General features: G+C 47.4%; 1 protein-coding gene across 4 annotated transcripts; it reads left to right on the top strand.

Moving 5' to 3' along the window:
- Nucleotides 1-34,490: 34,490 nt before the first annotated feature.
- ATXN7L1 (ataxin 7 like 1) lies at nt 34,491-258,746 on the top strand (the record flags this gene model as incomplete). Of its 4 annotated transcripts, XM_081101951.1 has the most annotated exons (13): nt 34,491-34,671; nt 35,204-35,272; nt 109,542-109,646; nt 205,583-205,805; nt 224,969-225,252; nt 228,722-228,804; nt 229,650-229,906; nt 241,137-241,329; nt 245,266-245,387; nt 246,788-247,093; nt 249,651-250,578; nt 253,845-253,919; nt 255,704-258,298. In XM_081101951.1, the coding sequence occupies 13 exons, from the start codon at nt 34,491-34,493 to the stop codon at nt 255,743-255,745; spliced, it is 2,868 nt and encodes a 955-aa protein (XP_080958077.1). In that variant the 3' UTR covers nt 255,746-258,298. The 4 variants fall into 4 exon arrangements, with proteins under 4 accessions (XP_080958077.1, XP_080958080.1, XP_080958078.1 ...); XM_081101954.1 differs by lacking the exons at nt 246,788-247,093; nt 255,704-258,298 and adding an exon at nt 258,541-258,746; XM_081101952.1 differs by lacking the exon at nt 246,788-247,093.
- Between the last annotated feature and the right edge of the window lie 3,932 nt (nt 258,747-262,678).

Raw genomic sequence — 262,678 nt, 5'->3', positions numbered from 1 at the left:
CAGAGAAAAAAAACCATGGAAAGCAGAGAAATGTGGAAAGGTGACAAAGGTGAGAGACAGAAGACCAAAAAATTGTGTCTGGGAAGGAAATTGTTTTGTCATATTTTCCCACCACAGCTCTTCACTGTAATTCAAGAATGCCCGTGAAGATTTGTTCTCCCTCATCCAGGAATTCACTGTGAGAAACAGCCAGCCTGGCCTGGAAACAAAAGAGGCCTGGAGAGCATGGTGGGGGCCTGGTGTGGAAGGGGAACCGAGTGGCCAGGAGGTGGCTTTGCAGACCCTGATGATGAAGAGGGGGTGAACACTGTGAAGGGTCCATCTGGGAGCGAGCAGCCCGTTGAGACGATAAGGACAAAGGCTTTTCTGTCCTTTGCCACCGAGAGGCAGTGCTTTTCTGAGCAGCTCTAATTATAAATCCCTGTCCTAAGATGGGTAAACTTGGCAGCATTCGAGATCTGCCTTGTGTCTTAACTATTTCTCAGTTGGTTTAGGTTTGGCAAAACCCCAAATGCATTTTGCCAAGCACTCTTTCCCTTAATTTCTAATCCCCTGAGTGGCTTAAGGGAAATTTCATCCATATGTCTCTGAGTCATTTACTGTGAACTCATCTTTTGGTAAAAGAAATACGTTCTCAAGCCAGCACCGTCCAGAGAATAGCAAAATTTTAGGCTAGAACGGGTCATGCTTTCTTCGGGAAGAATTTCTTGATTACAAGGAGGGAAAGAGAGCTATGTTTCCTGTTCTCAGCTCCTTTCCCTTTCTGCATAGTCTTTCGAAGGATGTGCATGAAAACCTCCTTTCTCTATTATTTATAAAGTTGGTGAATGCTACATTTGCATTTGGGTTTAAACAAACTCTATGGATTTGTTGTTTTAGATGCAAATTCTTATTTTTAACTTATGCAGGGAAGGAAACAAACAAACACATGCTACACGGCAGGTGCATCTCAGCAGCCGGGTAAGATAAATGTTATCCTCTTATATAAAAAATCTGAGATGAAAACATATTAACTAGGGCCCTGGCCAGTTTGGCTCAGTGGATAGAGCATCGGCCTGCAGACTGAAAGGTCCCAGGTTCGATTCCAGTCAAGGGCATGTACCTTGGTTGTGGGCACATCCCCAGTAGGAGGTGTGCAGGAGGCAGCTGATTGATGTTTCTCTCTCATCAATGTTTCTAACTCTCTATTCCTCTCCCTACCTCTCTGTAAAAAATCAATAAAATGTATTTAAAAAAATATTAACTAGGAAAGGCATGATCTTAATAAAAGGCAAAGTCAAAGTTCCAATCCAGAGCTCTCTGACTCCCAAGTTCACATTCTTCCCACCTGTCCATGCTCATTCTCAGGCACAAAGGGAAGGCCCAACACATTCTAGTAGACAGCTATCATGCACCTAATGATGGATTCTAGCCTGGTGTTTATTGTTTGTAAAGTCAACAGGGACTAGACTTGGCATTACTGCAAAATAGTTATCCTCTTTTTTTGTTGCCTCTGGAGAGTCTGGGACCCGCCTCACTCACTGTGGCAAGATGTCATACATGGAAAGTGTTGGTCTTGGAAGTGAAGTCTTTACTATTACTAATAATGATGATGAGCCTCCAGGTACATAGGAATTACAGGTAATAAAGGAACAGGTTAAACACTACTGTGAAGATGCAATCTGCAAAACCAAGAATGTTGAAAATTCCACATGACAAATAGCCCACTTTATTCAATAAATATATGGCAAGGGGGGAAAAAGAGGTCTATAGATTAAAAAAGACAAGAGGCATTTCAACTGAATGCAGTCTGAGAGTCTTATTTGGATCCTGATTTGAGCAAGCCAAGAATAAAAAGAAATCATGAGATAATTGGGGACATTTGAACACTGCCTAAATATTTTATAACTAGAGGCCCAGTGCACGAAATTTGTGCATGGGGGGTGGGGGGGGGGACGTCCTTCAGCCTGGCCTGCATCCTCTCGAGTCCAGGACCCCTCAGGGGACATCCCTCTCACAATCTGGGACCGCTGGCTCCTAACCACCTGGCTTGCCTGCCTGCCTGCCTGATCGCCCCTAACCACCTCTGCTTGCCGGCCTGATGCCCCTAATTCCACCCCTACTGGCCTGATTGCCCCTAACCACCTCTGCCTGCCGGCCTGATCGCCCCCTAACTGCTCCCCACTGCCAGCCTGATTACCCCTTAACTGCTCCCCACTGCCAGCCTGATCACCCCCTAACTGCTCTCCCCTGCCAGCCTGATTGCCCCTAACCACCTCTGCCTCAGACCCTGCCACCGTGGCTTTGTCCAGAAGGACGTCCGGAAGATGTCCAGTCTAATTAGCATATTACCCTTTTATTAGTATAGATATTAACAAGTTACTGTTAATTTTTAGATGTGTTGATGGGATTGTGAATACATTAAAAACAAGAAAGATATACCTTTTTCTTTTATGAAGTGTCTATTCAAGCTTTTTGGTCAAATTTTCAATTGTGCCATCTGTCTTTTTATTATTGAGTTGCAGGAAATACTAACATTTGCTGGATATAAGTCCTCAGATATATACGTGGCCAATATTTTCTCTTAATCTGTAATTTTTTTCTTCTTTTTCTTAATAGTATCTTTTGATGAGCAGACATTTTTTTAATTTTGATGAAGTCCACTTTAACACTTTTTTTCTTTTATGGTTATCAGGGACACCTAAAATAAAATTCCCCCTCCTGGGCCAGCCCCAGGTATTTGGTTCCATTGGTCTGTGTTGGGGCCAAGCATTGCTGCTTTCTAAAGGTTGTTCGAGCCCTTCCAATGTACAACCGGGGTTAATAACCCCAGCGCTAAAAAGAAGTATGACCTGAAATGTAGAAACCTCTAAAGAAATGAAGTTCTGAAAATATAATAAGGCAGAATCCAAGTGAACATCGAGGAGGTACCTGAAACCTCTGCAATGTCAGCACAGGGAACATTTCAATGAGAAGGTAGAGTGAGGAGCAAGCAAGAAAGACAGGGCGTTACAGAAGAGGCGGTGGTGCTGTGACAGCTCCGACCTCCGGCCTGCAATACTCAGAGGGCAAAAACAGACCTGCAGCCCTGGCGGGTGTGCTCAGTGGTTAGAGTGTCAGCTCACAAACTGAAGGGCACATGCTTGGGGGGTGGGTTTGTTCCCTGTCCCCGGTCAGGGCACGTGCAGGAAGCAATCAGCAGGTGTGTCTCTCTCACATCGATGTTTCTCTCTCTCTCTTCCCCACTCCCTCCCTCCCTCCTTTTCACACTCTCTAAAAGGCAGTGGGAAAAAATATCCTCAGGTGAGGATTAACAACGACAAAACAGACCTGGTAAAATTGTGTTTGGAGTGAATCGATGAAGGAAAAGGGCGATGGCGTGGAGTGGAGTGGGGCAGGTGGTGGCACTGCCCAACTGTGGTTTTACTTCTGTCCTTGACACCTGGAAGCAGAATCCCCATCAGGAAAGCAGAACACAGATTACTGAGAGGGAACAGAAGCTGAAGATGGGTGGAGAGATAGTGAGGGAGCCCGAGTCGCTCTAAATGAGCGCAGGACTCCAGGCCCAGGAATTACTAGTACAGCCTGGGAACGGGAAGACCTTGCAGAGGTAACTGAGGAATCACGCTGTAATCTCTGAAAAATCACAGAGAGAGGGAGGAGTGCCAGAAAACCCAGGTCCCCCACAGTGCCCAGCACTGGCCTTGAGGATGTGCCCCTCGGAGGCTAGGCAGCCCCTGGCACCCATCCAGGAAGCTCACACCCACCCTGCCCACAGAAAAGCAGCTGTAACTGCAAACCCAGGTGACAATTCTCCTCTCTGGGATAAATCCTCAGTTGAGAACATGTTCTGTCCTCAGAAGCTGTGATCCTGATTTCTTTGCCCATGACATGCTTTACCACCAGCCCCACTCTGGTGTACCCTGAGGGTACAGATCTTCAAGATCAAGTGTTTCACAATTATTTATTTTCCACCCATCTTCTTCGGTCCTCTTTGTGAACAAATAAAACCAGGTTGCTAAGGCTTAGAAGGCCTTCAATGCCAGTCATGCATGGCTGCTGCCCAATTCACAAGGCCAGTTTTTGGCACACAAGTTCTCTACCGGATTACACTTTCAAAGGCCTAACACCTACCCAGATAAGTAAGGGATAGACACAGACATAATAGCCTTCTGAACTCAGCCTAATCACTAAGGAAGCTTTCTATGCTCGCCAAGCAACAGTCTTATTATAATTTGGTTTCATACAGAATCGTCTACAAGCTCAAAATGTACTCATTAGTGAACATGAATATTCCATCCTCTTAACAGTTATATATTTTTTCAAAATAAGTTATTTGGTAATCCTCCACTCTTTAAGAAGTAAATCTGTTTCCTATTTCTGCTGTTAACAATGATCACGGACACAGCAGGTTCAACAACACAAAGTTATTATCTTAGAGTTCTGTAGGTCAGAAGTATAAAATGAAGTGTGCACAGGGCTGAATTTTCCCCTACTTCCTTATTTTTTTCCAGCTTCTGGGGGCTGCTTGCTTTCCTTGGCTCATGGCCCCTTCCTCCAAATCCACACATGTTACATCTCTCAGACTCTCCTTGTATTGATCACATTTCTTTATGTGACCACAACTGGGAAAGGTTCTCTATTTTGGTTAGCTCACGTGACTAAACTGGGCCCACCCAGATAACCCGGGATAATCTCCCCATCTCAAGTTCCTTAGCATAAACACATCTACAAAGTCGCTTCCCCACATGAAGTAACATTCACACATTCTGGGAAGCAGGACATACAGACATCTTTGGGAGGGCATTATTCTGCCTACTACTGAGATAAAGGGTAATCTTAATGCCATTTTTTTAAGTGCCTCTCATCATCCCTGGGTTTGTGAATTAGAGTTTATGAGATTGGTATCATATATTTCAAATTTTATTAAGAACCATCTTTCATTGTTATACAGTACAAATTACTTGTCAAAGAGTATTTGCTGAAGCCTACAATATGGGATAGAACTATCCACTAGGGCAGAGTAGTGCATGATCTTTCAGGGGAAAAGTTTCACGTATATGTTAATTTTTCACTCCTTGTCCAGAGGGCTCTGCCTTACAGGTTAAAGACAAAATTGTTGAAGTCCTTTAAAAACAAACAAACAAACTGGTGGAAGTCAAATTTCTGAGTCCTACCAACTTCAAGCATGACATCTAGATGGATCAACATCATCCCCAACACACCTTCCCCCTTCAACTCCAGGTCATTAGTGTTTCTATTTTGAGGATCTCTCACAAAAAAGCAGCTATCAAAAATTTACACCTTTCCGGAGTCATCCACTGGATCTTTGAAGACCTGAAAACACGAGTTACCTCTGTTATGTTGCATAGCAACCTTTCCTGGGATGGGGTAGATGGGGGAGGCTTCATCATCACAATTGAACTTCTTCCATCCTCACCTGGTCTAAAAACCACCAGGATAGTGAGACTGCAGGAGCCCGCCATCCCAGATTATTCTCCTTCAAAGAAATCTGACCAGTGCTGTTCAACAGAACTTTCTTCAGTGATGGAAACGCTCTGTAATGAGTACTGTTCAATACTCTTTACACTGGCTACTTGTGGCTACTGAACAATTGAAACGTAGCTGGTGTAACTAAGCAACTGAATTTCTTATTTTGATTAATTAATTTACTATAAACACTCCCATGTAGCTACTGACTACCACAGTGGACAGGTCAGATATAGAACATCTGAGGGGAAAGGAGGACTTGGCCATATTTTGCTCCTGTTGATCCCCTCTGGGGGGATGGGGATCAGGCACTCCATTATGCCATGCATGGATCAGGGCAAGCTCAAGCATTTCCAGAGCCTGACAGACTAAAACGAAGCACCAAACCTACTGATTCAACATCAATACACAACAGCATCTGGGGCGTCCAGAACCACAGGTTTTCAGTTCTGGCTCACGGAACTACCTGGTCCCATTCAAGGCAACAGGCACAATGGGCAAGAATGTCCGGAACTTTGCCACAGCTCAGCCTTGTTGTCTTTGCATCTCTCAGTAGAAAGCAGCAGCAAAAGGCACAGACCATGGCCATTATGGCAACCACAGAGCACTTTCTATCTAACCCCCAACACCCAGATGTGATAGCCATGCCTTACTTCTTACCACTCAGTTTGCACCTACCACTCCATTTTGTACGTTGGAATTTCTAGCAGTTCTAGAAGGAGATGTCAAATAAAATAGACATATTCAAGGAGGGTTCCTGGGTCAACTCTTCATTCAGTTTCTGCCATTTGTTCAGTAACTGAACCCAGTAACGAGGTTATGGGTGTAAGCGGTGTTATCCGGAGCTCCCAAGGCAGAGCCTTTCGCTGTAATTCATCACATCGATTCATTAACTAACATAGCTCATTTCTATCAGACCCACAAGAAACCCACAGTGGCTACAACTGCCCGTATGTGCATCCAAAAGGCATTTATTTTTATAAATGCTCTCACCTGGGTTGCTTCATTAATGTACACCAGTTTATACACCAATTTTTGTAAAGCAGAAGTTTAAAGATCACTTTTCCTCTGTGGTCTGCTGCCACCATCACCAAGTGATCATTGCTCCTTACAGTTAAATTTTCCCTCTAACACCCATTTGTTCTGCTACATTTACCCCAGTTCCTGCCAGCCCCCAAAATCGTTAAAAGCCATCAGGATAAGAATAACTACCAGGACAAACATGCTGCTGACAGGCCGATTATATCTTACACCAGATCAGGTCTGTCTATAAGAATAAGTTAAACAAACTGTCACCCATGAGCCTACTCTAGATATTCACCCGTTCACCCAATGCTTCCATATAGAAAACCCTAAGAAGACAAATAAGACTTTCTAGTCCTGTTTCCCATTGCCTAGGTCATCCATCCCGATGGACTGGAGTTGGAGGTCCTCCCCACTCCAACATTTACCCCCTTTATCATCATCCCTTGCTCTTGGCCACCAACCTTGAAGCCACATGGCAGGGCTTGGTAAACTGTGGGAGGCTGAGGGAGCAGAAGGATTGTAGGAGGACTCGGATATCTGGTTTGGACAATGGGTAGTGTCATTTGCTGAGACAGGGAATGAAGTTGTCCCATTACAGGGCCCAATGAGGCAGCTCACTTCTCCAAGACCAGTCCTCACTCTTGTCTGACATCAGCTTCACCTCCCTGACCCTCTGCTTTCTTGGTTTCTTGTTTCAAACACCAAGCCTCCAGCCTTTCCCGGCCCAGTGGTTTACTCCCTGAGGGAGCATCTGCCTTTGTTCCATTCTTGATCTTTCCCTGCCCCTGATGCAGCCTGAGGGCAGATACTTCTAGTCAACTCTCTCTTCTAATGAACCAGCCCTGACACCTCTGCACTTAACTCACCACTGAAGCAGCCCACTCACCACCCCCTGGCCTTGGCCTTGCCTGCCACTCCAGGCTCCACTGCAGCACATCCCAGCCTGGACCCAGCCCTTTCTGAGTCGCTCAGAGCCCCACAAAAATGTGAGCGGATATCAATCCACCAAAAAAAATCTAGAATATATTATAAAAGAGATGTCTATGACCCGTAAAGGGGAAAGGTGACGATAACTAGGAGCTCACAGAAGGTTTGCTAAAGAGTAAAATTAAACACTCCCTTTTTTGGATAGGCTTACTCGATTAATTAATCAGGAAAATGTTGTAGACAGAAAGGCATTTGACCAAATTTCTCATGTCCTTATAGATAAGACTGCATGGTAATACAGTTAGGTGTGTGAACATTTGGTTGAGTAACTATATCCAAGAGTATTCATTAATTAATTCCCCCACAGGTATTCAAAAACTCTGTCTTTGGTCCCACCTTCAACAAAAATTTTACCAATGATTTGTACAAAGAGAGACATCATATATATTAACATATGAGAATGACATTGAGCTAAATAATTTAATGGGTGATCAAATTGGGAGGCTAAAAGATCTATAAAAGGTGAAATGATAGGTTACAACCAACAGGAAAAATAATGGGTTTCTTTTAAGACCCAAAAACCCATTTGCAAGGGTACAAAGTGAGTAGAACCTGAATCAATACTAGTTTATTAAAACAATTAATGAAAGTAATTAACTAAAAATAATTAAGTAAAAAATGAAGGGTTTACTTGCCTACAAATCAGAGTGAACCAAGAGACCTAGGCCTTGCCAGCAGCTCCCATGAGTCTGAGGGCCACTCATTGCAGATGGGGCCCCAGCAAAGGAGGCAAAGTTCTCTGCTGCTCCAAACAGAACCTCCAGCTCTCAGTGGGGTGCTTTGCAAATCTGACAGTGGCTGCCTCTGGGCGGAGAAATCGGAGGGGCTATACTTTCATACACTTCATTTTAATACTCCTTATTTAGCATCTACTTATTTGCATTTAACAAATAAGTAGATGCAAAATAAAATAAAATAAAAATGAAAATCCGGTGCATAATGTGTGAGTTAAGAGTGCAGAATTTGGAGTTAGATTGTTCAAATTGCAATTTAGCGATTTATTAGCTGTGGGAACCAGGGCAGGTCACTCAAACCTACCAGCCCTCCGTCATCTCCAACACTGGGATGCCAGCCACTCCATAAAGTTCTCAAAGAGATCATCTAGAAGATATAACTAAACTCACTATAAAACTTCAGTCATATTCAGAGGAGGACCAGGACTGAGAGCCCAGAAACGGGATTCTGAGAGATCCTGAGATGGAAGCAGTAATTGTCTTCAAGTGTTTGAGGGAAAAGTAGGAATAGCTTTTCACCGTGCTGCTCTAAAAGGCATAATTAAGACCGATAGGTAGAAACTTTTGTGATGGAAAAGGACTGTTTTAACTCAGGCCAATTGTAAAAGTAGTGAGTGCCCCATGGCTGGAGGTATTCAATGCCAGTGACATGGCCACCTGCCAGAGATGATATTCAAGGGAGTCTTGCCCTGAGAGTCCAGTTAGGTTAGTGGTCCTGAAACTTTAAAAGCAAAAGGAGAGTTTTTTAAAATGCAGGCTTTGGAGCTTCTGGGTTAGTGAACAGGTGCAGGGGCTGGGAGGGTAGCAGACCTGGAGGGGTGTGGGAGCCCCACACCCCTACCCACACACCTTGCCCTGTGCATCCCTCCCATCTGGCTCCTGAGTTACAACCTTTTATAATAAACCAGTGATCTAGTGAGTTAAAAACATGAAAAACAAAACAAAAATGCAGGTTTCATGTCCACACACAGTCGTAATGAATCAGAACACGCGTGGGGAGCAAGAACATTTTACAAAAGTTCCCCAAGAGACTCTGATGGAAAGCCAGGCTTGGAGACCAGTGCTATGACCTCTGTTCCCTTGAGTTTAAGAATCTCTGACGTGATGTGTGCTAAGTTGAATGCTGAGGATTGAAGCTGGAGTAAACGACAGTCAGAGTGTCTTTGTAGGAAACTGGGAAGGGGGAAGGGTGCAACGAAGTGGGGTACACATCCCTGCCACCACCCAGGCACCCCAGGGTACAAGCGCTCCTAGGAGATGGTGCAAATCCCTGGGGCCCTGCTGCCCTCTGCCAAAGGGACCTTCAGGTATATGTCAACTCTCTGCAAACCACCAGCATGCATTTCCTTTGAAAGCCATAGTCACAAGCAATCCCTTCCCAACAGAAACACACGACATACTGTTTTGAGAGGTCAGCTAAGTCTCAGACAAAACTGGAGCCAGAAGAAGATGTCAAGATGTTACAGCCAACAAAGGGAACAGGAAAGAGGTGCAGCCTTTGTTCCTTTTTAATTGGAGAAGATGTTATTTCAGGCAGCAAGACATTTAAGCAATGCCATTGTTTGTTGCTGTCACTGATGAGAAGAAAGTGGACGGGCAGGAAGTGAACTTTTACATGAGCTAACTTCAAAAATTAGGGTGTGCCTAGGCCTAACAGGTTGCAGGTTACAGTATTAAATACTAGTTAAGTCCCAGGGACAATGACAAGCACTTCCCTAGTCATCTTAACTAGCTAAGCACCTCTTAGTTATAATATTAAGATATTGGCCTAACCTCAGGCAGCATTTCCCAACTTTTTGCTGAGGACACAAAGAACTCAAGAATGCAAATGCACATTGACATTGCACGTAGCTGGATAAACTGGTCTCCTGCATGTTCTTTACTATTATTTTTAAATGTATGTAGACACTCTTGAAATTAATAAAATACATAGCTAGTTAAAAGCATTGCTGAATCCACAGCCGCTTTCCATCACCATGAACTGAACTGTCCCGATGAGTGGGTACCAATGCACAAACACTACCATCTGCGTGCGCATAACCCTTCCGCTTGAATGAGTGAAAACTCAGCTCCAGAACTTAGGCAGGGCATATCTGTGCTCCTTTTCCTCCCATGCACTCTACAGATTGCTTTTCTTTGGTTCAGGTTGAGCTGGCTCTTCCAGAGAAAACAGGAAAAGAGATGGGAGTGCAAAGAGAGGCTGGAGGAAAGAGCAACGGTTTAGCTGCTATACCTTCGTGCTGTGGGGAGATCTACTTCCCACCAAGTGAAAATTTTTGAGCTTTTTCCAGCAAACAAAGCTCTGAGGCTACCAACTCAAGTTAAATAAAGTGTAATATAGTGTTATTGTTGTGTGTGTGTGTTTTAAAAAGCCCTTCTACTAGAAACCTGAAGAAATATTAGGAAGAGGGGTTACCTACTATATTCATTGCTTCAAAAAATAATCATTGATTTTCTACAATGTGCAATGTTTGTAAACTGCCTCTCTCCCCAGCAACTTACAAAACATTGGGATGCCACCAGAAAAGGAACTGGAGAAGGAATGTTATGCATGCCAAAATGTTGGACAGAGTAACTTATTAGCTTATATTAAATTTAGATTATAGTTGTACAATTTGTAAACCTTTTCAAATGATGAAATTCAATGCTGGGATGTTATTGAAAACAATAATACCCACACCCTGCCAGTAGCAATGCAAGATAGTACATTCAAGACCCTTAAAATGTTTAGACCCCTGATCCAGTAAGATATGGGAATTTTATTTTAAGAAAATAAGCCAAAGGAAGTTAAAAGTTATATGAAGAAATATTTTCACTGAGCACAATTTTTAATATTGAAAACTTGGAAGCAACCAAAAAGCTTAACAACGGAGGAATATTAAATTATAAGGCAACTCATTGAAATATTATGAAGCCATTAAAATGTCAATAATGAAGAACTATAAAAACATGACCAAGTACTAAGTGAAAACAAACAGAATATAAAATTGTATCTATGTCATAATTGTGGTTGAATAAAAATATATCATCTATTTTACCTACAAATAAGAAACATGAAAATATCCAAATGATTTTATTTACTGTCAGGAATTTGTGCGTAAATTTTATCAGTTTTTATCTTTAAGTATATTGACATCGTTAAAAAGCTTGATACACAAAAGAAAGTCTGAGCATGAGGACAAAATGATTTCTATCAGGCTCACAATCTCCTCCGCTTCCAGATTACAGATTCAGGAGGCATGATCACTCATTCCCAACCTACACATGCCCCTCCTCCTAGGTGTGGGGATAAAACTGAATTCATGATACAAGATACTACAGGGTTAGGGTTTTCACATAAACTAAAGGCCTGGTGCACGAATTTGTGCACAGGTGGGGTCTGGCTGGGCCCGCCAGGGGGAGGGGCCATGGGCGGTTGGCCGGGTGGCCCGCCTCCTGGTCGAACGCTAAGGTAGAGGGGGCAATTTGCATATTGGCTTTTTATTATATAGGATATGGCACTGTGTCTCCCTTTCAGTCTAGAAGGACAGGCAGAGATGCATGATGACAAAACAGCGTCTGACACTGTTAGAACTAGGAAACTGACCTGTTTCCTACAAAACTGCTATGAAATAGTATTCTTTCCAGAGAACACAGACTCCTACTCTCCATTGACAAAAACAATGCTCAGAGAGGTTATGGTTTGCTCACGGTCACACAGCTAGTTGGTAGTGGAGATGATATTCAAACTGATTCCAAAGTCTCTTCATTCTACTCTCTACATCCAAGCAAATTTGGGAGATGAGAGGTTCATTGTCTATGATGAAGTCCAAGTCAGTTTGCACATAGGTCTGAGTCCATTTGAACCTCAATACTTTAGGCCAGTGTCCTCAATCCTAGTTGTACATTAGAATCATGTGGGGCTGAATTTTAAAATGTCTGATGCCTAGGCCTCACCTCCAGAGATTTCAATTTAATTATTCTCACGTGTGGCTAAGACAAGGGTATCATACAAAAAGTCCCCAGGTGATTTTTTTTCCCCTATTCAATAAGGCTAAGACCCACTGGTATTAGGCCCTTTGCATTTCCAATCTTAATCCTGTAAACTTTTCAACTGGCTCCCACGATTTGAGTTAGAACAGCACTCCAGTAACTCTTTTAATTTATTATTATGGTAGATATACATAATATTGACCATTTTAATCATTTCAAAGTGTATAATTCAGTGGTACCCAGTAAGTAGGTTCACAGTGTTGTGCAGCTATCACCACTGTCTAGGTTTAGAAGTTCATCATTCCAAACAGAAACCCAATAAGCAGTCACTCCTCGTTCCTTCCTACTCCGGCTTCTGGCGACCACCAATCGGCTTTCTGTCACTATGAACTGGCCTATTCCAGACATTTCATAAATGAAATCATGCAACACGTGGCTTTATGTAACTGACTTCTTTCATTTAACATAATGTTTTCAAGATTCATCCACGTTGTAACAGGTATCAGCATTTCATCCCTTTTTATGGCTGAATAATATTCCATCATATATATATTCCACCATATATATATATATGACAGATGAATATATGTATTTATATCACATTTTACTTAGCCATTCATCTGTTCATGGACACTTGGGTTGATTCCATCTTTTGGCTTCCATTCTGAAACTGAAGTGCCTTAGGCCACACCTTCACAGAAGCAGAACAGGACAGGGTGAGTTTTGTGTTAACAACGGGGCTCAGGAGTAGACTTGTGTTGTCAAAGTGTGATCTCCCAGCCGGTAGCATCAGCAGCATCTAGGGACTTGCTAGAAACGCAGATTCTCTGGCCATGCCCCAGGCCTGCTGAATCAGAAACTCTGGGGGTGGGGCATGGCCTTCTATGTTTTTAACCCCCCTCCCTCCATCCCCCAGGGACTCAGACAGTGACTCTGAAGTTTGAGAACCACTGGAGTAACAGACACAGGCATGGGGTTCCAACGCGAGGTGTTTTTGCTGCCTTCACTCGGGTCAAGTGGGTCCTCACGGCACACGAAGCACAGTCAGCCCCGGGCACCCTCCCCGGTGGTTCAGTAATAACATCCCATCTGTCAGGATGCTCGTGTCACTGAGTTCAGCTGGTACATGAGACAAGGTTGACATGACACCCTCAAGTCATCACAGCTCTCTGTAATAAACAAACACATGTTGTAAGAAAACAGACTGAATTACAGAGCTGCTCCCTAGCAGTTTACAACGTTGAGTGTCTCTTATCAGGAAACCACAATCAAGGCGTTCGCTTCAGAACTGCTACCAGAAAACCACGGTCAGCAGCTCCACGCAGCTCTCTGCTTTCCCTTCTCACCTGCTGAGGAAACCTGCTCTTCCTGCCGGCCGGACCCGGCTCACCCTCAGCCCTGTGGGTCCCACGCCAGGCCACCTCTGTGCCTTTGCTCAGGCTACTCCTTCTTCCTGTGACACCACCTCCTCACTCCCCACACATCAAATCCCATCATCCCTCAACCTCAATCCAACTTCTACTTTCTCCGCCGAAAGCCTAGTGGGGCCACCCAGCCAATAGCCATCCTCTCGTCTCCTCTCTTACCTGGGGGACCACCATTACTTACTTACTCTCCTATTTGGAGTCTTTTTTAAAAAATAGACTTTAATAATAGTTTTAGGTTTACAGCAAAATTGAGCAGACAGTATAGAGATTTCCCATAGTCCTCTGCTGCCCTCACACACACAGCCCCTCCCCCTTTCTCAACATTGCCCACCAGAGTGGCATACTCATTACAATAGATGAATCCGCATGGAGACATGATTATTACTCAAAGCCCACCGTTGACATTTCCTTACATTCACTCTTGTTAGTGTTCATTCTATGAGTTTGGACAAATGTATAATGACGTGTATCCACCATTATAGTATCACACAGACGCGTTTCACTGACTAGAAAATCCTCTGGGCTCTACCTATTCCTCCCTCCCCCCAACCCCTGATCTCCGTAGTTGTGTCTTTTCCAAGATGTCAGAGTAGGAATCACAGAGTATGCAGCCTTTTCAGATCGGCTTCTTTCATTGGGTAATACACACTTAAGTTTTCTCCAGGTCTTTTCATGGCTTCACAGCTCATTTCTGGTCACTTTTATTATATCATTATTTTGTCCTTACAGTATAAAGAGTTAATCCCCAACTATATTGTAAGCTCTGACACATCTGATGTAGCAGGGAGGAAATGCTATTTAAAACTATGACTGTAGCCAGTTTTACACATTAGGACATAAAGTCCCTTACAGTGAAGAAACATACCATGTGAGCCTGGTTGAGACTTCATGGGTGAGATAAGCAAGCTCTGGCCGTGGCCTGGGAAGTAAAGGGGGAAAGGAAGCATGAGCTAAATTCTGCTCTGCAAGGAAGTAACTGGAATTAGGGGAATGGAGGAGGTAGTTAGTTGGGCAAACAGCAGCTTCTGGGGAAGAGCAAATCCAAGAAGAGAACGGCACGAGAGAGCCTTCAGGGAACATGGCCCACGATCCTAATAAGGGACAGGACATTTGCCTGTGCTATGTTGTATTCTAATTCCTCCAACTGGACCACACTTTGAGGACAAGTGGGCCCTGTACGGCAGGGGGTGATGCAGGTAGGGTAGTGCTGGGGTCCAACCCCAGCGGGTCCAGGGGTCCCCAAAGGTGTGGACGGAGTCGGCGAAGAAGGAATGACCCGGAGACAGAGTTCAGTTGATCAGCAGCCTAGCCAGGATCTCCAGCCAAGTTCTGGTCTGGATCTCCAGCGAAGTTCTGGTTAGGATCTCCAGCCAGGTTCTGTGTCCATGGTCTCTTGCTAGGTTCTCCAGCCAAGTTCTCCAGGTTCTCCAGCCAGGTTCAGTCACCAGGTTCTAGTCAGGTTCTCTTGCCAATTTCTGTAGTCAGGTTCAGTCCAGGATCTTTTGCTATGTTCTCTCACTAGGTTCTGTCTCTAGGTTCTGAGGCCAGTTTCTGTCCAGGATCTTTTGCCATGTTCTCTCCAGCGAAGTTCTTCTGTCTCTAGAGAACGTTCTGTGTAGGTTCTGTGCCAGGTTCTGTCTCTCTTTCTGTTGTTACATCTGTATTTATACCAGTTGATTCAAATCCTATCAATCTCTATTTCAAAGGTTAGGCCGTTTCTTATCTCCATTCCAGGGAGTAAAGATTATGTAGCTTAAGCATGATTGTTCATAGTTAAAGTGATTAATTTCCCACCTGGCACTTAGTTAAGAGGTTTTATTCCCTCCCTAACTTCAGGGGAAAATCCCTACCTGGGGAAACAACCTTTCTCAGAGACCTTGGTTAAAACACATAGTGCCTAGAAGGTGAGCAAACATATTAAGAACAGTATGCCATATATGCCAGGTCCCTTGAAACAGCAAGCATGGACCGGCTCCCGGCAGGGTAGGAGCAATCACCACTAGGACCTGACAAGCCTGGATGGTGGGCTGAACAGGAAACCACCAACCCTCAGACAGTCTCAGGAAATCCTAGGGCGCCAGCTCTCACAGAAGGGGACACGGCACTCTGTCAATTACGATGGATATACAAGAGGAGGAGGAGCCCAAAGCCTGCACCACTTAGAGCCCTGCTTCCGTCACAATTATGACCACATGTCTACCACGCAGAAACAGCACAACACTCTATTTGGCCTTCCTAGAACACTGCACTGCGATGGTGGTGACAGGTGGGGGAGCTTTGGGAAGGCTTCCTGCCAGATTGTTTAGGGGTCCAATACGTTAGCAAAAAACACAATAGAAGGAGTGTGCACTGAGTATCCTGTGGTGCCATATATTCATTTGTCAAAATAGCCGAAACAGGAACTTAAATGCCTTGACACGTTTTCATACTAAAATTATTGCAGCCATAATACACAGAAAACGTTGAGTCCTCAATCACCCATTTGTCTGTGCATTAGAGTAGATTGCAGATTCCTTCCTTAAGGTGGGCTTGGCGCTGCTCCCCAGTTTGACCTCCCTTTTTCTGAGCGGAGGTCATTTGGTTCAAGCTCATGAGCAAGGATGTGTCAGTCCTGTGCCCTCTCGGCTGACAGGGAAAGCGCACCGCTCCGCACTAACCAGCCCCAAACAGCAGCTGCCCGTCAGCATTTACATACGCATCTTCTTGAACTCACTGATGCTGAAGATGTGTCAAAGGCTCAGCTGCAGGGGACAAACAAGAAGGATGCTGAGTCCAACGAGTCTCCCCGAATGATGGTAGGGGGAGATGAGTGGTCCCAGCTCTGGAGCCTGTCTGCCTGGGTGGGAAGCATGACCAGGGATCATGAGCTCAGTGGCGCTGGGCCTATTTTCTGGGCCTTGGTTTACTTATCTGCAAAATGGGGATGGTCATATTACCAATCTCAAGTCATCGTTATACGATTTAAATGAGGTAATACATGCAGAGGGCCCAGAAGCCTTCAGGGTCCCTATTATGCTCATAACCATCAGCTCTCACGCCCCCAGTTAAGTTAAAACAGTGGAGAGCACTGTGCCTGGACCCCATCACATGCCTCCCAGCGCAATGCTTTCTAATGGATTATGCTGTGGCCTCGCCTCCATTAAGGGACGGACAGTGGCCCTTGTCACTGGGTTTACACTAAAGTAGTTGCTGAGCACAGTGTAGAGCACTGCAGAAGGATTCTAGAAAGATCCTTCTTCCCACCTTGGCCTGGAAGGCTGCCTCTCCTGAGCGCTGCGTGCCTGGTGAGCAGCGTGGACGATTCACTGACCAGGTTCCTGTCTTCACACCGGCCCCGAGGGCCAGGATGGCTTCGTGGTGGGCGTTTTTGTACGGGCCTCCATCTGGCGCCGTTGCAGGACCCTGCCCTTGTTTTTCTCAGGCTGCAGTGTTGTCTGCCTGGTAACATTCACCATCATCAGCAGCACCCACCGAGCACTTACTGGTGCCAGGCTTGTGCTGGGAACTTCACAGGAACTGTCATTAGTGCCCGCCCAGTTCTACCAGGAAGACATCATTTCCAATGTAAAGGTAAAGAAACGGCCCCCGCTGGTTTGGCTCAGTGAATAGAACATCCACCCACAGACTGAAGGGTCCCGGGTTCAATTCCAGTCAAGGGCATGTACCTTGGTTGCAGGATCCTCCCTGGCCCAGGTCCTGGTCAGAGCGTGTGCAGGAGGCAACCAATCAATGTGTTTCTCTCACATCAATATTTCTCTCTGTCTTTCCCTTTCTCTTCTACTCTCTCTAAGAAATCAATGGAAAAATATCCTCGGGTGAGGATTTAAAAAAATTAAGGTAGAGAAATGCAGGTGCAGGAAGATGATGGGATCCGTCTAGGTCCCTAGGATTTCTAGGAGCCTAAGAGAGCCTAACTGATGCTGTCTCCCAGAGTGGGAGGCATTTCTTTACACTGTCATAAATCCTTTATGAAACAAGTCATGGTATAAATCAATCATCACATCTTAAATGATGTCTTCCCTTGCTAGTTCCCTTATGTAACTGGTGGAGCTATGAGTGTAGTATCTGATGCTTCAGAGGCCACTGCGGGTCCCAGGACACCCTGACCAACAGCCCCAGGGGTGAAAAGCAGAGATCAGAAAGCAGTAAAAGCACAAGTGAATTCTGTTCCTGGTGCCAGAGATGTGATTTGACAATCACAGGGCCTACCTTCCTCACTCCCCTCCAGGCCCCAGAAGTACTACCAGGACTGCTGGGTTTGCATCCTGTGCCACGCCACTAATTGCCCCCAGAGGAGTTCCATAGTCACATGCGGTCCTCAGGCTCCTCCTGCGTGAAGTGTTGGGTCAGAAGATGCTCTCACATGTCCCCGGAGGAGGTAGCATGACATACCAGGTAAGACCCAGGCTTTGGAGTCTCATGTCCACATGTGAATCCAGGACTACTTCCTCTCTCTGTGCCTCAGTTTCCTTATCTGTAAAATGGGTATGATACTAATATTAAAACCTCCTCGTGGGGAGGTACTGGCTATGAACACACAGACAAACAATCTTAGTTTTAATTCAGGCTTTGACACTAGCTGAATGACCCTGAGCAAGATGTCGAGCCTTTCTGAGCCCAGGTCTCCATCTGTAAAATGAGGATGCTGGTAGTTACTACTTCAGAGGAGTACTAGGGAATAGCATAAATTAATATATAGAAAACAATTTAAACTTCACTTTGCACATAGTAAACACCCTATTAACTGTTAGCGATTACTATCACTGTGCCTGCAAAGTGCTTACAGTGACTGGCCATTGATGTGAGCTATTACCCCTCCCTGATAATTAAGACTGAACTACAAGCAGCACTCCGGGAACGCTGGTGTCCTCCACTACGTGCAAGGGTGGGATTTCACCAGCACCTCTTTGCATGGGAAAATGGGTGCAAATCCTCCCAGCTCCATTGGCCTTGCAGAAGCCAGAAGAGAAGGCTGAAAGGAGGTAAGAGGGTGAGGACACATCATCTGAGATGGAGGAGGCTTTCTCAGTTCAAGAGGGAGAGCCCATCCTTGGAATTTCTAAACTGAATAAACTCATATGCTCCACTCTAAGCAGTATGGAGACCAATTCAGGACCTAATAACTGAGGATGTGTTTCTTATCTAAACTCACATGAACAAATCGAGCATAATCTTCTTCCTTTTCTGAGTAACTCAGCCACCTAGCAAGAAGTGGACCTCTGGTTGGGCTGGTTAGGAAGGGGTGAGGCTGAAGCAGTGGGGGATAGAGGGCGGGACCACGACATGGGCCCATACCAGCCTTCCCTCCACCCGCTCCTCACAGCGTCTTTTCTCCTCTCTGCCCACCTGAATCACTTTTCCTTATTTTCATTCCTTCGGGTACAGAAAGTTACCTTGGCAAATTAGAGAAGAAGTCAGAAATAGACACAGGGACATTTCTTGAAAAGAATTTCAAAGGAGAAACAAGCAAACTACGGAAACAGAAGCTGGAGCACAACAGAACGGTTCCGAAGGCTTCAGGTAAAGAAACGAGCACGAGAGAGAAAAACGCAAATAGGAGAACTGGGCCTGAGAATCAGGAAGCATGGCTATTATTTCACCTTTATTCAGTGCTCATTGTGTGCCAAGCATACGCGTATCATCTCAATTGATCTTTGGAGAAAGGTGGATACCATGATCCTCATCATTTATAGATGGGTAAATTGAAGCTTAGAGAGATTTAGAGGTTTGCCTGTTTATTATTGTGCCCAGCATGAATCAGGAAAGATTGGAGAGGATTCACAAAAGATCCATAAAGATAAATAAGGGACCAAAAATACAAGAGGTTAAAAGTCCTAGAATTGTTTAGCATCATGAACGGAAGGCTGCAGGGAGTTGCAGAGTGGAGGAAAACTCTGTATTAAGGTCCCTTCCCTTTCCCTGATGGGTCCTTGAGTGTCCCAGGGATGTGGCTGGGGAACTAGCCCCACCCTTGATCCATGGAGAGAGCTCTCATGTGCTCCAGCCAATCAGCACTGACACACACTCACTCTCTCTCTCTCTCTCTCTCTCTCTCTCTCTCTCTCTCTCTCTCTCACACACACACACACACACACACACACACACACACACATACACACCAGTGAACTATGAAAGGATGGGTAGAAGACCCAGTTTGAGACAAAGGGACATGAGGTGTGTTTTCTGGGGTTTTCCCCGAAGAAAACATTTGTTCCCTTCCACGGAAGCTCCCAAAAAAGACATTCTGTGTCCACTGGGCCTGAATAAAGAAGCATGTGGCCCCGAGTGGCAACAACTGCTGCTTGCCTTCAAATATTCATTGTCCCTTTCTTCTTGGGAATAGGCGTGATTCAATTCCCAATGGGGAGGATTTGAGTCCAACAAGAGATTCTATTTCCCAGTCTCTCTTTCCCACCCTTCATGACTAAGTTCGAGCCAATGCGATGAAAGCAACAGCGTTGTGTGGTATTTGCAAAGAGTCACCTCGTCTTCCTTCCTCTGGCCTAGAAAGCAGATGTAATGGCTGGAGCTCCAGCAGTCATTTTGGACCTGGAGGTGACCTTGAGAAAGGGAGTGGTGCCCTAATATGCGCAGCATCAAGTTAGAATCTGGGCCCAGGACATGATGAAGCCACCATACCAGCCCAAGGCTGCCTATCGCTGCATTTCTCCTACCAAGGAGAGAAGAATACTTCTATTATCTTATAGCCACTGTTATAATGGGTTTTCCATCACACTGAGTAACTTCAGTTCTAACAGATGGACCCAGACTTCTGCTGACAACCATCTTGCAACTACAAAGAAGGCAGACTTGGAATAAAGCTGATAACAAGGGTAGCAGAGAAGAAACCAGGCCTTTCCATCCATCTTGGAGCTGCTGGGCCAAGAGAACTTTATCATGGGACTTCTCAGTTACATGAACCAATAAATTCATTTTATTTTTATGCTACTTTGAGTTGGGGGTTTTGCAAAAGCATCCTAGTGGATATATACACACTAATACTCTTAAGTGTGTTATAAGTGCCTCTGGGCTTTCCTTACAATGGAATCATGAAACACATGAATAAGGCCTGAAAGATTTCTTAAAGTCACTTAACATGTATGGCATCCCGACTATGGGCCAGGTATTTGATGTAAATTATCATTCATCCCTGTAATGGTACTGAGTGGCAGAAATTATTCCATTTTACAAATGAAGAAATTAAGGCCCAGAGGTTTAAATAAGTTGCCCAAGGTCATATAACTATTAAAACCACAGCTCGGACTATAACCCAGGCTTGCAGGGGTCCCACACCCAAGTTGCACATGTGACAATCCTCAGCTTCTACACATTTAGTTAAAACAGTTATCACTCTAAGACCTTAAAAGCAACTAGTATATGCAACTCAGCTCTCACATTTGCCCATGGAGAAAATCGGGGTCTATTTTACACCCTCAGGCCAAACACTCAACCACAACCAAGTCAGTTTTGTCAGCTAATAGCAAAGGCTCAACCAAATGTCACCTTATGCCTCTGTCAACAAAAAATTAGCTGCTGCCAAACCAGTATCAACAGGAGTCCCCAATCTGGAGTGTGGAAAAGGAGACTTCATTCAGGTGAACAGTTTGCAAAGTGGGGAAAGACAGCCTCAGGAGGAACCTGAAAGTAGGCTCCCTTCAAACAATGGGGAGGTTCCACTTACGTAGAGCAAGTGCTCATCCTGGTCCCTGGTTGGTCCGTTTTTATGCAAATGAAGAACCCAAATTTGCACATTTTGATAGGCCCCAAAACACTGTCCTAACAGATCAGAATTGCACGTTCTAATTATTCATTATGGAGCCACTCTGACCGGTCAGTAAAAATGCAAATAAGGATATAGCTGAGTAGCTCCGATTGGATGGAGCAGGTCTCAGCCCATTGGTCAAAATATACATTCCAGGAACTCCTTTACTAGTATAAGGTGGGTTCAGAGAGCAGGAACCTATATAGTGCAAGAGGCTTGGCTGCTTAGTCTGTGGCTTTTCCCTGAAATACAGTGTGTGTGTGTGTGTGTGTGTGTGTGTGTGTGAGAGAGAGAGAGAGAGAGAGAGAGAGAGAGAGAGAGAGAGAGAGAGAGAGAGACTCCCTGTAAACAACAGCTGCTAAACTCTGATTATGAATTTGGGCCCAGTTAACCACAAGGAGTCCTTTTTTGACAGGAATATTCCTTCTCGGGATCAACACCTCCATTATCCTGCAGGGTGGTAGCATTTCCACTGGGCTCAGGCCGGGAAATAGACCAAAGAAGTTTCTGTAACCCTGGAAACAAAGCCAGACATATCATTTCAGTCTAAAGGGGAGATTCTAAACAGCCCAAATGCTATCAAACACCATTGTTCATGCTGCACATGTAGTCTTCACACTACACATGCCATTCGTGGGAGGTGTGGCAGGAAAGTCCATATGAAAAGCTCAGCACCTCTGGTCTGAAATTATAGAAATGAATGTGGAAGAATGTTTTGTGCTAGTTATTTTCCTTCTAAAACGTAGAAAGATACTTTATGCCATTCAGAAAGGCTCTTTGCAACTACTGTCAGCTGAGAGACTACAAGGAAACCACCCCATAGGGAAAATCATTTTACTGTGCCTCAAGAGTTCTGAGGGAGTTCGACATGAAAGTGGACTCAAATAGTTTATACACCAGGGTATGCACTAAAGTTTGGAGGCTCGTATTTAAAAAGAAAATAAGCATAGAGTCCAGCGTCCTATGGGAAACCCTACTAACATGTAAACTTCCCTTTGGGATTCTTTGAAAGGACCTTGAAAGGAAGTTAGTCCAACCTGCAACTCAATGCGGGACTCTCTTCTAAAAGCACATTTCATAAACTGTCCGGCTGCCCCTGCTTACAGAGAGAACCTGCTATTCTTAAAAACTCCCATTCCACCATTGGGATGTGTTTGCTCATCCTTAGCAAAACCTACCTCCATCTCACTCCCTGACACTGGACTACACTCTCCCTCTGGAACCAGAAAATAAGAATAATCCCTATTCCTGGCTCTCGTCCTTACCAGCTGTGTGACATTCAGCAAGTTACCGACTCCCTCCATGCTTCATCGGTATCCACTGAAACGGAGATGATAATAGCACCTCCCTCGTAGCGTGGAAATGAGGACAAGTATTAGTACACTGCCTGGCTGTGATCAGCACCCCATAATTATTAGCTATTATTATAATTAGCTATTGTACACAACCACCTTCATAATAACGACGGCTTGCAGGGAAGAGAGACATTCTCAGATTACTTTGGTCAGTGACTGTCATCCTTTCTGTGGAATGCTGGATTTGGGGGCTACCTAATTGAAGGCTTTTAATGGCATCCCCATATATCCTGGGATTCACCTGGCACCCTTCTACATCACTATTGTTTGGGTCTGACTTTACCTCCCCAACAGACTCTCACAAGGCCAAGTTTTCACGTGTTCTCATTTCTTTGGCACCAGCTTGCCATCAGGTTCCACCTTTGAGCGCTAACCTGGTCCTGCCAGTAGGCTGGACTGACTGTGCACTACTTCCAGTTACTGAATTGATGGAGACTGGCATTTTTTCTAGCATGAGACCATGAACAATGAAGTTATAGATATGCTTGTATGTATATTCCAGTTTGAGGCAGTGCAGTAACCCACCACACATCAGTTAAGAAGCACTGTCTTAAATAATGGGGGTATAGTAGGGGGCCACTCCGGCAAACAGAGGAGTCCAGAATTTCTACCTCAAAGCCAGACCTCATGGAGACTAAAGCTCAGTCCAAAAGCTGGAAGGTTGCTTAGGATACAATGTGGCTCTAACAACTGGGTTATAACAGTAAATAAAATTGCCATCTGTTGAGCTCTTAATATGGGCCAGGCACTATGCCAAGCATTTTACAAGTGTTAGCTTTCCTTTTTTTTAAACCTGTTTAAATTGCGGAATAAAATACTCTTAGATTAAACTGTTCAAAACAAATGTACAACATAATGAACAATCACAAAGCAAACACTTGTATAACTACCTCCTTGATCAAGAAATAGAATACCTCCAAGTACTGCCAAATCCTCCTTCCGCAGGTATCCCCGTCTAGTCCCGGAACCCTCCCCTCCCCCAGAAGCAACCACTATTCTGACTTGTGTGATAATCACTTCTTTACTTTTATCATTTGCTCAACAATATATGCTATGTAATAAAAACTCCACTATATGGCTTACAGTTTAGTTTTGCCTAGTTTTGAATTTTAAAATAGAATCATATGCTCTGTTATTTATGTTTAACATTGTGTTTCTGAGATTCACTCATGTTGTTCACGGTAGCAGAGTCCATTCATTTTTCAGTGCCACATAGTACTCCACGGTGTGACTATATTACTATCTACTTATCCATTCTACAACTGGCATCTTTTCTAGCATGAGGCCATGAACGATAGAATTATAGATATACTTGTATATTTTGGTGAACATGAGATGTTCTTCTTACAGAATCACTGGGTTGTAGGATGTGCATGTTCTCAGTTTTACTAGATAATACCAAAGCAGGAAAACACAGCCTCTGGGAGAAACTGAACGTGGGCTCCCTTGAGGCAAAGGGGAGGCTGTATTAATCTACATTCCCACCAGCATATAGATGTCCTATTGTAGCACATCCTCACGAACACCTAGTATTATCAGATTTTTCAAACTTTGCCAATCTGATGTATATGTGTATAGTATTTAAACTGCAGTTTTAATTTTAAAATTTTTACTACACTGACTCACACTTCACACATCCATCCCTATCTTGCTACTTTGGTTCAGCATTACACTTATAAAATTCATCTATGTTGTTGCATGTGGAATCTCACTGTATTTCCCTGATTATTTATTAATGAGGTTGATCCTATTTTCATATGTTTTTTGCCATGTTAATATCCTCTTTTGATAAATGTTTGTGCAAGTCTTTTGCTTGGGGGGGGGGGGTGGCTGTCTTTTTCTTATTGATTTGCATAAGCTTTCCACGCCCCCTCCAACTTTTTATTCTAGATACCAGTTCTCCAGAGGTTTTATGTGTTGCAAATATCTTCTCACATTCTCATGTGTATCTCTTTAATCCTCATAACAAGCCCAAGAAATACATATATGGCGTCTATGTTATACTTTAGGGAACAGAACGGAGCCTTAGAGAAGTTTAGTGACTTGTTTGAGGTCACGCAGCTATCAGCATCAGAGCTGGGAAACCAAAACTACATCTGCTCAACTTGCGAGCCTAGCTCTTCACCAGCTGGCCACACTCCGGGTCAGGGGCCCATCAGTCCCTCTGGAGTGCCCTATGGGCCTGCAGCCATTCTGCCCCAGCTTCTCTCTTCTCTCCTACCTTCCTTCTTATGAGTTTGGCTTACTCATGACTTCCACTTTCTGCCTTTTTGTATGACCTTTCTTATGTCCACAGTTCCAAACGTTGTCACTCACTTGGGTTCTTTTTCAAATTCCCCGAAGGAGGTCTCATCAACTCTTTATGGCACAGCCCCCTTCACCGACAGGCTTTCACATAGACCATATCATGGCCACAGCTCAGGCGTTCTCCCAGTCTAACTGCTGTGGCGCTGGTGGCAGTACCAGTCAGCTTGCTTCAGACGGAGCTGTGGGCATAGTGGCAGCTTCTCCTCTGGATCTTCACTTTGCAGGCAAATCATCACCTGCTCCTTCAGCAGCTCATCCTCCTGGTGACAACTCCCATCCATCTGACCCACAAATCTGGGAGTCTTCCAGGATACCAACCTCTTCCACAACCCCCACCCACGCCCATCCAAGCATCGGTGGCCTAAATAATCTCATATCTGCCCACTTTCACCATGTCTGGCCTTCACCTTAGCCCACCCTAATCCAGGCTACCACCATCTCCCACCTGGACTTCCCAAATAGCTCCCTCATATTCTCTTCGCTTCCACTCTCCCCTCTTCCTAACCACTTCCCCACACAGCAGCCAGGAGGATCTGCTCAAGTCAGACTGTTCAAAACTCTCATTGGCTTTCCTTTAAAAAAATATTTTTATTGAATTCAGAGAGGAAGGGAGAGGGAAAGAGAGATAGAAACACCAATGATCAGAGAGAATCTTTGATTGGCTGCCTCTTGCACACCCCATACTGGGGATAGAGCCTGTCAGAGAGCTGGTTTCAGCCGATCACTGCAGGCCAGACCGAGGGACCCCACCGGTGTACAAATCCATGCACCGGGCCTCTAGTATGCATATAAGATTCTTGGTTACTCTCTACCTGCCCTCCTCCCTCCTCCCTTCCCTCTGAAATTCATCAGTCTGTTCCATGTTTCCATGCCTGTGCATTGAGCGTCTGCCCCCTGGTGGTCATTGCATGTCATAGCGACCGACCAGTCGGTATGTATAGGTATGTAGACATATAGACATATAGATCGAAATATTAATGTTTATTTCTAGGTTTATGGTAACTCATCTTATTTATGTTGTTTGTTTTTCTTCTGAAATTTTTTGCCATCATTTGTATGCAAGGGAGAAAATACAACCATTTCAAAAAGATAGAATGCACATGGCGGGCAAATGCCCTTAAGCTGGAAAGCGTCCCTTTGGCCACTGAGGATCCACAGCAGCGGTCCTCAAACTACGGCCCGCGGGCCACATGCGGCCCACCGAAAACATTTATCTTGCCCGCCGGGTGTTTTTGCCACCGCTGTGTGCATAGGAATTTGTTCATAGTTTTTTTTTTAAACTATAATCCGGCCCTCCAACGGTCTGAGGGACAGTGAACTGGCCCCCTGTTTAAAAAGTTTGAGGACCCCTGATCCACAGAGTAAGCAAAAAAAAAAAAAAGTCCAAAGTAGATCACTTAGAATTAGGGTAGCATATAATTTATCATGCAAACCAGGACACTTTTGAGACTGGAAGGGGGAGCTATTAATAATTTTGCATAATCCAGGACTCCCTAGGCAAACTCAGCCATTTGGGTCAGCCTACTTAGAGCAAAATGTCTGTTTAACTTGTCTTTGAAAATGACCCAGTTTTGGAGGGTTAGAGGGTAAACCACAAAGGAAGAAACGACCCTTTTATTAGTACAACTGGGTGCAATTTCTAAACATGTCAGGTGGATGGTTGAAAGGTTCAAATTTCTCACCTAATTAGCTCATTAGGGTCAATAGGGCCTTCATTTCAGAGATTTGTTCTTGATAAAAAGTATTTCTCAAGGAAATGAACCACTTGACTAAGAACAAACAGTATTATTACCCATGTTATCTCCTGCTGTAGATTTTAATCTTAGAAACATCCTGTAACTCTTTAAAACCTTTCCTGATTCCAAATCCCTCCAGGACTTACCCGTTTTCAACTAAGAGCTTTGTTTTAGGGAACCAGTTTCTCTGTGACCAGAGGCTCTTCCTTAGGATTGTCACTGTTCCAGGGGTCGCTATGCCCACAGGCCAATCTTTCCCCCACCCAGACCAAATTTCTCCTCTCCCAGGCTTCGCTGCACACCACAGCAACCTGTCCTGCTCCCTCCAACAGCCTTTATCACCGGTACCTTAGATCAGCCCCTTCTCACAGGCTATCCTGTTCTCCTTTTTGATCGCATGTACATCTCCTTTAGACACAAAAAGCTAAAGGTTTCAAGGAAAAGCCCAATACATCCAAATGGGGGGGGGGGCGCGGTTGGGAATGTATGGAAAACATGCCATAAACAGGTTAAAAGAACAAAAGCAACAAGCTGGAAAATTACACCGTTTTTAAACAGACAAAATATTTAAATCTAGAATGTATACAGAATTTCTACAAATCAATAAAAAGATCTAAAAATACCAATAACAAATCACTAGATGTTAACAGCAATTTACAGAGTAAAAATACAATAAACATAAGAAAAAAATGTTCAAAAATATATAGAAATGAGGAAGATACAAAATAAATAGGAAAAATTTTACCATCATACTAGCAAAAATTAAAACATCTGAGAATGTTGAGTATTAATTAGGATGTGAGGAAATGGACACATTCCTATGCTGCTAGTGGGAGTATAAATTATTCAGCTATTTTAGAAGATAATTTGGCAGAACTATTAAAATTTAAAATGCACATACCCGGCAATTCTACTTTTGAGTAGAAATACTCCCTCAGGTGCCCAGGAAACATATATAAAAAAAGTAAGATGTTGCCCTGGCCAGTGTGTTTCTCAATGGTTAGAGTGTTGGCCTGCCCACTGAAGGGACCCGTACTTGGTTGGGCTGTAAGGGGGGCAATTGATTGATGTGTCTCTCTCACATCGATGCCTCTCTCTCTCTCTCTCTCTCTCTCTCTCTCTCTCTCTCCCCATCCCTTCCTTTTTCCCTCCTCTCCACTCTCTAAAAAAATCAATGGAAAAAATATCCCCAGGTAAGGATTAATGACAACAACAAAAAATAAAATAAAGATGTTGACCAGCTTATTTTTTGTAAAAAAAAAAGGAAGAAAGAAAAGAAAACTAGACACCTATATGTCCTTCAATAAGATATAGAGAAATATACTCTGGAACATCTTATGAAATACTATGTAGCAGTTTAAAAGAATGAGGTGTTTCCATATGTAATGACATGTAATAGCACGTGAAAACAGAAAGCTGCAGGAAAATATCCACAAAATGGTCTGCCGCACCTGTCAATGTTATTTATGTTCACACAAAGCTTCTTTCTCAACCACCGATAAAAAGAAAAAAATGTATATATATATGTGTGTGTATATGTATATATGTGTATGTGTACATATATCACATATATGTATATCTCCATATGATACTACGCATTAAAAAAAGACACAGCAATATCATCTATACCTGTAATGATAAACACATACTATAAGACAATGTATAGGAAATAGTATTTTAAAAAATGCCGTCAGACCTGGGGTATGGGAGTGATCTGGGGGCGGGGAGTAACACATTCATACAAGATTTTTAGAATTCAATATTAAGTTTCTTTTACAAAAGAAAAAATAATTTGCAGAGGCTCCCTCTGCTTACTATGAGGACAACTGTTTACCAGTACAGTGTCATGCACAGGCAGTTCTGCGACCACACAGACTTTGGGTTTTGCAGTTCCTTTCCATAACAAAAAGGTCTTCCCAGAACAAAGGGGGATTCGCCTTGCCCTGCCAGCCCTGGTCCAGAGGAAGTTTCAGGCAGAAGTGTCAGAGGTCTCCAGCAATCGATGCAGAGCAGCAGCCAGTACAAAGGACAGAGAAGAGCTTTTGTTTCCTCTCTCCAATGAGAAGGACGGTGGTCAGCAGCAACCACAGGAGCCCTCCTAGGTGTCTGAGGATCGGCCTGCTTCGGACTGGCTGCTGTTGTCTGCACAAGGCATCGCAACCAACGTAATAATCACAGCGGACACTTCCAACTGTCCCCTGTGTGCCAGGCCCTATGCCGGGGGGCTCAATACCCAGAATCTCACTGAATCTGCACAACCATCGAAGAGCAGAGCCTTAGTACCCATTTAACAGAAGTGAAAACTGAAGTTCAGATGGACTAAGAAAGGTTCTCAAACGAACGCCTGAAGAGCAATTCTAACTTACGCCTGTCGATCTCAAGCCTGTGCTCTGACCCCCACCCTACGCCGTGTCCTCAACCATTTTAATATGGTTCGTTTAGAGGGGTATGTGGACCTCACTCCAATTAATACGTGTATATTAATGTTGTTTTATTTATGTTTAGGTTAAGGGCCCAAAGTGATTTCCAAAGAACACTGACGAGCAGCTGCCTTTCCTCCTGCCTAACCCCTGAGAAAGAGCACTGCTTAAATGGGGCTGCTCTGCACTCTGGGGAACAGAGGCCTCAAGTGATCAAAGTTAGGGGTTTCACGGCAACTTTACCTCAACATAATAATACATTTGCGTTTTTTTGGCTGCAGTCGGAATGCAAGTTTCATGTTTTTATAGTTATATTTATTGAATCCATGTTTATTCAGCCCTGGCACATGGCTAGGGCCCCATATTGAAAAACCTGGAATTCCTGTGTTCTTTTCTACTCCGGTTGCTACTGGGGGTCTTTTATGCCAGCCCTGTTTGATCCAGCAACATGTGCGGGGGCAGGGAAGAGGCAGGCAACCTTGTCTAACAAGGCCAGAGAGACAGCACACCTGCCCTCCAGATGCAAAGAGCTTATATAAAAGGAACAACGTATGTAACAAATTTCCCCCAAATTACAATTCTCAGAGAGAGTGGGTTAGGGAAATAAATTTAGAGAGAAGAGTGGCAGATGGGATAGATGGATTCAATTAAGGCAAAGAACATCAAACAATTCCAAGGATGCCTCATTTTAATGGAACATGTCATTTTCTCCTCGTCGCCTCCAGGTAACTCCCAACAACAGTCTAGGTAGGAAGTGGGTTGTGCACACAGCACCTCGACCCCAGCAGGAGTTGAATATCCTAAAATGAGAGAGCTAATATTCCCTCTTCTTTTCAATAATGTGGTGAAACAGTACATGAATCAGATTAAGCAGGCTACGTATTCGATGCACATTTCTACAGAACCGGGTGTTATTCAAATTAAATAGGCATTTCCCATTGTCACCTTCACTGAACTGATTTCTCCATTTGGTCTATGGGAGAGTCTCCTTTTTAATTAAATCAACCACTGTCATTTTCCTAAGAGGATAAAACAATAAAAATATTTACATCCCTTTTATCTTGCTAAACATTAATCATGAGGGGTAGAAGGTGTTGCTAGATAGTTTTATCACAGAGACATTATGTTAACATGCTTTAAATTGCTGCTTTGCAGGTCAATTTATTCCTATTAAGAATGTATAAGATTCTTGTTGTCACTAACAGTATTTATAACTACTTACTATCAAAAGGAATTCAAGTCTGTGATAAATTTGCAACACACAGTTGACATATGCGCATAGGTGTGTAAATAATAACATGTGTGCACCATGTTGACCTGAACACTACACCCAACTGACCTCAATTTTCATCGAAAGTCAAGTGTGAAAGTCTAGTAGTTTGACGAGCAATGCTTTCTTTCTTCTCTGGTTCCTAGCAGTGTAATGTAATTGACAGCCATTTTATCGGATTTACAAAGTGATAGGTAGGTTGCAGTTTCACAAAGTTGGTATTATTATCTCTGTAGTCAGTGGAACCCGTGGAAGGCTTAGAACAGAAACTCTACAATTATACTCCATAACTCTAACTGCAATAACGTACACTTGTTCTGATTATCAGTTAAACGGGCAATGCATCCGGTCTTCTTTTGTAGAGATGCTACATCATGTTTAGAGTGCAGCACTATGTTCCAAAGTAGAATCCTCTCAGCTAGAAGAGAATAATATTTAGGATGTCATACCATCTTCAGGGTGCTGTGCAGAAATAAGCTCAGCTGGGAGAGTAAACTAATGTTAAAATATTGAACCACTGCTTCGTTTCTCTGCAACTGAGCTGCCCCGACTTTACCTAAGGAAAAGCCACTTTGATTTTTTGAGTGGTTTCAAGTGGCTCCCAGGAGAGGAGACAGAATTTTCTGGAAGATCAAGTCACTGACTCCCAGCCACTGGGCTTGAGTCCCTCCATCATTATGCACTCCACACACCTCGAGGAGGGCGGGGTTGTTAACAACCACCGGTGTGATGGCATCGCTGTCAGCAGACTTGTTTCCAAAGTTACATTATGACTTTGTCATTGGAGAAGTTTTCCTACAAAGTAGTAATTGAATTTAAAGAGCAAAACCATGAGCATCCAAGGGATAAAGATAAATGGCAAAACTCAGAGTATATAGGAGATACTAGTGTAAACCAGTTCCACAAAGCTGGCCAAAAAAAATTGGGGGGAAAGATGATACACAATTCACAGGAGGCTGAAAAGAGGAGCAAGGGAACACTGCTCAGACTTTTCCTTTGTTAAACTTATTTTTTGTTATCCACTCACTTTATACTCAAGTCATTCTGGAGTAGTTACATATTACTACGTAACAAGTTACTCCAAAACTTAACCACTTAGAATGACAAACACTAATTATCTCCATTTATGTGGGTCAGGAATACAGGCAACACATAGCTGGGTGCTTCCAACTCAAGGTCGCTCACAGATGTGGGCCAGCACTCGGTCTAATCTCAAGGCTCAACTGGAGGAAGACAAACTTCACACTCACGTGGCTCTAAAGGGTTCAACACCTCACAGCCTAAAGGCCTCCCTTGGTTTCTTGCCACAATATGACAGTGGGCTTTCTTAGAGCAAGTGAATGAAAGCAAGAAGCCATTGTCTTTTTGTAACCTAACCTCAGAAATGACATCCCATCACTTTTGCCCTATTCTAGTTGCTAGAGGCAAGTCATTAGGTTCAGCCCACAATGAAGGGAAGGGGATCCCACAAGGGTATGAATACCAGGGTCACTGGGGTCATCTTAGAGGCCGCCAACCACATCTTCCTTCGCATTCACAATAGAGGAATAAACACCAAAAATGGAAGGAAAATCGGAAAGAAGGAGAAGGGGAAAATGTCCCAGGATCTCATTACTTGTGCCTCGCACCTCTATATCCCTCTCTGATTCTCCCCAAATCCAAACATACAACATCCTCTGACAAGATGCTCTCTCCCCCTAGGCTTCTACCTGTCCCCTCTTCTCTACTTCATGGGCCTTCATTTCTTCACACTATCGATAGTGTGGCACTACTTTCCTAACCAGCTTCCATAGTGCAATACAGCCTGGACATCAAGGCCAGAGTAAGTCATACTTTCTACTTACCCTTATGCTGCAGAAGCCCCTGTAGTGGTTCCCAGTTGTCAAGCAAAACTCTTTAGGCTATCATTCCGTGCCTTCCATAATTTGTCTCGAGCCGGACTATACAGCCTCCTCAACCCTAACCCCCAACAGTAACCCACCATCCCAGGTAAGCCACACTCAACATTTATACACAGCTTGAAGTCTCTGCAAACACCATCCAGCTCCCTCCCTTGGCAAAAACCAGTCTTCACCTTACCCTTCTACATCCTTCCCCTGCCCAAGAGGCAGAGCCAGTCCCGTCTCCCCAGAGACACATTGCCTGACCTCTCCCCGCCGGATCTCAGTTCCTCTTCGGAACAGCCAGAGCTGAGAGACACGCCATCTACCGCCCCAGGCACTCACTGTGTGCGGGACTTGTTTTCCCAAGAAGTTTCACGCCTTCCTTCTTCCACGGAGACCCGGCTGGATTTCATTTGTTCTCCTTTGCTGCAGGGCGCCTGGCCCATTGCAGGCAGTAGCTGTTGAAAAGATGGATGGATGATGAATAGAGAGAGAGAGGAGGGAGGAAATGTTAAGCTCAGGGCCTGGCATACAGAAGAGGCCAATAAGTAATAAATATTGGTTAACACCACCAATCCTTAAAATGAGAATTCTTCACCCAGTGGCACCGTGGCCATTTAGTGGTCCCTATGTGCAAAGGCAAATGACATTTATCTGGGTCTGACAAACACGCGCGCGTGTACACACACACACACACACACACACACACAGCAACAAAAACAAAAAACACAAAAACAAAAAAACAAGCCCATTCACGCAAACATCACGACTGAAGACTTATGTGTAGCTGCTCCTCCATCGCCCACCCCAACCCTGGCTCTCAGACACAGGGAAATTAGATGGCACCGCCAGGGCAGCCCTCAAGCACAGAGCAACTTCAAGTCAGTGCGCTTCAGCCACGGGAAAACAGAAGTGGTAAGAACGAACAGGGTGCTGGTGGTGGTGGTGGTGGGGGGGGGGGGGTTGTCCACGTTTTCGGTAAGTCCGAGTAAACAAAGGGTTTTTAAAAAGAAATACCAGGAGACCTTTTAAGGCCTTTATTGCCCACCTCTAGGGAGAGAAGGGAAATCTCAATGCACGCATCAAACGTCCGACATTCAGAGGAAATCCAGCGCTTCCTATCTACTGGCCAGAGCAGTCCAACCTACAATGAATTCTCCCAGGAGTCAGAGTCCTGGCGGGAGGCTCCAGGCGCTGGTCCCGGCCACTCTCCTCGCACCGCAGGAGCGCAGAAAACTGCTCCCGAGGCGCAGTGGGCGGGCGCCGGTGCCTTCGCTCCCCGGCTACCGGGACCCCAGAGCCAAGTCTACGCGGTGGTTCTCCGCGAGCCGGCGGCGCGCACCGCGCAGAGGATCTGGGGGCGCCAGGCGCTGAGCTTGGAGCTCGGCGTGTCCCGCAGTCCGAGATGGGAGGCAGCTCCTCTCGCCCCCAACTCACCTGCTATGTAGAACCACCTCCATCCACTCTCCGGTCTCAGGTCCCAGAGGCGTTCGCGGAGCCCTCCACGGTCCAAGGTCCCGCGTGAAAGAGAAGGACGGGTCAGGCGGGTGGTGCATGGGATGCGAGGTCACCGGGCTCCCTTCCCCGGCCTGGCGTGGTCGTGGGGGGGGGGGGCCGGAGGTGGCCAACCTGCTCGTCTCCGCCCCACTCAGCCGCGGGGATCCGTGCGGAGGCCCCTCGAGGGCAGGACACCCCGCAAGGGCTGCAGGCGAAAACTTTCAGTCCTCTCGCTGCAACTCTGCGGGAAAGGCCACCCTTCCTCCGGCCCAGGCCGCGCTCTCCGGGTCCGTCCCCGGCGCCCGGCGCCCTGGCCCGGCCCCTCGCGGCCCCCGGGTGCAGGCGGCGGCGGCGGCGGCGCAGCATCTCCTCCCCGGGGCGCGCGGCAGCCTCTGGTCCCGGCGCTCGGCTGGCCCTGCGCGCGGCCCCTCCCGGCGGGGCGGGCGGGCGGGCGGGCGGCCGGGCGCGGAGCAGCCGGCGCCTCTCTGCTGCCTCTGGCGGCCGTGCGCGCCGCGTGCGGAGCCCATCCGGCGGCGGGCGCTGGGGCGCCGGCTCCTCCTCCTCGCTCTCCTCTCCCCGCCCCTCCTCCCATCCCTCCCTCCTCCCGCCCGCGTTCAGAGCACTCAATGTCGGAACGTTCCGAAGATGACGTCGGAGCGTTCTCGAATCCCGTGTCTCTCGGCTGCTGCTGCCGAAGGAACAGGGAAAAAGCAACAAGAAGGAAGAGCAATGGCGACACTGGATCGCAAAGTGCCCAGTCCGGAGGCGTTTCTGGGCAAACCCTGGTCCTCCTGGATCGACGCCGCCAAATTACACTGCTCCGACAGTAAGAACCCCACCGCCTCCTCCTCCTTTTATTATCCTGTAACCTTTCCATTCACCTAGAGCCACTGGGAAAAAGTGTGTGTGTGAGAGAGAGAGTGGCCCCCGGTGTCCTCCATGCTTCTCCCTCTCTCTCTAAATAAATACACACAGAGACAGATCATCAGTGCACAGAGAGAGGCCCTGCTGCCAGGGCTGTCTGTCTGTCTGTCTGTGCCCGGCTCCCCGTGGCAGCCCGGCTCCCCGTGGCAGCCCGCGGGGTGGGCTTTCACAGCCCCATGGTGTATCTGTTTAAAAGGCTACTCTGTTGCTGCCTGCATAGTTTTTTTGGTACCTATCTGGGCCAGGTAGATGGAAATCCGGACTTGGGAGAAAACGTCGCATTGTCAATTTTGGACAGATTTTCATATACAGTATTTATATCCATCTGTTTGCAAATAAACACTCTCCCTGCCCCCCTTGACTTTGGCTTCCCCCCCCCCTTTTTTCGCCCTTTTCCCTTATTTTCTTTTTTTCTTTTTCTTTTTCATCTGCAGATGTAGATTTAGAAGAGGCTGGAAAAGAGGGTGGAAAAAGCAGGGAGGTTATGAGGCTTAATAAAGAAGGTAAGTGGAGCTACTGGCATTTTAGTGTTAGCATGTGTGGCAGAGATCTTCACAGGATTTTCGACTATATTGTGAATTGTTCTGCTGGTTACAGAGTGACTAAGGCTTGTCAAAAATTGAGCACGCCCAGGTGTCTGCTGCTTCGCGTTAACTTCTTCCAAAGTATAAATACAACTGGGGGGTACGGAGGGGGAGACTGTTGAGGCAGAAGTTTACTGCACTTCAGTTGGAGTCCACGTTTGGACCTGCTGATGCCTATCTGCCATTCGCATTTGCAGCATCATGGCCAAAGGTGGTGGTGGTGGGGTGGGGGTGTGTGTGTGTGTCAAAATCTGTGAAATGAGGAGCGGGGCTTCCCTCACAAGCATCCCAGCCTTTCTTGTGGGTAAATACACAACAGTTTCATGAACCTCACATGGTCAGGTATTCCAGCGGCTACTTCTCCACTCTCCACGGGAAACCATTGGACATGCGAACCTTTGTAGCAAGTTACATTTGCCCACCTTGTGTTTGGTCACAGATCGTTATGTGGCCAGCAGGGTTAGGGGCATCGGTGTGTGCCGCCCCCTGGCCAGTTGCCCCTCTCTGTTTCCCCAGCCTGGAAAGGTAGTACCTGAAATGGGACACAGTGAGTAGAGAGGTCCTCCTAGACTGAGGCAGGCAAGTGAAGCCACAACCTGCTGGAACTGGGCATCAAGCACACATGGTCGTCATAAATAAATCATGTCCTGTTCATGTTTGCAAGCCTGCCATATGTAACTCTGGCCTATGGGTCCACGTGGAGCAAATCCAGAGGCCACTTTCTGCTGAACAAATGGGTGGGGTCATTTGAATTGTGATTTACTAACTGTTGTCTTAAAAACACGATTGGCTGAAGTTGGGGGTGAGAGGATGGCTCGAGGGAAAAGAAGGGGTTGGTGGGAAGTGTTGAAAGAGTTTAGCCGTAACTAGGCCACAGGAGCGTTGCTCATCCCAAATGAATGGAGATAAGGCCATTAGATTCCAAAGAATGGTCTCCCTCACACACCGGGATATCATCCTCGAAGGCAGCCAAAACCTGCTTGGAAAGATGGCACTTATTTTGTGGGTCGACACCTATGACAGTTGGTTTTCTGCACCTAATCATTTCCTGGCCATCCAGTGAGAGGAAAATGTGTGCTTCAGAAAAAATAACATGGAGGTTAAAATGCATGCATATTCAAGGACAGTTCTCTAGCATAGTGGTTCTGCTAATTAAGCACTTTGATTGGGAATGAAACCTTATTCTAAAGATGTTGCCTCTAAATATCTCACTGTGATCTTGACATATCCTTAGGATGCGCAAGGGAATGAAGTCAAGTGGACAGCTCACGAGTGGCAGCTTATTTGTGCTAAATGTTCATGAGTGTTGGCAATGGGAAGTATCACTAGAGATTGTTTTTCTTTGGAAACTCTTGAAATCTTTAAAAGCTAATGGACTCAGTTGTTAGACCACTGGCAATGGAAAGATTTCCATGAAGGAAGATGAGGTGGTGAAAACCTTTAAATTAAAGTTGAGTAAACGTTACGGTATGACACAGAATGGGCACCTCTTGGGTCTGGTGATCGATTATGACTAACACAAAACTCACATTCTGCACCCTCCTCCCTGCTTCTATTTCAAAAGACTTGTTCTCAGATTCTCTTTGCCTCGTGAGAAATGGATTCTTTTAAGGACAAATGAAAGGCTCTCCTTTCCTCAGAATTCACAAGTGGTACATTCTGCTCATTATATCCTTTGTCCTGTAAAGGTACAAAGACTTAGCTCCCAATTATATGCATTTACATTAAGGACACCGCTGTTCGGTGTAACATGCAATTGCTGAGTGCACCCAACAGCCATGTATGGACTGAAATCTCTTTGTTCATGGACCTGGTGGAGCAGACTTGGGTTAGCTATTCCTGAAGGACTTCCTGGTATATGCACACAGTTTTCTTTACAGAGAGAATACACATAAACTAAATATATACCGCCCTCCCCACAACCACCACCATGGTGAGGAATTTAAGGGTTGAGCTGGGACTCAGTCGGGTTGTTTGGTTGCCAGGGTCTCCAGAAACACTGGTTGCATTAGTCTTGCCATGGGCTTTATTGTTGGAGTCATGTAGGTGGTCTCAGGATGGATACCTGTTTGTGGATGGGTCTCTGCAGGACACAAAGTGACCGGGCGTGATTCTGTTTGTCTGCGTGTGCAAGCATACATAGATGACCATAGTACGCAGGTCTTGAGAAGAAATTTGGGTCTTAATAGCAATAAATAAGTAGCAATTGAAAATGAAAAGGATATAATCCAGATTTTGATATGATTTTTATTGCGATGAAATAAATATAATACAAAATTTACAGTTTTAACCATTTTAAAGTATACAATTCAGTAGTACTAAGTACATGCACAATGGTGTACAATAATTACCGCTATTCATTTCCCAAACTTTTTTATTATCCCAACCAGAAATCCTATACTCATTACACTGTAACTCCCCATTCCCCTCTCCCCCTCAGCCCTGGTAATCTCTATTCTATTTTCTGTCTCCATGAAGTTGCCTATTCTAAATACCATGTATAATTACATATATACATGTATATATCATGCAATATTTGTCCCTTTGTGACATGCTTATTTCTCGTAGAATAATGTTTTCATGGTTCATTCCTGTTGCAGCATGTGTCAGGATTTCATTCCTTTTTATGGCTGAATAATGTTCCATTGTGTGTATATACCATATTTTGTTTAGTCATCTATCTTTTGATGAAGATTTGGCTTGTTTCCATCTTTTAATGGTGAATAATGTTGCTGTGAGCATTGTTGTGATACGTTATTTTTTATAGATTAAGTTCATAGAAGGAAGGACTCGCAGACTTCTAAAATAACCCAATTATTGTAACATAGTTCCTTCTCCATTCCTCATTCCTTTTGTGCTTCAATTCTCCACCTACCTCAGTAGAAAGTGTTAACTGAAGGCTTTGAAATCTCAGTAATAAAGTCTTACATCAATGTTATTGTTTCATCCAAAGTTGACTAAAATGACAGTCAAGATGAATTTGGAAAATACTTTTGAACCTTTCCAAATCATCACCTGGGTTCGAAAGGTGTTGCTGATTCCAGGCTTGGATGTGGTCAGATGGGGTTATATCGAGGGCAGCCTGGCGTGGTGAAAGGAGCAGGAGAGAGGGATTGAGTCAGCTTCCTAGGTTCTCCCATATGACCTTGGGAACATTACTTCCCTTCTCTGGCCTCTTCTCTCACATGTAAAGTAAGGAAGTGGGGTTAAACATCCTCTAAGGTCCCTTTGAGACCTCTGGACCCGAGTTTCTCTGCTGAATGTGCCTACACCTCAGATATTGTCATACCAGACAGGCTGTCTTCAGAAGAAGAGAAAAACTTTAAAAAAAAAATCAAGGCCTCACATTAAAAACATCTTAAACTACTACTGGGTTTATTTTCTCATTTTATAATCCCTTGGTGGCAAAAATCACTGCATCTCAGACACAAGCATATTCTGCTGCAAATAGTTTGTGAATGGTATGTGACCTTTAGGCCTTTGGAATGACTGAGGGTTTGAGTCCAGAACCCAGGGTGATGTGTTCCCCTCATGGCGAGTGAGCTGACCTAGGTCAGCTTGGCTCAGTGAGGCACTTAAATTTCCTGAGAAGAGAGGGTCCCAGAAACCTTGTTAGCCTAATCTAAGATAAGAAATGCACTTATGATAGAGAATTCAAAGAAGGCCGTTCATCTAACTAACCTTTTATTATAATTTTCTCTCTAGCTTTGTAGGTTTATCTGAAGACTTTTTTTTTTTTCAAGCTAATTGGGAAAAAGCTCTATGATTTAGAAAGATGTTCCCCTATTCTAATTGCCTCCCCTGAACTCGTTTTTGAATCCTCACTTGAGGATATGTTTACTGATTTGAGAGCGAGAGGAAGAGAGATGGAGAGAGAGAGAGAAACATCAATGTGAGAGAAACATTGATCGGTTGCCTCCCACATGTGTCCCAACCAGGGGCTGAACCTGCAACTTAGGTATGTGCCCTAACCTGGAATCGGTCCCACAACCTTTTAGTGTACAAGATGGTGCTCCAACCAATGAGACACCCAGCCAGAGATTTTTTTTTTTTTTTCAAGAATGTCAATTTATGAGTAAGGAGCAGGGTGCATATGACTCATAAGTGTGCTGGACTATATAAAAAAGATAATAGCAGTGTTGTTGTGAGGATTAGCTGAGATAATACAGAAGGGGTTAGCACATGGTAACACTTAATGGATGTTTGCCTTTATTCTTTTTTTTATGTTATTATGGTTATCATCTTCATTTATTAAGGAAGCTAGTTCTAGGAACCTTTATTATGATAATTAATTGGGATTTTTAATCAGTGATGAATGGAAAAGATAAAATTTATCAGAAATTTCACTTTTAGAATTAATCATATTATAATTTTATAAAGGTAATGATTTTTTAAAAACCAATTTTAATGGCGTGCAGTTCCTATGTAGTCATTGGTAAGTTTTATTAAGAGCTAGAGAAAATACTTAGGCAGTTGTGGGCCTGTGGCTATGAGCGGTTTACAAAATCTTTCTAGGTCCGGGAGGTGTAAAATAATTTTTTAAATGATCAATAAATTTGTTTTGTCTGATCACTGAGAAAAGAAAATCCTTCATGGATTTTTGTTTGGGTCTTTTTGAAATCTATACTAGTTACTACGGGCATTTGTCTGTGTTTTAATGTTCCCAGATGTTTTGATTTGATGTAGGTAAACTTGTGGAATGCTTCCAATTTGAAAACTGTTCTGGAGCCAGTAAGATCTTGCTGTGACTCTAAGAGTTTGCTTTCCTCCTGAGATGCTGGTGGAATTGGGCTGGAACACTGGATGAAGCAGGGAAGGTGGGAACACATTCAGCTCAGGGTTAGGAGTCTTGCGGTTATGGCTGGATGGGAGCAAATTGGAGGAAAAGATGGCAACCGAGGAGCAAGAATGAAGTGCTCTTAGAATCCCAGCCAGGGGAGCCAGCGACAAGTGGTGGAGATTTATGGGAAACTGCGAGGGCTTCCCCTTATCGTTATACAGGCAACTCCGTTATCTATGCTAATAGAAGATGGGAAGACACCAAGTCCACAGATTACACAGATAAACCTCATCTCACCATTAATTTCAACTTCTTTTCCCATTAAGCCTACCTTCCTCCCCTTTTGCTAACAAGCCGCACATTTGTTCACTTTGACGTCTCATTATCATCTCTCTTCTCTCGCCCCAGCGTTTGGGAGGGAAGGATGGAGAGATGGGGTGGCCTAAGGGTGGGGGGAGGAACGGTAAAAAGGAGACGTAAGGGCTTGGAGAATGAGAAAGCTTTAGGGTTCCTTCCAGCTGTGGAGAAGGGGGAGTGCCATGGCCAAGACAGAAAAGCTGAGAAAGGGTTTTTTCAAAACTGTGTAGTTTTGAAAGTATAGAGCTTTAAACGAGTCTCTCTTCACATACAGGCATTTCCATGTGCCTGGGTTCTTGTGTGGAGAAAATGTGGCTCTGGCCCCTTCCAAAACAGGAAGTCAGGCAGGTTGGCCACACCCTGGGACGCTGTATGTGATGTGTTGGGTTCTCATCAGGCCTCATTCTACAAGAATAATTGTTTCATCTCTAGAAGATGGAGGCTGTTACACACCCCACTCATTTAAGTACTTCTTATTTTATAAATAATGTGCAGGTGTTACAGCATTCTGAAGGGCAGTGATCCATATCAGTTCATAAGGCGCTGCCACATTCTCTCTTTGGTGCCTGCGCAGTGGAACCATCACTGAGGCCTCTGGGTGCCTTGCTTGGGTTTTAAGACCTGCTCCTGCTTTCTTGGCCTCCGTCATACATTGAGACAGTCTCACCGTGTGCCAGCACTGGGCTAGGCCCGGGCACAGCCACAAACAGCGCAGCCTCTGCCTCGCGGCGCTTCCATGGCTGCAAAGGCAGGTGTTGGGGAGTCCTGGTGTCGCCTGGCCTGTTTTTCTCAATGGTTAGAGCTTCAGCCCTCAGACAGAAGGGTCACGGGTTCAATTCCCGGTCAAGGGCATGTACCTTGGTTGCAGGTTCAATCCCCAGTCCCGGTCAGGGCACGAGCAGGAGGCAACCAATCAATGTGTCTCTCCCATCGATTCTCTCTCTCTCTCTCTCTCTCTCTCTCTCTCTCTCTCTCTCTCTCTCTCTCCCTCCCTCTCTCTCTCTCTCCCTCTCCCTCTCCCCCTCACCCTTTCCTTCCACTCTTTCTAAAAACAATGGGGCAGGGGAGGGGGGGGGAGATATCCTCACTCTTCAGGTGAAGATTAAAAAAAAAAAAAGTCCTGGCGTCTGGAGAGTACTCTGAAAGGGGCAACGGGGTGCTATTAGAAGGCGTGGCAGGGGGACCTAATTTAGGTTAGGGGCTCAGTGAAGGCCTTCCCGAGGAAATTTTATTTACACTGAAACCTGCAGGATGAATGGAAGTTATCTGTGTGCAGGGCTGGGCAGGTGGGAATTAAAGGAAACAACATGTGTGAAGGCCCAAAGTGTGAGAGAATATAGAATGTTCTAGAAATGAGAGTCTGTGTTGCTTAGAGTGAAGATAGCAAAGCAGAGAGGGTAGTATAAACGTGCCCAGCATGGCAGTGCTGCTTGTGGCAGGGGACTGTCCTGTGCATGGTAAGATGTTTAGCAGCATCTCTAGTCTCTACCAGTGGATTCCAGAGGCCCCTCCCCGCCCCCTCCCCCTCCCCCTCCCCCAATATGAAACAACCAAAAATGTGTCCATACATTGCTTAGACCCCTCAGGGAGCAAAGGGACCCTGATAGAGAATCACTGGTATAGGCGAAGCTGGAAAGGCAAGAACACAAGAAAAATACACTAAGATATTCATGGAAATATTCTGCAACTATCTGTCTTTGTCTAAGGCCTTCATTCCAGGTAGGTCGGCCCTACTGAATGCTCAGCAGACATATACGCAGCTGTCCCCTGGCGCTGGGCTGCATTTGGGAGGATCTAAAGAGAGAGAGAGACTCCGTCCCTCAAAGAACCGTCCAAAGGTTTGCCAGGTGACTCCTCCAAACCTTCAGCTCTATTCTGCAGAAAATGGGGACAGGTTACCCTATTCTGCAGAAAATGAGCTTCCGGTTCTAATTCTGGGTGGCCCATCCTCCCTCGCTGTGCGTAGAGGAGACCCCGAAACATTGATTCTGATAATGATGCCATTTATTGTACAGTGGCCCCTGATGTCATGAGTACCACACGGTGAATCATGAAGGATTTCAGTTTAAAGTCAGGCTGGAAATACTACTATTGGCGTTCTGTGCAGTGTGATTACCCATGGGCCTTGTCTGAAGTGGGGGTGCACGTGACAGAGCAAAGGGGCTGGTTTCAGGGTTCCCGTGTTATGGATTAGAAAATAGGAAGGGCAGAGGAGGGTCTGATTCCTGGGGCTCCTGACCTGTGCCACGTGGTCCGTGGCATTAGGACTGCACGGCCGTGTTCACGCAAGGCCGGCGTCCACAGAGCCTTGCTGTCTCTGCTTCCGAATTAACTTAGGAAAGTTAGGCAGACTTGGCTACTGTGTGGTGACCTGTGTACGTCATGTTTATATCTTTTGGGCTAACCTTCTGTTCATGGTGCTTTGATTAATTCGTGACATCCTTCAGGTGTAGACATAAATGTATTAGCAGACATGCTGAGACCCTGTCTGGTCAAATCCCTTTCGTCCTAGGACCCCAAGTTCCGAGGTGGCCTCGTGTCACACCTGGAAACTACAGTCCTTTAGTGACTGCAGTGAGAGTGATGTCACCAAGATGGTGATGTAGGTCATTCTTGGCTTTGCTCTTCCTCACAAGAAGAACAGCTAACAATTATTTACAGACAGGAAACCACTGAGAAAATCCTAGAATAAGCGGGGGAGGCTGAAGCACCCCACCCCAGACCACAGAGGCAGAGGCAGATGGCATTTGAAGGGTAAGAGGAGCAGCCACACACTGACAGCTGCCCCTACCTGAGGCCGCGCAGCACCACACTGGCAGACCTCCCCTGGGCCTACGCTTCTTCCAGCGGCAAAAGAGAGCCCGAGGGGGAGCCTCCAGGGTGTGGGGTGCTTCTTGCAAGTCCACACTTGGTCTTGCCTCAGGGGGCCCGGGGTAGTGGGGCAGAGTGGGGGAGGGAGTCGGCAGGACTGGACCACAGGAGTCTGCTTGTGACTGAAGTGATCAAATGGAGCTATGATGGAGAGGGGAGAAGGTTGGCCAAGGGTTGGCCTTTTTTTGAGTTGCAGAAACTGAATATCAAAAAGCTGGCTTTCCCCACCACCACCACACGTAAATAAATAAATAGATAAAGGAAATGGACTTCCACATCTTTCTCTCCTAAAACGCTTGGTGCGATGACCTGCCCCTGGTGGGCTCCCGGCGAAGGCTCTTTGGCTGGCTCTCTCCTGCTCCTCCGTGGGGGAGCTCAGATTGGCCGCTTCAGCCACTGGGACCTGGATTTGGACCCTGAGGCTCTTCAACTAATGATGGGAGCCCAGGAAATCCCTTCCTGCAAGTGGGCTGAGGCGGAGGATGCTTGCCAATCAGGGGCTAGACGTGATTCCCCCAGTTCCCCCAGTAAAGCTGGAATTCTGCTGTGGAGAAAGTTTTTGTTTTCATGTAGATGCTTTATCCTTATACCTGTGGTTTCATAACACAATTCTGCTTCCCAATTTTAGGGATCAGGTGCTAAAAGAAAAAATAAAAGGAAACCAAATAAATACTCTCCAGGGCCGGACAAAGCGACACTAGGTCACCATAGTGGGGAAGAGAAAAGGGACTCGGGATGGGCTCTTGGAACCTAGGTACCTGCTCTGTGAAGCTAATTGTGGTTCTCGGAACATTAATAGAGCAACGACACCTTCAGCTGGGGGTTGACAGGGGCCGGGGTTGCTGTGTGACCCTAACACAGTAACCACAATTTACCAGTAGGTCATGGAGTCTTGGGGTGGGGCCAAGCTGGGGAGACAGGACACCCAACTGATGACACTAACCAGGGTATGGAACATGGTTGAGACACATTCCTAGTTTGGTCCTATCAGACCAAGGTGGTGCCTGACTCTTTTTAAGAGTGTATTGGACTACAAGAGGGCAAATACTGTATGATTCCACTTATATGAGGTTCCTAGAATGGTAAAATTCGTAGAGACAGAGAGTCAAATGGTAATTGTCAAGGTCTGGGGGCCGGGGAAGTGGAGAATTGGTGTTCAATCGGTACAGAGTTCTAGTTGGGAAAGATGAACAAGTGCTGCAGGTGGATGAACTCTAAAAATGGTGGAAAAGGTCAATTTTATGTATATTTTACCACAAAGTGCATTGACATCGCAGACTTGGAAGCTTCATGGAGCGTTATTTAAATCCTGACGCGGCCGTTTACTGCCTGCGTAGTGAGAAGTAAGAAGAGACAACTTTTCTGAGCCTCAGTTTCCTCGTTTTTAGAATCGTGGTAATAGTAGCTCTCAGGGTTGTTGTGAAAATAAACGGGGTACTATCTGGCATAGCGTAGGCGCTCAGAAACGTGAGCTTTGGTGATGACGGTTGTTACTTTTACCAGGCACTGGGTACCACTTCCCTTAGGAGAGCTGCCACTTTGAGGGGACAGAGGACACCGTTCCTGCTCCAGGAGGATGCCTGCGTGTGACTGAGCATCTTTGCTCAGCATTCTGTCCCTGGTTCTTTCAGGATGCCAGGAGTGAAATCACAAGGAGTGGGACCCAGGTCCCTGTGCTGTTAGCAAGAGTGAATCAGTTTCAGGTTTCCAAAGTGTGGCCATGTGGGTGGCCCTGCGTTGCAATCGCCTGAGTACTTAGCACCTGAGGCTGCAGTCACGCTGAGTCAGGACTGGGGCTGGGGCACAGGAACAGGCGTTTTGAACAGGCTCCCCAGGTGGCTCTGCTGGTTCCTGGACTTTGAGAACCACTGTCCCCTGGATACAGTAGTGACTCTCAGCCCGGCCCACCTTGAGAGTCCTTTGTGAAGCTTTTCTTAAATGTGGAGACACAGGGCCCACTCCTAGAGGTTTGGATTCCATAGGCCCAGTTTAAGGGGTTCCGGGGAACTGCTTGTATGATTTTTTTAAAAATAAAAATCCTAGCTGCCGTTTACTGGGCAGTGCCTAGTTTCTAAGCACAGAGCTAAATGTGCATTTTCTCACTTAATCCTAGGAGCCAATTCCTATTATCAACCACCTTTTAGAGGCTAGGAAGCTGAGGCTCAGAGAGGTACCTAAGGTGATACAGCTGGGATGCAGAAGACCTGAGATGTGAACCCAGAGGCAGGCTGATTCCAGAGGCTGTACTCTCAATGACTGTCTCATAATGTCATCTGAGGAGCAGGGTGGGGACTGAGGTGAGGCAGGTGGGGCACCCAGGACACACATTTAAGGACGTGCATGCGCAGGCTCCTATAGGTGCTGCGTGAGGGCCTCCTTAAATGTTGCACCCAGGGCGCCTCGCTTGCCTCAGCCAAGTACCAGCCCTGCCTAAGACAGCATGTTCTTTAAGCAAAATGGTTCCAGTTTCTCCCCCTCCTGTGCTTAAGCCAGTGGCCTGCTGATCGGGCCCCTGGCCTCCCCCTCAGTGAAATGCTTTCTCATCCCAGGGCTCCAGCATGGGGTCAGAGTCCTGGCCTCAGGGAAATCTGAGGAGCCGACTCAAACTGTTCCTTTTTGGGAGAAGGTGTTAGCAAGGACGGTTGCCAAGCAACTCCAGGGGCATCTATCTACAGTGATGATTTCTCTCTTTTTCCCTTTTGAACACCTTCTAGGCCGCCTGTCAGTTTCCCTCCTGGCATTGGGATCGGTAGTGTTTTCATAAAGGGTGTGCTCCTTTGGGTGATGGAGTGGAGAGAGCTTGCCAATACCCGCAGCAGCTCAGCCGGGCCCTTTTGAAGGGCCTGTGCACCTGCTAAGTGGGTGTGAAAGACCTTTCCCTTCTTCAGCCACAGCGATGCCCTACTTGCCACTGGCTCTGAGGGGCAGTGACAAAGAGGAGTCTTTGATTCAGATGCTGCGAAAGACACAGAATGCATCTCCCACATGCCGATGGGGGGTGTGGTCATGTTGGGTTCATGACTTTGGATTTAATCTTCTCTCCATTAACCAGTGCTCTTAGAATTTCCTATTCCATAATCTGGCTGGTCTGGAGGAGCTGGTGTTTCTCTCTCTCTCTCTCTCTCTCTCTCTCTCTCTCTCTCTCTCTCTCTAGCTTCAGAGACCAGGGCAGCCCTTGACATGTGTTTCCTCTTCAGCACTATCCCCTCTCCTACTGCCTCGTCAGTATGGGGTTTCTTTGACAGGCCCAGACCCCTTGGTCTGCTGGCTGGTATTGTGATCCTTCCAGTGAGGGCCAAGGGCTGCGGGCTGGAGCACCCTTCACAGGTGACAATCTGCCCAGACTGGCGGGAAGAAAGGAAAATACCAGGAACGTGAAACTGCTCACATTTGGGTGAGGTTGGCTCCATGCGGCCTACCCCCCAATATCAGCCCTGCTGGCCAGTCCCCAGACTCCAGGCTGCTGGTCCCTTCCTCACCATCTTCCCCAGCGACAGGGCAAGACCCAAAGAGAACGTGGAACTCCCCTGAGCCCTGCCACTTTCAGAGGCTCAGACCAAACACTTACTAGCCAGAGACGTTTGAAAATAGAGATCTGCCCTGTTTTATGCAAACCCAATATGTAACAGTCCAGCCTTAGACAGATGAAGAGGCTATTTGCTTTCCAAATGTACTTTTTGAGGTTTTCATGAAGTAGTAGACTGCCCTAGAGCTTTTGGAAAACCATATTTTCTTTACCAAAGTTTGGGTGACACGCAGTTTTAGGCCCCTTCTGCCAGCTTCTCCCAGCTCCCTCCCCCTCCTCCCTCCAGTTTGCCCTGTCAGCTCACCCCTGCTCCTTGCTTACACCTGAGACAGTTCAGTCCTGTGTGGTGATTCCACATGTCTGCCTCCAGACCTGACCGCTTCTACACAGAGTGCTCGGCTCAGCCTCTGGTGTATTGCATCTTGACAGCCCCTCGTGGGTGTCCTTACTGCACCCCCACACACTGCTAGACCAAGTGCAAGTGCAAAGCCTTCTTTGATTCTTCCCTTACCCACTCTCTTTAGGAAGGTTTCCCCTCCCCCTCTGTCTTAAGAGCAGTTCTCAGCACCTCTCCATTTCTTTCCATCCCTCAGCCCCCATCCCAAGCGAGCCTGCCTCATAGCCTACCTAGATTTTTTTTAAAAATATATTTTTATTGATTTCAGAGAGAAAGGGAGAGGGAGAGAGAGATGGAAATATCAACGATGGGAGAGAATCATTGATTGGCTGCCTCCTGCACGTCCCCCCACTGGGATCGAGCCCACAACCCGGGCATGTGCCCTGACCTGGTTCATAGTTTGATGTTCAACCACTGAGCCATACCAGCCAGGCCTAGATTTTACAATAACTGCTTAATTGGTGTGAAAGACCTATCCTTTCTTCAGCCACAGCGATGCCCTACTTGTCACTGGCTCTGAGGGGCAGCGACAAAGATTCTTTGATTCGAATGGCTGAGAAAGACACAGAAAGCATCTCCCACCTACCGACAGGTGATGTGGTCATGCTGGTTCCATCTTCCCCTCACACCACGTCAGAATTAATCTCCCGAAAAGTCACATTTTATCAGATTGTTCCTTAAGTGCAAACCTTTCATCACTTCCCCATCCAGCACATTTCATGCAGTAGCCCAGGTCCTCTGTGGCTCAGTCCTTCCAAGCCCACACAGGCATTGCCCTTTGGACGAGCCCTGTTCCTCCCGGTCCCAATCTCTGCCTCTCTAGGGACCTCTGCCTCTAGTGTCGCCCTCTCAAGCGAATGCCTCTCATTCTGCAGGGCTCGGGCCGCATTCACTCTCTGAGGAAACCCTCCCCACCCTCTCAGGCTGCACACCCTGGGCCTCCTCTGGACTTCCTACTGCTGGCTGTACCTACCATGCACTCTGGCCCCTGAATCTTACCCTTCATGGCCAATCCATTTGTTTACCTGGTGTCTTACTTTCCCAACTGTATTATGAATCTTGTAGAGGTGGGTGTGAGGGAATCATATCTTCCCTTTTTCTTTCCTGAGTTATTTTTCAATCAGTAGAGTGTTACACTTTGGCTAGGCATCCAATTTTTCAGGTGTATGTCCTCATATACCTGTATTTTCATTTCTTTTTAAATCGTGGTAAAATACAAATAACATTTTTTATTGTCAGTATTACATATGTCCCCTGTTTTCACCTCTTTTGCCCCCCTCCAACCAACCCCCACACCACCCCAGGCCTTCCCCACACTATTGTCTGTGTCCATGGGTTATGCCTATATGCGTCGATGTTCTTTGGTTAATCCCCTCTCCGCCGCCCCCACCCTCTCCTCCCACCTCCTTCTGAGATCTGCCATTCTGTTCCATGTATCCAGGTCTCTGGACCTATTTTGTTCATTAGTTTGTTTTCTTCATTAGATTCCACACGTAGGTGAGATCATGTGATATTTGTCTTTCTTTAACTGGATTACTTCGCTTAGCATAATAATTTCCAGATCCATACATGCTATCCCAAAGGGTAAGAGTTCCTTCTTTAAACATAGTATTCCATTGTGTAAATGTACCACATCTTTTTTATCTACTAATCTACTGATGGGCACTTGCGCTATATCCAGAATTTAGTTATTGTAAATAGCACTGCTATGAACATACCAGTTGGGGTGCATATATACTTTCTGATTGGTGTTCCGGGACTCTTAGGATATATTCCCAGAAGTGGGATTGCTACGTCAATCAGCAGTTCCATTTTTAATTTTTTGAGAAGCTCCATTCAGTTTCCCATAGGCTGCCCCAGTCTGCATTCCCACCAGCAGTGCACCAGGGTTCCCTTTTCTCCACATCCTCGCCAGCACTTGTTGTTTGTTGATTTTATTGATAGTAGCCATTCTGGCAGGTGTGAGGTGATACCTCATTATTGTTTTAATTGCTTATTTCTGATGATTAGTGACATTGAACTTTTTTTTTTCATATATGTATTGGCCATCTGTATTTTTTTTTTTTTATTGTCTGTATGTCCTCTTTGGAAAAGTATCTATTTAGATCCTTTGCCCAATTTTAAATTGGATTATTTGTCTTCGTGGTGTTGAGTTGTATGTGTTCTTTGTATATTTTGGAAATTAACCCCTTCTCAGTTGTACCCATTGGCAAATGTGTTCTCCCATACAGTGGGGTCCCTTTGCATTTTGTTGATGGTTTCTTTTGCTGTGCAGAAGCTTTTTAATCCGATGAAGCCCCATTTGTTCATTTTTTCCTTTGTTTGCCTTGTCCTGGGAGACATCCTATCCATTTTTAAGGGTTGAGTTTAATAGTGTTAAGTACATTCACATTGTTGTGCAATCCATTTCCAGAACTGTTTTCCTCTTGTAAAACTGAAACTGTATCCTTTAAACAACTCTACATTTGTAAGTATTTTCATTTTAAAAGCAGTCTGGAAATGACCTATGTATGAGTTTCTTTGACTTATCACCTAATGTTTTAAAGTTGTTGAGATTCTAAGAACTGGCAGGACTCCTGAAGTTTCTGTTCAGGTGGATATTTGAAGCCACAATGCAAAAAGGCGCAGCTCAGTTTAGGATGTTGCAGCTCTGGGATCCCTTAGGGCTTCCTACCTAGGCAGTGAAGTCAGTGGAAAAGTGCGAAATTCGGGGCCCAAAGTCACAGACACCTTTGAGCAGCCTAAAGTTGCACAGTTCAGATTTGGTGGTAACCCCACATTGCACCCTTGTTTCTTTTTGGCCCCTCATCTTAATGTTAACTTAAAAGGTTCTCACACATATAAAAACGTTGGAATAATAGTACCATGGTCATTCATATATGCACCACTGAGAGTTACAAATTAGTTCACAGTTCATCTTATTTGCCTTCTTACAAAGATACATATTTTGTACCGTTCGAAACTAGGTTGTAGACATCATGACATTTCACTTCTAAATATTTAGCATTTTGACACATACTGGTTGTGTATCCTTGAGCTATTCAAGTTCTCAGAGCCTCATCTTATATAAATATGTATGTATGTTTTTGCTGAACCATTGGGAAGGAAGCCACAGATAGTGTGACACTTCACCCCTAAGTTCTTCACTCAGCATGCATCTCCTAAAATAAGAGCGTTTTCCTGTGTAATTGTAATACCAGTCCCCTAATAACATCTACTATCAAGTTCCTATTCAAATTTCTCCTGTTGTCACTCCCAAAAAAGTGTATAGCTGCTTTTTCCATGGCTGCTTTTTCATACACACACACATATAACCAGGATCCTACCAAGATTTATGCATTACATTTGGTTGTTATGCCTCTTGTGCCAATTTTAATCTAGAACAGTGCCCCCTGTATGTGTGTATACAGTATACATATATGTATACATATATTTTTGCATGTACATATATATAAAACATTTAAAATGCTTCACATTCTGACCTGTCTGATCACTTGCTCATGGTGTCATTCACCTTCTTTTTCTATGCCCTGTTTTTCCTCCATACTGGAAGTTAGAGCTAAAGTCTCAGATTCAGGCTCAGCATCTTGGCAAGAATACCTCCCGGGTAATTCTGAGCACTTCATCAAGCATCTCATCAGGGGGCACATGATGTCAGGGAGGCCCATTATTAGGTATCGATCACTCAGTGAGGTGGTGACCACCTCTCTCCATCGTAGATATGTTTTCTTTCTTCAATTAGCACATCATTCTGTGGGTGATGCTTTAAAACCAAGTGAATACCAACAAGACATTTTATGGAATTGTCTTGGTATTTATTGGTGATCTTTGCCTGGGTCAGTTATTTCTTTGGGGGGTTGTAGAATGGTCATATTCACATTATGCTAATCTGATCTACATTTATTAGCTGACATTCATCTATAAAGGAGACCTCTTTCTCATCAACAGGGAATGAACTATTAAATGCCTCCTACAAAAGCAGAGCAACCCAGCTGGGGTGGCTAAGTGGTTGAGCGTCAACCTGTGAACCAGGAGGTCACTGCCTGGGCTGCAGGCTCGATCCCCAGTGAGGGGCATCCAGAAGGCAGCTGATCAATGATTCTCCCTCATCGTTGGTGTTTCCCTGAAATCAGTAAAAAGATGTGTGTTTTTTAAAGCAGAGCAAAGTTTTTCCTCCAATTAGCAATTTTCAGAGCAAGGAATTGAACATCCATGATTTAAGCTAAGGAGGAGCAAGGGCAAGGAGTGGGCACTTTTCGATAAGATGCAAGTACAGTGTGACAGCCCATCATTCATGAAAATTCTAGATAGAGTGAGCTCTGCAATGCAAACATCAGAAGTAAAGTGTGACCACATCTTGGTTGATAGAACATGAGTTTAAAAATATTAAGAAACACTGTCCCACACACTCAAGTACCCTCTTCTTTAATTTGGGGAAGAAAGGAGATAATTACACTTAAAATAATCCTTCTTCCACCTGCCAACCGGAGGTCAGCATTTAGCTGGGCCCAGTAAACTGCTAGAGTTAAATTGCAAACCAGGATGACTGATGCCCCTCCACAGATTATAAAGCTAGAACCATGCTTCCTGTATCACAGGCTCACCGTGCTTCCTGTATCACAGGTTCACCATGCTTCCTGTATCACAGGCTCACCGTGCTTCCTGTATCACAGGCTCACCGTGCTTCCTGTATCACAGGCTCACCGAGCTTCCTGTATCACAGGCTTATTGTGTTTCCTGTATCACAGGCTCACCGAGCTTCCTGTATCACAGGCTTATTGTGTTTCCTGTATCACAGGCTCACCATGCTTCCTGTATCACAGGCTCACCGAGCTTCCTGTATCACAGGCTCACCATGCTTCCTGTATCACAGGCTCACCATGCTTCCTGTATCACAGGCTCATTGTGCTTCCTGTATCACAGGCTCACCGTGCTTCCTGTATCACAGGCTCACCGTGCTTCCTGTATCACAGGCTTATTGTGTTTCCTGTATCACAGGCTTATTGTGTTTCCTGTATCACAGGCTTATTGTGTTTCCTGTATCACAGGCTCATTGTGCTTCCTGTATCACAGGTTCATTAGAAAGTGGCCAACCGCCAAGGTACTGGGCTGGGCTCTGTGCAGGATGTTAAGGTGGAATAGCATCCCGGGCCCTGCCCTCCAACTGGAAACTCAGGAACTCTCCCAGGCAGCAGGCTAGAAGCTCTGATGCCACCTAGAGACTTCAGTATGGCTTGAATGCCCTGGGGCTCAGGGAAGGAAGAGATTTCGGTTGCCCGTCTACAAGACCTTTGACCTGAGGACAGGGGCTCTTAAGTTTGTGGTTCTACCTGGAGCACAGTGAAGGGTATATAATTGGAGCCAAGTTAATGTTTGATGAATGAATGAATGAATGAATGAATGAATGCTACGCCACAGATGGTTAGGATTTGACATTGAGCGCTTGACAGAGAGAGAATGGCATAAAGTAAAGGCTATGAGTTCCCCAAAAAGTCGCTTTTGGAAAAAGGAGTTAGAATGAGTCCCAGATCTGCCATTAATGCCAAAGAGAACCAGTTCATAATTTATTTCAGTTGTACACCTACTTGATACCAACACAATTGAGGTTTTTTTTGTTTTTGTTTTTGTTTTTTATAAAGAAGAGTTTTCAGGCAACAGTCTCCTTTTTTGTATGATAATGTGTGTGTGTGTGTGTGTGTGTGTGTGTGTGTGTTTTGCTGTTTCATTGTGCTGGGGGGAGAGTTATTCTCTTTTCTCTCTTTCTCTCTCTGAAGTATATCTGCATACACACAGTTTTAGGTCTTGCTGCCCAATTAATTTGTAACTTCTTTTTTTATCACAATCGTTGTGCTAGTAAATGTTTAACAACTCCCTCTCTAAATAAATTTACACAGAGATACTTTTATTATACATTTTACTCTTAAAGGGCTGTTTAGCATGTAATTTACAAATAATAAAATATTTAATACTCCTTATTGCAAAATTTCACATAGTCCGTTAATTCTCACAGAATGCTTTTGTTAAATTTTGCCAAATCTTCTATCCCTGATCAACCTGAGACTGAAATTGACAAACAGGTGTCAATCCAATATAAGTGTTAGTTGATATTTTCATTTAAGTCGGCGAGTAAGACGAAAATGGAAGAACAAAGAGATATGTTAGAACCATCACTCAATTGTTGGTGATGAGAGCAAAGGCCTTGCTAAATTGGATAATAGTTTTCAAATACCAAAAAATATATCCTCATTTTTTGCATTATTCACAATACAGCTATGGACGTGATATAGTTTTAATTCTGCATTACTAAAATTTTCTCCATCCCTTTCTTAAATCTAGACAATAAAAAAAAATAATAAATCAATCCCTGGCTTATCACATTTGGTGATTTCTGTAGTATAAGGTCTCCCACCACCACATTTCAAGTGCCCCTTATTCTGTCACTGAAGAGATGCGCATAAGAACACTGTTGTTTTTGTTGTTAGTGGTGTTTTTAAAAAAATATTTTTATTGAATTCAGAGCAGAAGGGAGAGGGAGAAGCATCAATTATAGAAGCATCAATAATGAGAGAGAATCATTGACTGCCTGCCTCCTGCACGCTTCCTACCGGGCATCCATCCCACAATCCAGGCATGTGCCCTTGACCGCGAATCGAATAGCCACCTCCTGGTTCATAGGTCGACACTCAACCACTGAGCCACACCAGCCGGGCAAGAACACTGTTACATCGGATTTCTACCATACAAGTACAATAGATATAAATAACCCCAAGAGCAGTAGTCAGCAAACTGTGGCCCACGGATAAAAGCTGCATGTCACCCCTATTTGTAAATAACGTTTTCTTGGGACACGGCCACGTTCATTCATTCTGTATTGTCTCTGGTTACTTGTGCACTGCAAGGCCAGGGCGTAGGGTCTGAGACAAAGACACTCAAAACCTGAAATATTTGCTCCCTGATCCTTTCTAGAAAAAGTTGCCAACCCTTGCTCAAAGCATCGATGATAATAAAATACAGGAAGACAGGTAGGACGTGATAAGTCTTGAGTATTCTTTTCTAATAGAATACATTTCATTGTAGCTATAGCAAATAACATTTAATAATTTATTGATTGGCTCACCAAATTCCTGAAAATTTAACAGTTGGCTCTCGCGAGCCTGTACAGGGCAGCTCCAGGTCCCCCCCCTGCTGTGGTTTGGGGCTTCAGCTTTTAGGGCCAAAAAATAAAGCTGCCACGGTTAGGAGGAAGCAGCTGACGATACCAGATTGGAAGGGGAGCCGTAATAAGAAGGATTTGAACTACTTGAAATTGTGGTCTAATTGTCCATAGAAATCAGAAGAAAGCATTTTTGAGGTTAGTTTTCATATAATGTTGTGTTTTTCCCCCCCTCTTAGGGCCTGTGGTTTGTTTTGGTTTTTCAAATGAGATTTCTGCAGAGCTCATTTAAAAACTCAGTACAGGATGGGTTTCTTACCGAATTTTGCAAGCATCTGTCTCCAGCCCACGGAGCCCCTGACAGCTGCCCAGCAGCGTTCAGTGCTTTCCCAGAGGTTGTGTGTCCCCAGAAAGGCCCACTTCCTGTCTCTGGCCGTGAGCGAGAGGAGAGGTGGTCCCACCGGTTGCGTTGTGCAGGGGTTTTCCTAGTTGCCATTTCCTGCCAGTTGCCTTTGAATGGATTACAGATGGTCAGAAAAAGACTTCTTGGCACAGCGAGAGGGCCGGTCTCCAGGGGACGGATTTATAACAGGATGTCAGTTTATGCCTCCCCAGATTGGGCCTGGCTGCCTGTGGGGACAGAAGGAGAGGGTGAGGAGTGGGGGAAGTGGGGACGGGGTCTGTGGGTGGAGGAAACGGGCAGCAGGGAAAAGATGTTTCCATTTATGTGACACCTTTCCTCCCGTGGGGTCTCAAACTGCCACCGTCCAAAGGCGCGCGGCCCTCGGGGGATGCTGTGGCGGGAGATTAGGTGTTGAGGTAATGTTGTGGGTGCCTCCAGCCCCTATGGGAAGTATAAAACATCCTCATCTTTTCAAAGTGAGGAGAAGACAGGTGCGGCTCTTTCCTTCTTCTTTTTTTTTTTTTTTAAGAAAATAACATAATTTGTAAACTTTTAAAGATATAACATAAAATTTATTATTTTTTAACCATTTTTAAGTATTCAACTCAGTGGCACTAAATGCACAATGTTGTGCCACCATAGCCGCTGTCCGTTTCCAGAAGGTTCCTAACATCCCAAACAGGAACTCTGTACCCATTAAACAATAACTCCCCACTTCCCCGCCCCTCGCCCTCTGCCTTCTGTCTCTAGGAATTTGCCTAGTCTAGGGACCTCAGGTCAGTGGAATCATACAGGATTTGCCATTTTGTTCCTGGCTTATTTTATGTAGCATACTGTCCTCAAGGTTCATCCATACTGTAGCGTGTATCAGAATTTCTTCTCTTTTTTTTGTTTGTCTATTTTTCCATTGGTGGGCTGTCTGCTCCCTTTGGCCATTGCACCTAGTGCTGCTATGGACCCGGGTGTCAGATGGAGGCCCGAAGGGAATCAGACGATTCCCTAGCTCTTCCGAGGTAACTCAGCTCCGGGGCCTCTCCAGTCGGAGCTGCCCAGAGTATGCGTAAGGGGGCCCTGTTCAGGTGTGCCAGCCCAGGGCCAGGCTGCATCTGCCCGGAGGGGCACCTTTCCTGACTTGCACAGGGTGCTTTCCTCTCCAGAGGAGCCTGCCGGGGCTGGAAATCTGAGAGGCCAGGCTGCACGTGGCCACCGGTGCTCCTGCTTCCTGGGCGGGAGGGAGCACTTGCTGGGTAGAGGCCAGTGGGAAGGGCTGAACTAACTGGGTCAGGATTTCTGGGACTGGGTCTCCCTCTGCCAGCCATCAGGGCAGCCTGGGGCGGTTACAGGGGCAAGGCCTCGTGAGCTTCATCTCTGAGAAGGGTAGGGCTGCACGGTCCCTGGGACACAGAGCCAGCGAGATCTGTCAGGGAGGGGGAGGAACGGGCAGTGTCTGAGTGCATTCGGACCGGGTGGCTTTTAAACAACAGACCTTTGTTTCTCACGGTTCCGGAGGCCAGAAGTGTGAGATCAGGGCACCAGCACCGTCAGGTTCTGGTGAGAGCCCTCATCCGGGCTGCAGACTTCTCACTGTCTTCACGTGGCAGAAGGGACCAGGGAGCCCTGTGGGGTCTCTTTCATGAGAGCCTTCATCCTGTTCTTGAGGGCTCCTCGCTCATGACCGCATCACCCCCAAGGGCCCCACCTCCTATGGCCGTTGCATTGGGTGCTAGGATTCCATCCTGTGAATTTGGAGGAACACAAACATTCAGACCACAGGGGGCAGGCCTCTGGGGGTGGGCTGTGGATGGCACAGGGCGGGACACAGGCTCGAAGACTCCGGGCCTGGAACCAGACAGGATGCTGGTGGAATTTCACAGAGAACCAGGGAGATGGTACAGAGGCCTAGGGAGGGAGCAACGGGAATGTGCCTCATAGAAAGTGTGAAAAAAGCGATCGGCTGCTTTCTTTCTGACCAAAGGCGGTGGTGGAAAGAGGAGGAGAAAAAAGTAGTAGCATTTTTCCTTAATAGAATTATTCAGCACTAACTGTGCACAGATTCCCCTGCTGGACTGTGGGAGGGACACAGAACAGTGACTCTTGACTTGTGTGATGTATGAAGCCCTCCAGTTGCATGAAGACTCGTGGAAGTGTGAGGGCGTATTTTGTGTGTGCAGTTTTGCGGGACGTGGGTTCTGTGGCTTTCCTGAGATCCCCCTCAAAGATGTGGGCCTCCCTCCCCCTTTCAAAAAAAAGGATTAAGAGAAATTTACAGCTCATGCATGAGGCATGCATGTACCCAGATATACCATGGAGTGCACGACATGGGACAGGATCCAAGCTAACAGGAATGTGTGTGCTGCTTTAAGAGCTGAATCTTGGTGTTAGGGTCCATAACACTTTTAAATCTCCTTCGAGGAAGACTTCTTCTCTCTGGGTTGGAGAGAAGAGACCTGGGGAGAAGCTTGGGTAGTGGAACCACTTGGAAAACTAGCCCTGTTGACATGATTTGTATTCAGGCTTTTTGCCTGCAAGACAGACAGGGATAGAGATTGAGAGACAGACAGCGCATGGTATGCTAGATGAGGAAGCCACCTTTGAATCTCATTCCTGTGTAGCATTGGTAGGAGAGGAGTTTATTGGTAGAGAAGGAAGAACACAGGCTTTGCACTCAGCTCTTAGCTGGCATCTTGGCCCCTCTGCCTGCTCGCTGTGTGACTTGGGGCAAGTTACCTCGCCTCTCCGTGCGTCAGCTTACTCAGTTCGACAACGGTGTTGGTCCTAGGGGAGGGTCAGGCTGACTCATGAGCTGGCACACTGTCCATGGTCAGGAAATGGCAGCTGTTATCATTGCCAGACAGAGGGGCAGGTCTAAGAAATCACGTGGTTTCCGCAGGTTAACTGCGAGGTTGTGAATAAACTGTAGGAGGCGCAAAAAATGGCCCAGACTTTGCGAGTGAAGGGAGGGAGGTGTTGTGGGAAGGTGAGTTGGAAGATCATCTTTCAAAATGAAGAGATGGGTTAGAAAGGAAGGGGGCAACAAGGAGAGAGAACTGGGTGTCTTGGGGACAGAGACCTGCTTTCTGTCTCTTTCCTTACTGACTTTCATGCCCTCTGGGCTCTGGCTTAATCTGGTCCTCCAGGTCACCCTGTGCACCAGGGTTCCCAGTGGCGGGGTGTAGGGACTGGGGAGTCAGGAGGGGAGGTGGGGAGCTCCTGAGCGGGGCCTTCCTGCAGGTAAACGAGACCTACTTTTCTTTTTCTTTTTTTAAAATATATTTTATTGATTTTTTACAGAGAGATAGAGAGTTAGAAACATCGATGAGAGAGAAACATCGATCAGCTGCCTCCTGCACATCTCCTACTGGGGATGTGCCCGCAACCCAGGCACATGCCCCCGACCGGAATAGAACCTGGGACCTTTCAGTCCGCAGGCCAACGCTCTATCCACTGAGCCAAACCGGTTTCGGCACGAGGCCTACTTTTCATTCAGGCCACGTGGTCCAAGATCCCCCTTCTGTGAACAGAGGGCATGTGTGACAGCAGACGTCCCATGCTTGTTCTGCGCCTGCTCATTAGGAGGCCTAGGAGGCAGTGAGTCCTCCTGAGTCAGAGAGGCCTGTGTTCGGTGCTGTACTGGGAAAGTCACATCAGCCCTCAGAGCCTCATTTTCCCCATCTGTTAAATGGTATAATCACAGATAACCCATAGGGATGTTGGGAAGAGTAAATGAAGGGGACAGACAACACTTAACAGCTCGTAGTGAATGCTCAGGCAACATCCTTCCTTTGCCATGAAGTACCCCCAGAGGGGGAGACGGGATATGTTTGGAAGGAGACGCAGTGCCTTGGCAGGCTGTGTTTTGGATGCCATTGGACTTAATATCTCATAAGGAAACAGCATCTAGCAATGGCCCTTACACTGGGGCCCTAAGCAGGGAGCTGGCAGTGTGCAAACTGGCACAACTTTCAGAACAGCAGTTCTGTTCCAAGGGTGCTATTTAGCAGAAAGTGTTATTTTTTTTATCATCATATTTCATAGGGGAAACAAAAACCACCGCCAATTAAACTATAGCCATTATTGATCCTAAGAAGTCATTCTGATTTTAAGGATGTTATAATGTGCAGGGTGGGGGAGTAGAGTACAGTTTAGCATTAATGAAATATAGGAGGGCAGAAATAGAGTATAAAGCAAAATTTACATAATTTTTAAAATAAAACAAGAAAGTTTAAGAAACATTGAAAACTCTTGGTAGAGCCTCCGAATGTGAAAAAGTGTGTGTGAATTTGCCTCCACCATCAGGGTGACTCCATTTAAAGGGGTGAGAGTGGGGCAGGAGGAGCTGCTGAGTTTGATCTCCCTGTAAGTTTAGATGTTGGGGTGGGGGGGGTGTGACCCCAGACTCCAGAGCACCCATCGTCATCCGGGGGCCTGCACATCCTCATGTGAACATCATTTGTGCTCATTCACTTAGGAGGAAACTCCACATACAGCACTTTGAGGAGGAGGGGCGGGGTCATGAAACCAAGTAAAAAACTTGCACTCCGAAAGGGCGGGAACCCCCGCCCCCCTGGGAGAGGCTGCTTCCTGTGACCCACACACCAGCACATCTGCCAGTGGGCTTAATATCTCATAAGGAAACAGCATCTGGCAATGGTTTTGCTGCAGATTCTGGAGGACAACCAGCCTCACTCTCTTGCCCTTGTCTTGGGTGGGTCAGAGGGGCCTGATTGAGCTCCCTTCTCCCTGCCAGAACCCCTCTGCTCCGACCTGCGGGTCACCACGTGGGGCCAGGCCTCTGGGCAGCCCGTGGCGGTGTCAGGGAGCCCTTTGCCACTTCCTTGGCCGGGAAGGGGAATCACAGACCAACTTCTGTGGAGAGTTTCTGTTTGAGTGTTGGTTGGCGGGGAGGCAGGCATGACCTCGAGGGGCTTGCAGATGGGGGAATGGAGGGGCCGAGGGCGTTGGGATTCCTGGGATAATAATTATTGCTGGGAGGATCCAGAGAGGAACAGAAAGCAGGGGCCTGGCCCTGAGGATGCTGTTCCAGAGGAGGAAGGGACTTGAAGATGGAGGGTAGATATTCAGTGAGTTGAGGAGCAGTGGGCTGGGCACACTGAGCAGGCATTTGTGGAGGTTTTGGCCTCCATGAGTAAATATATTTATATTTTGTGTGTGTTTTTAATACAAAAGTGATACATGATCACTGTAGAAAATGCACATCAAGGAAAGAAGAAGAAAAATACGCTAGCCTATGATACTGTCATCTAGAATTAACCAGTGCTGGCCTTTAAACAAATAATAATTTATAAAAATGAGATGATTTTGTATAGTTTTGAATATGGTAAGCGTCTTTTCAAGTTATTAACTATTGTATACATGTTCCATAATTTAATTAATCAGTTCCCTGTCCTTGGATATATTGGTTGTTTTCAGTTTTTCATTATGAAAAATAATATTGCAATAAATAAATGAATATACTTGTAGCTACATTTTTGCACATATTCACAATTATTTTTATGGTATACATGTTTAGAAGAGGAATGATATTTTTGAGTCTTTGGATACTCATTGCTAAATTGCCCTCTAGAAATGCTGTACCAATGAACACTCTATCAGGAATGTATGAGAGTGGCTGTTTTCTGAACTTCGGCCAATACCTCATTAAAGATTTTTAAATGTTTGATGATTTAATAAGTTTAAATCTTCTTTTAATTTACAAACTCAAGATTTCTAATAAGAGTAAATACTTTTCATGTATTTGTTAGCCATTGTGTATGTTCTTGTGTGAGTTGTTTTGCTAGGTTTTCTGTTGGTCTGTCAATCTTTTTTTCATTGATTTGTGAGTGTTCTGTACATATTTAGGCTAATTTACCATATCTGTAATTTATTTTTGGATCACATGGTTTTTAGGAAATCTCATAGCTCAAACATTCTGGGACTCTCTGATCTAGCCTAGAGTTCCAAAGTAGCTAGGAAAATAGACATGCCCAGATAATTCCCAAGCCACGTGGTAAGTGTTACTGAATGCTGGCAGGGACCACTAGCATTAATAATTATGCTGACAAGACAGACTAAAAACAGGAGCTGCCATTTACTGAATAACTATTATGTATTTACCTGGCACTTTGTATATATTAGGCTTTTAATTCTATCATCCTGCAAAGAGCTGGCAAATGGGGACGTGATACGGTGCCCGCTGTGTGACAGTTGGCTGACCTTGTGATTCACACATGTGTGACTATTTTAATAATAGCTTTTTTGAGATATAATTAATCTACCATAAAATTTGCCCTTTAACTCCATATTTTTGACAAATTCACAGAATTGTACAAACACCACCACTACTTAATTCCAGAACATTACCCACCAAAGAAACCTCATACCCATTAGCAGTCACTCATCATTCTCTCCTCACCCTCTACACTCCCCCAGTTCACTATTCTAATTTCTGTCTCTATGGATTTACCAATTCTAGACATTTCATATAAATGGCTTCTTGTATCTGGCTTCTTTCATTAGCATAATGTTTTCAAGGGTCATCCACATTATAGCATGGATCAGTACTTAATTCCTTTTCATGACTTAATAGTATTCCATTATATAAATACTAGAGGCCCAGTGCATGAAATTCGTGCACTCAGCAGGGGTGTCCCTCAGCCCAGCCTGTGCCCTCTCACAGTCCAGGAGCCCTCAGGGGATGTCTGACTGACAGCTTAGGCCCACTTCCCACGGGGAACGGGCCTAAGCTGGCAGTCGGACATCCTTAGTGCTGCTGCAGAGGTGGGAGAGGCTCCCGCCGCCACCACCACTGTACTCACCAGCCAAGAGTCCAGCTTATGGCTGAGCAGCACTCCCCCTGTGGGAGCACACTGACCACCAGGAGGCAGCTCCTGGTGGTCAGTGTGTGTCATAGTGACCTGTCGTTCCGCAATTCGGTTGATTTGCATATTAGCCTTTTATTATATAGGATACCACATTCTGTTTATCCATTCATCAGTTGATTTTTGGGTTATTTCCACCTCTTGACTATTGTGACTTTTGCTGCTATAAACATTTGTGTACAAGTTTTTGTGTGAACATATATATTCAGTTCTCTTGGGTATATATCTAGAACTGGAATTGCTGAATTACATGGTATTTCTATGCTTAACTTTTGAGGATCTGCCAAACTATTTTCCAAAGCAGCTGCATCATTTTATCTTCTCACAAGCAAAGTTTGAGGGTTCCAATTCTTCAAGTCCTTGCCAACATTTGTTATTACCCGTCTTTTTTTATTATAGCCATGTTAGTGGGTATGAAACAGTATCACATTGTGGTTTTGATTTTCATTTCCCTGATGACTAATAATGTTGAGCATCTTTTAGTGTCTGTTTTGGCACATATTGGCAATCTTTTTTGGAGGAAAGTTTTTTAAATTGTCACTCAAGTTTTAATACTGTTATTTCCACATTTTTATTAAGTTGTAAGCATTTTTATATTTACATTCTGGATATAAGTTTCTTTTCAGATATATGATTTGAAAATATTTTTTCACAGTCTATGAGTTGTCTTTTTGCTTTGTTTAATCTAAGATCACATGGACTTACTCCTATGTTTCCTTATAAAAGTTGTATAGTTTTAGCTCCTGTATTTAGATCTTTGATCCATTTTGAGGTACTTTTTGTAATGCTGTGAAGTAGGGGACCAAATTTATTTATTTTTTCATGTGGCTATCCAGTTGTCCTAGTGCCGTTTGTTGAAAAGACTATTCTTTCCCCCATTGAATTGTCTTGGAATTCTTGTTGAAAACCAATTGATCATAAATATAAGCACTTATTTCTGGACTCTCCACTCTATCTCATTGATCTATATCTTCATCCTTAGGCCAGTACTACACTGTCTTGATTATTGTAGCTTCATAGTAAGTTTGAAACCAGGAAATGTGAGTCTCCCAAGTTTTCTCTTTTTCAAGGTTGTTTCAGTGGAAACACTATGGACCCCTTGAATTTCCATATGAATTTTAGGATAAGCTTGTCAATTTCTGCAAAAAAATCAACCACAAAAGATAGCTGGAATTCTTATAGGGATTATGTTAAATCTGTAAATCAGTTTAGGAAGTATGGCCATTTGTACAGTATTAAGTTTTCCAGTACATGAACACGCGGTGTCTTTAAGATCTTTGCACTAGATCTTAATTTCTATCAACTATGTTTGTAGTTTTCAGTGTACAAGTTTTTCACACTGGCTGAATTCTTTATAAGAATCTTTTTCAGTGCTATTGCAAAGAGAAATGTTTTTTAATTTCATTGTTAGTATATAGAAATAACTGATTCTTGTATGCTGTTCTTTTTTCCTACAACTTGCTCAACTTGTTATTTCTAATAGTTTGTGTGTGTGTGTGTATTCTTTAGGATTTTCTATATATAAAATCATGTTATCTGCAAATAAAGATAGCTTTACTTTTTCCTTTCTTAGTATGGATGCCTTTTATTTATTTATTTTGCCTAATTTCCCTGGCTAGAACCTCCAGTATTATACTGAATATCAGAGGTGAGATGAACATCCTTTCTTGTTCCTGATCTTGGAGAGAGAGCTTTCAGTCATTCACCATTAAGTAAGATATTAGTTGTGGATTTTTTATAAACAGTACCCTTTAACAAATTGAGGACGCTCCCTTTTATTCCTAATTTGCTGAGTGTTTTTAATCATAAACAGGTGTTGGATTTCGCCAAATAATTTTTTTTGCATCTACTGAGATGATCATGTGGTTTTGTCCTTTATTCTATAATATGTTATATTATATGGATTGACTTTCATATGCTGAACCACCCTTGCAGTCCTACAACAAATTCCACTTGTTTGTGGTATATAATTATTTTTATATGTTGCTGAATTTGATTTGCTACTATTTTGTTGAGGATTTTTACAACTATATTCATAAAGGATTTGATCTGTAGTTTTGTTTTCTTGCGATGTTTTTGTCTGGTAGGGCCATACTAGCCTCAATAAGTTGGGAAGCGTTCTCTGGGACTCACAATAGAATATGGCAGAAGTGACGCGGTGTGACTTTCGAGGCTAGGTCATAGGAGCCTTGCAACTTCTTCCTGAGTTTCTTGGAACATTCACTATTGGCATACTCCCTTTTTCATTCCAGCTGCCATGCTATAAGAAGCCCACACTCCTTGAGGTGTAGGCATGTCAGTGGACATCCCTAGTTCAACAACCAGCTGGCAATCCAGATAAAACCAACATTAAATACCAGCTGTGTGCATTGGCTGTCTTGGACATCAGCTCAGTAGATCCTTCATGTGACTAATGCCTCAGCTGACATCTGATCCTAAGAAAAAACTGCCCAGTGAGTCTAGTCAATCCACAGAACTGTGACAGATAATAACAAATCATACTTTTAAGCCACCGATTTTGGGGGTAGTTTATTACTCAGTAAAAGATAGAATAGGAATCTATTGGCTCAGCCTGACTCATTCAGCCATACCTTTCTACAAGAATCCTGGGCGTGTGCCCTGGCATCTTCTCTCCTGTTACTGGGGAAGGCCCTGAAAAAAAAAAATGAAATGACCAGAAGGCAGCAATGAGAAGAGGCAGCGTTGGGCCAGGGACACTCATACTTGGGGCAACCACCCTTGGCCAGGGTGGCCAGTGACCTGTCTTCAGAAAGGGAGTTGCCCAGCTGTACTCTGCCTTTGCTTTTGGTGGAGTAGCTCCAAATCTCAGTGTTTGTGCACCAGGGGGCCACTTCGGCATCAAAATTGTGCCCGGTTTGCACACTGCCACGTCACCCGGGGCGACTTCGCTGCCCCTGTACCACAGGAGGCGTTTGTTTCAGTGTGTGCCCAGACATGGGCTGGTATTTCAGGCCACTGCAATCTCAGCTTCCGAGAAGGACCTGTCATGTGGCATTTATGCTTGGCTCCCCAGCTTGCAGTCGGTGTACCAACTGAGGATTGCAGAGCGTTGTTAATACCACCTTCACGCCTGTAGAGCAAATTGGGCTCCCATTCTAAAGGTGGGAGCAGCCAAGAAGGCCCATGAAAACAGATGTGACCAATAGCCAGCAAGAGGAACAGAGCAGGATGGGCCCCAGGTGGACCTGAAGGCTTTTGTGGGCCTGAGCAGCCTTCCCAAATCTCACCCTGCCCCGAAGGCCACCATTTGCTTCCTGCGTGGAGGAACTGACCAATGGAGCCTGACTGTTGGGTATTGGGCTTTCTTGCTGTGATCTGTATGTGGGTCAGCTCTGTGTACATACACCAGGCCCCCTCCTTCATCTAAGAAAAGGGGCCAAAGACTTCATTGCTTTTATCTCAATTTGCATGGTACTGTATCAAGAGCATAAAGATGTACTGCACATGAAAAAAATGCTCAACATCATTAGTCATTAGGGAAATGCAAGTCAAAACTGCAATAAGATACCATTTTATCTCCACTAGGATGGCTATAATATATATTTAGGGGGGGAGGAGGAAATTACATGTATTGGCAAGATTGTGGAGAAATTAAACCCCTTACACATTGCTGGTGAGAATGTAAAAAGGAACAGCCACTGTGGAAAACAGTTTGGCAGTTCCTCGAAAGGTTAAACATAGTTGTGATCCAGCAATTCCACTCTTTATCTTATACCAAAGTTCATACAAAAACTTGTACAGCGGTGTTCATAGAAATACTATTCACAATAGCCAAAAGGTAGAAATAACTTAAAGGTCCCTCAGCTGATGAATATATAAATAAAATACGGTACATCCATACAAGGGAATACTATTCGGCCATGAAAGGGAATGAAGTACTGATACCTGCTACAACATAGATGAACCTTGAAAACATGACACTGAGTGAAAGAAGCCAGAAGCAAAGGACCACAGATTGTATGACTGTATTTATATGAAACATCCAGAGTAGAGATAGAGACAGAAAGTCACTTGCCATGGGCTGGGGGAAGAAGGAAATTGGGAAGTACAGGGTTTCTTTCTGGGGTGGTGAATATTCCGGAATTAGATAGTGGTGATGGTTGTACAACATTGTGGATATACTGAAAACCACTGAAGTGTATATTTTAAAATGATTAAAACGATAAATTTTATGTTACGTGAATTTTATCTCAATAAAAATTTTCAAGAAAAAGATATACTCTAAGGGTTATTGCCGCAGGATGATAATGTACATTGTTTTCCCTGTAAAGGCCCTTTCTAAGGCAGGACCAGGGACTTGCCAGAAAATAGGTGTTTCCCAGAGTAGCTTGACGTGGCTTGAAGAGTATGGCCTCGGAGCCAAGGAATTCTAGTTCTCTATCTCACATTCCAGCCAGTCAGCCTCAGGCAAGTTCCTCAGCCTGTCAGCACTGTGTTTATGTCATCTCTGAGTCGGAGATCTTTCTATAATAAATGCTTATAGAGTGCTATGTGCGTTTATTAGCATTAGTCCCATTTCCCAGCTGGATAAACTGAGAAACAGGAAGGAGGGTACTTATCCAAGGTCAGACAGCCAGTGAGTGGCAGAGCAGGGTTCTAACCCAGGCATTACGGCCACAGATCTCTCATGCTCTCCTCCTAGGAGTTTGTAACCCCACCTCCCATATCATGGTAGGGATCCAATACGATTATACACCGTGAAATCCTCTTATAAACATAAATGCTATACAGTACACTTACACCCAAGACCCAGTGTGACTATTGCCTTAAATATGAGCAATTAGATTTACAGGAAAAACATCTGGAGCTCATCTGCCCCAGTGATCTCTCTGGGTCCCACCCTAGATGCATTTCTTCTGGACTTCACTAAAGAAATTAGAATTGTCATCTCATGTCCAGAAAAATCTTCCAAACAGGTTTCTGGGAAGACTCCAAGATTGCCTTACTCCAGGGGCCAGGACTTGGAGGCAATGGTAGACCAGATGGATGGATCCCAGAATTCCTGATACCAGCGAGGGCAGGTAAACCCAGAAGGGTGAACTCACCTCCAAGCAAGTTATTTGCTGTTTGTATTTGGAAATGGGCCCATACATAGGGTCCAGGGTGAGTGCACCCCATTTTCTTCTTGGGGCTTCTAGTCCTGGAGCCTGAGGAGAAGCAGGGGAGGACAGGAAGGCTCCATGGCCCAGCATTTGCCCATTGGTGGGTGAGAGGTTTGGAAGCTGTGGGGGCGGGGTGCATGACCTGGAGAGGATATGAAAGGTAGAGCTGGAAGCCAGAAGGTTGCTCAGGTTCTGGCAAGGGAATCGGGGATCAGGAAAGCTCAGAAAATGTGGCAGAGAGAGATGTGCTGGCAGGCTGTGTAACCCAGCAGTGTGCAGGCTGGTCCCAGGCCAGCTCTATCCCTTCCTGCCTGCAGCCGGTGGGCCTCACTCCTGAAGCACGTATGCTCTAGCCCAGGGGTGGGCAAACTTTTTGACTCGAGGGCCACAATGGGTTCTTAAACTGGACCGGAGGGCCGGAACAAAAGCATGGGTGGAGTGTTTGTGTGAACTAATACATGTTAACACTGCTGCTGGTGAAGGAGCGGAGGGGAGAGCGAGAGAACCCTCCACTCTTTCGGCTCCGCGGGCCGGATAGAACAGCAGAGCGGGCCGTAGTTTGCCCACGGCTGCTCTAGCCCATCCTCCTCTTCCCCACAGAGGTGGCCCCTGTCCACACCCCCATTCTCTAGAACCTTCACAGCGGCCTCCTAGTGGATCTCCCTCCTCTAGTGACTGCCTCTCTGATCCAGTCTTATTATCTGAAAAGTGATTTTTCCAAAACTCAGATCTCATTGTCACTCTCATCCTTAAATCATGTCAGTCGTTCCCTGGGGTCTACTAAGTGAAATAGACATATGGCCCTTCATACAACTGAAGTCCCAGCCTTATTCACCTTCTTCTCTTGTTCCTCTGTTTCTGACTGTGTCTTGGTCCACCTGGTAACTTCCTGTGCATCCACGAAGACCCAGTTTAAATGAGGTTTCCCTAACCCCAGTCCCATGCATAATTAACCAAGTCCTCATTCATTTCCTTGCACATTTCAGGTGGCATCTGTTATATCGTATTATTGTTTCTTATTTCACTTATCTTTCTACCTAGTGGGCTCTGGTTCCTTTAAGACGGGGCCCATGTCTCATCTATATCCCTCTTGCCTGTGCCCAGCACACAGTAGGCGCTTAATAGATGTCTTTTCCCATGGGTGTTCATGGACTGCCTGAGTGCGAGGAGATGTAGACTGCCAGTCCTCCCTGTCCTGAACACAGCCCTCATGGGGTGTTGCAGTTCCTCCCTCTCTTCTACGTACAGTGGGCAGATACGCAGGGAGGTAGGGGAGAAGGCTCTCCGCCCTGTGCTAGAACTGCCTCCCAGCTGCCATTCAGACACCCCAGATGGACCATTCAATGTAGGCCACATGGCCAAACAGACACCTACGTGCTAATCAGGTACCGTCTGGAACCCAGTCCGAATGAGAAAGCTGCCAGCATATTACACCCATGTGCCCAACTAATTGGGAGCAAGATCCAGTAAGAGTATGTGGGGCTGAGGTGTGGAAATCCCCGTGTTGGAGCTGGCGTGCTTAGGCCAGGGAGAGATGCCAAACCATCAGGCAGCCATCTCGCAGGTTCAAGTTTTGATTTTCGTTGCAAGTGCACAAAATCCACCAGCTCTTATTCCCCCCCATGCAGCAGCAACAGCCTCCTAAAAACCTCTCAGCTGAGCCGCTGCCGATAACAGCGTGCCATTTGGCCTTTGTAAAAGACAAAACCTCTGCATTGGTATCTAGAACACCCACCGCTGAATGTGTCAGATGCTGGCTCCTTTGGTGGGTGGTGTTGCATGGGGCCTCCCACTGGGGCTAGCTCCCTAAAGTTGAGTGGGCAATTCAGATGGGTTCTGCGATTTGGTCTGAGCTGAGGGATGCGGATCTGAGCAGGGATGGTCCTTCATGAAGGAATGGATTCCTTTGCTTTTCTGCTGGGAGCCAGTTAGGTCCCCAAGTCTCCCTTGAGAGTGGATAGGAAGCAGAGGCGTGCTGCAGCCAACCTTCCGGTGGGCGAGTGGGTTGATAATGGCTCGTTCCTGGATTCCCAGAGCACTAGCTGGCTTGGTTCCCAGGGACTCAGGAGTTCAGATAGTCTCTACATTGCCCACGGCTCTTGCTTCGGTGCCAGACTGGGAGTCATTAGAAGGGAGTGGGACATTCGGGGAAAATGAAGTTCGCCAGCCACGGGCCCTTTTTATTGTCTTTGCTGGCGGAGCAGGGGCCTGATCCGGGGAGGGATGGAGATCGATTTTATTACCTGGTCTCCCAGCCTCTGCTTCTGGCTAGGATTTCACAGAATCTAACAAATCTCTGCACTGCGACTCCCCCTGTATCAAAAGGCTGAAATCTCTGGGGGTGTGGCCTGCATGGCAGCTGTTTCTTTCCAGGTTTCCAAGGATAATGTCAAGTGCCTCTGAGTGTGTGAAATTCTGGCTGAAAGGGAATCATCCAAATGCATTTTCCGTTAAATCATCGCCCTTCTGGTACAGGTATTTTTCTAACAACTCTTATGCAAATAACTGTGAAAAGTAGGAAGTGGTAAAATGTCGAGTGTCATCGATTCCCGGCAGCATTCGCAGCCGAAGCTTCTGATTTTCCACCAAAAAAAAAAAGGAAGAAAGAAATAATAAGCAGGCAGACCACCAACCCTCGGCATGGCACTGGGCAGCCCAGCCAGGAGGCCTGTGTCGTTCTCCGGTCTGCTTCTTGGAGGACAGGATTATGTTAGAACACCGGGCCAGGAAGGGTCTCTAGGATCACATGTTGTGCTTTATTGTCTACACAGCCAGTGTAAGTTATTGATTTGCAAATGGAGAGCGTTCCTTTCCAACTCCCTTGAAGGAGAATAGAGGGAAGCTGTTTAAGGAGGGAGACGACTTGGTTCATTCTTTGCCCTAATACTTCCCATGCAGCCGACTCCTGGCTTTTAGGATGAGCACCGCAGCAAGAGATTGCTGGGTACGGGTTCACTGGCAAGGTTGGCCAGCGCTTGGCAAATGTCCCCAAAGGCCCATTGTGCCCACCGCTCGACCCACAGAGGCTGCAAGCTTGCCATCAGCTCACCCTGTGAGTGGAGAAGGGTGGCCAGAGACCTGCGCCCCATGGTGGAGTCCATTGTCCACACAAACCATAAATCAGATCCACAGGGAGACCATCTGTCCTGGGCCTGCTCTTTCTGTGGATCCAGTCTTGTGCTTCTGCCTACTTCTCGGCTTTCCCCCTATCATTCTGTACCCCCTTTCCTTGTGCTGGGGAGAGAGGTTTGGGGAGAGGGAGGCTGGGAGGGAGAGGTTTTTCCAGGCATCCCTTTCAGTGTACCACATTTCATGCTTCTAAGATGCGCACTGTTTTCACAATTTTAACGTCTGTAAAGTTGAGCTGCATCTGAAAGTTGGTGCGTGTGGTAGTTGAACCAATCAGTAGGTTTTTTCTTTCTTACCGTACATAAAATAAGGCACATTGGATGGCATGGTAGACTTGAAGAAATGGGGAGTAATATGACTGCCTTCAAGATAACCTCAAATGGTTTGGCTCAGTGAACAGAGCGTTGGGCTGCAGACTGAAGGGTCCCGGGTTTGATTCCAGTCAAGGGCACATGCTGGGGTTTCGGGCTCGATCCCCAGTAGGGGTGTGCAAGAGACATCCAATCAATGATTCTCTCTCACCTTTGATGTTTCTCTCTCTCCCTCTCCCTTCCTCTCTGAAATCAATATATATATAAAAAGATAACCTCAGATGCACAGGTATCTTTGAGTATCGGCTCAGGGCCGGGTGCTGTGGAGGAGGCAGCGGCATGGAGGCACCAATGATCCTTGGTGTCTCCAGGCCCAGCTCTGATCATGTTCACCTTCTGTCCCTGGTCATTCCCTTTTCCTTCACCTTGTCTGTGGAAGCATCACTCTCCACCGAACACGGGGACCTCATTGCCCTACTGTGTACATGCTAGCAGCCAGTGTTCTCCCTAATTGCTCTTTCCTGGGCTTTGAACACATTCGTCTCATTTCTTAGGTTGTTTGTCTGCTCCTTGGGTTATTTCAGTTGTCTGGGTGACCTTGTAGCTCTTGTGTGACTCCAGGACTTACATTTTCCTGCTATAATAGGACTTCCAGCTCAGTAGACATTCTCTTCCTCGTGCCAGAAACATGCGTTGTTGACTGCATTTGCGTCTGTTGTCTATAAACTAGTGGCCCGAGGGCAGTGCTCGGTGGTTAGGACCTGCTGAAAGCTGACCCTTGGAAGCTCCTCATTTCTGTGCTGTTCACAAGGTTCCAGAATATTTGTTTCTGGGCCATAGACACATTCCCTTCGCTGGGAGGGTCCGAGTTCCCCAGCCCACACTCCTCCTCAGAACCCCCGGGTCTGGGGCACTGCCCCTCTTGGTGGCACTGCCCTTTTCTAACTTACCCCAGGGGTGCACCCATGCCGGCTACGTGTTCCCTCCCCCCCTCACTTTCCAGAGCGGGTGGGTTCCGCAGAAGGAGCTGGTTCTCACACATTTACTGAGGAACTCTTTCCCCTCCCACCTTCATCCCTTAACCAGTTACCTCAGCAAAGTTCTGAGGGGTTTCCCCCACCGCACTTCCCTCTTAAGCAAACAAAAACAGATGAGAAATAAGAGTGCCACTAGGCAGACTCTCTTAGAAAGATTTCTTAAAAATAAACATTTTTATTGATTTCAGAGAGGAAGGGAGAGGGAGAGAGAGAGAGAAACATCAGTGATGAGAGAGAATCATTGACCAACTGCTTCCTGTACACCCCCAGCTGGGGATCGAGCCATAAACCTCGGGCGTGTGCCCTGACCGGGAATTGAACCATGACCTCCTGGTTTATAGGTCGATGCCTACCCATTGAGCCACGCTGGCCAGGCAGAAAGATTTCTTTTTAAAGAAGAATGACAGCCTCTGTCACCAATCCGGTGATGGTCCCCTTCAGGATCTCTGTCAACGGGTTGCCATCCTTTGTGAAAACCAGCTCTATTTTGGTTTTATGAAGGTCAGAAAAGTGCCTGCCAGCCTGAATAGAAATTGCCTCCCTTTTGTGGGGAAATATACTCCAAGTTCCAAACAAGAATGTACAATTGAACTTTTGGAACAAAACCAGGTCCAGATTTGAAAACTGAAATGCTAGTTTACTGACGTCTAAGCCAAAATACTGACATGCTAAATCCAATCAGTGGTCCCCAAGAGTTGTCCCACCAACCTTGCCCCCTTTACCTCTAGGAACAAACTTTAAAAAAATTATAAAATTGTAAAACAACAGCAACAAAAGAAAAAACCCACAGTCCAGAGGGGCATGGAGTAAAAGCAGGTGTACCCCCCGCCCTCCTCCTGCACAGACAGCCCTGAGGACACTGCACTTCTCTCCTGCAAAGTGCTCGCTGCTTCCCTGGGTGGCCATCGCAGTCCTCCTCCCGCCAGAGCTCCTATGGCTTGGCCTCCCTCTGTTTAAGGCCACGAGAATGTTCCGCTGTTTGGGGGAACCATATTTCTTCAGTGAGTCCCAGGGACTACCTTTGACCCTGGGAAAACTGGGGGAGGGTCCCCGGGGGCATGGTGGGCCTCAGGGAGATCTCGGCCCTGCCTCCTGCCTGCAGCCCTCCCCTCGCCCCGGTCAGGAAGGGGCAGCCTCAAATGTCCCATAAAGGAAAGTCCCCCTCATCATTTTTCTCCAGGATATGGCAGGGTTAGTTCTGGTCATATGTTCTTTTATTTAATTCAAGATATTTTTCTCAGCACCTACAGAGTGCATGGCAGTTCCTAAGCCCAGGGGTGGAGACAGAGGAAAACAGTGTCTCTACTCTCCCGTGAGAAATCTACAGATTCCTCAGATACTAAGAATAAACCCCTCCTGTGGCCACCTTTCAAGAAGGCACTTGGCAGTGGGAACATATCAGGATTCTAAAATGTTACAACATTTGAACCTAGTGATTGCACTTCTGGGAGTGTAAACGGAATAAATAAACATACTTATACACATAGATTTATATACAAGAATTTTCATTACTGTAGTGGTGATAAAAGTGAAAAATGGAAGATGGTCTCCATGTGCAAAGATAGGAGACCAGTTAAATAAGTTGTGGTACATCCTATGCAACCATTTGAAACCATGCTTTTCAAAGACAGTAATGATATAGGAAAATAACAATAAAATATTCAATGAACCACATAGGACACAAAACGGTACTCAGTATATTCCCAAATTATTTTTCCCCAACATTTTATTATGAAAATTTTCAAACGTACAGCATAGTTGAAAGAATTTTATAGTGAACTATTCCTTATCACTATCACTAATTCTTCCATTAACATTCTATTATATTTGCTTTACTATAGGTAGGTAGATACATAGCTAGCTATTCACCTACCTACCTTGTATCCACCCAATAAGCCATCTTATTTTTATATGCACTTCACAGTAAGTTGTAGACATCAGTACACTTTCCTGTAAGTACTTCAGCATGCATATTATTAACTGGTGTTCAATATTTGTTTTCATTTGAGGAGAAAGTTACATGCATTGAAATAAACAAACCTAAATGTACAATTGCTGAATTTGACAAATGCATACTAAAACTCTTATGAAACTCAAGTCCTTATCAAGATATAGAACATTACCAAATAGGCTTCTTTTTCTTATTAAGCACCCATACTTATTTGTGTATATGTGTATATCTGTAAAATAGGATTCTAGAGATTATTTTATTTTCTTCATTATGTTATTACTTATTTTCTAAGTGTTATACAATGAATATATCCATTCATTCTTTTATTGAACAGGTATTTATTGATCATTTAGTATGTGCCAAGCTATGCCCTACATATAAGGGACCCAGTGGTTAGCAAAACTGCAAAATGTACTTCCCTTATGGAACTTACTAGAGGCCCAATGCATGAAATTGGTGCAAGGGGCTCGGCCCCTGCAAGCCCGGGCTGCCTTGGCTGGCCCTCACAGTCCTGGCTTCATCTGGAATATCATCCAGACTGTTGTCTGGACAGTAGTTCTGCTGTTTGGTCTAATTAGCATATTAGCTCTTTATTATATAGGATAATCAACTAGAGGAATAGTCAGTAAACCAAAGATAATGCAACAAGGAGATAGAGAGTGAGTGATGGGGCTGTGAGTGGCAGGCAGGCCTCTCTAAGGAGATGGTATTTAATCAGAGAACTGGATGATGCAAGAGAACCAGGTAAGAGTCTAGAGCAGTGGTTCTCAACCTTCCTGATGCCGCGACCCTTTAATACAGTTCCTCATGTTGTGGTGACCCCCAACAATAAAATTATTTTCGTTGCTATTTCATAACTATAATTTTGCTACTGTTATGAATCGTAATGTAAATATCTGATATGCAGGATGTATTTTCTGTTACAAATTGAACATAATGAAAGCATAGTGATTAATCACAAAAACAATATGTAATTATATATGTGTTTTCCGATGGTCTTAGGCGACCCCTGTGAAAGGGTCGTTCGACCCCCAAAGGGGTCGCGCGACCCCCAGGTTGAGAATCGCTGGTCTAGAGGGATCAGAAGGTGCCAAGGTCCTGAGGCAGGGAGGGAGGACAGCTGCCATGGCCAGAAGAAACTGAGTAAGGGGGAGTGTAAGAGGAGGTGAGGTCAGCGTGGGAGGCAGACACCAAGCCAGATGGGGCCTTTCAGGTTATGTTAGGAGTTAGGATTTTATTCTAGTGTTGAGAGGAGCCACTGGAGGGTTTTAATCAGGGGAGTGACTTGATCCGACTTTCGTGAATTAACTCGTGGATTTGACCAGTCAGAGGTCATGGGTGACATGGGCAGAAGAGTGACACAGTGGGAGCAGATTTCTGTGTAGAATAGGCTAAGAAAGAGCACTTTTTACTGTTCATTTCCGAACAGGGCCAGAGGATGCATTTTTAAAAAATCCTTCCATTCACTCATCACCAGATATGTATTGAGTGCCTCCTATGTCCCAGGCATAGCTCTAAGAATACAACTGTGAATAAGACAGGTGTAGGAGGGAGACCGACAATAAATAAGAAGACAAGATCATCCCAAGTGATGATGCAAAGTACCCTGAAAAAAATCAGACAGGGTGATGTGAAGGGCAGGTAGGCAAGACTAGAGCTGACCTTCATGCCGAGACCTGCTTGGTGAGAAAAGAGTAATGTGGATGCAGGCAGTGTGCTGGAGGTGGGAGAGCAGTCCCATGCACGCAGCCTTTGTCCAGGACCAAGAGAGGGTCTGGGCAAGGAGATGAGATCTGATTGCAGAGGGCACCCAGGCTCTCAGCAGGACAGGGGGCAGGAGCGGCCTGTTCCTGAGGTGAACACCTGCGTGGGAGGGGCAGAGGGCCAGACTGGAACATCAGAGAGAAAGCTGTGACGGCTGGTGGGCCCAAGCGCATGGGCTTCTAACAGAGTGTGACAGAGGTCTGCCTGCAGATGACCCTGGCAAAGCATGTGCTAAATATGCCAGGCAGTTGGTCCTGGAGGCAGGGGAACCAGTTAAGAGGTTATTGTGGGGGGGGGGGGGGGGAGGCGGGGGGGGGAGGGGGAGGCGGAGGTGGTGGCAGGGGGTGGGTATGGGGGGGGGGGAGCCAGGGAGTGAGACACACAATTTGTGTTGTCAGTATAAATTCTTTATTCAGTTAACAAGTCTTTGCCCTAGCATAACAAACTTTTAGTTTTATCAAAATCATACTTGCACACAGTTTTTAAAAATCAAACTGTACCGTAAGGCTTATAAGAGAATCAGCAATCCCCTCCATTTCATCAGTTTCTATTCCCAGGTGCAAATACTTCCCACATACTTTTCACCTTTTCTCCCCTGATGTTTACTTCTGTAATTTAAAATATCTGGCCTTTTCTGCTACTTCTAGATTTTTATTTTTATTTTTTTACATTTTATGTTATCTAATAACTTCCTCTCATGAAAGTTGAAGGTGTATTTCTTTAATAGGTCCCCCACACACAATTCTCCTCCACCCACCCTTCCATTATAGTTACAAGGCAGTTTTTCACTAAATAGCTACTGGGGGCTTGTACCATTCTGACTATGCAAGTATTACTCACAGCTGAGTCACCACCTGTATTCCATGTCCTTTCTTAAGCAAGTCTTTGGTTTCTAAAGTCTTGTGCTGGAGTGAGGCAAAGGGTATGAGGGTATAAGATTACATACAGGGTATCCTCCCAAAAGTGTGTATACACTTTGAATAATTATTCATTCCAATGGGTTAAATCTGAAAAGAATGAAACATCAATTGAGCTATCAACTTTTGAAGTGTGTACACCTTTTGGGGGGACACCCTGAGGATACTCTAGCAAGCTGCCTGTGTTTAGCCCGCCCTCACGCCTGTTTTTGAGAGTAGCCTGTGCCTGAAATCCTGGGCCTTTGGATTCAGCTTGAATCCACCTCCCACCCACTCCACCCAGTGGCTGAGGTTTACTGAGTCCTTTACCATTTGTCCAGCTGCTCCCAGTAGCATCCAAAGTTCTGTGGCCATCTTGGGCCTACTCTCATCTCCTTTCTTAGTCACATTGTTCTTGTAATTCATGCCTTTTTTAAAAAAATATATTTTTATTGATTTCAGAGAGAGGAAGGGAGAGGAAGAGAAGGATAGAAACATCAACAATGAAAGATAATCATTGATTAGCTGCCTCCTGCATGCCCCCTACTGGGGATCGAGCTTGCAACCTGACCGGGAATCAAACCGTGACCTCTTTGGTTCATAGGTTGACGCTCAACCATTGAGCCACATCAGTGGGGCATGCCTTTTCAAAATTAAATGTACTGTCATTTTAGTGGGGCTTCAGACGAGAGTCGAGATAAATGTGGTCAATCTGCCATATTTAACCAGAAGTCTCCCGGAGCACTTTTCACACTTCCTGGCCCACAGTCTTTTCATCATGGATGTCAGCACATGTTCTTTATGTAATAACTTGTCCACCTGTTGCCCAACTCAGCCCACAGAGTTGGAAGCTAGGAGTTTGGAAGAACCATACCACAGCCAGTTGCTTTCCAGGCATTTTAAACGCCCCCATGACTTTCCCAGAGCAGTTCAGAAGGCCTCCTGAATGGGCCTGATGTGCCTTCAGTTCTCACCACAGAGATGAGATTACACGGCATTCGACATTCAGTCATTTGAAGCAGAATCCTTCCTGCAACCAGGGTGGCCATAGGGGCAGGCATTGAGCAGGTGGCTGATGCTTGTTTACTAACCAGCTGCATCACAGTGCACAACTTACTTTCCCCTCTCGGGGCCTCCTCTGTGATGTGATAAAGGTGGACTTCATCTCATTCCTTAGCCAAACTTTACTGAGATTGCTCTGAATAAAACACAGAGGAGCTGATATGGTTGTAGGTGATGGCCCCGGGGTGAGCCCTGAGGTGCTTCTGAGGCACCCAGGGCTCCTGGGGACCTGGATTGAGCAGCACTGGACTTGCAGATGTCTCTAACGTCTCAATAGGACACCTTCGTGAACCTTGCCCTTTAAAATGTCCACTGCTCTGCAGGAGTCTATGATAAAATGCTGTTTGCTAGTGGGGTCACAGGACACACAACCCCCTCCTGTCTCCAGGGCACTGGACGTGTCAGGCATGGCACACCCCATCCTAATCTCCCTTTCCCAGTGCGAAGGCAGGACTGTGGGTTCTTGCTGCCTCTTAGAGAAGGGATGAATTTGTTGATTTACGGGTTAAGATCCTTGGAATGGGAGCCCTCCTCCCAATGCAGATTCTGTAAGAATACAGGAACTTGCCTTCCCACATTGTTTGCTTTTGATTTACTGTTTTGATGTAGGACTGGCTGTATGACTCAGATGTTATCTTCCGTTGCCAAATCACGCGTTAGGTATGTCTAACATTTCCCACACAGTAGCATTCGTCCTCTTCCACTGTCACCTCTGGCCACACCCTACACTTCCGCAGCGGGGAGGGAAAAGAATGTAGAAAACTCTTCCAGTCACAAATAGAGGCGTGCCGCCTGCCTGGGACTGTGGTTTTCAAAGTTGCCGTCTTTGTGGTTGATGATGATGTTTGCAGAATAGTACCGTTTTCCCCAAAGATTTTAAGCAAACGTGTGATCAATAGAACAGGTAAAGTGGAACCCCAGCTCGGTTGAGGGGTGGGCTGAGGAGGGCTGAAGACCCTCTGCCAGAGTCCTGGGCGATGGGGACAGAACCCCGTGGCATCTCTGGTCCCACCTCCATGGCCTGGAACAAGTGACTCAACCTCCCGGAGCCGCCTTTTCCTCATCAGCGAAGCGGGTTGCAGCGACCAGCTTTGAGTGAGGCACTCAGAGTGTCCTCGGAGACAAGGACTCTTCTCGTGACCTCCTGCTCAGAACCCCTGGCACTGAAGGGGGAGCCTCAGGCATCCTCCCGGCCTTCACGTAGGAGATGTTTGAGAAAACCGACTCTACCCCAACCTTAGGCAGTCGTGTGTCATAGTCGGTATTTCCTTTTCAGAGAAGGTCCTTGTAAGGTCAGCACAGCATCAGAGCTTAAGTGCTTGTGATTTTGCTTGGAATGTAAACAGCGGTCCGCCTCTGGCCCGTTTGTTCAGAAAGGAAGTTTTCGTGTTTTTCCCTCTGGTGGAAATCGCCTTCCTTCAGTGAGTGCATTCCGGTGATTCCCACCAAAGTCTACGATTTTGGTCAGCTTTGGAGCTGGGAAGCTGGCAGTAGTGTGGCTCGCCTCACTGAGTGTATTTGTGGGTGTTTTGTTGCTATTAATTAAATTAACTAGATTATCATAAAATTGTGCGCTTATTTCTCTTCCCTCCGCCACGCTGGCCCAGGAGCTGTGTCTGCAAGGAAAATGGCTGCATTTTGACTTTGTTGTTTGAGGACTGAACCCGTCAGAGATAGTGGTTGTCTTCTCCATGTTGGAGATTGGAAGCCTCCTCTGTGAAATGGGAGTAATAATGGTTCCTCCCCCAAAAGATTGTTGAATGGATAAAATGTGATGTGGCATATCCATGCAACATCTGGCGTTTAGTATACTCTGGGTAAACAGCTCTTGTTGTTACTTCTCTTCCTTGTCTTCTCAGCTCTCATATCTGTATTCATCAGTCTCACTGGTTACTGAGACTGGTTTACCTGGTCACAGCTGGAACTTTTCTGTATTTTTCTCACCCCAACCTTTCCATGGAATTCAGAGCAAGCACAGCCCTTTCCAAGGTGCCCTCTGTGTCCAGGCCTTCCTGGTTCATGGTCAGCCTGTGTAACCCCAAGCCTTGGTCTCCTAACAAGTCATCCTTCCCTGTTCTCCAGGGATGGGAAGCATGGATGTCACTTGGCTGCCTTGTATATCAGCAGGACTCTGCTTGGATCTGGGTACCAGATTCCTTGACTACTTGGATGATGAAAATTTAATTTATGCCCTCCACCAACCCCGAGCCTAACTGTAAGCCGTACACAAGGAAGCAATATGGCACTGCCGTTAGGTTTAAGGCTAGTCTGCCTGGGGACAACTCTGACCCCATCCATCACTTATGAGCTGTGTGATCTTGGACAAGTTAAATGATATTTTTGTGCTCCTGTTTCCTCATCTATCAAATAGGGATAATAATACTGCTTGATTGTTAGGGGTCTGCATTTCTGAAACCTAAATACTCTGAAAACTAAAAGTTTTTACCTAAGTTTGAAGCAAAATCTGATCAAAATCTATTTATTATGCTCTTTATTTATCCAAATTAGTATGATTAGTCCTATGTTTCACTGTAGAAATACTAATGTTTTTGATTATAGGACGCAGTCCCAGACTCTGGTTGGGTGCTTTGTACAGTGTGTATCATATTACCTTACTAACATCTGATAAATTCTATTTTGGTAAACCCAATTAGCCCAAGAGTTTTGGATAAGGTATTGTGGATCTATAGTAGCTACCCCATAAGTTTGTTGGCAAGATTAAACAAGGGATTTTGCTCAAAATTCTTAGAATAATGGCCACTGGACTGGAAGTGTTCAAATATTAGCTACTATTATCCCAAAGAATGAAAAAAATACTATGTCCTTAAGTATGAATGATTTATTTTACCTCAATAAAATATTTTTTCCCTCAATAAAATGTTTATTTTTTTTATTGAACGGTTTAAATGTTTAATGAATGATAGAAAAATGAACTTTACTGCCCGAACAAGAAGAAAGTATGCTATTTATTTTGGAAAGAGATTCAGACTCCAACAAGAAAGTCAGTTTAAACAAATATGGATGCCACTATGTCTATCGGGGGTTTTTTTCTGTACTCTTGATCCCAAGGGCTTATTTATACCAGGAAAGGCAGCGTCCCAACCTTTGCTTTTCAATCTTGCCTTCCATTCTGCACGCATCAGACATGGGTTGGAGTGGAGTCTTATACTGCCTCCCACAGATGCTGTTTGACTCCCTTAACTCAGTTGGTCCCTGATGTCGCTCATCTTTTTCAAACGTTGTCCTCTATGTCAAACCCTATCAGTCTTACTTTGGGAACTCATCTTCTCTATCCCCAAAGGAAAAGTATTTTTGAATCCCTTGGTAAAATATTACAGCTCCTATTTTTCTCATCTCTTTTTATCTTCAATCTCATGCTTATGCCAAAATCATTTACCCCTTAGACTTCTCTGCTCATGTAAATCCCTAGGGCAGGCCCTCTTCCTTCACTCCCCTACATCTAACTTAGACTTTGGTGGGTCTTACCCTGCTGGGCTGTTTGATTACTGTTGCTTTGTTTTTTCTTAGTGGTCAGGTTGAGTTCTCTTCTTTGACTGTCCTGTTTTTGTCCATGTTACACTCCTCTGCAGAATAGCTGCAGGCTGCCATTCCTGTTTTTCTGGCACGGCTCACGCCTCTATTGCAAGTTCTTCCCAAATGCATCTATTTTTAGTATGTATATGTTTTAATGTCATCAAATGTTATCGCTTAACACCAGTGCTAACTGATATTAGCTACAATCCAGGAATTTAAGCCCAACATTGGAAGAAAACCTAAATTTGCACATCAGACTCAACTCCTCATTTCATAGGTGAAGCCGCCTATGGAGATCAAAGCATCGAGTTCAGTTGGCTGGTGACAGACCTTGAGCCAGAACTCAGGTCTCCAGGCTGGTGTCCTTACTAATTTTAAAAACATATATATTTTTAGAGAGAGAGAAAAGGAGAGGGAGGGAGAGAGAATTTTCAGTTACCAGCATCTGGAGACCTTTCCTTTTTTCTTTTTTCTTTTTCTTTTTTATGGACTTAAGGGAGAGGAAGGAAGAGGGGAAGAGAGATAGAAACATCAATGATGAGAGAGAATTTTGATTGGCCACCTCCTGCGCACCCTCTACTAGGGATCAAAGCCCACAAAATGGGCATGTGTCTAACTGGGAATGGAACCATGACCTCTGGGGTCATGGGTCAACATTCAAATCACTGAACCATACCTGCTGGGCTGGAGGCCTTTTCTTGAAGGCCATTCTGTGAATGGAGAGGATGCTATTGATTCATTAGCTGCTGGATTTGGGCTTGGGGTTGCTTTTTTGGTTTTGTTTATCTCTTTAAGTAAAGATGGGAGACTTTTACTACTTTACTTGCCCACCTTCAACTCCTTACTCCTATGACCAGCAGAAGGATTTCTGGATGATAAAACACACACACACACGCACACGCACACACGCAAACAGTTGGTCAGGGACAAGAGGAAACTAACTGGTCACACAATTGGGTTTGCATGTTGTATGCTCTACAGCTTAAAAATTACCCTCAGATACGTCAGCCTATTTTACTTTTCACAACCACCCTATCAGGAAAGGCAGAGAAATTATAGTGTTTTTATTACCACTTCACAGATAAGGAAACTAAGGCCCAAAATCAATTTGCTCCTTTCTCTTTCTTTTACTATTATTAGTGACTTTTGGTAAGGAAATTGTAGTGGTGAAAATATATATTTTAATATATTTTTTATTGATTTTAGAAAGGAAGGGATTGGAAGAGAGAGAGAGAAACATCAGTGATGACAGAGAATCATTGATTGGCTGCCTCCCCCTGCATGCCCCACATTGGGGATCGAGCCCACAACGCGGGCATGTGCCTTGACCAGGAATCGGACCCAGGACCCTTCAGTCTGCAGGCCGATGCGCTACCCACTGAGTCAAACCAGCTAGGGCAGACTATTCTCTTACATAACTTCAGAATAGTTATCAGCTTCAGTACAGATAACCTCCAAGCATCTAATGTTGTCAGAAGAAACCACCAGCCAACAGTGGTGTCTTCCCTTCTGCACACCGAGCACCAGGCTCCCATCTCCATGCGGTTTGCATGCAGCGATCTTCCAATCTGATGGTTTCAGTCTTACTCCTGTATCAACAATAGGTAAAGGGTGCATATCGTCATTTCTGTTTTCAATCAAATATTTGTGTACTCTCTGCTCTCATTAGGGTCTCTAAATATATAAGAGAGTAAAAATAAATACTCCACCCGACTCCCAGACCTTAGAAATAAAAGAGTAGACACCAGTATAATTGGATACTTTCCTAGTCCGGTGGGAAAATGTTGCCTTTTGACGTCTATAACCTGTAAGGAGGACAAGCTCTCAGTTCACTAACACGCCACTCACACCCTCTTTACGGGCTTCCCCTTGTTGATTGACTTCCACCACGACCTCCATCAGCTGACCCTGCTCTTCCCTGATTGTTTTCTGAACTCTGAGGTCACTGTGATACCTATCATCGGCTGCATCTCACCCTGCTCCCATGCCCTGCGGGTTTCCTTGAGTTCTTGGCTTATCCCGCCTCAGAAGTAGACATTCCAGAACATTCCTGAGCATTCCGGCTCACAGCTGGAGGCAAGTCTCCACAGAACATAGCTCCCCTTTGGAAGCCTCCACTTGCCCAGAGCAGGTGTGGTAGGGTGGCGGGAATTTGGGGAAACTTCTCAATGGCTGACCTCCTCCCTGAGGGATGGGGACCTCCCTGTGCTCCAGGCGGAGGGGAAGGAGCAGGGTGTTCCAGGAGGGCCCTGCTCGGGCGTTTCCGGCAGCAGGAAAGTCACTTTGATGGCTTCTGAGTCTGAACCATTTCACGCTGACAGGTTTGTGCTATTTCCTCTTTGTCCTCCTCCACCTTAATCTCCCTCATTTTGAGTTGCTTTGTCACTCCATTTCCCGTATTAAAAACTTCTTTATACAAAAAAATTTCAAGGGGATGCATTATTTTTTAAATTAAGTTTTATTTCATCGGAGTTTTGTAAAATCATAGTTTAAAAGTCCAACAGCAGTGCCTTCTCAGCCCCTCTCCAGCCCCCCACGCCCACTCCCCAGAGCAGCCTCTCTCAAATCTTTCAGCTCCTGCTTCCGGTATTGATCTCTGTGAATCAGATGCTTATGCTGCATTTCCTGGTTGATAGGTTTTGAACGTTGCCTGCTGGCTTCCTGTTGGAGGAATCTGGCCCCTGCACCCAGCCTCACTTCCCCTCCCCAGCAATTATACATCAAGGGGGATGAAATCTGTGGTCAGTGTTTACAGTACGATGATTTAACTGTTAATCGCGAGAGTACCAACTAGTGTCCTGGAATTACATTTCCTTCCTTATACAACTTTTTGTTTTTCTCAGACTTAATTGCCTTTAAAAGATTGCTTAGTTTACTACACACCTGTTGCACATTCTTTCCAAATGCCCCCTGCAAATCTGTCAAATGCCTACCTGTGCCGTTTGCCAAAAACTCACAAGCATCATATAATCTGTCGGTTCAGCCCTGCCCTAAACCTCCTGAGTCCTCCATCTTCCTGCTCCAATCTGGACTTATCACTCTTTAGGCATCATCTGAAGACTTCCCTTCCCTGCCCCTCTGTGTCTTACGTCCCTGCTTTTCTTGGACCCTAGGTCCTCCTCTTTTATACTTTAGTCCCCTATTTGGGGGGAGCACATCCTCCAGAAGCTCCTGTGAGAGGGTACAAGGGAAGCACGTTTTTTCAGGCCACATAGGTCGGAACATTCCTCTGTCCTCCCTCAACCTGAACGATGGTTGTTAGTTAGATATAGAATTTTCGTTTGCAAATAATTTCCCCTCCAAATTTTGAAGGTAGCACCCCACTGCCTTCCTGATGTTGCTAATGAAATGTCTAATGCAATGATCTGTTTTCTCTCTGGAAGTCTGAGATTTCCTCTTTATCATTCAGAATAACATGCCTTGGATACTTCCTTCCTTCCTTCTTTCCTCCCTCCCTCCCTCCTTCCCTACTTCCCTTCCTCCTTTTTCTCTTGGTCCATTCATTGAGTTGGCCATTCACTGGGAGTTTTCAATCTGAAGATGCCTTTCTTTGATTCTGGAATATGTTCATATTTCAAATTATTCCTTTGATTGTTTCTCCTGTTCCTTTTTTTCTGGAATTACATGTTAGTTAAATGTTGGCCAACCTAGACTGGCCTCTGAATCCCTTCCCTTTTCTCCTCATTCCCTGTCCTTTTATGAGTCTATTCTGCTTTCTGCACTATTTTCTTGACTCTGTTCTCCAGTACCTTCCAGCGAATTTTTATTTCAGTTGACATATTTTTAATTTCTAGGAGTTCTTCCTATTCTGATTCTTTTTCAGAGCACCTTGTTTTCTGAGTACAGTGTCTTAAATCACTAGTGATATTAATTATAGGGTGTGTGGTGTGTGTTTTTTCTCTGTCTCTCTCATTAGGTTTTCTTAATCTTCCTGAATTGGCGGTTTCCCTTCCTCCTCATTCTGGTCTCACGTCTCCTCAAATGTCTGGGATTTTTACCGACAGGGTGTTCATCTGCTGCTGAAGGACATGGGGCCATTCTGTCTCTCCTCCTGGGTGGTGGAAACCATGGAGCCTGGGCTGGGGCTTGGTCCTCTGTTCAGGCCGCAGCCTCTCACTGCAATCCCTGTTTTCATCCAGCACCACAGTCAACCCTGACAGGAGCCGGCCTGGAGCCGTTTCTCCTGGGAATAAGGCTCTCACTGCCTTGATGGTGCTGGGATGGGGAAGGAGGAAGGTTAGATGGAACCTCTAGGGGAGGGTCTGGCTCTAGCCTCTCCTACAGCCAGCCCTGCTGACTTACCCCTTCCCTTCCCTCTGGTGTGGGTGCCTCCAGCACTGTGCCCGGAAGGCCTGTGGAAACACATCCCCTCCCCGCCCCGCCATTTCTGGCTTCACCACCTTCTCTTCTGGCCCTTGTTTGCTCCTCTCCAACTACACTGCCCTTCCTGTTCTTCCTCATACATTCTTTTTTAAAAAAATATGTTTTTATTTATTTCAGAGAGAGGGAAGGAAAGAGAGAGAAGGAGAGAAATATCAATGACGAGAGAGAATCATCGATCAACTGCCTCCTGCACGTCCCCTTCTGGGGTTTGGGCCTGTAACCCCAGGCATGTGCCCTGACCAGAAATCCTGGTTCATGGATTGACGCTCAACCACTGAGCCACTCTGGCTGGACCCTCATACATTCTAGCTTGCCCTTTGCACTAATTCTTCCCTCTGCTCCTGGTACCCTTCTGCTTCATGATAGTGGCTTTTCCCTCACCTTTTTCTATTCTTTGCTCAAATATCATCTACTCAGTGATAAAATTTTTTGAATTCCAACTAGCTTCCCATTTAGCATTCCCAATCCCCTATCTGCTCAAGTATTTTTTCATAATACTTTCCCCCTTCTACATACTAAACTTTATTAGAAGTATTTATTGTTTACTAGAGGCCTGGTGCATAAAATCTATGCACGGGGGGGTGGTTGCGGGGCGGGGGGGGCGTTCCCTCAGCTCGGCATGCGTCCTCTCGCAGTCCGGGAGCCCTCAGTCGGACATCCTTAGTGCTGCTGCAGAGGCAGAAGAGGCTCCCACCACCGCGGCTGCACTCGCCAGCCTGTGGGAGCATACTAACCACCAGGAGGCAGCTCCTGCATTGAGTGTCTGTCCCCTGGTGGTCAGTGCGCGTCATAGCAACCAGTCATTCCGCCATTTGGTCTATTTGCATATTTGCCTTTTGTTATATAGGATTCTTTGTCTCCCCTGCTATAATGGAATCTCCATGAGACAGGGATCATGTTGGTTGTGTTCATTTTTGTTTCCTGGGTGCCTGGAGCAGAGGTGGAACCTGAATGGGACCTAGGTCCCCCGGCTCCAAGGCCTCCCCCCTTTCTGCTATAAAGAACCACTTCCAACTACGCAAAGGTAACTCCCTCAGATACCACCTCTCGTTTACTCTCCCTGCTTCCCACCTTCCACCATTGTCCTCAGTGATGTCAGTATCTCTGTAAACCTATTTACCTAAAATAAAAACTTTAAACAGGCCCTAGCTGGTTTGGCTCAGTGGATAGAGTGTCAGCTTGCGGACTGAAGGGTCCCGGTTCGATTCCAGTCAAGAGCACATGCCTGGGTTGCAGGCTCCATTCCCAGTGCAGGGCGTGCAGGAGGCAGCCTTTCGATGATTCTCTCATCATTGATGTTTCTATCTCTCCCTTCCTCTCTGAAATTAATAAAAATATATTTTTAAAAAATTTAAACTGTACAGAAACAGTGGTGTGTTTGTTACGTTCACTCCAGGTGAGCTTGGGCACGTCACTTCACCTCCCTCTGCCTCACGAAGAGATCGTGATATTCTAGTTCACTGGATTTCTGTGAGGATTAAATCAGCTAATATGCCGAAACCGGTTTGGCTCAGTGGATAGAGCGTCGGCCTGCAAACTGAAAGGTCCCAGGTTCGATTCTGGTCAAGGGCATGTACCTGGGTTGCGGGCACATCCCCAGTGGGAGATGTGCAGGAGGCAGCTGATCGATGTTTCTCTCTCATCGATGTTTCTGGCTCTTTATCTCTCTCCCTTCCTCTCTGTAAAAAATCAATAAAATATATTTTTAAAAATCAGCTAATATATATAACTACCATTCTAACAGTGAAACCTTGTGTTATTATGAGAATATAATACGTTTGAACTTTGAGGACATTATGCTAAGTGAACTAAATCACAGAAAGACCACTAGTGTATGATTCCACGTACATGAGGTATCTAAAGTAGTCAAACTCATAGAAACAGAGAATAGCAGCATGGTGGCTGCCAGGGCCTCGGGGTGGGGAAATGGGGAGTTGCTATTCAGTGGGCATAGAGTTTCAGTTATGCAGGATGAAAATGTTCTCGAGATCGGCTGTACAGCACTGTGCTATGGTTAACAATACTGTACTATATACTTAAACGTTTAAGAGGGTAGATCTGATGTTATGTAGTTTTTATTTTGCCACAATTTTTTTTTTTTTAAAGAATATGTTAGTCACTAACTCCTTCATTGTCTTGAATTTGCTCAAGGGTAAAGGAACTTGCCCAAAACCTCTCAGCTAGCAAATGGTGGTGGGTGGGAAACGACAAGAATCAAGCCCCTGACTCTCAAGGCTCTACTTACTGCCCAAAGTTGGGCAGCCCTGTCTGTCAAGATCCAGATTGTTAAAGAGCCATGCTCTACAGTACTGGAGAGGCATGTCCACACTCCCTTGGAAGAAAATGCCTCACAATTTGGCTCCATCATATTGTATGCCCCATAGGTTGGCCAATGAGAAATAAATAATCCAGACGTTGGTGTTATTGATGCGTGGCTTGGACAGGAGGAGTAAACAAAAAAACCATCTTCATTTCAAGCTTCATTAGAACTAGCAAAGACTAAAAGTCATTTTTCAAAATAGTGGGCGGCGTCAAGCATCCGTCCCCACCTGGAAAGGGGCACTTGGTCTAAAAAAAATAATTGTGTCTGCTGTGTCACTGGGGTGGAAGCTCCTGTCCTAATTAATTTTATCTCCTCCTCCCTTTATAAAAATGTTTGGGGAAAGTGATGTCCCAGCATTTCGCTGCTGTTGTCTCCTCTCTTAACAAGGAATTCTCTCTGCTCCAGCAGTTTAGGTGCTGATTTTTCTCATGCCCTAGAGATGCTTCTAATTAGTCAGTGCTTCTTTCCTATCATAGTTCACCACAGAGAGTGGGTTTGGACTGGAGGAGGGAGCGATTTTGTCACCTTATCAAAGTGCCACTGATCGGGTTAGCTTTCTTGGGTGCTCATTCATTTTTATGCCTCTCTGGAAGCAGAAACAGCAGGCCTTTTGCTGGGTTTTGCAGTCTCCCGATAAAGCTCCTCCAGCACCTTTGATGAAATGCTGCCTCGAAGCCTTTGCAGTTGTGCTCACTAAAGAGATGTGCTTCTTTCTCATCAGTGGGAAAACACTAGGCCGGGGACAATATGGCAGAAGCACACTCCTGTGTCACTTTGTCCCCACATAACCTGGAACCTATCAGGGGCTGCCTGCTGGCTGGGGCCGGTGCACTGTGTGTTCCAGAGAAAAGGTACACAGAGGACTGTTCCTTTGCCCGCTCCCTCCAGGAGCACAGACACCCACCTTCCAGGCCAAAGACGGTACTGTATTCTTGTGGATGTTCTTTCGCTGCTAAAGGTGTCTGTAGACACCAGAGATCCAAAAATTGGCTTCCACTGCTTCAGAGCTAGAAGGAGAGGCTGGTTTGGTCCTTCTTTCAGAACTTGCATCAGTCAGCTTTTGCTTCAAAACAAAACACCCCAGAACTCGATAGGTTAAAACAACAAATGTCATTTATCATGATTCTGTGGCCCTTGGGTGGCTCTCTTGGGGAAAGCTCAGCTGGGGCTGGATGGTCTAGGATGGCCTCACGCACTGTATGATGGTTGGGAGGCTGGCTGATCTGGAGTGGCCTGGACAGGAGTGGCTCATCCCAGTCCTCAGCAGGCCAGTCCAGGCTTCTGCATGTGAGTGGTCAGGGTTCCAAAAATCAGCAAGAAAGGGCAAATAAACCCAATGTACAAGCGCTTTCTAGGTCTCTGTGTCACATTTGCTGTTGTCCCATTGGCCATAGCGAGTCACATGACCAAACCCAGAATGGGGGGCAGGTTACACCCACTGGTGTGGATATGAGGAACAGTAAACAATCGGGGGGTCATTCCTGCAACATCTGTCCCAGGAGTGGCATGTCAAAGGCGTGTCCTACTCTGTGCCTATATGGGAATATGTGGGTTCAGAACGGGAGAGGTTCTTTGAGGCAGATTATAGTGGAGTTTGACACGAGAGGGTTCTAATCCCCTATCCCAGTGGTCGGCAAACTGCGGCTCGCGAGCCACATGCGGCTCTTTGGCCCCTTGAGTGTGGCTCTTCCACAAAATACCACGTGCAGGAGCGCACGTACAGGGAACGTTGTGGAGTGAAAGAAGATGTAGTGTCGAGGATTGAGAAAGGTATGTTGAGATGGTTTGGACATATAGAGAGGATGAACGAAAGGAGATAGACGAAACAAGTGTACAAGACGAGTGTGGATGGGAGAGTTGGAAGGGGTCGACCTCAGCGAACGTACCTCAGTCAGATTGAGGACGTTTTTAGCAAAGGCCAGCTTAGGAGTAGCCTAATTAAGTTAATAACAATGTACCTACCTATATAGTTTAACTTTAAAAAATTTGGCTCTCAAAAGAAATTTCAATCGTCGTACTGTTGATATTTGGCTCTGTTGACTATTGAGTTTGCCGACCACTGGCCTATCCCATTTACCAGCAGTGTGACTCTAGGCAGGTAACTTGTCTTCTCCGAGGCCCAGCTTACTCACCTGTAAACTTCACGAGGTTCTTCAGAAGACTGAGTGAGGCCGTGTTTGGAAACAGAGTGGTATCTGGTGTCAGGTCTGCTTTCATCGTGGGCAGCAAGAGGGTACTTGTGGTGGCAGGTTGGGCAGAGAAGGTGAGCCCTGGACTGCAGCACTCCCAGGCCCCAGAGGCCAGGAGAAGACACCAGAAGAGCAAAGACGGCTCTCCTGGTGTCTTGCAAACTAAAACCTTACTCAAATATTTGTTTACAATCCAAACAATCAGGTCACTCTTCCTTAATTGCTCATGACCCAGCAGAGGCTGCTTGGCTTCCCTACCTGTTTGTCCCCAAAATAGCTTTTGTCCCTCGTTGTCAGGCACCGGACACCTTGCAGTCCGACCTGTCATCTCCGTGCACTGAACTCCGTTGCCTGTGCCCTCCTTGGCGCCTTCTGAGTGTTCCTTCTAGCTTCCTGCGCTGGCCCCTTTCCCTCTTCTTGTCCTTTCCTTTCCTTTCTTGGCTGATGTTCCCCAGATTCCATCCTGAACCCTGTCATGGGCAGTGTCATTTCACAGGCTGACCTCTGCCCTGTTCCTGACTCATGATTGTCTCAATCTTTCTCTGATCCCAACATGCCTCGTGTTCAGACTCAATAGGTTGCAAGATAAATGTATCTGTCCCACCTGTCTAAGTCCATTCTGGCTGCCATATAAAATACCATAGAGCGGGGACTTAAATAACAGAAATTTCTTTCTCCCAGTTCTGCAGGCCGGAGGTTCGAGATCAGAGTCAGAGTGTCAGCATGAGGTTGGTTTCCAGTGAGGACATCTCCAAATACCATCACATTGGGGGCCAGGGCTTCAGCATAGGAATGCAGACGGGATACACTTCAGTCCATAGCACCCCCTGCCCTCCTGCTGTATTCCCGTCCATTCCCACCCCGCGTCAGTAACCCCAGCCAGAAAGCTATACGTCATTTCCCACCGTGGGTCAGCGCCAACGGTCTTGGGTCCTTCACCTTCTCTCCCCCTGTCCCCAGGTCAGACATCGCCATGCTCCCCACAGACCCCTGCAGCAGCCCACTCACCTCCAGGCGTGTCCCAGCAAGTTCAACGTTGCCTCCCAGACAGACACCCATCACTGTCCTCCACTCTCCTCACACACACGTGCACACAGTGAAATCCCACCTCTCTGCCCTGTCTCTTGCCCTTCTGTTTGGCATCCTTGTTCCCTGCTGCATTCAGTTATCCTACAGTACCCTGAACAGGTCATCTGGTGCCCTTACCTGCGCTGCTCCTCCACCCTAGAAACGCCTGCTCATGTCATTACCCAGCTCCGGGGCCTCCCCTGCCCCCCACTGCAGCATGAGCTCTCCCTCCTTGGTACTCAGTTCCCTGCCCTTTAACATGTGCCGTGGTGTATTGTTTCCCTTAATGGTCTGTGAGCTCTGTGAGGGCAGGAGTTATCTCATTCATTTCTCTGTACCCCAGTGCCTAGCATATGATCGATGACAATAAGTGTTGAATGAACGAATGGGTAAGTGAATGGATAAGGCAGTGGGTGAGCCCATAACCTCCTCTTTCCTGCACCGAATCAACTCAGATGCCCTGTAGGCACAGGTGCCATCAGCAGCCAGCCTACACACAGGACGTACCAAGCCTGGAGGCATGGGTGTTCCCCTTCCTGCCCCACAGCAGCAAGGGCCCTGCCAAACCTGCTCTCCTGCCCACATAAACTACCCTCAGAAAGCCAGCCCCTTGCCACCCTAGCGCGTTCACCACCCCCTCCTCCAGTTCCTGCTGCCCTGCCTGCCTGTCTGCTCAGTTCTCACATCACTTTGTGCGTCCTATCCTCTAACTGTCTGGCAAGTTCCGCCCTTTATTGTATCAGTACATTCTACAGTCTGGCTTGTTCATTGTTGGAGTGTGTATGTTGTCCTAGCTGTGCCCTCATTGTAAACTGGGACTTTGGTTTTTGCCTCTTTTGTTCTTTCTCGGTCCTTGGACATTTGGCAAACGCTACTCCACAGGTCTTTATTCCTAACTCACCTTGTTCCTGGCACTTCCGACCCGTCTCCCTTTCTCCGAGCTGCCATGTCTTTCTTAGGAGTTAGCTCAGCAGACCTGGCCTCGCTTTTTTGACTCCACCGTTTTCAAGCTGTGAGACTGCGAGCAAATAGCTTACCCTCTTTGAGCTTCTATTTCCTTACCTAGAAAATAGAGATACTATCACCCAACAGGGCTATTGTGAGGATTAAACTAAAACATTCAATATAAAGCGCTTATCACAGCGCCTCACAGGGAGGAAATACTCCATAAGTGTTGGCTACTGTGATTGATGTTGTTTTCAATAATATTATTTTATCAACAAACCTTCCCCTTAAGGATCCAGCATAGGTCAGTCCCTGGGCACCTACCACATGGAATGAGTGTTTGTAGAAATGTCAGACTGGCCTGCAAGTGGCTCCACAGGCTGCCTCTGAATTCTACCCCTTATTTGTTAATGGGAATGAGAGGCTAATTTCTCCTGGGATGGGAAGGGAGCACGGGGGCACCTCCATTCATCTCCAACAAGAGTTCTTCTCTTCTCTGTGACCCTAACCACCCTTCTGATTCTTACCCTGGTCCAGGGTGGGTTGTGGCTGCTCTTTACCTATTGACCCAGCACCCAGGACAGCCAGACACAGGAGACCCCTTAATCAGGCTTTTAAAGAGATAAGACAGCCAGGCCCTTCCCATCCATTCACATCAGGTGCTTAGGGTTCACGTTTCCTCGTTTGATGGTCTCAGCATAGCTGTCCCTTATCTTGAAGTGCTTTTCGTGGCACATCATCGAGGGAAGTGGGGCCAGGGGGACCTGACAGGACATCCGGGGCAGACTGGGCTCCAAGGCGAGGACTGGAGGCCTGGGCCACACCTGTCCAGCCTCAGGGCTATGGCTGGGTTGAGGCTCTTCCTCTTTCTCGTCTTGAAAGGGGTTTGGGGGGCACTGTAACCTTAACATCCTTCACCTTACAAGCTGCCTTAGGGGGTAAACTGGTGGCTACTTGGCTGGGTCAGAGAGGAGACAGTATCCTAATCCATCTCTGTTTGCCAGAGAGGCAACTTGTGCATCTGAGTCTCACCCCTGCGCTTTCCCTTTCCCATCCTGGTTCATAACGGGGTGAAGATATATAAGATAATAGACTTTTGTATGGGAAGGAATCTTTGGTGGAGTCTAGCCCAGCACTGGGTTGAACAGCTGCATCAAAATCACCTGGGAAGCTTTGTTCCAAATTATAGATTCTTGGGGACTCCCAGAATATCCAGTTCAGTCAGTCTGTATTCTTAAAAGCCCCTGGGAACTCTGGCTGGTGTGGCTCATGCATCGTCTCATGCACTAAAAGGTTGCCGGTTCCATCCCCTGTTAGGGTGCATACAGGAAGCAAGTGATCGATGTTCCTCCCTTCCTTTCTCTCTAAAATCAATAAAAACAGCCCAGCCGGTGTTGCTCAGTGGTTGAGCATCAACCTATGAACTAGGAGGTCACAGTTCAATTCCCAGTCAGGGTACATGTCCTGGTTGTGAGCTCGATCCCTGGTGTGGAGCATGCAAGAGCCAGACGGTCAATGATTCTCTCTCATCATTGATGTTTCTCTCCCTCTCCCTCTCCCTCTCCCTCTCCCTCTCCCTCTCCCTCTTCCTTCCTCTCTGAAATCAATAAGAATATCTTTTTAAAATAAATAAATAAAAACATTTAAAAATTTAAAAAAGCTCCTGGGAGATTCAAACCCTCACTGAGTTATAGCACCACAAACCTGTCCCATTGCCTTACTTTGCCAGCAGGGTCAGGGGTGCTCTGGGGACCCAGAGAAATCTCCTGTCTTGACAAGTTACTGGTAGAGAGAGGCCTGAAGCTTCACAGGTACTACTTGAGCCCTGACTGTTCATGACCACCAGGGCCAGAGCTGGTTCCCTCCTCCCAGCTCCCGCTGGATGGGATCTGGGTCTCTGGTGTGAGGGCCAGCCATGAGGCCCTGACTAACTCAAGGGGCCCAGCAGCCCATGGTCTCAGGGAAGCTGAGGAATGAGCCAGAACAGAGGAGAGGGGCTCTCAGGCCATTCCTTAAAAAGCCCTGCAGTGTAAACACATATGTACCCTGTACCTCCACCCACACCCTCTCCCGCTGCCCATGGCACCTCTGTGACCCACACTGGGGTCCTGTAAAAGGTCCATGTTGAAGTTGACTGGACGGTGATCCCAGTGGTTAGATTTGACATCGAGGTAGAATATAGCATTGGGTCTAGGTCTAAGTTTACCAAGACTGACAGCCCCGGGCCCTGAGGACACTGAGTACATTTGTCTTCTGATCCGAGCTTGTGGCTCTTCTAGCACGTTGACGCTGTCCAAAGACACCCAGCCCTGCCCCCAGCACTTCACACTTGGAAGCCTCTGGAATAGCAGATGCAAGCTCCACGGAGATGGGCTGTGCATCTGGATCAAAAACAGCATTTAAGCCAGAAAAACAAAAATACATGAACCCTGGGCAGCCCTGGATGGGGAAAAATAGCTATGCAGGGTGCTGGCAGGAGCCGCCCGCTGCGGGAATCAGGGCCCAGAGCTGCACTCCCTTTGGGAAAGCATCTTCCTAAAACTGCTCGCCCCAGGGCTGTAGATGGCAGCTTGCTGGGGGGGCATGGAGGGGGGTGCGGTCTGCAGGGACTGGAAGCAAAGGTGTGAGGCTGGGCTGCTGCTGGTGGTATTCCAGGAGGGAGGAACTATTTTTTTCTGGTGAGAGGCACACTTTGATGGCACTATGAGAAAGCTTCCCCAGGCCTGCAGCCCTTAAGTAAATAAAAGCACAGAAATAGATTTTCCAAACCGTGTCCTTCCAGAGCATAGTAGGATTTACTGAGAAATTGGATTGAGTTCTCCTTGATTCATCTGATTGCTGAGTGGAGGCATTCAAGGGAAAAGTGTGTTTCCCCAGCGTGTCTGCTGAGCAGGGCTGACACCCCCTGAAAGGCAGCCGTGGTGTCTGAACAGCGGGCTGGGGACTGGGGCCGGAGCTTAGTTGCACCTGAACCCTGCTCCCGGGAGGAAGAGAGATTTCTTTGTAGAACCTCGGCCCTGCCTGCACGTTGTGGGCGGGTTTCCTGCAGCTGGGAAGGCCACCGGGCAGCCCTCCAGAGAGCAGGGCTGTTTTTCCCATGGTGATGAGGCGCTGGCCCTGACGCATCCACCCCCTGACTCCACTCCGCGTGGAGTGCGACTTGCCAGATGGCCAGCCCCGTGCTGGGGTTGAGGGTATGACCACAGAGCACAAAGGAGGTTTTCTCCTGAGCCAGGCCATGAGGACTAAAATACCAGAACGCCACTAACATATTTTAGAAAACCAGGATATAAATGGCTCCAAACCATCCAAAGACCTAAATATAGTGCCCTGGTCCATGTTCCACAGAGTTGGGTTCCAGAGCTTGATGACAGATGAGAACTAGTGGTGTGCTAGTAGATGGGCTCACTGAACAAATTTAAAAGCCATGATTTGTAGCATTTGCCGGCTTCTGCCGTGTCAATCCTCCCACCGTGGTGAATTTTAAACGACCAACACACAGTCGCTAAATGCGGAGTTGGGAGGAGAGGCACACAGTTCTCTCCAGCTCACCCCTGAATGTGTGTCCAACCCATAGATCCAAAGAGTGAGAGGTAGAGGTGCCTAAGAGGGGCACACCAGGCCACAGGTGGGGGTACCGCAGCGGCACCCCTACTTGTGCAGAACACTCCCCCTTGGCTGACAGGATCTTTTAACCAGCGAGAGGTTCCATGTCGCCAGGCTAATACAGGGATCTACCAGTGGGTGTCGAGTGACGAGATGTCTCCACGGTAGTAGTTTCCTAGACTGGACAATTTTAGGGGTGATCACATCCTTGGGGGAGCTTGTTAAACATGCATCCTCCTGGACTCCACCCTCAGGGAGTCCCATTTCATAAATCTGGCATAAGGTCCAAGCATCTACATTTGGCCACCAAATTACAGGTAGAATTCACGGTGTGAGAAACCCTCCCTCCTGTTTACTCACCCTGCGGTAAACAGAAGGTTCATAATTGGGTGGCTATTATCAATGGTTTCTTTCTCAACACTCACTGTTTTGCTCCAGTGCAACAGGGTTGTTGTTTTTATTTATTTTTTAATATATTTTTATTGATTTCAGAGAGGAAGGGAGAGAGATAGAAACGTCAGTGATAACAGAGGATCATTGATCGGCTGCCTCCTGTACGCCCCCTACTGAGTATCGAGCCCGCAACCCGAGCATGTGCCCTGATGAGAAATCGAACCGTGACCTCCTGGTTCATAGGTCGACACTCAACCACTGAGTCACACTGGCTGGGCAGGGTTGATGTTTTCAAAGTCCCTCCATGCAAAATCTGGTTCTAAATCATAATAATAGCTCACATTTACTCAGAGCCCCCCAAGCACCAGGCATCAGACATGTTACCCCATCTCATTTTGACAGCTCCCCCATTATTACCATCCCCATTTGGCCAATGAGGAAATTCAAGGCCAGAGAAAGTTCCCAAGGAGGTGATGCCAGGATTTAAATCCAGGCAGTCTGGCTCCAGAACCTTCATTAAAAGCATGACACTAGCCCAGCCGGTGTAGCTCAGTGGTTGAGCATTGACCTATGAACCAGGAGGTCATGGTTCGATTCCCCGTCAAGGCACATGCCGGGTTGTGGGCTCAATCCCCCGGGTGGGGCGTGCAGGAGGCCGCCAATCAATGATTCTCTCTCATCACTGATGTTTCTCTCTCCCTCTCCCTCTCTCTTCCTCTCTGAAATCAATAAAAATATATTTAAAATTGTAAAAAAGCATGGCACTGAGCCACCTCTGTAAAGCCGTGTTCCGCGGAGGCTTTGCCTTTTGCCTTAGCTAATTCAGGCTAAAGTCCAGTTCAACTTCATGGGCATTTAGTGACGTGCCTAGGAGATGCCACTTCATCCTTGCAGCAACCTTTTGGGGAAGGTCTGGCGGCTGTGTTCCAGCAGAGGAGAGGTAGGTGCAGAAGGGTTCTGGGGCTTGCCCATCGTGGCACAGCCAGCCGAAGGCAGCGTGGAAATGTGTTGCTAATCCCGATACCCACAGTGAAGTCTCCTGAGTGGTTCTTAGTCCCAAGTCAGGCCGCTTTGATGCATCGGCACTCTTTTAAGCATCGAGCATGTTTCTGGCAGTCTTCATTTTTAACTATTAAATGTTGGAGGCCATAGACTAGTATAAAACAGTAGTGTATAAAGGAGGAGGACAAGCATATCCACCACTCTCTGTAAACACCAGGCAGAGTGGGCCAAGACTAGCAGTAAATACAGAGGACTGTGCACATACCGAGAAAGGGTTCACTGTCTCTGCGGGAATCGAAGAGGGCTCCCTGGAGGAGGTGGCCCTAGAGCTGGCCTGGAAGGATGTATAGGCCTTGCGGGGGGGGGGGGGGGGGGGGTGGAGGGAGGGTAAGGAAAGGGCGGGGGGTGGGGGAGGACATGGTGGAAGGTGAACTGGCGCCCAGGGGCATGACCAGACCCAGAGCCTCAGGAACTTTGCTGCGTCGCCCTTTTCTCCTCGGGCACAGAACTGGCTTCATGCTTGATTTGTGATTGAAGACACTGTGATTTTCTCCTCCAGCTGATCGATCCTATTTTCCATTACCTTAAAACAGCTTTCTGTAATCCTCTCATGGTGGATTTTTTCTTCCCGGGCGTCTGGGCTCAGAAAGCTGCTGGCTTTGAGCACCAGCCCATCGGAGTCGTTACCAGCTGTGTGTGACTGGAGTGAGGAGCCCAGATGCGAGGCGATGCTCAAGCACTTTTGTTTCTGAGAGCAGAGGCGCATTTCTGACCTCCATGAGCATTGGTGCCGGGGCGGGTCCAGCTGGAGTCGCTCTGGCTTCCCCCTAAGCAACCTGTTCCTGGGGGAACGCCTGGAATGTCTGTCAACCACTTCCTGCAGCCTGACTGTCCCAATGGCTTGAGTGCTTTGGACACTGATTCCCAGGGACATGAAGCAGCTCTTGCCACTGCCCTCCGGCTGTGCCAAGTGGACGCATCTTGTAATGGAGCCAAATGGCACATTACCTCTGAGCTGTGGCAGCTGCATTTGGGCGATCATTGTCATCTCTACGGGCACATGCAGGGCTCCGTAGCCTTCACAAACACCCTCTGGGGGGAAATTGCCGCAATCTCTGTCAGTTACAGATAAACCACAGCCAGAGCCAACCCTGCTTTGCACTCAGAGCCATTGGCAAGTGCCATGGGATCCGGGCTCTCTCGCCTTAGACCAGGGGTGGGCAAACTTTTTGACTCGAGGGCCACAGTGGGTTCTTAAACTGGGCCGGAGGGCCGGAACAAAAGCATAGTTGGAGTGTTTGTGTGAACTAATATAAATTCAAAGTAAACATCATTACATAAAAGGGTACGGTCTTTTTTTTTTTTTTTTTTTTTTTTTTTTTAGTTTTATTCATTTCAAACGGGCCGAATCCGGCCTGCGGGCCGTAGTTTGCCCACGGCTGCCTTAGACCCTCTGGACAGGAGTCACTCCCACTGCTGTGGGATTCGCCAAGACCACAGGCACTGGGGCCGCCTGTTTGCCTGGCCACCGTCTGACCAGCTCTGAGTGTACCTCTTCTTCATCCTGAATCTGCAAGCAGAGCGTTCACGGAGCCCCCACAACAGAGCAGGGGGTAGGGGGTAGGAAATGACAGGGCACTTTCAGGGGTGGGCATGTTCTGTGGTCTCTGCTGCATGTTCTGGATGGCAGTAGGAGCAGTAACTTGCTGGCTGAGGCCTGCCTGCCGTGACCATCTCACGCAGGCCTCTGCAGTGCCTTTTGGAATGCACATTCCCTGCATTCGTGAGGGACCCTGGGGGGCTTCTACGCGGGTCGGATGTCAGCTTGGCCTGGCAACCTGTCATCTAAGAAAGCTCCCAGATTGGTGATTTGGAGCAGGTGGGACATCTCCGCTGTAGATGCGGCCTGGCCTCACTGCCTTTCTAAATTAAAATATTCAAACAGTGCCGAAGGCTAAGAGAAGTGCTTCTTTCATCGTTGTCCTGTTCTTAGGAGGCCTGTGAACGCCCTCAGTACATGCGGTTTGACTCCCACAGACAGCTGGGTACCCTATCCCCACCCCATTCCTTTGCTCAGGGCTCTCCGTCTTGTTTTCATCAGGACAGAGTGAGAACCTCCTGGCATATGAATCTCAAGAAGCAAGATGGTAGACATCAGGTTCTCTGGTATGCCTCAGAGCAGCCCTTGTTTTTTAAGCCCGAAGTCTGTTTCAGAGAGAAGGCTGAATTCAGTTGCCTACAAGAACTTCAATTCAGGTTTCTGCTTGGCTCCCACTGCATGAACGGAAGGGAATTTGAAGCTATGCAGGAGGCGTAGTCCACACTCTCATGTGGTTTATAATATAGCCTTGAACACTAACTAATATTTTGCTGTTGTCTAGGTTTCTTTTTTTCTTTTTAATTTTTATTTTTGTGAAGCCATATATCACCCCAAAAATGTAGCAGTTGGTGTAGCAATAAAACAGGTTCAGACTGAGTGAAGTCCACCTCAGAACCACAGTACTCAACCAATGTAACGCTTCCTCCGATAGGCAGAGAGGTAGGTAAAAAGATAGAGATAGAGATGATAGGTAGATAAATGATACATAGATGAGATGGAGACAGATAAATACAATAGATATATATGATTGATAGATGGTAGATAGATAGATGAAAAGAGATAGATAAAATAAATAGGATAGATATATCAAGAGAGATGTTTGATGGACAGAGATGAGAGAGAGATAAGATGGATATAATAGCTAGATGATAGATGAGATAAAGATAGATACAGATAGAATATATCAAGATAGATGATTATATAGATGATAAATGACATATAATTAATAGATATATATAGAAAGATGATAGAGATGGATAATAGATGAGATAGAGATAGATATGATAGATTAGATAGACAATTAGAGATATATGGTAGGAGAGATGATATAGATATAATCAATAGGGTATATAGGATAAGTAGATCAAGATAAATGATTGATAGAGATGATAGAGATAGGTAATAGATATGATAGGTAAATAGATATAGATGATAGATCAGATATGATAGATGAGACATGATAGATGATGATAGATAGATAGATAGATAGATAGATAATGATGGATGAACTATAGATAGATGGCCTTCACTAACTCCTTTTAAGAATAAACCACTCAAATTTTGTGCTCTTTTGTAACATGTATGTGGTATTCTCCCCTCCTCTCCTCCTCCTTGCTCATCCTTCTCCTGACACACTCTGTGTTGGAACAGTCACCATAACTGAAGAACCAGAAAGGAACTAAGGGATCAGTTAGCATGCAGATGCCCATCCTCCAGACTCCGTTAGATTGCCACAACAGGACACTGGACTATATGAAAAGACACCAGAAGAGCCTTGGCCGGTGTGACTTGCTTGGTTGAGCATTGCCCCTGTGCACCAAAAGGTCACCAGTTCGATTCTCAGTCAGGGCACATACCCAGGTTGCAGGTTCAATCCCGGTTGGGGTGCATGCGGGAGGTAACCAGTCAATGTCCCTCCCTCCCTCCCTCTTTCCCTCCAGCTTCCTCTGTCTAAAATCAATATTTTTTAAGCCTTAATAAAAAGACACCAGAGGAGATGTCCTATTGATTCCCCTCGACCCATTTCAGCTGTTCTTAACATCACTGTTCTGTCCAGTCTGAAAATTCTCTTTGATCATACCTTTCTTGTAAGGAAAAGCATCATATTGAGTTATCACTTCTTTCTCCCCAAACCTCCTGCCCTATTCATTAAATATGGTACCCACCTCACCCCACAGAGATCTCTCTGAGTGGGGTTGGAAAGGGAGGGCATCACAGACTACACTAGGAGACTCACCTGGACCCAAGAAATGCCCAAGATGGAGGTGCCGAGTCACCCCCCAGTCACTTGGAAGCTGCCCTCACACAGACTGGGGAGGCTCGCGGCAGGAAATGCCTGTTCCAGAGAAGCAGAGCGAGGCCTCCTGAAGAAGCGTTGAGAAAAAATGCCCAGGGAGGCCTAGTGATATTGCAAAAACAAATATTATCCAAACTATAGTCCTCAAGTTGGAGGTAATGTGAGCATCAGGATTTAAGTGAACATTTAAACATTTCAGTGACCCAGCTGGGAGAACCTGAGAGGGAAGGCGCCTGGTGATGACTCTAGTGAGTCACAGTCCTCTCTACTAATCAGCCTTTTAAGTGCCACTAGGCATGAAGCCTGGGGAACGGACTGGAATTTCCCCCAATAGTTTGGTGTTTTTCTTCTCTCTCTAAGTCAGCGGTTCTCAACCTGTGGGTCGCGCGACCCCTTTGGGGGTCGAACGACCCTTTCACAGGGGTCGCCTAAGGCCATCGGAAAACACATATATAATTACATATTGTTTTTGTGATTAATCACTATGCTTTAATTATGTTCAATTTGTAACAATGAAAATACATCCTGCAGATCAGATATTTACATTATGATTCATAACAGTAGCAAAATTACAGTTAGGAAGTAGCAATGAAAATAATTTTATGGTTGGGGGTCACCACAACATGAGGAACTGTATTAAAGGGTCGCGGCATTAGGAAGGTTGAGAACCACTGATCTAAGTCATAGTGAACTATACAATTTTTACCTCCAGGCCCTTAGTTGAATATGCTGTACCCATCCTGGTCCTCCACAACGAACTTCTCCCAGGCTGGGCCTAGGGCATTGGGGCTGACTTGGTGGGGGTGTAATGGGGCTCTCTTGTTCATGCAGCTGATCTCTGAGCCTGAGCAAACCTTGCTCTAAAAATGACTTTAGCCAGGATAACTTATCAGGACCCAGAAACCAGCCAAAGTGATTACATGTTTCTCATCTGTCCTGAGGGCCAGAGGTGGGGATGTCAGGCCAGAAGCCACCTGCTGACCTGGCTGGAATGATGGGCAAAGATATGTATGACTGGACGGGGGACCCTGGCTATCCTGAATCTGCTTAAGGGAGAGAATCGGGGCTAAGTTTACATCCCCAGGAATATTTTTAGGGACAAATTGTTGCATTATTGCCTAAGCCAGGCATAGCAAAGGGGAGCCCTTTGCAGAATGCTTCCCTTGGCTACCAGGGATATCCCTGCCCAGCCAGCTCATCAGATCCTCTGCCAGGTTGGACTCAGATCGCTGAGTGTGTCCTGGGCTGCGCCTGGCTGCTGTGCTGGTCCAGTGTGGTACAGGACGGAGTTGACTCAGGAAGAGAGGGCCATCTAGGTCTCCAGGCCCTGAGCACTCACTGTCCAAAATATCATGCAGCCCCCAGGTGAGAACATAGAAAATGGGACCAGAGGGGACACCCAGAAAACACCCCTAAAGCCCACCCCAAACACTGGCTCTGAGAGGCCATCACTGGGGATGGGGGGTGGAGGCCGTGTTTCCCGGAGGAGGCAGAGCCCACCTTCATGCAGGGAGCATGGTGAGGGCAAGCTCACCCCTTCGTCCCTGAGGGGGCCCATCTGGAGTGTGTTCTCAGATTCACACAGCCCTTTTCTCAGAGAATGAACAAATAAACATTATTATTGACCTTGTAATCTTAGATAACAACATGGATATTAGGGCAATTTATTATCATTTACAACATGCCCCTTTGAGAGAAGAGAAAATTAAGGGGCATCAAAAGTAAATCGATTTCCTGAGAACTTCATTTATTAGGCAGCTACCATGTGCCAGACTGGTTGGCTAGGAAGGTATAAAGCCGTGATTCCTGTCCTCCAGACCCCAGTCTGGTGAGAGGTGTCAGCCGGTTGCTCTGCTGTTGCCTTAGGAAAGCCATGGTCTGAGGGCCTGGGGCGGGGGAGATTCGGCCTCTCCTCTGGGTGCATCAAAGAAGGCTTTCCGAGGAGTGGATAGGGGAGTCGGAGAAACAGGAAGGAAGCCATAGATAACAATACTTGTATTTTTTTTCCATCCTGACTGTGTACCAGCCTCTTCACACAGGTCATTTAATTCCAGATGAGAAACAAATGGGAGCATTAGGACTTGAACCCAAGACTGCCAGACTCCAGGGCCCAGCTCTCGGGCATTGCAACTTACAAGGCCCGTGACCTGTAGTTTTTGCTCTAAACTCTGGGCTGCAGTCACCTCCTGGGACCCTCTGCCTTCCCTCCTCGGCTGCAGGATGAGAGCTCTGTTAGGTGTGGTGGAAGCCAGAGGAGAGGCTGGTGAAAGGGGCTGCCCTGTGGCCCGAGGCCTGAAGGGACCCCCGCAGCCCCCTGGCCTCAGTACACCGTGAACGCATGTGTGTAAAGGCCCTTCTGAGGGAGGAGGGGCTCTGCTGTCTCGCATGGCCGTGCGGGTTGGTTGGGGTTTGTGGGCTGGTTGGGCTGGGGATCGGGACAGAATAGTTCATGCAGCATAATGGGGAGCTTCCGCCTGCCACCAGGCCTGGCTCCTGGCCCCGGCCTTGCCAGGGGTGACTTCCTGCCCAGCCACAGCAGGAGGAGGCTGGGGCCCCTTTTAGTCCTTGGCGTGTTTGAGAAGAAAGGCTCAGCACCTGCCACCCGCACACACTCGCTCGCCGCCCTCGTTGATGCCGCAGAGCTCGCCGAGGCCTGCTTTTCCAGGCCCCGGGTTTCAGTTTCCCTGCCCAGATTTCACTGTTTTGAAGCCCTCCCATCAGGCCCTGGGTTTTCAGAGGTCTGAACAACAGAAAGTGGCCGCCCTATTTGCATTTTCCTAGAGGGGAGCTGAAAGTTCTGCTGGGGAAGTAGGAGGTGTCAGGTCTGGCGTCCCCGCTTTGAAGACCTCCTCTTGTTTTGTTCTGTGAATTGAAGGAGATTTTGGGGTTGGGGAACCAATAGAATCACCCTGTCAGCAAAGGAGAAGCGTTTTTTCTATCCCCTCAAGCTTTCCGTCTGACATAAGTGATTAAAATGCAGCTGAAAACTCCACTAGCAGAGAGAAAAGATGAATTAATAAAAACTGTATAATGAGCACATTAAGACTAAGGGGGGGGGGGCGCGCTCAGAGGACCAGCCTCTCCCGGCGCCTCATTTTTGTAGGTGCCTTTCCGTGTCCAGATCCCCATCCGCTTGGAGGCAGCCACGTGCGTCCTTGACACACTGTGACTGTTCTTCCCAATAATTTCCCACGTCTGAGTTTATGTAGGCGGAAGCCCACAAATCAAAACCGCTGCCAGCAACCAGCTCATCTTCTTGATAGTTTTCCAAAGAAGTCCAGCAACACCCGGCTCGCTGGCTGTCGTCGCTGGGTGTCACGTCCTGGGGTTCGACCAAGGTCTGTGCCCGTCGCCCACCGCGGGCAGAGGTTTGCACTGCAAGCAGGACTCACACTGGAAAGGGCCTGGAGTGTTGAAACTACATAAATCCATTTCGGTGTCTTCATTTCAATATTTTTTAGAGTCTGTTAAAAGTGGGGGGGGGGGCATAATTTTAAAATGCAATGCAACGGTCTTTATACTAGAGTAGCCCTACCTTGCCATTTTTATCATTCCTATAGCAACTGAGGTGGTTTCACAACTCTGGCAAAGACTTTTAGGGAAGCCAAGCCTTTCTCCAGGGCTTGACCTTTTTTTAAGGAACTAAAATTCAGAGTCGTGTGTCTTGCTTTCTTTTCCCACTGCGGGGTTTCTGCGGCGAGCACAGGTGTCAGCAGCGGCTGATGAGCTGGCCCGTCGCCTTCAAAGCAGGCGGGCTCCCTGCAGCCTCTCCGGCACCCTGTGCTGTACGTGGCGTTCCCACTCGCAAGAGGAAGGAGTCAGTCCTTATTCACTCTTTCGCATGTTTTGCATCTTTTAAACTCTCACCAGTTGTGGCTTCATAATGCCAGTCTCGAGCTTTGGAAGGTGTCTAGGGGCAAATTCAAAAGTGCACAGCATCTAGTTTGATCCTAAATCTACAAAACCAGCTGTCTTCCCTTCTTAGAAACAAGTCCTGTGCAAACAGTGAGGCGGGGGTGCCACCCTGTCTGTTCCTTCGCTGCAGCCAGTTTCAAAAAGCGAGTGCTGATCCCAACTAATGTCTATGCACACGCATGCGACTTTGTCAGAAGTGTTCCCCTCAGAAAGCTGTGTATCTCGAGTACAATGCTACTCCCGTCCTGTCCATTTCTTTTTCAATATTAACTTAAGAAACAGTTAACCAACTACACAGGAAATCAGTTATTTTACTTTTGTAGAAACTACTCTGTTTCCTAAACAGTGTTTCTCCTTCCATCACAGCTGAGCTTGGTCTCCCCCCGCCCCTCCGCTACCTTCCGGGTGGGTTTTGGGTGGGTGTCGGGGAAGTGAAGGCTCCCGTTGCCTCAGGTGCTGTCAGGGAACAGGCCCATTTTGCTAGACAAAGTTGATAACATGAAGGGGCGTCGGCTTCAGAGTCCGTGTCCTGGAATCTCGTTCCCCTTTACAAATCGCAGCTGTGAATCTCAAGCAAATTACGTTACTTGTGTTTCCTTGCCTGCAAAGTGGTGATGATGGTCACTTCACAGATTAATTATGAGGATTAACTAAGATGATGTTATCACATAACGAAGTCTAGAAGGATGAATACTACTCTGTCAGCAGTGGTTCCCGTAGGTCAGCGGTTCTCAACCTTGGCTGCACATTAGAATCACCTGCGAATCTTTTTAAAATCCTGATTCCTGGGCCGCATCCTCCGGAAATTCTTTTCTTTGTTATGGGGTGGGGCCACAACGTTAGTAACAAAGAAACAGAATTTCCAGAGGATGAGGCCCAGGAATCAGGATTTTAAAAAGATCCCCAGGTGATTCTAATATGCAGCCAAGGTTGAGAACCACTGCCCTACCTAGGTGGTGTTGTCACAGGTGGTTTCACTCTCCCTCATTTTCCCATCTTTATTCAGTGGTGCACTGGTAAATGTTTAACAACCAGCGCTCTAAAAGAAAAGACCTGATCTGTCGTGTTTGCCCATTTCCATGGTGTAAATCAGCAGTTCTCAACCTGTGGGTCGCGACCCCTTTGGGGGTCGAACGATCCTTTCACAGGGGTCGCCTAAGACCATCGGAAAACACATATGTAATTACATATTGTTTTTGTGATTAATCACTATGCTTTCCTTATGTTCAATTTGTAACAATGAAATTGGGGGTCACCACAACATGAGGAACTGTATTAAAGGGTCGCGGCATTAGGAAGGTTGAGAACCACTGGTGTAAATGCTCCCAGATGGCTGATTCAAGCTGCCACCGTGATATCACTGAACGAGTTGGGAAGAGACATGCACAGCTGGCTCTTCCAAGCTGCACAAGCCCACCTCAACAAACCACTGGTTTTGTCTTTAACTGTGCACTGAACGTTTTAGGGTGGTAAAGAGAGAGAGGGGAGGGGAGGGGAGGGGAGGGGAATACCTAGCTTTGTGCTGGGCATACTAATTTTCAGTTCTTCCTGTCCTTCCTCCCTGAGCAAACAGCACATGACTGATCACCTAGCCACCCGAAGTGGTGGTCTTGCAGGCGGCCAGGTGCCCTTATCTTGTTCCCCATCTGCCAGGTTCTCAGAACTGGGCCGTCTGCAGAGGGAATTCTAAGGTCGGCCCACTGAGGAATGGAGTGATCCAAGCAGGTTTTCTCGATTTCTACAGAAGACATGCTCTGAGCAGACATGTGCAAAGTTGAAGCTGCCTTCGACGAAATCAAGAAAAGTCCCAGAGGAGTGAAGGGCCTGGAGTGCAACACGCCCCCAGGTGGCCAGTCTCTGACCAGCCTAACCTTTACCCTCAACCCCTGACATGAGAGGTGTGTGGGGCACAGGGTGGAGGCCCTGCAGATTTCCAAAGAAATACAGAAACAGTTGTGCATCCAGTGGAATCCCGCCAGGCCTCCCCGGTCATCTGGCGTGTATAGCAAAGGTGCAGACACAGTGCCCGCACCCTGCAGTGTCTGGTCTCAGCTTCCAGCCCTTGGTACAGCTTCTGGCACAGAGTAGGTGCTCAAGAAATTTTTGTTAATGCTTGTGTTTAAAAAAGTTAATGAATTTCTTTTATTCCTTTAGATCTATTGCAGAAATGGTGTAAGGCAGCTCAGTAAGGTTTGTTGAATTAATAACTGTCTTAGTCCTCCAGCTCCTGGTCTCACATGTTCCTGGATATAAAATGTAACTAAGTCTAAATGAGATGCAAGGTGTTAATAAAGGTTGCCAGTGACTTTTTTTTTTTTTTTTTTGCTTTTCTGTAGTTTTCAAATGTATCTTCAAAGAACATGGATCACTTTTGTTAGTTGTTAAAAATGTTCATTATAAAAATAACCTGTAAGTAAAAAGTAAAACAGCAGGGTGTCAGCCGTTCAGAAGTGAGAGGCATCCCCTCCATGCTGCGAGGCTCCGAACCGAGGGCCCGGGCACGGTGGGTGGGCCCAGCGTGGGCCTCCTCACCCCACCGGACTCTTGTCACAGTTGGGTTCTCTCTCAACCTCTGCTTCCACAGGCCTCCCGCCCACCAGGCACTGACTAATAATGCTCCCCTTCGGTAACAAGTCCTAGTCAGAAGTGGAAATAGAGTCAAGACCTAGAGTGGGGAAATCACAGGCCTCACCCAGGACGACCGGCAAGTTGGAAATTCAGTGCACCCTGGTCCCCAGCCCTGTCCCGTCACGTGCTGTGGGCGAGCTGGGTCCACGTGCACCTGGGACCCGAGCAGGACCCTGCAGGGGGAGCCGGCCTCCCCCTTCTAGAAACACGCCTCCTCCTGGAGAACGGGGGCCTCAGCTCCTTGCATACGACAAAGGTGTCGATTCTACTTCCCACTAAGAAGCAGGCTGCTTTGAGTAAAGAACGCAGAGCCGTGATGTGTACCTTAGTTAATTAAACATTTGCTTGGTTATAAACGAGCCGTCCCCGTATCATGAGGAACTCAGCTCTTCCCTGTGGCCTAGCCCTGCAGCTGGGGGAAACCATTGTGTGTTCGGTGTTTTCTGTTAAAACACTGGTTGGGTCTAGCAATGAGGGTTCAGGGAGTTGGGGAGAAGTTGTTCAAGAGGTTTGTGTCAGAAGGCATTGTCGTGCATGCACTGTCTCAATTCCTCCGTCAGCTCTCTGGTGATTTATAAGAACCTTGCTCTCAGGGCTGAAGTGTCTCTAGAGCTAGTGGGCTGAGAAGAAGCAGGCCAGGTGCCTCCCGGGCTCTGCCTCCACCCAGCGGTACACAAGGAGATGTGACCGCCTGTTTCCTCAGAACTGCTCTCTCTCTTCTTCTTTTTTTTTTTTTTGACAACTTTTGTTCACATGCTAAACAAGTCACCCATTTAAAGTATACAATTCAGTGGTTTATAGTATACTAGAGGCCCGGTGGATGAATTCTTGCACGGGTGGGGTCCGGCTGGCCAGCCCTGATCGGGCTGATTAGGGCCAGCCAGGGGGAAGGGAAGCGGGAGGTTGGCCAGCTGGCCCCACACCCGATTGGGGTGGGTTGGGGGCGATCCGGGGCGGGGCTGGCGGGGGGAAAGGGGGTTGTGGGGGGGCTGTGGGCATTTGGCTGGCCAGCCCCGCCACCTGGTCGAACTCCCAGTCGTGGGGACAATTTGCATGTTAGCCTTTTATTATATAGGATTCACAGTGTTGTGCAGCCATCACCTTTATCAATTTTAGAACATTTTATCACCCCAGGCCCTGGCCAGGTGCCTCAGTTGGTCAGAGCATCATCCCAATACACTAAGGTGGTGGGTTCACTCTCTGGTAAGGCACATACAAGAAGCAGTGAATGCATAAATAAATGGAACAATGACAAATCAATGTTTCTCCTTCCCTCTCTCTCTCTCTCCTTCCTTTTCTCTCTAAAATCAATAAATTTTAAAGAAAAAGAAAAGAAACCATGCACCCTTTAGCAGTCACTCCCCAATTCCCTCCAAGCCCCCCTGCCCAAGACAAACACTAATCTAATTTTTGTCTCTGTAGCTTTGCCTATTCTGGACGTTTCCTATAAATGGAATCATTCAATATGTGGCCCTTGGTGTCTGGCTCCTTTCACTTAGCGTAATGTTTTCAAGGCTCACCCATGTTGTAGCAGGTCTCAGTATGCTATTCCTTTTTGTGGCTGAATAGTATTCCATTGTCTGGTTATGCCAGATTTTGTTTATCCATTCACCCACTGGTGAATATCTGGGTTGTTTCCGCTTTTGGCTGTTATGAATAATGCTGCGGTGACCATGCCTGTACAAGTTTTTGTATGGACACATGCGTTTATGTCTCTTGGGCCATGTAACTATATGTCTGATCCAGTCATGTTTTGTTTGTTTGTTTAAAAACCTTCTGTAAGTTCCCATTGTTCCTAAAATCAGGTTCAAAATCCTTACCTCGGTCTACAAGGCTTACCTCTGCTGGGCTCTCCCCTTGTTCTTCTGTCCCAGCTGAGAGGTTCCTCCAGCACAGAAGCCTCCTTCCCTGGCAGGCCTGTCACTTTCACTCCCTCCCCTGGCTCTGTGTTTATCTAATCCCTTCACCCCCCCTAACGCCAGCGGATATAGCGCCACCCAGGGAAGTCTCCCAGAGCATCCCATGCTGTGATGGGACCCTGCACATCTCCTCAGCACGTGCCACAGTTATGACCACACGATGACCTGTGTGTGCGTTCTCTACTTAATGCTTCTCTCTGCTCAGTTACCCTGTGAGCGCCAGGGGAGCAGGGCCCTCGCTCTTGTTCACCAGTCATCCCCGGCACCGAGCATGGTGCCTGGTGCATGCGGACACTTGCTAAACGTCAGATGAATAATGCAAGTCTCTCGTTTTGAGGCTCCTTTCATTGGGGTCTCCCTCTTTCCCCCTCACTCACCTGAGAGACCTCTGCTTAAGTCAGAATGGGTTTGGGGGACCCCCTCCTAAAATAACGTGCCTCCTTGGGTCCCAGCTCACATGGCTCTCTCGGGACAGGCTAATGCCCCATCACATGGGACTCAGGGAGCCTGGCCACCACCGGCTACATCAGCAGTGGCAGCCAGCCATTTCCAAGGGTGAAAGAGGAGGTATTCTCTGCGGCAAGCGCTTCTCTGAGAGTTGGGGAGCTGCATTATGACTAGCCACGTTCCCTCTAGTGACGATTATTGCCTTTCCGGGTGTCTTGTTTGAAAAACTGTCCTTGAGGAAGCTCTACACCTCTGAGACTTAATTGCTTTTTCAAAAACACCTGTTTTCATTTCCCCCACAGATATGCACTTATTTGGCCATTACCCAGCACATGACGACTTCTATCTCGTAGTGTGCAGTGCCTGTAATCAGGTCGTCAAGCCACAGGTTTTCCAGTCGCACTGCGGTAAGTGGACTCCTGCCGCCTCGCGGAGCAGCGCCGCCCATGGGCCCCCAGACGGGGTCCGGCCCTCTGTCTGTCTCAGCCCAGGCCTGTGGGCACATCCTTCCTGGGGCTCAGCCTCTGCTCGCAGGGTAACTATTTTAGGATCTGTAGTCCTGCTGCTGAAACGTGCAGTCCTGTCATAGCCAATGAGAGAAAACCTGAAACTTGTTTAGGTGGATGGACAAACCACCCACCCGCCCAGCCTTTCCACAGCCTCTGCAGGTGGCAAAGGGAGGGGAGAGCGGTGGCTGGGGGAGTCACTCCCCTGAAAGAGAGGGCTAGGCGGGGTCTCCCAATCTACACCAAGGAGGCCTGGGAGTCAGGAGCACGTCCCTCCGGGCCATTGGGCACTGCCCTGAGGCTGGCTTCGCCTTTTAGAGGAATCCTCCTTGTTAAAAAAAAAATGCAGGTGTTTGGGAATCCGCTTTCCCTCTGAATTTTTATATCCTTGGTGTAATAAATTGCCTTCATCTCGTCACCAGCAAACCCAGGACTCCCTGTCAGTGCAGGCGCCATGAACATACACCAGATAAAGTCCACCCTGCCGCTCCCCTCAGGAACGAATAAATAGCTAGTGACCTGAGATGGGACGTTACTTAACCTCTCTGGGTGGAAGTTCCCATATCTTTTTAAAGGGGGGCATTGGACCAGATGATTTCCAACGCTGTAATATGCTGTCAGTTCCAGAACAGTATGTCCCAATCTTTTTATTTAAGCCATACTCCCTTTTGATGAACATAAAATCTAAGTGCCTTCCTTCACTGTTAAATGTCAAAGCACATTAAATATTGTGCCTTAAATAAATCAAGGCATTTTTAATATTACTCGAGGCCCAGTGCATGGATTTGTGCACCAGTGAGGTCCCTCAGCCTGGCCAGCGGGGATCGGGCTGAAACTGGCTCTCCAGCATCCCCCAAGGGGTCCTGGATTGTGAGAGGGCGCAGGCCAGGCCGAGGGACCCCACCAGTGCATGCACCGGGCCTCTAGTATGCATATAAGATCTTTGGTTAATCTCTTCCTGCCCTACCCCTTCCCCCTTCCCTCTGAGATTCATCAGTCTTTTCCATGTTTCCATGCCTATGGTTTCCACTCCTGCATTGAGTGTCTGCCCCCTGGTGGTCAGTGCGTGTCATAGCTACCGGTCAGACAGTCAAACAGTCAGCCGGTCACTTAGGCTTTTATATAGATAGATTTTAATTTTACAAACTACATGTTATCCCTTTCTCACACTCAGAATTTCTCATTTCCCCCGCCCCTTCATTTATCACTATTCTGTAATAATAGTTATAAAATAAGAGGAGTTGAGCTTATCTAAGCTCTTCTGTAAATGTATTTGGAAGTATGGAATGCAGTTGACCCGTGAACAACACAGGTTTGAACTGTGCAGGTCCACGTACAAGCAGGTGTTTCCATAACTATGCAGTCGGTGCTCCATACACATTTCAGATCTGTGGGTTCAACCCACTGCCAGTTGAAAACAGTACATATGTTCAGTCCATGGTTTGGAACCCACGGATGTGGAGGGCCGACTATAGCCATTGTTATGTGCCATTTTATATGAGGGACATGAGGACCTGCGGAGTTTGGTATTGGCAGGGGGTGCTGGAACTAACCCGTGGATGCTGAGGGGTCGTCGTCGTTTTTATGTATCCTAATATCATTTATGAATATGTAGATGTGTGATATGTGCATATCTAGATGCATCAGATTTTACCTGTGTATATACTGTAGGTATAGTTTGTGTTCATAACATACAGAAAGAAAATCCAAGCTTTAGGGGCACTTTCCAGCACTTGCTGACCTGCACAGGCAGAGAAGGCCCTAAAAGTGTTTACAGAAAGCTCTGTTCAGAGGCTGTCTCCTACCCCTCCCTGCAGCCAGCTCTGTGACCTTGGGCTACTTGCTTACTGTCTCAAGGCTTTGGTTTTTCTAGTCTCTTCCATAAGGAGTGGCTTTGTGAGTGCTTCTAACTCTAACCTTGTCTACCTGGCAGAATGAGCATGAGAGGAACCAGTCGTGTGCCCAGCACGAGCTGACCTTCTTGTTTGTTCAGTGCTGTGGAGGAAATGACCCCGCCCTTCTGCTGGGAAGAGAGAAGAGATCCAACTTCTCCAAAGGGACTTGTCAGAGACCCGGTGCTGGTGCTACCAGCTGAGATGGCCGGTGGGGTCGAGAGCAGAGCAGGGGAGAGAAGAGCCCAGACTAGTTGGGTGGTGAATGACCATGGAAGCTCTGTGGCCAATTGCTTCTGTGTGTCCAGCAGATGCAGAGGCCAGATCACCCTGAATGGGGTCGTCATGCATTCATTCACAGGGATGTGCTGCTGTTCTGGGCACTGTGATACAGCAGCAAGCAAGGCGGACAGAAATCCCGTAAAGCCCTTAAAACCTTCACTGGGATCTTCATTCACTGACAGAGACTTTAATGAAAGAAACCTGAAAGGGACCCAGGACTCCACTGTGCCCTGCAGAATTCTGCCCAAGGCAAGGCCCCATGCAGCCCGTGACGGAGGCCTCTAGGGCTTGGCTCTGCTGATTCATGTGCCTTCCTCTATCCTAGGCCTTTTGGGACAAGAGCCAAGTCTTGTTTAGGGGGATAACCAAGTGTTTTGTGGCATCTGCTTTGAGCAGTGGCTGTAAATTAGTTTGGGGGTTTGAGTTACTGATCTCATCACCCAAAGCCCAGTCTCTGTTGAGCTTCCTGCTGAACCAGCTGACAAGTAGCAATGAGGACACCTCATCTTCCAGGTGTGTGTCCTGTCGATTCACAGCCCATATTTATTGAGGCCAGGAAAAGGCAAGGCAGAGCTCAGAACCATGGCAACTCTCCGGAGACAGTGAAGATTTCTTTGTTTCCCTAAGAATTCCTCCTATAGTTTCATGACATTTCTTTTTTTGGTGTTTTACCCCTAGTCTTACTATTTTCAACAAGTTAAAAAGAATGTCACTGTACTAAGTGTTAGGCTCCATATCTTTGAGCACATAATCCTCTCAACAGCCCCAAGAAGTAAGACCAATATGATACCATGTTGAACTTGAGGAAGATAAAGCTTAGGAATGCCTTGCCCCAGGTCTCAAAGCGAGGCAGGTGTAGAGCCTGATTTTGAACACAAAATCAGGGAAGTGCATGCTTTGCCTGCTTGCTGGTCATTGTCCCTCACTGCCTTGCTGCATAGATCACCTGTTGCCCTGCCCTGCCCAAGCGCCAAGGCCTGACCCATTCACCTGCCAGCTAGCAACTCGTATGTCGTACAGGGCTTCAGACTTGATTTGGTTAGTTGCAGAGCTTTGTTCAAATAGAATCTCATGTGGAACCTCAGTCTATAACTATATATGCAAAGGAAGCCACCGGGGTGGAACTTGGGGTGGGTGCTTGAGCCACTCCTGACCTCCCAACCACCCAGGCCTTCATAAACAGCATTTGAAGTTTGTTATAGTGGAGAGAACATGGACTTTAGAGGCTAACAAAGCAATTCACATGACTCCCCATTAACTGTGGGGTCAGGTCGCCCCGTGTCTCTCCATCTTGTCTGCAAAATAAGGACTCTGTCTGCCTCACGGTGCACAATGACTGGTGTGAGGCACCTTCCACCCAGAGCATGGCTTCATTTCCTCCCACTTCTCCCCTTGGCATCCCTCTCCCCTGTGTCCCCCTGGATTGGATTTACACCTTTCAGTACCCATAGAACTCCTTTCTCCTGTGCCACTTCCCACCTCCTGCCACGCACTGCAGTTATCTGTGGACTCTCTCAGAACATTCACCAATTTCTAGGATCCTTTCAGGATCAGGGGTGGTCCTTTCCAACTCTGTATTCCCAGCACACAGAATCATCCCTGCCCTGGCTCTGGGAAGCAGAGCTGCCATGCAGCGGGAGGGACACTGCCCAGGGGCCAACACATCTGGCGCCAAATCCCAACTCAGCCTCTGCACGGCCCTGAGACCCTAGACTTGTGACTTGTAAAAGGACAGGGGACTGGACTGTGTGCTCTTTTAGAAACTTGCTCATTGTCAGCACCTGTGATTTGGCCCCGGGATTTTGAGGACCATGGCATATACAGAGAGATGGGCACCCGGCAGCATTCTAATCTTGGTCTCCTGTTTGTTTGTGTATTTATTTTTATTTTGAGAGAGAGAGAAACATAGATTTGTTGTTCCACTTATTTATGAATTCTTTGGTTGATTCTTGTATGTGCCCTGACCGGAGATTGGGCCTGAAACCTTAGCATAGGGGGACAACGCTCTAACCAACTGAGCTACCTGGCCAGGACCTACTTGTTTAAGGGTGTGTGTGTGTGTGTGTGTGTGTGTGTGTGTGTGTGTGTATTTAGGCCATTTGTTATGGGGACTTTGGAGGTCAGTGGTAATGTGAAAAAGCCCATAGTAGAAAAACCATGAAATTCGGAGTCAAACAGACCCAAGTTAGGCTCTTGACTTACATTTACTAGCTGTGTGAGCGTGGGTTAACTTCCATGACCTTTCTGAGCCTCATTTTCCTCCTAAATGAAAGCGATCGTTCTTGCCTTGTGGAGTTACAGAAGAAACGGAGGTAGAGTAGTTTCCTGGCACATGGTAAGGAAATAAAGAAAGGGTAGCTATTATTGTCAATAAAGTGTGGCTATTTTTTATTAAGTTGAATGTTCCTTATGAAAAATGGGAAAACCAATTCAGTCAAGTGCTTCCTGTCTTCGTTTCTTGCCCCATCTCAGGGGATGTGCACGCTGAGGTCAGCCTACAAACTGTGGCCTATGATTCATCTTCTGCTTCCCACACTCTTGGAGGCAAGAATTGTCGGCCTGAAGATGATCACGTTGCCAAGAGCCCCAAGGATCTGGCTTTCTAAATATGGTTTACATTCACATTAGGCCCCAATATCAGCTCCTTAGGAAATGCTTTGAAGCTCCCAGGATCTCTCCTGGGTCCCTATCATGGTCCATCTGGCCTTGGCCACCTCTGCCATCGGACTCACATGAAGCCCCCTCCCAGGACTGGCCATATTCCTTCTGCTCCTGACTTGTGCCCCAAGCTGGAGTCCCAGACACAAAAAGTTCGGGAGACCCTCTGCTTGGCATGGTGTGGAAACCCTCTGGTAGCCACCTGTGCACCCTCCTCCCCCCCCCCCCCCCCGCGCCCCCGCCTGTGTTGGCCTCTTGCATCTGCACAAGGGCCCTTTAGGTGCTTTGTAAATATCTTCCCAGGACTTGAAGGGATTGCTTTGTCTCTAAAACCCCTGAGGTATGCTGATGAGGCTACTTAGGGACAGCTAAAGAAAGGGGGCAACAGGACCAAAAAGCCTAGCCTTGGGGGCCTGACCCCACTCCGATGGCATCCCTGTCCCAGCCGTGGCTGAAGCACTGACGTGATGGGAGAGCCTCGTGGTTGGGAATAGCCTCTCTGGGGTCCATCTGCTTCGAGTCAAGGTCCAGCTCTCCCATTTATTAGCAGGTTGCTTTGCCTCTCTACGCGTCAGTTGTCCGATTCTTAAAATGGGGAGAGTAGTTTACCCCATAAGGTTGTTGTGATGACTAAAGGAACTCACAAATGGGGAATAGCACAGCAGTGAAACAAAGTTTGCTTTAAAAAAAAAAGTTAAGCTATCGTTAACCAGTTGACCGTTAACTGTTGCAGAGATTTTTAATGAATCCGAAGGGTTTTCGCTTGTGATTGCTGCAGTGGGAGAGAGCCCGGTGTGACGCTCCCTTGTGTGTGAGTGTGTGGTGGGTCCCAACCTCAGCCCAGAAGTAGTGTCATTTCTTCCAAAAAGAATCCTATGTGTGTGGTGTGTGTACATGCAAGTGTATGTGTGTGTGTGTGTGTGTGTGTGTGTAGGGAGTTCTGTCTGTATGCACAGGCACATAGATAAGCTCAAAACAAGGTGCCTGCAATGGGAAAAAAAATACTTTATTCTTTTTAATAGTAACATTTTTAATCAACTTGTGATATTATAATTAAAGAGAAAAATAATAGGTGAACCCCAGTTATAATTTTGTAATTGGGTTGAACATTGGTGAAGTTGTATGATTTGCCCAAATGAGAGGAGTGTGATTTTTTTCTGTTTTTATCACATAACATAATTACATAATGAACTCCTCTAAAGCAGGGTTTCTCAACAGCGGCACTGTTAACACTGTGGGCTGGGTATTCCTCTGCTATGGGGCCGCCCTGTGCACTGTGGGATACTGAACAGCTTCTCTGGCCTCCATCCCCGGCCACGACAAACAAAGCTGTCTCCAGGCTTTGCCAGTGTCCCCTAGGGGCCAAAATCACACACACACACGCACCCCCATTAACCACCACTGCTATAAAATAAAACATCCCCATTTGTCAGATCATATTCTGTGCTTTTCTATATTTACATTTTCCTCCAAGTTAAAATGTGTGCATGTGCACTTGTACACTAAGCTCAGAAATAACTTCTCTGGAATCACATGGCAACATGTAGAAAGTTTACTGTTTCAGCTTCCACAGGGCTGGTGATCATCAAGACAATTTCCTCATCACAGTCACATACAAAGCATACAGTCACATACAAAGGATATCTCACAGAAGCCCATAAGCTGCCGTCTTTCCTACCTCCAAGTCAAAAAAAAAAAAAGAAAAAGAAATAACACATCTATACACACAGCTCCCTTCAGAATTTTCAGCCACACCTGGTGCTTGCCCTCTGAGCAGAGAAACATACAGCCCCGCACCCCATCCATCAGACAAAGATAATCCTTGCATGTCATGCTAGTGGGGAAAAAAAAAAATGTCTTGGAACCAAAGAATCTAGATGTCATTTAATAGACAAGAGGATTAATTTTTTCCCTCTTTCTTAGAGAGGGCTTTTATTCCCTTTTCTGATTATATTTTTGAATGCCCTTCAAGTAGCTGTTTTGCATGTTGATGGTGATGCAGTAGAATTTAATGAACTGTGAGCTAAAGCAGAGAGGCTGAGCTGCAAAATAAATGAGTGACAGCGACTTGCTGGTGAAGGCTGGCACCTCCATTCCTTCCATGCACATCCAGATGCTGGGATCGGTTGGGTACCGAGAGCAGCCCAGCCCAGCCGTGCTGCACATGGGAGGCTCGTTAATGAGGTTCCAGGGTTTCCTGCAATTGTTCTTGTTATTTTGTCTGCCTCCAGGTGACCTCTAGTTGAGGAAGAAGCAAACCATTTGTGCTTCTGAGCCCTAGAGAAAGTCAGTCCCTCCCCATGTCAGCGCCCCTTGGCTTCCCGGGACCATTGCTGGCTAATTAGCCTGCAGAACTTTTTGCCTGAGGATGCCAATTGACACAGTGCAGGTTTGGGTTTTTTGGTCAATTCAGATGAATTTTTTTGTTGGGATTAAATTTCTGTTCTTGTTGTTATTAGTTGTCTTTTATGAGACTCGATTACACCAGAGAAGTATAAAATGATTAAAGGAAATTGGTCTCATCGAACATATTCCTTGTAAAGTCTGACAGTATTAATAAGACTTGGCAAGAGCATGTAAATCCATTCAAACTTTATTGTGTTAGTAGTTTTTTTTTTCTTTTTCACTTTAATTTGATGACTGTATCTCCAACCCAGAATTAACTCCTGGATTGATATGTCTTTGGGGCTTCTTATGATCAGAAACAATACCTGTTATTGTTGTTATTGTTTTAATATGTTTTTATTGACTTCAGAGAGAGGAAGGGAGACAGAAAGAGATAGAAACATCAATGATGAGAGGGAATCATTGATCAGCTGCCTCCTGCACGCCCCCTACTGGGGATTGTGCCCTGACTGACCAGGAACACAACCACTGAGTCACACCAGCTGGGCTGTTGTTTTTTATTTAATCTTTCCATCGTCCCTCTTAAAGTGCAGGTCGAATAATAGGTCCTAAAGAAATCCTTGTAATAGATCCGAAGGAAAGAAATGACAGACTGACTGATTAGCACAAGGTTAAACCTTAAATCAAGCATTACAACAAAGAGCATCTACAACGAAATAGGACCACATTTTTTTGCACATTACATTTTTATATTTTGAACTTGCTACTGCTCAAATTAGAGTTAATGCTGGGTCTAGAACATAGCAGGTCAACATGTTCTCAAATCCTGGCTTTTCTTTTTACTCTTCGAATGGAAGACAAAAACAACAATAAAGCTAATAAGCTTATTGAGCCCTTCTCTGTGCTAAGCTCTTTATGTGTTATTTAATCCCATGGCCACCCTAAGGTGCTGTGGTCTTGTTATCCTGGTCTCCCACCCAAGGGAAGGGAGACTCAAGGGATTTAAGAAATTCGCTTAAGGTCAGGCAGAACCAGGATCCCCGTCTCTGTCTGACTCCAGATCACCTTAACCACTATCCCGGTCGAATGTTTTTGGATCTGCAACCCCTTAACTAAACTTTAATACAGGAAAGTCGTTTTTGTTTCCTGGGGGATGCCGGAGACTAAGTGACAGGTGCCTGGGGGCAGCAGAGCTCCCGTCTCCTCCTCACTTTTGTAAGCTCTGCCACTGATCCTGTCTGCTTATTGGCATTGGTGACAGACTTGGGCACAGTTTTGAGGGAAGGAGGAAGGGAAGAATAAATCGGTTATAGTGAATGTGTTTAGAACCTTAGCCACAGCATTTTAATACACCTTTAAATATCAGAAAGTAAAAAGAAGAAAACTTGTAGAAGAGGTGGAGTGGGCACCACCAGCAGGTCTGCCTCTCATTTCTTGTTTATCTCCAACAAGTGAACAGACCATGAGACCCACAAATTTAGTGGTGATTTCCTCTAAATTCAGCGAAATTCCCTCTTTTTGCATGTTTCTGTGAGTTAAGTAGAAATGTTATAAATAAACAAATAACCAATGTAGTGGTGCTGCTCAGAGTTGGAGATAGATTAATAGGATCTTTGTAACCTTAGGATTATTGAATTCATTTTTAATTGAAAATGAACTTCTGCATATAATCTTACCAAAGCTTATCTTAAAGGCTGAATGTCTTAGATTTACCCTTCTTCAGGTCACATGGTTTTGATTTATTCATTTATTCAAAATACATTTATTGAGCACCTACTCTATACCAGGCATTGTTCTAGAACTGCAAATACGGTGGTAAACAAGACAGGTAAGGGGTGACTTTCTTGAAACTTACTTTCTGATGAGTTAAATAATGTAAGCAAAAATTCAGTTGAGCCCTATGAAGAGCTGGCACAATAGTGTCCCAGCAGAGAGCCCAGCAGTGAGATCTGTATGAGCTCAGGGAGGTGAGTGGAGAGCAGAACTGCAGAGCCCTCTAGGCCAGAGTCCGGAGTTTGGGTTTTTTTCTGGGTACGTTGAGAAGACACTGGAGGGTTCTGAGTGAAGGAAAGACGTCACCTGGTTTATATTTTTAAAAGATCACTCTCCCTGCTTGGAGCCTGGGAGACTTTGTAAGGACCAATGCATAACCAGGCAGATGAGAAAAGGATAAACTTGAGATGCATTTTGGAAATGTAGCTGACAGACTTTGCTGACAGATTGAACTGGAAAAAGGAGGAGTCGACGTTTAGCGTTAGTCAGAAGGAACAGCGCCTAGAGATCTGGCAGGTAAAGCAGCAGAAGACAACGACCTAGAAGCTAAGAGAGAAAGTGTTTCAGAATCACAGTCGAATGCCAGGAGCTGCGTGAGAGGAGAAAAGAGAAGAGGTTACTCGATTTGCCACCAAAGGTTGTTGTTGACCTTGGCAATAACCCTTTCAAGTTGTATCTTGGGATTTTTTTCCAAGTGCGGGTGACTGCCCTTTCACGTCACCGATAGACCTGTTTCTAGGCTGGCAACACCTTAAGCGTTTTTTTTGCGTGTCTGCTGAGCTCAGCTGCCACCCGACCCACTTGCAGCTGGTCCCGCTGCCCCCGCATCTCTGAGTCCTATGGCTCCCATCCCTGTGCAGCCGTCACCTGTGAACACTAGACGCTGAGCTCCTGAGGACTGGAACTGGGCCTTTTGTGTCCCAGCATGGAGTACATTTCCTGACAGAGAGGTGGAAGGAAGGACTGCTGAACTCCCAACTCAGGTGCTCGTGGCTTCCTCCACTTCACCGGCTGAGCATATACAAGGGCTATTGCAATGCTTGTTTGCTTATCCATCACACACACGCACGCACGCATGCACACATGCATACATGCACACACACGCATGCGCACACGCACACACACGCATACACGCACACCTGACTAGGCATTTCAAGGAGCCCTGTCATTATGCTCTCCGTGATGTTCTCTGAGTTAAAACAGTGCAGGATCTGTAGTTGGTGCTCAATAAAAAATGGAGGAAGCAAGCAAGGGGGGAAACTTGGCTTGCTGGTTGTGAAAAGGCCCAGTGTCACATGCAGGCAAGTATGCTCACTGAGAAGACAGCGCTCGTTGAGAAGGGCCGCCTCTGTCAAACACAGTTGGAGAGGCTGACAAGGGGAGCCGTCCACCCCCAGGCCGCTGGGAGGCTGCTGCTGTGATCCCGGACCACAGCTGGGTTCTGGGGGCTGGCACTGTAACATGACCCTGGCCTCTGACTCATCCCTGGCTTGTCCTCGCTGTGCTGTACGAACTCCTCCGGTCCATTCCTCAGAGCTGCCTCCACTGAGGAAGATTGGAGGAACAGTCATCGCTCTATTTAAATCCGAGGGAAGAATGTTGCCAGCTCTGATGCAAAGGTCATCTTGGATCCTCCCCATCCTGCGCAGTGAGCCGAGCAGCATTTCCCAAACAGCGCGCCTTTCCCGGAGAAGTAAATCCGGGCTCTGGCAGCTCGCGTTTGGGTGGACACATGCTTGGGAAGCGCTGCAGCCAGATCCGTTCCGGAGGGAGACTCACAGCAGCCGTGAGCCCGTCACGGCTCTCGGAGGTCTTGGAGGACAAAACAAAAACACATCTCTCGCACTCTGGAGTCTCATCACTCGTAATTTATCTGAATTCACCACATGCCCTGGCAATGATAATACGCACTTTTGTTTCTAATAATGTGGCCCCAGACACAATCCCACTCCTTCATCTGGTGCCTAAGCAGAGAATCAAAGATCTTTTTCAACCCCTGGAGGAGACACTGGCCGTGGGAAGAGCCCACTGTCCCCAGGCCATGTGGGGTGTATTTTATGAGCAGAAGGGTTTTGAAGGGTGCTTCTCATTATGCGTGACTCGCACCTCACACCCCGATGCTGGCACCCACCTCCAATCTGAGCTGCAACTCCACTGTCGTACTTTTCCTTCTGGAAGGGCCTCTGGCCCAGAGGTGTGGCTCATGGTTGATTGTCAACCTTTGAACCAGGAGGTCACGGTTCCATTTCTAGTCAGGGCACATGCCGGGTTGTGGGCTTGATCCTCAGTATGGAGTGTGCAGGAGGCAGCTGATGAATGATTCTTTCTCATCATTGATGACTCTCTTTCGCGCGCTCTCTCTCTCTCTTCCTTCCTCTCTGAAATCAATTAAAAATATACTTTAAAAAAAAAAGAGCCTCTGGAGCATTTGCTCAAGGAGCTCGTTCTAGCGATTTGCCGCGATCACTGGCAGTCCCCTCCGAGAGTGCCACATGTGAGGATCCGTGTGGGCTGACCTCGGGACGCCGCAGGTCTCTGAAGAAGGTCCCAAGCCCTGTTGTTTCTAAAGTCAAAGTGCTTGTCCCATCATTGTATATTTACTACGGCAGGTCTGCCTCCCGCCCCCACCCCTGGAAAAAGGAGCTATTAAAGTGATGTGGCCTCACCCTGGCGGGTTTTGCTCAGTGGATGGAGTGTCGACCTCAGACTGAAGGGTCCCAGGTTCAGTTCCGGTCAAGGGCATGTACCTTGGTTGCGGGCACATCCCCAGTGGGCGGGGGGGCGGCGGGTGTAGGATGCAGCTGATCGATGTTTCACTCTCATTGAGGCTCTCTATCCCTCTCCCTTCCTCTCTGTGGGAAATCAATAAAATATATTTAAAAAATAAATAAATAAAATAAAGTGATGTGGCCTCTTACAATGAGTGGATTCTGGAAGTTGAGGAAACATGGTAGTTAACATTTTGTGCAGGACTCTCCTGCTCTCACACGGGCCCAGGCACTTCTGAAAAATGAGTACAAATTGGGGGCTGCATAGGGTACACAAATGTCAATGGGGGGAATAAAGGATGAAAGAGTAAGTAAATCATTTCCCTTTGATGAATCCTACTTCACATGGAGCGAATCATAATTTTTTTCCTGAGAAAGCAGCCGTAGTCGTTAGTTTACAAAACTGGAGCGACAGATTTCTAAGGTTTGGTTTCTGACTGACGCTGTTCTTTGCTTGTGTATTAGCATCATAGATGCTTTGCTTTTCTCCCCCAGGAATTATTGCTTCAAATTCCTGAGCCTTCTCCAGAGGTGCGTTTTTCTAAGACAAGTGTGGCTTCATTTGTGTCGAGGCTGTGGTTTTCTGCTCACCTCTCTGTGGCCGCCCTCCCCTGTGCGTAACCCTCTCCAACAAGGGCCCGTCTCCATGGGAGCGCGGCTGCGTCTGTCCCCAGGAGTGAGGTCACGTTGACACTGGCCCAGACTGACCCCCTAACTCCGTGACCTGCATTACTGTCACGTCTGGGGTGTCGTCTGGTGCATTTAAGGAGGCAGGGGCCGGAAGCAACTCTCTGAAAACTCTGTGCCACTTTCTTACCGCCACTATCATATTCTTACCACTACGGATGCTCACCCTAGGGTGCGGTGGCGAGGAACCTCTGCCCTCACAGTAAGCCTTTGCCTCCGCTATTCTTGGAAGGAGGGTGATGCTGATGTATGTTTGCTGAGAGGGGCTGGGGCACCAGCGAGGAGGCCCGGAGGGGGTGGGTGCCTGTGAGAGCTGCTCCACTCTGTGGTATGTAATGCTTGTGAGCCAGGAAACCACCAGCTGTTTTGACCACCACGGATGCATGCCCATGGAGCTGTCGTCCTCTCCTTTCTCTTTCTGTTGCTCCATCTCCCCATCCCCACTCACCTGCAGAACTTGCAGGCCTGTCGTCAGTGGTTTGATCAATATTAATTACCCCGACCCTGCATTCCATTCTTTTTAGGTTGTTTGGTGTTTTCCTTCTTAATATTTGTTTTATTATTCGCCAGCACTGGAATGGTGTTGGGCTGGCAGCACAGTGCAGGGAAGGACCATCCGTCTGGTTTTGATTTTGTTGGGGAGGACTCTTCCCTCTCTGCCTTCCCCGTCCCCCCACCCCCACTCCCACCCCCACCCCCAAAGCACCTGGGCCTGTATTTTTGTGTGTCTCCTATGCAGCGTGCCCTGATCACTTTTCAGAAGTGCTTGGCCCTGTGAAAGGGCAGACAGAAGGTCCCATACACACTGTTAAGGACAGTCTTCGCTTGATTCCAGGGAGCCATTAATTGTATGATGCCATGTCCATTGAATAGCACCTTTTCCCAGGTGCCAGGAGCACTTCCAGGACAGTCTCTTTCGTCCAGCCAGCCAGTCGATGAGTCAAAAGAGATGGCAGAACAGGCCACTGTCTGGGAAATAAACCAATAGCAGCCTCTAGTGCTGCCTGGCTGGGTCATAATTAACCCACACACGTCCCTTTTTCTCTTCCTGGAATCAGGTACTCCACTGTCCCTTTGGTTTAGAATTTAGTTCAAAGTACAAAATAATGAAGTTATAATAGCTTGGGAGTTTACTGCTTCTGGTGTTACCCCTGATAAATGTTAACCTGGTCCCATAGCAATTAGGCCACACGTAGAAAAAAATCACACCGATGCCAAGTGGTAATTTATGTGTGTGGCTTTGGTTTTCACACGTAAACCGTGGTCGGGACGGGGGGGGCATTACTATTGTTTTATTTTTGAGTTCTAGTTTAACTTCTGATGGCCACCAGAGAATATTAGTGATGTTAACCATTTTATAACTTAACTAGAGGCCCGATGCACGAAAATCGTGCAAGAGTAAGCCTTCCTTCCTCTGGCTGCTGGCACCAGCTTCCCTCTGGCATCTGGGACCCCGGCTTCCCTATGGCTGCCTGCACGCACCTGGGACCCAGGCTTTCCTCGCAGCCCCGGCTTCGTCAGGAAGGTCGTTTGGAAGGACGTCCAGTCTAAATAGCATATTACCCTTTTATTATTATAGATGATACTTCCTTTGTGACTGATTACCAGGTGATCAGGTTTTTGTTTGTTTTTGTAAGTGTTTTTATTGATTTCAGAGAGGAAGGGATCAATGATGAGAGAGAATCATTGATCAGCTGCCTCCTGCATGCCCCCTAATGGGGACCAAGCCCACAGTCCGGGCATGTGCCCTTACCAGGAATCGAACCGTGACCTCCTGATTCATAGGTCGACACTCAACCACTGAACCATGCTGGCCAGGCAGGTGATCAGTTTTTTTAATGTATCACGTGATTAGAAAATTCATAGAATCTCTCTTTTTGTGATTATTCATATAATCTAAGCCATTTTGTCTGCTTGGTCTGTAATCTCTGAGAAGGGGGATTTAAGTCTCCTGTGATGGGTGTTAAGTCTCTCCTGGAGCCCTAACAGCTTTTGCTTTCCAGTTTTGAGGCTGCGCTTTTGGGTGCATATAAGTTTATGACTCATGTCTTTTTACTGGTGGAGTTTTCATCCCTATTAATGCTTTTTGCCTTAGGTACTATTTTATCTGACTAACATTGCTACCCAGTTTCCTTTTGGTCAATATGTATTTGCTGTATCTCTTTCCAATCTTTTCAACTTTTCTGTGTTATTTTATTTTAGGTGTCTTTCTTGTAAGCAGTATATAGCTGGCTTTTTAAAAAGTCCAATCTGGTAGTGTCTTACAATAGGTGAGTTTTATCCACTTACATTTATTGTGATAACTTTATATATTTGAGCTTATTTTTATCTTTTAATTTGTGTTTCTGTTTATCTTGCATTTTATTTGCTTCTTTGTACTCCTGTCCTGCCTTTCATTAGATTAGCAAAGTTTTCTTAACCTTCTTTCTGTTTTTTTCCTCTGCTTGCTTGTCCATAATAGACTTTATTTTATTTCCAAATTGATCTATATAAATATCTATTTATGCAGTGATTGCCATTAAGTTTTTAACATGCATACGAAAGACATTTTTTTTCTAGTAGACTATGGCTTTCCTGAATCTTTTGTCTCAAACAACACAAAGACTTTTGCATACTTTTCTTACTTAATGTCAACTGGTAATTACAACAAAGAGTGAAATCCTGGCTCAAAACATTGCCATGCATTCTCAGCCTCCCACTCACAGGGGGATTAGAGGCATCCTGATTGATTTATAAAGCATGAGCTTTGTACTAATTTACTCAGTTTCATACCCTGCGGTGCTTTGGGTCGTCTCTCAAGTTCAGAGTGAGACATTCATTCCCAGCTCATAAAAATCTATCCCTCAAATTCCTGAAAGTGTTCCAAAGCAGGATTGGACAAAAGAGAAGTCGGTATCCTGGGGTCCACTGCTAGGGCCTGTTCCTGCAAATCCTGTTTCTCACGCGTACGATTTCTACTGAGCTTCTCCCTGTTCACACTTACTTATACCTTGACTCCCAGAGTTTAATGTGCGTGTGAATCACCCAGGAGTTCCTTGCTAAAATGCAGATTCTGACTCAGTAGGTCTGTGTTTCTTAACACGCTTCCAGGTGATGTTGGTGCTTCTGATACATGGACCACACTTGGAGGAGCAAGTGCTTGGAGAATAACATCCAGCTAGGAAAATTGGGGCTTCCGCTCTCGGTCAGGGTTTCTTGATACTTCATAGAACAGCAGATACCAGAAGAAACATTCTCTCTGAAGTGGTTTGGGGTTCGGGATCATTTTCATTCCAAAACCCCCTCCCGCCCCCAGAAGTGAGTGCTCATTCAGCCCTCTGCGAAGTCCCTCTCCCCTCCATCCCTCTGCAGGTCAGCACAACACGGTTCACATCTCAGGCGTATCACTGTGTCACACAGATGTGCCTCTGTGCGTCCGTGCCCAGAGGAAGAGCCTGCCTAGGGCCCAGGGGCGGGCTTCCTGGTAATTTATGTTTAAGACAAGCTTTTAATAGAGGTACACTTTTAAATAGTAACCGGGAAAAAGAGTCTCTCCTCTTAACGGGTATCCATTTATAGGACTCAGCTGTTGAAGCTCAGGGGTAGCATTAGGCTTAAGTTTAATCTTCTGTATACCGTAATTTACAGCGCTGAGTAAAGCATTGTACGTACAACTATTTCAGTCATTTGCCGTGATAAATAGCTATTGCTCTTGGCGGAACAGGAACGCCATCTCTGCTTTCCATTTATGAATATTGAATGGTCTCAGGCAGGCTTTTGCTGCACGTTTTTAAAGGGGAAATCCCCACGGATCGCATCTCCTCCCTGGCCCGAGATGTAATTTCCCTGCCATGTGCACCAGTCAGCCCCGGTCCAGATGGCAGTGCTGCAGCACACGTGTGTGGCTGGTGACGCTCGGCGCTCTCCTGACGATTCCGAGCGCAAGTCCTGCTGAAGGCTGCAGGTTTGCATTGAATGCCTCAAGCTGTTAAGTAGGAGACTTAGCTGGTGGCAGGAAGCCACCAACAGGGACCGGGGAAATATCTTAGAGGCGATAATCTGATGCAGGAGAAGTAGACGGGGTGTGATTCTGTTGGACCCCTGACAGTGAGAAGATGGTGTCAGCTAGGGAAATGGAAACTAATGGGGGCAAAAAGGGGGGCAGGGAAGTGCCCAGGCTATACATCTCTAGGGATCCACTCTTGAGGAACACACACACACACCTGCCTTCCGCCAATCTTTCCTGAGTTCAGATGCTGTCATCCCTGCCAGCTGGGAGGAGGCTCAGGTAGAGTGACCAGCTTGTCCTAGGAAATCCCTGAGATTCAAGTCAACGGGTCCCCCGCATCCCAGGCTTCCAGAAATTCCTCCTCTCGGTCCCTCCCACCCCCACGGATGATCTTTCTGCGCCAGAGGCACTGAAATCCTTAGCCTGGCATTCTTTCATTTGTCTCATGTTTCTGAGGGCCCACTAGGTGCCACATATCGCATTGATGGTAAGATACGGACTGAAGGGCGAGCGTGAGTCAGAATGGTGAACGAATGAAGCAGTGCACTTCTGCCTGCTTTTGCGGGCTGTGACGGAGACCGCCTTCCATGGTCACACTCCCAAATGCCACTTCTCAGCCATATCGCTAGGAGATGATGCTTTTGAAAACCGAGATGAGAGGCTTCTGTTCTCACTACCGCCTTTTGAGGGTGATCATATATCTTTAGAAATGTCTACAGCATTTGCCATGCATGAAGCATTCTCACGTAGCTTGTTCATTTTGATGTTCATAACAACTCAGTAAAGTAGATGGCTGGAGGCTGGCTTCCCTGATTCGGAAGCTCAGAGAAGTTCAGCAACTTTCCTAAGGTCACATAGCTGAAAGGGGCAGAGCGGGGACTAGTACGCCGGACTCGACTCACCCCAGTGTGTTTTCCATGAACAGAGACCCCGGCGGGGAAATGCCCAGCACCAACAAAACGGTGTGTCCACTCTTGGAGGCCCGTTTGCCTTTACGAAACTTCCAGCATTTTCAGTTTCTAATTCCAGACTTTCATGCGGCAAACACATCCTCTAGCTTTCTCGTATCACTTTCACATGGGATCAGGGCTTTCTGTAATAACTATTTAAAAAGCAGTTTCACAATTTTGACTCTGAAGGAATATTATTCAATCTGCTTATAGGTTATGATCTACCCTTTCATTTCCTGACCGGAAGATTCCATCAGAACAGAAGTTAGAGTCACCTCAGCAGACACTGAAGGCAGTTGGTTGTGTTCTGCATGAGAATAGACCACTCAGCATTCTGATTAGTTGCAGCTTAGGGTGATGAGAGAATTGTGCAGACCGAAAACTCCACGTATGTGTTTCACGCATGTAAACCTACTAATGAGAATGGGTTTTGGCAGAGAGCTAAACGTTGACGTTCCTGCCACTAGAGCTTCGAGTTGCTTATTAGTATTCTGAGAGCTGGAGATAGACACAGATGCAGTACAACTCGATCTTGATAGCATCACTCATTCCCAGGCCTCAGATAAGTTTGTGGGACAGGAAGATGAGAGGAAGCAATCCAGAGACAGACTTGTACATAAGTGGTTCAAGAGACCGGGCAGTTTAGGATGCCTTTGCAACCTTGTTGTGACCTCCCGCCTCCCTTTGCCCGTCTGTGGAATTGGCATGGTGGATATGCTCCCAGGTTATTATTAGACAATAGAGGCCTGGTGCACAAAATTCATGCACTTGGCGGGTGGGGGGGTCCCTCAGCCTGACCTGCATCCTCTTGCAGTCCGGGATCCCTCAGGGGATGTCCAACTGACGGCTTAGGCCCACTCCCTAAGCCGTCAGTTGGACATCCTTAGCCACAGAGGTGGGAGAGGCTCCCACAACCACCGCTGGGCTGTCAGCCATGAGCCCGGCTTCTTGGCTGAGCAGTGCTCCCCCTGTGGGAATGCACTGACCAATAGGGGGCAGCCCCTGCGTTGAGCGTCTGCACCCTGGTGGTCAGTGCACGTCATAGCAACCTGGTCGTTCCGCTGTTCTGTCGACTTGCATATTACCAGGTAGCCTTTTATTATATAGGATGATAAACTTGCAAATGCTTTGGCATGTGACTTGTGCTATAAATATGCCTCACGGCTATGTGGAAAATCAGAATTTTGAGCTGAAATGTATAATGGGGCCATATCAGTGCCGGAGAGGAGGTAGGGGTGGGGGCCAGGTGCTTGTCTAAGGAAGGAAGACAGAGAGACCGTCTATGAAGCAGTCTGGGGTAACATGGTGAAACAAACAAGCCCCACGTTAACATTTGGACATCTGACCTGAATTTAGAAAAAATAGGGGGCGTTGAAGATGAGCTTCTGTCTTTCCACAGCAGGCTCTGCGGTTCTGATCCGAGCACCCACTGAATTCCAGAGGGGTGGGCCTGGGCAATGAGGAAGGCCTGGGAAACCCGTGCCCACGTGGGGTTCGGCTGCTGTGTATGAAGGAGGGTTATGTTAGAGAGGCCACAGAGGGGTTAGGAACCAGGCGGACCCTGGAGCCAAGCTATTTGGGCATGGCTATGTCTCTGCTCCTCACCAGCTCAGTGACCTCCAGCCAATCCTTCCATCTCTCTGTGCCTCGGTTTCCTCATCCACAACATGGCGAGAGTGTTAGGACCTGTCTCGGAGAGTGTCAGGATAAGATGAGTAGCTATGAGTTACTGCTGAGCAGAGCGCCTGGCATCTCTGTGCATGAGCATGGTGAGGCACTTCTCTGGCCGTACAAGTTCCAGCACACAGCAGAGAAGAAACACAAACGGGCTTGGCCCAGGAGCGTTCACCTCCAGAGAGAGAGGACTGGAGGTGTTGACCATGTAATACATGGTCGTTTCTAGAGAGGGGGCATGGGCGGGAAAGCAGGCAGTAGGGCCACAGCTCGAGTGATGCCCAGCCTTGGCTGGACCCCTGGCTGGTAAGCAGAGGGTAGCAGAGGCCAGACCTATGCTCAGGTGGACCATCTTGAAACTTGCCATGTGCCCCCTCCCTGCCCAAAGGGAGGTTGGAAGCTTGGGGGATTCTTTATCCACAAAAACAGATTCCAGTGACCAGTATCCTAGGAATTTGGGGTGAAGATTTTTGTCTCCCGTCTCCCAGGAGCCAGTCTTTCCCAGTCATTTACTGATACCGTATCTCTACTCTGGACTCCTGCAAATCCTTCCGTGTTATCTGTCTGCCTTGACATGGACAGATCCCTCTCATCTGTAGCCCGTGTGTGATGCCTGCCATCTCGCCTCCCAGCAGCGTGTGGGCAGATCTGCTCCCTCCGCACCATCTTCAGAAGGACTGGATTTCAGGCCTACAGAGCAGGTGTTTTAAACCCACTGGTGAAAGCAGACAGCAATCATGTGCTGGTTGGTATTTGCCAAAATGTGGCCTTAAAACGGGATGAAGTGATGGCTCCTGGCATGAAACCTGGTTCCCCCTGGGCGTACACCCATCCTGAACAGCTCCTTTAAAACCAGAAGCAATTTGTCATCTTTTGATTCTCTTCCAGCACTGTCCCTGTCACAGGTAGATAAATGAGGCGGCATACGGGTGTCCAAATGCCAGATCATCTAATCCCAGCGGTTTCCCGAGGAGCCGTCACTCTGCGAGGCTGGGGAGCACAGTGGGATGGTCCCTGGCCTCGGGACAGTGACTATAAGCAGATACTTTCATCACATGTCCCATTTATATGCATGAAATGCTTTCAAAGAATCTCCCAGCCCCCAGTGTGCCATTAATAGGTGTGTTTCTCATTTCAGAATCTTGAAATAAATCATGCATTTGCAAGCTCAACAGATCATGTCTGTAATTCCACAGAATGCCGCTAATCAAATCAATGTCTCGGCAGAAGCCAACGAGCACCCCGAATTAGAAATGGATAGGGGTTGGACTTGATGGTCTAAAAATCCTTGATTACAGAGAGCCAAGGGAAAAGGCGATGCGTTTCAGCTTACCCCAAGTTGCATGCTAGTATGCAGCTTGAAAGATACCCACCTGGTTTCTACACAGCCCACGTGGACTTTACATTTTGTTGGTGCCTGTAACTAAAGTCACCAGGTTCTTCCCAGGGTGCCATAAGGAGACAGGCCTCCTGATCCTTTCTGGTGGCCAAAAGGTGGGTGACTCATGACGCCCTGCGAATGAAGGATCGGCCTGGCTGGCGGATGAACTTGGCCAGCCAAGGCAGGCCTCACGCCCACGCCACGGGGCTGAGTGTGTTGCTGGCCCTGCCAGACAGCTTTGATTTCTTCTCTGGCTATTGGTCACACCCTTCACGCCCTCAGCTGCTGGATTATGGGTGTCCATAGTCACAAAGGCTCAGGGTTGGCTGGATCAACTCAAATTCATCCCCAACCACAGGAAAATCATCGGCCCTGATAGTGTTACTGTGGGTCGTTGAGCATCGCTGAGGCGACCTGAGACGGGAGCACACGTGGGGCCCCTTCTCCAAGCTGGATCTGCTGAGCTTGGAGGAGATGTGTACGCAGGCCACTCATGCTGTGACCGTAACAAGTTTATAGTCCGCTCCTAATTATCTATGGTGCTGAAGGAGAAATCTAGCATGAACTGTAACTTTTGAAAATAAATCCCCCAATTGAGCTTTAGCCAGTGGTGTCGTCCTAGAAATCTTTCAGGGGAGTGGTGATATTTTCTCTTATGTTTTCCCCATTAATCAGTGGTGGGGTTTTTTACTTACTTTAAAGAGACAAAGGCGGAGAGAGGAAGAGGGGGGGCGGGAACCAATGTGAGAGAGAAACATGGATCGGTTGCCTCCTTCCCGCACATGCCCCAACCAGGGATCAAGCCCTCAACCTGGGCCTGAGCCTGGGCCCGGACCGGGAATTGAACCGGCCACCTTTTGGTTCACAGGAGGACACTCAGCCAACAGAGCCACGCCAGCCAGGGCTTAATCAGTAGTTTAATGAGCAGTGGAATGACCCAGTGGGCCTGAAAGTACAGCACAGGAGGATAATGCACAGGAGGTGAAGAGATGGGTCTGGGTTCCTTTCCTGCCTCTTCCAGTCGCTGTTCTTCATCTGTGAGATTCTGTGTGTTTGCTGCATCTGCTTTATAAAAGCCGGCGGGGGGTGGGGGGGGGATCAAATGAGTTAATGAATGTAGCGCTAGCCCCAAGCCCAGCTGTAGGAAGCACATGATAGGTCTTAGCTGTTAGGATGTTTTTAGGCTTACAGAAAAAGAGGGGAGGAACTCTTACTTCATCAAAGATGATAAAACACCAAAATAATTTGTCCATTGAAAAATAGGCACAAACTTAAGTGAATCTCCAAGGTAATCCTGCATTTCATTCATGATGAAATTACATAATCTTTTTTCCTTTAAGTTTAAAAGGCTGAGCCAGTTGTACATGATACCTTAAACCCACACATTTACTTACTTTAGAAGAGCTACTATTCTGAGACTATGATCATTCCTGGGGGGGAAAACAATTTCAATGCACCTCCTGTCCATTGAAAAGAGTTACATATAAAGAAGATTTCCATTCCCTGGATTAGCGTCTTCAAATTCCTGCTCTCTTTTCAAGCTTTGTCATAAAGCAAGGGCAGGAGGACTGTGGACTCCTTGAGAAAGGAGTTCCTTATAATTCCTCCTCATTGCCCCAGTGTGTCTGGCAAATAGCAGGCACTCAATCAATGTCTCGTGAATGGATGAATGAATAATTTAGATGTGTAATCCTTTAAGTCAGTGATAGTCAACCTGTAGCCATGCATCCGAATTATCCGAGGGGCTTGTTAAAACACAGATTGCTGGGCTCTGGCCCCAGAGTTTCTGATTCGGTAGGTCAGGGTGGGGCCCGAGAATCTGCACTTCCACCAAGTTTCCAGATGGTGCTGATGCTGTTGGCATGGGCGCTCTGCTTAGAGAACCACTGCTTTGGGGTTCACTCTGCTGCTTAAGTCCCCTGCTTGGTTGCCTTTCCCAAGCCTTCCAAGAGATTGACATCTGTAACTATCCTATCTTGCCCCAGAGAACTGAGATAGATTTTGATCAGACAGAAGAGCAACGTGGATTTTTTTTTTTTTAATCAAAAACTACATTCCATCCCTGTATAATTGAGAGAAGTGAGAATCGATCAACACCTCCTTCACGACTGTGTCTGTGCTGGCAGGACACAGCCAGTGGGCGGAGTCGAGTGGCGCACCTTGCAACATTTAAGCCAGATCACATCTCCATCCGGTTTTGGAATCCCCACTTAATGTCAGATGTGCTTAACTGCAAAGTTGAAAGGAGACACGACCTTTTGCAGAAACTGCAGAAGAGCAAGAGGGGACCGGAGATGAACAGAGGATACAAAAGGGAACCCGTTATTTGGAAAGTCTTTTCGTACTAGCTTGTCGGCCTGCCTGAAGTCACTAGGCACCCCCCAGGTTCAGAAACAAGAGCGGTCCACGGCCTCAGGAAGGCTGCTCTCTGCAGAAGGTCATTCTCCCAATCCCAGGTGTTACTGTGGATGGCGGGCAAGGAGGTGATTTCCAGACCCAGGTCCCGGGGAGCTCTTCCCCACTCCGTCCCTCTCTTCTCAGGACACAGTCCTCAAGACCGTGGGGACACACGGTATAAGTCATGGACCGGCCGGGTAGAGGGTACCAAAGGGACACCAGGCTCCCTGAACAGAGAAGAGATCCGCAGGGAGCTAAAGGGAAGGCAGGGACCAAGGCTTTCCTCTGAGGTAGTGAGAGTGTGTTATTACCTGTTATAACCAATGACCCAACATTTAACAGCTTAAAACAACAAATATCTATTGCCTTGCACAGTTTCCCTGGGTCAGACACATGGGAGCAGCTCAGCTGGGTGGTTCTGGCTCAGGGTCTCTAAAGAAGTTGCAGTCCAGCTGTCACCCAGAGCTGCTGTGTGTCATCTGAAGGCTCGGCTGTGGCTGGAGGCCTTCGTTCCTTCCTCTCAGTCCCGTAGACCTCTCCACGGGGATGTTCCCTCAGAACCAACAACCAGAGGGAGAGAGGGAGGCAGTCAAAATGCCTTTTATGGCCCTACCTGGTTTGGCTCAATGGATAGAGCATCGGCCTGCAAACTGAAGGGTCCTGGGGTCAATTCCAGTCAAGGGCACGTACCTCGGTTACAGGCATGAGCCCTGGCCCTGGTTGGGGCGTGTGGGAGGCAACCAATTGATGTGTCTCTCTCACAGATGTATCTGTCTCTCCCCCTCCCTTCCATTCTCTCTAAAAGACCAGTGAAAAAATTTCCTCCTGTGAGGATTAACAAAACAAAACAAAAATGCCTTTTATGACCTAGTCTCAGAAGTGACACACCGTGACTTCGCATTACTCTGTTTATTAGAAACACTAAATCCAGCCTAGGTTCGGGGGGAAGGGGCGGAGGCTCCATTCCTGAAGGAGCAGTGCCACCACAGAGTGAGCCCTGCCGTTCTCCCTGTTCCGCTCGGAAAAGCACAAGAAGAATTGTTATAGGGCCTTTGGTTAAATGATGATTTTTTTTTAAGGACTCCAGAGGGGACTGTGGCTGTTTTGCCCAATCGGGCTGATGAGAGGTGGGTCGGTGGGTAGAGGAGGGGGCATTGGAAACTCTCTGCGGGCTTTGAGCCCACCGTCCTATAGGGGACACGCAGGCCCCGTCTCTCTCTAGGCTAGGGGCGACCTTGCTTAGAAAGGACTGAAGCCACCAATGAGTTCCAAGCCTCAGGTTTGGTTCCAGAGAAGAGGAAGACGGGGCTGGCTGCTTAGAGCCAGTGGTTCTGGAGAAAGAGCCACTGGTAGCACTGTGCGTCTCCTTGGGTCGTCTGGCCTGCCAGGCCCTGGTAGGGAGAGAATGGGGATTTAGGCAGAAGTGGTGTCGTGGGCTGTGCCTCTCAGGAAAAACATTTGGAATGGGGAAGAATATGCAGCCATGGCTCCGGGAGGCCAACCCAGGGACCCTGCCCCGGGGCAGGTGTTGATTTTGTCCACCCCAGCTCCATAAGTGGATTCCACTTAGCAGTCTTCTTTTGAGGATGCAGAACCATGGTGGTCGTATTGTACTGTGTCGGTTCTTATCTCCGCTATCATCCCCCGGGGAATAAGCTAATCAAACTTGCTGCAGATTTTACAGTGAGAGGAGATAGCTAATAACTTGGATGACAAGTATTAGAATACAATGTGATGTGGATAAATTGGGTCCGTGTATTAAGGGCTATAAAATGAGATTCCATCAAGGCATGAATAATGGTGCCTGTAGAAAGGATTAATCAAATACCCCATTAAAAGGTATAGGAATTCTGGTCAGATAGCCCCTCTTTAATTATACTCCTTGCCCCTACCCTACCCCCACTCCCTTCCCCTGAAGCTGCTTTCTACTAGGAGAAATAAGGAAAAGAGTTTAGAGGAAGTAATAGAAAAATTGGGACATACATTTTGATAGAACAAGATCATGAGGACAGATATAAGCAACCGGTATTTAATTTCGGGGAAGCAAAGGCAATTGGCATGAATAATCATTTACAAGTGTAATTTCCAAGGGAGCTCTGTTGATACCATTCAGCAAATGCCAACAAAGCATTTACTTTCCAAAGGGAGAAAGCAAGACAACAAGAGAAGTGAAGGCATCTCCAGAAATGGACCGGAGAACAGCCAAGCCATAGCGAAGAATCAGGTGTGAGACGGACAGTGCAGAAGACAGACACGACTTCTGAAAGATCTGGGAGGACTCGCATTGTCCAGAGAAGGCTTCCTGGGAGAGGAGACCCAGCAGAGCCCTGAAGTGTGGACAAGCTTCCACCTACTGCAAATTCGTGAGCACACTCTGGTGACAGGGTCTAGGCAGAAAATGGGCTTGAGCAGAGCAGGGGGCACCTGTGGGATTCTTCTCTCCATTTCCACCACCACTACCACCCGGGTCCAAGCTACCATCACTTCTCGCCTGGACAACTACAAACGCCTTCCAGCTGTTTTCCCTGCTTCCACTCTTGCTCCTGCACAATCCATCTCCACACAGAAGTCAGAATCAAGAGCAAAGTTAATCATGGCATTCTCTTGACTTGTGGCTTCCCATTGTTCTTAAGCTAAAAGCAAAAAAATCACTGTCATGGAACCACATCCTGTGCCAGGCTTCCTTTCACCCTCTATATGCCAGTCGAGCCGGCCTCTCAGAATGTCGGCACATCAGGTCTTCCCGCCACCAGGCCCTGGCACGTGCTTTCCCTTCTCCGTATGTGATTGTCTTTCACCCCCCACACCCTCACCGAAGCTAACTCTGACTCACTCTTCCGAACGCATCTTAATGATTATTGCTCCTGGAAGACTTCCCTGATTTTCATAACTATGTCGGCTCTCCCTCATACCTTGAAAACAAATGCGTATCGTGTTGTTATATGATTAATGTCTGTCCCCCACAGTAGGCCACAAGCTCTATGAGGGCAGGGACCCAGTCTTTGCATCGCCCAGAGCCTAGCACAGTCTCAGTAAATATGTATTGACTGGATCGTGACCTTTAATTAGGAACAATGAGGCTAGTTGAGAAATTGTACTTGACCCATATGTATGAATTCATACCAGGAGGTAAACCTGAATTCATGTCCAGACTGCCACCTGCTGGCTGTGCTGTTGTAAATAAATCACAGCCTCTCAGAGCCTGTTTCCTCATGTAGAACAGCCAACTCACATGGTGGTAGCAAGAAAATCATCAATCATATACTTAAAAGCATTTTTTTAACCATAGACATAAGTATGCTATCATTTTTCTCTGTGCCTGGCGCATTGGGTCATTAAACATCTATTGGATGAATGGATGGATGGATGGATGGATGGTTGGATGAACAATTAGGGAACCAGTACAAGAGTCAGTAAAGGAACCTGGCATATGGATAGCATGATGGAAGCCAAAAAGAGAAGAGGATTTTAAGAAGTCATAGGAAGTTTGTTGATCACCCACAATATCACAGCAGAGCAGAGAAGGAGAATGGGGGAGGGGGGTCATTTAACTTGTGTAGGAGGAAGTTAGTCATGACCTCAGGGCAAGTCCTTCTCAGCCTTTTCATGCTGTCTGTGCTTTCAGTGACATGCCTTAATTGTAACTTAATCACTTTACTGATTTTTATCTTTGGGGGGGAATCAAATTGATTTGCACATACAGCAAAATTGGGGAGATTACTCCAGCTGCTGCCAGCAGGTGCTGACAAGTGAGGAAGTGCACGTCAGAGGATAAGAGAATACACTAAACATTTATTTTAATAAGGCCTAGAAATCCTTAGTTATTTAATAGATTGCCATGGAGAATTGGGTTTCAGTTTCAAGAGCTGTTTTATTTTTAACTCCCTGTGTTCTGGAAGCAATAGGGCTGTCTGTGTAGGCAAGGATCTCGGGTACGAGATTCGTCTGAGGGCAACTGCACATTTCTGTGAGGTTTTTTCTGTCACGCACGCGGGGACACACACACACACACACACACACACACACTCAACTCCTAGCCCTTCAGCATGGCGGCTCAGGCCTCACCTCCCTGCCAAGCCCTGACCAAGCCAGTCCGTTTGTGTGTGAGCCTTGAGAGGGAACCTGAGTCCCATACTCATCCTCTCAGGGCTGGCTCCTGATGAATAAGAAAGACACGATGAATAAATGAAACTCCATGGCTACTTCAACAATCATCTCACCTCCAGTGCTCCAAACTGGGCTGACAAAAGTAGGCACTCAGTAGGAAGAAGTTAAGAACAGACTAGAAGAAAAGGCCGCCACGTATTTTGTTTGTGGGTGGTAGCTGGTGGTCTGGAACGTGGGTCTGTGGGAAAGGAGGTGGTATTCCAGAGATGTTCACAGAGAAAAAGGAAAAATGTTCTAAGCTTACTTTTCTTGCTCCAAACCATAGTAAATGGCCAGCTCTAATCTTCCTTTCATCTACCTTTTATCGTTGTTACGTTTGGTGAATCTGGTCAGTGGTTTAGATTCCTTAGGTTTTTACTACACACAGACCCCTCTTATGCAATCGTCTTTGATAAAAAACCTCCTGCTGTTCAATCCTGGGCACCAGGGCATAACCTGATGCCAAGTCCTGTTCCAAACGTGCTTCCCAGTAAAGCAAACTGCACTGGAAGACCTTAAAGAGCATTTCCTGGCCAATTTCAATCGCAGAAAGTTTTTTTCATAAATCACTAGTTCCACAGAGAGCCCCTTCACCCCCCCCCCCCCCCAGATCATGTTTCCCTCACTGCCTCATCACCTCTGTTATGGGAGCTCCCTATGCCCATATACTCACGAGAATGTGATTATGGTGGGTTGTTCCCCTATAAGAACATGGTTAACATACAGCTTATTTTTTTTTAGACAGATAATTATTAGCATTAAGAATGAATGCGTTTGGCCCTAACTGGTTTGGCTCCGTGGATAGAGCACTGGCCTGCGACTGAAAGGTCCGGGGTTCGATTCCAGTCAAGGGCACATGGCTGAGTTGCTGGCTCGATCCCCAGTAGGGGGGTGTGCAGGAGGCAGCTGGTCAGTGATCCTCTCTCATCATTGGTGTTTCTGTCTCTCTTTCTCTCCCTCTCCCTCCCTCTCTGAAATCAATTGAAATACATTATTTTTTAATTAACCCATTTTTTTAAAAAAGAATGAATGCATTTGAATGTGTTGATGTGCACCAAGAACAAAATCCAGACAGTAGAAAACTTCAGGTTAGACAGCCTGAGTCTTCAACAGCTGGATTGTAAGGACAAAAAACAGACAGAGGAAGAACTGGTCGCTTAAAAAAAGAGACATCTAAAAAATGGGCAGGATTAAGCATGGTGTCCAAAGATACACACTTGGGTGATAAAACCACAAATGGACACAAGGACGAAGGTCGGGGGTGTTGGTGCTTTTGGAAGAGGGGGGGCGGCTGTGCTTGGGGCAGACACACAGCTGGGCTCCTGGGGTGGCCGGCCAGTGCTCTGCCTTCACCTGCGGGTGGTTACCAGGGCGTCTGCTTTCTAATCCCTCCCAGGGCAATACTACGTTGGGATTGTGTAGGTGTTGTGTGTCAGAGCTTTATTTTACCGTAAAAAAATGTTTATTTTAATGAGTCTACTTGGGGTTCACATTACCTATAGCCTTTCAGGAATTTGGCTTTGGGAGAGTATCTTGTTGTAAATGATACTTTACCTTTTTAACTAAGAGAAAAGTTGGAAATTCATCTGGAAATTCACCTGTGGGGTTGTCGGGCAGCTTGGTCAGAATTGAGAAGGGGAAAAAGAGGCCCTACTGATGGCGCTTTTCTAGGTTCTGGCTGCTCAAGACTCCTTCCTAAATAAAAGCTCCCCCTGGCATTAGCCACACTGTTCTCTGCGCCTCCTCATCTTTGGTAATCTTGGGAAACCACCAAGGGCTGTGTAGAGGGACTTTCCCTACTAATATCCCCCACTTTCTCCACTTCTTTTGTCCCTGCAAATGCCAGTCGGAAGTGACTGCCCTCGTGGTGTGATTTTAGGGCGACCTCTGACATCTCTCCCCCTGAGACATCATTCCTTTACCTCGAGGCTTACTTACATCCCTGGTAAGTGCCATTCCGCCAGGGCATTTACACTTAGGATGAATACGTGAAGTCAGTCAGCTTTACTGGAGGGTAAAGTCGGCAAGAACAGGACTCCGGGAACCTGGGGTGGGAACACAGTAAGGGACAACCCTAAAGAGCATGGCATGGGTTTACCTTATCTTCTTTTTCTTCTTATCAGACCTGGCCTCCACGTGTTGATGTTTTTCAGCCTCGAACTAGAATCCCACTAAAACACAATGTTTACACCAGTCCCTGGGGCTGCATGAAGCTAGTTGTCCAACTCTTTCAGTGCACGAGCTGAGTCCACTGTTTGGGTGTAAACAGGGGAGATTCAGTCCATGAGGGCAGGGACTTCATCTGCTGTTCACCATTCAATTCTCAGCCCCTGTCATAGAACTGGGCACATAGTAGGAACTCAGTAAACACTGAATGGAAAAAAAAAAAAAAACATGAATGAATGAACAAGAGACCAGCTTGCAGCGGGAGAGAGAGCCGAGACCTCCCATAATGGGAAGTGAGAAAGCCACGCTGTCATTCCTCAGCTCCCAGGGCCATCACCTTCCCCTCTCCTCCACCCCTGAGTGTTTCCTCATCTGTAGCCTAGGGTGGACCACTCTGCTCTGTGCCTCCCTGTCCTCCACAAGAAAATCAGCCAGCACCTAGTTCTTGAGAAGTAACAATTCTTGTCACATTTTCCCCGTTTGCACAACACTTTTGGAATCATAGAAGTATTTTCCCACACATTGTCTAATTTTCACTGCACAGTAATCCCATGACGTAGGTAAGTCCCAGTTTATGGAGGAGGAACCCGAGGCTGAGAAGGACTAAAATGACTTTTGAGGGGCAGAGCTGTAATTAGAACCTGGAATTTTGGATCCCTACAGCCAATAGCCTTTCTACTGCACTGTCTTAGGCACTGTTTGGAGATCCAAATAAAGCGGGTTCAAGAACCAGCATTGCCCTCAAGAAGCTTAAAATGTGATTCAGCACAGAAAACTACTTTAAACAACAAACATAGGCCAATAGGCATATTGTAGCACTGCCTGACCCTTCCCTGGTTTTGCTTCCCAGAGATGCAATGAATGATTCCTTTGCTGCTGTAATTTCTTAGAAAAGTTCTCTCTATGTAAACTTATTTAAAGTGTATAGAATGGGGGGACTCACCAGTCTTCAATGGTCTGCTGCCATGGAGAGAAGAGGATAAATAATAGAAAGCCAAAGGAAATCCCAAAGACTAATTTTAATCAATTGTGCCAGTCTCACACTTCAGATCTCATGAGAAATAACCACATAGATAGGAACAGGAAAGCAAGGGGCCTAAATAATCTGAAATCTACTTCATCATTCCCTTGCACCAGTGTTGTTTCTAACAGGAGACACAGAAATGTCCATGCTGCTAGACTTTCTTCCCCCAAAACCTTTCACATTTCCTCTCTCTTCTGATGCTTTCAATGGCCTGTGCAGGAGGAAGGGCTAACACTGGAGCTTAGAAATGTTAGGCGAGTTGCAAGCCCCATGGCTAGTTAGTGGCAGCGATGGAACTTGAACCCGAGCTCTTTCTGGCCCTGAACTGTTTCCCCACTTCCCCTCCTGCAGTGGCCCCTCTCGGCCTTCTTTTTAGCATCCTGGAGAAAGACCCAGCAGTGAGTTCCGCCACCTGCGAGTCCACAGCACTGACTCTTGCCAACTCTTGCTTGTATTATGGTGGTTAAGTGTTCACTGACCGCTTTGTGTGTGTTGTAATCATTTCATTAGTCCATGCCTAGGAGGAAGAGGTGCTTTATTTATAAGCCTAATAGTGAAAATGTCCGAGTCGTCAGTTCACTATGAGCTTGATGGCATTAGGATGATCTCAGTCTGCCCACTGCCCTCCTAATCCACTTAACACCGGGAGGAAACCGGCACTGGCTTCCTTGGAGGCACAGCCAGTGTGCAGAGGACTGACTGCAGGGGAGCTGTGGCGAGGTGCGCAAAGAGAGGACAGCCAGGTGCAGGAAAGCAGGATAATGAGAAAAACGTGTTAGGGACTTCGAAAAAATAACCAGAGCTCTTTATGCTCCTCTTGGGACAAAAAGAGAGTAGAATTTATCTTCTTGGGCCCCAGGTTGGGGAAAATAGTACTAAGGTTGACAGCCAGTGTTTCTCAGCCGCGACTGCACAGTAGGCTGGCCTAGGAAGCTTTCACGTATCCTGATGCCAGGCCTCATGTCAGTTTGTTTTAAAATTCCACACGTGATTCCAATCTGTAGCCAAGCTTGAGAACCGGTGATCAGATGGGTGATGGTGGCTTTGTCACGTGTAGACGTATCTGCTGGCTCACCTCCCTGGCATGAGGTAGTGGCTAAGGCTGCAGTTGCTACACCTTCGCCTGGATCCCTCTTCAGGTTCTCGGACTCCTGGGCCCAGTGTGTGTGCTTAGCTCCATGGTGAGGGGACCTGGCTTCTGGAGGACTTCCGTGCCATCAAGGTCAAAGACAGCAAGAGCAGACACAAGTTTCAGTCCATCTTCATACGGTTCCAGTGAAGGCTTGTAGGTTCCAGATTGTTCTTGGTCCCCCACGCTTTCCATTCTTTCCTTCCCAACTGCCTGCCCCATGGACTTTACATCCCAGCATCAAATGCAAAAACAGCAGCCTTAAAGAAGTCTTTTAACCAGCAACTACTAAACTACTATTGTGAAGATTCAAATACCTGTTACAGATATATATATATATATATATATATATATATATATATATATATAGTCTGCAGTACATAGACAAATGCATATATAGCCATATCTATCCTTGTAGTTCTGCTTCTTCGGTTGAACCCTGACTGGTTTTCAGAATTGTGGAGCAAGATATTGTTTTTATCCATAGATGGTAGCCAGTATACGGAGAAAATGCAAAAAGCTCTGAATGAAGGGGGAGGCAGGTCTGACAGGTCCCCATCTCCACTCCTGCCCCCACCCCCATCCCAAATTGACACCTGTGGGCAATTTGAAAGCCTTTGGTAGATTCCTGGTCTCCAGGTCTGATGGTGTGTAAGAAATCCCTAGGATGAATCTTAAAAATGCAAATTCCTGGGCTTCACCTCAGATCTAGAACATTCAAAGGATTGAGAAAGTAAGAATCTTTTAAAAGCCTCCCCTCCCCCCAGCCTTTCTGGGTTGCTGATAATGTCCTGTGTCTCGATCTGGGTGCTGGTGACATGAGGGTGTTTTGTGTGCCCAGTGTCATCAGGTGGCACACTGTGATTTGTGCCCTTTCCTGTATGCATGGTATACGTCAATTTAAAAAATAAATTGCCTACTTCCCACCCTCTCCATCCCCACAGTCCATATCCCAGTGACTGGCTGAAGTGGAGAACCACTGAGCTAGATGCTTCCTTGCACCCTTCCCAGCAAAACTCAGAGAAGAGGAACAGAAAAAATGTTCAGCAACTGGGGAGCAGTTAAGATAATCCACAATCCTGAGGACATAATCCTACGCAATTATTCCAACTTAAAGAAGAATTTGAAGCTATGAGGCAGCCAACCAACTTGAAGGGATAGGAGTGGGTTGTAAGAGGGATGCAAGGGGCCAGTGTGGAAGGTCACACTGGAGCCAGACCGTGGAAAGCTTTGAATGGCAAACGGAGAAAAAGCAAAGCCACTTTCAAAGACTTAGGGCTTTATTTTGAGGAGGGGCTTACAGATCTTTAGAAGAGTGATTGACAAAAGCAACCGTTTTTAAAGTGCATGTGTAAATATAAAATTATAGTATTCATCATATTTAACTGGTGTGTGACAGGACAGGCCCTGGCACTGGAAATGGGGACTTTACCTTTGTTTCAAGACAGACTTTTCCACCCAACTTCTATCTAAAGTACCTGCAGTCTATACACACTGTTCTGGGGTCCGTTTAAGCAGAAAAAAGAAACCACAAGAAAGCAGTTAAAGCCCCTGTTGTGCCATTCGAAGGCCTAGTGGGTTCCTATGGGGCACAGCTGTTACAAGTGCATTAAGGTTTTTTAATTATAGTGCAGGGGCAAGCTTCACAGGCTGATTCGTTTTTCAAGCAAGATGTGTCCAGAACAGGTCCAGCAGTTGCTGGGCGGGGGGGGGGGGGGGGGGGGGGGAGCCTCAGGCCTTCAGGAGTAACAACAGAGAATTGGTTTGAATTACAATCTTCTCTGGGACTTTTGAAATAAAGAAGCGCAGGCCCTACCCCCAAGTGATTCTGAAGCGGCCCCCCTCGATTTAAACGCACCAGCCTAAATGCTGTCTCATGTCTTCTTTCATATCCAGGGATGGAGCTTTTGCAACTCCTTTAGTGGCCCTTTCCTGAGCGTGACAAGGATGTGCTCCTCCTCCCTCTCACCTCCCCCTCCACTACAACAACTCCAAAGACTAAAACTCTTGAACTTTCAAAGAAAGGACAGAATTAGTCTGAAAAGCATCAGTTAAGAAAACCAAACCATCGGCATCATCAAACTTCTTTTGAAAGACACAGTTTCTTTCTCGTTCTTGTTTGACTTGAAGTGTTTTCATTTTGCCCTCCCTTATTCTCCCATTCCGTAACAGTACCCTGAACTTCATTTTGAGGACTATCCAGATAGAATTCTTTGTGGAATTTCCACAGGGAATTCCCTCTGGAACTCAATACACTCCCTCACATCTCTCCACCAGTTCACTGGCATGTGCAGAAGGAATGCACAGCGATCTTTTAACACCTTCGCAGCTTAAAACAATTAACAGGACAAATCTAATAGGAAAACAATAGCATGGGGCATTCCAAAGTGAGAGGCCAATTCCTTCCTTCCCCTCATGCAGAGAATTAGAGAATCCAGGTCCTCGAGTGGCCGCTCCCACTCCCCCACACCGGTCCCTGACTCAGGGCCTTCCCCAAAACAGGCTGTGAGCGCTTCTTCTTCACAGTTTTCTCTTCCAGCATTTTTTTTTTTTTTTTCAGGAAAAGGGAGTTCATGTTAATGAGTCCTCCCTGCTAGCTCATGAACCCACCTGCCTTCTCCTTGATTTCCCGCGGTGGGCCCAGCTGTGGGGACAGAGGCAGCCCTGTCCACACCTGGCTCCGAGCTGTTTGCTCAGCTCTCATGTAGCACTTTCCAGAGTGCTTCGCTTGGCTAATAAAAGTTGGCAGAAGCGCAAGGTGCAAAAGCCCCACCCCCCAGACTTGAGGAGGAAGCCTCTGGAAGCGGGAGGGTGAGCCTCAGCTTTCTGGCTCAGTCATACTCAGGTTCAGGTCACCTGGAGGACACGCAACTGGGTCACTGTCTGGCAGGAGGATTCCTGCGATGTAGGTGTTATGTCTACGTGGATCCTCCGAGGCACATAGCACCTGTCCATTGGTGTGGGCCAATAGGTGGCATCTACTCACAATAGAATTGCAGGATGCTAGGGCTGGAAGCAGAACTCTAAGAAGATAGATTCAACCTCGAGCCCCCTTGTGTCAGTAGAGGAACCCGAGACCCACCGAGGCCAGGCAAGGGTTTGGCCCAAAGTCCCTCTGGTAGAGATAGAGCCAGGCCACTCTCCCGGGTGCTCCACGGCCAAGTCCAGCACTCCCCCACTGTCCCTTGCCCCTTCTCATTAACGCAAACTGAGTCATTATTTCATCATGGATTATGGATGGCCAGTGTTTATATGTTTTAATAGTTGTAAAAATCACTAAGATAGTGCCCCTCATACATATGAGTATGTATATATAGACACTGTAATATTTTATAGACTTTTTGAACTGTTTGCAAGTACATTCCAGATACTATGTCCCTGTGCCCCTCAGTATTTCAATGTGCATTTCCTAAAGCAAAGGATATTCTTTTACATAGCTGTAGTACAATTATAAAAATCAAGAAATTACACTGATACAAACCTTATTCAGATTTTGCCAGTTACCCTGGAGAGCAAAAAAAAAAAAAAAAATTCCAGGATTAATTGCATATTGCATATTGCATATTGTCATGTCTCTTTAGTCACCTTTAATTGGAAACCATTCTTCAGTCTGCTGTTCACAGCCTGGACACTTGTGAAAATTACAAGTAAACTGTCCCTCAATTTCATTTACCTGTTGTTTCCCATGGTTAGATTCTGGTTTTGCATTTTGATGTGGAAGGCTCTTTAGTGGGGGTGAGATCTGAGGGGCATAAGGACATAGTATCTGGTAGGTAGTTGGGACAAGGACAAGGGGGATCAGGGCACTGCTACTGAATAAGGAGAACAGCCCTTTGCATGGGAACCAGAAGCTCAGAAACTTGAATGGGAACCAAAGGGGAATATTCATTCACCTGTTGTGGCCACAGCACATGCTAAACACATCCAGAACCAATATTTGGCAAGAAAATGACTCTCTCCCAGTAGATTTATTCTCCCCAGGGATCCCGAGTGTGTCTCAGATAAGTCACTGCTTGTGTGTAGGGCCTGCATGGGCTACCTCCTTTACACACCTTCTCTCACTTAGTCCCCCTGTGAGCTGAGGGGTGGCAGTGTTTTACAGGTGGGGAAACGGAGGCGCAGGGAGCACATTCATTTAGAGGCAGAGCCAGGGGTTAAACAGGCCTCTGCCCCGAGCTCACACTCCTTCCACCCCCCTGAGCTGTTTCCAGCCTGTTAGCTGGTTTCCTCCACCGCCAGCCTTGCTTTGCTTTGCTCAAAACAAGACTTGAATAAAGACTCCAGCTCTATTTTCCACTCATGTCGGTGACTGATACTTGATTAACGCTCAGGATCGCTGCCATCCAGAGCATAATTTTCACAGATGCAAAGACCAATTTTGTTGCTACTGAGGCGGAAAGATCTATTTCCTCCTAAGTTATCAAACAGATTTGGAAGAAACCAGTACCACGGGGGGGGGGGGGGGGGGGGAGTTATGCTGGCTCGGTCTGAAAGGAAGCCTTGCCACATTAGCTTTTATGGAGGGGGAGTCAAAGGGCCCAAGTCCACACATGTAGGCACCGCCCAGGCTACTACGCCACAGCTCTGTGACAGGGCACAGCCATCAACCTCTAAAGCAGCGGTTCTCAACCTGTGGGTCGTGACCCCTTTGGCGGTCGAATGACCCTTTCACAGGGGTCGCCTAAGACCACCCTGCATATCAGATATTTACATTATGATTCATAACAGTAGCAACATTACAGTTATGAAGTAGCAACGAAAATAATTTTATGGTTGGGTCACAACATGAGGAACTGTATTTAAAGGGCCAGAAGATTGAGAACCACTGCTCTAAAGGAAAAAGCTCTAAACGGTCTTAGCTGCCTTTGCAGTGCCTGCTGGGGCACATGGAATCCTGGAGAGAGCACCTTGTAGACTTAGGTGCTATGTCTACCTGGATCCTCCGAGGCACATAGCACCTGTCCATTTGTGTGGGCCAACAGGTGGCATCTACTCACAACAGAATTACAGGATGCTGGAGCTGGAAGCGGAACTCTAAGAAGACAGATTCAACCTCGAGCCCCCTTGTGTCAGTAGAGGAACCCGAGACCCACTGAGGCCAGGCAAGGGATTTGCCAGAGTCCCTCTGGTAGAGAGAGAGCCAGGCCACTCTCCCGGGTGCTCCACGAGCAAGTCCAGCACTCCCCCACTGTCATTTAGAGGCACAGCCAGGGATTACACAGGCCTCTGCCCCAAGCAGAGGGAGCTTTGGGTTAGAGGTCTAACAACTCTGGGAGTAGGACCTGGGTACTGGTGTTCGCAGGAGTTCTCCAGGTAATTCTGATGTGTTTTTCAGTATTGAGAGCCAATACTCTAAGTGTTCTGTGGATCTACCCTGGTCCAGGGCCATAGTGCACACTGCGTCTGTATTAACTGGTAAATACCTCAGCCTGAATCTGGGGACTTCCACAACCCATTTTTCTCACTTCCAACTTCCCCAACCAGTGCCCCATCCTTGTAGTGTCACATCTTGTGATCAGTTGCTCGTTGGGTTGTTCATGAGCTAGACTGGTCATCATGGAGCTGTATCCAATCTACCAGACAAATTTACAGATCCTGGCTTTCTGGGCCTGACAAAGTCATCATGAGGATCCCCTAAGGAACTGATTTAAAATGCTGGATCCAGCCCAGCTAGCGTGGCTCACTGGTTGAGTGTCGACCTATGGTTTAGGAGATCACCGTTCGATTCTGGTCAGGGCACATGCCCGGGTTGCAGGCTCGATCCCCAGTGCAGGATGTGCAGGAAGCAGCTGATCAATGATTCTCATTCGTCATTGATGTTTCTATCTCTCTCTTCCTCTCTGAAATTAATAAAAAATATGTATATATTTGTTTTAAATGCTGAATCCTTAAGCCCAGACCTGGGAATTAAAATTCACTTGATCCAGGAATGTTGTCAACGAAAGAACATCCAGCCTAAGAAAAACTCTTATAAGAGTTTATTTGGTCCAAACTGACAAGTACCAGAAAGCAAAATCTCAATGGATTGGGAAAATGTGTTGGATAATGGCAGTTTTGCAGCTTATTTTATACATTAGAATCAAAGGAAGAGATGTGAGGAAGGTTACATTGGAATCCATTGGTGGTAGATCAGGGAGGTAGGAGAAAGAAAAGCAGGGAAACCTCTGGGATTGGATAAAAAGTGAAACAGAGAGACTTCTTTTACATTGGTGAGTGTAGGACAGCTAACATTTCCATCACAGAGAGGTGGCCTGTGGGCAACAAGATAATTATATGGTCTTAGTTCTGGTGCTAGAGGTTGTGCTTTTGGGGGATCTGGAAAGAAAATTACTCTGACATATTAAAGGTATGTTATCTTAAATGCAGAAACACAATAGTCAATTTCAAGGTTAAAGACTTACCTTTGTCAAGGAAGCTACAGGCCTAGGAAATGACTCTCCAACATGATCGGCTTTTAGTTAGGAATTTTTTCATTCAGACAATCCTATGTGGTTACTTTGGTCTCTGGGTTGGGTGGCCTCCCCTGAGCTGGTCAGGTTCAGTATGTGGCCCCTTTTCCATCCACAATGTGTATTTTCTGATTCTGAATTTGGTGAACCACTGGTCTAATCTACTTTCTTCTTTACATTCAGTGGCGTTCCCAAGGTCACACAGCTCATCATTGGCAGAGCTGGGATTCTCCATGCCTTGCCCTCCTCCATCTTTCATTCCACAGGTCTCCAGGGAAGGCCGAAACGGCAGCTCTGACCCCAATGCATGGTAAATTACCTGAAAAGGCTTTTAAAAATATAGATGCCCTGGCCCCACCCCAAATCAATTAAATTACAATCTCTGGGGGTGCTTCTCAAACTTTAATATGCACTTGACTCCCCTGAGGGTCTTGTTAAAATTCAAGTTCTGCTTCAGTGGTCTGGAGTGGGGCCTGAGATGCTGAATTCCAAACAGGCTCTCTGTTGCTGGTCCAGAGACTACACTTTGTGTAGCGAGGCCTTAAGTATAGTCCCGGTCTCCAAGAGCCTACAGACTTCCACAGCTCCACCAGCATCTCTCTTGCCTACCTCCGTTTGTACTCTCTGAACTTGCATCTGCTTTCTCTTCCGCATCACTTATCAAACATCGGCCTCCCTACCCACATTTTAAAATATCATGACAGCATTGACCTTGGTTCCAAATTTTTCACCCTTGTTCTTCCCAACCCACCCACCTAGTATTGTGTTTCTCTCTGCAATGTTTCTGATAAAGTTAACAATGCCATGGCCAGCTCTGGCTTAGCTTCACCCATCAGCAAATAGCCATGGCATATGTACTGAGTGGTACAAAGGTCACCAGACCCACACCGGCAGCCTTTCTTGGAGGAGCTTGCTGTCCTCCAAGGGGACAGACAAGTGGGAAAGTCACTGTACCTCATGCCTGCTAAGATGCACAGGTACTGTGCAGAGGGGTTAAGAGCCTGGAGCCATATTTGCCTGGGTTCAAATTCCCAGTTCTGCTACTCATTGCGGGGAAGACTTGAAAACAATATTGTGACATGCTGGAACTTGATGTATTCACTGCCTTTGGATCCTCCAGAGTTAGAGAAAGTGCATTCATGATGGTGGGAACAGCATGGGCAAAGGCACACACCAGGACCTATAGAGCCAAGAGCTTAGACACTTCAGTGGTGCCGGAAGGGAGCAGTGGCTGATGGACTTGGAATGTCAGTTGATGCCAGGTGGTGGAAATCCCTGAAGGCCAAACTAGAGAGTTCAGAGTTTATTCTGGAAGCAATGGAGAGTCAGTCCTAGAAGACCTTTTCCATATATCTTTTCATACAAAAGTGCACGTTGTGGGGTTGCTCTGAGTAGAACCTCCCCTTTTAGGTAATTGCCATCCTTTTTTTCATCGCTCTTTGTGTCTACTGTGTGGTGTTGACCAAACTTCTCTCACAGTCTGAGTGAACATGAACATTCAAGGCAATTCGCTGACCTTGGGCCAAGTCACCAAAAGGGTCACATAACATGGAATCCATCTAATCATTGGAGCTCACAGCCCCAAGCCTCCGGGCCACTCTTTGCCAGTGGAATCTTGTCACCTCCCGGCCACAGAACTTTTAAAAGACCATACACCTAGTTAAGAGCTTTGAGCAGGAACCCACGGCTCCAACACAGTTGTTATTTATTTCACCTCCCCCTTCATTCTTAACCCTAGAATAATGTACTGAAATGATGGGCTTTGTCTAAACATACATACACACACACACACACACACACACACACACACACACCAGTAGGCAGCATATAGAACTGCATGCTGCTGTGTGACCTCGTGGCAAATTGCTTAACTTCTCTGTGCACCCAAAAGTGAAAAATTCATCTATAACATAGATCATAAAAGTACCTACTTCAGAGAACAGACTGACAGTTGACAGAGGTGATGGGTGAAAAAGGTGAAGGGGTTAAAAAATACAAATTGGTAGTTAGAAAATAGTCACAGAGATGTAAATTACAGCATAGGGGATATAGTCAATAATATTATTATAACAATGCAGGCCAGGTGGGTACCTGAAATACCGGGGGACCACTCTGTAAAGTATATGACTTTCTAACCATTATGCTGGACATCTGAAACTAAAACACGTTAATATTGAATGTAAACTGTAATTGGAAAAAAATACTTTTTTTAAGAATACCTACTTCATCGACTTGTCATGAGGGTTCAATGAGTTAGTACCAGGAAAGCAGTTGAACCAAGTGTCTAGCTGCATGATCAGTGATCAGTAAGCATTAGTTATTGTTATGACAGTGCAGGAAAGTTGAAAAGCAACATTAGAATGAGAAATATAACAATTACTAATTGGGAACTGAATAAAAAATTATAAAAGCATCATACATGAAAATCTTTGGTAATAAATTTAAAAATCTAGGGAAAATGGAAAATTTCCTAGCAAAGTATCAATTATCAAAATTACCTCTGAAGAAGTACAACACCTGAATAGACCAATAACCACAGAATACTTTAGAAAAATGTTATACCTTTTTTTACACTTTTTTTTTTAAAGACCCTTATGGTCTTATAACTGCATGCAATCTCGTCTTCAAAAACCAGGTATACCCTTTGTTATTAAAACTATTTCAGCCTGTGGCATAAGATGAAAATTTTCCTCAGTTCCTTTCATGAAGCCAGCATGACCTGAATATTCAAACCTAAAAGGTGCATGTCTCTACTATGTCAAAAGCTTTGAGGAAAAAGATGAACCGACAAAGAAAGATGGAGAAGAAAGCCAGCCTTGGTGCTCACGACATGCTTTTGCTTTGTGGCAGAAGGTCTCCACCTGGAGGCACGTACACTCCTGGAGATCCTAATTTCACGAGTCAGAAGAAGGGCCAGGCCCAGATAGGTTTGCAAACTCCCAGAACCACTGCTTTAAGGAAACTGGGAATCGCGTAAATCCACAGGCCTGGTTTATGGTTCCAAACACTCCCAGCACAGCAGAGCAGTTCAAGGAGAGATTTTTGCCAAACCTTGGACTTGATCAGAGCTGGAAGAGGCAGCCATTGGCTCCTGACATGCCAAGCCTCCCATCGGAGGGGAGCCTACAGGATTCCATAAAGCTGCAAGAGCATCTATTCAGAGACCAAAGTGCCAGGAGAGCTCATGGAGAGAGTCATTGACCGGCTGCCTCCTACACACCCCCTACTTGGGATCCAGCCTGCAACCTGGGCGTGTGCCCTGACCGGGAATCGAACCATGACCTCCTGGTTCATAGGCTGACACTCAACCATGGAGCCTCATGACTGGGCTCTAGTTTCTATATTTATGCTGTCTTCCTGATGTTTCTATCTCTCTCTCTCTCTCGCTCTCCATTCCTCTCTGAAATCAATAAAAATATATATTTTAAAAATAGAGAGAGATGGGCTGGAAAGTTTAGGAGCTTGTGGAGAAATTCAGTCATGGCTCTGGGAAGGACATTCGCACCTGTATTCTCTCTCTTTGTTGCTCCATCTCCCTCTTGTTTTGCCTCATATTCAATTCTCTCCCCCCCTCCTCCTGCTTACTCACTTCGATTAGACTTTGGAGGATTTACAGTATCTTCCCTTTAAAGAGGACTGGCCTGGTCACGGATGTTTATATGTCACCATTCAGGAATCACTTTCATTCACTAGCAAGCTTCGTCTCAGAAGAAACTCCAGAATCAGCCAAGCCAAGTTTTTAAAAAAATGTAAAAGGAGAATGAGGGCTGCTAAAGCTTCAGAACAGCACACAAGAGCCAACAGATCCTCAGCTGGAGGGGCGCGAGGGCGGGAAGAGCTGGTGTGCGCTTGAATCAAACGCTAACCAGAGATTATTGATGGCCTGCTTAATCTGCAGAGGCTCACCTTGACAGGAATTGGGCCGCCTGTCCTGACTTTTGTCCAACTGTAGAATGTTTGAGTGATGGCAGAGTGGGCCCGCCAGCAGCAGCAGCTGCCTCAAGCTGTGAGGCCCACTGAGAAGCAGTCTGAGGAAAGGGTTGAGCTGGGGTTGTGTTTGTCTGGGTTTTATTTTTGTTTTTAGCACTTACTGACTGAGAATCCCTTATATGTGTTTAGGACTTCACGGGGTAGAAAACACATTTATTTTGGGATCATCTCATTTGAAGCTCCCAGCAGCACTGTGAGGCAGGGTGTCCCGGCGTCTCAAACCCTGTTTACAGATGAGGAAAGTAATACTCAGAGTTTGATGATTTTTAAGGTCAGAGAACTAGGCACTGGGTTAGCTAAAACTAAATTCTTCAGTGCTCTGCCATTCGGAGGGTTAACAATCCAGAGAGAAAGGCACATGACGCACCAAATGCTACTTAAACATGCATGTCTGCCTCTTAGCAGAGCCTCAGAAGGATCAGATGGATGGATGGATGAATGGATGGATGGATGGATGGATGGATGGATGGATGGAACTCCTGGAAATCGGAAAGTGGGTCTTTACTCACTTTTGTATCCCTGGTGGCCACTATAGTGATTAGACATATAGGACCACTTAAATAATTTTGATGAATAATTCACTGTGTATGCATATACTTTTATACTGAGATAAAGAAGAGGTGTGAAGAAGGTAATTTTCTGAGCTTTAAAGAATAGAAGGGGCTGAGAAATACAGTGTGAGTGTAATTATTGTTTATCAGCATATGTTATTCACCATACTGGGATGTAAAAAATCTTTTATTTATTCATGTATTCATTCAACCGATAGTATTGAGTGCTTGCTAAGTATTAGGTTCTATTCTAGGTATTGGTGATACAACAGTGAACCAAGAAAAGGTAAAGTCTCTGCTCTTGTGGAAATCACCTTCTATTTGGGGAGGATAGATAATAAGCGACTAAACAGGCAACATAGAATACAGGGAGTGAAATATTAAGCAATGATATAGGAGTTGCTGGTTTAGCCACAAAGCTTCTCTGATCCGTGACATTTGAACAGAGACCAAAAAGGAGTGGTGGGTGCAAGTCATGAGGTTTGCAGGGGAAGAGCATTCCAGGAAGATAAAACAGCAGTGCAAAGGTACTGAGGCAGGAACATGCTTGGCAGGTTTGAGGAAGAGCTAGAAGCCCGGTATAATTGGAAGGTAGTAAACAAGGCCGAGAGTTACAGGAGATTAAAAGATATCGAGTGGAGGAAAGATGGGATCTCAGCAGGCCTTGCCTGCTCTGGCTCTAACCAGCTCTTGCCCACATTGAATCCGCTGCTATTGGGATAAGTCAGGGGGCAGAGTAGACTGAGAGTGACACACAAGGCTAACGACGACCCTACCCTCACCCATCACAGGCTCCATTTGGCTCAACAGTGGCCCACAAATGCCCGTTTCAAGGCAGCTACACACTTGGCTTGAGCAGCCGTCCCTGGGTGCTGCAGGGCCTTCGTGGTCAACTGCCCAAGCTGCCAAATCAAAGTTTCAGCTGTAGTCTCAAGTAGTTGGCCTCCTAGTTCTAAAATCTCTCCTCAGAAAAAACAATTCCATGACCTCTCCTTGTAAATTTGAAATCTGTACTTAGATTGTGGCTTTTTTAAGAAGAAATAGAAAATTGTGTATGAATTAAGGAGACACTTTTTTAAAAAATATATTTTATTGATTTTTTACAGAGAGGAAGGGAGAGGAATAGAGAGTTAGAAACATCGATCCGCTGCCTCCTGCACACCCCCTACTGGGGATGTGCCCACAACCAAGGTACATGCCCTTGACCAGAATCGAACCTGGGACCTTTCGGTCTGCAGGCCGACACTCTATCCACTGAGCCAAACCGGTTACGGCAGGGGTGGGCAAACTTTTTGACTCGAGGGCCACAATGGGTTCTTAAACTGGACCGGAGGGCCAGAACAAAAGCATGGATGGAGTGTTTGTGTGAACTAATATATATTCAAAGTAAACATCATTACATAAAAGGATACGGTCTTTTTTTTTTTTTTAGTTTTATTCATTTCAAATGGGCCGTAGTTTGCCCACGGCTGGGTTAGGGCAAGGAGACACTTTTTAATAGACATTATTTTTTAGGACAGCTTTAGATTGACAGAAATACTGAGATTAGAGAGAGCTCCCACATGCCCCCCGCCCCTCCCCAGGAAGTGTCTCCCATTGGTCGCCTCTGGTATTAGTGTGGTACATTTGTCACAGCTGTTGAACCACTTGGCTGTGCCAGGTTTTCAGACTTCCTTTGTTTTTTGTGACCTTGACAGTTTTGAGAAGTATTGGTCAGGTAATTTGTAGGAAGATCATATGTTGAAATCTGTCTGTTTTTTTATTTTTTGCACGATTAGCCTTCGGTTATGGGTTTTGGGGGTGAATACCGCAGAGGTGCCTTCTCCCATGCCGCATGAAGGCTCATATTCCATCAGCATGGTTTATCCCTGTCGAGGTTGGCCTGGGTCATCTGGCTGAGGCTGCGTTTGTCACGTTTCTCCACTGTGGAGTTACTGCCTACACCAACCTTTTTCCAGGCAGAAGTCTTTGAAGGAAGTCAGTATGCACAGCCCGCATCTGAGGAGTGTCCCTTGAGAATGGAGTGTCTACATTTGTTATTTTGAATTCTTCCCAAAGGGAAATATGTCCTCTCCCCATTTATTTGCTCTTCAGTCATTTATTTATATCAATATGGACTCACGGAACTTTAATTCATACTTTGGGATCTAATCCAATATACTTTATTATTTTTTGCTCAAATTGTTCCAGTTTTGACCATTGGCTGCTGGGTCCTTTTGACATACACCCATCAAGAAACAAAAGAACCGATGTAGGGTTCTTTTACTTTTTTTTTTTTTTTTTTTTTTTGAGCAATTCCTTACTTTCTGGTACTACAAGATACTCCAGGCTCATCTTATATATCTTGTTCCTGTCCCAGAACCAGCCATTTCTCCAGTGAGTCCTGATCCCTTTTATTGAAGAATGAAACTAATAACTGGGCACCAGGTGTGCTCATTGCTACAGGAGTGTTGTGCTTCTAGGCCCTCCCTGCTGACAGAGCAAGAAAATGTGTGTGTACTAACCCAAGAGCCTATATACCTCTCTATAAATATTCCTATATGTAACCCTCTGTACCTAGATTGTGTAAACATGAGTTCACACTGATGTCTCCAACTCTCATCTATTGCTATCCTGCATCATTCTAGCCTCCTCCCTGACTTATCTATAAATTTCCACTCCAACAGTAGGAAACCTGACTTCCACCATACATTGTCCATTTAATTGTCCAGTTCCAGCCTGCACCCAGAGCAGTATCAAAATTTTCAACCAATGTCCCTGCAGGAGCCACTTTATCAACTGGAGCACAGTGCTTACATGCAGTTTCTTTCCCTGTAGTTGTGCCGACGCCACTCATTTCCAAAGTCACTTAGGTCACCACTTCCCCCCAACCTTCTTCAGCGAGGCGGTTCTACACTTTGGTAATACCGGTGGGTTCTCTTGTCAAAGTCTGTGTTCCTTCCTGAGATCCTAGGGGACACTTTTTAATTTAGCGTTTTATCTCCAGCTAAATAAGAAAAATTCACAGAGAAAAAAATGCCATAAGAAACGAAGTAGTACATACTTTTTTATCATTTTCTTGTTTTTTTTAAAAGTAATTCATATAGTATGGAAGTAATACATTAATACCTGTTAAAGGCCCCTTTAATACTTTAGTACAGCTTCAAGCTTAGTTCTTCCCCTACAGGTAAACATTGTTGTTCATCTGGGATAGGTAGGTGAACACTTTTTCTTGCATTTATATCTAGATACTAGAGGCACGGTGCATGAATTTGTGCACGGGTGGGGTCCCTAGGCCTGGCCAGCGATCAGGGCCGATCAGGGTCAGGCCGATTGGGGCCTGCTGGCTGGGGGAGGAACAGAGAGAGGGAGGTTGGCTGCCGGCCCTGAGGAGGGAGCTGGCCCTCAGCCCCCCTGGGAAAGGGGCCGTGTCCGCTGCCACCCACCCCACCCCCCACCCCCGTTCCCTGTCCCAGCCTGGGGCCCAAAGGCAGGGAGTGGAAGGAATGGATGCTGGATGCCGCTGCCACCAGCCAGTCGCAGGAGGTTGGCTGTGGGAGCACACTGACCACCGGGGGACAGCTCCTGCGTTGAGCATCTGCACCCTGGTGACCAGTGTGCGTCATAGCGACTGGTCGGCCGGTTGTTCCAGTCATTCGGTCTTAATGGTCACTTAGGCATTTATATATATAGATAAGTAACCATAGAAAATGTCTAGTATTACTGTGTATGCTTTAACACAAATGGTAACTTGTGCAACTCGACCTTCTCCAAACCATTCAAATTGCATGTCTTTCAAGGCTGTGTATGGCTGTGTGCCTCATGAATAGCATTCCATAGAATGGACATGTTGGTTACAATTGGGGGACTTTTTGCCATTATTGTTGCCAGCAGTGCTGCAATGAGCATTCTTGTACATGTGCAAGTGTTTCTCCAGGAATCTCTGGGTCATAAAGATGGACATTTTAATTATAATAGCTACTGTCAAATGGTCCATCCATATACTTGAGCTAGAAAAAAATCATGTTCCCTATTATGAGGCTAAATGGGACACAGAAGAGAATCAGATTGCTAGTATTTAATTTGTTTCCATGTTTCTCTCTAGTGAATACTAACTAGGGGTAAGACTCATTGGGTGTTATTTTTTAAAAACCTCATGCTGTGATGATTTCAAGTGCTTTTAAAATGTTAACAATTAAATTATTAGAGGAGGGGCAGTGTGGCACAGTGGTCTGCCATCCTCTAGAATCTGCTGATTCTCCGCAGTTGCTGCAGCAGTTGTATGGATCTGCAGGCACTCCGTATTTGCTTGACAGGGGCCTGGGCTGCCACAGCGCCAAAGAACCAGGATGGGAGATTCTTCACGGCCTCTCCCATGCTCCCGTGTGTTCATTCATTCAGCAGTTGTGGTTGATCATCCCCCAAGAGCTGGGCGCTGGAATGTCCCTTTGCCAACCAGTTTTTCAGACAGGCCAGAAACGCCCAGAAATGCAGGGGCCACTGCATTTCTGAACCTTCGTTTCCGGTTTGGTGGAGTGCATGCTGGAGGCCAGGCAGGAAGCCCTGCCCTGAGGAGACAGAGGGAAGGGTGGCATGCTGCTCCAGCATTTGCTCACGCCTGGCTCTGACAGCCATCGCCTCGGACGCTCGGCTCCATCCTGGTTTGGCCGCGTGAGGCATTTCTGTGCTACCTGAGGGATGGGGGAGGAGGGGTGTGTTAACCACCCTGAAATAATGGGAATGGTAGATTCAATCCTTCCAGATGTGCCAGATGTGCACCATTTCCAACTTCACTCTCACAGCCTTCTTTGTGTTCCTGGGATTGTTTCCTAGATGATTAGGTGTTCAGATGGATGTGTGAAAGCTAATAACTTGCTGCGCTGCTATTTAATCAGAAGTGGAGAAATTAAAGTGGCTCACAGTGTCCCTATTCTGATTCATCAGAACCAGCTATGTGCTTCACATTCGAAAAGCAGATTCCTTATTGAGTGGGCTCTCCTCTCACAGCCCCTCCACTGTGGGAAGTCTTAGATGGAGCATCTGAGGAGGAGGAGGGAAAGGATTCAGATTTTGTTGTCAGCTTTATGGAGTCAGTTTCATTGGAACACTGACTATTTTATTCTCCCAATGGCCCTATAATTTTCCACAACGCACTTCATAGTGGGGAGTGCAGAGATGGAAGAGGTCTGCCAGCTTCCACTTACTGTTTTATATCTTTTCTCAAAGCAGAGGTGATTTATCTTGTTTTATCAGTGGCCAAACAGTTAACTCTCTCTTCTCACATCTCATGATGGACCTTGTTTGCCTGTGTAGTAGGTCAAACTGTGCCCCCTAAAAAAAAAATTTTAAAAATGTGCTCACCCTGGCCAGCGTGGCTCAGTGGTTGGAGCATCAGCCTGCACATCAAAGAGTCACGGATTCTATTCCAGGTCAGGGACACATACCTGGGTTGTAGGTTCACTCCCAGCCCTCAGATGGGGTACGTGTGGGAGGCAGCCAATTGATGTGTCTCTCTCACGTCGGTGTTTCTCGAGCGGACACACGCTCCCTCCCTTCTCTCCACGCTCTGGAAAACCAATGGGAACAATATCCTCAGGTGAGGATTAACAACCACAAAAAAAATGCACTCGACTCCTACCCACCCCTTCCCTGTAAATGTGACTGTATTTGGAAATAGGGCCCCAGATACAGCCAAGTTATGCTGAGGTCGTATTGGATTAGGCTAGGCCCTCAATCCAATGACTGGTGTCTTGATAAAGAGAAAGGAGAGACACTCACAGGGAAGAAGGCCATGTGAGCACAGAGGCAGAGATTGGAACTATGCAGCCACAGGCCACGGAACTGCACGGACTGCCAGTGACGCCAGCAGCTAGGAGAGAAGTCTGGAACAAACACTCCCCAAAGCCTGCAGGGAGAACCAACTCTGCCAGTGTGAGTCCAGACCCCCGGCCTCCTAACCTGGGGAGAATACCTTCCGTTGTGCTAACCCACCCAATTCGTGGTACTTTGTTACAGCAGTCCTCGGACACGCATACACCCTGTCTTTGGGTTCCCTTAAAAAAGGAGGCTTTAAACCCACATATCCTGTTTCCATCAGACAAAGATTCAGTCCCACATCTAGCAATGCCTTTCAGTTCCAAAATCTAGCCTTTTTTGGCAAACATCCCTTCTCCTCCCAGCTTTGCAGTGAAGTCAGGTGCCAGCAGAGGGTCTCAGCCACATGGGCGCTTGAAGCCTGTTAGCTCTGACCCCGGGGGTCCAGCTAAACAGCCCGGCATAATGGAGCTGCAGCTCGGGGTGGAGCTAGCTTTCACAAACGGGCAAAAACAGAAAGGATTTTGACCTCCTTGCTCTATGCACTCACAGGGAAGAGGCTGCAGTGCCACGGGCTATCCTATTTGTGCCAACGTGAAACGTGTGGGCTTTGCCGCAGAATGCGCACACAGGGCCCGGGGGCAGGGTGGGCACCGAGTTCTCGGTTCTCTGTGGCCTTTCTCCCTCTGGCTTCAAAGGATCGACTCAGGATCCATTGAGTCTTCCATGTATCAGAAAAGTGTGTGATCTTAGAGCTGCCAAAGGCCTGAGGTATGATTCAGTCCAACTTCCCACCCCATTTTATTTGCAATAATACAGATCGTGTCAAATATTTATTGCATATATGCCATGTGCTGGGAAGTTTTCTAAGTGCTTTGTGTGTATTAACGTATTGAGTTATCACAGCAGTGCTCTGCAATAGGGACCCTCATTGTTCCCAATCTGTAGATGAGGAAACTCAGGCACAGAGAGAAAAGGAACTTGCCCAAAGGAAAACAGATAGCAGGTGGCAGAATTAGGATTCAAACCCAGGTTTGTCTCCTCTTGAGCCATCTTAGCCCCCTGCTCCACAGAGACCCCAACATAAAATGCTATGACCCACTTCACACAGCCACAGAGGGAGACTGTCAACAAGATCTGGAGCCATGATGCCTAAAAATTGGAAGTAGTACTGTATCTTCTTCTTTTTTAAAATTTATCTTTATTGTTAAAAGTACTACAGATGTCCCTCTTTTTCCCCTCTCTACCCCGCTCCCATGTCCCACCCCCGCCCCCAGCCTTCATGGAACTATTGTCTGTGTCCATGGGCTATTTATATAGGCATATAAGTTCTTTGGTTAATCTCTTCCCACTGTATCTTCTTAATATCGATCCAGCTTTAAACGAGTGCATGTTCAGGCAGACACACACACACACACACACACACACACACACACCCCTCTTACAAAGGAAACACCAGTCCCTTCCAAGAGAACACACTTAGAGGTAGGGATTGAGGAGAAAGACCAGTGTGTGATCAGTTAGGCTGCCCTGCTCTCATTAATGTAAAAAGTTTCCCCAAAGCAAGAGATCCCCTCCCCAAAAATGCACTAGCTAGAGATGGATCTCAGAGGGGCAGTCCCAGGGCGGCCACAGCCAGCCATATTGTCCTCAGGTGAGGAGCCAGCAGGGGGGAAGACAGAACTCGGGGTGCTGGCTGGCTGGGGAGAGCAGTAGCCTGAGGCCCCTGGGAATTCTTCCAGATTTTCCTCTGGGATGATCCTCTCCTCTAGTGTCGGGTGTTCACAGTTTTTGCAAAATGAGCTCACAAAGGAATGGCACCCAAGTCAGGGCCAGCATGTGTCCTGTCCCCACTGTCCTTCACCCCCAGCCCCCGGACGAGACCTTCTCCCTGCATGCGAGGCCCCCAGGAGTGGCTATGGTAGATGAGTTCTATAAGAGAGAACAGGATGTGGAGGGACAGGAGAGCTGCCCGCCCGCCGGCCTGCAGCAGGCCCACTTGGTGGCTTTGGAGTCCATTTATTCATGCTGAGCTGCTGCAGGCCCACTGTGCCAGCCGCTCAGGGCAGCACCTGGTTGTCCCCGGCCCATCACCCACACGGCTGTTTGAGTCGGGCCTTCAGTTCCTCCCCTTCAGCCTCACCCCTGGGAATCTGGAGGCCGTGGTAGGCATCAACAGAGTCAGAGGTTGGAGGTGACTTCCCCTCACTCTCTAGGTGTATCCTCTCTCCCCAAGCCAGCTGACTGCACAGCGGGAACGCCTATCGGCTGAAGCCTCCATCCCGACCCTGCCATTCAGCACCCCGGCGGCCGTGTCTGCGGTCAGGTTGCTGTGGTCGTTGCTGCTGGGACTGCTGGGTGGGTGAAGCGTCTCCGGGCTAGAATTTCTGTGGGGTCAGAGCAGGGGCAGAGAAGCCGTGTGTGTGGAGCCAGGAGAAGTTCCCACAGCCCGAGGTCTGAGAAAATGAAAAGACCCAGGAGATGAAACAAGTGGCTTTGCCCAGCTGGGGGGGAGGCAGGGCTGCCCGGGGAGCCTGTCCAGGCCTCACCAAGGTTTGCCTGGCATTGCCAGTGGATGCCCAAAAGATACCGCTCCTTTGAGGTAAAGTGAAGGTAGCTGGATTGCTAAACCATGAAAGAGCTGGTGTGAGCTCTGCCCGTTCGAGTCTACACTCTGCAGGGATTAGTGAATTAGCCGCCTGCACTGAGCATAGCTGCCCGAAGGAGTGGCTGTGCTCCAGGCGCTGTACCAAGGTCAAGACTTCAGGCTTCGTAAGCAGGACTCAGGCTAAAGAAGCAAGAAGCAGGGTCCACGATCCAGATTCCAGCCCATCCACCCAGCTTCTTATGGCTTAAGATATAACTCGATGCATCTCTGGTAGAGGGTCGGAAGACATTTAAGGGATTACACAGTCACCCTCGATTTTGGAAGAATCCGAAGTTGGGGGCACGGCTGAAGAGCGGCTCCCTCCCTCGGCTCCCTGGCAGCGCAGTCTGCAAACGCGTGCTGGGCCAGGCCTCGCACAGGGGCTCTTTCTGTTCCTACCGCTTGCTGAAAAGCAGAAATCTACTTCAAAAGCAGTGCTCACTCCCTGTGCCTTCGCCTTTTCTATATGGGTAGGTTTTAGGCCGTCTTCTGCTATGGAGCTGCCAAATCCTAACTCTTCCTGTCTCCACCAGGGGCTCCAGGTACCCCCCGATTGAAGTAGGTATCAGATTTGCACAGAGCATATTCTAATCATCCCCTAGACTTGGTCCTTTCTGAAAAGACCTAGATCCACCATCAATATCCTCTGTACTTGTCCTGCTCCCGCTTAAGAGGAAGCCCCAGGGTACCTCTCTGGGGGACAGTTAGTGCCGTGAGAGTTTTTGGAACCCCAACCTGATGAACCACGAGACAGGTTTACGCCTGACTTTAGGAAACCAGCCAGCCCCGAAGCCCTGGGCTTTTTGTACACGGAAGCTCTTTAACCTATACGGCCTTACACAGCTGTCTGGGATGATGACTCTCAGCTACCGAGGTCCCCTTGAGAGGGCCTTCCAAGCCCTTCGAGAGGTGGGGCAGGGCCTACCCCAGGGGCACCCCGTGGACTGTGTGGGAGAAGGGTGTTCCCCGGAGGAAAATCAAGATCTATGTTTGGAAGAAGAGATCCAGGGGGAATGAATGCCGAGCTGGCCATATACTAAACATTCTCCTTGCCTGTCCACTCCTTTTTCTCTTTCCTTAGCTTCCCTTCACTTATCTACTACTGATTACAAAAGAAAAGAAAAACCTGTTTTAGTGGGGATTGGCCAGGGGCCTGGTACCCACGGTAGACTGGTGTGTGTCCCGTCCTGCTCACCCTGGGATCTGGGTGTGATATGGAAACGCAGCTGGCAACTTGACACCCGCTTCCGTCCATCACCCGTTTGTGATGTCTGTCTGTGCCTGGAGCAGGTGCTTCTCGTCTCGTCTCATCTCAGAGGCCCTCCCCACAAGTTAAATCCTCTCTCCCAATCGGCACTCCTGTGCTGCTGCCTTCTCTCCAGCTTTTGGAGAACAGGACTTCCTGTTCTATTTTTGAACAGTCATAGCCTGGACACATGCCTTAGCAGACACAGAGCCCATGTGAATGGCAAGCATCCGACCTGAATACCTGCCCTGTAATTAGGGACCTGGGTTGGCCCCCAAGTGCAGATGGTTGTACAGCTCGCAACCTGGCTGGCCACGTTTTCTCCTCCTGCCCCACCTCTCGAAGGGCTTGGAAGGCCCTCTCAAGGGCCCTATCAAGTGTGTATAGAGGTGCTTCCTTGCCTGGGAGAGTCCAGAGTTAGTCTGTGCCCCGCCTCTTGGGGGAGCCCTCAGGCATCCACGTCTTAAGGTGGATGTGGCCCTGCCTCTTAGGAACAGTGAGGCGAGCACTGTTGTAGCTTCCTTAAATCTTCTTCGGTCCTGTCCACCCCGAGGGCGGAGCTGGATCCATTTTTATGGGATCTTCTGATCACTGAGTTCACTCCAGCTGGCACATAGGAACTCAGAATTTGGACCACTGACTGGTTGGCTCTAAAACAAACAAAGAACCTCTACAAAGTGCCTGCCCTTCCTGTGGCTGCTGGGGCTGGGCCCACGTGAGTAGGTACCTATTGAGTGCTCCTTCCTATCCGCTGTCCTGCAGCAGATTAACTGGAAGGTACTACCTACCGCAGGCACAGGACTCAGCCCAAGAGGCCATCCTGTCATGCTTATGTCTGGCGTTCTGTTGTTATTGCTGTTGCTTTAAAAAGGAAGCTGTTCTTGCCCTGGCCCGTGTGGCTCAGTTGGTTGGAGCGTCGTAAACGTGTACCAAAAGGTGGCAGGTTTGATTTCCAGTCAGGACTCACGCCTAGGTTGTGTCTTTGATCCCCAGTTGGGGCATGTAAGGGAGACAACTGATCGATGATGTTTCTTATTTCGATGTTTCTCTCTCTCTCTCTCTTCCTCTCTCTCTAAAAAATCAAAAGATATATCCTCAGATGAGGATTTAAAAAAAAAGAGAGACCATTCCAGGGTCAGGTTTGGTGACAAAAGATTTTTTAATCTGATTTAACTTCACCTCCCCCTATGTCCTCTCCCCACCCCACCCCACAGAAAACGTTTTAATGCTTGATGGTATTAACCATTTCACAGTTGTCATATTAATAAACAATTATAATTTTCAACTCTGACTTTCAAATATTAATATCCCTACTAATAAAAATCCTTGCATATTGACAAAAAACATGCTAATTATAGAATGGATATGAGTAGGCATTTTGTCAGAAAAGAAATTCAAGTAGCCAATGAACATGAAAAATGTTCAACCTCACTGGTAATCAAAAACAAATATTAAAACAGTATTTTCCACTTATCAAAATGGAAAATATTTAGAAATTAGTAATACCCAGCGTTAGTGAGGAAGAAGGAGAACAGACTGCTGGATGTGGATAGGTAAATGGGACACTCCCTTCCTGCTGGACATTTAACTCCATGTATCAAGGGCCTAGAACCAAAAATTCTGCTTTTAGGAATTTATTTAAGAAAGTAAATAGAAATGTATGCAAGAACTTACCTAAAGGATATTCACTACAAAATTATCTAGAAGAGCAAAAAATTGCAATCAGTGTAAATCCCAAACAGTCAGGGCTGTTAAGAGTAATAAGTACACTTTTAAAAAGAATTTTTTTTAAAAAAAATCTCATAACATGGAGAAATGTTCATGATGGGAAGGAGGGGGGCGGGGACAGCATTTAATACAGCCTATATAATAAAAGCCTAATATACAAATCGACCGAACAGCAGAACAACTGGTCACTATGACGCGCACTGACCACCAGGGGGCAGACGCTGAACCCAGGAGCTGCCCCCAGCCCACAGGCCCCAGGCCAGGCAAGGCGGGTGCCAGTAGGGGCCCTCCTGATCACCCTGCTAGTCGCTCCACAGATTGGCCCTGATCGCCAGCCAGGCCTAAGGACCCTACCCATGCACAAATTTCATGCACCAGGCCTCTAGTTTAATGCAGAATGCTCAGTACAATCACATTTTTAAAAATATGTATGTATGTATATTTTTTAATGGTGTGGTGATTGGGTAATTTTTATTTCCTTATTCATATCTGAATTTCTACATTTTTTCCTATATACTATTGTTTATATAATTACTTTTTAAAAATTTTTTATATTTTATTGATTTTTTACAGAGAGGAAGGGGGAGGGATAGAAAGCTAGAAACATCAATGAGAGAGAAACATCGATCAGCTGCCTCCTGCACACCCCCTACTAGGGATGTGCCCGCAACCAAGGTACATGCCCTTGACCGGAATCGAACCTGGGACCCTTCAGTCTTCAGGCTGATGCTCTATCCACTGAGCCAAACTGGCTAGGGCCTTTTTTTTTTTTTTTTAATTTTGAAGAACAAATAACTTGGTAACAGGGCCAGAGTAAAGGTACATGAGAACCCATTTTGGTTTGGGGGTTTTTGTTTTGTTTTCTCTCTGGGCCAGAATCTGAAAGAACAATAAAACAACTGGGCCCCCATACAAAATAGTCTAATATCTTTGTGGAGATCTCCCAATCCTGAAGGGAATAATGATAAGATGAGGTCTGCTCAGGTTTTCATTTTGCCACCCACACCCTTTCATTGGATTTTTTCCTTACAGATATGAAGAGTAACTACTGACATTCCCAGTGGGGTTTTAATTACATAATGGAGCTAGTATTCCTTTTTTCCCTTATCTTTTAAAAACTTCTTTAAATTCTACTTGTGCCCCTTTCTCCTGATTGGAAGGCAGGCTTGATGGCAGCCTAGCTTCGACATCAAGGCTCCCTGAGGCTCCCTCCTTCCTCTCCCACATCCTCTCTCTTTTCTCTCCCTCCTCTTTTTTGAGGGAAAGGGTCCCTTTTCTTTGCCTAAGCCTGAAGCCTGCTGGTGTCTGAGTAAGACGCCAGCTGTGGAGAACTGCTTCTTCCGAGTGTGTACAGGACTGGAGATGGCAGGGCTCGGGCCTGGGATCATCACTGCAGTATTTGCTCTGTGTTAAGAGCGGATTTTTCACATCAGTATCCCTGCTCCACTGGTAACCACATTACCAGGTGTAGTCCTATCACAGAGATGGGAACAAAGCTGCTGCTTAAATATGAATTTCTACCACTCACGAGTGAGCACTTTCTCCTCTCCCTGGGGTTGAGCCTTTGTCAGTCCTGGGTACACGTGCCCCACGTGGGTGTTCATGGTAATGCCTTTAGCACTGTGCAGCTAGCTCAATTCTCCAGTTTTCCAAAATTATAGCTTCATTCCTTTTGAAAGCTGTAATTGGCAGGGTCGGAATTTAAATCCGAGTCCTGCAGCAGAGCCTTTGCCTGCGGATCGCTGCCTCCACGCCCAGGGCAGCGCTGCTCCAGGTGCAGGTCTGGGGCTGCAGTATCCGCATCCGCACCACCCAGGCAGCAGCTGCCCCTCCCAGACCTGCTAAATGGAATCTTCCTTGTTTTGGCCACAAAGGAAGTCAGAATTCCTACTGCTGTAAAGCATGAACAAAGGGACATGAATGTTAGAAAATTGGGATGCTCTGAGGAGGTACTGGGGCTGCCCTTTACGGAGCATTTCCTGGGTGCTAGGCATGGGCAGAGCACTGTATATAGTTACCTCACACGCTGAACTCTAGGAGCAAGATATTACATGCCCATTCTCCAGGTGAGGAAAAGGGAGGCTCAGAGAAACGAAGGTCTTTGCCCAAGTTCCTAGCTGGTAACTACTGCGGAACCTGGGTTTTGAACCCATGCCTGTTCTTTCTGCTATGTGTACCAAGCCACCTCCCAGAGCATTAAGCTAAGTAGTGATATCGAAATTTTTTAAATATATTTTATTGATTTTTTTACAGAGAGGAAGGGAGAGGGATAGAGAGCTAGAAACATCGATGAGAGAGAAACATCAATCAGCTGCCTCCTGCACACCCCCTACTAGGGATGTGCCCGCAACCAAGGTACATGCTCTTGACTGGAATCGAACCTGGGACCCTTTAGTCCACAGGCCGACGCTCTATCCACTGAGCCAAACCAGCTAGGGCTCGAAATTTTAAAAAAAATTTTTTTATTGATTTCAGAGAGGAAGGGAGGGGGAGAAGGATATAGAACTATCAATGGTGAGAGAGAATCATTGATCAGCTGCCCCCATCCCCCCCCCCCCCCCCCCACTGGAGATCAAGCCCAAAACCCAGGCATATGCCCTGACTGGGAATCAAACCGTGACCACCTGGTTCATAGGTTGACGGTCAACCAGAGTCACACCTGCTGGGCAGTGAAATCTAAATTTGACATAACACTTGTGCTATTACTATCGGCCTGGCCTGGGAAATGAGTTTCCATCAGGTTTGCTTCTGACTCAGGGCTTCTCAAGCTTCCGTGTGCAGCACATGGGCCTGGAGAGCTTGTAGCACAGATTCCATTCAGCTGGTCCGGGCTGGGCGGGGCGTTTGCTGCCCTGCGGTGCGGATGCTGACACTGCAGCTCCAGGCCTGCACCTGCAGGCGCACTGCCCTGGGCGTGGAGGCAGCGATTGGCAGCAAAGCTCTGCTGCAGGATTCCGAGTTAAATTCTGACCCTGCCCATTAGTGGGTGGCTTGGGCAAGCGACTTAACCTCTTTGGGCTTGCTTGCTCATCTTGAAAATCAGGATTTAAATTGCAGCTACTTCTTAGAGTGGTGAGGATTAGATGAGATAAGCCACATGAAGTACTTACAATTGATAGTTCTTAATCAGGATTTGCTTTTATTAGTCACACATGGAGCCACCATGTCCTGGGGTGGAGGAAAGTGCTCTGGCCTCAGTCAGAAGGTTTGAGATCCTGTCGAGGCCCTGGGAGGGGAGATCCACAGAGCCCTCCTACACCTCCAGGCAGGAGGGCTGATGGGTAGGTGCCTGGATAGCTTGCTGCGGGGACCAGGAAGTTGCTTGGATTCCCCAGGCTTACTCTAGAACAGCGGTTCTCAACCTGTGGGTGGCGACCCCTTTGGGGGTCGAACGACCCTTTCACAGGGGTCTCCTAAGACCATCGGAAAACACATATATAATTACATATTGTTTTTGTGATTAATCACTATGCTTTAATTATGTTCAATTTGTAACAATGAAAATACATCCTGCATATCAGATTCATAACAGAAGCAAAATTACAGTTATGAAGTGGCAACGAAAATAATTTTATGGTTGGGGGTCACCACAACATGAGGAACTGTATTAAAGGGTCGCGGCATTAGGAAGGTTGAGAACCACTGCTCTAGAAGTCCTCTGGGGGCTCCTGACGGGTTTCTCAGGATGCAGGCCTAGCGTCCATAGCCCACGGCAGACATGGCCCAGATGAAGAGCACACAGAGTCCTAACCTTTCTCCCCTGGGCCTTGGGCCACCCGTATGCTACTGTGCCGCCTTAGTTTAAGGACCTCAGGCCATGCTTCTTTTTCATTGCAGCTTTTCATCTAACTTTTATCTAGGAAGGCTCCTTGGGCCCACATCACAGGGAAAGGAAGACAGAAGCACTGGCAGCTGTCCTCAGGGCTGTCTGTGTGACAGCCTCGGCCACTTCCCCATCTCAGTCCTGTAGCACACAGGGCTCCAGCACAGGCCTGTGCCCCCGTTCCCCTCGGAGCCCGCCGAAGCACCCTGTCCCAGGACAGGAACCTAGGAATTTAGAGCCTTGATGCACACATGTGGTTCTCAGAGCAGCGGCGGCGGCCCCAGGCCTCATCTCTGGCTGTTGGAAGATGTGGGTTTTATTATTATTCAGAGCTGGTGAGGCCAACAGATCAGGAAACAGTTGCCATTATAAAGGTAGTTTGTGCCCTGGCTAGTGTACTCAGTGGTTAGAGCAGAGGTGGGCAAACTTTTTGACTCGAGGGCCACAATGGGTTTTTAAACTGGACCGGAGGGCCGGAACAAAAGCATGGATGGAGTGTTTGTGTGAACTAATATAAATTCAAAGTAAACATCATTACATAAAAGGGTACGGTCTTTTTTTTCAATAATTTTATTCATTTCAAACGGGCCGGATCCGGCCCTCGGGCCATAGTTTGCCCACGGCTGGGTTAGAGCGTCGGCCCACACACCGAAGGCTAGGGGGTTCATTCCCAGTTAAGGGCACAAACCAGGATTGCAAGTTTGATCCCTGGCCCCGTTGCGGGGTGTGCGGGAGGCAACCAATCAATGTGTCTCACATCAATGTCTGTCTCTCTTCCCCTCCCTCCCTCCTTTCCACTCTCTCTGGAAAGCAGTGAAAAAATACCCTTGAGTGAGGATTAACAACAACCACAAGAAGATAGTTCGTTACCGTTTCCAAGACAAGAGTGCCTGTCATGTCCCACAGGGCCACATGGGTCAGTCAGGAGGCAGAGGGAGAGGGAAACCATGGGCAAGAGGCTTTCTAGTGGTCTCCACCAAGGACTGGCTGCAGAGCTAGCAGGCTTAAGATTGGCTAGTTTGGGGTATAAAGATGTCTCTCGTTGTCTTGTTCCTGCCCCTGGGGTGACTGGGCAGGGGGATAGTGGCCTGGAGTTTAAGAGCTCCATAAAGGAGGTGGTTTGGGGTCCAGGCTTTAGATGGGTTGATTTGCATATGAAATGTACATCTGCAGGTAGAGTTTACTATGTCTAGGAATTGGCTAGCCCAGAGTCAGCAAGGCCCTAAAATGTCAAAGCGTCAGAAATACAGAAAAATAAAAAGGCAGGATTAATACATGCCCTACAGAATCATGATCTGCATTTTGACAAGATCCCAGGTGATGAATGAGCAGGATAAAGTTTGAGAAGCACTATTCTAGGGCACGCTTCTCCGACATTGTGAATTGGGCCCATGAAGAGCAACAGATGTGCTACACCATCTGTGTACAAACAGGGACAGTGATATGGGTTTCTGAGACTATGGACACCAACACAAGGCTGAAATGTTAAATGGGCAACTAAGAGAAAAATGTCACAGAACATCAGCAATGTCTCCCATTTCCTGGGCATATGCTAATATAGTGTTTTGATTGTTAATAATGATTGCTACAGCATCATAGATACTGTGTAAATAGATGTAGTATTACTTTTTATAACAAAACTTATGTAAAAGGAGGAAACTTAATGGAGATAAAAAAGCCAGTATTTTTATCCCATTTTACAATGAGAATTGGCCAATAACTATCCAAATAAACCCTGGTTTCCTGAAGTCCAAAATGAATAGTGCTTTGATTTCTTTTTTTAAATTTTTATATTTTTTAATTTGATTTTTCAGTTACACTTTACGTCCAGTATTATTTTATACTAGAGGCCCAGTGCACAAAATTCATGCATGGGTAAGGTCCGTAGGCCTGGCTGGCAATCAGGGCCAATTGGGGCCTTCCGGCTGCTGGCCAGGGCCTTCCTTCCCTTGGCTGCTGGCCAGGGCCTTCCTTCATTGTGCGCCACCCCCTGGTGGTCAGTGCACATCATAGCGAGCAGTCAAACTCCCAGTTGGTGGAACTCCCGAGGGGACAATTTGCATATTAGCCTTTTATTATATAGGATTAGTTTTAGGTGTACAGCTTAGTGATTAGATAATCACATACTTTACAAACTGATTACCCCCTCGATATTTCCAGTAGCCACCTGACACTATACAAAGTTATTACAATATTATTGACTATATTCCCTATGCTGTACTTGATGTCTCCATGACTGTTTTGTAACTACTGATTTGTACTACTTAATCCCTTCACCTTTTTCACCCAGCACCACCACCACCACCACCCCCCCCTCTCCCCCCCAGCACCCACCCTGTCTAGGAACCATCAATCTGTTCTCTGTGTCTATGAGTCTGTTTCAATTTTGTTTGTTCCTTTATTTTGTTCTTTAGATTCCACATATAAGTGAAATCATATGGTATTTTTATTTCTCTGACTGACTTATTTCGCTTAACATAATACCCGCTAAGTCCATGGTCACAAATGGTAAGATTTTATTCTTTTTTATGGCCGAGTAATATTCCATTGTATATGTGTACCACATCTTTTTCCGCCCTTTTATTGAATGTGTTGGAGTGACACTGGTTCACCAAATTATACAGGTTTCAGGTGCACAATTCCACAACACATTATCTGTACACTGAATGTGTGCTCATGACCCTAAATCTAGTCTCCTTCCACCACCACTTATCCACCCTATAATACTCCTCTACGTCCTCTGCCCCATCCTGGCAGTCACCACACTGTTGTCCATGTCTATTAGTTTTTTTTCTTACTTTTTTTTTCCCTTTTTGCTCAATCCGTCCACTCCCCCAACCAGCTTCCAGCCCCTCTGCTTCCGACAGCTGTCAGTCTGTTCTCTGTCTATGAGTCTGTCTCTGTTTTGCCTGTTGATTCAGTTTGTTCATTCGTTTCCACATATGAGTGAAATTATATGATACCTGTCTTTCTCTGGTTTATTTCAGTTAGTATAATGTTCTCCGGGTCCATCCATGCTGTCGCAAAGAGTAAGATTTCCTTTTTTTAGGGCCGAGTAGTATTACATTGTGCAAATGGACCACAGCTTTGTTAGCCACTTACCTATTGATGGACACTCGGGCTGCTTCCAAGTCTTGGCTATTGTGAATAACGATGCACTGAACATAGGGGTACATATATTCTTTCGAATTGGTGTATCGGTTTCTCCAGATAAATTCCCAGAGTGGAATCGCTAGGTCATAAGGCAGTTCCATTTTTAAGTGTTTGCGGTAACTCCGTTCTGCTTTCCCCTGCGGGTGCACTAATCTGTATTCCCACCAGCAGAGCACTAGGGTTTTGTTTTCTCCACATCATCGCCAATACTTGTTTGTCGATGTATTGATGATCTCCATTCTGATAGATGTGAGGCGATCGCTTGTTGTGGTTTTAATTTGCCTCTCTCTGATGGTTAGTGACGTTGAGCATTCTTTCATATGTCTATTGGCCATCTGTATGTCCTCTTTGGAGAAGTGTCTATTCAAGTCCTTTGCCCATTTTTTCATTGGATTTTTTGGTTTTTTGCTGTTGAGTTTTATAAGTTCTTTATACATTTTGAATATTAACCCCTTATCAGAAGTATCATTGGCAAATATGTTCTCCCATTCAGTGGGTTGTCTTTTTTTATTTTGTTCATGGTTTCCTTTGCTGTGCAAACATTTTTTAGTTTGATGTAATCCAATTTGTTTATCTTTTCTTTTGTCTCCCTTGCCCAAGAAGAAAAATATTGCTATGAGAAATGTCCAAGATTTTACTGTCTATATTCTCTTCTAGAATTTTTATGGTTTTGGATCTAACTTTTAAGTCTTTAACCATTATTTCTTCAAATAGGTTCTCAATCCCTGTTGTCTCTCTCCTTCTGGTACTTATAAGATATGTATGCTGTTATGCTTGATGTTGTCCCAAAGTTCCTTTAAACTATCCTCATTTTCTTTTTTTATTCTTTTTTCTTTTTGCTGCTTTGTTTGGGTATTTTATGCTACTTTGTCTTCCAAATTGCTGATTCGATCCTTTGCTTCATGTAGTTTACATTGATTTCTTCATTTCTGACTGGTACATTTTTATGGTTTCTATATGTTTTTTAAAAAAACTGTTTACTATCTTTAAGTTCTCACTGAGTATATTTATTCTTTTCCTAAGTTCATTGAGAATTCTTATAGCCATTGGTTTGAACTTAGTATTTGGTAGATTGCTTGCCTCCATTTGATTAAGTTGTTTCACTTGGGGCAAGTTTCTTTGTCCCCCCGTTTTGGCTGCCTCTCTGTATTTGTTTATGTGTATTAGGGAGAGCTGCGATGTCTGCCAGTCTTGGTATGGTGGCCTTATGTAGTAAGTGTCTTGAGGAACTGAACAGTCTCCCTGATAACCTGAGCTACATTCTCCAAAAATGCCCCTTGTGTGGGTTATGTGAACTCTCTGGTTGTAGTTGAATCTTGATTGCTGTTGACCCATCTGTGGGTGCAGTTGACCCTTGGACTGGCTGACCATGAGGATTGACCCAACCACAATGTATGAACTGCTGTGTGGGGGCTGACCTCATGAAGTATAATTTGCTCCAGCAGAGTCGGGTGCCTGCTAAGACCTCCCTTTCGGGTGTACCACTTGTGGAGACAATTGGGTCATGCTCTGATGAGGTTGAATTCTGCCTCTGGGTGTGTTGGTTTTGGAGCTTCTTGGGAAGGAATTATGGTGCAGGTCAATGTCAGGCACTTCCTGTGACTGGCCCTGGGCTACCTGTTTGGAGCTACAAAGCAATCCACAGTTTGTGGCTGCCTCTTGTGGACCTGAGTGTGCGAGGGAGGGACCAAGCTGCACACCAGACCAGCTTCCACCAGCACTGAGCCAGTAGAGCAGGTCAGCAAAAGGCCCATGGCACCCCAAGATTCACCTTTGTTTGCCAGCTGCCTGTAGGCTCAGTCACTGAAAGAGCCTCTGGAGGTACTTGAGTGGCATGAGGTAGGTTCTCAGTCAGTAGGGATGAGTGTTGTTCACCAGATTGGTACAGATTCAAACTCAGTGTCAGTGCTGGGTCTGAGGCCACTCAACAAAGGCTCCGGCTACACCAAAGTCGGCCACCACCTGCCCCGTGCCCTCGGACCTTTGTAGTGGAACAGGGTTTCAGGGAGTCATCAGGGTGAGGCAAACAGAGTTCATCAGGCCCAAACAGACCGGGATTTGGTCTGTGAAGGGGATCTCTGCACAGAAATGGGGGTGCTGGTCGAGTGTGCAAGGGGAAAATGGCCCCTGCCCTAGAGCCACACAGCTCAGTCTCTGCCTCTTCAGAGCCCTCCAAGAGAGTCTGCACTAGACCCAAGTGGCCATAGCCAGCTGACTCCTCTGCAGGGTCCATGCTTGGCAGGGCAGGGCCATTGGGAATCAGGAGGGTGGGGCTAGTGGATCTCACGTGGGTTGGTCAGGCAAAGGGATGGTAATGGTCCCTGCTCCAGAGTCACACAATTCAGTCTCTGACACCCCTTGAGTTCACCCTCAAGAGCCCTACCAGAAAGTCCACACCACAAGTCCAGGCAGCTGGGTGAGAGCTCTTCAGGGCGGGGCAACAGGGAGTTGGAATATAGGGCTAGTGCATTCCTCCAGGCTGATGCAGTATGGAGGAGGTGATCGGTCCAGGAAAGATGGCATCTGTGGGCAGTGTGGAAAGGGATTCCCAATGGCCCTGCCCTGCCAAGCTTGCACCCTGCACAGGGACCCTCGTGGCTGTTTCTTCAGCTCTCTCCCAGTGCCACACAACTGAGTCTTCGCATGACTCCAGTGTGCTCCATTCGCTCTGCCGAAGCCCTGGGTGAGTGGCTGTGAATGAGGTTTTGTGCAGTGGGCCTTTAAGAGGGCACCTGGGTTTCTAGCAGACTTCTGCCTCCCTAGTGGACAGAACCCTCTCTGATTTTCGCAGCCAGAAGTTATGTGGGCTCCTCTCATTGGCTTTGGTGCCCTGGGCTGGGGTTGAGACCCCACATTCCTCAGGAGGGACCTCTATTGCTGAGCTATCCCTCCAGCTTCTCAATTGCACACAAGGTTGAAAATCTCTGCCCTTCCTACCAGTCTCGATGTGGCTTATTCTGCAAATCTTTGATTATAAGATTTCTGTCCAGCTGTTCTTCAGTTGGTTATTCAGATGGCTTGTTCCATCATTTACTTGTGATCCCAGTTTGGTCCTGGGAGGAGGTGAGTGTAACTTACACCTACTCTGCTGCCATCCTGGATCTCCTCCAGTTTCTTTTAGTGGGACAGTAATCTCTTTGGAGTGACCAGTTATCTCCTTGGGTGACGAGTACAACTGACACTTGTCATCACACACACAAACTCCTCTGGAAGGAGCCCTGGTTGGTCCACTCCACGTGGAGAAGAGGCAGTGTATCAAGGAAGAATAGAGAGAGAAAGAAACAAGCGCCAAGTGTGGGTGCCGCTTGGAATCTCCATGCTTGGACATAAAGAGACCTTTGAAATCATCCAGTCAGATCCCTCATTTTAATGACCGGGACACTGAAGCCCGAGACGTTAGTAAATTGCATGAGGCCCTGTGACTCCTTAATGCAGAGACAGGGCAAGACCCAGGCTCCGGGGCCCGGGGCCAGACCTTCTCCACTTTCTCCCGCTCCCCCTCCTCCATTCCCACTTTGACAGAGCACCTCCTTCCTCTCAGATTGGAGCCGAAACATTTCATGCTCAGTCTAGCAGTGCTGACAACGCAGCCATGTTTTTTGTTCCTTCACTTTCTTTATTTATACGCGGGCTCGTTGCAGGACTTAAGGCTGTTTATAAGGTGGCAAACAACAGAGCAAAATAAAATAAATTTAAAGTAAGTGAGAAAGAGGAGACAGAGGAGTAAGTGGCTTCACAGCGACTTTGCCGCTGCCGTTCAATCAGCGATTGGCAGTGCACCCAGGCTCAGGGCCCCACTGCTCAGCGCTTCAGCAGGACTGTTCTCCTTGCTGGTTTTAGAGCCTTCCCCCTCTTTGTATTCAAGATGCCCTTGACGGTCACTTTAGGGACTTGTGGGTCATATTTGTGGGGTGTGGCCATGGTGGTCATGGTGGCGATGAGAGGGTGGTTGTGTTGTCGCTGCCCTGTAAGGCCCGGAAAGAGAGGAGAGCTAGTTAATATGTGGAATCTCCGAGCTGTCCAGAATCAGTGACCTTCCTGGCCCCTTTGTACGCCCTTGCAGCCTGAGCGGAGGAGGCTGCATGTAGCCAGGGTGCAGAGCTGCTGCCTGGGCTTTTCCCGACCCCCTGCTCGTGCGGTATCCCTTTTGCGTTATTTTGACTTCTGCTCAAGTTCCAGTCCTTGGTTCTGTGAGGCCACTGCCCTCGCTGCTTTTACATCTGCATTCTAGGGGCCCAGGCGTTCTCCCTGCTCTCGCGGCCTCTGCTTCCCCCCCACAGAAAGCCCTTGGTCTGATTCCCCCTGGACTCCGATGTGCTCTCTCTCTGACTCCTTGGGCCTTGTTCCAACCCACCACTGCTTTGGGTGACCTCTCCAGTCCCTGCCAAGATTCTCCTTCTGCAAAATGAGTCAAAGCTAACCCTCTGAGAGTTCCAGTCCTGGCAGCTCTCACCCGTAGAAATGTTTGTTTGGAGAAATGCAGGTTGAGGCTGTCCTAGTACCTGTCGTTGGTTGGATCTGAGGTGCTGAACCCTCTACAGTCCATGGGATGGTTCCAACCAAAGCAGAAGTACCCCCCCTAAATGCCAGGCACATTCCTGCTGACACATGGGGAAGAGCTCAGAAAAGCCTAAATATTTACACTTGTGCAGTAGCATCAAAAGAGCCACACTGCAGATTTCTTGGTCTGTGCCCAAGAGTTTAGTGGGAGAAAATCACTAAATTATTTTTATCTACACAATGTGGTTAGATAGAATTTCATTTGGAAGGGTCAGGCTATGCTGGAAATCGTTTATTTCATGAGGCCGGAGCCCCACGGTCGGATGAAGCTGTGGCTCACTCGGTCGGCGCAGGCCTGCTCCTGGAACCTGATAACTTCTGGGCTTAGGTAGGCACTCGGGAACTGCGAGTGCAGCCTGTCAGAGCACCCCACCCCCGAGGGGATGCGGGTGGCTGGCACAGCATCAGTCGGGGGGAACTGGCTGCACTGGGAACATCTCTCCAGAGGTTTTTTCCTACAACAGGCAAAGGAGCAGAGCACTCAGAATTAAGTAGTCTGTTGCCTCTGCTAAAATCCACTATCGTGCTCTGAGGCTTAAAAAACCCTTTTTGAGTGCACTGGCTAAGACAAGTAATTAAGGTTCGCTAGCCCTCAGACCATGGGAACTGTTGGCCCCGCTGATCCTTGCATTTTCTCTCACTTTACTGTGGATTGGCTAATTATTTCCTCATTTACCCATTCATTATCTAACGCGCTTTGAGTGCCTGCTATGCGGCAGTACTAAGACAAGGTCCCTGACTTGGGCTCTTGGTGATGTAGTGGAAGAGGGAGGCAAGGCAGTCGGTCGGTCCTTAAGGGCCCTGTGCCAAGTGCTAAGGTGGAGGTGTGCTCAGTGCTAAGCGGACCTGAGGGGTGCGGGGTGGCGGGAGCCTCCCGGGTGTCCTCCTGGATGTGGGAATGTTTGAACTGGGTCTTGAAAGAAGACAAAGCATTAACCAAGGTGAAGAACGCAGGGTGGCCGAACGTTCCGGGAAAGAACACTGTGCACCAAGTCACAGAGGCTTGAAACAAAAGGCTCTCAGTAGTCGGACGGCGGGAGGGCAGGATGCCTGGGGGAGGGGATCGGAATGAGCCGCAGCGCCTGGTGCCCTGGAGACGAGGAGAGCTGCGACAGATTCCTAGGGGCTGATTCTTCTGCAGCTCAAAGACACGCGAGGCCATTAGACATCCCTCAAAGCCACATGTCAATCAAAATAATTAAAAGCAAAAGAGCCGGAAAGCTGGTTCATATATTCCAACATCCATCTGGCTTCCCTCCCCCCCTAAAAAAAAAAAAAAATCTTTTGATAAAATAAGATGAAGTGCCAAAAGCATGTGTGTGCTCATTCAGTCGTATGACATAGAGTGAGTAGAGTGTAGTTTTTGTTTTTGTTTAAGAAAAAGCTCACTCCCTGCAAAGCAAAACTGAGTGATTGCTAATTCTGGGTAGCAGAACATACTTGGGCTCAGAGTCAGACAGACTTGAGTTCAGGTTCTGGCTCTACTAATTTAAGTTTTCGCCTCTCTGGGCTTGGATTTCCTCCTCTGAACCTAGGAGTGATAATTCCAATCTCACCATGTTATTGTGAGAATTAAACCACATATAATCCCAGTGGTTTTTATTTACCAGCTTCTTTCTTGATTTTTAAAGTACAATCTTAATCCAAGGCAAGATGTAGAGTGTGGTATATGAGGCTCAGATATAATTAGTGGAGTAAAACCAATGACAGATTACATTTAATAAAATAGATTCTAGAGATAACAGAATTCCTACTTCACCTATTTTATTCATTGGACAAATATCTATCACAGACATTCTATGGACTGGCACGGCATGAGGTTTAGGGACCAGAATAGTGAACAAGACAGACCCAGTCTCTGCTCTCATGAGGCTCATGAGCTGGTGAAGAGGAAAATGTATTGAGGACTCCCTCCCTTCCTGAAATCTCAGGCTTACCCCGAGGCATGTTCGCCGTGGACTGTGGACAGACTGCCCTAAGCTGGTTTGGCCGTGCAGAGCTTGTAGGTATATTGTGGGAGAAAACAGTTGCCTCTGTAGAAGGTTGCAGAAGGTTGAGGTGGTGAGGGTTAGCCTCTCCCCCATTTCCTCACTGCCCGGTTGTAATGAACACAAGTGTTGGGCTGAAATCTGCCACAGATACAGGCATTTATCAAACAAACATTGATCAATAAGTAGGGAGAAATCCGTTCACTCCACCTATCTGGTAAACTTGATGAAGTCCAGCCCTCTCTGCTTTGGCGTGTTTCATCGTACCGTGTATGAAAGGTTCGCTCGAGGCAGCTGCAAGAGAATCCCAGAGACATGACTGTTTCCCGCCTCAGCAGCGCACTGTATCAGCCCTCCCAATGCAGTGGCTGCACACAAGCCTCGCTGGGTCCCAGTGCCCTCTTTATACAAGGATGGCGGCCATGTCTCCAGAGGTTTGGGGCCAGGCCTCGTATCTTGAATACCTTTCATTTTACCGGTAAGCATCCATATGTAGCATTCATTATACTAAGCCACAGGTTTTACCAACAAAAGCCCACGTTTTCTATTCAGAACGCTGATCGAAATACCGATAGCAGAAAGACTTAAAGTAGCCCTTTTGGGAGTGTGACCCAATCCCAGACTTTGTGTTCTTGATAGCATGTGAGCCGATCACCCCTAGAGGTAAGGTCCCCTAGAGCGTTCAGACACACTGAAACACCAGGTATACTCAAGTCTTTTCTTTTTCTCTCTTATTTCTTTATATACACAAAAAAAATCGTAGGCGCTGTAAACCACGTTTCATTTCTCCTATTCAAAAGGTATGATTACATGTATGTGTGGGAGGGGAGGGGAGGGGGAGGGGGTGGCTTATATCTAAAGTAGCCATAAATCCAGATTGTTCAAGAGAATCACAGCCTCTACCTATTGCACTGGGGCCCATCCACTGAGCACCCTTTTGCTTTCAGAGGTGTCCAGTTAGGGTGATGAAGGATATGGTTACTCTACTTAGAGAAAGAATGCAGTGGCACAGAGCAAAGATAACAAGCCCAGAAGAAGTGAGTGTCCATCCTTCTCTACCAGTTCCCAATAGGGTGGCCGTGGGCACACCGCCTCCCCTCAGTAAGTCTTATTGTCCTCATTTGTAAACTGAGAATAATACACCTGCCTGCCCCTCTCCCTAGGCATTTTTTAAGGAGATACCAGTTACCCCATGGATGGGAATAAACTTTGTAGAGAGAGCAGCACTAACAAGAGTTAAGGATTATTGCTATCCTTTACCCCAACCTCGGTTTGTGCTGTGGCCTGAGCAGAAACTAGCTTCAGAGCAGCTCTTTCACTTGGCTTCCTGGAGGGTGGAGAGACCTGTAGCCCGCTTCTGGCAGAGGAGTAACTAGCAGAGCCATCTGCTTGAGGATTTGCATTTCCCCTTAACTCCATCAGAGAAGAGAACATGACCCTTAAAAGTAAAATCAGCTCAGCTGGCGTGGTTCAGTGGTTGAGTGTCAACCTATGAACCAGGAGGTCACAGTACGATTCCTGGTCAGGGCACATGCCCAGGTTGTGGCTCGATCCTCAGTGTGGGGTGTGCAGGAGGCAGCCGATCAATGATTCTCTCTCTCATCATCGATGTTTCTCTCTCCCTCCCTCTCCATTCCTCTCTGAAATCAATAAAAATATTTTTTAAAGTAAAACCAGATCCCTTCCTTTGCCTTAAGATGCATTCATATAAAAATTTTTCAGAGAGATTCAACTTACCCTTCTTTATGAGTGGAACTCTTAAAAGTCTGAGAAGACACCCTAACGAGTGAGAGGTGAGTGTGAAAGCTCAGCATGAGTGCACTGCCTTGTTGATGCATAGATGTGGCAAATGTGCCCATGGGAACAGTCACAAATGAGGTAATAGGGGGTAGGGGGCCCCAAACAGGAGTACTGTTTTGCATAATAATGTAGAATTTTACTGTTTCAAAGTGAAAAAATTGCTTTCTTATTATAAAAGTAATACATTGTAAAAACTACCAAAATTCCAGGGAATATAAGGAAGTAAATATTTCAGTGTCCGTGTAAAACTTTCTAATGCTTTCTATGTGACTGTCTCTATGTTTACATATGTACTGATATGCATATATTATTAAATAAAAGTGAAATCCTATGATAGACATTGCTTTGAAATCTGATTTTTTCCCCCCATATAAAATGATTGTGGACACATTTCAGTAAATATAGACCTACACCATCATTTTTATAGCTTGCCAGCATTCCATTGAATGTATGTGCCAGTCGTTTACTTAACCAGGGCCTGCTTGCTTGGTATTTAGGTTTGTGTGGCAGGGATGGGGAACCTCTTTTCTGCCAAGGCCATTTGGATAACCGTGGGCCATACAAAACTACCAACGTAAAAACCAGCCTGCTGTATTGGTCAAACATTTACTTAACTCACCCCTCATGCCTTGGCACGGCCAAACCAAATAATTTGGCGGGCCTTAAACAGCCCATTCCCCACCCCTGCAACACACAACTTTAGGGGCACAGTATTACCTTTTGCTGGACTTTAAAAAAAAAATCAATATAAAATACCTACCTCCAACACACACACACACACACACACTTGACACACTTTTCAGAATTCCCCCATAAGTCTCAAATATCGTGGTTTCTTTTCCGTGCACTTAGGTGGGAGGACTCCTGACAGTTGAAGTGCAGGCCAGGAGGCGCTGTGAATAACCGGGCAAAGGGCAGTCTGGAGTAGAGCCCAGATACCGCATTGTTGCAAACTGCCCGAAGTGGGGTCCGTTTCTTTAGGAATAACTTCCTCCTACCCTGAAGCCCTGGTCATTCCCCAAGCAAGATCGCTGCCAGGAGCCTCTGTCACTTAATCACCACTGCAGCCTGAGGCCCAGTCCTCGGAGTACTCCTTTCAGAAAGGGAAACGTGTACGCGTGCGGGTATTTACACACGGCGCGTCCAGTAACAAACACCTCAGTATCATGAACTCTGCCACCGAGTCAAGCTCCCCGGGAACCCAGCCAGCAGCTCCGAGCACTTGAAGGGCGCCGAGCCCCACTCAGCACCAAGGGGGGCACCCTCCCCGCTCTCATTGAGGAAAGCTTACACTTAGTTTATATATATAATACCAGCAAGCTTGCCAGTCTGATTTCCAAGTTCAGCACATCAGCACTCTGAGGACTGTGGAGGCAGCCCTGAGAGTAAAACCAAGGGACATCAGACTGCAGAAAACAGAAGAAAAAGACAGGACGTGGGGAAGCTGAGACCCGGGTTGTGCAGGGACAGGCAGCTCTGCCTGCTTTCTCCGTGTTCGCAAAGGGTGGCATCACCCACGATGGTGGGGCAATCGATTTAGTGGATCCTCACCAACATTTAAACAATGGAATAGTAGAGAAAACATCAGAGTGCCTTTTAATTAAAGATAAATATTATCCTTTGGAATTTTGGTCCATCTGCCCATGCTGGGTTGCAGTGTGAAATTCATTTCTTAAAGGTGGATCAAAAGTAAAAAAGTTTGAAAGTTGTAAGCTCTGAAGTCATCACCATTTTATAGCAAAGTATAGAAATGAATGCCCTTAACAGTGACCCTGAGTTATCCAAAAAAAGGATCAAGTAATGTTCAAAGTATGTCATTTAAGAGGACAAAGGACAGTCGGATGAAGATCTTTTAGAAAGATTCCTATTACAAAGTGCCTGCAATTTTTTGAAGATTTCGTATTTTAAATTTTAAATGGAAGGCCTTTCTACCTTCTTCCTAACTTGAATCACAAACATAACTTTTAAAAATACCAAATTTGGCCTGGGATTAGGGGGATGGAGGACACCTGAAAAATATAAAATATTTAAATTTTAGCCGAGCCGGTGTGGCTCAATGGTTGACCTATGAACCAGGAAGTCATGATTCGATTCCAGTCAAGGGCACATGCCCAGGTTGTAGGCTCAATCCCTAGTATGTGTGTGTGTGTGTGTGTGTGTGTGTGTGTGTGTGTGTGTGTGTTGGGGGTGGGGAGTATAGAAGGGAGGGTGTGCATGAGGCAACCAATCGATGATTCTCCCTTAGCATTGATGTTTCTATTTCTCTCTCCCTTTCCTTTCCTCTCTGAAATCAATTTTAAAAATATTTTTTAAAAAAATGAAATATTTTTTTAAAGTTAATTGAAATACTAAATCTGATACCCATCTAACATAAAGATATTCACCTTCCAGGTATACCTAATAAGGCATGCGTATATCTTAGTGATGCACATTAACTGGAATGTCACTTGCTCATCGAAGCCTGCATTAATAACGCACAGCACGGCTTCTCTGCTCTGGGTAGGCACTGGCCTACAGATAAAGGAGACTCAGAACTGGCCCTCAAGGAACTTACTTACAGTCCAGTGATCCAGATTTCAGTCAACCCAATTTATTGACCTTCACCATAAAGTCATTTTGCAGATTTTGGTACAGTACTGACTAAGGCTGATTGAGATTTGCACTCCCCTGAAAAATTTAGCGTGTGTGGCCCCCCTATGTACAAAACTGGTCATGAGCCCCCATCACAGAGGCTTAGGCCAAAGCCAGTCTCAGGTAAGATCAGGCAGGTTGGCTCAGTCCCTGTGAACCCGGGTAACAGGGCAAAAGTAAAAGCATGGAGCTGCGCCTTAGGTTCTGACCTGGAGGTGTGCAGGGCAACATCAGGGGGAAAGCCAAGTCCTCAGCCAACGGCTGCCACAGCTGCTTACATGCTACCCTGCCTTTCTGTCTCCTGGCAGCGCAGGCCTCCATCCTTTTCTGATTCCATCCTTTCCTGGATCCATCCTTTTTTTCACCAGCTTTCCACATAACCAGGCCATGTTTTACAGACCTCACTGGTCCCTGACCAGCTTCCTTCTCTGTCTATGTATGCAACTCCCTTCATTGAGGCCCAGAGGGTATCTAAATGCCCAGAGAGTGGGCACAGGGCCCCAACTTTGTCTCCATCGATGCTGTTGTCCTCAAGAGCTGGGTGTACTGTGCTCACCAGCCTTCCCCAAACCACCGCATTCATTGGCAAAGTGGGATTTGTCTGGTCTATGGTTTCGTAAGCACACCAGTACTAACTACAACAAGTTTCTGCTAATGTTCCATGTTCCATCAGCCCACTTTTACTAACTTGATATTACAAGTTTGGTGGCCGTGCCTCACGGCTTTTCAGATGTTCTGATTTTAAATGGCCTACCTTCCTGTCTTCTTTGAATATGCCAGCACTTGTCAAACCATGTGTCCTACTTTTTGGTTTAAAAAAAAGGGGAGGGGGTCTCTATGCTCAGAGGAGTCACAAGGTACATGGAAATACTGTAGTCTACTCATGTTGTATCTTGTGAGCAAATGAGTTTTCCTGTCGAGACCAACCTGGTGTAGCCAGTCCCCATATTCTTTTCAGGTAGCGTGGATGCAAATGTCATGTGGTTACCAAAACAACCTCAAACAAACCAGTGAGAGGCACCACCTGTGCAACTCATCTACCCACAGAGCTTCTCCCGTGAACAGGAGACATAAATTTCATTAGTCCTTACGACTTAGGCTGCTTTAGTGACGTTCAACATAAAGGCCACTTTGACATCCAACTTCTCTGGCCTTTGGTTCTGTGTTTTGTTGTGTCGTGTTTTCAGGGAGAAAGAAGAGGAGAGATAGGTTCATGAGGCAGTGGCAGAACATTCTAGAACTTTCTAATCATCTCCTCCTGACCGTCTTCCATCTTTCGTTCCCCACTCAGCATCTCTTTCATGGCCCTGAGCGCTTGGACATCCTGACATGTCTCCATTCACCCCTCCAAGCACCTCAGCGCCTGCAGTGACTCACTGTCATGCTCTCTCAGCAGAAATGCCCCCAACCTGCAATGAGCCTGCCCATGTGCATCACATAACAGCAGTGGCACCCCCCACCAAGCTGTGAGGGTGCCCCCTTGGCACAGACAAGGCACATGACAGCGGAACCCTTCATTTTGGTGCCATGTTTTCAGTAGCCTCTGTTGCCAAAGAACTCAGCAAAAGCAGAACTTTGAAACACCACAATGAAGAAGGGACCCATCAAACCATGTGCGAGGCAGCACACCTGGAGGTGCAGGCTACATCGTGTACCACTTGGCAGGCCTGCAGGGCCATTCTGTCCTGGCTTCTTAGACCAGGATTAGGTGAGGAGCCAGGGATCAGCATGTGGGTGAACTAATCAAGTGACAGGCCCGGGTGCAGGCTGGGTGCAGGCTGGGCGGAGATGGTTACTTTCCATTGAATCAGAACTCTGGTGTGCAGATGTCCGAAGCTGCCGGTGTGGAGAGGAACCCTTTGGCACAGGGAGTTTGCAGTCTGTGAACTGCTGCAGAAAAACTGTAAAAACGGGGAGTTTTGAGGAAACCAAGGGAGAAGATGTGTTTTTATAATAAAACAACTTTACTGGCCTTTCTAGTTCTATCACTGTGTGTTCTGGAAACACAGTAGAAGCCAGCGAGAAGGCCTGGGTGAGGAGATGGGAGACCGCGGGCTGTCTGTGATTTGCACTGTGGCCTTGGACATGGTTTGTGTCCTCTCCAAAATCTCAATTTACCCATCCATAGAAATGGGACCAATGACGCTCTCACAGTACTTTGTGAAGAATAAAACACCACACCAGCGCAAGTCGCCGTTCATGGGGCTAAGACCGAGGCTTCTCCAAGCCCCTGTTTTCCTCTTTTTAAATGGGGATAATAATACCAGCCCTCCCCATCTCTCAGGATGCTTCGGAGGATTGAAGGATAGAATGTGTGTGAGGGAGACGGGGAAACCATGGAGTTCTAAGTGAGCAGCAGGGTCACAAATACTCCGGGCCTTTAAGGAGTCAGTTGCCAGCCCTGAGGCCAGGGTTGGTTTAAGACTCACTTTGCCAGACCAGAGCCTTCTCTCCAGGGCATCCCTCCCCCCTTCCCCTCTCCCCCACCTCACCTTCCTCTTCGCCTGCTCCTTCCTTTGTCTTGGATGCTCTGAGTTGCCTTTGCTCTTCTCTCTGCATCTGTCAGGCAACTGCTGCGTCTCACTCCAGGGAGCATCATTTAAGATCCCAGTGAAACCGTTTCTAGATATAGTCTGTCATAAAATGTGAGTTCCTTTGGGAGGAAAGGGGCAGCCACTGTGTGGGTTCATATCCACCACCATTGCACTGGTGGCCCCCCAGAACCAGAGGGCCTACATATACTTTCCAGCATAAATGGGAGTCTGGCCCAAGGTTACAGTGGCTTTTACAAACAACCTGTTTCTACTTACTACTTTCCCCTCGGCCTCAGGAGTGGGGAAGGAACAACATTTTATTCTTCAAATGAGAGCTAGTGGGTGGATGGATGGATAGATGGATGGATGGGTGGATGGATGGATGGATGGATGGATGGATTGGGGTGGCGGGGAAGGCTTGAGTCCACTCAGCAGTTTAAAATTTCTCATTCTTACATCCACACCCCAGTTCTCCTCTGGCAACTCTGAAATTTTATCTGGTTAGTTGATGCATTCTGAGGAAGCAGTGGAAAACCTTGTTAAATATGGGGTTTAAACATGCCTTTTCATTTTATTTTGCCAGATGAAGATGCTTTTTTCACTGTCACCTGAAGCGAGCACAGACTCCTGTCCTGGGAGGGACAAAGGTTGATCCTGACAACCTTAAACTCAAAGGGGAAAGGGAAGCCTTTCTCGGGACCAGATCAGAAACAGCTGTCCCTCCCTTAGCTTCCTACATGGCCAGTGGCACACCGAGCAGGGAACTTGGAAGTCCCTTTCCCATGTGTTGTTGTTGTTCATTTATTTTAGAGAGAGGAAGAGGGGGTGGGAGGGAGAGAGACAGAAACACATCAATTTATTGTTCCACTTATTTATGCATCCACTGGTTGATTCTTGTCTGTGCCCTGGCCCCGGGGTAAGCCTGCAACCCTGGCGTTTGGAGAGGACGCTCTGGCCACCTGAACTACCCGGCCAGGGACCCCTGGCTACATCTTGAAGACTCCATTCCGCCCGCCCCTTCTCCCTCCCGTGGGGTTTACCAGCTAACAAATTCCAATGCAGTCACTCCAGATGTGCACCGAGGCCTTGGCGTTGCCAACATCTCGTAAGTCGATCTCGACGTTAAAAAGATGCTTCAAGGGAGCACCCAGTCAGTCCCTTCTCATCACCGCAGCTTGTCATGTGACACCTGCCCCTCCCCCTCCCCCCTTCTCTCGGAAAACCACCCACCCCACCAATAAACTGGGTTGACCCGTGTCCTTTCTCTGCCAAACCTCGCCATTTCTTCCGAGGTGGTCATCTTTGGCTTTTGTTATTTAAGGGCCGTTGGGTCCTGGATGGTTATTACCCAATTGCTTTGGGGCTTGCCTAAACAGTTAACAAAAACACGGCGCACGCGGCGGCCGTTTCGCTTTCTGTGCTTGTTGTTCTTGGCACGGGGTCAGTTCTGTGAACTTCTGGTGTCCAACTGGTAGGACCTGAAACTCCGTGTTTAACAAGTGCCTGTAGTCAAAACAGTTGGCGTGTGCGAGCGGGGATAGCCGGTGCCGACCGCAGCCGGTCCCCGCGGTCCTGGGCGTGCAGAGCCCCGAATCGCGGCGCTCCGACTCGGGGTTGGGCTTCTGTGGTTGTTCCGTTGTGAGGTTTTTTTTCTTTCTTCTTGTTTTTTTTTTTGTTTTTTTTTTTTTTTCTTTTTCGTGACGGCACCCGTGCTCATGTGGATCGCTTCAGGTTCCAAAAGTACAACATGTTTACAGTCGTCGTAGAATCAGATTAAGTTGGCAGCCTGAGTCTCCGTAAGTGGTTTTAGTTTACATTTCTTCTTCTAACAGGATGTTTTGCATAATTGTGCTGATCCTGGGTTATTTATAGACTTTTTCGGAAGGGGAAAAAAACAAAAAAACAAACGGGGATGCGTGCGTTTTCTGCTCTGTGGAAAGTGAAATCCGTGCCTGCGGCCAGACAAACGGCCGTGCCGGTGCAGCGGTTCTCTGCACTCCCGGGAATGCATTTCTCCGCGAGGTCATCGGATGACACGCCCGGGTGGCGGCTCCGGCCGCCGTAGCGGACACCCTGAGAGTTGGTTGTCGTCGGACGTGTTGTTTTGTGTTGTTTTCCTTCGGTCGGTCACAAACGGAGTAAAATGAAAGCGAGGATGCCATTTCCCCTGGGGTGGACACCGTGATTGGCTGTCGTTTCAAACGTCCCGGTGGGGTTGCGATGGTTGTTTTGGCCAAACCCGCGGGGAGCCGTGTTGGGGGGGGGGGGTTGGCGGAATTCAGCCTGGGGGGAGGGGCACGGGAAGGCTTGAGAGCCGCAGGAAGTTAGGGGGTGTTCCAGTGTGTCCTCACCTAAATGGCAGTGATACTCAGGTGTTTGGAACGTTATTTATTTATTTATTTTAATAATCAACTGCAAAATGGTATCCCGGCTAATGCATCCTGTTTGATGTTCTGGCCTGGCCTAGGGTCTCCGGGTGCCCGGTGAGCGTTTGAATGAGAACTAAAGCCCGGCACGTTTGAAATCACTAAGCCAGAATTAGCGCTCTGTGAAAGGGTTTCCCATAATATTTACTAGAACAGTTGGCTAAAAATTGCTCCGCTTTGCCCACCGAATGACTGTGTAATTAAATCAGCCCTTGACAGCTACCTTGCTGCACCTCCCATCTCTGTGTCGGCAGCTCTTGGAATTTGCATGGGTAAGTGGCACGTTCATCAGCGTAATGAGTGTGGAGTCCCCGTCTAATGGTCCAGGAGAACGCTGTAAATGAGACACCTCATTGTGCCTGGGGCTAAATGTTTTAAACCAAACACGTCGAAATGGGGGTAGAAAGCGCTAAGCATACATACTCTGGGCGGCTTGAAAGGCCTCCTAAGTGGGCAGTTTGCCCTGATCCAGGTCTTGGGTCCCTCGCAGACAGGTTCAAACCTCCCCTCACCCCCAGCATCACCGGCTGGCACACACCAATGAGAATGGAGAGTTGAAACGGAAATTTCCAAGGTAGTAAATGTGACCATTAGCCGAGGCTTGGCGGAGTTATAACTGCTGAGTGCTGCCAAGAGCAGATTTCTTTCTCTCCGTGTTTCTCTCATCTATGCAAGCAGTGGGGCTTGGGGGATTTTACTGGGGGCTGGGGGGAGGGCGGGGGCGGGGGGTGTTTGTTTTTCCGGTCTCCTCTAACCTTGCTTACACAGAATAATGATCAGACTGCCTTGCTTTCGAGAGCATGCACCCTGCTTTCTCATGCTGGCCTCACTGAGCTGGGGCAGGACAAGGCTAGCCCTTTGGTCCTGGGAGGAAAGGCTTGGCTTGGCTTGGTTTGCATAGTGGAGCTGGGGAGCTTGAACTCAGGACCACATTATCCATCAGATCTTCGCTGCTCATGGCCCCATCCAAACTGGGTGAACTGGCTGCACTGCAGATATTTCCTATTCTTTGTTCTAATTTGATTCGAATCTGCCCCGTGGATGGGACCCCTATTACACTTCCCCTTTCCTCCTCCAGTGGATCAGGTTGGGATAGAATTTGAGACACCCCTTCCCCCCTTTTGAAGGCCTCAGGTTTGAGGTGTGTGTTGGTTTGTGTGTATCTTGGCCAGCAGTGATTATGGGGGCTCTCATCCCACTGTGTAAATAACCTCAAAGTGAATGAAGAGATGTGAAGGGACCCTTTAGGCCTTTATGTGGGGTTGGAGAGGGATGGCTGTGAATACTGAAAGGTTTCCCAGTCATCCAGCCCTGGGGCTTTTGCATTTGAATTGGCCAAACCCGCCCACCCTGCTATCCTTGGGAAAGTAAAGGCGATGCCATTTGCCAGCCTGTCAGTTCTGTCTAGTAGAGCATGTCACTCCTCTCAGCCCCTCCACACATCAGCCTGACAATACCTTTCAAACACCCTCCTTTCTTGCTTTGATTTCCCTCCTACCCCAGGTCCCCCCACAAGCACCACCACCCCCAGCCAGGAGAGAGCTTAATGACATATCTATTGTTAGATTGATCCCTGAGTCCCGCCTACTCGTGTGTCTGGACCCCTTAGCAGCAGTGAGCATTTGTGGGTCCCTCTCCTCTCGTGGCCCCCAGGGAAGTGGTCCTGTCTGCCCCATACTCCCTGGGAAACCCAGTGTCTATCAGGTCTGAGAGTCTGAGGGAGGACCAATGAATGCATCCAGGTAGAACCTGGAATTTGGGTGGATTCGTGGTGAAAAGCAGCATTGGGCCAGTTGGCCAGTTTGTCAAACCTGTGAATGTGCTGGTGGCTACCTCACTGCCAATTAGCCCACTCACCCCATGATCTTATCTTTTTCTGGAAGGATAACAATGACAAACAGATTCATCACAACCCACAAAGGTAAGAGGCCAAAAAAGAAAGTAGGCTGTTAAAAGTTGGTTTCTCCCAGGCTGTGGCTTACGCCCAGCTGTTTCAGATCAACTGCTAGATACCTGAGATGACCTCAGCGTCAGGCCTCCAGGGTGGACAGGATTTGCCAGATGTCAAGAATCAGGAGACTGCCCCCCACCTTGACCTTGCTACAATTGCCATTGACATGGCACACCTCAAGCCAAGGAGGAAGATGCATTCAATCTCTGGTATGTCGGAGGTTAGGAGTCCCTTGTCCTCTGCCCTCCAAACTACACTTTTCTCCCTTATCCAGTGAACCTGAACAGTTTTTAGGTAAACCAATTATAATAATTTTCCCGGGCTTTCAAATAACATAGACTAAGAGTCTTAAACAACTGAAATTAATTTTCTTACAGTTCTGGAGGCTGGAAGTCCAAGATCAAAATACCGGCAGGGTTGGTTTCTCCTGAGGCCTCTCTCCTTGGCTTGCAGGCAGCTGTATTCTTGCTGCCTCTTCATATGGTTATTGCTCTATGTGCACATACCCCTAGTGTCTCATACTCTTCTTATAAGATCACTAGACCTATTGGGTTAAGGCCCCACCCTAACCGGCCTCATTTTGACTTAATCACCTCTTTAAAAACCTTATTTCAAATACAGTTACATTCTGAGGTCCTGAGGATTGGGACTTCAACATATGGATTTGGGGTGGGGGTTCAGAATGCAGCCCATGACACCAATCAGCTAAGCCTGGTCCTGCTTCAGCTCTGCAGGGCCAGCATCAGAACACTGCAATAACCACCATGATATAGAGATTCATCTGTGACTCGTTCCTGCAGATGTGAGTGTTAGAACCAGGCACTGTCTCTCTGTGTGGGTGCATCGTCAGGGAAATGCAGTAGGAGAAAGACAAGACTATGTTCAAATGTCACAAGAAGTCACCAGTGGCTATGAAAGTCTGAGTTAGCTTTCATGTGTCCTGTGATGATTTTCAGGTGACTTAAGCAGCCGCCTTTCTTGAGGGAGACCAGTGTAGGGGTCCAGTGAGTGAGAGAGTAGCTTGCAGACCAGTGAGCTCCAGAAGTCACCTGACAGAAATTGGTACCTTCCCTCTGGCCCTCTTCCTCCCAGTGGCTTTCTGGGCAAATTCCCTGATCGGTTAATAGATTCATTGGCATGATCCTCTCAGTGTCTTGCCAACAGTTATATGTAGATATATATTTAAAATCTGCCCTCAGCATTCATTGCTCCTGGAAGTTGGGAAACCAACCTTACATGGACTAGGAGAGGAGAATTTAGCCAGTTATTGCCTCATATTTTAACTGCTGCTCTTTTCCCAGGAGGATATGATAAGCCATGCCAGTTCTCTCCCACTCGTCCCTCCTATGGGACATCTTGACCCTGGCTAGGGACCTGCAGGCTGTCCTCTTTGCAAACCCCCCCACCCCCAATCTTGTCTCAGTGAAGACCATTTCTTTCCTGAAGCAAACATCCTCAGTTGAGATAAGAACCGGCTTTCTGGACCTGCCCTGAGAATGTCCAAACCAAAAGCTCGGTGTTCTTAGAAACTGCCATTCAGGATAGTTCGGGTCACGCCATGTGGGAGCTGAAAGCAACCCTCCCAGCCCAACATTACCTGCCAGATCTCTGCTGCAGATTACTCAGGTCCTGGTCTCAGCAAGGTGATGATGGAGCAACAAAGGTGTTCCTATAGGCTAGCGGAGACTCCATTACCCTTTATAAGCCGGCCTGGGTTTTGATCTGAGATGAGAGAGAAGGTGATTGCTGCTGGGAGAGGAGATCCGAGATCTGTTCCATTGCAGCAGTCCGGCTGTTCTGTGCTGAAAGACTGCCTTCTGGCAGCCTGCGTGCATCTATAGGTTCTTCCTTGGCTTAACAGGCAGGCTTCTACCAATGGAAAGGGTATCTTTGAGAGATTTATAGCAGTAATAATCCTAACACTCTTCCTTCATGTTTGCTTAGCCTGACTCAACTTTTAAACCTCTTTTACACACCGGATCTCATTGGCTTCTCCCTGTAGCCCTGGAAGGGCAGGGTATTGCCAACCTCAGAGCACGGAAATTCTGGAAGGATTTTCAGGATTCAGATTCCAGCTCTTGGATGCCAGTGCTCCTTCTATTGATTTCAGCTGCCTAATGGCTATATTTAGATGCCAATAAGAGGGGTGGTTTGTCTGAGAATTGGAAAAAGAGGTCTTTTTCCTATTATTGTATTTGTTGTCAGTTATAAAGGCAACATCTGGTTGCTCGCTGTGTGCAGGGCCCTGCTCTAAGAGCTTTACTCTTAGTCTTTTCATCCACTGGTCAGCGGGCGGCTATTGTTAGTCTCATTTGTCCATTGTCCATGAGATCCTTACCAGGGAAGGTGAAGAAGTGTAGGTCGAGTGCTACACCTGAATGGCAGGTGGCTTGGTAGAGTCACACCTCAAGAGTACAGTTCACAAGTCACTGTCACGCTGGGGGATGTATCGAGTTGCACACTTGACCCTGTCCTCTTCCACATTATAAACGAGGATTTGGAAGGAGAGTGGCATGAATGGCAGGCTTGTCAGCTTTTCAGGTGGTAGATTTGGGAGGGAGAATGGTTACGTTAATGGGTCGGGGGTCCAAAAAGATCTCAACAGGCTGGGACAGTGGACTCACTCCAACAAGATGACATTTTCAAAGGATACCTGGGGATCAGCGGCTTGGCAGCCGAGTGTACGAAATAAGACAGGAGCGATGCAGCTACCAGAAATAAAATGTTTAGCCTGGCTCTTCAGCTGCATTTCTAGGGGAATAATAATATCCAAAACCACTCGGAGCTGCACAGCTCCCATCTGTAATGTTCCCCCTTCTGAGTTCCACGGCGTAGGAAGGACAGCGGGAGCTAAAGAGGACCCAGAGATCAGGAGGAATAGTGAAAATGACATTTTGTGAGGAATGGTTTTAAAAAACATCTGGGGATATTTAGTCTGGAGAACGATTTCAAGGAACAAATACTTGGCAAGGTGCCCTATGGAAGGGGCATGGACCAGTTCAAGGTGACGCCCATGGGGCAGAAATGGGACTACTGTGCAGGCATTATAGAGCAGCTCCGGGTAGGGACAAACTGTCACCTGGGGTGCACTGGGACAGCTCCACCCAGTCAGGGACCTGCCGTGGAGAAGCCAGGCTGGGCGGCCACTTGTCCCCAGTGCTGAAGCGGTGACACAGCCCCCAGAAAGGGGGGCGGCCAACAGGGGTTAGCAGAGCATGATCACCTGTGGGGTGTCTTGCCTGTTGGGAATCTGTTACTCTGGACCATTTTAGGGTCTAAGACCTGGGTCCCTTTGATGGAAGTCATTCCATCATTGGAATGGCAATTCCTTTGGTGAAAATGACCGCTGTATCAGGCTGCCCTGGCCAGTGTGGCTCAGCTGTAGAGCATTGCCCTGTGCACCAAAAGGCGGCGGGTTCAATGCCCGGTCAGAGCACATAACCAGGTTGAGCATTCCAATCAATGTTTCTGTCTTCTGTTCTCTCTCTCTCTCTCTCTCGTCAATTAAAAAAAAAAAAAAAAACAAAAAAAACTGTTGTGTTGGAGTCCCTGCCTGCCCTGTCCTGCTGGCCACCTTCATTACCTTAACTTAAAAATTACCTCCTTTAAGTGATTCCAAGAAGGGCCTTGAAGGTAATTTTCAGTCACCCTGAAACTGACTGTTCTGTTTGTGGATTGTCCTGGCCCTTGTGTTCTGCAGGGCTTTTTTTTTATTATTATTATTGAGGTGAAATCCACTGAACATAAAATTAACAGTTTTAAAGTGAACAATTCAGTGGCATTGAGTACATTCACAATGTTGTGCAACCACTAATTCTATCTAGTTCCAAATGTTTCATCTCTTTAAATAAAACTTCATATCCATTAAGCAGTTATTTCCCCTTCCGCCTTCCCTCAGTCCCTGGCAACCACCAATCTGCTTTCAATCTCAGTGGATTTTCCTATTCTGGACAATCATATGAATAATTAATACAATAAGTGACCCTTTTTCTGGCTTGTCATTTGCCTGGTGTTTTCTAGATTCTTCCAGTTATAGCACGTGTTAGCACTACATTCCTTTTTATGGCTGAATAATATTCCAATGTGTGTATACACCACAATTTGTTTATCCATTCATCCATTGGATATTTGGGTTGTTTCCATCTTTTAACTATTGCAAATGGTGCTTTTATGAACCTTCATGTACAAGGATTTGTTTGAGTACCTGCTTTCCGTTCTTTGGGGTCTATATCTCATAGTAGAATTGTTGGATCATCTGGTAATCCTGTGTTTAGTATTTTGAGGAACCCCGACGGTGCCCAAAGGTTCCAATTTCCGTTTCATTTTGTTTCATTTTGTTTTGTTTTGCGATGTAGCCATCCTAGTAGGTATAAAGTGGTAGGTATCTGATTGTGATTTTGATTTGCATCTCCCCAGTGGCTAAAAATGTTGATCATCTTTTCATATGCTTGTTGGCTGTATGCATATCTTCTCTGGAGAAATACCTGTTGAAGTCCTTTGCCCATTTTTTTGATTGGGGTGAGCCTGCCCGTTTCTGTATTTAGGATTAAGGTTCTGAACTTCCTGCTCTTCAGATGCTAGAGCAGTGTAAATATTGCGTCTTTTTAGCTTAAGCCACCTGTTTGCTGAGAACTTAGGCCACCTACTCATTGCCTCGGCACCTGCGATGAGGAGAGAGAGCGGGTGAAAGAGGCAGGGCAGCGTGCTCCAGAAGGACCCACGGCCTCTGGGAGAGCGGGCCCACAGCTGTGCAACTCTGTCCTCCAGGTCATCCTGGAGCTCAGAAGACAGATTCTAGGAAAACTATTTACATTTCTCTGGAAAGACTCAGGCTCCTGGGCCACGGGGCCTGCCCTTTCACCTGTGTTTTTTCTAAGTATTGCAACATCCAGCAGGCCTCCTCTTGACTCTGAGGTGGGGAAATGTGCCCATGAGCTCTTGACCTGCTGGCCTAGGGTCTGGAGGACAAGGCTCACAGCCTGACCCTCAGGTAAAGCTGCAAAGGACCGAGAAAGGAGGACTAGATGCTCCTTCCAGTGGGGCTAGGTCAGGTGGGTGCTCAGGTCACTCTCCCCTCCTTCTCACTGACTCCATTCCAAAGAAATGGAATTGTACCAACCACTTCTGCTATGCCAACCAGCACAGCCCCCTCAAAATCAGTCAAAAACAAATGAATTCTTCATTCTAGGGAAAAACCCTCTACAAGAGGGAAAGAGGAAGAAGCCAAGAACCTAGAGACTCAATGTCGTGGCCTCCTGAATAATTCTCCCATGAGAAACTCCCTCCCTCTGACTTTGGTTACCATGTCCAGCTGCTGACAGGATGGTTCCAACCTGAGCCAGCTTCACAACGAGACGTTGGCACTGCCTAGCTTGTGTGGCATGGTTCCAAATGATGCTACCTCCCCAAAGTAAGAAATGCTCCTTAAGAGCCAGACTTGTGGGTCTTGGAAACTCTTATCTCTTAACGGTTTGTTTTTATTTTTCCTTATTAAAAGGCATATACTCAGCCCTGGCCGGTGTGCTCAGTGGTTAGAGAGACGGCCCACACACCGAAGAGTCGCAGGTTCGATTCCTGGCCAAGGGCACGTATCTGGGTTGTAGGTTCGGACCCTGATACCAGCCAAGGTGCATGCGGGAAGCAGCCAGTCCATTTGTCTCTCTGACATCGATGCTCTCCCCCCAGATACACACTCCTTTCCACTCGCTCTAAAAAAAAAAAATCAATGCAAAAAATATTCTTGGGTGAGGATTAACAAAACGAAACCAAAAAAAATAAAAGGCATATACTCCTTAGAGTCAACTAAAGATTTATCAGGTAATAGCCAGATTTTACAAAGAAATATTGGCTGAAACGCAGGAGAGATCCTAGTAGAAGATAAAATTGCCCAAAACATACTCTACCACTAAAGTGTGTGTTTTTTTTAATGAGTTGAAATTTACATAACAAAATTAATCATTTTAAAGCATGCAATTCAGTGGCACCGCGTCCATTCATAACGTTGTGCAACCGTCACCTCTACATAGTTCAGCCCCTGGCAATCACTAATCTGCTTGCTGTCTCTATGGATTTACCTATTCTGGATATTTCATGTGGACGGAATTGTACAACACGTGACCTTTTGTGAACTATTGTTGTTGTTTTGAAACACCCACCCCCACCCCGACTCCCCCGCAATATACTGTCCTTTGCCAGGATCAGGGCATAAACTTTTGAAATATCCAGAATGAATGATAATTCCCTGCATGAATGAATAGCTTAAATGCCCCACAACAATGAAAACTCCCTGCATGAATTAAAAGCCTAAATGCCCCACAAAAGTATTTTTCCATCTTTATAATGATGTCTCTACTCTCTCGGAAGCAGAGTGCTAGGCATTGCTGGGGACTCCGCAGGCCCTGAGGGAAGGGGAGAGGAAAGCCCTGAGGCTCTGCAGGCTGCGGGCACCCGGTGGGGCGGGACTGCAGCTCCAGGAGCTGGCCCAGCAGCACGCACGTGGCCGTCACACTGTGGGGCTGTAGGAAGGCCCAGCCCTTCCCCAACGGGGACTGTTCAGATCAGCCATCGGCCTCAGAGGAGCCCGCTGCCTCTGGCCACACCTTGTGTGTGCAGTTCAGGAAACCCCAAGTTCATCTGCCAAATTCAGGATACAACCCTGACTGTTCCGGGCTTTTCTTTCTGCCTTTCCCTAATCGCATCTGGGCGTGCTCTCTTAAAGGGGAAGTGGTGCGTTCTGACTGGCCAGGGCCCTCCGCCAGAAGCCAGGAAACGTCTCCCACAAGTCGCATTGCCCAGCGTGTCACAAGCTCAGCCTCCTTATCCTAACGGCAAGGCTGCCTCCCCGGGATGTGTAAGTGCGAGCACAGGGCACGTTGGCCACAGAGGACGCGTGGGGCTGGGCCCAGGTCACAGGATAGAGAGCCTGGCAGGCGGAGCGTGCTGTCAGCCCAGGACCCAGTTAGCGAGCCTGAGCTTTAGCAGAGCCGGTGCCCCGGGCTGTTGGCTGGTGAGGTGTGGAGTGGGGAGATCTGCTGCCTCAGAAAGAGGTCAGGAGTAGGAGGCTGGGTTGGGGACCAGTCTATTTTGGACAGCCCTTCTGGAGGCACACGCCTCGGGGCCTGGGCAGGAACGGAGTGGAAAATTTTATAGCTCACCTGTCCTAGCGCCGGGAAGCCAGCGGTAGTGAACCTCACCAACGTGTCCCCCCCACTTCCCTGCCTTTACGTGCAGCTCCAGCGATAGGCATTTATCTCTTTGGCAGTTATTTTTCTTTGTCATTTGTATCTGTGGTTTGTGTTAGGAAATGTTGCGGGTCTCCTTTACTCAAACTTTAAAATTGCTTGAAACGAGTGACCTGTCTTTTTTCTTCTGTCCTATTCCTGGATGGCACTGGGTCCCGCGTGTGCACACAGTGGGCCGTGCGTAAACCGTGGTGGCCGGCCCGCAGACGGACCGGTTGGCTCAGCAGGGTGATTGGCAGTGTACCTGGCCTGGCTTCTAGCTCGGGTTGAGTTTCCTGCGTGCCCACGGAGAAGTTAAGGGGAAAGGCTCACACACGCTCACGCACGCAGCTAGTTACTAACCCAATGCCACAGTGAGTGACTGGTCGGAAAACAGACCCTTGCTATATTTCAGACTCCTTTCTGCCCTAGATTTTTTGTTTGCATGGTGGTGATAGTTGCTCTTAAGTCATGTAAAAAGCTTTGGTTTCACCCAAATAATTCAGACCTTCTGCTCCTAAAGAAGAGGGCAGAAGGAGGCTGGAGAGGGGCGGGGGGAGGGGGGAAGTGTGTCTCTGTTGGCATATATTGACAGGGCACAGCCACACCCTATTGCAAGACAACTTCCTGTTTGCCACTGCCAACTGCCTCTCCAAGGAGAACAGAAATGGTTCCGTTATTAGTGGCTGCTGTGGGACCACGGCAGCCTGCGGGCGAGCGGTTCTGGGGGACGCTGTGAGCTTAGCAGTGAGTTGAGATTTCGCTCCTTCCATTGTGGGAGATGATGGACCTGCACGCTGGCACCTGGAGGCCAATACACAGTGGCCTCTCCTTGCTCAGACTGTGTGTCTCAGACAGTGTGCTCCAGGAGGATTCTTGTAAATGGACTAGTTTTAATGCAGGGGAGGCAGAAGGCCGAGAACCACCCACTTAGGAGAGCGACTTCTTGTGTTTTGTTTTAATGTACATTTTCATGTATCAGGGGAACTTATGTGAGTTGGCACCATGGTAGCCACTGTCCATGTGTCACCAATTCTCACAACACTCATTTCTTCAACAGTGAACATAGTGAGCATCTATACGCGCGAGACCCTGGGCTAAATGCCAGGAAAAGAGGCTGAGCAAGACACCTGCCCTCGAGGAGGGCTCAGTGGCAGGGTGCTAGCCCGCTGACCCGCCGGTCAGAGGTGAGATGCGCCGAGATGGGGCCCTCGGTGTGCTGTCAAGGCACCTTCCCCCTCGTAACCCTGTGATCTAGGCATTATTGTTGCCATTTGGGTAGATAGGAAACTGGGGCTCATGGGGTTAAGTTATTTGCCCAAGTCACAGAGCTAATGAGTGACAAAGCTGGGAGTTGAGCCCAGATCTTTCTGATTCCAGAGACAGAAGTGTTTGGTCCATATCGCCAGTGACTCACAAAGCTGGTGCAGAGCCTGAGAATCCCCTCAGGACCTTTGTAAAAAATACAGAGTTGGGGGTCCTGGCCCTGCTGTCCCAGGGGTGAGGAGCGCTCTGCTGAACCAGGCGGCCCTGAGGTGTAAGTGAGGCCTGGGTGCTTCCTCGGCCTCGTGCCTCAGGATCCGCCCTCCCTTCCTTGAGGTGTGGCAGGGCATGCCTGTGCCAGGGACAGGGCTTTTTGATGCGCTTAACCCAGGCTCCTGGGTGAAGGCCACTGATGTTGCTTGCCTCACGACAGTATTGGGAAGAGTCCGTCTAGCTGTTCAGGTATTTTCGACATTGGGAATCCCCGTTCACGTATCTTCTCCCCAAAGATCCCTCGGACTGTGCCTCCAGCTTCGTGAAACTGCAGTTGCTGCTACACCTGTCCCTTTGGTGCCCCTGGGGCCGGGATGATGTCAGCTGTGCCATCTTCAGGTAGAATTCAGCAGCGCGTCCTAAAACTGGAAGTCACGACTTTCCGCCCAAGTTGTGATGGTTCCTATGTTTAAATGCCTGTGACTTGGGTGTGTTGGGCAGTTGTGATGGGCGGTCACTCCGATGGAGAAGTTCCATCCAGTGGAACTCCTTGTCAAACCCTCCACTCCATGTGGCTCCAGACACATGGGAACAGCTGGGGCCATAAAAGGCCTAATGGGAACAGGGTTGCAGAGTCCCACAGATCAGGAGGGCTGTTCCCTGGCCTCAGATCCTTCAGGCAGCAGCTTGCCTCCTGCAGGGAGCCTGTTCTCCACCACTCAGGATGAGGAAGTGGTGGCCAGCCCAGAATCTGGGGAGTGTCTCCCTGCCCTGGGGGAACCCTCCGCAATGACAGTGTCTATCTTGTCACCACGTTATAGCTCGGCGCCTGGCACATGGCACGTGCCAAGGAAATGAGTGAATGAATGAGATTTGACTTGGACACATGTTTTCTCTCTCTCCTACCTTTGTACTTGCCCTTGTTTTCTGCGCTTTGACCTCTGGTTAAGCATATGTTAGTGTTTTTGTTGTTGTTTGTTTGTTTGAAATCTTTTTATCGTATGGACTTAAAAAGCTTTAACAAAAACAAAGCCTGTTAAGCAGTTCATCCTATAGCCTTCGCTTTTTTTCATCTGAATACATTATATATTAATATATGTAATACATGTCTTAAATGTTTGATGTTTTTATAAAGTAATGATTTTTGTGATGTTTTTAGCTTTCTTGTGGATTTGGGTTTTCATGTATCAGGGGAGCTTATATGAAGTGTCTACTGTGAGTTGGCACCATGGTAGCCACCTTCCCTGTGTTATCAATCCTCACAACACTCATTTCTTCAGCAGTGAACACAGTGAGACCCTGGGCTAAATGCCAGGGATAAAAGACTGAGCAAGACACCTGCCCTTGACATTTCCTTAAATTTGAGATAACCCTCATACCTGTCACTTTCAGTCATTTTACTTAAAGACATGTAGGTTGATTTGGGTGTGTTCTACTATTGTAAACAGTGCTGCTGAAAATATCTTTGAACATTCGGGGGGGCGGGGGGGGAGGGGAGTGAGGGCGGCGATATTTCCTTGAGGTCTATTTTCCAGACTAAAATAACCAAATCACCCAATCAAAAGCTGGAAGTGTGTTTTAGTTCCTGTTTATAATCACCGGGTTGCTCTCCAGAGGCCTGCCATTCCTTGAAAGTGCCCCCAGCAGTGTGGACATGGGCTTGTTTCCCCATACGTCTGTGTTTGCTGTGTGGTTTGTTTGTTTTCCTTTTAGTGCGGGTAGGTGTCTAGTGAGGTCATCCTTAGGGGCTGATGGCAATATTTCGGGGCCCTGGAAATCCTACCTGGGACTCCCCAAACCCTACCCAGTGGTCATTGGTGCCCCAAATTGGTGTCCTAGTATAAATAACCAATAGAAGAGTAGGTGTGAGGTAGAAGCTGCTACCAAGGGGGAGAGATAAGGAGGATACCACGTTCTTGAACTTCCAAGCTGTGTTCTGGGCCAGCTCTGAAAATGGGGATGCTTTGTCAGGCATCACCTTAGAGGTTGTGCTGCTGAAGTGCAGGGGGAAGAGAGCATCGAGCAGTGTGGCACAGTGGAGAGGGCACCGGCTCCAGGGCCAGGCAGGCCAGGGCTCTCCTCCCGGCTGCTGAGGTCTGCGTGACCTTGCCTTTTTTCATAACCTTTCTGAGCTTTAATGTCCTGTCTATACCAAGGACCTAACAGTACCCACTTGTGGGGTTTGTTGGATAGATGGCATGAGCTGGCACATAGTAGGCACTCAAGAAATGCTGCTTCTGACACTGACTGTTAGGGCTCAGTTGGTTGGAGTATCATCCCATTCACCAAAATCTCTTGGGTTCAATTCCCGGTCAGGGCACGTACCTAGGTTGTGGGTTTGATCCTCATCAGGGCGCTTATAGAAAGCAACTGATCTCTCTCTCTCTCTCTCTCTCTCTCTCTCTCTCTCTCTCTCTCTTTCTCTCCCTCTCTCCCCTTCCCTCCCCCCCCCGGCCCCCGCCCTCGGGTGAGGATTTAAAAAAAAAAAGAAAGAAAGAAATGCTGCTTCTCTTCCTGACCACACAGAGTGACCACATCACCCAGAAACCAGCCCAGAGCCTGGGGGACGTAAGGTCTGAGCGTGCGAGCCACGGGCCCACACTGGCATTTGTCACTGTGCCCCAGGCCGTGCCTGCTGCCTGGCAGTGGGTGGGCGTGAGAGAGGAAAGGAAGACCCAGTAGAAGCTAATTGGCGACAGGCACCATGCTGTAAGGAAAGTCCCTCCCCACACACACACCCGCAGCCACACAGGCCCTGGTGTCTTTTAAAGAGGCACTCACTCCAGCCTGAGGAGGGAGGGGGTGCTCCAGACAAGCTCACAAGCGCTCCTGGCACACACACTGCTTGGCATGCTCCGCCTGCCACTCAGGGCCCGCACAGCCACGTGACCTCCCTGTGTCTTCATTTCCTCCCCTGCTGCGGAAGGCTGATTCCATATCCCTCTGCTGACCACCGTGGCACTATCTTTAGTGCCTCACTACAGTTGTGGCAAGTGAGACCACACGCTCGGGCTCTGGCCCCTGCTCCTCCACTCAACAGCCTTGTGGCTTCGGGCAAGTCTCTCGAAGGCAGTTGGCCTCCATTTCCGTAGCTGTAAATTGGGGAAATACCTGCCTTACCTAGTGCTTCCTGCCGGGTCCCCCTTGCCGAGGCCTGTGCTCTGCCCCTCACGCGCCAGCTGCAGTTACTTTGGGAAGGAGGTCCTTGAAATTCCCAGTTGTCCTTTATGGAAAGCATCCTGACTACAGCTACTAACGCAGATGGAATCCATTGATAAAATAGAACCTGGCTAATGATTTGCCAGGTACCTGCCCTCCGAGGTGGAGGCTGAAGGAGACTTGGGTGCTAGTCTAAGCCCGGGTGAGCTCGCACCCCGTGGTGGGCCACCAGGGACTCTGGTGCTCAAAGTGTTGGGAGGGGGTTGGCCCCTTAAAAACCATGTGGGGAAATTCCCAACAAGTTCTTTCTAAAACTGGTACAGGGCGCCACAGGGGTGCTGGGGGCCAGCTCATTCACCAGGCGTCTGTGCTCAGGTTTTCAATGGAGGACGTTGGTACTGTATGAAAATATCTCAGTGAATTAGCACGGGGAGAGGCGAGGGCTCTGAATTTTTACTAAAATGGTCTGAGAACCTGGTGGATTTTACCTGCAGAGAATAAGGGGAGAGAATTGTGGAGACACCAGGGTTCCCTGCGCTTAACAGAGATGTTTAGAATTCTGAGAATTGAGGTCTCCAAGCGCCTGCTCAACTAGTCTCAGGGATTGTGCCCTGGAGTCACACAGGGATTGTAAGGTGCCTGTGGGGAAGCATGGCCTTAGGACAGCCAGCTGCTGCGGCCCTGGTCTGGACCTCCTGCGGTGGAAGTGTCAAAAAGTAAAAGGATTTGGTTTTGTGTTTCTTTGGTCCTCGTCCCCAACTCCTTGGGCTTGAGGTCTCAGGCTGTGGCATGGGGTTGCTGACTGGTACGAGAAGCTGCCCAAACACCTGTTTCTTTCCTCTCCCTAGGGGAGAAGGTGTCCTGCTGGAATGCCCGATCACAGGAGGGGGCAGCAGGCTCTTCCAGGTGGCTCCCATCTGCTGCAGCACCTTCTGGCGTTTCACGGTGGTAGAGCTTAGCAGGGGTCCTCAAACTTTTTAAACAGGGGGCCAGTTCACTGTCCCTCAGACCGTTGGAGGGCCAGACTATAGTTTTTTAAAAAAAACTATGAACAAATTCCTATGCATACTGCACATATCTTATTTTGAAGTAAAAAAACAAAACAGGAACAAATACAATATTTGTATTTGCATGTGGCCCGCGGGCCGTAGTTTGAGGACCCCTGGCTTAGCGTTAGGACCACGGGCTCTAAAGACATGCCCAGATCTGATGTTTCCTAGTTCCAGGACCATGGGCAACTCAGATCTCTGAGCCTCAGTCTCCTCCTCTGTAGAACAGAGTTATTGCAGGAACTAAATGCTATCGGGTAAATCAAGTGTTCAGTAGTCTTAATAAATTGTTATTACTATTGGCCAAAGGACAGGAGGAGGGAGACCAGAGGTTGCTGATCCCAGAGCACGCATCTAGGTAGGCTGTGTTTGATGTAGTAGACACTTAATTCTGCATGGGTGTTCCCACAGTGGTTTTATGCTTCGCCTCAGTAGGTGAATGGTACTCATATTCAACATTCGCACAATAAATTGGTTTGATCTTTCTGTCACACAGCCTGGAAAGAAATGTGTTGCAATAAACTAGCAAACGTTCCCTGTACCTCAAAGAAAATATCCTAAATCACTTCTGAAATAAATTGGGGGTTTTGTAAAGCTAGACAGTAAGTAGATAGTAAGAGAGTGACTAAGTAATTAAGAGCATGTCTATGATTGAAGATTACCTAACCATTTAAAATGACCGGTGTATGGGAGTTAGAAATGTATAAATAGAATAATGTTAATTGAAAAAGAATAATCCAAAATATCCATTGATTACAGTCTTGTTAACACATCTCATCTGTGTACATTAACAAAGATTGAGAAAATGTGAAGGGACGGGCTCTTTTTCTCTAAAATTGCTTCAGTCTAGAAAAGATTTTAACAGTGAATAAAAAGCACCATGTTCTATGAAATCTTTCTGGGAAGGGCAAATGGAATTTAAATAATTATAAAGGCCTACCTAAGGCATTCCTTTGGCCCAAAGAAGATGAAGGCTTGTATCAGAATGATTGTAAAATAAAACTGGACCCTTTACTCAGAGACATTCCACCTGCACTGCAATATCTTTTTACAAGAAACTGTCTCCTGCTATCACCAGCCCACCCCGCCTCTCTGCCAAATACAAAGCCTTGTGAGTAATCTATGGACGGGTCCTTACCGACCAGGGAAACACAGATTGAGTAGGAATGGATCTTTCTGGAAAGCGCTCCCCACTCTGCTTGAGCCAGACCCGTGTTGCCCATGTTCAAAGCTTAACTGAGTGAAGTGTGGGAGCCAGCTCCCGAGGGAAGCTGCTCGCTTGGACCATGGTCCCCACTCCAGATGCTCGCACGGCCTCCCTCGCAGGCCCCAGTGAGAGAGCTTGAAACAGTGGTAGACTGAATTCAGTCCAAACACCATGGAACAGTTTATATGTAGAAAATAACTTTTTTTAATCTGTTCATTAGAATACAAACACACACACAAATTGAGGGTAAAGGACTAGCTTCAAGTTTTGATGAATATTCTCTCATCTGTAACTTGTTCTTTCAGCTGGTCATTTGCGGAACTAAAATACAAAACCAAGAAGATAGCTCATCCACTGATTTAGTGTTTTGTGAGTTTAGTGGCAGAACAGGTCGGCAGAACTGCTAACCAGAATCCTCTGTGAACGTGATTTTGGAATTACTGGTCTGGCCCATTCATTTTGTCCTTAGTGACCCCCCCCCCCTTCCTTGTGACTTAACTTTGTTTACTTGTATTATTATTTTTAATTAAAAACTATTTTGGTGCTGACATCACTTAACTGTCAGTTTAGCTAAATAAAATTTCTCTTTGTTATCAAGACTGGTCTCCCCACACCCCCTCTAACCAGCTTCAGCAAGTTGATAGCAAATGAGCGAAGGCAGACTGCAGAAAAAGCCAAAGCAGTAGTGGTTAAAAAGCAACGTCTTATTTTAGTTTTGGAAACCTCTGCCAAAAAGGAAATTGCTAAGCAAAACATTTCTGAAGGGGAGAAAGAACTGTGGGTTTAAGTGAGAAGAGGACTTGGTTCTAGGCTCAGCCTTCCCTCCGACTGGTTCTGCCCTAAGCAGGTCATAGAGAACCTCTCTAACCATCACCTCACCAGTCAGCAAGGAGGTGGGATGAACAGACTTTTAAGACCCGGGTTTAACCTCCCGTAACTCTCATTCCTGGAGTTCCCAATCTCCTGGCTCCAAATCTTGGTCCCAGCCCACCATTCCCCGCCTCCTTGAGGAGTGTCTCGGCCCCATTCCTTGTGTAGCCATTGGCCCTGACCTTGGCCAGTCACCTCTCCTCTCTGGGTCTTCTCTGGCCAGTCAGGCGCGAGGAGGGTGAGATGGCTGGCTGCCTCCTGCCTGTCTCACAGGGGTTGTAAAGGCCGGTGCAATTTCACGAAGGATGAATTCCTCCGAGGAAGAGCCTGCCTGGGTAAAATATCTCAGTACTTCAGCTGTGATTATTGCTGTAACATTCAGGGATCGTGAGGGATGAGAAGAGAAGGAGCAGGTGTAAGTATGCCTTGTGTTTACGATAATGACGTGGAAAGAGGCCTTAGAAGGCACCTAGGGTCCCACTTCACTTACAGATACAGACAGGGAAACTGAGGGAGTGGAAGTGGTGAACTCCAGGCCATAAGCTTACTCATGTGGCATGTCTGGAGCTGGAGCTTAGATCTCCTGGCTCCCAACCGAGGGTTCTTTCTACAGCAAAACAGAGGCTCTGGAACTGGCTCTTGGTTTCCAAAACCTTCCACAGGCTGGCTCTGGAAACCACGTGTCTGCACAGTCTGCTCTGATTTGGTGAAGAAACGTTACCTGTGAAGTTATTCAGTGTAGGCAACGTCTGAGCACTGGTCAGGCAAAAACACCCAGCAGTCAGAGGATCCTCATTCGTCCACTCTCCCCCACAGTTCCCAGTGTCCCAGAGGACTAGAGGCGGTCCGCTCTGAGAGGGCCTGGTAGGCGCGGGTACGCGGGAGCACAGAGGAACTCCGGAGTCCCATTTCAGAGAGCCAAGGTTGTCTGGCTTTCTTCTCCCGGGCCAGGTGCCTGGAATCGCAGCCAGCAGTGTCTCCTTGGGGAGAGAAGCCTGAGACTCAGCTTAGAGCTGCAGGGAGAAGGTGGTCTGCATCCTTGCCTCCCACCTCGATCCAGATTATGGATCTCTAGTTCTTCCCACCGGACATTTGTCATCATTTCATTTATTTATTGAACACATATTAGTTAGGCACTCACTGGATGTGAGGCCCTGGAGAGGCACAAGAGAGCCAGAGGGGACTTAGGATTTCAGAGCCTTTGTGTTTTGGACGGTCCCGGATTCCTTCCTGTAATCGTGTACAAAGTTTCAGGGCATCTATAAATGTGCGTTTTTCTTGGGAGAGGGTCCTTAACTTTGATCAAATCCGTTGTTACCCTGTGACAGCTAAGCACACAGTGGGTGGACACTAGAACCTTGCTTCATGCACCTGCTGTCCCGGTCACGTGTCCTCACCCTCCCTATTGCATCGAGACCACGGGGCTGACTGGGTGTGAACAAGTGAGGCACGTCTGCCCAGAGCTCTGGTATTTTCTGTTGAACCCCAGGAAGCTGTGCCTGCCCTCCCACGTCCAGGCCCCACATCTGTAGATTCTGCCTCACGGGTCGATGTCCTCCTGCACATCTTGGCTTAGCAGCTGCAACCCCAGACCTCAGTGCGCCCTGGAGAGGCCACAGCTGGCACGTGGGCAGAAGCTGTGCCACTCCTGGTTCTCGAAGACTCTTTCATTCAGCCCTTGCTGGGCCTTCTGACCGTAGTGATCCTGCTGCTAGTCGGGTTGAAGAACTCCCTGTTTATTCTCTTGAGAGTCCTGCCCTGCCCACGGCTCTGAGGGACCTTGTCGCTTCTGGGTAGCTTCCTGGGGGTCATGTTGGCTATATGGCTATCCCACTGTGTTCAAGGTGACACCTGGTGTCCCCTCTGCTAGTCCTGTCCAAGTTGTCTTGCAGAAGGAAGGCCTGGTAAATGCCTCCCATGAAAATCCTCGTTTAGCTTATCAGCGTGACGTGTAATACCACAATTCAGAAAGCCTTCACGGCTCGTTGGTGGGAGAGGAGCAGATGTCATGAGAAACCGTAGTCAGTAGGCAAAGGAAATATGTTTCAATATGTGGATTTTCATTTTAAGTTACTGATCAGAGTCTCCACTGGTATTTGTGGAAGTATCATTTTAAAAGTTATCATAGAGGAATTGAGTAAGGCAACTGCTCATTCAGGGGAAAAAACAAACAAAAAACAGACCGTGGTCGGAACTGAGGCTTCAGGGATGCGGACATTGTGGGATAAGCGCTTCCTGTCTGCCTGCTGTGTGAGCGAGGCATGAGTGTGTGAGACTCACCTGCTGCCCAGGGTGTGCTGAGCTCCATTCTGTCTCCCTCTGTAGAGAGAAGACACGGTTCAATGTGCAGACCTTCTCCCTCTCCAGCGTCTCCACCCTCCAACTCCAGGACATCACTAGTACAGGTGAAGACAAAAGCCTGTCTCAGCGGCCATAGCTCTGCCAGCAGCACCTCAAAGCCATTCAAAACGCCCAAAGACAATCTACTTACCTCCAGCAGCAAACAGCACACAGTCTTTCCTGCGAAAGGATCAAGGGACAAACCATGGTGAGTGTCCCCGTCACCACGGGAAACAGTGTTTACCCTCTGGCTTTGTTCCTGGGCGTCTTGTCTAAGGAGGGAAGGGACAGAAAACCCAAATGATGGGGTGAGAAACCGAAACATGGGCGGGAACACGGGACCTTAAAGTGTCGTATGCCTCAGAGCTGAGCCAAGTTGTGTCTGAGGAAAGGGTAACAGGGAAATATTCCTCCGTGATGCGGTCACCTCTCAATTTTCTGCCCCAGTGAAGAGACGCATTGGTGTCAACAATCAAAGGCACGGCCAGTCTGCCCAGCCGGGAGCCAGGCCTGGTCCTGTGCCCCTCCCTCCTCCGGGAGGCAGACCCCCCAGAGAGCCTCCCCGCTGTGAGCAGCTGGGTTCTGCTCCTCGGAATAGCTGCCAGCAGAGGCAGGTGCTGGGGACTGACCACGGGAGGAGGAGAGCAAATCCAAAGAGAATGTCACCCCTGTGATGGGGTGGGACAGAGCTGCTTGCAGGTGACTGGAAAATCAGAGACTTTTAATTCATTGTTTTATCTCAGCCTTTATCAGAAAGTCATAAAAGTTACCTGTGGAAAGGACAGATAGGAAACCAAAGTGAAAACGAGGACAGGAAGCAGATGAGTACAGGCATACCTCTGAGATAATGCTGGTTGCAGGCCGCCGCAATAAAGCGAGTATCGCAGCAAAGTGGGTTATAATATTTTTGCTGGTAGAGGATCTTGTCTTCAATTTATAAAAAAAAGAAATTACAATATCTGCCCTGGCCAGTGTGACTCAGTTGGTTGAGCGTCATCCCGTGCACGCAAAAGTTGCCAGTTCAATTCCCGGTCAGGGCATAAGCCCAGGTTGCGGGTTCGATCCCCGGTCAGGGTTCTTGCAGGAGGCAACTGATTGTTGTTTCTCACATCGATATTTCTCTCTCTCTCTCTCTCCCTCCCCCTTCTCTCTCTCTCTAAAATCAATAAAACTATTTTTTTAATGCAACATCTGTGAAGTACAGGAAAGTGAAGCACAATAAAACAAGGTATGCCTGTATCTTCAAATGCTGAGGGACCCTAATTGGAACTCTTAAGGACTGGCTTGTTACAGAGCCTCATGAAGACAGACAAGGGCTAATTGTGGAGTCTGTCTGATTTATATATTTAAAGAGAAAAAGTGTTCTGTTAATTAGTGATAGTTAATTACACTGAAGTTCATACCTAGGAAAGCTGTGGTCTAAAATCATCCGCCAATTGGTTTGTCGTTGCATGCTGGGGATTATGATGACTTTGTAAAGAGCTAATTATGCTAGATCAAGTAGAGCCTTGTGGTAGAGTGTTTAGCCACAGCTGTCAAGGAGGGGAGTTACCCGTCCTGCCGGTGGGCCTCGTGGACAAGCTTTGCTCTCTTCTGATCGCTAGGATCTGAGGTCAAGCCTATAGGACAGTGGTTCTCAACCTTCTGGCCCTTTAAATGCAGTTCCTCATGTTGTGACCCAACCATAAAATTATGTTCGTTGCTACTTCATCACTGTAATGTTGCTACTGTGATGAATCGTCATGTAAATATCTGATATACAGGATGGTCTTGGGCGACCCCTATGAAAGGGTCGTTCGACCGACCGCCAAAGGGGTCGTGACCCACAGGTTAAGAACCGCTGCTAGAGGAGGATGTAGCTGGTTAGGGAAGACCCAGCCTGGAAGTGACAGTGGTGGTGTCTCTGGGCCTCTGGGAGTGAGTCTCCCTCTCAGCAGTGACCTCAGAAAGCACCTGAAGATTGTTTGTTGAGGCAACACCAGGTGTCCTGATGTAAGCACAAACTCCAGAATTGCTGCCTGTGTACAAATCTCAGCTGGGTGACTCTGGGCAAGTTGCTTGATCTTGGTGGGCCTCGGTTTCACTCATCTGTAAAATGGGCTAGGAATAGCTCTATCCCATCGAATTGTTGTGAGGGTTAAGTGAACTGCCTCTTATAAAAGCAGCAAGTGCATTGTCTGGAGCAGAGGACACATTTGCTAAATATTTGATGATAACGTTATCATCATCATTGGTATCACGTGTGATAAAGGACAGAGCTCCTATAAGCGGAATAAAGGTCCAGAACTCAAATATCTCTGAAAAAGTAGAGAATGGCTCTGACTCAGACTGAATTTGAAAATGGAAAAGGATAACATCATTTAATTCGGAGCCCAGAAGTGAGCTACAGAGAACCCAAAAGAGGGAAGCGAGGCAAGGGGCTCAGGGGAAATAAGCCCGGAGGAGACTCTGGGGTCACAGAAGATCATAAAATGAACACAAAAAATGATAAATGGTAAACGTGGTCCCAGGGAGGTGAGACTCGGCACCAGAAATCCTTCCAGGAGACAAAGCTTTGGGAAGACCCCTGGGATTAGATCCGTCTCCACATTTGATTCCACCGACTTAACACGTACTTAGTAAGACCTGCTGTGGGCAAGGCCCCTTCCCCTAGAGGCAGAAGGTGCTTTTGAAAGAATTGGTAAAAACTAGCCAGGGCCCAAAAAAAAGCAACCAAAAGAAGTACAAGGAGGGAAATGGCTCTTATAAGAAAAAGGCTCCAAAACCTAGAGCCCTTGCCTGTGTAAAGGACAGAAAGCTAATGGTCAATTTACCTAAGTTGAAGTAGGTAGATATTCTGCAGACAGACCCACGGTTGCACCATGAAAAAGGCTGAGTGTTGATTACAGGGGTCTCACCTTCCATCAGTCAGGCTACCATCCCCCTACCCACCTTCGCCAGGGGCATATGTTGGGAAGGCCGGAAAGATCTGCCTTAGAGACTTCCCAGGCTCCACATCAGTTCAGAGAGGCCTCCCCAGAGACAGTGTGGAAGAATGGGCACTGAGCTAGGAGCAAGAAAAGCCAGTTCAAAGGAGCACCCTTCTAGTTGCTAGATGGGATGCTGCTTGATGAATGAATCACTTAATAAAGCCGATGTAGATCTTAGAAAACAAAAGGCACCACTTCAAGTCCCAGTTCAGTCACTGTCCTCCTGTGTGACCTTGAACAAATTACTTAACTTCTCGGCGTCTCATTTATTTTCAAGCCTAAAAATTTTGTGATTCTGCATCACAATATTATCTCAAAAATTTTCAAAGATTCCTACTGAATTAAGAGTTTAGCCCCTCGGCCCAACATAAGGGACCCTCAACAAACTGCCTCTAAACCCCCTAATCCAATCCTGATCATGCAATAGCATCCTATTACTCCAGCTTCTCTCCCATGTCTTCGCCTGGTACCTCTGCCTAGAATATCCATCTGTCTTTACTCAACCATTTAATAAGCATCTACTATAATACTACGTGTCAACTCTATAACGAGCACTGGGGATGTATTGGTCCCACTGATGTCACCTATGGAACCTTTGTGCCCATTAGAAAAAGGCCTGGATACAGTCCAGGACCAGGGTACACGATTGGCCGGCGGTCTTCACCCCCTACTTTACTTCCTCCACCAGGCCGCCTCGTGCAGTGCAGGACCTGCACAACTGCACACTGCAGCTCTGGGGATGCAGAGTTAAATAAGACAGACACCGTCTTAGGGCCATTAGCTAACACAGAGAACTATGTGATAAGAGCTAAGATACTGGGAGCACAGAAGAAGGGCAGCTAACCCAGGCTGAGGACTCAGAAAAGGTTTAGAAGAGGTTGCACAGAGCTGAATTTAAGGATAAGTAGAAATGAGCTAGACAAAGAAAACCAGGTTACAATGGTAACTGTTAGGATTTATTGGTTGGTTGGTTGGTTTGTTTTATTGATTTCAGAGAGGAAGGGGGAGGGAGAGAGAGATAGAAACATCAATGATGAGAGGGAATCATTGATTGGCTGCTTCCCGCACGCCCCCTACTGGGGATCGAACCCACAACCCAGACATGTGCCCTGACCCAGAATCGAACCATGACTTCCTGGTTCAACCACTGAGCCACACCGGCCAGGCAGGTTATATAATTTTTTACCATCATTTAAAAAAAAATTTTTTAAAAGAAAGTGGGAAGGGTGTCCCAGGCAAAGGTAACAGAATGGGCCGAAGTATTTGCATGTGGTGGGGGAGACAGATGAACTGGGTAGGTGGCTGGGTAGATTATCAAGTCCTACTATATGTACTAAGTTCAGGAATTTGGACGTCCCCTGAAACTGCATAGAGCTCTTAAAGGAGCAGTTTTCAATTGTACTGAGGTCACCCTGACCGCAAGATAAGGGATGGCTGGAGGTGCCACTCAGGAAGCAGCAAGTGAGGACGCTTTTGTGTAATCCAGGTGAGACGTAACGACAGCATGGACCCAGGCGGTGGTAGTGGGCATCTGCAGAAGGGGCAAGATGGGAGAAATATTAAGGCAGAAAACAGCACAGGGCTTTGAGCTGGTTGTATATGGGCTTGCAATACAAGGGAGGAGTTGAGGATGATGTCTAGGGTCTTGACTTGGGCAAAGAGGTGACTGGTCCTGTCACTTGCTCAAGAAAAGGACAGAAAGGTCCAGAGTTTAGGGTGGGGAGGAGAGAATGAGTTCAGCTGAGGAGTCCATGGAGTTTGAAGTATCTGAGAAACACGTATCTAGAGCTGTTGGCGGGCACTGAATGTATGGACCCAGAGGCCAAGAGAGAGCTGTATGTTGGGAAGGGAGATTTGGAAGTTGTCAATGTAGACAACCAGGGGCATTGAAGCCATGGTTACAGATGGGGCCTCCCAGGAAGGTACGAGGCTTGAGAAGAGCAGGAACCAAGGTCGGTTCCCTGGGGAAGCAAGGTTCCTTCCACAGCATCCTGCCCCTTCTCTCCTGGCCCAAGTCCTCACTGTTCCGCACTGCCTATCCCACCGGCCGCCTTTGCTCGAAGCCCTTCTCTCATTCCTTCCTCCTGGGCAGCCTCCTGATGTGCTGGTGTGGACCTCATTTTTACCCCACCTGCGACCCTGTGTGTGATGCCAGAGTTAGGCTTCCTGTATCCCTTCCGCTCAGCAGTCACTGCAGGCCTCCTGCACAGCAGGTCACACTCCGCAAACACAGTCAGTCCCCTTGTCAGGAAATACTGGTTGAATTGGATGAAATGGGTTGTAAGATTTCCATTCCTGAAGGCTGTTAACTTTTTATCTGCAATTGTTTGGACTGGCACTAACTAGCCAATGGCCATATAATGTGTGCCACACGTGTAATTTTAAATTTTCTAGTAGCCACATTAAAAAAGTAGGGGAAAAGGCAAAATTCGTTTTTAATAATGTATTTTCTTTCACCTCACATACCTACAATGTTATCATGTCAACGTACAATCATTGATATCATTTACGTTCGTTCTTTCATGTCTTCAAAATCCTGTGTTTTACACTGACAGCACATCTCCATTTGGAGATCTAAATTTTCATCAGAAATATTTGACCCATATTTAAACTTTATTAAAAATTCACAATTATAAAACAAATTTGCATACCCACGTTGTTCCAAACATACTTAAACATTCTCTAACAACTGAATCATCAGTATCTATCTTTACATGTTAATGAATTAAAATGAAATAAATTTTAAGATTGAGTTCCCTGTCCAGCACAGATCTGGACACCTAGGCCAGGGGACCCTGGGTGGGTCTCTGTCCCCTGCCTCCCAGGTCCATGAAGGTGGCTCCTCCATCTCTTTCATGTGCCTCCAGACAGGCGCTCCTAAGTTCCAACGTGGAAGGAACTCTCGCTTCTTTCTCACATTAGCCTGCAGCTGGGTGTGCGGTGGCACTGACCCCGGGGACCCGATCGGGCCTTGCGGTCTCCCCGGCTGACGTTCCATTCCCCTGCTCCAAAGGAGCTCCGTCTGCATTGGCCCTGGAGGCCAGGAGCACAGCAGCCACACTTGGCCTTCAGACTGGAGTTAACAGCAGGTCAGGGGCGCCCTTTCTCGAGTAGCTCAGATGCACGTGTGCAGTGATAAACACCAGTGCTGAATCCAGGCAGACTCCCTGGCCCCTCACACAGATTCAGATGGTCTGTGGATTTGTTGTTTCTCCCTTCAAGTCTGAGGAGATTAAAAATAGCTCTGCATTAGCAGAAGGGGGGAAACAGAGAGGTGTGCCCCTGGATATGTCCCCTGCAGGTCTGCCGGCAGCACTCCCTGCTGGCCCTACACCCCGGATCCCAGAGCACCTCCTCTGTCCTTCTGGGAAAGGTAGAGACCGTCCCCAGTGGACGTCAAGAGGGAATTATGACTCTTCAGCTCTTTTGAGCTACGATGAGCATTTCAGACTTCACTTATGAGTCCCTCCTTGGCCAGGGGGCTGGCCCCTTGTATTGGGGACCGAATCGGCCAGCCTGACTTTCGCACCTGCTGTCGCTGCAGCTCCGCTGGCCCAGCGAGCCTGCTGAGCTGCTGCGGGAGCACAAATCCGCTGATGTGGGCGGGAGCAGGGAGGAGGTTTTCCTCCCCTGCATGGCTTGTTGCCTTCTCCTTGGGCCTTATCAACCCACACACGTGTGCTGCATGCTAAATAGGCTCAGCTATTAAAAATGCAGGAGATGGGCCTGCTGCTCCAGAAGGAAAATGAGCCAAAGCAAGAGAAAACCAGCAGGCGCCCGGCCTCCCGTGTGCCGACAGCGTGGTGGGAGGAGACTGTCTCCTCCTCTGGACGCTTCCACTGGGAGGCGTGTCCGCCCCGAGTGGGGGGGCTCGGGCAGGAGAAGGGCTCTGGACGCCTTCCCAGCGCTTTATGGGGAGAAAATGATAGCTGAGCAGCCCTGGCCGAGTGCCTTGGGAGAAATGGGGCTGGCTTATCGCTTCTGGCCTGGTGTTGGCATGAACTGGGGACAAGAGCCAGTATGGACGGCCCAGAGGAGTCCCCCCAGGGCTTCTGTCAGGCTGGGAAATGCTACAGACCCAAGGGCCGTGGGCCCTTCTGGTGGCCCCACCCCTCTGACCACCCCGATTCCTCAGCAGGATTCTTGCAGTGGCCTCTCTCTGGTCCCCTTGGCCCGCCCTTACTCCAGTCTGCCCTTTGTACCCCGCCTGAGTGCTGGTTGCCCCCACCCCGCTCATAACATTCAGTGGCCCTCACTTGTTTGCCTACAGAGTAGAAGTTTAACCTCTTTGGAGGTGGATATATGATCGGGCATTTCCCACTTGTCCACCTGCTGCTGCCAGTGTTTTAACCCCTTCGTTTTATATTCCAGATGTCCTCATCTATTTGTAGCTCCTCAAACATGTCTTCCCCGTGTTGGCACATGCTGCTTCCCTCCCCAGAAGCAGCCTCCCTGCCTGTCCTTACACATGTTTTAAAGTCTCTGTAGGAGCACCACTTCCTCCAGGAAGCCTTCTGGGACTTCTTGCACAGACTGAGATGCTCCTTCCTCTAAGACACCAGTATAAGAACTACCATCGTACATTGTATTATTTGCACCTTTATCCTCCCCTGCTCCCAGCTGGACCTTGAGCTCCTTGGCATCCCCATGTTTCAGCCCAGAATCTGGCACCCAGCAAATATTTCATAAGTGAATGTATGATGAGTGAATGAATGAACAAGGCTGTGAAATGAAACTGCTCCTTCCCCTCCTCACAGACATTTTTTCTGGTGCTAAAGGAGCCACAGCTAGAAATAAATTTCTTTTGATTGAGGGGAAACCAGAGTGCCAGTTCCCACCGTGGAATTACTTTTTTTCCTACTATAGTGACTGGAGTTAGGAAGGGAGAACTATGGTCCCGGATGATAAGAAGGAAAAGCTCACTGTACTTTGGCAAGAAGGGAAAGGTATTTTCTTTTAAATGAAAGAGGAGGCAAGTACAGTGCACCCCCATACCATGGCCCCTGCATGGGGTTCGTGCCCACGTCCCAGGATGCACTTGGCCCCATGAGGAAAACCCTCATGAGAGGGGATTGAGGAGTTGGTGTGGCATCCACAGAGGTCCCTCCTGGATCCCCACTTGCAACTCCAGCCCCTCACATCGAGATGAGGGGGGACAAGCTGAGGCCAGTTTTTGCCTCTAGGGGTACAGGTGTGGGGGTCAGGGAGAAGGAGTGGGGCAGTGGATGAGGGCGGGAAGGTGGGGGGACAGAGGGCAGCAGGTGCAGGTTACTGTGATGAGCCCCAGAGGGGAGGCGGAGAAAGGGCAGGTGGGGAGGAGGACGGGGCGTAGACAGGCCAGCGTATTCAGGCATCTCTGGGAATGCTATCCCTCCCAGGACAGGAAAGCATTAGGAACTTAAACGTTTAAGTGCTACACGCTGACTGGGTTTTCAAACGGTCAAGGTAAGGACAATGGACAGCTCCTTGGGTATAAACTCAGCTGACCTTGCCAAGTCACAGAAGTGCTCAGAAACAGGGACTAGTGTCTAAATCAAGGGTGGGCAAACTTTTTGACTCGAGGGCCACAATGGGTTCTTAAACTGGACCGGAGGGCCGGAACAAAAGCATGGATGGAGTGTTTGTGTGAACTAATATAAATTCAAAGTAAACATCATTACATAAAAGGGTACGGTCTTTTTTTTTTTTTTTTTAGTTTTATTCATTTCAAACGGGCTGCATCCGGCCCGGGCCGTAGTTTGCCCACGGGTGGTCTAAATGCAGGCCAGGAGAGCTGGGGAGGGGGAATGGCATGACGGCGAGAGAGTATGAGCCAGAGGTTAGTGACCATGGCCCTTCATATCTGCATGGCACGTGGCAGCTTTCGATGCCTTCAGAGCCCCAGCCCCTCTAGAGGAATGGAGGCCCAGGATGATGAAGTGACTGGCCAGTGGCGGAGCTAGGAAGCCACCCCTGGTCTTCTCACTTCCATGCTGTGCTCAAGAGACACCTGGAGAGCTGCCTGAAGTCAGACCCCATCTCTGCCCTTCACTTTGCTGAGTGAATGCCCTGGGGCAACCTTTCTAAGCCTCAGGTTCCTCCTCTGTACGTGGGGGCGAGGATGAAACACCATCTTGCGTGTGACTGCGTAGCCTGCTGTGAGCCGCGTGGAGGGGTGCAGGGCGTCAGTGTCGAGGGAGAATGAGAGGAGTAAAGGGGGGCGTCAGCCCTCCATCCTCACTTTTGTCATCACTCTGGCTCCCCTACCAGGAAGAGACAGCTGCAGACTGCACCTTGCCGAAAGCATTTGTTCTGGTGGAGAGCTGGTTTGTTTTTTATTGTTTGTGTTTTATTTTATTAATCTTCACTGAAAAGATTAATTTATTCATCAAACACTTAAAGCCCTTCCTAAGTGCCAAATACTGTATACATCACTGGGAGAACTTCGGAGCGATGCATGCACGTGGTCCTGGTTCCTGTCCTCAGGTAGCTGCTAGCTCAAGGCCAGGCCACACCAACATCGAGCTGAAACCTGGCCCTTTGGCATGGCAAGTGCGGCAGATTCACCAGGAAGGGACAGCCGGCACTGTGAGAGAAGATGATGTCCCATCGGACCTGGGCAGAGGGGGGAGTGAGGTTCATCCAGAGAGCGGAGGAGGCACAGGAGCAGAAGGAAGTGTCAGCCTGTGTAAAGGCCCAGAGCCAGGCGGAGCTGTGGGAGGAGATGCCCTGGCAGGAGCTGTGGGAGGACCAGGCTGTCAGGTTGAAGTCCGTACTCTGGAGCCCACAGAGCCCTTTAAACAGCCGGTAGGGGGTCGGGTTTGCATGGGTGGCTCGGTGGAGGCAGATTCAAGCACAGGGAGGCGACACAGAAAGACTGGTGGTGAGGATCCTCATCAGGGCTCAGGCAGGCGATGGCATGAGGCCTGGCCTGGTAGTGCAGACAGGGGCCTCTTAGCAGGTAGGCTTGAGTGACGGAATGCCAGAGGGGCCAAGGTCTCTAACTGGAGTTTTTAAAAAACACAAAGTGCATTTAATTTGGAATAAAAAATGTCCTGAGTTTGCTGTGCGTCAGTGTGAAGACTACGCTTTTGAAGGTTTGAATAGGATGCTTCGGGTTCTGGGTGAAGGTGATTTGGGGGCAGGGCTGCCTGCCCAGTCCGATTCCAATACAGAGAAGGAAAGAGCAGAGTGACCCCCGGCCTCCCAGGCCACCTGAGAGGGAAGACGCTCCTGGGGGCTGTTCCTCTGTGAAGACAGGTAGCAGGGATGCTGTGCCATTGGCTCATTCCCAGCGAGAGCAAAGACCGAGGGCCTGAGCCCAGGTCCGGCTCCGGCCTTCCGCGGCCGGCTGGGGAATGGAGGATGCTCTGTGAGGAGTCCTCTTCTCTCCCCCTGGGTCAGTGTTGGCTCCAGGGCTTGAGGGAGACAATGAATGTCTTGGCTGCGCTGGCTCTAGAAGGTGGGGGACAGGCCCAAAGGCAGGGGCAGCTTGCAGCTCCAGCAGCGGGAGCCAGTGCCCTCTGGTGGCTGCAGAGGGGAGTGCTCCCGTTTGCCTCTCCCAAGCCCAGCCTGCCCTGTCCTTCCTTGGCCAGAGGAGTCCACTTGCTTCCTGATCTCTGCAGTCTCAAATCCTCCGTTCAAAGGTCCTGATCCCGTTCCCTGCTATGAATTTCACTGGGTATTCTTTTTAATATGAGGCTTTAGTTCTCATATGTGGAAGAAAAGGCACTGAGCAGGTACAGTTGGTTTGGTCTAGGGTTGACTTACCTCTTGCTGGACGACCTGCCTGAGACGCATCACTGGAGGCTGGCTGGTCCCAGGTGCACTCCAGCGACAGCCTGTGCCAGGACTCTCCCTCCCTCTTCTCTTCCTATCTTCTCTGGCGGCTGATTTTACCCTCAGTCTTGGGGCATCACAGCTCCCAGGAATGTCAGGACACAGTGCCCATAGAGCTCCCCACAGATTTTGGTTTTTGGTTTGGGGTTGTTGTGTGTTTTTTGTTTACCTCACCCAAGGATATTTTTTCATTGATTTTTAGGGAGAGTGGAAGGGAAGGGAAGAGACAGAGAGAAAGAGAAACATCCATGTGAGAGAGGCACATCGATTGGTTGCCTCCCACACATGCCCCCACCAGGCCGAGGATTGAGCCTGCAACCAAGGTACATGCCCTTGACTGGAATCGAACCCAGGACCCTTCAGTCCACTGAGCCAAACCATCTAGGGCTCCCCACAGACGTGGAGACCATCTTCTGAGCTCCATGCCATAGGAGGCCCCAATTAACATTTAAGTACCAGATATTCTACAGAGGCTGGTGCTGGGACCTCCTGCTCCCAAGACATCGGAAGCTGCTTAGACAGGAGCACATACAGTTATTCCCCTAGAAGACAGCTTAGAGCCAGCAAGGCCCCTCATGGCCTGGCATACTTCATGGTTACAGGAGACAGCCTGTTTGTATGCAAGAGGCTAAAGTCCCTACTCACTCTTCCCCCAGGATGTGTTACGCACGTAGGAGCATGGACCACTGGGTAGTGCCTGAAGGCCAGGGGTTGAGCAGCAGGTGGGATTGAGAAGTTGGGGTGAATGCTCCTAGAGAGGCCTCAAGCCTGGGAAGGCTTGCTACCTACTTCTGTGTTTTCTCTTCTTTGCACCCCCAGAATGGCCTCCACTCCAGGTGAAATGCGAGGCCCCTGCTCACACCCATCTGCTGCCGGGCCCACACTTCCCCCAATGGTGGGACCAACAGGGCTGACAGGACAGAAATTTCTGATGGTGACAATGACTTGCACCCCAGATATGTACAGGGTGTCCCAATAAAATGTGTACACACACTTTAACAGCTGATAGCTCAATTTTGAAGATGAAATACATTTTAATAAACACAGCCTTTATAATTATTCAAAGAATATGCATACATTTTTTGGGACACTATGTATACACACACACACACACACACACACACACGCACCAGAAACATCAGGGTCCATGGGGAGAAGGGATGGTATGATCCACTCTCCCCCCTTTTACATGTACTACTAGAGGCCTGACGCACGAAAATTCATGCAAGAGTAGGCCTTCCTTCCCCTGGCTATTGCTGGCACCGGCTTCCCTCTGGCACCTGGGACCCGGGCTTCCCTCCAGCCCCGGCTTCGTCAGGAAGGTCATCCAGAATGACGTTTTAAAGATGTCTGGTCTAATTAGCATATTACCCTTTTATTATTATAGATAATATTTGATCACTTCAAATATTTATTATGATCTTCATTTTACTGATAATGAGACTGAGGCCCAGAGTAGTGAAGTCCCAGGATAATCTAGGCAGGGCAGCCACCCATGTCTGCGTGGGTTTTGCACTGTACAAAGCTGCTCATCCACTTGGCCAGCCACCCTTTTTCTAATCCCCACAAAAGCCCCTGATGCTGGGAAGTCTGGTGCTTCCCCACTCTAGTGCACCTCGCGATGGAGAAGGCAGGATTGGGTCTAGGTGTGTCTGATTTCAAAGCCCGTCTTCCTAGCCATTGTCCTAAGCTATCCTGCAGCGCCCTCCACATCCTATGAATCTGAACAGAGACAAGGCGCAGACGCTCGATGCAGTCCGGCCTGTCCTCCCTGATTTTAGTTGCTCGCTTCTGGCCACTTCTACAATTCATCACAGTCAGATTGCTCATCTCTCCCCCACCCCTAACTGGCCTAAGGGAAAGTCCCACATCCTTCTTCTCCGACTAATCGCCTCTTCCCCCAGGTGAGAAACAGGGTCCCAGCCCATTATCCAAGTCACTGCTGAAGATACTTTCAGCTTCTTGGTGGGCGGTGGGAGCTCTGCCGGGAGCCCCTCTGGCACCCCTCTGGCTGGCACGACCCAGTCTTCTTGTTGTCGCCTCTGCTGCCAGGACCACTGACCCCCAATACCCAGGTCTGCCCACGTTTTCCTACGGAGGGTGTGTTGTGTGGGGGGCATCCAAAGCTATGCAGAGGCCAGGAGAGCTGATGCTGGGTGCTTCCTCCCCGACCACCAGGCCTGACCCCCCACCGCAGCATATTATTAGATTAATCTGGCAGATTTTCTTGTTTACCAGGCTCAGCGGTTGATGGCCCCGTTTTCTGTTTGCTTCAGATGTTTACAAATTGGCTTTCTGAAAGTTTTCCCAATAGTTTTCCCCATTTAAAAAATATATATATATTTATTCACTTGTCAGGATCCATGTCATTAGTACCTCCTGTCGGGTGCATCACGACAGGATTTTGTGGCTTCTGCTTTTGGGCTGATTCTTCGTGATTGCCTGACTCGGCCTTCAAGGACATCCCAAGTATTTCTTCAACTTAAAGGATTTAAATTTGATATAAATGATGTCATGATCGCAGCCCCCAAAATGCATCCATGAGACCCAAATAGAATTCCTTCTTTGAGAGTCCTTTAAAATAGGGTAAGTTTTAGAAGGCAAGAAACTGGGTGAGGTGGCCCTTTCAAGGCCCTGCCAGTGAGTCAGAGGTCCTCAGAGTTCTGCACATGGGCCTTTGCCAGAGGAACTGGTGGGAAGAAATCAAACAGCTGAGAACTCTCATCAGACACATCACCCACAGCACAAATGCCATATGCCTTCAGGCTCCTGCCTGTCCAATCCATCTTTCCCCTCGCTGGTAGTGGAGCAGGGTTGGCAATGATTTCTGCAGGACTCAAGATCTTCTGAAGCTTTCTCTTCAGGCTTATCTGTTGATGATAAGAGAATAAAGCCTGGTCGCCAGGGGAGCGCAGCTGGCAGCGAGCCGCTGGCTGCAGGACAGCTGGTGGCACCGTAAGATGCTTCACCTCTGCCTTTTGCTGGCACCGCTGGACAGGGAGGGGCATGTTCTTGGTGCCAGGAGAACCCTTTTCTTAAATCCTTGGTCCAGAAAGATAAAGAAGAAGAAGAAGAAGAAGAAGAAGAAGAAGAAGAAAGAAGGAAGAAGGAAGAAGGAAGAAGGAAGAAGGAAGAAGGAAGAAGGAAGAAGGAAGAAGGAAGAAGAAGAAGAAGAAGAAGAAGAAGAAGAAGAAGAAGAAGAAGAAGAAGAAGAAAGAAGAAGAAGAAGAAAGAAATACAGGCAGGCCATGCACACAGGAAGAAGACAGGGGCAGCCAGAGCAGCACAGAAGAAACCAGGTGGATGTGCCCCCACATAGCAAGGAGGAGGGAGGGCCGTTCTCTTGGGCAGCAGTATCCCTTCCCAGGACGGAGGTGCAGCGATAACAAGGAGATAAATACTCCCAGTGTATCAGACACCGCAGGGGAGCAGGCTGCAGCCCGGCTCCCTGAAGGAGTTCATCCCCAGCGAACAAAACAGGCATTATGAAAGCAGCAGGGGACGAGTGGGGACTCACCTTTCCCTTTCAAATACAGCTCCTCAGAGAAAGGACAACAGCGAGCTGATGAATGCAGCTAATTGTGAGGCTTCTCGAAGTGTGTAGTTCACCACTTAAGACTGAGCGGGAAGGAGCTTTGGGGGCTTTGGCGGACCCCAGTGGTAACCACCCTCCTGTTTGTCACCTAAGCAAACAGAATAATAAATTGCTTAGTCATCTAAGTGTTGCCAACTACCCACCCCTCCCAGCACCTAACCACACACCCGGTGTGTGAGTGACTGTGATTAGTCACAGAAAAAGGGGAGATGCCTGAATGGGGAAAGCAGGGTTCAGAGTCTTTTGGCTTCTTTCCAAACGGAAAGAAATTAAACCCGTTATTCAGGGTCACTGTCATGTGGAAGGGGTTTACCTGCCCAGGCTGGGGCGCTGCTCTGGCCGGGAAAGGTGATGGCCAGGAAGTGAGGGAGGTGGGGAAGGGACCGTGGGAGAAAGCAGACGCCCATTCTGCGCTGATGACTTCCAGGCAGCCACACTCCCAGGTGTAGACACAGGCAGGGATCTGTGTGTGAGCCAAGCAGGGGCCGGGGCTATCAGCAGCTTCTTATGTCAGCCAAGCTCTCTGCTGAAAAAGATGGGATCTCTGGGATTGGTTTTCCGCACTGTTCGGCCCCATCTTGCCATCATTTCCTCCTTTGTTCATCCGTTGGGGCTGTTGCCAGTGGTCGTGAAGGAACGATGCTGAATACTCTAAGACGGATGGCTAACATCTGTGCTGGGGATGATTTTCTCTTCTCTCTCTCATTTCTTCTGGGATGTGTTTGACCCTTCCCACTGTCACTGAGCTGCCTGCTTCCCTTCCTTCTCCTAACGTCCCACACAGGCCAGAGGCAGGTTACCTTAGAGGGGAAGCCCGTTCTTTGGGGGAGAGAAGGGTCACCAAGGAGAAATGATCAGGCCTTCACTCTGTCGGTAGCCCTTCTCCATTAGCTCGTGGGCACCCTAGATTCCCACCCACAGCTCAGCTCCCTTCTTGCACTTCCAAGATGTGGCCCATGTACCTGGCATCAGGGTGTTTACTCAGTGGCTCAGCTCCTTACTGACCCACCTGGTCTATGCAATCCTTCAAAACATTCTTTTTTTAATCATCACCCAAGGATATGCTTTTGCTTTTAGAGAGAGGGGAAGAGAGAGAGAGAGAGAGAGAGAGAGAGAGAGAGAGAGAGAGAGAGAGAAACATCGATCAGTTGCCTTCTGTACATGCCCCAACTGGGGATTGAACCCACAACCTAGTCATGTGTCCTGACCCGGAATCGGTCCCGCAACCTTTCAGTCTTTAGGACAATGCTCCAACCAACTGAGCCACACTGGCCAGGGCCTTCAAAACATTCTTAATCATATTTTTTCCTAACACCTCCCGTTCCAACCCAATAAAACTCAATCCCAGAGGGCTGTGCGTCTCAGCCTCTCCTTGTGTCTGATGGGCTTTGATCCCACACCCAGCCTACAGGCACTAGGATCGAAGTCCAACAGGAGTCCTGGAAGCATTAGCAGCCGAGCGTATGAGTGGGCCACACTGGTTATGCAGTGGAGAAAATTCCAAATTAGAAGATCAGTCACAGATATTAGCTGGCTTGGCTCAAGCTCAGTTCCTAAGTACAGTTGGGAAGAAGCATCACCAAAGAGATGAGTCACCTGTGGCTGCTCCATGGCCGGACCCTGTGCCCGGTGCTCTCCCGGCTGCCGTGACGAGCACGTGGGGGCAGAACATTGACTGACTTCAGGGCAGAAACGCGCTGCCCTGTGAGCATTTGAGGACCACTTCGCTCGGCATTTAAATTTATTTCCGTCTGTACAATGGTTCTGGATTGTTCTATCCCAACGTCGCCTGCTGAGCTCATGCGTGAGTACTCAACTCGTACCCAGGGCATTTCTCACAGAGACCAGAGGCCTTCCCTTTACGCACACCGGCTCGTGCGACAAGAGCTAGATCTGGAACTTAAAGTCCCTAACTTCCTTCCCTGAATTTCCTTGGCTCCTCCAAGAAGTAAGTCAGAGAAGGCCACTCAGGTGCTAGAGAATTGTGCCACCTGGCTAATCGTCCATGTGTTCGCATCAACATTTGAAGTTTAACTTATTTTCCAAAGAAATTAAAGTCAGCAGATCAAAACAAGGGTGATAAATAAATCAACAAAAAGCTTTTAAGCTGGCTCTAATATTTTTTTAAGTCAGGATATTGAAGTATAATTTAAGTTGTATAAGTTTTGTAATTTGGGGGGGGGCGTGTTTTAGTTTGTACATTTTTTTAAAATTTTAATTGTGGTAAAATACACATAAAATGTATCATCATAACCATTTTTTATGTACAGTTCAATAGTGTTACGTGCATTCACACTGTTGTGCAGCCAATCTCCAGAACTCTTTTCATCTTGCAAAACTGAAAAACTCGCCCGGCCAGTGTGGCTCAGTGGCTGATTGTTGACTCATTAACCAAGAGGTCACAGTTGGATTCTTGGTCAATGCACATGCCCAGGTTGCGGGCTCCCTCCCCAATAGGGGGCATGCAGGAGGCAGCTGATCAATGGTTCTTTCTCATCATTGACGTTTGTCTCTCTTCCTTCCTCTCTCTGAAATCAATAAAAACGTATTTTTTAAAAAACTGAAACTCTGGCCGAAACCGGTTTGGCTCAGTGGATAGAGCGTCGGCCTGCGGACTGAGAGGTCCCGGGTTCGATTCCAGTCAAGGGCATGTACCTGGGTTGCGGGCACATCCCCGGTGGGGGATGTGCAGGAGGCAGCTGATCGATGTTTCTCTCTCATTGATGTTTCTAACTCTCTCTATCTCTCTCCCTTCCTCTCTGTGAAAAATCAATAAAATATATTTAAAAAAAAAAAAAAAAACTGAAACTCTGTACCCATTCAATAACAACTCCCTATTCTCCCCTGCCCCCAGCCCCTGACAACCACCATTCAACTTTCTGTGTCTATGAACTTGACCATCCTAGGTGCCTCATATAAGTGGAATCATACCATATTTGTCTTTTTGTGACTGGCTTATTTGACTTAGCATAATGTCTTCAACGTTCATTTGTGTACCAGAACTTCCTTTCTTAGGCTGAGTAATACTTTGTTGTATGTATACACCTCATTTTGTTTGTCCATTCTCTAGCAATGGCCACGTGGATTGCTTCCACCTTTTGGATATTGTGAATAATGCTGCTACGAACGTGGGTTTGATATCTTTTCAAAACCCTGACTTCTCTCATTTGTGTCCTTTAAAATTGAGTGAAGGGCCCTAACCAGTTTGGCTCAGTGGATAGAGCATCAGCCTGCAGACTGAGGGGTCCCAGGTTCGATTCCGGTCAAGGGCATGTACCTTGGTTGCGGGCACATCCCCATTTGGAGGTGTGTAGGAGGCAGCTGATTGATGTTTCTCTCTCCTTGATGTTTCTAACTCTCTGTCCCTCTCCCTTCCTCTCTGTAAAAAATCAATAAAATATATATTTTTTTAAATTGAGTGAAGGAATGATCCTAGAAGAATTCCATATTCTATGGCTCTGCATTTTTTACCATCAGGAATGCAGCACTAATTTCACCAGGTAATAGCTTTATAGCCTCTCAGTGTGCTGACTCTTCAAGGGCTTCTTGTGCTGTTCTTCAGCAATATGTGAGTGCTTCGAGAATTGCCATTGAATAGAAAGCAGCGTGAGTTCAGCTCAGTGATTGGGATGCTGTGATCGAGGGTGATTGTCAGCGACTTGGTGGATTGCTAAAAACCACTGCTCCACTTTCCCCTCCCATGGGGCCTGAAACCCCAGAGCGCCCTTCCCAGGGCCAGGAAAGCATGTGGTCCCAGGGGGTGGTTGGCGAAGCCCAGCCACAGTCTGCCCCGCCACGGAGAAAGGCCTAAAAATAACCTCTGTGATCCTGTTTCAGAGTCGGAAAAGCGGCAGGGGTTGCTGAAATAATTTCATGAACAAAAAGATCAAAGAAATGATCTGTGAATAAATCTTAGAGAGCCAACCAGCCATGTGGACAAATAAGATTCCTCTCCTGACAAGTCTCTCTTTCTGCCCTGCCTTGTCTGCAGGCTAAGCCATAGTCTAGATCACTTGGCATTCAAGTAGCTAAGGCGGCTCGCAGATAATCGGGGGGCTGAAGGCTCAGTGTTCCGCCTTCCTGCAAGGAGGAAAGGAAATCTAGCTCAGGAACCAAAGCAACGCTTATTCATCTTTTCAAACCCGAGACAGGGTCCTTCCCAGCCCCCCAGGCAGAGGGTCCTCTGGCATTAAATGCACAGAATCAGATGCATATCCGTGACAGGAGAAATGGCAGGGGAGTGAGGCAAAGGTGACAGATACCGAAGAGCAAACATACACCTTTGTGCTCCGTCTTCTTAAAATTCATCCTCTCACCTGCCAGCCTTGAGACTTGCCTATTTACATAACTAGCTGCCTAAAATGGAATATTAGATAATGCTACATGGCGGCTCACTCCATTGGAGCTCATCCCCAGGATGTGAGCCTGATCCAGGAGTCCTCCGACAGCCTGCAGCGTGGCACGCTGGCCTGCAGCCATGCCTCCGCGTGGCGTGAGCCTGTCAGCACTCCTGAGCTAAGCAGATGTCAGGCCCGATCGCCGATCGCCGGCGGGAGACCAGCCGAGCAGCGTGGGGGGGTGATTCAGCAAGTGGCACGGTGTGGCACACTGTCTCCAGGAGACAAGCAGCATCTCCTCCTGAGCTGCACAGCAGGCACCTGGTTCTCCCCAAGGTGCCGTCTCAGAAACAGCCAACATGTAGGGACTGGGAAGGGGGAGCTGCAGGATCTATGGGGACAGCGGGTCTGAGAGGTAATCAGTCAGCTCTGATGCCATCGCTGGCACCATGCCAGCCTCGCACCCCCTGTGGGTCCTTTTCGAGGCACGAACCTCCTTCCCATCCAAACGGGAGTCCTGCTGCTCGCTTATAGGAGGAGTATAAATAAGTGATAAGGAAGTGTTCTATCATGATAAGCGAGTGTAGGTTCTCAGCGGACCAGATGTACCAAAGAAGGCAATTGTGTGTGTGTGTGTTCGTTTATTTTCCAGCGTTCCGGTTCCTGTAGTCAGTTTAGAGAAAATTCCTAACCTAGTGAAGGCAGATGGTGCCAATGTCAAAATGAACTCTACAACCACCGCTGCGGTCACCGCCTGCTCCACCTCGACCTCGGCTGTCTCCGCCCCACCCTTAATTAAGCCGGTCTTGATGTCCAAGTCAGTGCCACCTTCCCCAGAGAAGATCTTAAATGGCAAAGCAATTTTGTCCACCACAATAGACAAGAAACACCAAAATGGCACCAAAAACAACAACAAGCCTTACAGGAGACTTTCAGGTACGTGTCTGTGTCCTTCGAGTCTGACTCATGATTAGATTGAAATTGAGTCATATCTGTAACCAAGGAGTGATATGTTCTTATAATTAAGCAGGTCTGTTTCATTTTAGCGGGGGTTGAGGGGGGGATGGCAGGGGGATATGGAGCCAACCTGCAGGCAGGACCCCCACCTAAAAATGCAAGCAAGAGCTGGTTCTCTTATTCCCGGGCCGGATGAGGCTCTCGCTCAGCTCAGTGCTTAGCGAGTTGCCCTAGTGACCCGAGAGGCAGGATGCTCTGCACCTACCACAACAGTCTGTGGATTCTGAGGGTCTTACTATCGTGCTGACCGGCTGAACCGCCCCTGGGTTTTGTAGAGGCCTCACTGCCATGAAGTGTGACAACCTCCGTGACATCTCACAGTAGCTCAGGGCAGGCTTGGGACTGTCCCATCAGTGACTGCTCCACGGAAGGACACAGCCTCTGTCCTTTGGCTTTGTTGGTTTCCGGGTTGATTCTGCGGCCGGGGCGGCAACTGCCTTTCCCAAGTAACCAGTTGGAGTTTCTATTGGGGAACACTCGGGTTCACACCGCAGATGGGCTGGCGGGGACATCTCTTGGGTGTACTCCTTGGTTGTCTGAGCAGGCCCATGGGTGCCTGGAAGGTGCACACGGCCAGTCTTTGGGGCAGTGGTTGTCTCTTAGGGTCCCCCACGTGGATGACGTTTGCTTAACTAAATCTAGCCGTTCTGCTTTTTCCAAAAGACCAAAATAAGCTTTCATAACCATGGGAATTTATCTAATCTTGACAAGGGGGGAAAAAAAAATTATATATATATATATATATATATATATATATATATATATATGTGTGTATATATATATATATATATATTCACCCTGTGGAAAAAAAACTATATCTTCTAGTATGAGCATACTTCTTTTTTCTTTTTTTATAATATTTTTATTGATTCCAGAGAGGAAGGGAGAGGAGGGGTAGATAGAAATATCAATGGTGAGAATCATCGATCGGCTGCCTCCTGCACGCCCCACAATAGGGATCACTGGGGATCCCACACTGGCGATCGAGCCCACAACCTGGGCATGTGCCCTGACCCAGAATTGAACTGTGACCTCCTGGTTCATAGGTGGACACTGAACCACGGAGCCATGCCGGCCAGGCTGAGCATACTTCTTAAGCACCCCAAAAATTTTGGGTCATTTTTATTTCTTACTTCATGTTTATCTGTATTTTAGTTTTTCTATCTTACATCTGTAACTTTTTAAAAAAAATTATTCTTAAAAGTACCTCAGCCCCAAACACTCAAATGACAAAAGCATTATACCCCAAACACCTCCTCTTGTGCTGCTCACCCACGATCAGGAAAGGGAGGTAGAGCCTGGTGTCCCCTGCGTGTGGTGAGCCTCCCTGTGTGGACGGGAGCCCCCGGCGCCTGGCTCTCCTCCGGAATGGGAAGTGGGTGGCAGCCTCCCAGGGAAAACATAGGCCTGGCAGGCACAGTGTCCCCAGGCTGTGGCTCCTTGTAGCAGAAGCATGTCCGGGGCTTCCAGCCTTTACCCCATTCGGCCGTGGTCTGGGGATTTTTTGTCGGCTGTTTGGCTTTGCATTTTGTTGGTTGTTTTGTCTCAGTGGGTCTTTTGCTTCTATCTCGCTTTCACATTTGGCAGCCAGCTCCTGCCCCCAGCCAAACAACCTGCTTAGTTCCAGGCCAACAGGAGGGCTGGTGTGGGCCTGGGCACCGGTCTGACTCCGACAGCCCCAGGGACAGAACTCCCGGCCAGGCTCTCCTGGGTGGGCAGAGAGGACTCCTAGGAAATGGGCATCTCCAGGTCTCGCCATTTCCATTCTTAAAAGTGAAGCTTTAAAAAAAGAAGAAGACGACGACGACGACAAAAGAGAAGGGGGAAGGGCATTTTGATAGCCAACCAGGTCATCTGTCTTGGATATAAGACTGGTTTTGTGGCACACATTATTATTACCACCATCACAACCACCCCATGGTCCCCCAAACCTTTTTTTTTTTTTTAAAGAATAGTTTCTTGATTTTGAAAGAGGAAGGAAGAGGGAGAGAGAGAGAAACACCATTGTGAGAGCAGAACATCCATTGGCTGCCTCCTGCACACCCCTTACCGGAGATCGAGCCCATAACCCGGCGCTTGTGCCCTTGACTGGGAATCGAACTGGCAACCTTTCGGTCCACAAAATGATGCCCAACCAACTGAGCCACACTGGCCAGGGCACCCCCAAACCTTTTTTTAAAAAAATAGAACACATTCATTGAGTATGCTCAGCGTTTACTCCACCACTTTCTGACAGTGTTTCAGGCGAGGTAACTTCTTCTTAGTGTGCAGCTATTCAGGGTTCTTAAGGACACCACCAAATTCATAGCACTTCCCTCACCCACCCCAGCATTCTCCCTGCACGCCCAGGAGAGCTGTGTCATTCCTGCTCTGCAGGAGGCAGGTGATTGCTGGGCGCCTGCCAGAAACAGGAGGCACCTGGGGGGTGGAACTTTAAAGCCTACAGGGAGGGTCCTCAAGCGGTTGCCTGCCCTCATTTTCCTGGGGAGGAGAGCATTTCTGTGATCCAGAGGGGAGAAAGGATCCAAAATGGGCCGAGAAAGTTGCTTAGAAGCAAACTCCCAACATGACCCCTCCACAGTCCAGTGGGAAGGCAGGCGGTGGGGAAAGCCTGGCCTCCCTGCAGCCACCCCATTTGCAGCAACAGGCCTGTGCCGGGACACAGCAGGCTGAGGCTGCGAGACTGGCAGGCTCTGCCCTCACTGCACCTTTCCGTTTAGATCTACGAAAGGCACACACCCAGACTTCTCCCCTGCCCCTGCCTAGGGCACGGCCAAAGTGTTCCTGAATCAGGTCAGCTGTTTTTCTGGCCCACAAGGCTGTCTGGGAAGCCTTGTGCTGCGCACCCTGCAAAGCAGGAGAGGGCAGGGTCACTCCTGACAGGTCAGGGAACACTCTCCGCCTAAATGGCCAAAGCCAGCAGGAAGGCAGGTGGGGCTGGGGACTTGTGACGCGCTCTTGGAACCGCCCAGGAAAGAAAAAGTGGCCCTCGGGCCTCAGGTGGCTCTCCCTGGTCTGCTGTTAGCCACGCCCAAAGGGCCAAGAACCTGGAGAAGCTTTTCCAGTGAAATACAGTGTAAGAGCCGGAGGGCTCCTCCTCCCCAGTGCCCGCCCCACCCCCTGCCCTGTGCCTTGTACTGCGGTCCCCCATCCCTACGAAGCTGGCTGGCCTAGGGGACTCTGGGTTCAGAGGGGTGCACCATGTTCCCCTGAGCGGTTTCTTGAAGCATTTTAGCAGTCGGTGGAAAAAAAAAAAAAAAAAAAAAAACAGATTGCCTGACAACGTCTCACTTGTTGGTGCAAATGTGCATTTTTTAAATGTAGTCTTAATGCCAAATCCTATTTAGTCTCCTTTTTTCTTATATTTTTTGTTTGTTTCTTAAACCAGAGAGAGAATTTGACCCAAATAAACACTGTGGAGTATTGGATCCCGAGACAAAGAAACCTTGCACAAGATCCCTCACCTGCAAGGTATTTCTCTTTCCATAAAAAATACTTCCTGCTCTCGCTGGGGCCTTTGTCGAAATGTTTGCATGCCACTCTCTGCACACCGCAGGGTGTGGAACCTAGACATGACCCCCAGCTGTTCTTTGTAAGGGAAATGCTTTCTTCTCTTCCATGGTAGCGGAGTGCCTGCCTCAAGCTGGCTGGCTTTTTAAGAAGGGAAAGAAAAAAAAAAAAGGCTTCCCCTGTTACTTGTGAGGCCAGACAGTAAATTGTATTTATAGGCACTCTCAGGCGGTTCTGAGCCCTGCTACGTTTTAATGTATGCAGGAGCGGCGGCGGCAGCGGCGGCGGCGCCCTGAAAGCCAGTCCTGCCGCGCCCCCGAGCCGGCCACACCGGGGTGGCCAGGGGCACAGCTGACCGAAGGCGGCGGCTGCCGCTAGGCAGCCCCAGCCGCATGTTTCATACTGAACTGCTAGTGCTTCTTGGGGTCGAGGCTGTGGCCCTCTCTGCTTGGTGGCTCTGTGTGCCTGGGCCACCGCAAGCCTCCCACCTGCACCTGGATTAACTCTAGACTCTCTCACGCTGGCCTTTCATCCGAGGGGCTCTCCTGGGCTCTGCGCTGAAGCTTGTCATCCTATGCCATTTTTTGGAGGAAGCTCTGGCTTTTTGACACCAGGAGAGTAGAGCATGGTTGCATCTGTGTGGTCTCTGCCTCTTCCCAGCCACAGAACGGGAGCTGTTGCCTTGAAGTTGACTTTTCAAGCACCTCCAAATTCCCATGAATTGCTGTGTCTGAGATGGAGGGCCCCGGGAAGCAGGTGTATGTGCTGATCAAAGAGGCTGTGCTTTTCATCTCTCTTCTCCTCAGACACATTCGCTAAGCCATCGGAGGGCAGTCCCGGGCAGGAAAAAGCAATTTGACCTCCTTCTGGCGGAACACAAAGCCAGGTCCCGAGAAAAAGAAGTTAAAGATAAAGAGCATCTTCTGACTGCAGCGAGGGAAGTTCTTCCAAACCAATCTGGGCCGGCACAGGACCCTCTGCCAGGATCTTCAGGGAGCTCTGGGCCAGAACCTAAAGTCACATCCCCTGCAAAATCCAGGCCACCTAACTCTGTGCTTCCTAGGTAAGTCCCCTCCCCCACCCCCACCCCTCACCCCCCGGTGGTGATAGAGGCCCAGAGTCCTTGGTCAAGTGGCTGCCTTGCTGGGTTGTGTGTGCCCTGATCACGTGTTAAATGGAAGCCGTCATACCTGCCTCGTAAGGCGATTGTGCACTTTAAATGAGATAATGGGCATAAGGGGCTCGGCCATAGTGTTCAGCGGATTTTACTGCTGTCATCATTGCCATCATTTTCTTCATCATCACCCTTCATAGCAGATCTCTATCAGACACGAGTGAGCTGAAAAGAAATACCTGGATGGCACATCAGCCACCAGGCTGCTCTCCGGGCTGCCTGGGTGGTTAGCTTAGCTGGAGATTCCTGGAGCAGAGAGTGCGGAAAACCTGGGTGGACATGGGTATCGGCACATGTAGGAGCCCGTCTGACACACGTTACTTTGTGAATTTTTACCTCCAACCCTCCAATGACCCAGGCAAAGGGGAAAATGGCATAACAGAGGCTTTTTGCTCTGCATTTTCCTGCACGCTCAGAAAGCTGAGCCACCTGTCTGTGGCTTTATTTCGTTGTCCTGGAAAGAAAGGAAAGAACAGGAAAGAGAATTAGAACCCATTTGGATTAAAGGTGCTTTAAAATCCACACGTGTGTTTAGAATGCCACCCTGAGCAGCAGACCACCTTCCAGGTAATAGGACAGGGAACCCTCGTTCAGAAATATTAAGCACGGGGGTACAGAGATGATGAATGAAACTAGGTTCTGCTTTTCAAGAATTTCATTTAGAAGTTGAGATAAGACTCAAATGTTCATAAAGTCATGAAAAGGAAGCATTAATGATACCAGGTGAGGGGTACAGGCCCTGGTGTTGCTTGATAATTTTTAGTGCATTCTGTGTGCGTCCGACAGGGTCCAGTCAGCGAGTGGGCTGTGAGAGTGGGGTGTAACAGAAGGGGAAGGAGTTGCTTCTTAAAGCAGCAGCAGATACTCGGTGGCAGTTGCTGCTGATCTGCCAGCTTCTCACCCTCAAGCCTTCCACGTTGGGACCAGCCTGACCCAGTTTGACGGTCAGAGTCCCTCTGTAGGAACAGCCGGCCTCAGCCTCCGGATTCAGAGGGAGTCACAGCCCTCACGCATTTCCATCACAACCGTTGTCGTGTGTTGTCATCCATTTCCATGCCCTTTCCTTGCCGCCTCGCATTTTACGTGATCCTTTTGTGATTGCTTCTGAGCGTGGTGCGGGGTGTTGGTGAAGGGGGTTACCCTTGCTTGAGAGTTGAGGAGGCAGTCCTGTTCCAAACTTCTGGGGAGGGAGGGCTTTGGTTCTGCCTACAGTGACTTTCAAACTTCTTTGGGACTGCAGAACTTTTTCATCCCCACCAAACTTTACATGGTCCCCATAGAGAAGCAGACCTGCCTCCGCCGAAAGCCAGCACAGCCCTGCTCTCATCACTCATGTTCCCAGAGCCTGCTGACCCCCTGACCTTCTGAGGGATCACCTCGTGTTCCCCAGGGACCCCAGGGAACCCAGTTCGAACACCCTCTCTAATATACACTTTTGACAGCTGGAGGCACTTCTCACCCAAGCAGTGGTACCCGATGAACCGAGAAGCCAGGGGGCAGCCGTTAAAAATATAAAGCAAGCACTGGAGCCTTAGTAGTTTTGTTTCCTGTCCCTTCCTGGCTAGAGAAATGCAGGTTTACGAGTTCTCTTCCGGAAGCAGAAAGAAGAGTGAGGTTAATCAGCAAAAGGGATGTCTCTGAAAGGAAGAGGGAGGCACAGGAGAGCATTACAAATGTTGCTAACAATAATTTTTGAGGATGCTTTTCAAGTTTGGCATAGAAACCAAAAAACTCAGGGTGGCCTCTGGTCCAATGTCAATGAGGAATGACACCCTCTTCCACTTGTTTTACAGTAGGATGAAACACCCCCCCTTGCAATCAGAGATGTAAAAAGCATGATCAGAATTTAATGTTATAATCACATAAAACTTAAAACATTTATTTTACTCATGTTACTATATATATTTCAATTACACTAATTATCTACAATGGGCCAAAAAAATATTACACATACATGGAATTATCGTAATCCCTTCCCAATCATGAATTCCTTTTCTTGGAAACATTAGCGTGTGTGAATGTATTTCTTACATATCGTTTTGATAACCTTGAAAATATTTCAGCTTTCACATTCTTGAAATGCAACCCATTCTTGTCAGGCGTTTCTAAAAAGGAACTTGGGTCTAGAATGGGAGAAGTTAACGTTAGAGAACACGGGTCGGAACAGGATTGGAAGCGCATACCTCAACTCCATGTTTACTGACGAGGTGAGTGTGGCCATGTTTCTTAGTCTCTGTAGCCTCAGCTTGCTCATCTGTGGAATGGAGCTGGGGAGGACTTTGTGAGGTGAAGTGCCACGCTCTATAATAAGTGCTGCACTGATGGCCGCTGTTAGTAAGTGGTGGGAAAGCAGTGTGAGTAAACACAGTCCTTGGTGGGACCTGATTTCCACTTGCCCGTCCCCCTGCCCTCTGTCCCCCAACCTGGGGGCCCTGAAATGGCATATCCATCTGCTCTGTTTCTTTGTCCCCAACTCTAAGGAAACAGATTACTTGCCCCAAAGAGCCCAAGGGCTATGGATGACCAGCCCAGCCCTACTATCAGGACTCTGTTGGAAAAGGGGAGGAGGGCAGAGAGTCAAACTGGGCTCTGACCCCGGGGAGGGAGGGGGAAAGCTCAGCTATGGAAGCCAGTACTGACAAAATCTGGGCACATTCCCCTCTGTCTTGAGAAAGCTCACACATCTAATCTTAAAGCATAAAATGGCAAAATCCATTGAATTTTAGACTGACAAGGGGCAGTGGGCAAAGAGGCAGAAGGTCCTAGATGCCTGAAAAAGGACAGAGTGAAAGCAACTTCAGTATGACTAATCAGGATAGTGTTATTGCCAAATGATAAGCCATTTCTCTCCTTGACTTATATTTGTCCCTGCGCTTTTTCTACATTCATTTCTCAATATGGGGAGGCTTTGAAGTCTCATTTCCACCTCTTATTAGCTCTGCAAGCAATTTCCTCATCTGAGAAATGTAGATAATAGTTAAATGCGCAAAGGCAGTGGGTAACCTGGATGAGAAAGTGTATGTGACATGCCTCGCACATCATAGGGACCTGATTAAAGTCATTACCTGTGCTCTCTTCCCCGAAGCACTCAGACGGGCTGGTGCCCACGCTTCCTCACCGTGGTGGGGCGAAGACTTCCTTCAGTTTCCCTGAGTGGAACTGAACAGGGACCATCACCGCATACATTGTCTTTAAACCAAATTGGAAAGTGGAGAGGGGAGGGATGAGGTGGTGTGGAAGGAGGAAAGGTGGATGGCAGCCTAGCAAACTTGAGTGACTTTTTTTTTTAATGTTTTTTTTTTTTTTTTTTTTTTTTTTTTATAGAGAGGAAGGGAGAGAGATAGAGAGTCAGAAACATCGATGAAAGAGAATCATCGATCAGCTGCCTCCTGCACATCCCCTATTGGGGATATGCCCGCAACCCAGGTACATGCCCTTGACCGGAATCGAACCCGGGACCTCTCAGTCCGCAGGCCGACGCTCTATCCACTGAGCCAAACCGGTTTCGGCTTTAATGTATTTTTTTAATGTATTGTTTTTTTTCAGAGAGAGAGGAAGGGAGAGAGATAGAGATAGAAACATCAGTCAGCATGCCTCCTGCATGCCCCCGACTGGGGACCGAGGCCAAAACCTAGGCGTGAGCCCTGACGGGGAATCGAACCAGCAATCTCTTGGTGCATGGGATGATGCTCAGTCCACTGAGCCACACCGGCTGCGCTTGAGTGGGTTTTTCAACACCTTCTCATGACTCCTTGCCCCATTCCTCATCACTTCTCACCAAGCCGTGGTTTTTCTGAGACACGGGCTGGTTCCAGGGAACTCCTTCCCTCCAGGTTCCACCCTGGAGTGCAGTGATCAGAAAGGGGAGGTCTTGAAAGCATCTACCATTCTGTCATCGCCAAGAGGGTGCATGCATCCTGAATGATACAAGCCGGAAAAGAAATAGATTCAGCTCTCCTCTCGGTGTGCCTGTATACATGTGTGCCTTTATACATGTGTGCCTGTGTACACATGTGCACACCATTATTCACAGGTTTCTGTCTTTGTCCTCTGAGCTGATTTTGCTCTAACACAGAGTTTCCATGCTTATCTTTATTCTCCAGTATTCTCCCCTTATCTCCTCTCTTTTACCTGACAACTGGAACTTACTATTGAGTGTTTCAACCTTTTTTCTCTCTCTCTTCTTTGGATTAAGGAAAGGTTTATTGATCAAGAAGGTGCCAACCAAGAAGATGGGAGCCCTAGTGATACCTCAAATTCATCTTAAGATAGCACCGAGTTCGGGCTTTTATATCAAGGGGTAGGGAAACGGGAGTGGCAAGAGGTAATTGACCACCACAGGCATCTGGGCAGTAGGGTCTGAGGAAGATTGTGCTGGTTGCTGTGAGTCCAGTCTCCGTCTAAGAGTTTCTGCAAATCATCGACAAACAACACACACCTTACCTCCTCAAGCCGCATACACAGTTCCTGCAGTGATAAGCAGGTCTATATGCCAGACTAAGCAGAAGCTGTGAGCCAGAAGGCCATGGGGGCCACGCAGGCTTGGACAGGTGGAGTCAGGGAGGCTGAGCATTGCACTCTCTACAGCTACTACCCCTTTTGTGTAATTTATTCCTCAATATTGAGGGAAATAGGGGAACCAAGTCAAGGTTCAATTAAGAGGGAAGATGAGCTTTTTAAGATGGAGTCAGATCTGTCTGCCAGTGTGCCCCATTTATCTGGTTCTTACAATCTCACATGCTCACCTCTCCCATAATGGTCCCTAAGCCTTAGGGGGGGCATTCTGAGTGTTCAGTTTAAGCAAAGAACAAGGCTTAACTTTTATTACTGTGTCCCCCGGGACCCAAACTATGATGCGTTGGCCACTGCACAAACACTTCCCCGTTCAGCTAACAAGTAATTGAAAGCCATCCTGTTGTTTAAGGACCCACATGCCAAGGACTCTGCAGTGGTCTGTTCGAGTCATAGAGTTTAGGCAGTAGGACAGGCCAAACAACTGACTATATGGGTTAAATTCCCTAAGAATTACTAGGCATCAGGTGCTCAGGTCAACGGTCTGTGTGGCTGACACCACATCAGTCACTGCGATTGTTGAAGGATGGGTTGTGGTGCTTTCTCTGAAGTGTACATTGTGTCGAACAAAACAAAACCCAAAAGACAAAGGTGTATTATAGTTCCTATTGAAACAGTTTTATTTCTATAATCACCCCCATTTTTACCAAAGATAGCCAAATTGAGACTCATTTTTCTGCCGAATAAGTCTCGTTTCAATAAACGTGGCCTGATGATTTGTGTAAGTTCAGCAAGAATAGTAATTAGCCCTATAGGCCTCCTTAAATCTGCTTAGCTGGAATTTCCCTAAGGAATCTTCAGACTGAACTTTAGCCTCACAAGGCTAGAAGCCAGGCTGCGTACTTGCCATCGGATTTTGTCCGCAGTACCTACAGGTTTTGGTGAATCCTCTCTTCTCAAAGTCCCCAACATACCCTGAGGTTCTTTCCTTGCATGTCCCAGGAAGCAGTCTTTGTTCCTCACCCGGAAAGCCTGCTGTGAACCATGTAAACTGAGTACCAGGCTGTTTTCCCAAAGGGGCTTTTCTTGGCTTCCCAAGTCAATCTTAACTCCTCAAAGCTTTCTGGCCCAAGTCTATGCTGCCTCCCTCACACATGATGCTCTCGTCAAAGCCTTGGTAATAAAACCAATCTAATAGATTCTTATTGAACTTATGCAAGTAATCACATTGCCATGAAAATAAAAATACTCCTCATTGTATTCTGGAGGGATCAAGCAGTGAGAAACAATAAATGCTTCAATTCTGCTGACAGAGGTATAATTTACCAAATTGCTAAGTCATAGGTAAACAAGTTTTCCCTTTATCTAGAAAACAAACCCCAAAAAAAAGATTTAAAAAATCAGCAATGTCAAACAAAAAGTCATAACAAGTATAACCATTCTCACTAGCAATGGGCTATTTGTTGGGGTTTTTTTTAATAGCCATTCTGACAGGTATAAGGTGATATCTCATTGTGGCTTTAATTTGCATTTTTCTGATGATTAGTGACATTGAGCATCTTTTTATGTCTATTCCTCATCTGTATGTCCTCTTTGGAGAAGTGTCTATTCATGTCTTCTACCCAGTTTTCAATCGGATTGTTTATTTTTTGGTGTTGAAATGTATGAATTCTTTATAAATTTTGGATATTAACCCTTTATTTAATGTATCATTGGCGAACATGCTCTCCCATTCAGTGGGTTGTCTTTTCATTTTGTTAATGGTTTCCTTTGCTTTGCAAAAAATTTTTAGCTTGACATTGTCCCATTTATTTATTTGCAGAAAAGCTAGTCTTAATAAATGCTTAAAGTATTAGGACATTTCTAATCTCATGAGATAAGAAGTCCAGAGGTGAAAGGGCACCAGTCCCCAGAGATCAGGAGTTGGCTCAGTTTCTCTGCTCTTTTTCCAACCCCCACTCTTCGCTCTCCAAAGTCCAGAGCAAGATGGTTGCAGCAGTTTCAGGCACAGCCAGGTGAAACAAGACCCAGTGAAGGTAGAAACCACCTTTTCCTTGTGTCTTTTTTTTTTCCAGAGAGGAAGGGAGAGGGAGAGAGAGATAGAAACATCAGTGATGAGAGAGAATCATTGATTGGCTGCCTCCTGCATGCCCCACACTGGGGATCAAGCCCAAAACTCGGAATGTGCCCTGAGCGGGAATTGAACCATGACCTCCTGGTTCATAGGTCGATGCTCAACCACTGAGCCATGCCAGCCCGGGCCAGGATTCTTATGATAGAGTCCCAGAAGTGAGATCACTGGATCAAATGGCAGTTCCATTTTTAATTTTTTGAGGAAACACCATACTGTTTTCCATAGTAGCTACACTAGTGTGCATCTCCACCAGCAGTGCACTAGGGTTCCCTTTTCTCCACATCCTCGCCAGCGCTTATCATTTGTTGATTTGTTGATGGTAGCCATTCTGACAGGTACGAGGTGATACCTCATTGTCATTTAAATTTGCATCTCTGATGATTAATGACCTTGAGCTTTTTTCATATGTCTCTTGGCCATCTGTATGTCCTCTTTGGAGAAGTTTCTATTTAGATCCTTTGCCCATTACAAAGCTAAGATCTGGAAATAGCCCAAATGCCCATCAATTTGAGTGGATAAAAAAGATGTGGTGCCCTGGCCAGTGTTCTCAGTGGTTAGAGCATTGGCCTGTGCACCAAAGGGTCTAGGGTTCAATTCCCAGTTAAGGTTACATACCTGGGTTGCAGGTTCGATCCCTGGTCCCAATGGGGGTGCACCAGGGCCTCATGAGGGAGGCAACCAATCGATGTGATAGACAAATCGATGTTTCTCTCTCTCCCTTCCATTCTCTCTAAAAAAATTTCCTTGGGTGAGGATTAACAACAACAACAAAAAAATTTGGTACGTTTACACAATGGGATACTATGCAGTTGTAAAAAAGAAGGATCTCTTATCCTTTGAGACAGCATGGAGGGAGGTGGAGAATATTATGCTAAGCCAGTCCAAGAAAGACAAATATCACATGATCTCACTTATATGTGGAATCTAATGAACAAAATAAATTGACAAACAGAATAGATCCTGAGACATAGAAGCATGCAACAATGTGAGGAATTTGGGGGGGGGAAGGGCATAGTACGGGAAGAGATTAACCAAACAACTTATATGCATAACCCATGTACACAGACAGTAGTTCAGTGAAGGCCTGGGGCAGGGATGGGAGCGGGATGGAGGGGCTCATTGGGAGGGTGGGGGAGGAGGAAGAGGGATATCTGTAATACTTTCAACAATAAAGATATTTTTTTAAGTAAAGATAATTTCCTATGTAATTATGCTGTTATTACACTTAACAAAATCCAGCTGACTTATAGCTCCTTCAGGGCAGGGAGGTCCTATCATGTTGGGGAAGGCTTCAAAAAGAGCCTACTAGGGACTCTTTCCCCTCCCAACATGGGAGTCTGTGCTGTGAGATTCTTTCCCCTTCCCCGCGTGGGAGTCTGTGCTTGTTCTTCAGTAAATTTCCACCTTTGCTATACCATCTTCCATCCGTGGATTCGTTCTTCGACTCTGATGGACAAAGAATCTAGGGAACCATCCTGCCCAGGGGAGCACCGCGTTTTCCAGTCCCAAAATCCCGTAGCGGAAGCATATCTGTCTTCTGTTTCTCTGAACTTGTAAAAGGTTCACCATTAGACTGCATATGCTGAATTGGAACTTTTTGTTGTTTCTGAATAAACCCATTTTTGCTGGAGAAATATCTGGCTATCTATTTGTTAAAGGGCAACAAGTTAAATAAAACTCTACAGCTTTTAGAATGTTAAAAAAGAAGAAGAAGAAGAAGAGCCTACAAGAAGTTTGGAAACAACTTAAATATCCATCAATAGACTAGTTAAGTAAATTGAGATATAGCCATACTGGAGAATACTGGGGAATATTTAAAAATATGACATAGTTCTAAACATGGAAATATTTCTACATTATCACTAGTTGTTGTTTTTTTTAAAGTGTAGCCCTGGCCAGTGTGCTCAGTGGTTAGGGTGTCAACCCCCGAACCAAAGTGTTGTGGGTTCAATTCCAAGTCAAGGGTATGTACCTGGGTTGCAGGTTTGATCCCCAGCCCCTGTTGGGGACTTGCAAGAGGTAACCAATCAATGTGTCTCTTTCACATCTCTCTCTCTCTCTCTCTCTCTCTCTCTCTCTCTCTCTCTCTCTCTCTTCTCTCTCTCTCTCCTCTCTCTCAATGAAAAAATATCCTCCCTCCCTCCCTTCCACTCCATCTAAAAATCAATGGAAAAAATATCCTTGGGTGAAGATTAACAGAACAAAAACCATGTCTCAAAATAGTATGTACAGTGTGGCCCAATTCTTGCTTAAAAATGCATGTGCCTGTGTATGCACAGTAAAGAAGTCTGGAAGGATATAAATCTGAATGGTAATAGCACTTGATCTTGAGTGGCAGGATTATGGATGCTGTTTTCTTTCTTTATACATTTCACCAAAAACGTTTTACTATTTGGGCCTTTGGCTATAAACAGGCAATAGAGTAGGTGCCCCTTCTGATACAGGAGAGTAGGTATCGGGGAATGCAGCCGGGGAGATGTGGTCTTTGGACTGTAGACTTGTAACATGCAAAGTGCCTGGCATCTTTGTTTTATAAGTATGGGAAGGTAATAGTCAATAATAAACTGTCATACTAATGGAGTTCTTGTAATAACACTGAAAAACTACCTGTGGCTTTCTTTGGGGGATCTTTAGGTTTGTTTGTTTTTTATTGTGGTAAAATATACATAACAAAATTTACCATTTTATTTCTAAGTGTACAGTTTAGTAGCATTAAGTACATTCACATTGTGGTACAACCATCACCACCATCTCCAGAACTTTTCATCATTCCATACTGAATCTCTGTACTCATTAAACACAAACTCCCCAATCCCCTCCACCCCCAGTGCCTGGTAACCACTATTCTCCTTTCTGTCTCTATGGATTGGACTATTCTAGGTACCTCATAGAAGTGGAATCATACGTTTGTCCTTTGTGATTGGATTATTTCCCTTAGCATAATGTCTTCATGGTTCATCCATGTTGTAGCAGGTATCAGTATTTCATTGTTTTTTTTAAGTCTTAACTAATATTTTGTATGGATATACCATATTTTGTTTATCCATTTGCCTATTGATGGCCATTTGGCTTGTTTCCACCTTTGTGGCTTTGTTTTTAAATGACTATGCTTTCGGGATCTGGTTTGAACTCAGGTATTTCACACCTAGAAAGATTCTGTAGCACAGAGAATCCAGAGAGAGAATGAAGGAGAGGGAGACAGAGCAACAGTGCTGCTTCATGTGACTTGAAGGGGCAGCTTTCAAAGAAGAATGCAGAAAACCAGTAATTTTAAGGATCTTGATTTTTTTCTCCAAAAATTCTTTTTCTCCCTATCTTTCTCCTGTGTCAGTCACCTAATGAAAGTAGAGAAGCAGTAAAAACAACTGACAACTAACTTGGACTCTTTCTCTTCTAACTCTTCTGATGTGATGTGTTTGTTTTGTTTTGTTTTTTACTGCTCAGTAAGCATGTAGTTCTATCTCTTAATGTGACATTGCTTTTCTATGAGCTTAGCTATAATTTAGATGAGTTCTGTTGGATTATTTATACACATGGAATTCATGTATTCCTTCATTGAGAAACATATTTCTTCAACATCAACTATGAGCCAACTGTGCCAGCAGGAGGATCTAATGCCTTGTCGAAAATTAAACGTTCAGCCCAGCTGACATGGCTCAGTGGTTGAGCGTTAACCTATGAACCAGGAGATCATGGTTCAATTCCCGGTCAGGACATGTGCCCGGGTTGTGGGCTCGATCCTCAGTGTGGGACATGCAGGAGGCTGCTGATCAATGATTCTCTCTCATCACTGATGCTTCTCTCTCTCCCTCTCCCTTCCTCTCTGTAATCAATAAAAATATTTTTTAATGTAAACGTTCATTCTCAGGAGATACAATTAAACTCTGTAGCATATTAAGACATTATTAATACCTTAATAATATTAATATAAATACTAAGAAACTGACCTGGCTGTGGGGTAAGGGACTTGTGGCCCCTCATTGGGACAATCGTTTTTCCTGCCAGTATGTTAACAATCTCATAAAGCCAGAGTTTAGTAGCAAAAAAAAAAAAAAAAGTGTTTGTAGGGCTGTCTTTTGTCATGATTGTCAGTTGGTTTGAACTTGTTTACCGGGTTGACCTTCCTGTCAAGTTCCACCTTCAAGGAGAAGCAACTACATGGCAAGTACAGATAACTTCCATGCAAGTGGTGGAACGGTTATGACTGACCTCGCAGAAGACTGTGCCGCGTCACTGTATTTCACGTTCCGCCGGCACTGTGGCCTTTCCCCTGGTGCCCCGATTCAAGCAGGCCACAGCCTCGGCCCCACCAGAGCTGTGGAGAGCTGGTCGCTGCTGACCTCAGCCTGAATGTTCCCCTGGTGCCCGTCTGCCCCTGCCCTGGAAAGGCCGCTTGGGCTGCCTCCTGCGCTCTGCTCGGGGCGCTCTGCTACCTCAGAAGGGCTTATTCTGTGTGTTCTCTCTTGCCCTTAGACCATCATCTGCAAATAGCATAAGCAGCACCACATCTTCAAACCACAGCGGCTGCGCTCCGGAAGCCCCTGTGCCCCCCGCTGCAGGTGACCTCGCCAGCCGACTGTCAAGTGATGAAGGGGAGATGGATGGTGCCGACGAATCCGAGAAGTTAGACTGTCAGTTCTCCACCCACCACCCTAGACCTCTTGCGGTAGGCCACCGGGCATCTCCCTCCGTGCATTTCCCTTGTGCTTCGTGGGCATGTAGGCGATGGTGTCAGGGGGCACACATTCCTCAGGGGAGGGATTCGGGACAGTGTTTTATGGGAAGGCTTAACCTGAGATTGAATGATTGCCTTAGAAATACCCTTGAAAATCACAGAAAGAAAGGGTCCCTGGCAGATTATAACCCTTTAAACACCTGAGTGTGTGTGGCCCACCTTGAAGCATTCGTGCTTCAGGAGTGGTGTTTATGTGAGCGCACCGGGAGGCGGGCCTTCTGGCTTTGCCCATCGAAGAACGGAGCCTCTGATTTCAGGAGTCAGTCTAGCTCACCTGCGTCGAGAACCGTCTGTCGTAGCAGCGCCAGGTGCCAGCCCTAGCTGGTTGTCTCCCCTGTTGGTTCTGAGTTTTATTGTTATTAGTAAGTGTGTCCATATGGCACTGGTACTGAGTGTGTGTGTGTGTGTGTGTGTGTAAGGAAAGGGGGAGGCATTTCACGTCGGTGTGATTGCTGATAAACAGAAAGGTCCGTTTCTTCCCAATCCTTGAAGGAGTCCACTTTAACAACTCAGATCATCGAAATCGAGGTGGGGAACATAAGGAGGCAGGAGCTGGAGGCAGGAGCTGGAGGCTTGCCTGTGTTTGCCGTGCGAGCACCTGAGAAGGAGATTCCTGGTGCTGCCTTCTCTGAGCTGAATGCAAGGGGCCTGGAACACAGGGCCCATGGCCGGTCTCCTCTGGGGCCAGCAGGATTCCTGTAGCAATGGTTTTGACTCTTCCTAGAGCTCAGGGGCTGTGTAGGTGAAATCAGCCTGCATCGAGATAGAGCGACTCCTTCTTGCCTCCTGTCGGTGAGAGGAGTGAAGGCTGCTGGGAATGATGGTGGCCTGGACCCGCAGCCTGAGACCTTTGCCTCTTAGCTATTTCAGAAATAGTGAGGGACAATCAGGAATGCCTTTGACTGCCAGTAACAAAACTCAACTCATACAGTGCATGCACTACGGTCGCCTAATTATCTCGTATAACAAGAAGTCTAGAGGTGGGAGGTTCCAAGCGGAGGGGAGCTCTGTGCAGCCTCTTCCCCTTTCACACCTGGTCTCAGTATGTCTGCTCCAACCCTCACCCAGTAGCATTTGCACGGATGGAAAGGGACAAATAGAAAGGGAGTCTTCTCCTAAGGTGCTATTTTATATCATTTCTTTGGGAAGAAAATCATCCTGAACCCTCCCCCCCCCACCAGATTTCCCCTGCCATCTGCCAGAAGTGGGTCACATGCCCACCCCGGTGCCACTCGACAACAGAGAAGGATGGGATTGCAGTGGCACAGGATGGAGCCAGCACGGTTCACCCCAAGGTTCTGGGAAGAGACCCACCTTCCCTGCTCACTGCTCCATGTCACATATCAGAGCAAAAGTGTGGTTCTGTTAGCAAGAAAAAGGCAGGGAGAGGTGGGAGTTGGTGGCAGTTGATGAGATTGGCAACCTGTGGAGTCTGACATGGTGGCCAATGCAGTGAGGATCTGCGGCTCTGCCAAGACGTAATATGCAAACAGGAATATTATTCCTGTGGCACCTGGCCTTGCATTTCTATGGAATGAGAGATACAGACAGCAAAGACAAAAAGGTGCCACCCCCCCCCCTCTGCCCAGGGCAGAGAGAGAGACTGGACTCTACCAGAAGACCAGAGCCTGGAGCACATCAAGATGTTTGTCCAGCCCCGGGTGACTCATGTGGTCTCGTGCACCACAAGGTCACTGGTTCAGTTCCCAGTCAGAGCACATGCCCAGGTTGCCGGCTTGATCCCCAGTAGGGGGTGTGTAGGAGGTAGCTGACTGATGTTTCACTCTCACGTCCATGTTTCTCTCTCTCTCTCCCTTCATCTCTCTCTAAAAATCAATTTTAAAAATCTTCAATAAAAAAGAAACAACATGAACAGTTCTAGTGATCATCAAAAAGAGCAATATTTTTTAAAGATGTTTGTCCAGATGACAAGCTGCCAGGCTACAGAGGATTCGAATCACTGGACCCTCACACAGCGGATTTGTGTGCCCTTAATGTTTGCCTGATTTAATGGAAAGGCCATGGATTTGTTTCTTTGCTTTGTCCTTTCTCTCATGGTCAGTTGCTATATTAAATCATTTTTGTAATGAGCCCTGGTTCAGTGTGTCTTTAGCAACTGGGATGAAGGAAGAAAAGATGTCTCGACCTGGAAGAGCTCCCACTGGATGCTGGGGACCAGCTTCCACGCTGGGGAGTCCCCTTTGTATGTTTTCTTGCTTGGTCCATAAGCACTTCATATGAAAGTGCAGGAGAGAGTTTTCCGTCAGAAGTGCCAGATTTGATGGGTAGCAATATTTGAATGCAAAAGCCCCCAAACATAAGCAGGAACCAAACAAAGGGAAGGTCTTGCATTTGCTCCTGAGAGCTGTTCCAAAGGCAGGTTCCAGGAAGGGTTTGTGGAATGAGTGCCAATCCAACACTGTGTCTGGGACGGAGGCCAGGAGCTGCTGGGAGGCCTGGGGAAAGAGAGAGAAGCCGCATTTGAGTTATAGAGTCATTTGCAGACTCGTCTGAGCTCTAGACCAGCCAAATGTCACCTTCTCAGAGGCCACTTCTTGCATTTCTGGTTGTCCTAACACCATAATAAAATGATGTTTATTAAACATCTAACTGCCTATATTTCAGCCATATGTTTTCAGTGTGATGGTTTGATTTAAACATTGTGTGGGACCTTATCTCTCTAATGCGTCGTTTAGCCCAAATCCCTCCTATCCTCATATTGAAGAAGATAATTGGCCCTCTGGCCTTTATACATTTATAATCAAGTCAGGCACATAGGCATTACCTGTAACATAAAACCATGTGGTGATTCCAAGGTGAAAGGCAATAAAGTATGCAATATGTGTGGGGTGGGAGTTCATAGATAGGCAAAGTTACTCAGATGAAGACACTGGAAATGGGAGTCTCGATTAGGGCGCTGAGGGAGGGGAAATTGGCATTGATAGAGAAGAGGGAAGAAGACAGGCAGTCGGAACAGCAGAGTATAAGCTTGGAGGCAGTGATGTGTCCCCACCTCCGGGCAGCCCACAAGTGCTGACGAGGGAGGAGATGAGGTCAGGACTGGGAAAGGAGAAGTATAGTCGAGTCAGAAGTGAAATGACTCTGTTGACAACAGATAGGAAAGGTATGATCAGTTGGCAGAAGAACATCAGAATGAGGTGTTTCCATTACTATAATGAGAAGTAAAGACCCACCAAGTTCCTTAAGAGGATGGATGAACCCTGGCCGGTGGGGTTCAGTTGGTTGGGTGTTGTCCCTCACACCAAGAGGTTACTGGTTCGATTCCCTGTCCAGGCGCGTGCCCGGGTTCTGGGCCCAGTCCCTGGTAGGGGGCATGCAGGAGTCAGCCGATCAATGTTTTGCTCTCCTATCAATAGTTCTCTCTCTTCCTCTTCGTTCCCTCTCTAAAAATCAATTTTAAAACCTTAAGAGAAAGGAAGGAAGGAAGGAAGGAAAGAAGGAAGGAAGGAAGGAAGGAAGGAAGGAAGGAAGGAAGGAAGGAAGGAAGGAAGGAAGGGAGGGACATGGATGATTCAATAAGCAGGTGGTGCTAAAAAAAAATCCTGGTTGCTGAATGTTGTTGGTTTGGGAATGTTGGCTCAGTCCCAGATATAGAGAAGGTAGCCCTCTGTGCTATAGAAAATTAAACGTTACTATTGTTGAGTCATAATGTGATGTTCTGCAGAAAATCTAGAGCTCAAACTAAAGCACTATAGAAATATTTTTGGCTCCAGTACTATTTGCTTCCTTATTTTGAGTAAAATTGTACCCCTGTGTGTTTTTATGCAAATGTTATTTTTCTCTGTATAGTTTATATTAGCTTAGTAACCTGTAATCAAAATTAAAATGTGTTTTTTCCCCTCACAGTTTTGCTCATTCGGGAGTCGCCTCATGGGACGAGGGTACTATGTGTTTGATAGAAGATGGGATCGTTTTCGATTCGCACTAAACTCCATGGTAGAAAAGCACTTGAATTCACAGATGTGGAAGTAAGTGAGCAGTTTTTGTGCAATGTGAGATCAGAGCTGCCCCACAACTATCTGAACCCCAGCTTTCTAAATGAGTGTCAGTAATTGGCTCTTCACAGAACAAAATGATTCTGAAATCAGGATTCATGATAAATTCTTAACTGTCAGCTCTTGCGGGCCTGCCTACAGTGTTCCAGAGACACGTATGATGTGTGTTATGCTTTGTCGTCTTTGGGTTGGTAATCTGCTAAATGAAAAGGGTATTAGATATGAGCTTATTTAACAGTTACAAAAGGCCTCTTTTGCTGTGAGTAAGAACATGTAAGGATGTTAAGAATATGTTTCTGTTTGTAATATTAAGGCTATAATGTCAGTACTAAAAATGTCAGAATGGTTATGGACCAATTTCTAATTGCTTAATATCCTATGGAAAAAACATGTCCATCGGCCAGCAGGGCAGATCCTGAGTGATGTTGTGAAGGTGGTTAAGCTTGTCTTTGGCCCTTCCCACCTCCCTAGACCCCTCTCCTCTCCTCTGCTCACACTGCTCTCGAACCTAAACCCAAACTGACGTTCCGTGTCTCTCGTGTCCCTTTATTCTCCAACACCCCCCGATGTATTTACATTTTCATAGGAGTTTCATAAAAAAGGAAGAAATCTTCTTGACTTAGGAAAATGCTATTGTGAAGCAATGACAGGCTAGAGACCCTCTCAAACCACAGCACATACGAAACTGCCCTTCTGGCCACTTGATAACACAAGACCAGCCTGCTGCCTATCCCCACCCCCACTCCTGCACAGGTGAGCTCTTAAGATATCACAATCCGTTAGAACCGTAGCTCCCTCAGATCTAAGCCCAGATGGTTCAGGAACGCCAACTCTGAACCCCTCCCGCTGCCCAGCGGAAGCCAGTAAAGGCAAGGAAGGCATCCCTGAGAACTAAGAGGGCACTGGCAGCGGGGATGGGGACCGAATTCAAAACCTGCCCCTCTCCCAGGCAGCTGTGATGCCCAAAGAGCTTCCAGACCTGAACTTCTAGGAGGAGTGAGCTCTCACAGTGGACTTAGGACTAAATGTTAACACTTCCTGTACAGTAGGAAAGGGCCATAGAGAAGCTTATCATTTCTTCCCATTTGAGTGACTGCCCAGTGTGCCTTAAAGGCACCCTGGACACCTGGTGTGTTCCTCCTAAACACCAGTCGGTGCTGCATGCGGGGTTGCCGAGCCCGGGGGTGCTGGTTCATTTGTCCTTCTGCGACTGTTCCCCCACGGTGATGGCAGCCGGCCTTGGGATTCTCGCAGCTCTTTGCTCGGCTGTGTGGTGGAAGTGTAAAACCCAGGCACGTGGAAGGAATGTGTTGATCTGTATTGCGCTACCTGGTGTCCTGTCAGCTCAAGCTCCATATTCCTTTCCTCCTCAGGCACAGAAACCCGAGCCACAGGGCGTCAGGTCCCTCCCCCCTTTTCAGGACTTGCCTAACCAACCTACTGTCACTGAGCAACATTGGGGCTGCCTGGGTGTCAACTCTGGAGAGCGTAGCACCCCGCTGCCCTCTCAACCTCGCTGCCCAAACCCCAGGCCCGGACGGGCCCGAACCTGGAGGGAAGGCAGCCGATGAGGGCGTGGAAGACATTAGGAAGAAAAGGAACGGCCAAGACTCTTTTTTCTTTAACAAGCATTTAACTCTGCATCAGGAGACGCCAACACAGTATTCTCTTTCAGCCAGGTCAGCATCTGGAGCTCCACGCCAGCTGGCAGGGGAGGACGGGCTCTGTAACTTATTCGCATCTGTGGGCTTTTGACGGGACTTCCCTAGGCCAGCGTGCAGGACCGAAACCAGGCACAGCCTGCAAAGCCGAAACCCACTGCCCTTCGGCCCCTAGACAGACACAGAAACTGCTTAGCGTGGGGATCGGGGGTCCCGGGGACAGTGAGCTGCCTCATGGCCCTTGCCCTGCACCCCCTGCCCTCCTTCCCTCCTGCCTCTGCTATCCACTTAAGATTCATGGGACAGGAAGGAAAGGGAGAAGAAGTAGGCAAAAAAACAGCCCCCATCCCAGTCCTGAGTGTCAGCGAGGCAAGGTGAAGGACTTGAGCTCAGCTTGTCAGCACAAGCGGAAGCATGAATTTAGGCTATTGATGGCAACATGACAAATGGGGACCTTCAGAGTGGATGCTAGTGAAGGTCATTGAATGGGGTCCTCTCTCAATGAGCCAGCTGGTTCTTGTAAACAACGTTTTATTACAAGTAAGTGCCGAGCCTCTACCTGTACGTCTATCCAGACTTTAACTGGTAAGAGACTTGAGGTGAGGGAAGATGGAGCGGGAGGCCTGCAGTCCACAGAGAGGCAGCTGAGCCCAGGGCAAGTGTGCTGACGCCGCAGACGTGAGAGAGGCTCTGCCCTGTGGGGAGGGCGTTGTGCAGTGCCAGGCAGTCTGAGGGCGCGTGTAGACCTTCCCAGTCCGATTATACGGGAGTCCTTGCCCAGCATGCGTAGTGCTGTTGCTACTGAGAATCACCTGCTCACCCATCCACCCGCCCACCCATCCATCCATCCATTCGTTCACTCATTCGTTCATTGCAATAAGTCTTAACGGAGCACTTATTTCGTGCTGACAGGATCTCCTACCCTCTTTAGGCTTGAGAGAAAGTAGATTTTCAAACACCAGTATGGCCACACACAAAAATGGCAACTTTTTTCTCTTTATCTCTGATCTCCTCAGTCTGATGTTTTCAAGGGCTCTGTTCGTCTATATTCAAGAATTCCTCCTCTGGATTCCAATTCTAAAAATCAAAGCCGTGGCTTCACCTAACTGCAGGCAGAAACGGAATCCTGAGAGCGCAATGCTAGGAGAGGCCTATCCTAGTCAGCGGGGCCTCTTTCCAGAGCCCCCTGATGCCAGAGCTGGGAGGGTGGCCACCTGGGGAGAAGGGACTGGAGAAGCCCCATCTCACACCTGGCTCCAGGCTCCTGGGGTGCAGGGCCCAGGCCTGCCCGCCTTTAAGTGCTGCTTTTGAAGAAGGAGAGTGAATTCCTAACTGCTGGGGATTGATCCCCAGGGGACACAGGGCAGGGGCAAGGTGGGAAATAGAAAAGAGCCAGTTTGGCAATATTCTCCTGGCTCCTGAGGTCAGTATTCTTCCCTGCAAAGTGGGAACAAATGGTGCCTGCAAGGCCCCTGTGCTCCTCCAGGTCCCCAGGCCACGATGTGGAAGTGGGAGCTGTTTCCAGCACAAGTTCCAAAGATGGGGTTTGCAGGGAGGCCCCAGGAGTGGCCACCACCAGGCCGGCCTTAGCTCCCCAAGTATGAGAGGCCTGGGGGTTGCACTCCCAACCTCCAGGAAGACCTTCCCCACCCACATGTTCTCCTGGGCCCCGGCCCTGCATTTGTTCAGAGCAAACTAGAAATTCCTGACCACCTTCTCTGGATACATGAGGGTCCCTGTACTCTCAACCTCTCCTAACACAGGGACAAGAAGACCTGTCGAAGGGCAGCCACCCCAATTACAGCTCCTCTGAGTGAGAGCTGAGACTAGGGGGTACAGGGGGTGGACAGGGAAAAAATCAGTCCTGGAGCTGGGCCAGTTGACACCTGCCTCATTTCCCAAGCCCCGACCCTCCAGTGCCCTGCGGCCTCCATGGCCCGGCCAACAGGAGCCAGGTGCCACACGCGAACGTGGAAGGGCCTCTCTATGGAATACACCAGAGGCTGCAAAGAGGAAATGCAGGAGGAGGCGGGCCTGTGGAAGAGAGGGGTGTTTCCCACTCTGCCTGTGGAACCAGGAGCAGGGTGGGGAGGCAGGGGACAGGCAATGGGCAAAGGGCTGCTCTGGCTCATGTGTGCAGGTGACAAAGCCTTGTCCTCCCTATTCTTACCACACGCCAGGACCTAAGTGTGAAGTGGCCACTTCTCATTAAAAACCACCTTCCATCGTTACTGAAATAAAAAGAGAGGGAGAGAAGAATACCGCGGGGGAAATGTATATTCTAAATCACATTCGCCTTTTATCCGTGCACCCAAATCAGCCGGTATCCAGTAGCCAAGCACGGGAAAAGGGACCGAAAACCCAAAAGTGATTGTAAATAGGGTGCGGGATATTGCAGTCGGGGAGCCGTAGGGAGGGGCCATCCTTCAGATGTCGCCATCCTTCAAGGCTTCATGTTCCATAGTCTGGTTCTCCCGGGGCTTCTCCGGAGCCCCGACACTCACACGTGGTCGAGCCTCCAGGAATGCCGGGCCTGTTGCTCACTGTGTCTCTCTCACTCTTCTCTCACGTTTAGGAAAATCCCTCCTGCGGCAGATAGCCCCATGCCCTCGCCAGCAGCCCACATCACCACCCCCGTTCCAGCATCCGTGTTACAGCCCTTCAGCCACCCCAGTGCTGTGTATCTTCCTTCAGCTCCCATCAGCTCGAGACTCACCTCTTCTTACATCATGACATCAGCCATGCTCCCCAACGCAGCTTTCGTGACATCGCCGGACCCAAGCGCCCTCATGCCACACCCCACAGCTTTCCCTCATGTGGCCGCCACCCTCAGCATCATGGACTCAACCTTCAAGGCCCCATCCGCCGTGTCCCCGATACCAGCCGTCATCCCTTCCCCATCCCACAAGCCATCCAAAACCAAAACCAGCAGATCCTCAAAAGTCAAAGACCTGTCTGCGCGGAGCGACGAGCCTCCAAGTAACAAAAAGAGGAAGCCGCAGTCATCGACTTCCGCCTCGTTCTCCTTGCAGACCTCCCTCCCGTCCCCCTTGTCAGGGCCCCACAGAAAGAACTGTGTTCTGAACGCCAGTTCCGCTTTGAACTCCTACCAGGCGGCTCCGCCCTATAACAGTCTGTCCGTGCACACCTCCAACAACGGGGTGAGCCCACTCAGTGCCAAACTGGAGCCCCCAGGACGGACCTCGCTGCCCGGCGGGCCCCCGGACATAGGGAGACACCTGGGCTCCGTGGGCGGCAGCGACTCCTGTCCCCTGGCGGTGCCCTCCCTCGCAGGCGACCTCTCTCTGGCCTCACACAATGCCGTGTCTTCTCTGCCCCTCTCTTTTGACAAATCAGAAGGAAAAAAGCGTAAGAACTCGAGTTCTAGTAGCAAAGCCTGTAAAATCACTAAAATGCCTGGTATGAATAGCGTTCACAAAAAGAACCCGCCCAGCCTTCTCACACCGATGCCCGATCCCGTTAACAGCACCTCCTCTCGGCAGGTAAGGGACCCGTCCTGCCAGGGCCCTCCTGGCACTGCCTCCTCAGCCCCAGGGGCAGCGGGAGCCGGGCAGCGCCCCTGCTTAGCCAGGTGACTGTCTCGTTGTCCCCATAGGCCACTGCCCCTCTCTGCTGGGAGAGCGGTTACTTAACCGATACTTTCTACCCTAAGCACCGTGCAAATATTTCCTCATTTAATCCTCACAGCTACCCAGGGCGGTTGGTACTGTTGTCATCACCACCTTACAGAGGAGGAGACTGAGGCACAGAGAGACCCTGAGTTCCCCCCTCTGCTTCCATTGTCTATCTGGAGCTTCTGAGCATGATTTTGTTAAAGGGTTCTGTTGCCACGGAGTTTTATCTGATCTGTTGGAGTCCCCTTAGGAAGAGCTGAGGCCAGGCAGGTTAAATGGTGACCAGGGTCTCACCTGGGGGTGATGGCTCGTGCTTCCAGCCCCCAGGGGACTGTTCCCACTTTACCTGGCTGCCTCGATGCCCCTGCCCCCCACCCCCTTACTGATACAACTCTTTTTTCCCAAAAGTAGAACTAACAGCAACTGGCACAGAACTGTGCGATGCCACAGTACAAATAGGGGGGGCGTGTTGTGAGGGGAGCTGTGGGAACGTGGCGTGGTCCAGGGAGAGTCCGTGTGTCACTCCCTTGTGTTCTGTTCACACCCTCGAGTCGAGTCTGTCTCCCAGGCTGGGGAAGCGACTTCGGAGAGTCCCCACCGGCGCCAGATGGTGCCATTGGGCTCAGCGGAGAGAGAGAGTGCCAGAGGGGCCGCTCGCAGGCCTGCCCTGGGCCTTGCACCTGCCAGGGCAGCACACAGACGGCCGCAGCCCCAGGTTCACGGCCGCAGAATGAAGTGGGCCGGACCCTGAGCCCAGCCCCATCTGGGGACGAGGACTCGGGAGAGACGAGAAGCAGTTGTTAAAAAGATGTTTTATTGCTCTGTGTCGTCTTTATGTGAGACTTGTTAAAACCTCACGAAGAGAGCATCCTGGGGGGGATTCACAAATCACAAGTAAACACTGGAGAAGCAGCAAGTTTGCGTCCCAAGCGCCAGACAAGCTGCCACCGAGGCCAAGGAGAGAGGGGGAGGACATAGGTCACCTCACTGGAGCCCGGCCCCTCGAACACGTGTGCAGCTGCCGCAGATGTGCTTGCTGCCTTCTGGCTCCTCGGTGCCAGGGCTGCAGGGGGAGGGCCCAGCAGCCGCAGGACCCTATGCTGAGGCTCACCCATGGGTCAGTGCCACCTCCAGGTGCGGATGGAGGGCACAGCCAGGACTTCCGAAGATTAAATGTACACGGAATTCCCTGGGGGTTGCAGGTTCTGAGTCAGCAGGTGGGTTGGGGGGCGGGGCAGGGGGAGGGGGCGCTGAGAGTCTGCATTTCTAACAGGCCACACCCTGAGTGGCCAGGCTATACTATCACCCATTTTAGATAAAATCCTAGCAGCTAACACTTAGGACAGTGGTTCTCAACCTTCTGGCCCTTTAAATACAGTTCCTCATGTTGTGACCCAACCATAAAATTATTTTCGTTGCTACTTCATCACTGTAATGTTGCTACTGTTATGAGTCGTCATGTAAATATCTGATTTGCAGGATGGTCTTAGGCGACCCCTGTGAAAGGGTCGTTCAACCGCCAAAGGGGTCGCGACCCACAGGTTGAGAACCGCCGACTTAGGAGCTGGGCTCTGCTCCAAGTACGTCAGATATATTTAACATGTAGCCATTACCTTTATTACTGCCCTTTTATAGATGAGTAAACCAAGGCACAGGAAGGTTCAGCAATGTGCCCGAAGTCACACAGCAAGTAAATAGTAGGGCTGGGATTTAAACCAGGCAGTTTAGCTCTGGAGTCTGGGCTCTTCACCCCCAGGCCCCTAATGTGTTAGTGGAGTGCCTCTGTGTTGAGTAAATATCGCTTTGTTGACTGTTTGGTCTGCCGGACCATGGGACATGTTCAGTAAACGCTGTGAACCAGTCACCACCAGGGTGAGAGGAGCAGACAAGCCTCCCCCAGCGAGAGTCCGTCAGGAAGGAAATCCAAAAAGCTGATGAAATCCGAAACGGCTGCCTTGGGTCTAGGTGGTACCTAGGTGCTTGTCACCAGGCCATTAAGAAAAGGCTTTGTCCAGGGTGACCACCGGTGATTTCCAAATGTTGGGGAAAAGCCTTTGGAATCTGTGTTGATTCTCTTAGGAGATTGGAAGGGGCGTGGTGTGAGATTGAGAAATTCAAGGTAAACATGTGCTTTGGGGACCAACTGAGGTTCTGTTTCATTGTTTCTGATAGATGTAAGGCCAGAATTTACCACAAAAGTATTAAATTAAACAAAAAGACTGCAAGTGTAAGGCAGATGTCTTTATGCAAAGCTGAATTAATGGAGAAGGTCAGCTCTTTTCTTACATATATATTTTTTTAATTTATTTCAGAAAAGAAGGGAGAGGGAGAAAGAGATAGAAACATCAGTGATGAGAATCGGCTGCCTCCTGCATGCCCCTCACTGGGGATTGAGCCCCAACCCAGGCATGTGCCCTGACTGGGAATTGAACCATGACCTCCAGTTCATAGGTTGATGCTCAACCCCTGAGCCACACCAGCCATGTGAAGGCCGGCTCTTTACAGGCCAAAGGCGGGAGCTGCCTCTGGAAGGGTACTCGCCTGAGGACCAGTCCATATGTGCCAAGGACAGTCACATGCTCCCAGGGCACTGTCCAAGGACCAGCTCAGCCTCCCATGGAAGAGGAAGCCCAGTGCCATCTTGCCATTTTTCTCAGGAACAGTAAGGTGTGCGCTGTGTCTCCTGCCTGAGAAAAAGGCCCAAGCTTTTATCCCCCGCTGGCCCTCGGGAGGCTGAGCTAGAAATAAGTGGGTCTAGAACTGAGCTCAGAGGTGGAGGAGTTTGTGTAACCCTTTGGCCACAGAAAAGCTGGCCTCTGGGGAGTTCAATGCTCCCGGTGGCGGGGTGGGGCGGGGGCAGGCCTCTAGCCAATTGCCTTTGTCCTCATCCCTAAAACATCCACATCTGGGAAGCAGAATTGAGTTCCCCTCCATTATGCTTTCCCTCTGGGGTGAGAGTGGCATCCTCAAGGCACCCCCTGAAACATTTTCGTTTTCGCTGCCGTTTAAAGTGGACGCGAGGAGAATGAGCAGGCTATTACGCCGCCCTCTCCTTTCCCCGTTGACACGTGGTCTCGGCGGGCCTTCCCCACGCTGGCTCATGATCTGAGTAGGGCTTCGCTGGTGTCTTCCAGGTTGGGAAAAATAGCAGCCTCGCTCTGTCACAGTCCAGCCCTTCCAGCATATCCAGCCCAGGACACAGCCGACAGGTGAGTTACTGGGGGAGGCTAAAGTGCATGAGGCCACCAGCGGGGTGGGAAGAATGTGGGTATTTGGGTCAGATCCTGGTTCACATTCATCTCCAGTTAACAGCATGGCTGTCTGGCTTCCAAAGTTAGTACTTATTAGCTGTGTGCCCTTGGGCAAGTTACTTAACTCCTCTGTGCTTCCGTTTCCTCGCCATAAGATGGAGATTATAATGGTCCCTACCTCATAGGGCTTTTGTGAGGATTAAATTAATTTATTCACATAAAGCCTCTAGAAAATGCCCAATATAACACACAGGTATTAGATATTGTTGTTATTAGCAGCTGTGTAATATTAGGCAGATTACTTTGTCTAATTTTTTTTTTCATCTGTTAACTGGCAAAATCAATGCCTACCCCCTAAGATTACTGTGAAAATTAAATAAGATGATGTTGACTAAAGGGCCTTGCTAGTGGCAGGTATCAGCTTTCTCAAGGCCTCTGGGGAACTAGAGCTACCATTCAGAAAGTGGTTCCAAGCTGGGAATATTCAGGCTAGGTATAGGTGTTTTATAAACTTGAGGTGTGAGAGTTAGTCAGTGTGTAAATAATTTTCTCCATTGGAGAGTGTGTGCATCCGGGGGAGGCCAGGGAGCGCAGGGGGCGGGTTTCTGCATGCCATGCATGATTGGAAAAAAATACAGCTATGGCTGCGTTGTGTTGTCTTGGATATGCCGTAAGCTTTGCAGACGACAAATTGCAATGTATTTGTCTGCATTTTGGCCTTTGGGGTTTCCTCACAAATCTGGGGTAGAATTTGGGTGAAGGTTATAGGGAAACAGTCTTTGTATCCCCAAATCAAGGAAGGTGCCTCCATTATTTTGAGTCGCTATGGCCCTGTTGGGGCCTGAGCACCTGCCACCCATCCTCTGTGCCCGGAGTGGGTGGGGGTCTCACCTGTGTGCAGGCAGACCTCCTGCACAGGTGGCTAGTGCGGCTGCCCCGTGCTCCGGGCCCGCCTGTGGGAACCCGAAACGCTGGCGGTCAGCCTTAAGGAATGTGATAGCAATGATAATAGCTCTCGTTTGTTGAGCCCTTTCTCTGCAGGTGCTGGGCCAAACAGCCTTTCCATGCATTTAGACCTTTAACAAACCCTGTGAGAGACAAAATGATTATCCTCATTTTATATAGATGAAGATGACTGGACTAAGAGGCTAAGTAACTTGAACCGAAAACCTCTATCTCAGCCGTGGGCAAACTACGGCCCACAGGCCGGATCCGGCCCATTTGAAATGAATAAAACTAAAAAAAAAAAAAAAGACCGTACCCTTTTATGTAATGGTGTTTATTTTGAATTTATATTAGTTCACACAAACACTCCATCCATGCTTTTGTTCCGGCCCTCCGGTCCAGTTTAAGAACCCATTGTGGCCCTCGAGTCAAAAAGTTTGCCCACCCCTGGTCTATCTGCATAGTCTCTATGCTTCACCCATCACTCTGCCTCTTCCTTAGATAACTCCCTGTGCTGTCTGTAGGTTAGATAGGAAATATCCCAGGTGAACTAATAGAGAAAAAAAGAGAACACAGCCTTATTCTGGTCCTCTCTCCTGGAGAGAACCCCATGAGTGTCCACAGGATTCATCCCTGCATTTATGGAGTCATTTACAGCCATCCCTTCATGTGCTCATTACAGCTGCCTTTGGCTGCTGTGGGAGTTGGGATGGTATCCTTTCTGTTACAGATGAGAAATCGCACTCTGGTCTCGAATCCTCGTGGTAATCCCAAGCTTTCCTTCTTTTCTTTTCTAGAAGACCACAAACAGAACGGGCAGAATAAGGACTCTTCCATAACAAGACTATGAAGCCACTTCCAGTCCAATGCCTGGCCTCCGGTCCCACCCAGGGGGCCAAGGGGGCAGGGAGTGGGCAGTGGGGGATCCACTTCCTGGGCCCGCCTGTGGCTCTGGCCTTTCTTTTTCTTTTTTTAATGACCAATTTTTAGTTTTGGAGAAAAAGAAAAAGGCAAAAGAACGTGAATTTGAGATTTACAGAAAACAGTACCAGTGTTTTGTTTTCGTTGTCTTTCGTTTGCCACATGTACACATTCTTCCAAGCTCGGGGCCACTCCTCCAGCTTCTGATTCAACTACTGCACCGTCGTCTTGCTCCAGCCACGAGAGCAGACGGTCGGGATGTCAGTTCCCGGTTGGCATCATCGGAAACTCGAACTTTAGCACGTGCAGTGCTCCTTTCCTTGCCCTCGCTCGCCCGCCCGTCCCTCCCCACCCATCCCCTCCTACCTGCCACTCACTGGGTCCCCAAGGCCATCACAGGAAGTTGCCTCTCATAAGCTCACCTCTGGACGCTGTGCTGGGGAGGGGCTTTGCTGGGGAGCAGCCGATGATTGGGGAGCGGAGAACAGAGGCAGGAGGGTGGCCAAGCACACTCATCAGGTTTCTAGGGCGCACCAGGTCCACTGTCCAGCTGTGCAGCTCAGAGAGGATCTACTGGGTCAGGTCTGGACCGGGCCAGGGAAGTGGCAGGAAGCAGAGAATGAGGGTAGGAGAAGCTATCCCTCAGGAGATAGTGGGGATGGGGTGGCTGTGGTCATCTGAGCTTGTTAGGAATCCAGGCTGCAAAACCCCTTCCTGGGTGCCATGTGCAAGAGCCCAAAGCTGGGCGAGCCAGAGAGGGAAGCACCCCCGGGAGAGGGCAGGGGACCCCAGGAAGCCACTCTGAAGAAGGCACGGTGCTTACAGCTGTGGACATTCTCCAGCCGCCCTCCAGGGCTGAGCAAGAAGAGAAAGAAGGAGGGAAGGAAGGATCTGGGGGAAAGCTTCCATGGAGGGCTATGTGTCAAACGCCTGGTGAGAATGAAGACTAGCCCCGCCACCCGCCTCTGGGCCCTGGACCCCAAGGCCCTGGGACTCAGTGCCCCCCTATATCAGGGTCCGCTGGGTTATCAGAGGCCCAGCTCAGAGACAGCCACCCCAGGAAAGAGTGGTAAGGCCATGCCACTCCCTAGTGACGGGGAGCGAAGCTGGAGCCCCACAGCGATGAAACTGCTCACACTGGAGTTTGAAAGAAACCCCAATACTGTAAGCTTTAATCAGGAATCAGTCCGGAAAGTAACTCACAGTATAAAGTAAGTGTTCTGTGCTGTTCATCATGTAACTTGGCGAGCGATGCAACGGCGCAGGTAGTAGGAGTGCTTGCTTCATCCCTACATGAGAGAGGAAAGCCGGCGTTGCCGCTGGACACACACCCTCATCCCCACCCTGAAGTTTCCCTTCCCATCCCCACCCCCATCCCAAAGATCAGACTACTGTTAAGTTTCGGCACGGAATTGAATTTCACTAAGACAGGAGGCTAGCGGAGTGATTTGCATCAATGAAATTGCACTGACAGTGTTTCTTATAGGATTACTACAATTTTTTTAATATAAAATGAAGATTTTTTAAAATCATGAGTTGCTATTAGGTACCAGGACATTCGTTCAGATGATTTCATTTTTATTTCTACAGTGTTAAAAGTGCACTTATATGCTGGTTTATTTACATCTTGGGAAAAAGAGACTGCAAATTGAAGGGAAGATTGTTACTTTTTCTTTTTTTTAAAAAAAAAAAAAGGTTAAGGCAGATTTAAGACTTATAAATGTTTAAGAAATTATAAACAAGATTAGAACCTTTGGAAAAAAAGTTTAGAAGATATTCTTAAAGTAAATTTTTATAGTGTTAATTTTGTAATAATTTATGTTTTACTATATTACAGAGCTAACTGACCAGAATAGTTTCAGAAACAATATGAAACTTAGGAAAGTTTAAGCAATGTTTATATTTTTAAAATGTTCCTTGGATTATGTTTTTATTGTACATTTCTTCAGACTGAAAAGTGTGTACATATCTGTTATTTTTGCACAATTTTTGTCTTGTTCAGTTTTAGACGTCTGTGTGTTGTTGTTTTTTTTTTATAATTTATTTTGAGTTGTAAAACTTGCAGGAGTAAAAACAAAACGAAAAAAAATCTCAGCAACAAAATAACCCTCTGATCTATAAACTCTTAACATCCAAAGAGGGAAAACGAAGGTCGAGAGATGAAGTGGCTGCTTCTGCGAAATAATGTCTGGACAGGGACTAAAGGAGCAATTCAGTCATCGGCGTAAACGTTTTCGCTCTCTACGTCTTGAATTGCAAGCTGGGATAGAGAGGCTCCCCACCGAATGCTGCTGACTTGGTGAAAGACTGGCTCTGACCAAGGCAAGGACATTTCTGGGAAACTGAGCAAAAAGGGAAAACCCACGGTGTTTCTTCCTTCACAGTCAACCACAGGTTTACTTTATAACAATGTATTCGAAACTCACAGCTTGAAAAAATGGAATGCAAATAAAAGGTTTTCTATGGTTTTGTTTTAATGGAGTTCAACTGGACCAGCCTCTAAAGCACTATTCGGGTGATCGACCCCCCTTTGGGTACTTCTTGTTCTGCCCACCCCACTCAACCCTCTCCCCCAGCCCCGTGACTGCACACCCCACACCCCCTCCATTTGCCTGAAGATCTCGCGACTCGTCGCCAGCCACAGAGGCTCGAAAGCTCTGGTTGTTAAGCATAGCGCAATGCCTAGACCCGTCAGCCATATAAACAAAGCGACTTGGATAACTTGTATGCCTTCTTTTGTATCAAAGTACCAATTGTAAATAACGCTGATCAACCTTTGTAGAGAATAGTTTATACAGCATATTCTATTATTGCTGATTCTCAGTGAACTCTTGTTTTGAAAAAAGGAAAAAAAGAAATTTTCTATTTACACCTTCTATTTTGTTATGCTGTTGGCCCATGGCACTTTAACAAAACTGTGGGTTTTACGTAGCTGGTCAGTCATGGGGTATATTAAATAACTGTTGTTGCACAGACGAGAATTTGCACCTGCTCATTTGTCCTTTCCTACTACCGACTTCAGAACCTTTTCCAGAAGAATTTTGAAGAAAGCATGTCCAAGCATTCTAAGCAAATGCCACACTGGTGGAGTGGGTTTCTCCTTTTCTACGATCCGCGTTTTGTAACACTAGGTCTTTTCCTTCTTGGCCCCGCACCTTTATGTGTTAGCACTATCAGAATTCATTCCATGCCTGTGATATTGTAAGAATAAATGTCTAAAGTAGGTGTAAATAGTAAACTCTATGGCTTACAGTTTTAAAAAAGGAAAGAACAAACATGTATCTATTGATACCGCCATGGTTCCGCACCAGGCCTGGAGACATTCTCCAGTGAGCGATTTGTTTTTTTGGCTTTTTTTTTTTTTTTTTTTTTTGTAACATGGCTTTGTAAATAAAATAATTTATATGTTTGTAAAACAAAGTCTTTGGGTTTTCATAAAATTTAGATTTTTGTTATTTCTCTCTTGTCTTTTGGGTGAATGTGTTTTCGCCAGGCGAGCCTTACTGCTAGGACAGACATGTGAGGCATAGAAGAGAAGAGAGTGGATTCATTCAACAAATACTTATGGAACATCCTGGCTGCGGCTGCCCCTGAGCTAGGCGCTCTGTGCTTAGTGATGAGAAACAGACACGAGTCCCAGCTGCTTTCTGCAAGCAGCTCAGTGGGAGAGACAGTAAATAAACACAGGATCAAATGTGTAATTACAGATATCGGCAAATGCTATGACTCTCTGAGAGAGAAAGTGGGAGAAACTGACAAAGTGTGTGAGGGGAGTGCTGTCAGGGAGTTTTCTCTGAGGAAGTCAGCTGCCGGCACAGTGTGGAGAGAGAATCCCAGGCAGAGGTGGTCCCAGGCAGAAAAAGTTCGGTACGTTCCCAGAGTCCAGGGAAGACCCACTGTGGGTGGAGCAGGGGAGAGAGATGGACAGGAGACAAGGACAAGCTCACAAAAGGCTCTCAGAGTTTGGGTTTTGTACTTAATTCAGCAGGAATCCTTTGGAGGGCTTCAGGAACATGGCATACTCTGACATGTTAAAAGGTCCTCTATAAAAGAAAAAAAGAAGGGATTTAAAAAAAGAAAGAAAGAAAAGATCCTCTAGCTGCTGTGTGGAGAATTGGATGCTTTTGCAAGAGACCTGGTGAGACATGTCAGTGAGGTCCCAGGATGGCTGCCGCAGAGAGAAAGAGAAGTGAGTAGACTCGATAAACTGAGATACAGAGTAAATTGACAAGACTTGCTTAGGAATTAGATACAAGAGTAAAGGAGGGGGGTGGTTGGCAATAGTGGAATAAGGACACATATGTAATACCTTAATCAATAAAGAAATTTTAAAAAAGAAAAGAAAAAGAGTAAGGGAAAGAAGACTCCCGGGTTCTGGTAGAGCAGTGGTGTTGGGTGCAGATGCCATTTCTTCAGCTGTGGGAAACCAGAGAAAGAACAGGCTATTTAGGGGGCCGGTGGGAGGACCATTTCATGATGATCAAAAGTTCCGTTTTGTGCATGTATGTTCATGTATGAGATTACTATGAAATGACTTCCTGTGTCAAGAAGGCATGGTATACACATGACAGAAGCTAACAGCAGGTCTAAGTTGGAGGCATCGATTTGGGAATCGTTAGTCTATGAGTGACATTTAGAGTCACGGGTATGGATCTGATTACTTGAGAGAATGTAGGAGGAGAAGAGCAGACATTTGGAGGTTGGTAAGGTGGAAGCAGAACACTAGCCAAGAGAGACTCTTATGATGAAGCATTCTCAAAGAGCAGAGAGAACCCAGTAGGAAATGGTTCTCTGGAAGCCAGGACTGTAAGAGGTTTCAAGGAAGGAACAATCCACTGAGTCCAGTTCTGCTGTAAAATGGAAGATGTAGCCCTAGCTGGTTTGGCTCAGTGGATAGAGCGTCAGTCTGTGGACTGAAGGGTCCCGGGTTCGATTCCTGTCAAGGACACATGCCTGGATTGCAGGCTCGATCCCCAGTGTGGGGAGTGCAGAGGCAGCCGATCAATGATTCTCTCTCATCATTGATGTTTCTAGCTCTCTCTTTCTCTCCCTTCCTCTCTGAAATCAATAAAAATACATTAAAAAAAAAAAAAAAAGCAAAGAGAAGTTGCGGTATCTGTGTTGTTGCTGGAGATTCCTGCCTTTAAAGAAGATAAAAGGAAGCTGTAGATCATATTATGTCTGGTTTTACAACAGAGGCCATTGGTGACTCTTAGTTTCCAAAGCTGCCAGAACGAATGACCACAGCTTAGTGGCTTAAAACTACATAAAAGTATTCTCTCAGAATTCTGGAGACCCGAAGTCCAAAACCGCACAGGGCTGCATTCCATCCGAGGGCTCTGGAGGAGAATCCTGCCTTGTCTCTTCCAGTTTCTCGTGCCCGCCAGCCGTCCTTGGCTTATAGATGCATCACTCCCATTTCTGTCTCCATCTTCACCTGGGTGTCTACCCTGGGTTTCTCCTGGGCCTCAAACCTCCCACTGCCTTGCTCTTACGAGGTCATCTTCATTGGACTTAAGGCCAACCCTAAATCCTGGATCATCTTATCTCAAGATTCTTAATTACATTTTTTTCTCCAAATAAATTCACACTCCCAGGTCTAAGGGTTAGGACTTGAACATATCTTTTGGGGGATTATTACTCAACCCACTACAGTGACCTTAGCAAAGCATGTATGATGGAGAGGTAGGAGCCAGGGCCAGACTGGAGTGGTTGGAAGGAAATTCAGTTGTGTAGACAAATCTTAAGGAGGTTAAAAGGCACGTGGGAGTGTTGGAATTGGCTTTTTTTTTGTTTTACTGGGTTTTTGTTGTTTTTTTAAGGTTTTTAAAAATTGATTTTTAGAGCTGTAACCGGTTTGGCTCAGTGGATAGAGCGTCAGCCTATGGACTGAAGGGTCCCAGGTTCTATTCCGGTCAAGGGCATGTACCTTGGTTATGGGCACATCCCCAGTAGGGGGTGTGCAGGAGGCAGCTGATCAATGTTTCTCTCTCATTGATGTTTCTAACTCTCTGTCCCTCTTCCTTCCTCTCTGTAAAAAAATCAATAAAATATATTTTTTAAAAAAATTGATTTTTAGAGATAGAGGAAGGGAGAGGGGGAGAGAGAAACATGCACACTCCCTACTGCAAACTGAACCAGGAACCTTCCCATGCCTGGGATGATGCCCAACCAACTGAGCCGTACCATTTGGCGTGGATCTGGCTTTTGTTGTTTATTTTGTTTTTCAAGGGAGATTACCGTTCTCGTGCTGGGACAGCAGAGGAGGGAAAGGTTAAAGAAGCAGAAGAAGGACAAATTCCCCAACAAGCGAGGTCCTTGAGAAGGCAAGAGCGAGGTAAGCCCAAACATATGTGGAGATGTTCACCTTTTTTATTGTTAAGAGATAAACTGAGGCATATTAAAATTTCTAAGAATTTATTTGAGCAGCACCAAACCCAGAAGTGGTTAGGAGCACTCCACTGACAGGAGCTCAGGGAGAGACTTTTAGAAAAGGCAAAATAGGGAAATTATTGATTGGCTATAGTCAATAATCGAATGGGAAGGAAAAACACGACTCAAAGGCTTTATTTTTATTTTTGAAAGAATCAAGATGCATGTTTTGGTTTTGGTTTGCAATTTTTTTAAGTCTTTTGGTTCTGTCTGACTAATAAACAGAAACTGTTGATATGGATTAGATGCTCAGCACTAAGTAGAGGACTGAATTTCTCTGCAAAAGGGGGCAACAGAGAGGTGCTGCCAGGGTCTGCGCTCACCTTCAAAGGCTTGGAGGATGTCCCCACCAGCTCCATGCTGAGCCCAGCTTTGTGCAACATTTTAATTAATGAACTGGCATTCAAAGTAACCTTGGT

Source organism: Myotis nattereri, assembly GCF_964212035.1.
Source record: "Myotis nattereri genome assembly, chromosome: 11".
In the NCBI taxonomy this organism is placed as follows: Eukaryota; Metazoa; Chordata; class Mammalia; order Chiroptera; family Vespertilionidae; genus Myotis; species Myotis nattereri.
The sequence above is the reverse complement of the archived record's forward strand: the minus strand, read 5'-3'. Positions and strand labels throughout refer to the sequence as shown.